Below are 276,970 nucleotides of genomic sequence, written 5' to 3'. Positions count from 1 at the left end.
CTCCAATAAACCCCCCATAGCGCCCCTGGTCCAGTCTGGCCCCGCTGGCTGGAGCTGAACTGGACTTAGCAGGAGCGGTTAGCTTCAGCTCCGTAGTGGAGCAGTTGACCGGCACCCTACCAGGCACCGGTGACCCAGGCACGGGCCGTGCTGGACTGACGACGCGCACCCCTGGCTTGGTGCGTGGAGGAGGAACGGGCCTTACCAGGCCGACGACTCGCACCCCTGGCTTGGTGCGTGGAGGAGGAACGGGCCTTACCAGGCTGACGACTCGAACCCCTGGCTTGGTGCGTGGAGTAGGAACGGGCCGGACCAGGCTGACGACTCGCACCCCTGGCTTGGTGCAAGTGGCAGGAACAGGCCGGGCCGGGCTGGCGACGCGCACCGTAGACTTGGTGCGAGTGGCAGGAACAGGCCGGGCCGGGCTGACGATGCGCACCATATACTTGGTGCGAGTGGCAGGAACAGGCCGGGCCAGGCTGGTGACGCGCACCGTAGACTTGGTGCGAGTGGCAGGAACAGGCCGGGCCGGGCTGGCGACGCGCACCGTAAACTTGGTGCGTGGAGCAGGGACAGGCCGGGCCGGGCTGGCGACGCGCACCGTAGACTTGGTGCGTGGAGCAGGGACAGGCCGGACTGGGCTGGCGACGCACATCTTAGGCTTGGTGCGTGGAGCAGGGACAGGCCGGACTGGGCTGGCGACGCACACCGTAGGCTTGGTGCGTGGAGCAGGAACAGGCCGGACTGGGCTGACGACGCACCCCGTAGGCTTGGTGCGTGGAGCAGGGACAGGCCGGACTGGGCTGGCGACGCACACCGTAGGCTTGGTGCGTGGAGCAGGGACAGGCCGGACCGGGCTGGCGACGCATACCGTAGGCTTGGTGCGTGGAGCAGGGACAGGCCGGACCGGGCTGGCGACGCATACCGTAGGCTTGGTGCGAGGACCAGGGACAGGCCGGACCGGCTGGCGACGCGCACCGTACACTTGGTGCGAGGGGCTGGAACAGGCCGGACCGTACTGGGGACACACACCACTGGCTCTACCTCGGGATCTGGAACGGGCCGGACCGGACTGTTAACACACCCCAGTACCTCTCGCCGTGCCTCTACACCTTCCTTCCCTGCTTTGACCAGTGGCCCCCGTAACCTGGTGGCCTTCTGAATCCGCCCCTTTTCTGCCTCCGTCAGCCCCGTCGTCCATGCCGTGTGCCCCCCCCTAAAAAATTTCTGGGGTTGCCTCTCGCCTGTCCGACGTTGACACTGCTGACGCCGCTGCTCCTCTTTCGCCAGGGCCTCTCCCGGCGCTTCCTCCCATGTCCAGTCCAAGTTCTGCCCCGGGACACGCTGCTTGGTCCTTACTTGGTGGGTTCTTCTGTCACGATCGTCAGGGAGAGACCAATGCGCAGCGTGTTGAACGAACATGGTATTTATTATCTTCAGTGATAACATACACAACCAACAAAACAATAAACGACTCGTAACGTCCAACGGTAACAATGACCAACTGGAACAAGAACCCACAAACACAAAGGGAAAACAGACAGTTTAAATATGGCTCCCAATCAGAGACAACCAACGACAGCTGACACTCGTTGCCTCTGATTGGGAGTCACTCTGGCCAACCTAGAAATAAACACAACAGAACTACCAACATAGAAATAAACACATAGAATGAACACACCTGGCTCAACATATAGAGTCCCCGAGCCAGGGTGTGACAATGATGCTGCTCCCACCATGCTTCACTGTGGGGATGGTGTTCTCGAGGGTGATGAGAGGTGTTGGGTTTGCGCCAGACATAGCGTTTTCCTTGATGGCCAAAAAGCTAAATTTTAGTCTCATCTGACCAGAGTACCTTCTTCCATATGTTTGGGGTGTCTCCCACATGCCTTTTGGCGAACACCAAAACGTCTTTAAGCAATGGCTTTTTTCTGGCCACTCTTCCGTAAAGCCCAGCTCTGTGGAGTGTACGGCTTAAAGTGGTCCTATGGACAGATACTCCAATCTCTACTGTGGAGCTTTGCAGCTCCTTCAGGGTTATCTTTGGTCTCTTTGTTGCCTCTCTGATTAATGCCCTCCTTGCCTGGTCCGTGAGTTTTGGTGGGCGGCCCTCTCTTAGCAGGTTTGTTGTGGTGGCATATTCTTTCCATTTTTTAATAATGGACTTAATGGTGCTCCGTGGGATGTTCAAAGATATTTTTTTAGAACCCAACCCTGATCTGTACTTCTCCACAACTTTGTCCCTGACCTGTTTGGAGAGCTCCTTGGTCTTCATGGTGCCGCTTGCTTGGTGGTGCCCCTTGCTTAGAGGTGTTGCAGAATCTGGGGCCTTTCAAAACAGGTATATATATACTGAGATCATGTGACAGATCATGTCACACTTAGATTGCACACAGGTGGACTTTATTTAACTAATTCTGTGACTTCTGAAGGTAATTGGTTGCACCAGATTTTATTTAGGGGCTTCATAGCAAAGGGGGTGAATACATATGCATGCACCACTTTTCCGTAATTTATTTTTTAGAATTTTTTGAAACAAGTAATTTTTTTCATTTCACTTCACCAATTTGGACTATTTTGTGTATGTCCATTACATGAAATCCAAACAAAAGTCAATTTAAGTTACAGGTTGTAATGCAACAAAATAGGAAAAACGCCAAGGGGGATGAATACTTTTGCAAGGCACTGTAATAGTTAATTCCTAGTGTAAAACCAGGTGAGCTGATTATACTATTTTTGGCCATTTTCTGTTTTGTGGTGGAAAACTGAGTGGTTTGAGCAGAACACGTCAACCCTGTTACCTGTAGATAGACAGGCTAGAAATGTTTTAGCAATGTATTTTTTTTGGTGAAGCTTGCATTCAATTGCCAATCCCTTTTGCACACAAGCTTCCATTCCCCTTGTCACAAGGGGGATTTATGGCTGATTTAAGATTAAATCATCAACCCTGTTACTTCATTTTGCACTTAATAGGCACTTACTATAGTAATCTTTTTACTTAACCTATTGAGATGGAAAAACCTGTTTTTAATTAAGTGCTCTTTATGACAGAATGTTAAAATTAGGTGAAAATGTTTTTGGGACCAAGTTACACTTTTCAAAAGGCACCGAATTGCTGGAACGACTCAATGGTATTTATGTATTATGAAGTCCAACAGTGACCTGGTTAGAAACTAGCCTCAAATTAACCATCCTGATCTCGCGAGCTCACATTCTGTTTCGATACACGAATACCGTGTAGTGAAACACAGTGTGAGCTTTTGAGACCAGGATGGTTCATACGATGCTAGTTAAAAACTGCAATTAGAGAAAACTACGTATCTATCATAAACAGTGCAACTTCAAACTTCCCATACTCATAAAGTTAGTATAATTTTTTCCAAGTCCAACACGCCCCACTGGTATGACATTAATACATTCGTTTACCATTGGAATAGTTTGAATTCTTGACACCATCTCTCCCAGTTCCAGTAACAGTGAAACCTTGCTGGAAGCTGTATACTGTTGATGCTGGTAACAAGGAGCGTTATTGTTCAAGGAAACCCAATTTTTCTGCCTCTTGGGGTTCTACCCGGGAAACTGATGACTAACGTGTGAGTGTGTGTGTGTGTGTGTGTGTGTGTGTTCTCCTTTCAGCAGGGGAAACTCAGCACCATGTTACCCACTATCCTTACAATAGCTGAATGGTCATCTGCAGCTTTACAATAGTTTGAAACTCTGAAACACCTCTTTGGAAATCTATTTTGGTTAGCCTGCTTTGTTCATATAATGTTTTGTATTTATATAAAATATTATATTTTCCATTTAACCAATGATTAGTTCATTCAACAAAAGTAGGTTATGTAGAAGGAGAATGTGTGTATAATGTTTTAGTCAATGTCTTTCCCTGCTTTCGCAAAGCGACATGCACTCAGAGCACATTTTAGAACACAAAAATGAACTGTACTAATCTCAAATCAGGTGCTCATTGAAGGTTCCCTTTTTTATTATAATGGGATATAATATATATATATATATATATATATATATATATATATATATATATATATATATATATATATATATATATATATATAATATTAATATAATAATATAACCTTCACTGATTTATCAGGTATCTGCTTACTGGGCTCATTCTATGTTGTTACATTTCCTATTCAAAACCATGCAAGTAATTTGTACATCACCAAGTCTAATCACGTGGGCTTTTCTTCCTTTACAAATGTGATGTTTTCTAAAACACAAAAGCTGATGTTTCTTTTTTAAATTATATTACACTAGCAGGGACAACACAATACTGTTGTGGACCTTATGACTTGAGAGAGATACTATGGCATGGCAAGCCCTGTGTTACCATGGATAGGTACAAAGCAAATAAACCACGAGAAACAAAATGCCAGACTTCTCTTGAGATAGATATTGAGATAGATACATTTTGGATTCAGATGTTTGACCCACCTTCATTGGAGACTGTTGCATTTGTCTCCTCCCAACTAAGATACAAGAAAAGGGCCCTGTGTAGCTCAGTTGGTAGAGCGTGGCGCTTGCAACGCCAGGGTTGTGGGTTTGATTCCCACAGGGGGCCAGTCTGAAGAAAAAAATAAATTATGCACTCACTAACTGTAAGTCGCTCTGGATAAGAGCGTCTGCTAAATGACTAAAATGGAAAAACAATGCATCTTTTGTTTCTGTATTTTCATTAGACATCAGTTCATCTCCCCTGGTACTGGTCAATATTTCTTGGAAAGGCTTTAGTTTTATAATAGTCAGCCTTAGTCGTCAGAACAACACAGTTCTTACTGGAATCCATCGGTCCGCACGCAAACACGCTGGTTGACAGACTAATATGCAGCATATGCAGCATATTCAGGGAGAGAGAGAATCTTCCACAGAATGTCCTGTATTTTATGCATACCAACACCAAGCCAAACCGGACTACATACGTCATGTATTTTCTCCACGTGTAGAGAAAGATCGTACAGTTCAGATTGTTTTGATAGCGACAGAGCTGAGAGAGAGTAATTTATAGAAATGTGTGCACGTTTGTGTGCAAATACAGTGAGGGAAAAAAGTATTTGATCCCCTGCTGATTTTGTACGTTTGCCCACTGACAAAGAAATGATCAGTCTATATATATATAAATTGATTTGCATTTGAATGATGGAAATAAGTATTTGACCCCATCTCAATCAGAAAGATTTCTGGCTCCAAGGTGTCTTTTATACAGGTAACGAGCTGAGATTAGGAGCACACTCTTAAAGGGAGTGCTCCTAATCTAATTTTGTTACCTGTATAAAAGACACCTTTCCACAGAAGCAATCAATCAATCAGATTCCAAACTCTCCACCATGGCCAAGACCAAAGAGCTCCCCAAGGATGTCAGGGACAAGATTGTAGACCTACACAAGGCTGGAATGGGCTACAAGATCATCGCCAAGCAGCTTGGTGAGAAGGTGACAACAGTTGTTGCGATTATTCGCAAATGGAAGAAACACAAAAGACTGTCAATCTCCCTCGGCCTGGGGCTCCATGCAAGATCTCACCTCGTGGAGTTGCAATGATCAGGAAAACGGTGAGGAATCAGCCCAGAACTACACGGGAGGATCTTGTCAATGATCTCAAGGCAGCTGGGACCATAGTCACCAAGAAAACAATTGGTAACACACTATGCCGTGAAGGACTGAAATCCTGCAGCGCCCGCAAGGTCCCCCTGCTCAAGAAAGCACATATACATGTCCGTCTGAAGTTTGCCAATGAACATCTGAATGATTCAGAGGAGAACTGGGTGAAAGTGTTGTGGTCAGATGAGACCAAAATCGAGCTCTTTGGCATCAACTCAACTCGCTGTGTTTGGAGGAGGAATGCTGCCTGTGACCCCAAGAACACCATCCCCACCGTCAAACATGGAGGTGGAAACATTATGCTTTGGGGGTGTTTTTCTGATAAGGAGACAGGACAACTTCATCGCATCAAAGGGACGATTGACGGGGCCATGTACCGTCAAATCTTGGGTGACAACCTACTTCCCTCAACCAGGGCATTGAAAATGGGTCGTGGATGGGTATTCCAGCATGACAATGACCCAAAACACACGGCCAAGGCAACAAAGGAGTGGCTCAAGAAGAAGCACATTAAGGTCCTGGAGTGGCATAGCCAGTCTCTAGACCTTAATCCCATAGAAAATCTGTGGAAGGAGCTGAAGGTTCGAGTTGCCAAACGTCAGCCTCGAAACCTTACTGACTTGGAGAAGATCTGCAAAGAGAGGTGGGACAAAATCCCTCCTGAGATGTGTGCAAACCTGGTGGCCAACTACAAGAAACGTCTGACCTCTGTGATTGCCAACAAGGGTGTTGCCACCAAGTACTAAGTCCTGTTTTTCAGAGGGGTCAAATACTTATTTCCCTCATTAAAATGCAAATCAATTTATAACATTTTTGACATGCACATTTCGGGATTTTTTTTTGTTATTCTGTCTCTCACTGTTCAAATAAACCTACCATTAAAATTATAGACTGATCATTTCTTTGTCAGTGGGCAAATGTACAAAATCAGCAGGGGATCAAATACTTTTTTCCCTCACTGTATGCTGCCTTCAGTGGATACAGTCGCAACAGCTGATAGTCAAGCCGAGAATGAAAAGTCTGGGAGACAAATTCAAAAGAAAGAGCAAATATATATATCTGGCATAGGAAGTGGGAAGGCAGCTAGTTAAGCTAACGCTAGGTGGGCTAGATGCTGGCTAGCACAATGACACAGGAAGCTAGCGTACCTAGCCATAGTGATTGCTACTAGCGTACCTAGAGCTATGTGTCTCAGAATGGACAGTTGAAGTCGGAAGTTTAAATACACTTAGGTTGGAGTCATTAAAACTCGTTTTTCAACCACTCCACAAATGTATTGTTAACATACTAAAGTTTTGGCAAGTCGGTTAGGACATCTACTGTGTGCATGACACAAGTAATTTTTCCAAAAATTGTTTACAGACAGATTATTACACTTATAATTCAATGTATCACAATTCCAGTGGGTCAGAAGTTTACATACACTAAGTTGACTGTGCCTTTAAACATCTTGGAAAATTCCAGAAAATGATGTCATGGCTTTAGAAGCTTCTGATAGGCTAACTGACATAATTTGAGTCAATTGGAGGTGTACCTGTGGATGCAGAGCTGCCAACTCTCACGCTTTCGCCGTGTGACACACGTTTTTGCCTGTTTTCACACACACTCACGCCACACATCCAATTTCTCACGCAAAAAAATCGGCCGAGACTCGTTCGTTCCTTTTTTACAGGTTAGTATTTGACTATTATTATGATCAAACACAACAATTACATATTTATTTCATTTATTTCATAAACAAAGTTATGCAACACCCAATGAAAAAAAGTTATGTAATTGTTATGCAACACAAAGTTATGCAACACTGTGTGAAAAAGTAATTGCCCCCTTACACTCAATAACTGGTTGTGCCACCTTTAGCTGCAATGACTCCAACCAAATGCTTCCTGTAGTTGTTGATCAGTCTCTCATGTCGCTGTGGAGGAATTTTTGCCCACTCTTCCATGCAGAACTGCTTTAACTCAGTGACGTGTGGGTTTTCAAGCATGAACTGCTCGTTTCAAGTCCTGCCACAACATCTCAATTGGGATTAGGTCTGGACTTTGACTAGGCCATTCCAAAACTTCCAATTTGTTGCTTTTTAGCAATTTTCATGTAGACTTGATTGTGTGTTTTGGATCATTGTCTTGCTGCATGACCCAGCTGCGCTTCAGCTTCAGCTCACAGACGGATGGTCTGACATTCTCCTGTAGAATTCTCTGATACAGAGCATAATTCATGGTTCCTTCTATTAAGGCAAGTCGTCCAGGTCCTGAGGCAGCAAAGCATTCCCAAACCATCACACCACCACCACCATGCTTGACCTTTGGTATGATGTTCTTACTGTGGAATGCAGAGTTTGGTTTTCGCCAGGCATTACTGGAACCATGTCGTCCAAAATGTTATTCTTTTGAATCATCTGTCCATAGAACATTCTTCCAAGAGTCTTGATGATCATCCAGGTGCTTTTTGGCAAACTTTAGTCAACTTTTTGGACGAGATGGGTCCCATTATGCCTGGCGAAAACCAAACACTGCATTCCACAGTAAGAACATTGTTTTTCAACCACTCCACACATTTATTTTTAACAAACTATAGTTTTGGCAAGTCGGTTAGGACATCTACTTTGTGCATGACACAAGTCATTTTTCCAACAATTGATTACAGACAGATTATTTCACTTATAATTCACTGTATCACAATTCCAGTGGGTCAGAAGTTTACATACACTAAGTTGACTGTGCCTTTAAACAGCTTGGAAAATTCCAGAAAATGATGTCATGGCTTTAGAAGCTTCTGATAGGCTAATTGACATCATTTGAGTCAATTGGAGGTGTACCTGTGGATGCAGAGTTGCCAACACTCACGCTTTCGCCGTGTGACACACATTTTTGCCTGTTTTCACACGCACTCACGCCACACATCCAATTTCTCACGCCAAAAAATCGGCCGAGACTCGTTCGTTCCTTTTTTACAGGTTAGTATTTGACTATTATTATGATCAAACACTGTGATATGTGATATTTAGCCTTGTACCTTATACCGATATGCTGTATCTGTGACAGGAAGAAAGTTGAGCATTGGGTTCACAACCAGGGCTAAACTTAACAGATTACTCGACGAGGGTGACATCACACCACAGCAGGTGGATTCATTCCATGAAGCTGTGTTGTGTTTCCTGACAAATGCTGTGGACTATGCACTTAAGAAGCTGCCACTGGAAGAGCCACTGATCAAGCACGCACAATTTTTAGATGTACGGCAGAGGGCTGAATGTGACATCGAAGATGTCATGTACTTTGTTGAAAGGTTAGTTTTTTTCTCTAATTATTGTCTATCATCTTAGCTAAAATACCCTGTGTTTTATGATGAGGTGTGTTCACTCCTAAACTGCACATGAGATTTTCTTATGTGGCTTCTCCTCAAAGATGTGTATGAACTGCTGCTGGCTGATGACTATATACCTAAAATGTAACAACTTGTAACTCTACTTTCATAAATAGGTTTCCCCATCTCCTCCCATACCATGGGCCATAGGAGCAAGACCTTCTGGGTGAGGAGTTTCTAAATTATCAGACCATGCCAATGATATCCCTGCAGGGCAAAACTGAAATGGAAAGCTTCTGGGCTGAAATGGCAACCCGGAAGCATAAGGTAAACATTTTTTCCTTTTTTGTCTTTCCTTTTGGCAGGTGTGGCTTGGCTACATATGTTGCATAAAATTGTTGCATGCATATATGTGTCATGCATGTTGCAAATTATGCATGTTTTTATCTGAACTTTGTTAATGGATCAACCTACAGTATACTTACAGTATTAATCAATCAAAAATCAAGGTATGTTTTTCCATTGTGTTTTGGTGCATTTTCCATAGGTGACAGGAGCCAAAGAATTCGAGAGGCTTGCTGCCGTCGCCAAGCTTGTCCTGGTGTTGCCCCATGCAAACGCAGATGCTGAGAGGGTGTTTTCAGTTGTGGGACTGAACAAAACCAAGAGAAGAAACAGGCTAGCATTGGATGGCACCCTGTCCTCAATAATGACCATAAAGATGGCCAATCTAGAGCCCTGCTTCAACTGGGAGCCCCCCTCCGATATCATCAAGGCCTCCAAGAAGGCCACAGGCCAGTATAACCATGCCGACAGATCATAGACAAGAGGCTCATTTGAGATGAGCCAGGTCTGCGCAGAATCGATCACCGGCGATCACCGCCCAATGCATGCTGGTTAGATTTGTGTCCGACTTGATCCCGACTTTCTCTGACGTCATGCACACGTGGGCAACGATAACCTCATGAGATCAAGGCGGCCGCAGTTCTGAGACGCAGGCAGTGCAATTGCTTTTCACCGACTGCAGGACCCAGGCGGACCCAGGACAAAATATCACTCCAAGGTTTTTTGAAAAGTTGGCAGGTATGTGGATGTATTTCAAGGCCTACCTTCAGACTCAGTGCCTCTTTGCTTGACATCATGGAAAAATCAAAATTAACCAGCCAAGACCTCGGAAAAAAATGTGTAGACCTCCACAAGTCTGGTTCATCCTTGGGAGCAATTTCCAAACGCCTGAAGGTACCACGTTCATCTGTACAAACAATAGTACGCAAATATAAACACCACGCAGCCGTCATACCGCTCAGGAAGGAGCAAATCAATCCCAGAACAACAGCAAAGGACCTTGTGAAGATGCTGGAAGAAACAGGTACAAAGGTATCTATATCCACAGTAAAATGAGTCCTATATTGAAATAACCTGAAAGGCTGCTCAGCAAGGAAGAAGCCACTGCTCCAAAACCGCCATAAAAAAGCAGACTACGGTTTGCAACTGCACATGGGGACAAAGATCGTCCTTTTTGGAGAAATGTCCTCTGGTCTGATGAAACAAAAATATAACTGTTTGGCCATAATGACCATCGTTATGTGTGGAGGGAAAAAGGGAAAGTTTGCAAGCCGAAGAACACCATCCCAACCGTGAAACACGAAGGAAAATTATGTGGATATATTGAAGCACATCTCAAGACATCAGTCAGGAAGTTAAAGCTTGGTCGCATATGGGTCTTCCAAATGGACAATGACCCCAAGCATACTTCCAAAGTTGTGGCAAAATGGCTTAAGGACAACAAAGTCAAGGTATTGGAGTGGCCATCACAAAGCCCTGACCTCAATCCTATAGAACATTTGTGGGCAGAACTGAAAAAGCGTGTGCGAGCAAGGAAGCCTACAAACCTGACTCAGTTACACCAGCTCTGTCAGGAGGAATGGGCCAAAATTCACCCAACTTATTGTGGGAAGCTTGTGGAAGGCTACCCGAAACGTTTGACCCAAGTTAAACAATTTTAAAGGCAATGCTACCAAATACTAATTGAGTGTATGTAAACTTCTGACCCACTGGGAATGTGATGAAAGAAATAAAAGCTGAAATAAATCATTCTTTCTACTATTATTCTGACATTTTACATTCTTAATATAAAGTGGTGATCCTAACTGACCTAAGACAGGGAATTTTTACTAGGATTAAATGTCAGGAATGATGAAAAACTGAATTTAAATGTATTTGGCTAAGGTGTATGTAAACTTCCGACTTCAACTGTATCTAAAATATTGTGTCTGGTTATGTTTGTAGCTAAAATAACAAGCTAAAGCTATCAGGAAGGTACATGGGCTGCATCCTGAGCAAACCACGTGCTGTGATGTCCACACACACTTTCGCTCATATCATTCAAATTATTGAACTTAGAGGCTGATGATGTTGGGTGCTTGTTGATCATTCTCATTTAATTTCTACAGTTGTGGTGTGTGTGGCTCTGAAGAGGCAAGATATAGATGCCTCAAACACATGCAAGTAAGAGACGCATCTGGTGCATCTCAGTAGTATAGCTAAGTGAATTAAATCAGCAAGGGATCCACTATAATACTTCTACATGTCCTGTGTTTTCCCCAATTATTGACAATTAAAGACAGGAGATATATGTTAACAACACATCCTCAAGAAACGCAAACACACAAGTTCCACTTTTGTGACTTTGCCCTCTGGTCAATCCTGTTAATTTTGATATAGCTTCATTCTGAGTTATACAACTTGGCCTTTTTCTTTTTTTTTGGGGGGGGGGATGGATCAGCTTAATATTGCAGATAGATTGTATCTTCTATCAATGTAATTGTCTGCATCACTTCCAATCCCCCATGTTTTTTTTTTTTTTTTATATATATATATATTCCCCTTTATTACTTTTCAACCCCACCATCCTTTCCCTACTTGGAGTAAAATAGTGAACACCAACGCCCAGGCCTCTACTTCCGGTCTATAATTACTATCTACACCTTATGGACAGAGTTAATTTTACAATAATTCTATATCCATATATATATATATATATATATACATATTTATTTATTTTTTTGCTCCTGAACTTCTTCTACTCTCAACCTCTCCGATCATTTTCATGATGTCCATCCGGTTTGCTTCTAAATGCCATATCTTTCTAACTGTGCTCTTTCCCAAAAGCTCCCAACATACAACCTATATACTTATTATGGACACAGTATGCTTACATTATTAGCTATCTTTGTTATTATTTGTTGTTATTTGTTATTAGTCCCATCCTTCAACTCTATTCAATACCTCCCATCTATCTCTTAACACCATCCATATAGGATTTCTATTTGCCATATATATTTCAACCATACTGTGATGTTTTACAAAAGTTCTGAACCTTTCTATTCTCATTGCTTCTACAGATTGTGAATTAAAAATAAACATTTTTGCTAAAAGTATTATTATATTATTGATTGATTGACTATGACTTTTCAGATCACCCAGTAATGCTATCTGCAAGGTTAGTTCCAGGTAAATATTGCAATCCTTTAGCCATTCCTGGACCTGTGTCCAAAAACAAGCTACAAATGGACAGAACCAAAACAAATGATCTAATGATTCTATCTCTTCACAGCAAAATCTGCAGAGCTGGGAAGATTGTATCCCCCCATATAAATAACATTCTATTGGTAGCAAGAATTTTATATAATAATTTAAATTGAAAGATTCTAATTTTTGAATCCGGTGTCGTTTTGCGTGTCAGTTCATAAACACTATGCCATGGGATTGGTACGTCAAAGATCTCTTCCCAACTATTTTGCAATCTATATGGGACGGCTGTCAATCCTTTGGTCCTTAAGTGAAACTGATATACTTTTTTATTTATCACAGTTTTCCTTAACCAATTATGTTCTTTAATGCAAGGCCGACAGACAAGTTCCTTACTTTCTCCCCCCTTCAACTTTCCTCTTCCACTTTTGCGGTAAGGCTGCAATTATTTGGTTGTAATTTTGGGTAGAGCAGACATTTCCATATGTTTTTGTTAGCTGCATGTGCGACATAACTCCACCAGTCCTACCGATGATATCATTTACGAAGATTATACCTTTTAACATTCTGTCAAAAAATAAAGGTTTTTTGTCGATTAGTATATTTGAATTTAACCACAATATTTGTTGCATTATTTGTTCTGTCGTTTCTGGAGGATTAAATTGAAATTGCAACCAACTTTCTATGGCTTGTTTTAGAAATAGTGACATTTGGGAGATTATTTCCTTTTCAAATAACTGAAAGTGAGAGATTGTAATCTGAATAAAGGGAAAAGGCCTTTCTTGAACAGTGGGTGAGACAATCTTACTAATTTGCTTGAGAACCAGTTCGGATTTAAGTATAACTTTTGGATGACTGAAGATTTTAGTGATAGGTCTAATGCTTTAATATTTAATAATTTCTGTCCTCCGAATTCATATTCATTATATAAATATGCTCTTTTAATTTTGTCTGGCTTGCCGTTCCAAATAAAATTGAATATTTTTTTCTCATATATTTTAAAAAACTGTTTGCTAGGCGTAGGCAAGACCATAAGCAAATAGGTAAACTGGGATAATACTAAAGAGTTAATCAGGGTGATTTTTCCACAAATTGACAGGTATTTTCCTTTCCATGGTAGTAAGATCTTATCTATTTTTGCTAACTTTCTATTAAAATTTATTGAAGTGAGATCATTTATTTCCTTTGGGATATGTATTCCGAGTATATCCACATCACCATCAGACCATTTTATTGGTAAACTACATGGTAATGTAAAAATTGTATTTTTTAGTGATCCAATACGTAATATAGTACATTTGTCATAATTTGGTTTTAATCCAGAGAGGTTAGAAAATGTATCTAGATCCTCTATGAGGCTGTGGAGGGATTCTAGTTGTGGATCTAAAAGAAAACATGAATCATCTGCGTACAATGACACCTTTGTTTTTAAGCCCTGTATTTCTAATCCCCTGATATTATTATTGGATCTGATTTTAATAGCTAACATCTCGATGGCCACAATAAATAGATATGCCGATAGTGGACAACCTTGTTTCACTCCTCTTGATAGTTTAAAACTTTCTGAGAAATAGCCATTATTTACTATTTTACACCTAGGGTTACTATACATGATTTTGACCCATTTTATAAGAGATTCTCCAAAATTGAAATGCTCCAGGCATTTATATATAAATTCCAGTCAAACGTTATCAAATGCCTTTTCGAAGTCTGCTATGAATAGCAGGCCTGGTTTCCCATATTTTCCATAGTGTTCTATTGTTTCCAATACTTGCCTTATATTATCTCCAATGTATCTTCCATGTAAAAAACCTGTCTGATTAGAATGAATAATATCCGACAATACCTTTTTAATTCTATGCGCTATACATTTTGCTAGGATTTTTGCATCACAACACTGAAGTGTAAGGGGCCTCCAATTTTGTAAATGGACTGGATCTTTATATTTTCCACTTGTATCCTGTTTCAGTAATAATGAGATCAGACCTTCTTCTTGAGTGTCAGATAATCTACCATTTACATAGGAGTGGTTAAAACATGCTAATAACGGTCCTCTTAGTATATCAAAAAAGGTTTGGTATACCTCGATTGGTATGCCATCCAACCCTGGAGTTTTCCCCGACTTAAAGTCTTTAATTGCATCCAGAAGTTCCTCCTCTGTAATTTCACCTTCACATGAGTCTTTCTGTGTGGCTGTTAATTTGACATTATCAATAGAAAAAAATCTCTACAATTAGCTTCAGTTAGAGGAGATGGAGGCGACTGAAAAGAAAACATATGCTTAAAATACTTTGTTTCTTCCTTCAAAATATCATTAGGTGAATTATGGTGACTCCGTCAATTGTAACTAGTTTCATTAAGTTCTTTTTGGTAGCATTCCTATGTTGAAGATTAAAAAATAATTTTGTGCATTTTTCCCCATATTCCATCCAGTTTGCTTTATTTTTATAATATATTACACTTGATCTTTCTTGAATAAGTTTTTCCATTTCTTTTTGTTTTTCCTCTAATTTATTCTGAGCCTCTATGTTACAGTTTTTATTGCCATCTATCTGTTCTGTTAGACTTTCTATTTCCTTTCTTAGTATAAACTCTTTTGACCTAAATTGCTTTTGTTTTCGAGATGAGTACTGAATTGCATGGCCTCTAAAGGCACATTTAAAGGTGTCCCATACAATAAGGGGATTCGCTGTACCTATGTTATGTTGGAAAAAGTCAGTTATAAATTCCTTTGTTCTAATTATAAATAAATTATCATCTAATAGGCTTTGATTAAATTTCCAATATCCTCGCCCACGTGGAAATTCAGTCAGAGTAATGTATATGCCTATTATATGATGGTCCGACCGCATTCTGTCCCCTATCAACACTTTTTTTTACTTTTGGTGCCAACGAGAATGAGATAAGAAAGAAGTCAAGACGACTAGCTTGATTCAGTCTCCGCCATGTATATCTCACTAGATCAGCATATTTAAGCCTCCATATATCTACTAGTTCTAATGTATCCATGACATTCACAATTTCCTTAAGAGCATGTGGGTGATTGTTTGTGGTGTGATTTCCTTTTCGGTCCATTGAGCTATTTAAAACAGTATTATAATCCCCCACCATAATAATATTGTCTTGAGTTGCTTGCAGGCTTGATAATTTATTATATATATTGTCAAAGAATTGTGGATCATCATTATTTGGTCCGTAAAGGTTAATGAGCCATATCTGTTTATGGTCCAATACCATATTTAAAATAATCCATCTACCTTGCGTATCTATTTGGACAATTTGCACATTTGGATCGAAATTACTATTAATTAATATCATCACCCCTTTTGAATTTCTTTGCCCATGGGAGAAGTATATTTCCCCCATTCTTTTTTCCACGCTACTTCATCTCGAATTGTTGAATGAGTTTCCTGTATACAATAGATATTATATTCCTTCTCTCTTGAGTGTCAGATAATCTACCATTTACATAGGAGTGGTTAAAACATGCTAATAACGGTCCTCTTAGTATATCAAAAAGGTTTGGTATACCTCGATTGGTATGCCATCCAACCCTGGAGTTTTCCCCGACTTAAAGTCTTTAATTGCATCCAGAAGTTCCTCCTCTGTAATTTCACCTTCACATGAGTCTTTCTGTGTGGCTGTTAATTTGACATTATCAATAGAAAAAAATCTCTACAATTAGCTTCAGTTAGAGGAGATGGAGGCGACTGAAAAGAAAACATATGCTTAAAATACTTTGTTTCTTCCTTCAAAATATCATTAGGTGAATTATGGGTGACTCCGTCAATTGTAACTAGTTTCATTAAGTTCTTTTTGGTAGCATTCCTATGTTGAAGATTAAAAAATAATTTTGTGCATTTTTCCCCCATATTCCATCCAGTTTGCTTTATTTTTATAATATATTACACTTGATCTTTCTTGAATAAGTTTTTCCATTTCTTTTTGTTTTTCCTCTAATTTATTCTGAGCCTCTATGTTACAGTTTTTATTGCCATCTATCTGTTCTGTTAGACTTTCTATTTCCTTTCTTAGTATAAACTCTTTTGACCTAAATTGCTTTTGTTTTCGAGATGAGTACTGAATTGCATGGCCTCTAAAGGCACATTTAAAGGTGTCCCATACAATAAGGGGATTCGCTGTACCTATGTTATGTTGGAAAAAGTCAGTTATAAATTCCTTTGTTCTAATTATAAATAAATTATCATCTAATAGGCTTTGATTAAATTTCCAATATCCTCGCCACGTGGAAATTCAGTCAGAGTAATGTATATGCCTATTATATGATGGTCCGACCGCATTCTGTCCCCTATCAACACTTTTTTTTACTTTTGGTGCCAACGAGAATGAGATAAGAAAGAAGTCAAGACGACTAGCTTGATTCAGTCTCCGCCATGTATATCTCACTAGATCAGCATATTTAAGCCTCCATATATCTACTAGTTCTAATGTATCCATGACATTCACAATTTCCTTAAGAGCATGTGGGTGATTGTTTGTGGTGTGATTTCCTTTTCGGTCCATTGAGCTATTTAAAACAGTATTATAATCCCCCCACCATAATAATATTGTCTTGAGTTGCTTGCAGGCTTGATAATTTATTATATATATTGTCAAAGAATTGTGGATCATCATTATTTGGTCCGTAAAGGTTAATGAGCCATATCTGTTTATGGTCCAATACCATATTTAAAATAATCCATCTACCTTGCGTATCTATTTGGACAATTTGCACATTTGGATCGAAATTACTATTAATTAATATCATCACCCCTTTTGAATTTCTTTGCCCATGGGAGAAGTATATTTCCCCCCATTCTTTTTTCCACGCTACTTCATCTCGAATTGTTGAATGAGTTTCCTGTATACAATAGATATTATATTCCTTCTCTTTGAGCCATGTAAATATTGTTCTTCTTTTGTTATTATCAGCTAAGCCATTACAATTATAACTGGCTATACTTATTTCACCATACACCATAATGAGATACAAGTTTCAAGTCTATTTATCATTATATATGTTTGTAAATTTATCAATAAAAAATAGCGTAATGATTGAGTGTCCATATAGCTGTACCGTGATATTTGCATTGCTACGGAGTAACCCTTCAATTGTTCTCCACTAATTCCCCCGCTAAAGCCCCTCCCCATCCCAAGTTGAGCCGTCATCCCAGTGATCAGCATCCCACCCACGATGTACAACAGTTTTGGGAAAGACAATTTAGTAACTCCTGAGTGGCGTGACTCCTGAGTGGCGCAGTGGTCTAAGGCACTGCATCGCAGTGCTAACTGTGCCACTAGAGATCCAGGTTCGAATCCAGGTTCTGTCGCAGCCGGCCGCGACTGGGAGACTCATGGGCGGCGCACAATTGGCCCAGCGTCTTCCAGGGTAGGGGAGGGAATGGCCGGCAGGGATGTAGCTCAGTTGATTGAGCATGGCGTTTGCAATGCCAGGGTTGTGGGTTCGTTTCCCATGGGGGGCCAGTATAAAAAAAATATGTATTCACTAACTGGAAGTCGCTCTGGATAAGAGCGTCCGCTAAATGACTAAAACGTGAAAATGTAAAAAACAAAAATGTACAGATTTTAAGGTTGTCATTAGATGGGTCACCAAAAATTCAGGCAGGAAAAAATGGGGTCACCAAAAATCCCTGCTGAAAATGTTTTAATACCACTGGTCTAATAAACACATTCACACCCCTTGACATGTGTTGTGTTACAAAGTGGGATTAAAATGCATTTTAAAAAAATTGTCAACGATGTACAAAAGTTCTATGATTTTTGTGTTTTATTAATGGAAAATAAAACATTAATATATTTTTATTAGATAAGTATTCAACCTCCTGAGTGAATACATCTTAGAATCACCTTTGGCAGCGATTACAGCTGTGAGTCTTTCTGGGTAAGTCTCTGAGAGCTTTGCGCATATTTGCGCATTATTCTTTTGAAAATTCTTCATGCTCTGTCAAGTTGGTTTTTGATCATTGCTAGAGTCTTGCCATAGATTTTCCAAGCTGATTTAAGTCAAAACTGTAACTAGGCCACTAAGGAATATTCAATGTTGTCTTGGTAAGTAACTCCTGTGCATATTTGGCGTTGTGTTCTAGGTTATATTCCTGCTGAGAGGTGGATTTGTCTCTCAGTGTCTGTTGGAAAGCAGACTGAACCAGGCTGTAACATAACAAAATGTGGAAAAAGTCCATACTTTCTGAAGGCACTGTATACTATTACAAAAATAATCATTTGGTTGGGTTTATGAAGTTCTTAGATAACATTAGAATACAGGAGGAAACTAAATCTATAGCATTTTCATTAGTTTGTTAATGTAGGTTAACCACTAAAACACCATAATTCAAGTGTTAGCTAAATCCATCACAGAGTAATTCATTATTATTTTGTTTTGGCAGGTCATGAACCAAATAATATCTATTTCAAAAGAACAGAATAGCATAATTTCAGTTGAATTAATTTGCTAGTCTGCGTTTACTAGCATAGGCTATATGTTGCCATGAGTGAATGCATGGAACTGCGGTTATTCTTGGAAAAAGTTATATTTTAAAATAGAGCCCAACTGCAACAGTTTCATCGTTTTTTTTAAACATTATATTACAATTGGCACTTTCCAATAGGTAATATAAATCAAAACGTCTGACCTGCATGAACCTCGGTCTGTAGGATAATTAGGAAAATGTTGTTTTTTGGTAAGCACCATTCCCTTATTTGTGATTGAACGCCTCCATTCGGTCTTATGTAGCAACATTTGAAATTGTGTTTTTTACATTGGATAAAAGTAGAGACTCAGAGCTAGAAAATTGTTTATCATACACTGCAGTTGAGGAACAATGGGAAAGTAATTCTGCTTTGAAAGTTGATAAACGTGTAACCCCACTTTTGAGAAAATGGCCCTTGAATGTTTTGGTACACCTACTGGAGAGCTCTTCTTTGTCTACACCCATTCAGCATCGTTCACACCATCTTAAAGCTTAGTTCCACCCATCTCTTAAAGGATTCACATGTGAGGCCATGTGGTAAACACACGCTATATCAAATAAAATCTAAGTTTATTTGTCACAAGCACAGGATACAGAAGGTGTAAACGGTACAGTGATAGTACTTGCATACTTGCATAGTAGCAATATCAAAAATATACTTTATTAGATGACGCTTACCCGATACACTTGTCTAAATTGATGGGTCATGTGAAGGAAATGCTATGACCAGCCCTCACCCACATCTAGCTACAGTGAGGGAAAAACACATCTGATCCCCTGCTGATGTTGTACGTTTGCCCACTGACAAAGAAATGATCAGTCTATAATGTTTAATGGTAGGTTTATTTGAACAGTGAGAGACAGAATAACAACAAAAAAATCCAGACAAACGCATGTAAAAAAATTTATAAATTGATTTGCATTTTAATGAGGGAAATAAGTATTTGACCCCCTCTCAATCAGAAAGATTTCTGGCTCCCAAGTGTCTTTTATACAGGTAACGAGCTGAGATTAGGAGCACACTCTTAAAGGGAGTGCTCCTAATCTCAGCTTGTTACCTGTATAAAAGACACCTTTCCACAGAAGCAATCAATCAATCAGATTCCAAACTCTCCACCATGGCCAAGACCAAAGAGCTCTCCAAGGATGTCAGGGTCAAGATTGTAGACCTACACAAGGCTGGAATGGCCAAGCATCTTGGTGAGAAGGTGACAACAGTTGGTGCGATTATTCGCAAATGGAAGAAACACAAAAGAACTGTCAATCTCCCTCGGCCTGGGGCTCCATGCAAGATCTCACCTCGTGGAGTTGCAATGATCATGAGAACGGTGAGGAATCAGCCCAGAACTACACGGGAGGATCTTGTCAATGATCTCAAGGCAGCTGGGACCATAGTCACCAAGAAAACAATTGGTAACACACTACGCCGTGAAGGACTGAAATCCTGTAGCACATATATAGGGCCGTCTGAAGTTTGCCAATGAACATCTGAATGATTCAGAGGAGAACTGGGTAAAAGTGTTGTGGTCAGATGAGACCAAAATCGAGCTTTTTGGCATCAACTCAACTCGCCGTGTTTGGAGGAGGAGGAATGCTGCATATGACCCCAAGAACACCATACCCACCGTCAAACATATAGGTGGAAACATTATGCTTTGGGGGTGTTTTTCTGCTAAGGGGACAGGACAACTTCACCGCATCAAAGGGACGATGGACGGGGCCATGTACCGTCAAATCTTGGGTGAGAACCTCCTTCCCTCAGCCAGGGCATTGAAAATGGGTCGTGGATGGGTATTCCAGCATGACAATGACCCAAAACACACGGCCAAGGCAACAAAGGAGTGGCTCAAGAAGAAGCACATTAAGGTCCTGGAGTGGCCTAGACCTTAATCCCATAGAAAATCTGTGGAGGGAGCTGAAGGTTCGAGTTGCCAAACGTCAGCCTCGAAACCTTAATGACTTGGAGAAGATATACAAAGAGGAGTGGGACAAAATCCCTCCTGAGATGTGTGCAAACCTGGTGGCCAACTACAAGAAACGTCTGACCTCTGTGATTGCCAACAAGGGTGTTGCCACCGAGTACTAAGTCATGTTTTGCAGAGGGGTCAAATACTTATTTCCCTCATTAAAATTTAAATCAATATATAACATTTTTGACATGCGTTTTTCAGGATTTTTTTGTTGTTATTCTGTCTCTCACTGTTCAAATAAACCTACCATTAAAATTATAGACTGATCATTTCTTTGTCAGTGGGCAAACGTACAAAATCAGCAGGGGATCAAATACTTTTTTCCCTCACTGTAAGTGGATGGGTCACTGTTGTCTAGACATGTACACATGTTCATGAAATACAATCGATGGCCATAATCACCCTCAGACACACCTGCTAATTTGGGTCATGTAATAATCTGGCCGAAGTGGAGTCTTTTGAACCAGCATAACCCCAACTCATACTACTACCAATGCAAACATTGCCATAGCTGTAGTATGAATCTGCAGGTAACTAAAGCTAACAAACTCGGTTCAATGTTAACTAGCTAACATTAGGCTATAACTAGCAATGCAAATGGATTTCTGATTCGAATAATATTACTACACAGATCATACATGTAACGTTAGCTAGTGAGCCAGCAAGCTAACGTTTCCTAGCTAACTAACAGAATGCTTTAACTTGCAATAAAAATTACTTTGGACAAAATTAGAAACTTGTATCTGGAAAATGTAGCTAGACTCTTACCCGTATACATGGATGAGCACTTCACGGCAGACTGGAAGCATTGAAATCCGTTTTGTTTGTTGCTACAGCTTGTTTGGCCAGCTTTGTGTCAAGTCACTCTGGTTCACACTGGCCGTGGCGTGTGCAGAAAGTAGCTTTTTTTCACTTTTTCCTACTGATCTGTCGATAGCGCCTGCTAAATTCAGGGCATCAATGTTATTGAGAAAAGTAGCAAAACTTTTGTAGTTCTCGATGGCTAATGTTATATCTTTAAAAAACGGTGCGGTAGAAAGGACTGTCAACACATAATGAACAGCTCACATTATAGACAGAAGCATGCTACATGGCAGACCAATCTAAACTCATCTCCCGGCCTGTCCAGCCCATACTTTATCTCAGCCAATCATGGCTTGTCTTTTTCCATGGCTAAACCAACTGGGTTGGTAATTTAACAATTGTATTTGTATTTATGGATTGAATACAAGTTTGTTTTTAAGGCACATGAAAGTTCACATGTTCCAGAAGGCATTTCTGCCCAAAAATTCATTTTTATAAAAAATTTATGTTTACATTCAAATGCTGCTCTTGTGAAGTAGTGACGTGTGACATACGCCTAATTTCCTGAGACAAGTCATATTTGTCAATTACACATGCTGCGCTGTTCATCAATCTTTTCATTCACAATTTGACAATTGATAATATTGTCACCCATCACGCTATTGTCAATTTAATCTTGTCATTAGGCTACGTCTTTTATTATATGTGTGACATTAGTTTAGATATACAGTGGGGAGAACAAGTATTTGATACACTGCCAATTTTGCAGTTTTTCCTACTTACAAAGCATGTAGAGGTCTGTAATTTTTATCATAGGTACACTTCAACTATGAGAGACGGAATCTAAAACAAAAATCCAGAAAATCACATTGTATGATTTTTAAGTAATTCATTTGCATTTTTGCATGACATAAGTATTTGATCACCTACCAACCAGTAAGAATTCCGGCTCTCACAGACCTGTTAGTTTTTCTTTAAGAAGCCCTCCTGTTCTCCACTCATTACCTGTATTAACTGCACCTGTTTGAACTCATTACCTGTATAAAAACACCTGTCCACATACTCAATCAAACAGATTCCAACCTCTCCACAATGGCCAAGACCAGAGAGCTGTGTAAGGACATCAGGGATAAAATTGTAGACCTGCACAAGGCTGGGATGGGCTACAGGACGATAGGCAAGCAGCTTGGTGAGAAGGCAACAACTGTTGGTGCAATTATTAGAAAATGGAAGACGTTCAAGATGACGGTCAATCACCCTCGGTCTGGGGCTCCATGCAAGATCTCACCTCGTGGGGCATCAATGATCATGAGGAAGGTGAGGGATCAGCCCAGAACTACACGGCAGGACCTGGTCAATGACCTGAAGAGAGCTGGGACCACAGTCTCAAAGAAAACCATTAGTAACACACTACGCCGTCATGGATTAAAATCCTGCAGCGCACACAAGGTCCCCCTGATCAAGCCAGCGCATGTCCAGGCCCGTCTGAAGTTTGCCAATGACCATCTGGATGATCCAGAGGAGGAATGGGAGAAGGTCATGTGGTCTGATGAGACAAAAATAGAGCTTTTTGGTCTAAACTCCACTCGCCGTGTTTGGAGGAAGAAGAAGGATGAGTACAACCCCAAGAACACCAACCCAACCATGAAGCATGGAGGTGGAAACATCATTCTTTGGGGATGCTTTTCTGCAAAGGGGACAGGACGACTGCACCGTATTGAGGGGAGGATGGATGGGGCCATGTATCGCGAGATCTTGGCCAACAACCTCCTTCCCTCAGTAAGAGCATTGAAGATGGGTCGTGGCTGGGTCTTCCAGCATGACAACGACCCAAAACACACAGCCAGGGCAACAAAGGAGTGGCTCCGTAGAAGCATCTCAAGGTCCTGGAGTGGCCTAGCCAGTCTCCAGACCTGAACCCAATAGATAATCTTTGGAGGGGAGCTGAAAGTCTGTATTGCCCAGCGACAGCCCCGAAACCTGAAGGATCTGGAGAAGGTATGCAGGAGTGGGCCAAAATCCCTGCTGCAGTGTGTGCAAACCTGGTCAAGACCTACAGGAAACGTATGATCTCTATAATTGCAAACAAAGGTTTCTGTACCAAATATTAAGTTCTGCTTTTCTGATGTATCAAATACTTTCAATAAAAATCATTACAATGTGATTTTCTGGATTTTTATTTTAGATTCCGTCTCTCACAGTTGAAGTGTACATATTATAAAAATTACAGACCTCTACATGCTTTGTAAGTAGGAAAACCTGCAAAATCGGCAGTGTATCAAATACTTGTTCTCCCCACTGTATACTGTAGCTAAGAAAGTAATACTGAGTGTATGTTGTGTAGTAAGCTGTTAGTAGTCGATGTGCCTCACCCTAATAATTTGGTCTATTTTCCCCTCTTAATTTCACCTACTGTTCTGACTTGGTGGTGCACATCTAGCCTATAACCTGTTTTAGAGAAATGTAATCATCGAATATTGTAAGAGCTGTCATTGTCTGCTTATATGATCCCTTTATTTATCCTACTGTTCTGACTTGATGTACAGGGAGAACACTGTAAGAACGGCCCATGTTCTGAATTCTGTTGTTATACATTTCAAAAGGGCTGAACAAATAGTTATATTGACTAAGTCCGTCCTAACTCGCTCATTAATTTCTTAATCGAAATTACGGATTGCCTCTTATCGGCTTGTCGTCCCCTTATGCCATAGTTTGTACATCTCAATTGTCAGTAGAAACCAGATTTGTTTAAACAAGTCAGCCATATCAGCTACACTTGTGGCGCAGCGGTCAAAGGCATTGCATCTCAGTGCTTGAGGCGTCACTACAGACCCCCTGGTTCGATTCCAGGCTGTATCACAACTGGCCAAGATTGGGAGTCCTATAGAGCAGCGCACAATTTGTCCGGGTTTGGCCGGTGTAGGCCATCATTGTAAATAAGAATTTGTTCTTAACTGACTTACCTGGTTAAATTTTTTTTTTTTTTTTAACACTACCGTTCAAAAGTTTGGGGTAACTTTGTCCTTGTTTTCGAAAGAAAAGCAAATTTTTTGTCCATTAAAATAACATCAAATTGATCAGAAATACATTTTAGACATTGTCAATGTTTTAAATGGCCTCTCAGGTCCTCAACTGGCAGCTTCATTAAATAGTACCCGCAAAACACCAGTCTCAACATCAACAGTGAAGAGGCGACTCCGGGATGCTGACCTTCTAGGTCAGAGTTGCAAAGAAAAAGCCATATCTCAGACTGCCTTTTTAGTTTTATTGGCCAGTCTGAGATATGGCTTTTTCTTTGCAACTTGCAAAATTGGAGAGTTTGTATTCTATAAAGTGCCTTCATGGATGTTTTGTCCTTGGACAGCCAGAGGTGACTTTGATTATATCAATCTGATGTGTTCAAAGTTCATAGAAAGACCAAAACATTTACACTGCTTTTTTTCTTGCTTTAGTTCTAGTGCTGACCAGAAGAGCATACTTTGAACAAATTGTATATCATTAGCTAGGTTTCCATCCAATTTGTGACAGATTTTCATATTAAAGAATCTGCATTAAACAATATGCACATTTTCCCACCAGACATGTGTTTCCCTCAAATTGACTTACAGATAAAAGGCTGTGCGTGATGTAGTGCGGATAAAAATAACTTTTGCGGTTAAATTCCCATGTACTGAATTTAAATGGGTTTCCATCGCATTTCCAGCTCTACTGATGGTTTTGTCGCAAAAACGTTTGCGTTATATAGCGAATGTGCCCACTCTGGTCTTGGCACGTGCACTCTAGCCAACAGCTCACAGATACAGTGCGGGTAGGCTATCTACATTATGAGATTAATCTGGATAAGAGTGATATTATTCATATTTATCAAATGGCAGCCAAGCATCTATCAGCATGTCACCAGAATAAGATCTTAGATATTTATCGGACAGGAGCATCAAGCTCATCACTTTGCACATTCACCATCCTGTGAAGTTCATCATAATATATTTAATCTGTAGCCTAATAAACTGCATGCTTTCCTGAGTCTTAGTTGGAGGACCACATAACATATCATTGCGTGACTCCAAGTTTACTTCGATATGATGGTTATTATATTATTGAAAGGCCCATGAAATGGTTGGATGGAAACCTACTTACTTACAGTATGTCCTCTTTTCAGTTCCCTATAAGAAGCGGAAAGAGGAGTCAGGATGGCATTCGTGGCCCTCTCCAAGATTGATGAGATTAACCTACTCAATGGTGAGACACTCCACCTGCTATCTTTAAAAATAGTGTGTGCCTGTGTAACAATCAAAGGTGTGTGAATCCCAGGAGTCCATGGAAAGCAGTGATGATTATCGCTGAGTGAATGGACTATCCTGGGTAAACAAACATTAATTGAATGATGTGTAACAGTGGTTTCCTGTGTGCCCCTGGTAGACAACAGGTTCCTGGAGGACATAGGGAGGATAGCAGACAGCACCAACAGAGATGCCCTGGTCTGCGGCCCTCCTATTAACTTAAGAGTAAGTCATTCATCCACCACCTCTCATTTAATTGATTGGATGTATGTGGCGCCCAGGCACATCCCATAGTGAGACATCGAAACAGAATTGAGGTGAGTAAATAGCCTATGGTCAAATAACTAGGCATAACTAGGCTAACAACACAGGCCCCTCTTTAGCCAACTAGCATCAGGGATAGCTCCCAGGGATTCAAAAATTGTGAGTTTAAATTGTTTTAGTATTCTCCCAAGTGAAGTTTGCTTGCACCCCCCCCCCCCCCCCTTACCAGTCCGTGAAAATGTTTGATAGTACATGCCGGACCGCGGAGAAAAAGTTTTGGAACCCCTGCTATATAGGACAAAGCCATTCAAATCATCAGACAGCATCCCTGTGTTGTGTCCCCTGATCGTAGTAGCTAGGCCTTGTTACTTTGGTCGTAATCATTATTTAGAGTTAATTCAATGAAGGGGGAATCTAAAGCAATATTTTTCAAGTACAGGGAGGGAGGGTGGTGCTTTTTTGTTTTTATGACACCTTGAGTTGGACCCCCTCCCCCCCCATTAATTTTCTAAAGGTCCCTAAGCTGGTGATTACTTCTATCGGCTCTCTCCAGAAAGACTTAAAGAGTGTGATGATATCTTCACCGCAACATCGATTAATGTTTTCATAATTTCTAAGACATTTCTTGGAGCACACTACAGCATTTCTAACAACTTGCCAACACAACTCTCTTTCTTGGAAATGGATTGGAATCATTGGAATATTAGAAAATTCTTTATGAATAAATTGTGTGGTTTTGGCTTTGCTCGCTCTCCATGGCTTTTCAGGTAACTGCTTTGTGCTGAGCTGAAGCCCATAACAACAGACAGACATTCAGTTAAAATGGCACTTTAAGAGAGCTACTCAGTCTGCCAGCCCAGTCACTTACCATGCCTGGATGAATTTAAGACTGTAACGTGCTGAGTTTTATATGATGGCGCGAGGTAATTTGTTTTGGTTCAGTGGTCACAAATCTATCAATAAAATGAGACTGATTCTTCTAAAAGGGAGAAGTCTGGCTGGCAGGTAATGTGAATGTATGTGGCTTTCTTCCAGAACATTCTAGATGTAATAGTATAATACAATAAAAAGAGACAGAGAGAGGGAGACTGGTGGTTAATGATGGGGTACCTGAATGGATAGCTACCTGTCAGTAAATGTGTTATTTAACTGTCTCTCTCCAGCTAGTCACAGTCTTCTTGGAAATATCACATTTACAGTTGAAGTCAGAAGTTTACATACACCTTAGCCAAATACATTTAAACACAGTTTTTCACAATTCCTGACATTTAATCCTAGTAAAAATTCCCTGTCTTAGGTCAGTTAAGATCACCACTTTATTTTAAGAATGTGAAATGTCAGAATAATAGTAGAGAGAATGATTTATTTCAGCTTTTATTTCTTTCATCACATTCCCAGTGGGTCAGAAGTTTACATACACTCAATTAGTATTTGGTAGCATTGCCTTTAAATTGTTTTAACTTGGGTCAAACGTTTCGGGTAGCCTTCCACAAGTTTCCCACAATAAGTTGGGTGAATTTTGGCCCATTCCTCCTGACAGAGCTGGTGTAACTGAGTCAGGTTTGTAGGCTTCCTTGCTCGCACACGCTTTTTAAGTTCTGCCCACACATTTTCTATAGGATTGAGGTCAGGGCTTTGTGATGGCCACTCCAATACCTTGACTTTGTTGTCCTTAAGCCATTTTGGCACAACTTTGAAAGTATGCTTGGGGTTATTGTCCTTTTGGAAGACCCATTTGCGACCAAGCTTTAACTTCCTGACTGATGTCTTGAGATGTTGCTTCAATATATCCACATCATTTTCCTTCCTCATGATGCCATCTATGTTGTGAAGTGCACCAGTCCCTCCTGCAGCAAAGCACCCCCACAGCATGATGCTGCCACCCCCGTGCGTTACGGTTGGGATGGTGTTCTTCGGCTTGCAAGCCTTCCCCTTTTTCCTCCAAACATAACGATGGTCATTATGGCCAAATAGTTCTATTTTTGTTTCATCAGACCAGAGGACATTTCTCCAAAAAGTAAGATCTTTGTCCGCATGTGCAGTTGCAAACCGTAGTCTGGGTTTTTTATGCCGGTTTCGGAGCAGTGGATTCTTCCTTGCTGAGTGGCTTTTCAGGTTATGTCGATATAGGACTTGTTTAACTGTGGATATAGATACATTTGTACCTATTTCCTCCAGCATCTTCACAAGGTCCTTTGCTGTTGTTCTGGGATTGATTTGCACTTTTCGCACCAGATATGTTCATCTCTAGGAGACAGAACGCGTCTCCTTCTTGAGCGGTATGATGGCTGTGTGGTCCCATGGTGTTTATACTTGCGTACTATTGTTTGTACAGATGAACGTGGTACCTTCAGGCGTTTGGAAATTGCTCCCAAGGATGAACCAGACTTGTGGAGGTCTACAATTATTTTTCGGAGGACTTGGCTGATTTCTTTTAATTTTCCCATGATGTCAAGCAAAGAGGCACTGAGTTTGAAGGTAGGCCTTGAAATACATCCACAGGTACACCTCCAATTGACTCAAATTATGTCAATTAGCCTATCAGAAGCTTCTAAAGCCATGACGTCATTTTCTGGAATTTTCCAAGTTGTTTAAAGGCACAGTCAACTTAATGTATGTAAACTTCTGACCCACTGTGATACAGTGAATTATAAGTGAAATAATCTGTTGGAAAAATGACTTGTGTCATGCACAAAGTAGATGTCCTAACCGACTTGCCAAAACTATAGTTTGTTAACAAGAAATTTGTGGAGTGGTTGAAAAACGAGTTTTAATGACTAAAACCTAAGTGTATGTAAACTTCCGACTTCAACTGTACATAACTATTCAGACCCTTTACTCAATACTTTGTTGGAGCACTTTTGGCAGCGATTACAGCATTGAGTCTTCTTGGGTATGACGCTACAAGCTTGGCACACCTGTATTTGGGGAGTTTCTCCCATTCTTCTCTGAAGATCCTCTCAAGCTCTGTCAGGTTGGATGCTGAGCATTGCTGCACAGCTATTTTCAGGTCTCTCAAGAGATGTTCGATCGGGTTCAAGTCTGGGCTCTGGCTGGGCCACTCAAGGAAATTCAGAGACTTGTCCCGAAGCCATTCCTGCGTTGTCTTGGCTGTGTGCTTAGGGTCGTTGTCCTGTTGAAAGGTGAACCTTCACCCCAGTCTGAGGTCCTGAGCGCTCAGGAGCAGGTTTTCATCAAGGATCTCTCTGTACTTTGCTCCGTTCATCTTTCCCTCGATCCTGACTAGTCTCCCAGTCCCTGCCGCTGAAAAACTTCCCCACAGCATGATGCTGCCACCACCGTGCTTCACCGTAGGGATGGTGCCAGGTTTTCTCCAGACGTGACGCTTGGCATTCAGGCCAAAGTGTTCAATCTTGGTTTCATCAGACCAGAGCATCTTGTTTCTCACGGTCTGAGAGTCCTTTATGTGCCTTTTGGCGGCCTGTCATGTGCCTTTTTCTGAGGAGTGGATTCCATCTGGCCACTCTACCATAAAGGCCTGATTGGTGGAGTGCTGTAGAGATGGTTGTCCTTCTGGAACGTTCTCCCATCTTCACAGAGGACCTCTGGAGCTCTGTCAGAGTGACCATCGGGTTCTTGGTCACCTCCCTAACCAAGGGATGATGGAGGCCACTGTGTTCTTGGGGACCTTCAATGCTGCAGACATTTTTTGCTACCCTTCCCCAGATCTGTGTCTTCACACAATCCTGTCTCGGCGCTCTCCGGACAATTCCTTCGACATCATGGCTTGGTTTTTGCTCTGATATGCACTGTCAACTGTGGGACCTTATATAGACAGGTGTGTGCCTTTCCAAATCATGTCCAATCAATTGAATTTACCACAGTTGGACTCCAATTAAGTTGTAGAAACATCTCGAGGATGATCATCTCAAGGATATACTTGAGCTCAATTTCGTGTCTCATAGCAATGGGTCTGAGTACTTATGTAAATAAGGTATTTCTGTTTTTTCTTTTTAATACATTTGCAAACATTTCTAAAAACCTGTTTTCGCTTTGTCATTATGGGGTATTGTGTGTAGATTGATGAGGGGGAAAAAAATAATTTAATCAATTTTAGAATAAGGCTGTAACGTAACAAAATGTGAAAAATGTAAGGGGTCTGAATACTTCCCGAATGCACTGTATGTTTGATGTACAGTCACAAGATAACATGGCGTCATACCCTGGGTTATTCTGAACAGAATGAGCCCATGTTTGTCTATTGTGAAGAAAATTTGCTGCGGCTCATGCACCTGAATGCACTCATGTGCATAGGCTTTGTCGTGCCCCACTGTTTTCTATGCGCACCAGAATTACGATCTATTTCCCTGAATTGCTTTGTGAAAGCCTAACACTGTAATACTGTATTTTATAACTTACCTAGTCATGTTGGCAATATAACCCATTTTCAACTGATGCCCACCTGACATGAATGGACTGTTTTTGGATTGCGTAAACAACAGTAATTGTGTGAGGGCGGGATGCAGGGTTGTGTTCCAAACAAAACAACTACAAATGTGCCTGCTCTAGTCCCTCAATAGCACAGCTAGGAGAGCAAAAAAAATCTCCTTATAGTTGAAGACTCTTCTTTGTGCATTGAAATTACATAGGAAATGTGCACACTTTAGAGAAGTATGTGGCCACTTGGAGAAACCAGTTAGTCCTCTCACTTAAACCCTTATGTTGCACCTACCACACATTTTCCAGGAATATTCTTATCATGTTACTGAATGTATCCAGAGTATTTTCAGATTTCGTTATTAACAAATGCGGCGAAAAGTACAGTAAATGTAAAATGCACATAAAATCAACAGTGTAATGTTTGGATTCAGTCTTGTCAGGTGAACTGTTGCCCTCACCCTTGGTCTAATAATTTTCCCATAATCTCCAAACTGTTCCCTTTCAATTGCTACCATGGTTATGCATATTCTTTTCATATTTGTTCTGTAAGAAACATTTCAATTTAGCTCTATCCATTTACAGTAGGCCAAGTCCCAAGAATATAAAGAGTTAAGAACAGAGATTTGTTTCATGTTTGTTTATGCAATGTCCTCTCTCTCTCTCCCTCCCTCCTGTCTCTCTCGTTCTCTCTCTCTCCTTTCTTCTGTCTCTTCCTCTATCTCTCTCCCTCCCTCCTAATGTCTCTCCTTCTTCTGTCTTCCTCTATCTCTGTCTGTCTCCCTCCCTCCTTTCCTCTCTCTCTCCCCATCCCTCCATCTCTCTCTCTCTCTCTCTAGGCTAAGAGACTGACAGCCCAGGCGAGGAGGATGAACATCACATTGAGGTTCCTCCCAAACACATTCACCAAGAGCAGAGAGAACTCCACCATCTGTCTCAAGAAGTAGGTTCCGCCCAGACAACCGGGCCATTTATAGTAGGGCACATCATAGCAAAAGGATGTGGAAAACAAATCTGTTTTCTTATGGGACAGGTTCAGGTAGTACAACAACCCTGTGGCTCAGCGAAAATAAGACGTTTGCTTTCCCCTCTGTAAGACGACCGCTAAATGTACAGGTGGCTCTTTCACCTAAATCCGTAACCCATACTAACACTCCGCTCTATTCATAGCAAAGTTTAAAAAACTACAATTTCTATGTTCAGTCAGGTGGATGAGGATCCTCATGTGTTTTAAGGAGATCAGAGAAGTGAGTGATTTTCTTTGCCACGGGATGGCGCTCTTGTTAAGACTTCACCACTCATGTCATGCAACAACACTGTTGTTTAAAGGTTATGTATTTTGTTGAAAGCACTTCTACTCTACTTTGTATACCTGGCATGTGCTGTTCAGTCTGTTGAAGGCCTGACAGATCAATAGCCATAGTATGTGTGTGTGTGTGTGTGTGTGTGTGCGTGCGTGTGCGCGCGCGCACGCACGCACACGAGCAAGTAAGAGTGTGGAAGCCAAAGCATCTGTGGTATTAGCACGCACTCAGAGGGATTAAAATGGCTGCTCAGTGTTTTAGAGGTTACTTCTGGTCAGCTCAGGCAGACCGCAGGCTACTCAGGCAGATTTAAGCCATGTGAAAGGCTTGACAGGTAATATAACAAAGTGATCTCTAGGGAGGGAGACTTGCAGCAACATTTGAGAAGTTACTGGTGTGGGGTAATGTATTGCTGCCTGTAGCCGTCTGACCGGTTATGTAGGCTAAATCAACCCTGTCCATATGTCTAGGCCTCTCTGGGTGCATTATGTGAATCAAATAAAATAAAATGTTATTTTCCACATGCGCCGAATACAACAGGTGAAATGCTCACTTACAAGCCTCTAACCAACAATGCAGTTTTAAGAAGAAAAAAAAAAGTGTTAAGTAAAAAATAGATAAGTAAAAAATAAAAATAGCAAACAATTAAAGAGCAGCAGTAAAATAAAATAACAGTAGGGAGGCTGTATAGAGGGGGTACCGGTACAGAGTTCATGTGCGGGGGCACCGGTTAGTCGAGGTAATTGAGGTAATATGTACATGTGGGTAGAGTTAAAGTGAATATGCATAGATACTAAACAGAGTAGCAGCAGCGTAAAAGAGGGGTTGTGGGTGGGGGGGGGCAATGCAAATAGTCTGGGTAGCCATGATTAGCTGTTCAGGAGTCTTATGGCTTGGGGGTAGAATCTGTTAAGAAGCCTTTTGGACCTAGACTTGGAACTCCGATACCGCTTGCCGTGCGGTAGCACAGAGAACAGTCTACGACTAGGGTGGCTGGAGTCTTTGACCATGTTTAGGGCCTTCCTCTGACACCGCCTGGTATAGAGGTCCTGGATGGAAGGAAGCTTGGACCCAGTGATGTACTGGGCCGTACGCACTACCCTCTGTAGTGCCTTGCGGTCGGAGGCTGAGCAGTTGCTATACCTGGCGGTGATGCAACCAGTCAGGATGCTCTTGATGGTGCAGCTGTAGAACCTTTTGAGGATCTGAGGACCCATGCCAAATCTTTTCAGTCTCCTAAGGGGGAATAGGCTTTGTCGTGCCCTCTTCACGACTGTCTTCGTGTGTTTGGACCATGATAGTTTGTTGGTGATGTGGACACCAAGGAACTTGAAGCTCTCAACCTGTTCCACTACAGCCCCGTCGATGAGAATGGGGGCGTGCTCAGTCCTATTTTTTCCCTGTAGTCCACAATCATCTCCTTTGTCTTGATCACGTTGAGGGAGAGGTTGCTATCTTGGCACCACACGGCTAGGTCTCTGACCTCCTCCCTATAGGCTGTCTCATCGTTGTCGGTGATCAGGCCTACCACTGTTGTGTCGTCGGCAAACTTAATGATGGTGTTGGAGTTGTGCCTGGCCATGCAGTCATGGGTGAACAAGGAGTACAGGAGGGGACTGAGCACGTACCCCTGAGGGGCCCCCGTGTTGAGGATCAGCGTGGCAGATGTGTTGTTACCTACCCTTACTTCCAACTTGTGATGTTTCGCTGGACTTGATGATGTGTTTCTATTGCAACCTATTACCCATCCTCGTTTATGAGTGTAAGAAGCCCTCCATAGGCCTAAGCCCAGTAGTTTTTTACTTTAAATTTGTTCCCTTTTTCTGCCATTCCCTCCATCATTTCCATTTCCTTTTCTATTTTCCTGGATTTCCTGCTCTGCTGCAGGTGGTCCCGTCTTTCCATGTTGGACACCCTTTCCTGAAGGGATATTGTTCTGCCACTCACTACTATTTCCACTGTAACCCTCTCCATCTCCCTGCTACCCGCATGGAAGGAAACATAAACAGTGACCCCACAAGCTTACTGGAAAAATTAAACAATTCTCAATGTTGTAAGATATCAATAAAAACTGTAATTGATTGAAACTTGTGTTAGCCAGTCCACTCTTTTCCATTCTTAATATAATGGCTCTAGCACTCAGTACAGTTTCCCTGGTGTTGTGCAGTTTTAATGTGAGCGGTATTGCCAGAAGGTGAGGCATCATTATGTAAGGAGAGTAGCAGAGTAGCAGACCTCCTCCTTCTCCTGGAAGGTAGCCACTTTCAGATTTTGTTGATTGTACCATTTATTATCTGGTTTTACATGAAAATGCAACACTTGGGGGGATTGCATTTTTAATTTAGGGTTACATCCATCGAAAATACAATTAATTATCAATTATATTGCTGACAGTGTGCATGCAGTCCTCCTGTTGCAGGCAGCAGCATTCTAGAACTGTTCCTGTTCCAGTGTAGAATTCTCAGCTCAGCCAGCTGTGTGGTTGACTGTGTGGAAGCAGCAGCCCTTTTCACAATGGGAATCTCAGTAAACAACAGTTTCACCATTGAGGTCTTCTTGCACTCTGACAACAGTGTGCTGTTCACACAACACAACCAAATGCACACAGGCAGGGACAAAAGGTACGCTTAACAGCAGCAGGAGGAGAACATGGGTTTGAGAATGTACTTAGTACATTATATAAAAAGCAGATGTTTGAGCAGTGTGACTGCAGATGGTTAGCGACATATTCATGCTACGCACTCACACTGCCAGTGAGGCAATCATTACACACACTGCCATTTAGAGGCAATCATTATTCACACACAGCCAGAGAGAGGGAATCATTATTGGCGACTTGCTTTAGAGGCTTTCGTGCTTGGCTGAGGTGTGTGTGCATCCCCATGCGCTGATGTGAGTGTGTGTGCCTGCATGTGTTTGTGTGCCCACCTCTCCCTGGTGACTGATGTCAAAAACAGGGCACACTATAAAGAGTTTAACTAGAAATCACAGGCCTGCGCTAGCTTTCAAACCAAACCAACCAGGGGTACAGATATGTAATAGTTGGCAGAGTGTGTGGAGTATTTGTTAGGATGGAAGAGGCACATAATGTAGCCCTGCGCGAACCCTGCATGACAGGATACTTTCCCTGTGCGGACGAAATATCTCCCTATTCCCTATATAGTGCACTACTTTTGACAAGGGCCCATAGGGGTTTGGTCAAAAGTAGTGCACTATGCAGGGAATAGAGCACCATTTTGATGCACACTCTGTCAACTCACCCTGTGTTCTAGGTCAAAGGTGAGGTGATTCTTTGTGGCTTCACTGGCTTGCAAACAGACCACTTACTTTCTCAATTACATGAAAGAATTTGAATTGAAGTGTGGTTTGGAAATGTTTCGTGGCCTGTTAGCAATGTTTTGTCCTCTTTTCTTCAAGAACAAGCTTGTCAACTGTTTTTCATTAAAACAATTATTCGCTTTTGTTCTACTTTATTGGATGGAAGACAGAACTGCTGTTACTTACTAGCAATCGATACCCTGGTACAGTACAAGTCACTGGGGATATGAAGGGCACAAACACGTGTGCATGTCTGATAATTTTTTTATGTAAGTGAATCCCCAATGTACTGCTATTACTGCCTTTAGGTAATCACCCCTCCACACATTTACAACGACATAAACCTGAAACATAATGGGACCCGGCCAGAGTATGATCTGCTTATCTTAGTGTACAGGCAACACCCAAATTACAACAATTGTAACAAGTATACTTTGTCCTCTCCTACTACTACTGACATCGACACGCACAGACACACACTACTGTCACCCACACACAACACACACACCGTACTTCACAATCACCCCATGACTTGTCCTTCTCAGTGTGCTGTTCTAGTCAAGCTGTGTGGCCTGTCCGTCCTCCACCATGTCTCAAACCCTTTCCGGTCGGTCTCCTGGAGGCCTGGTCCCTCTGGATGTGCAGTCCATTCCCCCCACAGTGTTGGCCATTTCTCGCAGAGCAGAGGAAGGATACAGTATGCACCAAGCCCATGGTGTAATTTAGGAATTAACTCAGCCACTGAGCCCTACGCCAGCTCCTACAGAGGAAGCTTAAGACAGATCTGCCTGTAATCTTCCTTCTCTCTCTCTTTCTATCTGCATCTCCCCCAATGCCTGTTTGAGTTATGCTGTCCCAGCCAGAGCATCTGGACTGGAACTTCCCAAGCTGTGGTGAAGGACGTTGGAGAAGTAGGGGGTCCAGGTCCTGTCATCTCTATCCCAAATATGCCCAGAAACACCCACATACCTCCAGCACCCCTACACCCTGGCATAGGCTCCTGTCCTCAGGCACAGATGTAGGTAGTGGTGTACCAGTTGGATCAGCTGGATCTCCCTTTAATCCACCCAGAATGATATGTGAACTGCCAGACTCCTTGTCAGGCCTGTTATGTTCTCTTGTCTTGATGCCCCCAGCAGCTTCCATAACTCATTTAATCAGTACAGCTAGTCCAGGCTAATTTATACAACTGTCACCATCGCAGTGACATTGACGGGGCTTTGTGTGAACAACAGCCATTGGCGCTATGCTTGCCTGCTGTTGCCTGCTGTCTAGTTTCACTTTTCTTTGTGGGAGCTAAGGTCACCTTCTGAAATGGCAATGCAATGATATGCACTGCAGCTGCCTCTGTCTGCGATGGCTGTGCTTATGCATTTAAAACATGTCATAATGCTATTGCTACCCCATGCCCCCAGAACCTTGAAAACTATTTCATGGGAGGGGGTAGGAGCCATATACATAATTGGTAGCAGCTCCCTGCCTGATAACCAGCTACCAAGCCAGCCATTAGGTAACTTGTTTAAATGCAACTCACATGTTTGATAACTACCATATTGTTGTTGGAGGTGTCCTTGTTGGCAGTTTGTTTGGCAAATACTGACACTGGGATTCTATCAGTTGTATAATATTTTTCTATCTGCATAAGAGCTTTATTTTTTAAATAATTACAGTGTGAGGTCACTGCGTTGGTGGATATATTATTTGTCATGCGTCAGTGCCTCAAGGCTTCAATAGGTTTTCATATTACATATTATCAAGGCCAGTTGTTACGCTCTTGTTTCTTATAGAGTACAAAAAAATAGAACCTTGATAATAAAGTTTGTCATGGCAACAGAACAGAGACAAAGAAACCTTGGAACTGTGGTTGCCATGGGTTTGTGGTTGATAAGGGATGTCATAGTGCTGCCCAGTGATACACTATATATTCAAAAGTACAGTTGAAGTTGGAAGTTTACATACACCTTAGCCAAATACAGTGGGGGAAAAAAGTATTTAAATCAGCCACCAATTGTGCAAGTTCTCCCACTTAAAAAGATGAGAGAGGCCTGTAATTTTCATCATAGGTACACGTCAACTATGACAGACAAATTTAGAAACAAAAATCCAGAAAATCACATTGTAGGATTTTTTATGAATTTATTTGCAAATTATGGTGGAAAATTAGTATTTGATCACCTACTAACAAGCAAGATTTCTGGCTCTCACAGACCTGTAACTTATTCTTTAAGAGGCTCCTCTGTCCTCCACTCGTTACCTGTATTAATGGCACCTGTTTGAACTTCTTATCAGTATAAAATACACCTGTCCACAACCTCAAACAGTCACACTCCAAACTCCACTATGGCCAAGTCCAAAGAGCTGTCAAAGGACACCAGAAACAAAATTGTAGACCTGCACCAGGCTGGGAAGACTGAATCTGCAATAGGCAAGCAGCTTGGTTTGAAGAAATCAACTGTGGGAGCAATTATTAGGAAATGGAAGACATACAAGACCACTGATAATCTCCCTCGATCTGGGGCTCCACGCAAGATCTCACCCCGTGGGGTCAAAATGATCACAACAAAATCCCAGAACCACTACGGGGGACCTAGTGGATGACCTGCAGAGAGCTGGGACCAAAGTAACAAAGCCTACCATCAGTAACACACTACGCCGCCAGGGACTCAAATCCTGCGTGCAAGACGTGTCCCCTCTGCTTAAGCCAGTACATGTCCAGGCCCGTCTGAAGTTTGCTAGAGTGCATTTGGATGATCCAGAAGAGGATTGGGAGAATGTCATATGGTCAGATGAAACCAAAATATAACCTTTTGGTAAAAACTCAACTCGTCGTGTTTGGAGGACAAAGAATGCTGAGTTGCATCCAAAGAACACCATACCTACTGTGAAGCATGGGGGTGGAAACATCATGCTTTGGGGCTGTTTTTCTGCAAAGGGACCAGGACGACTGATCTGTGTAAAGGAAAGAATGAATGGGGCCATGTATCGTGAGATTTTGAGTGAAAACCTCCTTCCATCAGCAAGGGCATTGAAGATGAAACGTGGCTGTGTCTTTCAGCATGACAATGATCCCAAACACACCGCCCGGGCAACGAAGGAGTGGCTTCGTAAGAAGCATTTCAAGGTCCTGGAGTGGCCTAGCCAGTCTCCAGATCTCAACCCCATAGAATATCTTTGGAGGGAGTTGAAAGTCCGTGTTGCCCAGCGACAGCCCCAAAACATCACTGCTCTAGAGGAGATTTGCATGGAGGAATGGGCCAAAATACCAGCAACAGTGTGTGAAAACCTTGTGAAGACTTACAGAAAACGTTTGACCGGTGTCATTGCCAACAAAGGGTATATAACAAGAGTATTGAGAAACTTTTGTTATTGACCAAATACTTATTTTCCACCATAATTTGATTTTCTGGATTATTTTTTCTCATTTTGTCTGTCATAGTTGACGTGTACCTATGATGAAAATTACAGGCCTCTCTCATCTTTTTTAAGTGGTAGAACTTGCACAATTGGTGGCTGAAAACTATTACAGACTACAAAGGGAAGCACAGCCGCGAGCTGCCCAGTGACACAAGCCTACCAGACGAAGCTAAACCACTTCTATGCTCGCTTCGAGGCAAGCAACACTGAAGCATGCATGAGAGCACCAGCTGTTCCGGATGACTATGTGATCACGCTCTCCGTAGCCGATGTGAGTAAGACTTTTAAGCAGGTCAACATTCACAAGGCCGCAGGGCCAGACGGATTACCAGGACGTGTACTCCGAGCATGTGCTGACCAACTGGCAAGTGTCTTCACTGACATTTTCAACATGTCCCTGACTGAGTCTGTAATACCAACATGTTTCAAGCAGACCACCATAGTCCCCGTGCCCAAGGACTCTAAGATAACCTGCCTAAATGACTACCGACCCGTAGCACTGACGTCTGTAGCCATGAAGTGCTTTGAAAGGCTGGTCATGGCTCACATCAACAGCATTATCCCAGAAACCCTAGACCCACTCCAATTTGCATACCGCCCCAACAGATCCACAGATGATGCAATCTCTATTGCACTCCACACTGCCCTTTCCCACCTGGACAAGAGGAACACCTACGTGAGGATGCTGTTCGTTGACTACAGCTCAGCATTCAACACCATAGTGCCCTCTAAGCTCATCACTAAGCTAAGGATCCTGGGACTAAACACCTCCCTCTGCAACTGGATCCTGGACTTCCTGACGGGCCGCCCCCAGGTGGTAAGGGTAGGTAACAACACATCTGCCACACTGATCCTCAACACGGGGGCCCCTCAGGGGTGCGTGCTCAGTCCCCTCCTGTACTCTCTGTTCACCCATGACTGCATGGCCAGGCACGACTCCAACACCATCATTAAGTTTGCCGACGACACAACAGTGGTAGGCCTGATCACCGACAACGATGAGACAGCCTATAGGGAGGAGGTCAGAGATCTGGCCGTGTGGTGCCAGGACAACAACCTCTCCCTCAACGTGACCAAGACAAAGGGAGATGATTGTGGACTACAGGAAAAAAAAAAAAGGACTGAGCACGCCCCCATTCTCATCGACGGGGCTGTAGTGGAACAGGTTGAGAGCTTCAAGTTCCTTGGTGTCCACATCACCAACGAACTATCATGGTCCAAACACACCAAGACAGTCGTGAAGAGGGCACCGACAAAGCCTATTCCCCCTCAGGAGACTAAAAAGATTTGGCATGGGTCCTCAGATCCTCAAAAAATTATACAGCTGCACCATCGAGAGCATCCTGACTGGTTGCATCACCGCCTGGTATGGCAACTGCTTGGCCTCCGACCGCAAGGCACTACAGAGGGTAGTGCGTACGGCCCAGTACATCACTGGGGCAAAGCTTCCTGCCATCCAGGACCTCTATACCAGGCGGTGTCAGAGGAAGGCCCTCAAAATTGTCAAAGACTCCAGCCACCCTAGTCATAGACTGTTCTCTCTGCTACCGCACGGCAAGCGGTACCGAGTGCCAAGTCTAGGTCCAAAAGACTTCTCAACAGCTTCTACCCCCAAGCCATAAGACTCCTGAACAGCTAATCATGGCTACCCGGACTATTTGCACTGCCCCCCACCCCATCCTTTTTTTACGCTGCTGCTACTCCTGTTAAAGTATTTATGCATAGTCACTTTAACTCTACCCACATGTACATATTACCTTAACTACCTCAACTAGCCGGTGCCCCCGCACATTGACTCTGCAACGGTACCCCCCTGTATATATAGCCTCCCTACTGTCACTTTATTTTACTTCTGCTCTTTTTTTTTCAACACTTTTTTGATGTTGTTATATTTTTACTTTTTTTTGTTTAAAATAAATGCACTGTTGGTTAAGGGCTGTAAGTAAGCATTTCACTGTAATGTCTGCACCTGTTGTATTCGGCGCATGTGACCAATAAAATTTGATTTGATTTGATTTGACTAAATACTTTTTTCCCCACTGTACATTTAAACTCAGTTTTTCACAATTCCTGACATTTAATCCTAGTCAAAATACCCTGTTTTAGGTCAGTTCGGATCACCACTTTATTTTAAGAATGTGAAATGTCAGAATAATAGTAGAGAGAATGATTTATTTCTGCTTTTATTTCTTTCATCACATTCCCAGTGGGTCAGAAGTTTACATACACTCAATTCGTATTTGGTTGCATTGCCTTTAAATTGTTTAACTTGGGTCAAACATTTCGGGTAGCCTTCCAATAGCTTCCCACAATAAGTTTGGTGAATTTTGGCCCATTCCTCCTGACAGAGCTAGTGTAACTGAGTCAGGTTTGTAGGCCTCCTTGCTCTAACACGCTTTTTCAGTTCTGCCCACACATTTTCTATAGGATTGAGGTCAGGGCTTTATGATGGCCACACCCAATACCTTGACTTTGTTGTTCTTAAGCCATTTTGCCACAACTTTGGAAGTATGCTTGGGGTCATTGTCCATTTGGAAGACCCATTTGCGAACAAGATTTAACTTCCTGACTGATGTCTTGAGATGTTGCTTCAATATATCCACATACATTTCCTTCCTCATGATGCCATCTATTTTGTGAAGTGCACCAGTCCCTCCTGCAGCAAAGCACCCCCACAGCATGATGCTGCCACCCCCGTGCTTCACGGTTTGGATGGTGTTCTTCGGCTTACAAGCACCCCCCATTTTTCCTCCAAACATAACGATGGTCATTATGGCCAAACGGTTCTATTTTTGTTTCATCAGACCAGAGGACATTTCTCCAAAAAGTACGATCTTTGTCCCCATGTGCAGTTGCAAACCGTAGTCTGGTTTTTTTATGGTGGTTTTGGAGCAGTGGCTTCTTCCTTGCTGAGCGGCCTTTCAGGTTATGTCGATATAGGACTCGTTTTTACTGTGGATATAGACACTTTTGTACCTGTTTCCTCCAGCATCTTCACAAGGTCCTTTTCTGTTGTTCTGGGATTGATTTGCACTTTTCGCACCAAAGTACGTTCATCTCTAGGAGACAGAACGCGTCTCCTTCCTGAGCAGTATGACGACTGCGTGGTCCCATGGTGTTTATACTTGCGTACTATTGTTTGTACAGATGAACGTGGTACCTTCAGGCATTTTGAAATTGCTCCCATGGATGAACCAGACTTGTGGAGGTCTACACATTTTTTTCTGAGGTCTTGGCTGATTTATTCTCATTTTCCCATGATGTCAAGCAAAGAGGCACTGTGTTTGGAGGTAGGCCTTGAAATACATCCACAGGTACACCTCCAATTGACTCAAATGATGTCAATTAGTCTATCAGAAGCTTCTAAAGCCATGACATCATTTTCTGGAATTTTCCAGGCTGTTTAAAGGCACAGTCAACTTAGTGTATGTAAACTTCTGACCCACTGGAATTGTGATACAGTGAATTATAAGTGAAATAATCTGTCTGTAAACAATTGTTGGAAAAATTACTTGTGTCATGCACAAAGTAGATGTCCTAACCGACTTGCCAAAACTATAGTTTGTTAACAAGAAATGTGTGGAGTGGTTGAAAAACGAGTTGACCTTTACTCAGTACTTTGTTGAAGCACCTTTGGCAGCGATTACAGCCTTGAGCCTTCTTGGGTATGACGCTACAAACTTGGCACACCTGTATTTGGGGAGTTTCTCCCATTCTTCTCTGAAGATCCTCTCAAGCTCTGTCAGGTTGGATGATGAGCATTGCTGCAAAGCTATTTTCAGGTCTCTCCAGAGATTTTCGATCGGGTTCAAGTCCGGGCTCTGGCTGGGCCACTCAAGGAAATTCAGAGACTTGTCCCGAAGCCATTCCTGAATTATAAGTGAAATAGTCTGTCTGTAAACAATTGTTGGAAAAATTACATGCACAAAGTAGATGTCCTAACCGACTTGCCAAAACTATAGTTTGTTAACAAGAAATGTGTGGAGTGGTTGAAAAATGAGTTTTAATGACTCCAACCTAAGTGTATGTAAACTTCAGACTTCAACTGTATGTGGACACCCCTTCAAATTAGCGAATTCGGCTATTTCAGCCACAACCATTGCTGACAGGTGCATAAAATCGAGCACACAGCCATGCAATCAACATTGACAGTAGATTGGCATTACTGAAGATCTCAGTGACTTTCAATGTGGCATTGTCATAGGATGAAACCTTTCCCACAAGTCAGTTCGTCAAATCTCTGCCCAGCAACAAAGGCTGAGCTGCGAAGTGGTAGGCCACACCATATCACTACCGAGTTTTAAACTGCCTCTGGAAGCAACTTCAGCACAATAACTGTTAGTCGGGAGCTTCATGAAATGGGTTTTCATGGCTGAGCAGCCGCATACAAGCCTAAAATCACCATGTGCAATGCCAAGCGTCGTCTGGAGTGGTATAAAGCTCGCTGCCATTGGACTCTGGAGCAGTGGAAACGCGTTCTCTGCAGTGATGAATGACGCTTCACCATCTGGCAGTCCGACGGAGAAATCTGGGTTTGGCGGATGCCAGGAGAACTCTACCTGCCCCAATGCATAGTATCAACTGTAAAGTTTGGGGGAGGAGGAATAATGGTTTGGGGCTGTTTTTCATGGTTTGGGCTAGGCCCCTTAGTTCCAGTGAAGAGAAATCTTAATGCTACAGCATTCAATGTCATTCTAGACGATTCTGTGCTTCCAACTTTGAGGCAACAGTTTGGGGAAGGCCCTTTCCTGTTTCAGCATGACAATGCAAAGTCCATACAGAAATGCTTTGTCGAGATCGGTGTGGAAGAACTTGACTGACTTGCACAGAGCCTTGAGCTCAACCATCGAACCTTTGGGATGAATTGGAATGCCGACTGCGAGCCAGGCCTATTCGCCCAATATCAGTGTCCGACCTCACTAATACTCTTGTGGCTGAATGGAAGCAAGTCAAGTCCCCGCAGCAATGTTCCAACATCTAGTGGGAAGCCTTCCCAGAAGAGTGGAGGCTGTTATAGCAGCAAAGGGGGGACCAACTCCATATTAATGCCCATGATTTTGGAAACAGATGTTCGACAAGCATGTGTCCACATACTGTTGGTCATGTAGTATATGAGTGGTGAGAAGGCTGGTCACTTGAGGCGTGATGAGAGATGACCTCCTGCATCCTCCTGATAGGAGCCCACTGCTACACTTGGCTACACACACACTGTTTCAAGCACAATGTTATTTCCAGGGCTCAGAGATTTTAGGCTGTCGAGTTCGACATTTTGTCCTCTCCATACAAGCAAAATAAACAAAAAATGAATGTAGAGCACACAATATTACTTCCAGAGGCTTCAAAACCACACTGATCACAAGCTGTTCTGCTGCCTTGTGAGGAATTCAGAAATCTGGTGTGTGTTTGATTCCCCTCCTTCTAACCCCATTCCCTACTGGGTTGTTGAAAGCAACAATATATTTGTAAAAAAAAATAATATATTTGTATGAACCAGGATTTGACCTTAGCAACAACGAGTCAAACTAGCATGTTTGTTTTTTGGTCATTCAGTAGCTGAGATAAAATTGCATGACGTGTTTTATTTCTTTGTGTTTACCGTGTGGGCCGTTTGCAGGTCAATTTTCATGTAGAGTAGACACCACGGCTGGAAAATAAGCAGGTAGAAGAGGAATGCCAGTTGAAGAAGTGTTGAACTTGACATTTCTTGATGAACTTTACATTTCCATGTAAGACGACAGTCACAGACCGCTTCTGGCATTTGAGTGTTTTAGGCTCCATCGACAGGGAGACAATCAGACAGACCGGCAGACAGACAGACAGACAGACAGACAGGCAGGCAGGCAGGCAGACAGACCTGCAGACAGACAGACAGACAGACAGGCAGGCAGGCAGGCAGGCAGGCAGGCAGGCAGAAGACCTATGCCATGCTTTCACTGTACAGTCAGGCAGTATGTAAACACAAGCTAATCTTACTCAACTTGCCATGTCATCTTCTCACCATCCGCCCATTTTGTCTGCATGGAAAATACTTGTTGCATTCCTCTGTCATCTCTTCAAACTTATCCCTGACAGTGAGTGAATGATACCACATATTCCTGGTATGCAATCCTGACCCAGCCTGAGGTGCATGCACGCACCTACACAGCCCAGCTGAGCCCTTTTTCCATCAGATAAAATAGTTTCCATTTGCCATCAAGGCAGAACAGTGCCCAAACACCTGGCGTTTCTCCCTCATCCTCCTCTGTTTTAACCCCCACCCTGACTTCAATCCAAGTCTCTGCCAAGCCCAAGCAAACACTCATAAATTCCTCAGCAGCCTAGAGGGGCATGGAATACCTCTGCACCTGCATAGGGAATCCCCTCGCACCCTCCCCAACTAGCCCCCACTACTGCTTGCTTGGCTTGCCCCCTCCTCCTCCTTACACCCTCCCCAGCCCAGCCAACCACCACCGCTGCCTGCCTGCCCCCCAACCTCACACCCTCCCTAGTCTCCCCCCCTTTCTGCCACATCCAAGTGGAAACTCATAAGCTCATTTTCATTGGATGTTCTGCCAGTCTACATATTTCTCAAAAAATGTTCAACCCTCCCCCTGTTTTCCTGGAAATAAAATACATTTCTCCATTGCAGACTCCCTCTCTTGGATGTGTAACGCTGCCATCTGGATGAAAGCACCACCACCACCATCAGAACCTCAAAGCAGAACCAGAAGGGTTTGGTGGGAAGGAAAAGAACAAGTGATGGCGTGAGCTCAGCTGTGGATCCGGCTGTTAGGAGAAGGAGGAAGAAGAGGGTGGTGGTGATGAAAAAGAAGATGAAGACGAGGATGATAACTGCCACATACTGTCCACCCTATCCTGTTCTGGCCTGTCTTAAAGATGCCAAGCTGTAAGAGAAAGGCGACGATGAGGAGGAGTGATGATGAAGACCTGACGCTAAATACCACATGCAACCTGTTCTGTTCTGTCCCAGCCCCAATGATACCCAGCTGTAAGAGGAGAAGAAGGATGGTGGTAATGATGAAGATGTTGATGAAGACTTGACACTGCCTGCCACATCTCATGCACCCTGTTCTGTTCCGTCCTAGCCCTGATGATCCCCAGGAGTAGCCCAGCATTCGTGTACCAGACCAGTCACCATGAACATAGGGTCACCCTCACCCTTTGAAAACGTTCTGCTCCAAAGCAGCTAATAATAAGGTCCATGGTATGCCTTGACAGTTACACCGGGTTCTTGGGACCTGTTTGAGCCGTAACCCACCATGTCCCTCAGGCCTCAGCTCCTCCTGTTAGCCCTTAGGTTGCGTCTCAAATGGCACTCTATTCCCTATATAGTGCACTGCTTTTGACCAGAGCCGTGGTCAAAAGTAATGCACTATATAGGGAATAGGGTGCCATTTGAGATGCAACCTTAGTAAAGGGGATTACACATCGAGATGGGACTCCACCCAATGGCATCATTTCTCCTGCCCTTGGACAACATGATAGGACTCAAAGGAGGACTGAGTCTTTGTATTTTGGTTGAGCCCACAGTGTGCAAGACACCAGGGAAATGCATGATAGAACTCGGACACCACTGAATGACAGGAGCTAGACACCAAACGCAATGTGACCTCATGTTTTCAGACTTGATTGATCACTGATAATTACTGGTAGTGTGATTTGAAGTAGATTCTCTTCTTGTTCATTTAGGCTCTTGTGACAGACTGTTGCCATTAAATGGGAACGTCTGTCGGCAGAACCTTTATGTCCTCTGTCATGTCAGCTCAGTGAGCCTCCGTGGTCACTAAAGCCTTGTTCATACTGGCAGTTTGAAGTGACTCAAATCAAATTTTTTCCCATATCCGAAAATGTTTACATCCAAAAACTACATGGACTCTGATATTTTCAAGTCAGATTTAAACCACATTCATAGGTGGTTTGAAAACAGATACAAATCTGATTCCTGGCCATGCGACTTGTCTGAAAGATCAAATTGTATTTATTTGCCCTCAAGTGTTTTTTGTTGTGTTATTTGGCATAACCTGTTGCTTGCTAGCTAATCTATTGACAGTTTTACAAGAGCATGTGGTAGCTAACTAAATTGATTTGAGCATTAAGGCCTGCAGAGTGACATGCTGGGTTGGGCTGCTGGGCTGGGTTGGTACGTGTGACAGCAGCCACAGAGACTGCTTTCTGTTAGTGGGGTTGCTAAATGTTTTGCATGTTTAGAGAGGACACCTAGCAACCCAGTTACATCCATATAGTGCTTAAGTCTAGGTCTGCCACTGCACCCCAGAGAGTCAGGACTCATTATGGGATATCCGCCAGCTGGAGTTGTAGTGTTGAGCATGAATGTCATGGTCGTCCCCATGACAACTCGGACTCAGTCCACACACAGAGATACACACACACACACAACAGCAGAGCTCAGAAAGCTCACATTGGGTTTAAAATCTTTGTTTCAGTCTATTGAATGTAGGAGAGATTATGTTTTCACCTTGTGCCAATCGACCAAATTGACTATATTTTCTTTGTTTTTCTCTCTGTTTTGTCCTTTAGAGAAAATCGGTTTCTGTGGCACCTGAAGCTCCTGTTCCCTCAGAGAAGCTCAGAGTTCACTGAGAGAATGTGTGTATGTGTATGTATGTACAATGCCTTTGGAAAGTATTCAGATCCCTTGACATTTTCCACATTTTGTTAGATTACAGCCTTATTTAAAAATGTATTAAATTGTTCTTTTCCCTCATCAATCTACACACAATTTACCACATAATGACAAAGCAAAAACAGGTTTTTAGAAATGTTTGCTAATTCATTAAAAATAAAACACTGAAATACCACATTTACATACGTATTCAGACCCTTTACTCAGTACTTTGTTGAAGCGCCTTTAGCAGTGATTACAGCCTCAAGTCTTCTTGGATATGACGCTACAAGCTTGGCACACCTGTATTTGGGGAGTTTCTCCCATTCTTCTCTGCAGATCCTCAAGCTCTGTCAGGTTGGATGGGGAGCGTTGCTGCACAGCTATTTTCAGGTCTCTCCAGAGATGTTTAATTGGGTTCAAGTCCAGGCTCTGGCTGGGCCACTCAAGGACATTCAGAGACTTGTCTCGAAGCCACTCCTGCATTGTCTTGGCTGTGTTCTTAGGGTCGTTGTCCTGTTGGAAGGTGAACCTTCGCCCCAGTCTGAGGTCCTGAGCGTTTTGGAGCAGGTTTTCATCAAGGATCTTTCTGCACTTTGCTCCGTTCATCTTTGCCTCGATCCTGACTAGTCTCCCAGTCCCTGCCGCTGAAAAACACCCCCACAGCATGATGCTGCCAACACCATGCTTCACCGTAGGGACGGTGCCAGGTTTCCTCCAGACGTGATGCTTGGCATCCAGGCCAGAGAATCTTGTTTCTCATGGTCTGAGAGACTTTAGGTGCCTTTTGGCAAACTCCAAGCGGGCTGTCATGTGCCTTGTACTGAGGTGTGGCTTCAGTCTGGCCAGTCTACCATAAAGATCTGATTGGTGGAGTGCTGCAGAGATGGTTGTCCTTCTGGAAGGTTCTCCCATCTCCACAGAGGAACTCTAGAGCTCTGTCAGAGTGACCATCGGGTTCTTGGTCACCTCCCTGACCAAGGCCCTTCTCCCCCGATTGCTCAGTTTGGCAGGGCGGCCAGCGCTAGGAAGAGTCTTGGTGGTTCCAAACTTTTTCCATTTAAGAATGATGGAGGCCACTGTGTTCTTGGGGACATTCAATTCTGCAGAAATGTTTTGGTACCCTTCCCCAGATCTGTGCCTCGACACAATCCTGTCTCGGAGCTCTACGGACAATTCCTTCAACTTCATGGCTTGGTTTTTGCTCTGACATGCACTGTCAACTATGGGACCTTATATAGACAGGTGTGTGCCTTTCCAAATCATGTCCAATCAATTGAATTTACCACAGGTGGACTCCAATCAAGTTGTAGAAACATTTCAAGGATGATCAATGGAAACAGGATGCACCTGAGCTCAATTTCGAGTCTCATAGCAAAGGGTCTGAATACGCTGATGATTTATGTTTTCTTTTAAATCCACAACTAGAATCACTCCACAGCCTCATAGAGGATCTAGATACATTTTCTAACCTCTCTGGATTACATCCAAATTATGACAAATGTACTATATTACGTATTGGATCAATAAAAAATATAAATTTTACATTGCCATGTAGTTTACCAATAAAATGGTCTGATGGTGATACGGATATACTCGGAATACATATCCCAAAGGAAATACAGTGGGGGAAAAAAGTATTTAGTCAGCCAACAATTGTGCAAGTTCTCTCACTTAAAAAGTTGAGAGAGGCCTGTAATTCATCATAGGTACATGTCAACTATGACAGACAAATTGAGAGAAAAAAATCTAGAAAATCACATTGTAGGATTTTTTATGAATTTATTTGCAAATTATGGTGGAAAATAAGTATTTGGTCACCTAAAAACAAGCAAGATTTCTGGCTCTCACAGACCTGTAACTTCTTCTTTAAGAGGCTCCTCTGTCCTCCACTCGTTACCTGTATTAATGGCACCTGTTTGAACTTGTTATCAGTATAAAAGACACCTGTCCACAACCTCAAACAGTCACACTCCAAAACTCCACTATGGCCAAGACCAAAGAGCTGTCAAAGGACACCAGAAACAAAATTGTAGACCTGCACCGGGCTGGGAAGACTGAATCTGCAATAGGTAAGCAGCTTGGTTTGAAGAAATCAACTGTGGGAGCAATTATTAGGAAATGGAAGACATACAAGACCACTGATAATCTCCCTCGATCTGGGGCTCCACGCAAGATCTCACCCCGTGGGATCAAAATGATCACAAGAATGGTGAGCAAAAATCCCAGAACCACACGGGGGACCTAGTGAATGACCTGCAGAGAGCTGGGACCAAAGTAACAAAGCCTACCATCAGTAACACCTACGCCGCCAGGGACTCAAATCCTGCAGTGGCAGACGTGTCCCCCTGCTTAAGCCAGTACATGTCCAGGCCCGTCTGAAGTTTGCTAGAGTGCATTTGGATGATCCAGAAGAGGATTGGGAGAATGTCATATGGTCAGATGAAACCAAAATAGAACTTTTTGGTAAAAACTCAACTCGTCGTGTTTGGAGGACAAAGAATGCTGAGTTGCATCCAAAGAACACCATACCTACTGTGAAGCATGGGGGTGGAAACATCATGCTTTGGGGCTGTTTTTCTGCAAATGGACCAGGACGACTGATCCGTGTAAAGGAAAGAATGAATGGGGCCATGTATCGTGAGATTTTGAGTGAAAACCTCCTTCCATCAGCAAGGGCATTGAAGATGAAACGTGGCTGGGTCTTTCAGCATGACAATGATCCCAAACACACCGCCCGGGCAACGAAGGAGTGGCTTCGTAAGAAGCATTTCAAGGTCCTGGAGTGGCCTAGCCAGTCTCCAGATCTCAACCCCATAGAAAATCTTTGGAGGGAGTTGAAAGTCCGTGTTGCCCAGCGACAGCCCCAAAACATCACTGCTCTAGAGGAGATCTGCATGGAGGAATGGGCCAAAATACCAGCAACAGTGTGAGAAAACCTTGTGAAGACTTACAGAAAACGTTTAACCTGTGTCATTGCCAACAAAGGGTATATAACAAGAGTATTGAGAAACTTTTGTTATTGACCAAATACTTATTTTCCACCATAATTTGCAAATAAATTCATAAAAAATCCTACAATGTGATTTTCTGGAGAAAAAAAATCTCATTTTGTCTGTCATAGTTGACGTGTACCTATGATGAAAATTACAGGCCTCTCTCATCTTTTTAAGTGGGAGAACTTGCACAATTGGTGGCTGACTAAATACTTTTTTTCCCCACTGTAAATGATCTCACTTCAATAAATTATAATAGAAAGTTAGCAAAAATAGATAAGATCTTGCTACCATGGAAAGGAAAATACCTGTCAATTTGTGGAAAAATCACCCTGATTAACTCTTTAGTATTATCCCAGTTTACCTATTTGCTTATGGTCTTGCCTACGCCTAGCGAACAGTTTTTTAAATTATATGAGAAAAGAATATTCCATTTTATTTGGAATGGCAAGCCAGACAAAATTAAACTGTCCTATTTATATAATGAAAATGAATTCAGAGGACAGAAATTATTAAATATTAAAGCATTAGACCTATCACTAAAAGCATCAGACATACAAAAGTTATACTTAAATCCGAACTGGTTCTCTAGCAAATTAGTAAGATTGTCTCACCCAATGTTCAAGAATGGCCTTTTTCCCTTTATTCAGATTACAACCACTCACTTTCAGTTATTGAAAAGGAAATCATCTCCCAGATATCACTATTTCTAAAACAATCCATAGAAAGTTGGTTGCAATTTCAATTTAATCTTCCAGAAACGACAGAACAAATAATGCAACAAATATTGTGCTTAAACTCAAATATACTAATTGACAAAACAAAAAAACTTTTTGACAAAATGTTTACAAAAAGGTATAATCTTTGTAAATGATATCATCGGTAGGACTGGTGGAGTTATGTCGCACATGCAGCTAACAAAAACATATGGAAATGTCTGCTCTACCCAAAATTACAACCAAATAATTGCAGCCTTACTGCAAAAATGGAAGAGGAAAGTGGAAGGAGGAGAAAGTAAGGAACTTGTCTGTCGGCCTTGCATTAAAGAACATAATTGGTTAAGGAAAACTGTGATAAATAAAAAGGTATATCAGTTTCATTTAAGGACCAAAGGATTGACAGCCATCCCATATAGATTGCAAAATAGTTGGGAAGAGATTTTTGACGTACAGATCCCATGGCATAGTGTTTATGAACTGATACGCAAAACGACACCGGATTCAAAACTTAGAATCTTTCCATTTAAATTATTATATAAAATTCTTGCTACCAATAGAATGTTATTTATATGGGGGATACAATCTTCCCAGCTCTGCAGATTTTGCTGCGAAGAGACAGAATCATTAAATCATTTGTTTTGGTACTGTCCATTTGTAGCTTGTTTTTGGACACAGGTCCAGAAATGGCTAAAGGATTGCAATATTTACCTGGAGCTAACCCTGCAGATAGCACTACTGGGTGATCTGAAAAGTCATAGTCAATCGATCAATAACATAATAATACTATTAGCAAAATTTTTTATTTTCAATTCACAATCTGTAGAAACAATGAGAATAGAAAGGTTCAGAACTTTTGTAAGACATCACAGTACAGTTTAAATATATATGGCAAATAGAAATCCTATATGGATGGTGTTAAAAGATAGATGGGAGGTGTTGAATGGAATTGAAGGATAACAACTAACAAACAATAACAAGATAACTAATAATGTAGGCACGTTGTGTCCATAATAAGTGTATGGGTTGTAGGTTGGGAGCTTTTGTGAAGGAGCACAGTTAGAAAGATATGGCATATAAAAGCAAACCGGATGGACATCATGAAAATGATTGGAGAGGTTGAGAGTAGAAGAAGTTCAGGAGAAAGAACAAACAAAATGTAATTACTGTAAAATGTAGATAGTGGGTATGGGCTGGAAGTAGAGGCCTAGGCGTTGTTGTTCACTAGTTTACTCCAAGTGGGGAAAGGGTGGCGGGGTTGGAAAGTAATAAAGGGGAATATATATTTTTTTAAAATGATATGTATGTGTATGTATGTATGTGTGTGTGTATGTGTGTATATGTATATATATATATATATATATATATATATATATATATATATATATAAACATGGGGGATTGGAAGTGATGCAGACAATTACATTGATGGAAGTTACAATCTATCTGCAATATTAAGCTTTTTTGCAAAATATTCTAAAAACCTGTTTTCACTTTGTCATTATGGGGTATTATGTGAATTTTTAAAATTTAATTAATTTTAGAATAAGGCTTTAATGTAACAAAATGTGGAAAAAGTCAAGGGGTCTGAATACTTTCCGAAGGCGATGTGTGTGTACGTGCGCCTGCCTACGTGCGTGTGTATGTGTTTAGTTACTGATGTGGGTGGCATTAATGCCAAAACACTCTTTAGGAACCCTGCTGATGCCAGTTGATGTTAGAATCCAGTGGTTTGTTACCTGCAGCAGAGATCATCCAGATCCCTAGAGAGTGACTGTAGTGCTGCCAGAGGATTGTATCAGCACCCATTCATCCTGTAATAGCGGAGACTATTGGTGAGGTAGACCCACGTGTAGATTGTTACCCCACGGTATTAAAACCACTCCAAGACCGTCATCGATCAAGATCACAATTTGACTTATGGTTGGTTCCTTGGAACTCTTTTTGTCCCTCTCCCTCTCTCTCTTCTCTTCAGGGTTTCAGATGACCAGACTTGAACATATCCTCAACCCCTACATCCACCCTACAGAGTCTGAACCAGTGAGATGTCAAAAGTAAGAAGAACACTCCAGTCTTCTCTAATACACTGAGGCACTGATTAATTCCATTGTTGATCTACTGTTCTTGGAAAGTATTTGAATAGCTACAGTTGCTTGTTTGGCTCCATCTATCCTCCCAAACAGAGTCTGGCTAACGACAGCCTCACCTGGCCTCCAGGTGCTCTATTAGCTATGGATGAAGATACATCAAGTGGTCCTGCATTACACAAGCTAGAAACAGAGCAAACAAAGATGGAGACTGGTCCAGAGAGAGGCATTGGAATATCTCTGAGCTGAAGTCAGGGCCCAAATCTACACACAAAATATATTAAGGCTCAAACTATGTTTCATTAGACATTTAAGATATAGAAATCAAATTAGGCTGTGGTTTTGGGTCTCACTGTGAACAGCTGGAAGAGAAAGTTTACAATGTGATAATAGAATCCGAAATCAACACCAGTTAGATTGGTTGTTTGGATGACCTACTTAGTGTGATTTCCATTGTTGTCTCACCCGCTGTTTTCCCCTGAAACGGCTAAACAAATCTTATTACAACACAATGTAATTACTGCTGGATTGGAGCAACGTTGACTGACTGCTCAACTACACAGGCGGTGTGTTAAGTCACTGCATTCTCACGTTCAATGGGAGTGGTGCAAACAAAGCTAATTAAATTCCAGTGAATTACTGCTGTTGAAATGCACAAACTGCCAGGGACTGACAATGAAACATTGCCAGTATGATACATGAAAGCTGCAATGTCAGTGCTGCAAAGCCTCTGTATTACAGTATCTTCATTTTGTTCTTGAAGCAGGACCTCCAACAGAAGTAATCACATTCTTTAAAAGTATTGTTGTCATTATCAAGGGGGACAACCTTGGCTCTCTATATCAAGGTAAATATTGAATCAATTGCTATGCCATGCAAAAGTTTTTGGATTATGTCTCCTACTGTAGTCAGACCAGCTTTAAATCAAGTATGTCTCCCATAAATGAATCTTCTATGACAGGGCCTGACTACAGTATAACATGGACAAATATAGAAATACCCTGAAAATAATTGATTAAACGCCCAAGTGCCAATTCATTCATTAAGCCTCCCTTACCCTCTTCAGACCTGACCAAACTATAATTTCACTTTTTGTCTTACAGGTTAAATAACATTGAATCTGTATGATTGCATTTATGTTTGGGGGGTTTTCTTCGTGAGAAGTATGCTGTAGGAAAATATTTTATTTAATGTTGTTGCTGTACATTTCTTGTGGTTTTGTGCCCTGAAATTGGATTCGGTAGTACAAACCCCAATGACTTATTTTTAGCTGGAAACATGATGGTTAGTCTTAAGGCTCACTGCTCAATGAGTAGCTAAGTAGGACGTCAGTAGAGTGAGTGAGCAGCCTAAAGGGTCATGACACACATCAACACTATCATCCCAGAGATCCTGGACCTACTCCAATTCGCATACCGCCCCAACAGATCCACAGATTACGCAATCTCACTTGCACTTCACACTGCCCTCTCCCGCCTGGACAAGAGGGGAAATAACTATGTGAGAATGCTGTTCATAGACTACAGCTCAGCGTTCAACACCATAGTTCACGCCAAGCTCATCACCAAGCTCAAGAACCCTGGGACTGAACACCTCCATCTGCAACTGGATCCTGGACTTACTGACAGGCCGACCGCAGGTGGTGAGGGTAGGTAACAACACCTCCGCCACGCTGACCCTCAACACGGGGGCCCCTCAGGGGTGCGTGCTTAGTTTTTTATGTACTACCTGTTCACCCACGACTGCGTGGCCAAGCACGACTCCAACACCATCATCAAGTTTGCTGATGACGGTGGTAGACCTGAACGCCGACGGCGATAAGACAGCCTACAGGGAGGAGGGCAGAGACTTGGCATTGTGGTGCCAGGACAACAACCTCTCCCTCAATGTCAGTAAAACCAAGGAGCTGATCGTGGACTACAGGAGAAAGAGGGAAGAGCACGCTCCCATCCACATCGACGGGGCTGCAGTGGATTGGGTCGAGATCTTCAAGTTCCTTGGATCCACATCACTAAGGACTTACAGTAACATGGTTCACACACACCCGCACAGTCATGAAAATGGCACGACAGCGCCTCTTCTCCTTCAGGAGGCTGAAAAGATTTGGCATGAGCCCTCGGATCCTCAAAAAGTTATACAGCTGCACCATCGAGAGCACGACTGCAAAGCGTTACAGTGGGTGGTGCAGACGGCCCAGTACATCACTGGGGCCGAGCTCCCTGCCATCCAGGACCTCTATATCAGGCGGTGTCAGAAGAAGGCCCGGAAAATTGCTAAAGACTTCAGCCACCTGATAGACTGATCCCTCTCCCACCGTCCGTCAAATGGTACCGGACCAGCAAGCTCCGAGACAGCTTCTATCCCCAATCCATAACAATGTTAAATAACCATAAGACTGCTAAATAGTTAATTAAACGGTTACACAGACTATCTGAATTGACCCTATCTTGCACCGACTCTATGCACACTCACAAGACTACACTCAGTGTACAAAACATTAGGAACAACTTCCAAATATTGAGTTGCACCCCCTTTTGCCCTCAGAGCAGCGTCAGTTCATCGGGCCATGGACTCTACAAGGTGTCGAAAGCGTTCCATAGGGATGCTGGCCCATGTTTACTCCAATGCTTCCCACAGTTTTGTCAAATTGGCTGGTAGTGGATCTCTACTCCGACTAGCTTGTTCCATCTTATCCCACATATGCTCAGTTGGATTGAGAGCTGGTGACTGGGCAGGCCACCGCAGTAAGCTGAATTCATGTTCGTGAAACCATTCCTGAACAGTCCTAGCCTTGTGGCATTGGGCATTATCCTGCTGAAAAAATCAATTTGCAGATGGATATACTGCTGCTATTAAACGATGCGCCTGATTGGCAATGATGTTCAGATATCCTGTGGCATTCAAACGTTGCTCCACTTTTATCAAGAGGCCCAATGTGTGCCATGAAAACCCACCCCACACTCAAAAAACCCAGCAGCTTTGCAGTTCTTTACACACTCAAACCAGTGCGTCAGGCACCTACTACCATACCCTGTTCAAAGGCCTTAAATGTTTTGTCTTGCCCATTCACCCTCTGAACGGCACACATACACAATCGATGTCTCAATTGTCTCAAGGCTTAAAAATCCTTATTTTACCTGTCTCCTCCCCTTCATCTACACTGACTGAAGTGGATTTAACAAGTGACATCAATAAGGGACCATAGCTTTCACCTGGTCAGTCTGTCATGGAAAGACCAGGTGTTCCTAATGTTTTGTACACTCTGTGCATATATGCACTATATACAGTGCCTTAAGAAAGTATTCACACCCCTTGACTTTTTCCACATTTCGTTGTGTTACAGCCTGAATTTAAATTGGATTACATTGAGATTTTGTTTCACTAGCCTACACACAATACCCCATAATGTCAAAGTGGAACTATATATATTATTTTACAAATTCATTAAAAAGGAAAAGCTCAAAATGTCTTCAGTCAGTAAGTATTCAACCCCTTTGTTATGGCAAGTCTAAATAAAGTCAGGAGTAAAGATGTGCTTAACAAGTCATATAATAAGTTGCATGGACTCACTCTGTGTGCAATAATAGTGTTTAATGGTTACCTCATCTCTGTACCCCACACATACAATTATCTGTAAGGTCCCTCAGTCGAGCAGTGCATTTCAAACACAGATTCAACCACAAAAGACCAGGGAGGGTTTCCAATGCCTCTCAAAGAAGGGCACCTATTGGTAAAAAGCAGACATTGAATATCCCTTTGAGCATGGTAAAGTTATTAATAATACTGTGGATGATGTATCAATACACCCAGTCACTACAAAGATACAGGCGTCCATCCTAACTCAGTTGCCGGAGAGGAAGGAAACTGCTCAGGGATTTCACCAAGAGGTCAATGGTAACTTTAAAACAGTTACAGAGTTTAATGTCTGTGATAGGAGAAAACTACTCCACAATACTAACCTAGTTGACAAAGTGAAAAGAAGGAACAGAATAAAACAATTCCATAACATGCATCCTATAGGCACTAAATTAAAACTGCCTAAAATGTGGCAAAGAAATTAACTTTATGTCCTGAATACAAAGCGTTATGTTTGTGGCAAATCCAACACAACACATCACTGAGTACCACTCTTCATATTTTTAAGCATGGTGTTGGCTGCATCATTTACTGGGTATGCTTGTCATCGGCAAGGACTAAGGAGTTTTTTTTAGAATAAAAATAAACGGAATAGAGTTAAACACAGGCAAAATAATGTGCAAATATTGTACAGTCCAGGTGTGCAAAGCTCTTAGAGACTTACCCAGAAAGACAGATTTAATCACTGCCAAAGATGATTCTAACATGTATTGACTCAGCGGTGGTGTGAATACTTATGTAAATTAGATATTTCTGTATTTCATTAAAAACATATATTTATGAAAATTCAAAAAACATGTATTCATTTTGTCATTATGGGGTATTTTGTGTAGATGGGTGTGAAAAAATATATATTTAATCCATTTTGAATTCAGGCTGTAACAAAACAAAATGTGGAATAAGTCGAGGGGTATTAATACTTACTGAAGGTACTGTAAATCCATTTCAATCCCACTTTATAATAATAAAATGTGAAGAACTCCAAGGGGGGTGAATACACAAAAAATTTATGCACGCATGACTGTAAGTCGCTTTGGATAAAAGCGTCTGCTAAATGGCATATTATTATTATTATTACTTATGATAGGCACTGTATTATTCAATTATATTGCGCCTATCAGCAGGGGGACAAGGCAAACATTATTATAATGGAGAGTGACATTTTATATTTAAGCAATAAGGCCTGAGGGGGTGTGGTATATGGCCAATATACCAAGGCTAAGGGATGTTCTTACAAACGAGTGCCTTGATACAGCCCTTAGCCGTGGTATATTGGCAATATACCACAAACCCCGAGGTGCCTTATTGCTATTATAAACTGGTTGCCAACGTAATTAGAGCAGTAAAAATGTATGTTTTGTCATACCTGTGGTATACTGTACAGTCTGATATACCAAGGCTTTCAGCCAGTCAGCATTCAGGGCTCGAACCACCCAATTTATAATATAAATTATAAAATTATCTATATGCCATTAAAATGGAGTTGCTCAGGTTGGAGTCATAATGCTCTTCATCCATACACTGACTGTGGACAATGACATGGCATCCTTTTCCATGCAATAGTTGATCTCAAGTCATCCTCACGTTGGTTGGAAAGAAGAATACAAAGTCTGGCATCGCAAGGAATCCCTATGTGTAAATTATGTGGCGTCGCTCTTTCTGTTAACTGGCATCATGCACATCGATTCCATACAAGTGTCTGGATTCTCGATTCTATTGAAACATTTTAGTTTATTCAAAGAAGCTGCTTTCCATCAATCTCCTCTTTGGTGGTTGGATCATTGCTGGTAAATAGAATACAGACAGAGACACTACGTCACATTTGGCCCCCCGACACCTCCCAGCTGTGTGCTGCCTGCCTGCCTGCCTTCCCTGGCATGGCCTGGCCGGTACAATGACACACACTGCTTGGACTAGGCTCACATCACTGTGACTTAACAAGAGATGAAGTGAGAGCTTTAACACTCGTCCCCACAGTAGGAATGTTTTGAATATGGGACGGCTGAACAACGTAATAAACACAATGTTCCATTTTCATTTGATTTCATTTTCGATTGCCGACTTGCCAGAAAAAGGCAAACAAAAGAAAGTGAGAATGACATTTCGGCTGTCGTTATTCTCCACAGTGTCCTTTTTTTTTGTTTTGGACGTGATTGACTAGGGAAGAAAACAATTGAATTGCAGTAATACAAAATACAATTGCCTACTCCCTTGCTCCAGGGACATTCTGCCACTTCTACTCTCACCTCTTTTTCTGTCCCTAATCTTTCCCTCTAAAAACTTTCACCCACTCTTCCCTTACTCTCGCTCTCTCACCTCCCCTCACCCTATCTTTCATCCTATTTGATCTACAGTCTGCCCTCTAACCTTCCAGCCCAGCTCCAGTCATGTAAAGCAGGCTAGGGGTCTTTGTGGGGGGATTGGGGGGGGGGGTTACCTGGCCAAGCCTCATTGGTTCCCAGTGTAGACTGTTTACAGCAGGCTCAGGCAGCATGGCCTTCACCTGTAACTAAGAGAGGTCCCTCAGACTCTCTTCAAATGGGAAACGGAGTCATCAGCAGTCTGTATCTCTGTCAACCTGCCAGCCAGACCGCAATACAGGCAGCAAAATAAAGGAAATTGGTCTATATGGATAGGGCCAAATTGAAATGTTTAATATAAAAAGCATATGTATGACCATGGCAGCAATTGAAAGAGAACACTTTGGATATTATGGGGAAATGTTCTGACCAAAGGTGAAGACACAACAGTTCACCTGACACAAGACTGAATCCAAACATTACACTGTTGATTTATGTGCATTTTACATTTACTGTACTTTTCACAGCATTTGTCAGAAAATACTCTGGATACATTCAGTAACATAATAAGAATATTTATGAACAGTTTGGAGTAGGTGTAACATAAGAAAAAACGATTACAAGGGTTTGAGTGAGAGGTATAACTGGTGTTTCCAAGTGGCCACACACTTATCCAAACTGCATAGTTCCTAAGTAATTTCAATGCAATTTTATGACTCAAGGAAAGAGCCTTAAAATATAAGGTGCTTTTTTGAGCTCTTAGCTTTGCCGTGAAGAACTGAAGCAAGCACACTTGTAGTTGTTTACGCAATGCAAAAACGTTCCATTATAAATCTGGGTCAGGGGTCATCATTTGAAAGCTTATTGTATTGCCAACATGACTAACTAAGTTATAAAATACAATCTTACAGTGTTAGGCTTTCACAAGGCTCTTCAAACAAACAGATTGTAATTTTGGTGAGCATAGAATGGAGTCATGAGTCCATTCAAGTACGTGTTCCGCGGCTAATTTTCTTCACAATTCGACAAACAGGCTCAACCCAGGGTATGACTCATGTCATCCTTGTAACTGTACATCATATAGTGATCATAAACGTTGATACTGTACATTTCATGAGTTTTCAAATATGGAAATGTGAAGTGCACATTTGTTCTCGTTCTCACGGGTGTGTGGTTTGCTTGTATGACATCAAAGCGGTATTTATTATAATCCACAACGTCTCCTCTTTCAGAACACATCGACACCTCGATTTACAGAATTCCCCTCACTCAGACAACAACAAAAGTGAAGAAATAGCCCAATTAGTGGGAGGGATGGGGGCATCTTTTTGTTGCGCTTGGTACACACGAATGACGGTCAGTTGAAACCCATACAGCTCTGACATCATATATAGTATGTTACTATACAGCAACTGTGTTCCAATTGAGTCACTGCTCAATGACCAAATCTGCCATTTTCAATCTGTATGACGGGGGGGTGAGTGTAAAGGGTTAATAGGCCACCAGAACATCTTCAAGTGCACAACTGTACACTCTTTTTCTAAATCCTAACCCTACGCTGCACAGGCTTGTACTATTTGTATCTTATATTCAAGCTTCTTTTTGATCCATTCTCAAACCCTAACCCATTTGATTGATATCTTTCAGGTTGAAGATTTACGTCCACTCCCCGTTTAATCACATCAGGTTCTTCATGAAGGCTGAGGGCAGGAAGGCCAACTCTGTGAGGTAAGATGGACTGTAAAGGCCAGGAGAATTTCAATTGAAAGCTATTTTTTGTTCAGGAGGGGGCTGGGAAACTGGCGTTAAAGGGATACTTTGGGATTTTGGCAATGAGGCACATTATCTACTTCCCCAGAGTCAGATGAACTCGTGGATACCATTTTTATGTCTCTGCGTGCAGTTTGAAGGAAGTTGCTAACTACCATTAGCACAATTGCTAACTAGCGTTCCTAACTATGACTTCCAGTCAGCAGATACCCATAGACTTTCAGCCATTGAGCTAGCAGTCTGCCAGTTTGGCTCTATACATAGCTTGGGCTTTGTCGAGTAAGGCTTAAACTATGTATTTAGATTGTAGTTAGGTATTATAGGTAGGCATCGTGGGCTGTATATTATTAAGTAGTATAGGTAGGCATCGTGGGCTGTTGTGGGTAGTTGTTGTGTAGTTATTGTAGGTTACTTTTGTATTCGGCGGTGCCGGGTGTAGCACGAAGCTAGCTAGCTAACTCACCTCCTGGATTAGCTGGCGAGTAGCTATTAGCAACGGTAGCAACTAAAAACAATATCCTTTTAGCCAGCTACATTCGTTCGCAGCGACGCCGTTTTTCAAACAAAGGCAACACAGCAGCCATTGCTAGCTAGCCAACACTACCAGCTGGCTGTAATGTAGTAGCTAAAAACAATATCTTTGTGCTAGCTACCCAACGTTTAATCATTGCTGCGTTATGAAAGGTAAGCTTGGCTTCTTATATGGTGTTGAGTAAAGCTTAAACCATGTATTTAGATTGTAGGTAGGTATTGTAGTTTGGTATTATAGGTAGCTTACTCAGGTAGTTATTGTAGGTTATTGTAGGTAATTATTGTAGGTAAGTATTGTATTTGGCGGACCCCGGCGAAGCACGAGGCTAGCTTACCCGCTACTTGGACCAACAAAGCTAGCTAGCTAGCTAGCGGGTAGCTACTGGTAACTTTTAGCAACTGTGGTTAGTTGTTTCCAATGTTATCTCATGCTTAAGAGTACCTGTGATTGAGCCAGCTAGCTGCCACCATTCAGCTGTTTTTATAACCTCATTATCCGAGTCATTAACGTTAGGTGGTTGGTAGCTGCTGTACTTAATTACAGCTACTGATAACAGTCTGCTGTAGTTTACAACAATTCTAATTTCTAAAGTGGAAGTTGGGAGAGTTTTATTCGGGTGGTTCAGTGAAACAATTATAGTTTCTGAGGTGGAAGTTGGGAGAGTTATATTTTTTTTGGTGAGGGAGGCCTGCTCTCTCCTTTCCCAGATGTTTAGTTCATTTCATTCCGATCTCCTCTGCATTATTGTAGCCATCTGCTGCAGCCTGTCAACTATGCCTCTGCCTATCCCTGTTCTCTCCCTCTCCGCACAGGCTACACAAACGCCTCACACCGCGTGGCTGCTGCCTCTCTAACCTGGTGGTCCCTGCACGCACCACACACCTGGAGTTCCAGGTCTCAGGCAGCCTCTGGAACTGCCGTTCTGCCGCCAACAAGGCTGACTTCATCCCAGCCTATGCTACCCTCCAGTCCCTCGACTTCCTGGCGCTGGACGGAAACATGGATTACCACTGAAAACACTGCTACTCCTACTGCTCTCTCCTCGTCTGACCATGTGTTCTCGCATACCCCGAGAGCATCTGGTCAGAGGGGTGGTGGCACAGGAATCCTCATCTCTCCCAAGTGGTCATTCTCAATTTTTCCCCTAACCCATCTGTCTATCTCCTCATTTGAATTCCACGCTGTCACAGTCACTAGCCCATTTAAGCTTAATATCCTTGTCATCTATCGCCCTCCAGGTTCCCTTGGAGAGTTCATCAATGAGCTTGACGCCTTGATAAGTTCCTTTCCTGAGGATGGCTCACCCTTCACAGTTTTGGGGGATTTCAACCTCCCTACGTCTACATTTGACTAATTTCTCTCTGCCTCCTTCTTTCCACTCCTCTCCTCTTTTGACCTCACCCTCTCACCATCCCCCACTCACAAGGCAGGCAATACACTTGACTTCATCTTTACTAGATGTTGCTCTTCTACTAATCTCACTGCAACTCCCCTCCATGTCTCTGACCACTACTTTGTATCCTTTTCTCTCTCGCTCTCCTCCAACACTACTCACTCTGCCCCTACACAGATGGTAACGCACCGCCGCAACCTTCGCTCTCTCTCTCCCACTACTCTCTCCTCTTCCATCCTATCATCTCTTCCCTCTGCTCAATCCTTCTCCCTCCAATCTCCTGATTCTGCCTCCTCTCCTCCCTTTCTGCATCCTTTGACTCCCTGTGTCCCCTATCCTCCCGGCCGGCTCGGTCCTCCCCTCCAGCTCCGTGGCTTGATGACTCATTGCGAGCTCACAGAACAGAGCTCCGGGCAGCTGAGCGGAAATGGAAGAAAACTAAACTCCCTGCCGACCTGGCATCTTTTCCCTCCCTCCTCTCTACATTTTCTTCATCTGTTTCTGCTGCTAAGGCCACTTTCTACCACTCTAAATTCCAAGCATCTGCCTCTAACCCTAGGAAGCTCTTTGCCACATTCTCCTCACTGCTGAATCCCCCCCCTCCTCTCTGTGGATGACTCGTCACACCACTTTGAAAAGAAGGTTGACGACATCCGATCCTCGTTTGTTAAGTCTAATGACACTGCTGGTCCTGCTCACACTGCCCTACCCTATGCTTTGACTTCTTTCTCCCCTCTCTCTCCAGATAAAATCTTGCGACTAGTGACTGCAGGCCGCCTAACAACCTGCCCGCTTGACCCCATCCCCCTCCTCTCTTCTCCAGACCATCTCCGGTGACCTTCTCCCCTACCTCACCTCGCTGATCAACTCATCCTTGACCGCTGGCCATGTCCCTTCCGTCTTCAAGAGAGCGAGAGTTGCACCCCTCCTCAAAAAACCAACACTCGATCCCACTGATGTCAACAACTACAGACCAGTATCCCTTCTTTCTTTTCTTTCCAAAACTATTGAGCGTGCCGTCTTTAGCCAACTCTCCTGCTATCTCTCTCAGAATGACCTTCTTGATCCAAACCAGTCAGGTTTCAGGACTGGTCATTCAACTGAGACTGCTCTTCTCTGTGTCACGGAGGCTCTCCGCACTGCTAAAGCTAACTCTCTCTCCTCTGCTCTTGTCCTTCTAGACCTGTCTGCTGCCTTTGATACTGTGAACCATCAGATCCTCCTCTCCACCCTCTCCGAGCTGGGCATCTCCGGCGCGGCTCACTCCTGGATTGCGTCCTACCTGACCGGTCGCTCCCCTACCAAGTGGCGTGGCAAGAAGCTGTCTCCGCACCACGTGCTCTCACCACTGGTGTCCCCCAGGGCTCAGTTCTAGGCCCTCTCCTTTTCCCCCTATACACCAAGTCACTTGGCTCTGTCATATCCTCACATGGCCTCTCCTATCATTGCTACGCTGACGATACACAACTAATCTTCTCCTTTCCCCCTTCTGATAACGAGGTGGCGAATCGCATCTCTGCATGTCTGGCCGACATATCAGTATGGATGACGGATCACCACCTCAAGCTGAACCCTGGCAAGACGGAGCTGCTCTTCCTCCCGGGGAAGGACTGCCCGTTCCATGATCTCGCCATCACGGTTGACAACTCCGTTGTGTCCTCCTCCCAGAGTGCGAAGAGCCTTGGCGTGACCCTGGACAACACCCTGTCGTTCTCCGCTAACATCAAGGCGGTGACCCGATCCTGCAGGTTCATGCTCTACAACATTCGGAGAGTACGACCCTGCCTTACACAGGAAGCGGCACAGGTCCTAATCCAGGCACTTGTCATCTCCCGTCTGGATTACTGCAACTCGCTGTTGGCTGGGCTCCCTGCCTGTGCCATTAAACCCCTACAACTCATCCAGAATGCCGCAGCCCGTCTGGTGTTCAACCTTCCCAAGTTCTCTCACGTCACCCCCCTCCTCCGCACACTCCACTGGCTTCCAGTTGAAGCTCGCATCCGTTACAAGACCATGGTGCTTGCCTATGGAGCAGTGAGGGGAACGGCACCTCCGTACCTTCAGGCTCTGATCAGTCCCTACACCCAAACGAGGGCATTGCGTTCATCCACCTCTGGCCTGCTGGCTCCCTTCCTCTGCGGAAGCATAGTTCCCGCTCAGCCCAGTCAAAACTGTTCGCTGCTCTGGCACCCCAATGGTGGAACAAGCTCCCTCACGACGCCAGGACAGCGGAGTCACTCACCACCTTCCGGAGACATTTGAAACCCCACCTCTTTAAGGAACACCTGGGATAGGATAAAGTAATCCTTCTACCCCCCCCCCAAAAAAATAAAATACAAAATAATAATTGTAAAGTGGTTATCCCACTGGCTATAGGGTGAATGCACCAATTTGTAGTCGCTCTGGATAAGAGCGTCTGCTAAATGACGTAAATGTGCCCTTGAGCAAGGCACTTAACCCTAATTGCTCCTGTAAGTCGCTCTGGATAAGAGCGTCTGCTAAATGACTAAAATGTAAATGTAAATGTTAACGTTGGCTTGCGAAACTACCTTGGTTTGACTTCATCTGACTCTGGGGAAGTAGATAAAAGGGCCTCATTGCCAAAATCCCAAAGTATCCCTTTAAATGTTCCCAAATTAGATCACAGTTCTCCTATAAACAGTATTGTCCATTCCATTGATATCCATTAATTGTGTCTCATCTGGTTGTTCCAGGATCCAAAGTATCAATAAAGTTAAGAACAAAGATTTGTAATCTCTTCAAAATGGTTGTCAGGATCGTGTCAGCACTCATGCATTCTGTCTGTCCATGTGACCATTCATATTCCCTCTGTTACGCCGGGCTCGCCGCTCGTGACAGATTTTTCCGGCATGTATGAAATTGACTGAATTGGTTTATGAACATGACATCACTTGCCTTGTAAATTCCTGCAAAACTACGTAGTGCGAAAGCAGAGAGGAGAGGGGCCGAGCAGGGAATATTTTCACTCCCCCCAGTTTTGATAGCACCCATTTTCCTCGCTCAGTGCTTGGCTTTCCTCCATTTCCACTTAGTCATGGAGAGAGAGAAAGTTGATTCTCTACACTCATAACCCGCCATGCCCTCCTAATGTTGAGGTACATGATCTTCTTTGCAAATAGCATCAGCATGACAGTGAGTCTCCGTCATCCCACTCCTGAGATGGTCCATAGCTAGTGATGCTTATCCAAGGAGACCCTCTTATCTTGCCACAGTCAGACCACTGACTGTTCTTTTTGATACAAAGTAAATAACACACACACTCAGACAGTCACCCTGCCCAGTACCATGCCCTGAACTTTAGTTACTGTCACTAGCCGGCTACCACTCGGTTACTCTACCATGCACCTTTTACTGAGTTACAGTTCATATAAGGAAATCAGTCAAATAGTCTGGGTAGCCATGATTAGCTGTTCAGGAATCTTATGGCTTGGGGGTAGAAGCTGTTGAGAAGCCTTTTGGACCTAGACATGGCGCTCCGGTACCGCTTGCCGTGTGGTAGCAGAGAGAACAGTCTATGACTAGGGTGGCTGGAGTCTTTGACAATTTTGAGGGCCTTCCTCTGACACCACCTGGTATAGAGATCCTGGATGGAAGGAAGCTTGGCCCCAGTGACGTACTGGGCCGTACGCACTACCCTCTGTAGTGCCTTGCGGTCGGAGGCCGAGCAGTTGCCATACCAGGCGGTGATGCAACCAGTCAGGATGCTCTTGATGGTGCAGCTGTAGAACTTTTTGAGGATCTGAGGACCCATGGCAAATCTTTTTAGTCTCCTGAGGTGAAGCTGGTTGAGAGAATGCCAAGGGTGGCTACTTTGAAGAATCTAGAATATAACATACACTGCTCAAAAAAATAAAGGGAACACTTAAACAACACAATGTAACTCCAAGTCAATCACACTTCTGTGAAATCAAACTGTCCACTTAGGAAGCAACACTGATTGACAATAAATGTCACATGCTGTTGTGCAAATGGAACAGACAACAGGTGGAAATTATAGGCAATTAGCAAGACACCCCCAATAAAGAAGTGGTGACCACAGACCGCTTCTCAGTTCCTATGCTTCCTGGCTGATGTTTTGGTCACTTTTGAATGCTGGCGGTGCGTTCACTCTAGTGGTAGCATGAGACGGAGTCTACAACCCACACAAGTGGTTCAGGTAGTGCAGCTCATCCAGGATGGCACATCAATGTGAGCTGTGGCAAGAAGGTTTGCTGTGTCTGTCAGCGTAGTGTCCAGAGCATTGAGGCGCTACCAGGAGACAGGCCAGTACATCAGGAGACGTGGAGGAGGCCGTAGGAGGGCAAAAACCCAGCAGCAGGACCGCTACCTCCGCCTTTGTGCAAGGAGGAGCAGGAGGAGCACTGCCAGAGCCCTGCAAAATGACCTCCAGCAGGCCACAAATGTGCATGTGTCTGCTCAAACGGTCAGAAACAGACTCCATGAGGGTGGTATGAGGGCCCGACGTCCACAGGTGGGGGTTGTGCTTACAGCCCAACACCGTGCAGGACGTTTGGCATTTGCCAGAGAACACCAAGATTGGGAAATTCGCCACTGGTGCCCTGTGCTCTTCACAGATGAAAGCAGGTTCACACTGAGCACGTGACAGACGTGACAGAGTCTGGAGACGCCGTGGAGAACATTCTGCTGCCTGCAACATCCTCCAGCATGACCGGTTTGGCGGTAGGTCAGTCATGGTGTGGGGTGGCATTTCTTTGGGGGGCCGCACAGCCCTCCATGTGCTCGCCAGAGGTAGGCTGACTGCCATTAGGTACCGAGATGAGATCCTCACACCCCTTGTGAGACCATATGCTGGTGCGGTTGGCCCTGGGTTCCTCCTAATGCAAGACAATGGTAGACCTCATTTGGCTGGAGTGTGTCAGCAGTTCCTGCAAGAGGAAGGCATTGATGCTATGGACTGGCCCGCCCGTTCCCCAGACCTGAATCCAATTGAGCACATTTGGGACATCATGTCTCGCTCCATCCACCAACGCCACGTTGCACCACAGACTGTCCAGGAGTTGGCGGATGCTTTAGTCCAGGTCTGGGAGGAGATCCCTCAGGAGACCATCCCCCACCTCATCAGGAGCATGCCCAGGCATTGTAGGGAGGTCATACAGGCACGTGGAGGCCACACACACTACTGAGCCTCATTTTGACTTGTTTTAAGGACATTACATCAAAGTTGGATCAGCCTGTAGTGTGGTTTTCCACTTTAATGTTGAGGGTGACTCCAAATCCAGACCTCCATGGGTTGATAAATTTGATTTCCATTGATAATTTTTGTGTGATTTTGTTGTCAGCACATTCAACTATGTAAAGAAAAAAGTATTTAATAAGATTATTTCATTCATTCAGATCTAGGATGTGTTGTTTAAGTGTTCCCTTTATTTTTTTGAGCAGTGTATATTTTGATTTGTTTAACTACATGATTCCATATATGTTATTTCATAGTTTTGATGTCTTCACTATTATTCTACAATGTAGAAAATAGTAACCAACAAAAAAAACCTTAATTGATTAGGGGTGTCAAAACTTTTGACTGGTACTGTATATTTATATATATATATATATATATATATATATATATATATATATATATAACACACATACATACATACATACATACATACATACATACATACATACATACATACATACATACATACATACACAAACAAACCGTATTTATACTCCGGACACCAACATTGCTCGTCCTAATATTTATATATTTCTTAATTCCATTATTATTATTGTCATTATTTTATATTGTTGTGCATTCTTAGATATTACTGCACTGTTGGAGCTAGGAACACAAGCATTTCGCTACACCCGAAATAACATCAGCAAAATATGAGTATGCGACCAATATTATTTGATTTGATTTGATTAGGTTATGTAAGCACTGGTCTGACTCTGAGAACAGGCATTGCTGTCAAAGATTTTCTACACATTTTCCCCCATTGAATAATTTCCCTGGTGTGTGTGGATTCCTCCAGCATTGAGGCGTTGTTGCCCACTAGTCCAGTCAAGACACGCTCTTTATTAACAGGAGCTGTGTAATCTCAATCCTAAAAGGGTTTGCTTCCCAAATGGCACCCTATTCTCTACGTAGTGCACTACTTTTGACCAGAGCCCTATATGTCCCAATAGGGTACCATCTGGGACACAATCATCCAACCCCATGCCCTGACTATTAGGGATAGTCATCTATCAACACATCCACAGTCTCACCAACCTTAACACACACACATACAGGAAGATGTGGAAGGGTAGGAGAGGTGTTGCAAACTTCAGAAATGTGCTCCTGTCAGCATTATGGTAGACGTCATCTAAGGTGCTGAGCGTGTTAATGAAAGATGTGTAACATTACCCTAGCGGCTAGCCCACCCTGCGGCGCAGCACAGCGCTAGCTCAGAGTATAGTAGGGAGGGAAACAATACCGGAGGTGTGACTCTTACTTTCCCTATTAGCTAATCACCACCTCTATCGCTCTCTCTCTCCCCTTCTCCCTCTCTCTCGCTCTCTCAGCACTTGCCCCCCCTTCCCCAAAACATGTGTTAATATTGGACTATAAATTGTGCCTTCCTGTACTATACTTATGCTAAACATTTTATTCTATTCTACTGAGACATTTACGTTATGTTCGTATTCTTATATTCTATTCTTTCTTATTGTTGTTGCATTGTCGAGAAGGAACCTGAAAGTAAGCATTTTGTTGGACGGTGTACACGACTAAATCTCTCGCTCCCTCTTCCCCCCTTGTCACACATCTTAATGGCCCTTGGTATGGGGCTCTATAATGGCCTCTTATTGTGTCCAGTATTTTACGTTTACTAAGTATTTATAATCAATATTTATATTATGCTCTTTTATTTGGACAGACATGCTCTCTCGTGGCCAAGGTGGAAGGAATTACCTCATAACCTCAGCAAGATACAGTTACATAACAGGGCCAAGGCTGGAGCAGAGCATAATAGTGAAGAGGGAACAAGCCATAACTGTACTAAGGAGAGGGGCCCTAGGCTCCAAACAGTGGTCACATCCAATTGAAGGGCTCCCAAACAGGGGTCAGTGCATCCCAAGCATGACGGGGCCTCCCTCCTCTGGGTAGAATAATAGTGATCTTCTGGGGATTCTAGATCCCTCATATGGAACCGTGTGATTACATGTTATGAAGTCATTCATGTTCTGTGTGCTTTACACGAACACTGGATGGATGCACAACATGTGGCTAGTTTTACCTACTGTATATTACACTTTAAATTGCTGTATCAGATTCGGACCGCCACCTCCCTTGTTGTTTTGAGGAGAGGGCCCCCTGGGGTTGAAGGACAAAATGTTTTTTTTATTGCATTAAAGGCACTATCAGTAATTTGTTTTTCACTCAAACAGCAGCCCTTTGACTTTTTTGCTATAAAACTATAGGGATGGGGCTAGAGAAATGTAAACACTCTAAAATTCATATTTGCAGCTATGGATGCAAGGGGTGGCGGTCCACTAGATCAAAATGTACTGTAAGTATTGCAGATTGCACCTTTAAGTAGTTGCAGGTATGCATAGAGCAATGGCTACCTCCTGCAGGTCACCCGGGGATGGAGTTAGGCCTAGGTTTAAATGAATGGGATTGGTCCAGAACAGTACAGCTCACAGTTGGCCACAGGTGCCGTCCTTATCCTGTGTTGACTTTCTTACCAAATGTCTGCCTGAATATCAAGTATAAATCAAAGAAATTGCTGCTCCTGTGCTAAACATAGCTGTGTAAACAGTAAACATCCTCTTACTGGAAGCAAGGCGGCCTGAGCATCAAGAGCCCGATTCACCTAAACCCTCAGTTTGGGTGTTTATTTGTTTAATACTTTTTGGATATGTTTATTTATTTCTGATTCATTCCACTCATTTAGATCCAGAGGATGTCCTTCCCTCCTTCCCTGCTTTCCTCAGTCTGCTTGCTGCAGAGTAGAGTAGAGTAGAGTAGAGTAGAGTAGAGTAGAGTAGAGTAGAGTAGAATAGAGACCCAATGCCATGAAGCAGCAGGGCTGGCCAGCCTGAATAGGATAAATGATGCTTAGTTTAAAATCACACACACAGACACACACACACACACAGCTCTCTTAAATATCCCCTTATTGTGTTTCTCTCTGCTTAGCACATGCTTATATTCAGTCACTTAGCAGTGCTATGGCTAATTCTTTATATTATTATTAATACAGCTGGGTAATGATTGTGGCAGCATTCAGAGTCTTTCTAATTATCTTAACTAAAGGCCACAACCACAGACCCAACCGCAGTCTGGTAAAGCAGTTGCCTGCACATAGCTGTGGTGTGCTGCATCCTCACTTATAACTGTGAAGCTCTCTCCATGATTCATTATCCACCTTCATCTAGCTTACATAATAAGATAGCTGTTGTGGTTTGGATCCCATTGTTTCCGTCAGCTTACATAAGAATACCTGTTGTGAATGTTCACCTCCTTTATGTGGTTTAGAGCCCCCACACCCTCTGTAAATTAGAACAAAGGAATTCTCTCTGAAGTAATTCCTGATCCGAGCCTTATATTTGGCTCTGGTCCTGACCATATCTCACTTCTCTCACCCTTCTCCTTGGCCTAATGCTGCAGCTACCTACCCATCCTTCATCAATAATAGGTAGCTGTTAGGGTAAAACAATGGAAATCCCCGGGAGACGGAATCAGTGTGGTATGGTGTGCTCTGCTCTGTTCTTTGAGTAGAACACTATATACAGAACAGATGTGTGTGTGCTCGGCCCAGCCAGCAACCAACGCTGTATTTCAACAATGTCAATGTTGTTAGTCTCCAGAGAAATCTCACTATACTGAGCCCAGCGAGGTAGGCATAGGTCTGCTGTGAGATCCACACTACTGCTCTGTTGGTAAACCATGGGTGGGTGAGCTTTCTTCCGGTGGTGATAGCTTTTAGGGACGCACGCATGTATGAAAGTGAGTTTACAGATTTGCCAACTCACAGAGAGGAGTCTGAGCTGCAGCTCTCCCTTTGTCTCCTCTATCTTTCTTTCTTTCTCTTTCTGTCTCTTCCTGGCAGGAAATGCCAGGAGATATTACTGTTGACTTGTGGGATTGTGTGAGATCCTCTGCCACCCCAGAAAGAGGTTTTAGGAGGTTGTAAATGTCACGTTGCATCCCAGCGCTTGGATTGGTTTGGCGTGTGGGTGTATGGGTCTGACTCTGTATCTGTGTGCAAAACAAACGTTACGTAGCTCACTATGCTGCTATGATACCCTGTCTGTCTTGCAGGACTAGTGAAGGGAGCTGGGGAGGAGCTACAGTGTCTTCGGAGAGTATTCACACCCCTTTCCTTCTTCCACATTTTGTTGTGTTACAGCCTGAATTTAAAATGGATTAAATTGGGATTTTTTTGTCACTGGCCTACACACAATACCCCATAATGTCAAAGTGGAATTATGTTTTTGGAAAATGTTTACAATTAATTACAAAGGAAAAGTTGAAATGTCTTCAGTCAATAAGTATTCAACCCCTTTGTTATGGCAAGCCTAAATAAGTTCATTAGTAAAACTTTGCTTAAGAAGTCACATAATAACTTGCATGGACTCACTCTGTGTGCAATAATAGTGGTTAAGATGATTTTCGAATGACTACCTCATCTCTGTACACCACACATACAATTATCTGTAAGGTCCCTTAGTCGAGCAGTGAATTACAAACACAGATTCAACCACAAAGACCAGGGAGGTTTTCCAATGCCTTGCAAAGAAGGGCACCTATTGGTAGATGGGTAAAAATACAAAAGCAGACATTGAATATCCCTTTGAGCCTGGTGAAGTTCTTGATTACACTTTGGATGGTGTATCAATGCACCCAGTCACTACGAAGATTAAGGCGTCCTTCCTAACTCAGTTGCTGGAAAGGAGGGTCCCATGTAGCTCAGTTGGTAGAGCATGGCGCTTGCAACGCCAGGGTTGTGGGTTCGATTCCCACAGGGGGGCCAGTATGAAAATGTATGCACTAACTGTAAGTCGCTCTGGATAAGAGTGTCTGCTAAATGATTAAAATGTGTAAAATGTAAGCCGCTCAGGGATTTCACCATGAAGGCAATGGTGACTTTAAAACAGTTTCAGAATTTAATGGCTGTGATAGGAGAAAACTGAGGATGGATCAACATTGTAGTTACTCCACAATACTAACCTAATTGACGGAGTGAATAGAAGGAAGCCTGTACAGAATAAAAATATTCCAAAACATGCGTTCTGTTTGCAACAAAGCACTAAAGTAATACTGCAACAAATGTGGCAAAGCCATTCACTTTTGTTCTGAATACAAAGTGTTATGTTTGGGGCAAATCCAATACAACACGTTACTGAGTACCACTGTCCAATTTTCAAGCATAGTGGTGGCTGCATTATGTTATGGGCATGCTTGTAATTGTTAAGGACTGGGGAGTTTTTCAGGATAAAAAATCTACGGAATGGAGATAAGCACAGGCATAATCCTAGAGGAAAACCATTTTTCAGTCTGCTTTCCACCAGACACTGGGAGATTAATTCACCTTTCAGCAGATTGGAAATATATGGCAAGACCTGAAAATGGTTGTCTAGCAATGATCAACAACCAATTTGGCAGAGCTTGAAGAATTTTTTAAATAATAATGTACAAATGTTGCACAATCCAGGTGTTGAAAGCTCTTAGATACTTACCCAGAAAGACTCACAGCTGTAATCGCTGCCAAACTGTGATGAATGTGATAGAAGGTGTTAGGCGCAGGAGGGTATATCACCGAATACAGAGTTAATTCCGTCGTACACAATTGCGCTGGATAGCGACAACAGAAAACAGGCACAGGGGAAAAATCTACCCCGGCAATACAAGGTACAAGTAGCTCCACCGAGCTACACTACTCTCACAATAAACAATCACCCACAAGGACAAGGGGGCAGAAGGAACACTTATACACAGACTAATGAGGGGATATGAACCAGGTGTGTGTAATTGACAAGACAAGACAAATGGAATGATGATATATGGAGCGGCAGTGGCTAGTAAGCCGGTGACGACGAACGGCGAAGCCTGCCCGAACAAGGAGGGGAGGCAGCCTCGGCGGAAGTCGTGACACAAACGTGCTTTTACAAATTATCGACTCAGGGGTGTGACTAATTATGTAAAGGCGATATTTCTGTATTTAATTGTCAGTACATTTGCAAACATTTCTAAAAACATGTTTTCACTTTGTCATTATGGGGTATTGTGTGTTGATGGGTGAGAAGAGAAATCTATTGAATCAATTTTGAATTCAGGCTGTAACAAAATGTGGAATAAGTAAAGGGGTATGAATGCTTTCTGAATGCACTGTATATATTAGTTATTTCATGTATATGTTGTTGGCGATGACAGGGTAAGCTGGATGGGCTTCAAATGATTGAGCGTCAAGGCAAACCATGTCCCTCCTGAGGCCTGTTAACTGTTTAGCATGATGATTTATGACCATCCCTAACACATGACAGGATTACTCAGGCTCTACTGATGTAATCACAAAAAGAGAGAGAGAGACTAAGTGAGAGAGGGAGAAAGAGAGACTGAGTGAGAGCGAGAGAGGAGCTTCAAGGGCTACAGCAGTTTTAGTGAGAGATGTTATTGACTTTCTCCATGAGGATGGATGGGGATCAGCACTGTGGGGTTTTACTGTGCCAAGCCATGACTCCTATCCATCAATCCTCATCCTCGAAAGACAGACCAAGCCTCAGCCATGAAGTCATAGAAGGATTCTAGAACTAGAGCACTCTTGAGCAGATGGGATGTGTAGAGAGAATGTCAACAACGAACAGCGGCCATTTTTTCCCCCTTTGAATGGGGGGCCGCTGGCTGCTATAGCTTCTGGTGATGGATGTGTAGTAAAACATGTCGTTTATTTGTTTAGGTATCAAGAGCTGGATATGGCAAAGACCCTGAAGGACAATTTGAAGTTCAAACTGGTGATTGAGTATCCATCGCTACACATCATTCTCAAGGACCACTGATACCCACTGAAAGGACCGGGTAAAAACAAGCACCTACAGTAGGCTTCAAGTAGGCAATCCATCCTCCCTTCTACAGAGTTTTAATGTACACATTTCACTTAGAAAAACCTCAAGGGTTGTGCTAATGAGGGAACGGAACTCATCCATCCTTACATTAACATGCCATCCCCAGTTAGTTCCAAGAGTTCCAAGCACCTAATGTCAGATCATGTCCTGGAGTCTCCTGGTGACTCCCCATGCCGTTATTTCATTACGACAACATGCTGCCCCAGAGGAAATGTGTGTGTTCTGTGTAACATCACAAACACCAACCCCCCAACACACTCCACCTCTGCTAACCCCTGCCAAAAAAAGGATAAAAGATGGTTGATGTAGGAACTGTTGCAATTGTGGATGGGGGGTTAGGGTTAAGGCAGAAAGGGAGAACGGACAGAACTTTGGTCCTCCTACTTAATCTGTTAATCCAAGACCCATTTTACAGTAGGCTACGTCTTCAAGTACAGACTTCAAGTTGCTGTAGTACATGTCTGGAGATTCCAAAGTCAGGGACGGCAACAAAACAAAAACAAACAGGAAAGTAATAAAAAAAACAGACCCTTGGCCTCGATAACCCTATCAGACTCTATGAGACCCAGAACAGATGGAGTGTGTTGCTAAGCTGTTGCACTGTAACACTACAACTACCACTGATAGTCTCTACAACATTGATAGAAAGGCCTGTAGGAAGTGATAAAGGGTAATCAGACTGTGGCATTTTATCTGTCTTCAATAAGACCATGTTGGTAAGCTGTTACTCTGTCGTGTTAATCATAGTAACACTACTACTGATAAGTGTTGGAGAGTCATCACAACACAGAGAGAGAGGCCTGTAGGAAGTGATAACACACACTCACATCGGACCATGTGGCGGAACAGCTGATCTGCTGGCCTTAGCATGTCATTGAGGTCCTGACTGCCTCTGGCAGCTTGGTCTGTCGTCAGTGAATGACGGTCAGTCATGGTTCCTTTGCGGTTGGGTCATTCACCTATGATATGCCCCACTTCAAGGTCAATGAGGCCTTTGAGTGTTCTCGTTTTACATGCATTTACTTGGACATTTTGTGCACTGTCCTCAATCTGTGCAACACACAAGTAATCTCAGAGTTTCATCAGAGACACTTGGCCTTGTCTCATAAGAGACACTTTGACTAATTAGACATGTCATAGACCCACCCTCATTCATTGATATTTATGGTGCATGCATGGGTAATAGTCTTGTGAAATGTTCCAATCAATCTTCCGAAAATGTTTGCAGTGAAACGGGATCTTTTGGTGATGGAGTATTTCTGATCAAACACTTTTACGCCCCTGATTCCCCACCCCATCCCGAACATACGTCCGCCCTACTTTATTGCATAACTAATGGCCTGGCACACCGCCTCGCTCAACTAAGACCCGCTGAGCCAAATGATGCCGTCAGCGTAGCCAGACCCTGCCTGTGCTAATGCAGAAGTGTGAGTGTTTCTGTGTGTGCGTATTGAGCATGGTGAGACTGCATGGTGTGAGGCTGTGTGTGTAGGCAGCATGGTCACTTTTTCCACTAATTGTCCCACATCCTGTTAACGATTGCCCACCACCGCCCTTTCATTTCAGCGAAGGCTGTGTCGGTCCATAGCAGTCCCTCGACAGAGGAGGCATGGTGTGGTTACGGTTGGATGGAGGAGGGGAGGACAGAGGTCTCACAGCCCCAAATGGACTCTCCTGAGACTGACCCACCAAAGGCGAAAAGAGCCAAGCGAGAACCAGAGGAACCAGAACCAGAACCAGAGGAACTTAAGTTTGGGAACAGTGACGATGAAGATGATGTTGAAGCTGATAAACTGGTCAAAGAGATTGTTGCCCATGGTGATGATGATAATGGGGATGATGAGATGACAGATGATGGTTTCCATGGTGACTGCCAGAGTGATGACAACCCAATCGATGGTCATAACCATGTTAAAGCTGATGCTGGTACTTGTATTGGCGGTGCATTGAGTGCTGCTACTGAAACAGTTGATGGCAAAATTACTGTAGAGACCCAGCGAGAGGGAGTGAGCCAGAGCCTGCAGTCTGTTAATCTCTTGAGCCATTGCCCAGTCAATAATGATGAGCTCTCTGATAAGATTCATATTAGTCATTGTGCTAATGATAATGACACTGAGGTTGATAGTCATGTCAATTACTATGACGACGAGCATGTTAAAAATGCTAGTGATGATAAAATGACTGAAGAATTGGAAGCAGAGGGAGAGTGAGTCTGGGCATACTTTATATACTAAAATGTGGTGCAGTTGGACCTACTTATAAAAACGTCTTTGTTGCATTATGTCCTCATACAGTAGTGGTCATATCAACAGCCAAAATGATTTTATCTTCTAACAATGTTCATTAGTTTTTTTGTCATCCATTTTTAACTTGCACATCATATATTCAGATGCTTTCTTAAATAAACAAATAGTAACATGAAGTCACTGTGTTTTTATTGGACTGGGATATCACAGACGCCTTTTTGATTGCATGGTAGCTTCAAAGTCTGTGATGCATTGTAACAACCACTATAGTTGGTTAGACTTGCCTCAGTACGAGTGCTAGACCATATCCCTCACTATACCCTGTTCAGATGATCTGTCTCAAAGGAGCTTCTTTAAGTGGTAAACAAGGTTTAGCCTAATTCCAGCGATTTCATAGTCTACATGCATCTTCTCTCAACAGAATCATCTTGTTCGTTACAAACACAACTAACTCATGTATATATTTTCTATTAGAGATGTTAATGGCTATATACTACCCTGCTGTTTCCAAACACTGTGTGTGTGTCTGTGAGTTTTTATAACCTCTGTTAACCCATATGGATGGGGTGTCTTTGATGTTGGTGGATGTGATGACATATTTTCCACCCCTCACACAGGGAGAGGCCGCAATGATCTCACGGCCCAGTGTGTTTCCCTCTCCCATGGAGCAGTACACAGGTCTCACACTCTCTCTCCACCTCTCCCTCTTTCTCTCTCTCGCTCTCTCCTTGGGCTCCTTTAATTCTCTGACCCGTTGTCAAACTACACTGAACAAAAAAAATTAACGCAACATGTAAAGTGTTGGTCCCATGTTTCATGAGCTGAAATAAAAGATCCCAGACATTTTCTATACTCACAAAAAGCTTATTTCTCTCATTGTTTACACACATTTGTTTACATTCCTTTTAGTGAGCATTTCTACTTTGCTAAAATAATCCATCCACCTGTCAGGTGTGGCATATCAAGAAGCTGATTAAACAGCATGATTATTACACAGGTGCACCTTGTGCTTGGGAGAATAAAAGGCCAGTTTTGTCACACAACACAATGCCACAGATGTCTGAAGTTTTGAGGGAGCGTGCAATTGGCATGCTCACTGCAGGAATGTCCACCAGAGCTATTGCCAGAAAATGTAATCTTAATTTCTCTACCATAAGCCTCCTCCAACGTCATTTTGGAGAATTTGGCAGTACGTCCAACCGGCCTCACAACCGCAGACCATGTGTATGGCGTTGTGTGGGCGAGCGGTTTGCTGATGTCAACGTTGTGAACAGAGTGCCCCATGGTGGTGGTGGGGTTATGGTATGGGCAGGCATAAGCTACAGACAACGAACACAATTTTATTGACGGTAATTTGAATGCACTGAGATACCGTGACGAGATCCTGACGCCCATTGTCATGCCATCACCTCATGTTTCAGCATGATAATGCACGGCCCCATGTCGCAAAGATTTGTACACAATTCCTGGATGCTGAAAATGTCCCAGTTCTTCTATGGCCTGCATACTCACCAGACATGTCACCCATTGAGCTGTTTGGGATGCTCTGGATCGACATCTACGACAACGTGTTCCAGTTCCCACCAATATCCAGCAACTTCGCACAGCCATTGAAGAGGAGTGGGACAACATTTCACAGGCCATAATCAACAACCTCATCAGCTCTATGTGAAGGAGATGTGTCGCGCTGCATGAGGCAAATGGTGGTCACACCAGATACTGACTGGTTTTCTGATCCGCACCACTACCTATATTTTAAGGTATCTATGACCAACAGATGCATATCTGTATTCCCAGTCATGTGAAATCCATAGGTTAGGGTTTACTGAATTTATTTCAAGTGACTGATTTCCTTATATGAACTGTAACTCAGTAAAATCTTTGAAATTGTTGCATCTTACGTTTATATTTCTGTTCAGTGTAATTTATTCATAATTATATTGCTTTGTTACACAATTTGCAAATGTGCGTGCTTGACGGATATATAGTAAGGTGGTCCTTTCCTGCAATTCATTTACATACAGTGCATTCGGAAAGTATTCAGACCCTTTGAATTTTTTTTCTCATCAATCTACACACAATACCCCATAATGACAAAGCAAAAAACGTTCTTTTGAAATCTTTGCTAATGTATTAAATATAAAAAATGGAAATATCAGACCCTTTACTCAGTACTTTGTTGAAGCACCTTTGTCAGCGATTACAGCCTCAAGTCTTCTTGGGTATGACGCAACAAGCTTGGCACACATGCATTTGGGGAGTTTCTCCCATTCTTCTCTGCAGATCCTCTCAAGCTCTGTCAGGTCAGATGGGGAGCATTGCTGCACAGCTATTTTCAGGTCTCTCCAGAGATGTTTGATCGGGTTCAAGTCCAGGCTCTGGCTGGACTACTCATGGACATTCAGAGACTTATCTCAAAGCCACTCCTGCGTTGTCTTGGCTGTGTGCTTTGGGTCATTGTCCTGTTGGAAGGTGAACCTTATCCCCAGTCTGAGGTCCTGAGCACCCTGGTCAGGTTTCCATCAACGATCTCTCTGTACTTTGCTCCGTTCATCTTTCCCTCGATCCTGACTAGTCTCCCAGTCCCTGCCACTGACAAACATGGTGCCAGGTTTAATCCAGACGTGACGCTTGGCATTCAGACCAAAGAGTTCAATCTTGGTTTCATCAGACCAGAGAATCTTGTTTCTCATGGTCTGAGAGTCTTTAGGTGCCTTTTACTGAGGACCGGCTTCCGTCTTGCCAGTCTACCATAAAGGCATGATTGGTGGAGTGCTGCAGAGCTGGTTGTCCATCTGGAAGGTTCTCCCAACTCCACAGAATAACTCTACAGCTCTGTCAGAGTGACCATCGGGTTCTTGGTCACCTCCCTGACCAAGGCCCTTCTCCCCCCGATTGCTGTTTGGCCGGGCGGCCAGCTCTAGGAAGAGTCTTGGTGGTTCCGAACTTCTTCCATTTAAGAATGATGGAGGCCACTGTGTTCTTGGGGACATTCAAAGCTGCAGAAATGTTTTGGTACCGTTCCCCAGATCTGTGCCTCGACACAATCCTGTCTCGGAGCTCTAGGGACAATTCCTTCGACCTCATGGCTTGGTTTTTGCTCTGACATGCACTGTCAACTGTAGGACCTTATATAGACAGGTGTGTGCCTTTCCAAATCATGTCTAGTCAATTGAATTTACCACAGGTGGACTCCAATCAAGTTGTAGAAACATCTCAAGGATGATCAATGGAAACAGGACGGACCTGAGCTCAATAACGAGTCACATAGCAAAGGGTCTGAATACTTATGTAAATAAGGTATTTCTGTGTTTTAATACACTTAATACATTTGCAAACATTTCTAAACCTGTTTTCGCTTTGTCATTATTGGGTATTGTGTGTAGATTGATGAGGGAACAAAATAATGTAATCAATTTTAGAATAACGTGACAAAATATGGAAAAACTCAAAGGGTCTGAATACATCCATCTAGTACCGGGTTGGACTCCCCTTTGTCTCCAGAACAGCCTGAATTATTTGGGGCATTCTACAAGGTGTCGGAAACCTTCCACAGGGATGTTGGTCCATGCTGACATAAATTGCATCACGCAGTTGCTACAGATTCAACGCTGGTACATTAATGCTGTGAACAGCCTGTTCCATCTCATCCGTAAGATGCTATATTGGGTTGAGGTCTCGGGACCGCGCAGGCCACTCAAGTAAACTGAACTCGTTGTCATGTTTCAGGCAATATTTTTCCACTCCTCAATTGTCCAGTGTTGGTGATTGCGTGCCCACTGGAGCCGCTTCTTCTTGTTTTAGCTGATAGGAGTGAAACACGGTGTGGTCGTCTGCTGCAACAGCGTTCCGAGTTGCCGTTCTGCACACCACTGTTGTACTAAGTCGTTATATCTGTTTGTGGGCCCCCTGTTAGATTGCACGATTCTTGCCATTCTCCTTAATTCTCTCTCATCAACGAGCTGTTTTCGCCCACAGGACTGCCTCTGACTGGATGTTTTTTGTTAGTCACACCATTATTGGTAAACCCTAGACACTCTTGTGCGTGAAAAGCCCAGGAGGGCAGCTGTTTCTGAGATACTGCATCCGGCGCGCCTGGCACCAACGATCATACCACGCTTAGTTCACTCGTTTTGCCTATTCTAACGTTCAGTCGAACAGTAACTGAATGCCTCGGTGCCTGTCTGCCTGCTTGATATAGCAAGCCACAGCCACGTGACTCACTGTCTGTAGGAGCGATCCATTTTCGTGAATGTACCTAATAAACCGTTGAGTGTATACACTGAGTATACCAAACATTAGGAACACCTTCCTAATACTGAGTTTTGCCCTCAGAACAGCCTTAATTCATCTGGGCAATTCGTCCACAGTGATGCTGACCCATGTTGACTCCAATGCTTCCCACAGTTGTGTCAAGTTGGCTCAGCCCACTCCTGTAGTCCCTGTTCACCCATGACTGCGTAGCCATGCACACCTCCAAATCAATCATCAAGTTTGCAGACGACACAACAGTAGTAGGCTTGATTACCAACAACGATGAGACAGCCTACAGGGAAGAGGTGAGGGCTCTCGGAGTGTTGTGTCAGGAAAATTACTTCTCACCCAACGTCAAAAAAACAAAGGAGATGATCGTGGACTTCAGGAAACAGCAGAGGGAGCACCCCCCTATCCACATCAACGGGACAGCAGTGGAGAAGGTGGAAAGTTCCTCTGCGTACATATCACTGACAAACTGAAATGGTCCACCCACACAGACAGTGTGAAGAAGGGATAACAGCGTCTCTTCAACCTCAGGAGGCTGAAGAAATTTGGCCTGTCACCTAAAACACTCAAAAACTTTTACAGATGCACAATTGAGAGCATCCTGTCGGGCTGTTTCACCGCCTGGTATGGCAACTGCACCGCCCTCAACCGCAGGGCTCTCCAGAGGGTGGTGCGGTCTGCACAACGCATCACCGGGGGCAAACTACCTGCCCTCCAGGACACCTACAGCACCAGGCCAAAAAGATAATCAAGGACAACTACCACCCGAGCCACTGCCTGTTCACCCCGCTATCAACCAGAAGGTGAGGTCAGTACAGGTGCATCAAAGCTGGGAACGAGAGACTGAAAAACAGTGTCACGACTTCCTCCGAAGCTGCCTCCCCTCCTTGTTCGGGCAAGCTTCGGGGTTCGTCGTCACCGGCCTTCTAGTCACTGCCACTCCATATCTCATCATTCCATTTATCTTGTCTTGTCAATTACACACACCTGGTTCATATTCCCCTCATTAGTACATGTATAAGTGTTCCCTCTGCCCCCTTGTCCTTGTGGATGATTGTTTCATGTGAGATGAGTGTAGCTCGGTGGAGCTACCTGTACTTTGTATTGCCGGGGTATATTTTCCCTGTGTGCCTGTATTTGTTCCAGTGCGCCTGTTTTGCGCACTGGACTGTTGACGCTATCCAGCGTAACTGTGTACTATGGAATAAACTCTGTATTCTGTGATTTACCCTCCTGCGCCTGACTCCTTCAAATCATACTCTCACAAACAGCTTCTAATTTATCTCAAGGCCATCAGACTGTTAAACAGCCATCATTAGCACAGAGATGCTGCTGCCTACATACAGACTTGAAAATCACTGGTCACTTGAATAAATGGAACACTAGTCACTTTAATAATGGCACTTTAATAATGTTTGCATTACCCATCTCATATGTATATACTGTATTCTATACTATCTATTGCATCTTAGCCTATGACACTCTGATAATGACATTGCTCATCCATATATTTATATATTCTTATTCCATTCCTTTACTTAGATTTGTGTGTATTAGTTTTTTTGTTGTGCAACTGTTAGATATTACTTGCTAGATATTGCTGCACTGTCGGAACTAGAAGCGCAAGCATTTTGCTACACTCGCAATAACATCTGCTAACCATGTGTATGTGACCAATACATTTGATTTGATTTGAATGTCCTTTGGGTGGTGGACCATTCTTGATACACACGAGAAACACTGAAGCGCTGCAGCTCTTGACACAAACCGGTGCGCCTGGCACCTACTACCATACCCCGCTCAAAGCCACTTAAATATTTAGTCTTGCCCATTCAACCTCTGAATGGCACACAATCCATGTCTAAATTGTCTCAGGGCTTAAAAATCCTTCTTTAACCTGTCTCTTCCCCTTCATCTACACTGATTGAAGTGGATTTAATAAGTGACATCAATAAAGGATCGTAGCTTTCACCTGGTCAGTCTATGTCATGGAAAGAGCAGATTCTTAATAGTTTGTATACTCAGTGTATATAGAACCAAATCACTCATAAACAAACTAAATAAGCTGTTCTCAGCTTAACATTATGCCGAAGTCAATTTTAGGAACTCTGGCTGCCACACATCTACTCTTACAGCTGTTTGTGTTCATCACATATTCCACTTCCTGCAGCTTTTTAAGCTTTAAGTTGCATCATGTAGTTTTAGACTGTGTCCTGGAAGGGCGAAATGCAGTTTTACCCTCTGGCTGAAGCTTCCTGTTTATCTATAGAAACACAGCAGAGGCCAAGGGCCAGAGGCGGTCCGGTTCAGGGTTCTGCTGTGTTAGTTAGCTAGACCCTCATTTACCAGCCAGCCATTACCATAGTACTGCACCAGCCCGCCAGACCTAGTGGTGGTAGCCATTAAACCCAAGGGTTTTTAGGGGGTAGATCAGCTTTAATATTGCAGATAGATTGTAGCTTCCATGAATGTAATTGTCTGCATCATTTCCAATCCCCCATATCTTTTTTTGTAAATATGCTTTCCTTTATTTTCCCCTAAACCTACCACCCGTCCCCTAATTGGAGTAAGCTAATGGACAACAACACTTAGGCGTCTACTTCCAGCTTATACATACTATATACATTTTACTGACACAATGTATTTTACAATAGTTATCTTTTGTTTGTTTTTAAGCCCATCCTTCAGCTACCCTCAACCCCTCTCTGAAGACCATCCAGTTTTTAACTGTCCTGTTTCACAAAAGTTCTGAACCTATATACATTTTACAGCCAAAGTATATTTTACATTAGTTATCTTGATGTTTTTTGTCCCACCCTTCAGCTCCACTCAACCCCTCCCATCTATCTCTTCACACCATCCAGTTTTGATTTCTATTTTTCAACTGTGCTGTGATGTTTCACAAAAGTTCTGAACCTTTCTATTCTCATAGTTTGTACAGATTGTAAATTAAAGATAACATTTTTTGCTAAGAGTATTATTATATTACTGATCGATTGACTATGACTTTGTCACGCTCGGATACGGAAGAGACGGACCAAGGCGCAGCGTGATAAGGGTACATATTTATTCGTACTTAACACACGAACCAAAACAACAAACAACCGATACGTGAAGTCCTAGGTTACCAAAACAAACCTTAACGGAACAAGATCCCACACCGACTAGTGCCAAACAGGCTGCCTAAGTATGGTCCCCAATTAGAGACAACGAGATACAGCTTCCTCTGATTGGGAACCACCCTGGCCAACATAGATCCACACGATCTAGAAACTAACATAGAAAATATAACATAGAAACTCCACACCCTGGCTCAACATTTAAGAGTCCCCAGAGCCAGGGCGTGACAGACTTTCAAATCATCCAGCAGTGCGTTTTGCAGAGTTAGCTCCAGGTTAATGTTGCAATTCTTCAGCCATTCCTGAAAACTGAGACCAAAAACAAGCAACATATGGACAGTACCAAAACAAATGATCTAAAGATTGTCTCTTCGCAGCAAAATCTGCAGAGCTGGGATGGTTGTATCCCCCATATACAGTGCCTTCGGAAAGTATTCAGACCCCTTGACTTTTTCCACACCTGTATTTGGGGAGTTTCTCCCATTCTTCTCTGCAGATCCTCTCAAGCTCTGTCAGGTTGGATGGGGAGCATTGCTGCACAGCTATTTTCAGGTCTCTCCAGAGATATTAGATCGGGTTCAAGTCCAGGCTCTGGCTGGGCCACTCAAGGACATTCAGAGACTTGTCCCGAAGCCACTCCTGTTGGAAGGTGAACCTTCACCCCAGTCTGATGTCCTGAGCGCTCTGGAGCAGGTTTTCATCAAGGATCTCTCTGTACTTTGCTCCATTCATCTTTGCCTCGATCTTGACTAGTCTCCCAGTCCCTGCCGCTGTCTCGGAGCTCTACAGACAATTCCTTCGACCTCAGGGCATGGTTTCTGCACTGACATGCACTGTCAACTGTGGGACCTTATATAGATAGGTGTGTGCCTTTCCAAATCATGTCCAATCAATTGAATTTACCACAGGTGGACTCCAATCAAGTCTTAGAAACATCTCAAGGATGATCAATGGAAACTGGATGCACCTGAGCTCAATTTTGAGTCTCATAGCAAAGGGTCTGAATAATTATGTAAATAAGGTATTTGTTTTTTATTTGTAATAAATGTGCAACAATTTCTACAAACCTGTTTTCACTTTGTCATTATGGGGTATTGTGTGTAGATTGATGAGGAATTATGTTTATTTGATACATTTTAGAATAAGGCTGTAATGTAACTAAATGTGGAAAAAGTCAAGGGGTCTGAATACTTTCCGAAGGCACTGTATATAACATTCTATTGGTTATAAGAATTTTGTACAATAATTTAAATTGAAAAATTATACATTTTAAACCTGGCGTCGTTTTGTGTATCAGTTCATAAACCATGTGCCTTGGAATCGGTACATCGAAAGTCTCTTCCCAACTATTTTGCAGTCTATATGGCACAGCTGTCAATTTTTTGGTCCTTAAAAATGAAACAGGTATACTTTTTTATTTATCACAATTTTCTTTAACAAATTTTGGTCTTTCATGCAGGGCCGACAGACAAGTTCCTTACTTTTTCCCCCTCTCACTTGCCTCTTCCGTTTTTGCGGTAATGCTGCAATTAGTTCATTGTAATTTTGGGTAGAGGAGACATTTCCATATATTTTTGCTAGCTGCGTGTGTAACATAACTCCTGCTGTCCTATTTATGATATCATTTACAAAGATTGAACTTTTCTTTTCTTTTCAATTTGTATATTTGAGTTTAACCATAATATTTGTTGTATTATTTGTTCAGTCTTTTCTGGTGGATTCAACTGAACTTGCAACCAACTTTCTATGGCTTGTTTTAAAAATAGCGATATTTTTTAGATTATTTCATTTTCAAATAACCGAAAGGGAGAGGTTGTAATCTGAATAAAGGAAAAAAGGCCATTCTTGAACATGTGGTGAGACATTCTTACTAATCTGCTAAAGAGCTAGTTCGGATTTAAGCATAACTTTTGTATGACTGAAGTCTTTAGTGAGTGGTCTAATACTTTAATATTTAATCATTTCTGCCCTCCGAATTCATATTCTTTATAGAAATAGGCCCATTTAATTTTGTCTGGCTTGCCGTTCCGAATAAAATGGAATATTTTTTGCTCATGTATTTAAAAAAACAAGTCGCTATAAGCCATAAGCAAATAAGTAAACTGGGATATAACTACAGAGTTCATCAGGGTGATTTTTCCACAAATAGACAGGTATTTTCCTTTCCATGGTAGCAAGATCGTATCTATTTTTGCTAACTTTCTATTAAAATGTATTGTAGTGAGATAATTTCTTTCTTTTGGGATATAAATACAGATATCACCGTCAGACCATTTTATTGGTAAACTACACTGTAATTGTATTTTTAGTGATCCAATACGTAATATACAGTGGGCAAAAAAAGTATTTAGTCAGCCACCAATTGTGCAAGTTCTCCCACTTAAAAAGATGAGAGAGGCCTGTAATTTTCATCATAGGTACACGTCAACTATGACAGACAAATTGAGAAAAGAAAATCCTGAAAATCACATTGTAGGAATTATTATGAATTTATTTGCAAATTATGGTGGAAAATAAGTATTTGGTCACCTACAAACAAGCAAGATTTCTGGCTCTCACAGACCTGTAACTTCTTCTTTAAGAGGCTCCTCTGTCCTCCACTCGTTACCTGTATTAATGGCACCTGTTTGAACTTGTTATCAGTATAAAAGACACCTGTCCACAACCTCAAACAGTCACACTCCAAACTCCACTATGGCCAAGACCAAAGAGCTGTCAAAGGACACCAGAAACAAAATTGTAGACCTGCACCAGGCTGGGAAGACTGAATCTGCAATAGGTAAGCAGCTTGGTTTGAAGAAATCAACTGTGGGAGCAATTATTAGGAAATGGAAGACATACAAGACCACTGATAATCTCCCTCGATCTGGGGCTCCACGCAAGATCTCACCCCGTGGGATCAAAATGATCACAAGAATGGTGAGCAAAAATCCCAGAACCACACGGGGGGGACCTAGTGAATGACCTGCAGAGAGCTGGGACCAAAGTAACAAAGCCTACCATCAGTAACACACTACGCCGCCAGGGACTCAAATCCTGCAGTGCCAGACGTGTCCCCCTGCTTAAGCCAGTACATGTCCAGGCCTGTCTGAAGTTTGCTAGAGTGCATTTGGATGATCCAGAAGAGGATTGGGAGAATGTCATATGGTCAGATGAAACCAAAATAGAACTTTTTTGTAAAAACTCAACTCGTCGTGTTTGGAGGACAAAGAATGCTGAGTTGCATCCAAAGAACACCATACCTACTGTGAAGCATGGGGGTGGAAACATCATGCTTTGGGCTGTTTTTCTGCAAAGGGACCAGGACGACTGATCCGTGTAAAGGAAAGAATGAATGGGGCCATGTATCATGAGATTTTGAGCCATGTATCATGAGATTTTGGGTGAAAACCTCCTTCCATCAGCAAGGACATTGAAGATGAAACGTGGCTGGGTCTTTCAGCATGACAATGATCCCAAACACACCGCCCGGGCAACGAAGGAGTGGCTTCGTAAGAAGCATTTCAAGGTCCTGGAGTGGCCTAGCCAGTCTCCAGATCTCAACCCCATAGAACATCTTTGGAGGGAGTTGAAAGTCTGTGTTGCCCAGCGACAGCCCCAAAACATCACTGCTCTAGAAGAGATCTGCATGGAGGAATGGGCCAAAATACCAGCAACAGTGTGTGAAGACTTACAGAAAACGTTTGACCTGTGTCATTGCCAACAAAGGGTATATAACAAAGTATTGAGAAACTTTTGTTATTGACCAAATACTTATTTTCCACCATAATTTGCAAATAAATTCATAAAAAATCCTACAATGTGAGTTTCTGGATTTTTTTCCCTCATTTTGTCTGTCATAGTTGACGTGTACCTATGATGAAAATTACAGGCCTCTCTCATCTTTTTAAGTGGGAGAAATTGCACAATTGGTGGCTGACTAATTACTTTTTTTCCCCACTGTAGCACACTTATCATAATTTGGTTGTAATCCAGAGAGGTTAGAAAAATTATCTAGATCCTCTATGAGGCTATGGAGAGATCCAAATTGTGGATTTAAAAGAAAACATGAATCATCAGCGTGCAATGACACCTTTGTTTTTAAGCCCTGCATTTCTAGCCCCTTGATATTATTGTTGGATCTGATTTAATAGCTAACTTTCCGATGGCCATAATAAACAGATATGCCAATAGTGGACAACCTTGTTTTACTCCTCTTGACAGTTTAATACTTTCTGAGAAGTAGCCATTATTTACTATTTTACACCTAGGGTTAATATACGTAACTTTAACCCATTGTTTTCGAGATTCTCCAAAATTGAAATATTCCAGGCATTTATGTATACATTCCAGTCATACTTTATTAAAAGCCTTTTCAACGTCTGCTATGAATACCAGGCCTGGTTTCCCATATTTTTCGTAGTGTTCTATTGTTTCCACTACATGTCTTATATAATCTCCAATGTATCGTCCATGTAAAAAACCTATCTGATTTAGGATGAATAATATACGACAATATCTTTTTAATTCAATGCGCTATGCATTGGGGGGGCCTCCAATTTTTTAAGTGGACTGGATCTTTATATTTACCACTTGGGTCTTGTTTCAGTAATAATGAAATCAGACCTTCTTGTTGAGTATCTGATAATCTACCATTTTTATAGGAGTGGTTGAAACAAGCTAATAACGGTTCTCTGAGTACATCAAAAAAGGTTTGATATACCTCAACTGGTTTGCCATCAAGCCCTGGAGTTTTCCCGGACTTAAAGGCTTTCATTTCATTAAGAAGTTCTTCCTCTGTAATTTGGCCTTCACATGAGTCTTTCTGTACGGCTGTTAATTTTACATTATTAATATAAATAAAATCCATACAATTAACTTCGGTTAGTGGAAATGGAGGAGACTGAAACGAAAACATATGCTTAAAGTACTTTGCTTCCTCTTTCAAAATATAGTTTGGTGAATCGTGGGTGACTCTGTCTTTTGTAAGAAGTTTCAGTAAATCGTTTTTGGTAGCATTTATATGTTAAAGATTTTAAAAAATATTTCGTGAATTTCTTCCCCATATTCCATCCAGTTCACTTTATTTTTTGATAATATATTACACTTGATCTTTCTTGAATAAGTTCCTCAATTTATTTTTGTTTTTCCTTTAACTTATTCTGTGCCAAGGGTTGTTTACTGGCTTGAGATGTGAAGTGCTAGGCCTATTTCTGTAGGGATACAGAGACATCAAATGAAGCTGAGATAAGTCAACCCCCTGAATGTGACCTCCACAGTTCAACAGAGGCATTGTGGGTAACGTAGGAAGCAGAGTGGCAAGGAGATTTGTGGGTAAGATGGAGAGCATGTAGAGACTGTTGCCCCCAAACCAGAATGTGTAGAGCAGGGGGGATTGTGGTTAAGGTGGTTGATGGGGAGCGTGCAGTAGAGGCTTTTATTGGATGAAGCTCCAGAGCCAAATTGTTGACAGAATATTAGGAATGTTTGCCAATGCTTCAATTGGTTGGAAATGTTTGTAGAACAAGAGAGGGACTGTGTGCTGAAAGTGTTGGTTTGGAAGTTCCAATTCACTTTTATGCCCTTTTGGTGATCTCCCAAATTGAACAGAGAATATCAGTGTTCCAACTAGTTGGTAACAGTTTTGTGCCCTGCACACCTGCATAAAGCCGTTTGAGTTTTCAATAACACTTTATTTGAATGGTACCTAGTACATAATGTCTTCATATACACATTCGTAAGATTCCTTCAACAACTGCTATTTTCTTGTGCCCTTCTAGTCTAGATAAAGATACGATTATATCACAGCACATTCTCCACCAGCATCGCAATAGTGGGTCCCTACGAAACAACCATTGGGAAACTCTGGGATAACCGTTCAGAAACCTTTAAACACATCTGTTATTCCAGCCCTGTGATAAACTGCCTCCCACTGCGTTATAGCAGCTGCGTCTTAATTTTCCAGCTAGAAAATAAATAAAAAACACACGAAAGCACCACTTTTGTTTCTGTTTGCTGTTAAAAATCTGTTTTTAGTCTGTTGGGGACACGAAAGGCATTTGAAATAATTCCTCTGATCCAATTTTGCTAAACTACCCCTAATATATATTTCAAGTTGGGTTTTGCAATTAATTAGGCTTGATGTGTTGGTTTGCTTTGAAACGGTACTGCGTGCGTAATTGTTTGTTTATGAGATCAGCTTGTGGACCCAGCTACTCTGCTGTGGCATGGTTCCTTTTCGGGGAATGTTAGCAGACGCACAGTGGATCTGTTGTGGCAGGTACTGAGGCACGCGAAGGCTCAGTGGAGGAGAACTCTGGTTTAGCTCCATAGGAGTGTTGCGTGGAGAGGAGTGTTGCTGCCTGGGTGATCCTGAATAGTAACCAAGTCACTGCCGCTTAAAAACATCCCCACAACATGATGCTGCCACCACCATGCTTCACTGTAGGGATGGTGCCAGGTTTTCCTCCAGACGTGACGCTTGGCATTCAGGCCAAAAAGTTCAATTTTGGTTTCATCAGACGAGAGAATCTTGTTTGTCATGGTCTGAGAGTCTTTAGGTGCCTTGGCAAACTCCAAGCGGGCTGTCATGTGCCTTTTAATGAGGAGTGGCTTCCGTCTGGCCAGTCTACCATAACGGCCTGATTGGTGGAGTGCTGCAGAGATGGTTGTCCATCTGGAAGGTTCTCCCATCTCCACAGAGGAACTCTAGAGCTCTGTCAGAGTGACCATCAGGATCTTGGTCCCCTCCCTGACCAAGGCCCTTCTCCCCCGATTGCTCAGATTGGCTTGGAGGCCAGCTCTAGGAAGAGTCTTGGTGGTTCCAAACTTCTCCCATTTAAGAATGATGGAGGCCACTGTGTTCTTGGGGACATTCAATGCTGCAGAAATGTTTTGGTACCCTTCCCCAGATCTGTGCATCGAACACAATCCTGTCTCGGAGCTCTACAGACAATTCCTTCAACCTCATGGCTTGGTTTTTGCTCTGACATGCACTGTCAACTGTGGGACCTTATGTAGACAGGTGTGTGCCTTTCCAAATCATGTCCAATCAATTGAATTTACCACAGGTGGACTCCAATCAAGTTGTAGAAACATCTCAAGGATGATCAATGGAAACAGAATGCACCTGAGCTAAAGGCAAAGGGTCTGAATACTTATATAAATATGGTATTTCTGTTTTTTCTAAAAACCTGTTTTTGCTTTATCATTTTGGGGTATGGATGAGGATTCTTTTTAGAATAAGACTGTAATGTAACAAAATGTGGAAAAAGTCAATGGGTCTGAATACTTTCCGAATGCACTGTATACTGTTCTATTTTCTTTTCATATTGTCCTTTTCAGTTCATAAAATGTGGTAGATGTACAACCAGGCCAGCGCAGTACAGATCTACTCAGACCGGCTCAGCTCAAAAGTGTGAAAGTGCATAACTGAATGACAGCTATGAACATCATCACAGTTTCTTCTTTCCTCTCCCCTTGGTTCGTCTTCCCTTTGTAGAGTGGGTTGGCCTGTGTGAAGCGGATGTGTTTGGTGTTTGCCTCCTCATCTTAACTTACAGGGTAAACAGACGTCAACACCTCATAACCAGAGCAAACACATCAGGGTTTAGTGGTTGTTGCATTCGCCATGGATACAGGTCTAAGTTACTGGCAAGGAAGTTTCCTTGGTTACTGGCAGGAAGAGATGTGTTTTGTTCCCATACTGTTGGGATGTGCTTGGTTGTGTCTTGTGTTACACTGGGATATTTGACAGACTGAATTTGAAAACACACGGTCTGTTTTCTCTCTGTTTGTTCCCCTCCTGTCTGTCTGTCTCCACTCCACTCAGTTGCCATGGATAAGTCAGTTATTTTTCGAAGAACTTGTGTGAGCTGAAGACCCTGTGAGAGCTGTTTTGACCATGTTTCTTCTCTAGTGTCTCAACCTAAGGAGTACTAGGTTGGAACTTGGAAAAGTTGATTTGTAGCGGCAGACTTTGGCACAGAGGTTCTGGTGAGCTGGACTAAAGAGGTCTGATGTTGCCTCATAAGCATTTGTTTTACACTTTATTTAGCCAGGGAGTCATGCTGAGACCATGGTCTCTTTTGCAGATGAGCCCTGCATGATCACATCAATAATCCACAGTTAAACTATACATATCTACTGAATATACACATCAATTACACAATACATGAAAAGCAAACACAAAACATTAAAATCAAAACACAATCATATGAAACAAACACATTTTCCTGTAAAAAGGCCCTCTAACTTCCTCCTGAACTTGAAGTAGTTTTGTAGATCATTCCACATGAGAGGCCTTACTCGGTGGAGAATGATTAGTTTTCTGCTATTTAATGAAAGACAGGACCTGTTCCTATAGAAGAAGCGTATTTTAATTCGTAATTTCTTAACTAACTCATCAACATGCTTTTCGAAAGATAGCTCTTCGTCAATCCAGATGCCCAGATATTTACAGTGCCTTCAGAAAGTATTCACACACCCTTAACTTTTTGCACATTTTGTTGTGTTACAGACTGAATTTAAAATGGATTAAATATTTTTAAAAAATTAACTTGCCTACACACAATACCCCATAATGTCAGTGGAATTATGTTTTTCCAAATGTATACACATTAATTTAAAATGTCTTGAGTCAATACGTATTCAACCCCTTTGTTATGGCAAGCCTAAATGAATTCAGGAGAAAACATTTGCTTAACAAGTCACATAATAAGTTAGATGGACTCACTCTGTGTGCAATGATAGTGTTTAACATTATTTTTTAATGACTATCTCATCTCTGTACCCCACACATACAATTATCTGTAAGGTCCCTTAATCGAGCAGTGAATTTCAAACACAGATTCAACCACAAAGATCAGGAAGGTTTCCAATGCCTCGCAAAGAAGGGCACCTATTGGTAGATGGGTAAAAAAAAAAGTCATTGAATAGCCCTTTGAGCATGGTGAAGTTATAAATTACACTTTGGATGATGTGTCAATACCCCCAGTCACTACGAAGATGCAGGTGTCCTTCCTAACTCAGTTGCTGGAGAGGAAGGAAACCGCTCAGGGATTTCACCATGAGGCCAATGGTGACATTAAAACAGTTACAAAGTTTAATGGCTGTGATAGGAGAAAACTGAGGATGGATCAACAACATTGTAGTTACTTCACAATACTAACCTACAGTGAGGGAAACAAGTATTTGATCCCCTGCTGATTTTGTACGTTTGCCCACTGACAAAGAAATTATCAGTCTATAATTTTAATGGTAGGTTTATTTGAACAGTGAGAGACAGAATAACAACAACAAAATCCAGAAAAACGCATGTCAAAAATGTTATAAATTGATTTGCATTTTAATGAGGGAAATAAGTATTTGACCCCTCTGCAAAACTGACTTAGTACTTGGTGGCAAAACCCTTGTTGGCAATCACAGAGGTCAGACGTTTCTTGTAGTTGGCCACCAGGTTTGCACACATCTCAGGAGGGATTTTGTCCCACTCCTCTTTGCAGATCTTCTCCAAGTCATTAAGGTTTCGAGGCTGACGTTTGGCAACTCAAACCTTTAGCTCCCTCCACAGATTGTCTATGGGATTAAGGTCTAGAGACTGGCTAGGTCACTCCAGGACCTTAATGTGCTTCTTCTTGAGCCACTCCTTTGTTGCCTTGGCCGTGTGTTTTGGGTCATTGTCATGCTGGAATACCCATCCACGACCCATTTTCAATGCCCTGGCTGAGGGAAGGAGGTTCTCACCCAATATTTGACGGTACATGGCCCCGTCCATCGTCCCATTGATGCGGTGAAGTTGTCCTGTCCCCTTAGTAGAAAAACACCCCCAAAGCATAATGTTTCCACCTACATGTTTGACGGTGGGGATGGTGTTCTTGGGGTCATAGGCAGCATTCCTACTCCTCCAAACACAGCGAGTTGAGTTGATGCCAAAGAGCTCCATTTTGGTCTCATCTGACCACAACACATTCACCCAGTTCTCCTCTGAATCATTCAGATGTTCATTGGCAAACTTCAGACGGGCATGTATATGTGCTTTCTTGAGCAGAGGGACCTTGCGGGCGCTGCAGGATTTCAGTCCTTCACGGCGTAGTGTGTTACCAATTGTTTTCTTGGTGACTATGGTCCCCGCTGCCTTCAGATCATTGACAAGATCCTCCTGTGTAGTTCTGGGCTGATTCCTCACCGTTCTCATGATCATTGCACCTACACGAGGTGAGATCTTGCATGGAGCCCCAGGCCGAGGGAGATTGACAGTTATTTTGTCTTCCATTTGCGAATAATTGCACCAACTGCTCTTTGGTCTTGGCCATGGTGGAGAGTTTGGAATCTGATTGATTGATTGCTTCTGTGGACAGGTGTCTTTTATACAGGTAACAAGCTGAGATTAGGAGCACTCCCTTTAAGAGTGTGCTTCTATTCTCAGCTCGTTATCTGTATAAAAGACACCTGGGAGCCAGAAATCTTTCTGATAGCGAGGGGGTCAAATACTTATTTCCCTCATTAAAATTCGAATAAATTCATAACATTTTTGACATGCATTTTTCTTGATTTCTTTGTTGTTATTCTGTCTCTCACTGTTCAAATAAACCTACCATTAAAATTATAGACTGATAATTTCTTTGTCAGTGGGCAAACGTACAAAATCAGCAGGGGATCAAATACTTTTTTCCCTCACTGTAAATGACAGCGTGAAAAGAAGGAATTCTGTACAGAATAAAAATATTCCTAAACATGCATCCTGTTTGCGACAAGCCACTAACGTAATACTGCAAAAATGTGGCAAAGCAATTAACTTTTTGTCCTGAATGCAAAGTGTTATGTTTGGGGCAAATCCAATACAACACATTACTTAGTACCACTTTCCATATTTTCAAGCATAGTGGTGGCTTCATAATGTTATGAGTATCAGTGGAGGCTCCTCAGAGGAGGAAGGGGAGGACCATCCTCGTCAGTAAATTTCATAAAAATCTAAATAGTGAAACATTTTAGTTATTTTTTAGATAGAACTATACTAAATATATTCATGTCACCAAATAATTGATTACAACACACTGTTTTGTGATGAAGGTCTACAGTAGCCTCAGCAGCACTCTGTAGGGTAGAACCATGGTGTAGCCTGAGGACAGTTAGCTTCTATCCTCCTCTGGGTACATTGAATTCAATACAAAACGTAGGAGGCTCATGGTTCTTACCCCTTCCATAGACTTACACAGTAATTACGTCCTCCAACCTATCAGAGCTTTTGCAGCATGAACTGACATGTTGTCCACCCAATCAAAGGATCAGAGAATGAATCTAGTACTGAAAGTATAAGCTACAGCTAGCCACACTGTAGTGTATCAAATGTGGTGAGTAGTTGACTTAAAAAGAGAGAAAGACAATAGTTAAACAGTTTTGAACAAATTCATGTCTTCCAAAATTAAGGAGAAGCAAGAGAGAGAGCTAGCTATATTTGGTTGTATTTTTGTTTTGCTTTTACTTTCACTTAGCTAGCAAATACAGCTAGCTAGTTTAGCCTGCTCAAACACCCGGCTCAAACAGAGAGGGATGCTATGTTAGCTAGCTGGCTATGGCCATCCAACACTGGAACTCTTCCAAGTCAAGGTTATCTTTTGGTTTTATCAATTTATTGCCACCGGGGACCACCGGGGCCCACCGGTGTAACTGCTAAACTGCTTTCTGACTGTACACTGTACTGCATGATTGTAGAGGGTTTACTAATGCGTTAGCTCTAGTAGATCTAGTTGACTATGACATTATAACGATGTAGGCTGTGTGTAGCGGTTAACGGTCATAATATGAAGGTTTGGCTTGGAATGGTTTTTTCGCCTGTTCACAGACAGCTGATGTGTAGTCCACAAGCGAAGGGAAAAGGTGAGAGGAGGAGAGCGCGTAGATAGTTGCGAGAAGGAAGTATAGATACAACGAGCAAAGTGATCATGCTGTTTTTATGTGGCTGCTATGAAAGTGAACTGTTTGCGTGTGATCAGGGGTGTATTTATTCAGCCGATTCTGTTGAAAAAACGTTTCTTAAACTAAAGCAAACAGAACGAAACATGGATAAACATACCTGAATTTGTCCAATAGAAACTTTAATTTGCAACAGATTACACCGTAAAAAATGTAGATCAGCTAGATGCAGGTAAGAGTGTGCAAGGCGGTATTGAATGTGTCACTGTCTGTCACCTTGATTACTATTAATGATCTCGACTTGTGTGCACCTACGTTGTAAACTACATTTCGTAGTTGTATCAACCTCATGATGGATACAGGGAAAATTTGAGTATAATGTAGTAGCCTAAACCTATTGTGTTACATTGAGCTGGGTGAATGGAATATGAATGACAGTCATCCAATATGCTGTAATAGAAATAAGGCCAAGCTCATAAAAATCATCCTCCCTGAAGACTATCGACCGCCACTGAAGATTATGTTTCTAACAAAACAGAATTGAGGTAAACACAGGCAAAATCCTAGAAAAAAACCTGGTTCAGTCTGCTTTCCACCATCAGCAGGACAATAACCTAAAACACAAGGCCAAATCTACACTGGAGTTGCTTACCAAGAAGAAAGTGAATGTTCCTTAATGGCAGAGTTACAGTTTTGACTTAAATCTACTTGAAAATCTATGGCAAGACCAGAAAATGGTTGTCTAGCAATGATCAACAACCAATTTGACAGAGTTTGTAGAATTTTGAAAATAATAATGGGAAAATGTTGCACAATCCAGGTGTGGAAAGCTCTTAGAGACTTACCCAGAAAGACTCACAGCTGTAATCGCTACCAAAGGTGCTTCTACAAAGTATTGACTCAGGGTTGTGAATAATTACAGTATGTACATTAGATTTTTCTGTATTTCAGTTTCAATACATTTGCAAACATTTCAAAAAACATGTTTTCACTTTGTCATTATGGGTTATTGTGTGTAAAATATATATTTAATCAATTTTGAATTCAGGCCGTAACAAAACAAAATGTGGAATAACCAAGGGGAATTAATACTTTCTGAAGGCACTTTATATGCGGGGACACGGTCAATGAGGGCACCATCCGATACATTTTTACATGATTTGGAAAATAACATGCTTGGTTTTACCTGCATTAAGTATCAATTTCAGTTTAACAAAGGCATTCTGCAGGGCAATAAAGGCAGATTGATGCTCTGACAGAGCCTAGTCAGCTGTGGGGGAAATAGCATACACCACAGTGTCATCTGCATACAGATAAAACGTTTTTATTTTTTTATTTTACAGATAAACCAATACTGGTTAACGTAAATAGTGAAAAGAACCAGACCAAGAATCGATCCCTGTGGAACACCCTTTGTTCTGTCCAGAAAACCTGAATTAACAGCATCAGTAAATACACACTGTCCTTTAAAAAACGTTCAAACCAGCCACACTCAGCCTGGTCCGGACCAATTGATGAAAGCCTCTGAATAAGTATAAAATCAAATCAAGCTTTATTTATACATGTCACGGTTTCGGCCGAGGCTGCCTCTCTTCCTTGTTCGGGCAGGCTTCGGCGTTCGTTGTCTCCGGAATTCTAGCTGCCATCGTTGCATGTTTCTATGTTCGTTTGCTTTTGTCTGTTTGTTGTGACACCTGTTATCGTTTAGGTTAATTAGCGTCCTATAAGTTACTCGTTGTGTTTGTCCAGTGTTGTGTGTGATTGCTTTATTGTCTGTCGTGCGTTACTGGACGTGTTTACATTATTCGCTCGGTTGAGCTATCTCTCCACTGTGTTGGAGCGTTTTACGCACCTGTGTAGTGCGCCCGTTTGTTTTGTCCGCCTACGTGCGGAGTTTCGCCTTCGGGCCAGTTTGTTCATTTTCCCTTGTGGAATTTCACTAAAGTCTTTTGGACTGTACTTCGGTGTCCTGCGCTTGATTCCACCACTACACCCACCTACAGAATCACTGACAAAATCACACACCACAAGAATGGAATCAGCAGGAGCCGCAGCAGCCCAGGCGACGCTGGAGGACAGGGTCCGAGAACAGAGTGACCAGATCCTGCAGATGGGGTCCGCACTGCAGGAGGTGATCGCCACCATCCGAGGCTGGGGGACTCCTCCACCGCCATCCTCTCTGCCAGCACCATCGGCAAGTCAGCCCATTCCCGCTCCGGAAGCCAGAGGAGTTCGACTCTCGCTCCCGAGGGCCTACGATGGGACCGCGGCCGGGTGTCAGGGATTCCTTCTCCAGGTGGAGCTTTACCTGGCCACCGTGCACCCGGCCCCTTCGGGACATGAGAGCGTGTCCGCCCTGATCTCCTGCCTTTCCGGGAAGGCGTTGGAATGGGCCAACGCAGAGTGGAGGAGGATCGACGCGGACACCATCACCTATGACGAGTTCTCCCGCCGCTTCAGGGCGGTGTTCGACCATCCCCGGAGGGGAAAGCGAGCGGGGGAGCGTCTGGTCTTCCTCCGGCAGGGGAAGAGGAGTGCCCAGGAGTTCGCCTTAGAATTCCGTACTCTAGCGGCGGATGCAGGGTGGAATGAGCGGGCTCTCAGCGATCACTACAGATGTAGTCTACGCGAGGACGTCCGTAGGGAGCTGGCCTGTAGGGACACCAGCCTCTCGTTCGACCAGTTGGTCGACATGTCCATCAGGCTGGATAACCTGCTAGCTACCCGCGGACGTTCCGAGGGGGTCCGTCCATTTCACCCTCCAGCGCCTCCGAGCCGTGCCCCATGGAGCTCGGGGCGCTGGCGCTAGAGAGAGGAGGGGTCGGCTTACGAGGGGGTCCATCTCCTGCACCAACTGTGGTCGGGAGGACACACCGCGGCTAGGTGCTGGGGATGGCCTCCTAGGGGAGAGGACGACAGGTCCCGCACTGGGGAGTCCTTCCAGGTGAGTAGGCGCCCCACTCACCCAGAGCTCTCTGTTGCACATTTCTGTATACCTGTGCGTTTCCCACAGGTAGCACCTCATTCCCAGCATAAGGCGCTGGTAGATTCAGGCGCGGCTGGGAATTTTGTTGATAAGAAGTTTTGTTTAGCCTTAGGGATCCCCCGTCTCCCTGTTGAGGTCCCTTTCCCCGTTCATGCCCTAGATAGCCGTCCGTTGGGTGCGGGCTTGATCAGGGAGGTCACTGCGCCACTTAGGATGTGTGCGCAGGGGGATCATCAGGAGATGATTCAGCTATTTCTGATCGACTCGCCTGCGTATCCGGTGGTGCTGGGCATGCCCTGGTTGAGTACCCATAACCCATCTATTTCATGGCAGGAGAGGGCTCTGATGGAGTGGTCTGCCCAGTGTGTGGGTCGATGTTTGGGCATTTCCGTAGGGGCTACCTCGGTGGAGAGTCCAAACCAGGTGCCCGCATTGCACGTTCCCCCTGAGTATGGGGATTTGGCTATTGCGTTTAGTAAGTCGATGGCGACGCAGTTGCCGCCCCATAGGCAGGGAGATTGTGCGATAGACCTCCAGGCAGGAGCTGCGCTCCCACGGAGCCATGTGTATCCTCTGTCTTACATAGACGAATCTCTGAGACAAGGATACATACGGCCTTCCACTTCCCCTGCGTCCTCGAGTTTCTTTTTTGTGAAGAAAAAGGATGGTGGGTTACGCCCGTGCATCGATTACCGTGGTCTCAATCAGATCACGGTGAAGTACAGTTATCCACTCCCGCTGATTGCGACCATGACGGAGTCATTGCATGGGGCGCGTTTCTTCACTAAATTAGATCTCAGGAGCGCGTACAACTTGGTGCGCATCAGGGAGGGCGATGAATGGAAGACAGCCTTTAGTACCACCTCGGGCCATTACGAGTATCTTGTCATGCCATACGGGTTGATGAACGCTCCGTCAGTTTTCCAATCATTCTTGGATGAGATCTTCAGGGACATGCAGGGGCAGGGGGTGGTTGTGTACATAGATGACATTCTCGTGTACTCGCCTACCCGAGTCGAGCATGTGGCCCTGGTGCGCAGAGTGTTGCGGAGGCTGGTGGAGCACGACCTGTATGTTAAGGCAGAGAAGTGTCTGTTTTTCCAGGAGTCGGTCTCCTTTTTGGGGTATCAGTTGTCTGCGTCAGGGGTGAAGATGGAGGTAGACCGGGTGTCAGCCGTGCGTAATTGGCAAACACCAACCACTGTGAAGGAGGTGCAGCAGTTTTTGGGGTTTGCGAATTACTACCGGAGGTTTATCCGGGGTTTTGGACAGGTGGCAGCTCCCATCACGTCTCTTATGAAGGGGGGTCCGGTGCGTCTGCAGTGGTCTGCCGAGGCGGACAGGGCGTTTGGGAGGCTGAAGGACCTGTTCACCTCGGCCCCGGTGCTGGCGCATCCGGATCCCTCTTTGCCATTTCAGGTAGAGGTGGACGCGTCTGAGGCCGGTATAGGAGCCGTGCTTTCACAACGGTCAGGCGCGCCACCTAAACTCCGCCCCTGTGCTTTTTATTCTAAGAAGCTCAGTCCGGCGGAGCGAAACTATGACGTAGGGGACAGGGAGCTGTTAGCCGTGGTACAGGCCCTAAAGGTGTGGAGGCACTGGCTTGAGGGGGCTCAACACCCTTTCCTCATTTTGACGGACCACCGTAACCTGGAGTACATCCGGGCAGCGAGGAGGCTGAACCCTCGCCAGGCAAGATGGAATATGTTTTTGACCCGGTTTACATTTAAGATCACGTACATCCCTGGGTCACAGAACGGTAAGGCAGATGCGCTGTCTCGGCGGTATGACACGGAGGAGAGGTCCGTGGAGCCCACTCCCATACTGCCGGAGTCGTGTCTGGTGGCACCGGTAGTGTGGGAGGTCGATGCTGAGCTCGAGCGGGCGTTACGCACCGACCCTAGTCCACCGCAATGCCCGGAGGGTCGGAAGTACGTTCCGCTCGAGGTTCGGGATCGATTGATCTATTGGGCTCACACGTCACCCTCCTCTGGACACCCTGGTATCGGCCGGACAGTGCACTGTCTTAGTGCCAAGTACTGGTGGCCCACGTTGGCAAGGGATGTGAGGGTTTATGTTTCCTCCTGCTCGGTGTGCGCCCAGTGTAAGGCGCCTAGACATCTGCCTAGGGGTAAGTTACTACCCCTGCCCGTTCCACAACGACCATGGTCTCACCTCTCGGTGGATTTCCTTACTGACCTTCCTCCTTCACAGGGAAATACCACTATACTGGTCGTTGTGGACCGGTTTTCTAAGGCCTGTCGTCTGCTCCCCATGCCGGGCCTTCCTACTGCCCTGCAAACCGCCGAAGCACTATTCACCCATGTGTTCCGGCACTACGGGTACCCGAGGATATTGTGTCTGATCGAGGTCCCCAATTTACCTCCAGGGTTTGGAGAGCCTTTATGGAGCAGTTGGGGGGTCTCGGTGAGCCTCACCTCGGGTTACCACCCGAGAGTAATGGGCAGGTGGAGCGCGTGAACCAGGATGTGGGTAGGTTTCTTAGAACATACTGCCAGGACCGGCCGGAGGAGTGGGCAGGTACGTTCCCTGGGCCGAGATGGCCCAGAATTCCCTACGCCACTCCTCCACTAACCTAACCCCTTTTCAATGTGTGTTAGGTTACCAGCCGGTTCTGGCACCTTGGCAGCAGAGCCAGATCGAGGCTCCTGCGGTGGATGAGTGGGCGCGGCGCTCGGAGGAGACATGGAACGCTGCACACGTCCACCTGCAGCGGGCCCTCCGTCGTCATAAGGCGAGCGCCGATCTCCACCGCAGTGAGGGACCGGTGTACGCACCTGGTGATCGAGTCTGGCTCTCTACCAGAAACCTGCCCCTCCGCCTGCCCTGTCGGAAACTGGGTCGGCGGTTTGTAGGGCCATTTAAAGTCCTGAGAAGGTTGAACGAGGTGTGTTACAAGTTACAACTACCTGTTGAATATAAAAGTATTAACCCCTCGTTCCATGTGTCTCTTCTCAGGCCGGTGGTAGCTGGCCCACTCCAAGAAAGTGAGATCAGGGAGACTCCTCCGCCCCCCATTGGACATCGAGGGGGCACCGGCGTACTCCGTGAGGTCCATCTTGGATTCGAGACGTCGGATGGGGGTCTCCAATATCTAGTGGAGTGGGAGGGTACGGTCCGGAGGAACGGTGCTGGGTGCCGAGGAGAGACATTTTGGACCCGTCTCTCCTGACGGAATTCCATCGTGGGCACCCGACGCACCCTGCTCCGCGTCCTCCTGGTCGTCCCCCGAGGCCGGAGTCGGCGCACGTCTGGAGCCGCGCGTCAAGGGGGGTACTGTCACGGTTTCGGCCGAGGCTGCCTCTCTTCCTTGTTCGGGCAGGCTTCGGCGTTCGTTGTCTCCGAATTCTAGCTGCCATCGTTGCATGTTTCTATGTTCGTTTGCTTTTGTCTGTTTGTTGTGACACCTGTTATCGTTTAGGTTAATTAGCGTCCTATAAGTTACTCGTTGTGTTTGTCCAGTGTTGTGTGTGATTGCTTTATTGTCTGTCGTGCGTTACTGGACGTGTTTACATTATTCGCTCGGTTGAGCTATCTCTCCACTGTGTTGGAGCGTTTTACGCACCTGTGTAGTGCGCCCGTTTGTTTTGTCCGCCTACGTGCGGAGTTTCGCCTTCGGGCCAGTTTGTTCATTTTCCCTTGTGGAATTTCACTAAAGTCTTTTGGACTGTACTTCGGTGTCCTGCGCTTGATTCCACCACTACACCCACCTACAGCATCACTGACAATACAGCACATTTCAGACATGGAATGCAACGCAATGTGCTTTACATGAAAAAAAACGAATAAAAAACAATGAAAATAAAAGCTGAAATATTTAACTGAACAGCTAAAAAGCACCCTGAGGATGAGTGTTCCACACTGAGTGGTCAATAGTGTTGAATGCTTTAGACAGGTCAATAAAAATGTAACGATCCCGGCAGTCTGAGTCGGGTCCTGTCTGTGGACTAGTTTTTCTGCTCGTGATCTCCAGTTTCCCGAGGGTTCTGGAACGCTCCGGGGAGCTCTCTTGATTTCCGCACCTGCATCCCATCAGCAATCTGCACACCTGGTCCTGATCATCACCCTTCTTAGGCTCTGGCCTAACATCCATTCCCTGCCGGATCGTTAGCCATGAACAGTAGGTTTACCAGAGTATCAGTCTTAGAGCTTCTAGCGTTAGTTTTGTTGTTTTGCACCTTGTTGGTTTGTTGTTTACTTACCTCCGTTTTGTTCCATCTGCAGTCACTCGTCCGGAACCTTCATCCTACCTCTGCCTGGTGGTCGGCGGCTGCCGAGCCATGATTGGAACAACCACTGCACCCCCAACAACTAATCAACGCCGCCCGCTCTGTTCCCTGGATTATTCAGCATCACTCTTGAATTTGTAAATAAACACTCACCTTCGTTTCAACTTACCTTGTCCTGGTCTGCTTCTGGGTTCTGGCTTTGTAACTCGTGACAGAACGATCCGGCCAGTAATGAACCCAGCGGACCTGGACTCTGTTCGCCATGCCATTACCCATCAGGAGAAGATGTTGGGCCATCATAGCACGGTACTACAGGAGATCGCGTTGTCAGTTCAGAACCTTTCTACCGGTCTGACGGAGGTCCAGAACCAACGCAAGTTTCCGGTGGAGGATCCACTACCGGTTTCACCCATCTCGCCTGCCGCGTCTGGAGCGGTGTCCTTCCGTGAACCCAAGGTTCCGACGCCGGATAAATATGAGGGGGAGCTGGGAAGATGCCGTTCTTTCCTTATGCAGTGTGGGTTAGTGTTCGATCTACAGCCCTACTCTTATGCCACAGACAAGGCTAGGATAGCCTTTGTGATTGAGTTGCTGCGTGGTCGAGCGCTGGAGTGGGCTTCAGCCGTTTGGGAACGACAAGACCCCTGCATGGCTTCATACCAGGGGTTCACGGCCGAGATGAGGAAGCTTTTCGACCATTCCGTCCGAGGGAGGGACGCAGCTAGGCGCCTGTTTTCGCTTCACCAAGGAACTCGTAGCGTGGCCGACTTCGTGATCGAGTTCAAGACGTTGGCTGTGGAGAGTGGGTGGAATGAGGAGTCTCTGCAAGCGGCCTTTTACCAGGGTCTGTCGGAGCAGCTCAAGGATGAGTTGATCTCCTATCCGAGCCTAGTGACCTGGACAGCTTGGTAGCCTTGTCTATTCGGGTGGATAATCGTGTCCGAGAGCGAAGGAGGGAGAAGCAATGGGGTCCGTCCAATCGATCAGCTTCTCAGGTTCCTGTCGGGTCGGGGATTGGACCAGAATACGTCGATCATCGTCCACCACACAGGATTAGTGGAGAGGTCCTGTCTCCCGATTCGGAACCAATGCAAGTAGGGCGGCACGGGTTAACCAAGGAGGAACGCCAACTCAGACGTAGGACTAACTGTTGCCTCTACTGTGGTGGTTCGGGACATTACCTCGCCACCTGTTCCCGGCGGTCGTCAAACTGCGCGGCTCGCTAAAGTTGGGAGGACTTTTAGCGAGCCAGTTTCGACCTCTCAATACCTCTGTCAGACCCCGTTTCCCGGCTACCCTTGTGAACAGGAATCAGAGCTTAGCGATTAACGCTTTTATCGATTCAGGTGCCGATGGAAGCTTTCTTGATGCCGAGTTGGTGGAACAGCTGGGGCTTTCCAAGGAGCAATTGCCGGAAGCCATTGAAGCGACCACTCTGAACGGCAGTAGTCTGGCACGTATCACGATGAGGACTGAACCGGTTAAGATGCTGTTGTCGGGGAATCATTCGGAGATGATTTCATTCTTCATTCTGCCGTCTTCCCATGTTCCTCTGGTCCTTGGATACCCCTGGCTGAAGGAACACAATCCCACGTTCGATTGGGTGACGGGCAAGGTAACGAAGTTGGAGCCTTGATTGTCATGCTAACTGTCTCAAGACTGCCTGTCCCCATTCGGTTCCCAGTCAGGTGATTGAGGCTAAACCCCCAGATTTGTCCCTGGTTCCCGAGACATATCACGATTTGGGGGAAGTGTTCAGTAAGCAGAAGGCTCTGTCACTCCCTCCCCACCGACCATATGATTGTGCCATCAACCTGTTCCCTGGAGCGGTCTACCCCAAGGGAAGGTTATACAGTATCTCCCGCCCTGAACGTGAGGCTTTGGAGACCTACATCAAGGAGTCCCTAGCTGCTGGTCTCGTTCGTCCCTCGTCATCACCCCTGGGGGCAGGATTCTTCTTTGTGGGTAAGAAGGATGGCTCTCTTCGACCGTGTATTGATTATCGGGGGTTGAATGACATCACGGTCAAGAACAAGTATCCCCTGCCCTTGATGAGTTCTGCCTTCGACTCCTTACAGGGTGCTACGGTGTTCACCAAGCTAGACCTACGCAATGCGTATCACATGGTCCGGATCAGAGAGGGAGACGAGTGGTTGACGGGTTTCAATACACCGATGGGTCACTTCGAGTATCAGGTGATGCCGTTTGGACTGACCAATGCTCCAGCGGTATTCCAGAGTATGGTGAACGACGTCCTGAGAGATATGATCGGTCTCTTTGTGTTTGTTTATCTGGATGACATTCTGATCTTCTCGAAGGAACCTTCCGACCACGTCCAGCATGTCCGGCAGGTTCTGCAGCGATTGTTGGAGAATCGCCTGTTCGTGAAGGCCGAGAAGTGCGAGTTTCACGCCCACACGACATCCTTTCTCGGGTACATCATCTCCAGGGGAGAGATTAGGATGGACCAGGAGAAGGTTAGAGCGGTTCTGGAATGGGCCCAGCCCGGTACGAGATTGCAGCTCCAGAGATTTTTGGGGTTTGCGAATTTCTACCACAGATTCATCCGGGATTACAGCCGGGTGGCCGCTCCGTTAACTGCCTTGACTTCCAGTATCAGGAGCTTCAAGTGGAATCCGGAGGCGGATCGAGCGTTTCTGGATTTGAAGAGGCGATTCACCAACGCACCGATTCTCTCTCAACCGGACACGGCCCGTCAGTTCGTCGTTGAAGTGGACGCGTCTGATGTGGGAGTTGGCGCCATCCTGTCGCAGCGATGCTCCACGGACAGTAAACTCCATCCCTGCGCCTACTACTCTCGTCGCCTTTCGCCTGCGGAGAGGAATTACGATGTGGGTAACCGGGAGCTTCTCGCGGTGAAACTTGCCTTGGAGGAGTGGCGCCACTGGTTGGAGGGCGGAGCAACCGTTTATTGTCTGGACTGACCACAAGAATCTTGCTTACGTGCAATCGGCTAGACGTCTCAACTCCCGTCAGGCCAGGTGGTCGTTGTTTTTCGGACGATTCAATTTTTCCCTGACGTTCCGACCTGGATCTAAGAACGGCAAGGCGGACGCCTTGTCTCGGATGTTCTCCAAGACGGAGGAGAGTGGGTCCAAGACCGAGACAATTCTCCCCCGGAACTGCGTCGTGGGAGCTGTTAGGTGGAAGATTGAGGAGGAGGTGATGGCGGCCCTTCGGACGCAGCCCGGTCCCGGTAACGGTCCACCCGGTCGGTTGTTTGTGCCTGAGTCGGTTCGTCCTGCGGTCCTCAAATGGTCCCACGCCAGCAAGATGGCTTGTCACCCTGGCGTGGCTCGGACGATGGCGTTTCTTCGCAGACGTTTTTGGTGGCCTGCCATGGCCGAGGATACTCGGGGTTATGTTGCTGCCTGTCCAGTGTGTGCGCAGAATAAGAGTACCAATCGGCCCAGCTCTGGACTACTTCACCCCCTTCCTATTCCCCGGCGACCATGGTCGCATCTGGCCCTGGACTTTGTCACTGGGTTGCCCGCTTCTGAGGGGAACACGGTCGTTCTGACTATCGTGGACAGATTCAGCAAGTTCGCCCACTTTGTGCCAATTGCCAAGCTTCCCTCTGCCTCGGAGACGTCCGAGATCCTGGTTAGGGAGGTTTTCAGGGTCCACGGTTTGCCCAGTGATATCGTTTCCGACCGTGGCCCTCAGTTTACCTCTGCTGTCTGGAAGTCCTTCTGTTTGGCCATTGGAGCTACAGTCAGTCTCACATCTGGTTTTCACCCCCAATCTAATGGTCAGGCGGAGAGAGCCAACCAGAAGATGGAATCCACGCTACGCTGCCTGGCCTCTTCCAACCCCACCTCCTGGGTCGCTCAGTTGCCTTGGGTTGAGTATGCCCACAATACTCTCCCTACATCTGCCACTGGGATGTCTCCCTTCCAGTGCCTGTATGGCTACCAACCTCCCTTGTTCCCTTCTCAGGAGAAGGAGCTCTCAGTGCCTTCTGTTCAGGCCCATATTCGTCGTTGCCACCGGACCTGGCATCGGGCCAGAAAGGCACTCCTTAGAGTTTCGGACCGGTATCAGCTCCAGGCGAATCGTCGCCGGATCCCCGCTCCCACCTATACCATCGGAGATAGGGTCTGGTTGGCCACACGGGATCTTCCTTTACGGACTGAGTCTAGGAAGTTGTTACCGAAGTTCATTGGTCCGTTTGTGGTGGAGAAGGTGATCAATCCGGTGGCAGTTCGACTCAAACTCCCGAGGACGCTCAGAGTCCATCCCACCTTTCATGTCTCCTGCCTCAAGCCTGTTTTCCTCAGTCCTCTGTTGCCTCCTCCGCCTCCTCCTCCTCCTCCTCGGATGATCGGAGGTGGTCCTGCCTACACGGTGCGACGCATCATGGATTCCAGACGGCGGGGCCGGGGTTTCCAGTATCTCGTGGACTGGGAGGGGTATGGTCCTGAAGAGAGGAGTTGGATTCCGCGGCGACAGATCCTAGATGCTGACCTCATCCGTGACTTCTACCGCCTCCATCCTGGCGCTCCGGGAGTCCGCCCGGTGGCGTTGCGTCGGAGGGGGGGTACTGTAACGATCCCGGCAGTCTGAGTCGGGTCCTGTCTGTGGACTAGTTTTTCTGCTCGTGATCTCCAGTTTCCCGAGGGTTCTGGAACGCTCCGGGGAGCTCTCTTGATTTCCGCACCTGCATCCCATCAGCAATCTGCACACCTGGTCCTGATCATCACCCTTCTTAGGCTCTGGCCTAACATCCATTCCCTGCCGGATCGTTAGCCATGAACAGTAGGTTTACCAGAGTATCAGTCTTAGAGCTTCTAGCGTTAGTTTTGTTGTTTTGCACCTTGTTGGTTTGTTGTTTACTTACCTCCGTTTTGTTCCATCTGCAGTCACTCGTCCGGAACCTTCATCCTACCTCTGCCTGGTGGTCGGCGGCTGCCGAGCCATGATTGGAACAACCACTGCACCCCCAACAACTAATCAACGCCGCCCGCTCTGTTCCCTGGATTATTCAGCATCACTCTTGAATTTGTAAATAAACACTCACCTTCGTTTCAACTTACCTTGTCCTGGTCTGCTTCTGGGTTCTGGCTTTGTAACTCGTGACAAAAAAGGGCCGCACAGTTTCTTCTTATCCAAACAATTAAGAACATAATTTAATACCAAAGAAGTAGCAGAGATGGTGCTATGACCTGGTCTGAAACCTGACTGGTGTACACTTAGCATACATTTCGTAGTTAAAAATAATCTGAGTATTTATCAAGGATTCTAGAATTTTTGCTAGGCAAGAGAGTTTAGAAATGGGGTGATAATTATTAAGGTCACACGGGTCACCACCTTTGTGATGGGGGAGTATATGGGCTACCTTCCAGCATGACGAGGCTAACTGGGCTACGTATGTACAGCTGTGTTCCATACATGGTCAGAGCCCCGGGCCCGGAGGAGTTTCCGGTTGTGTGTGTGTGTGTGTGCATATGCGTACATGTGCTAGTGCGTGCGTGCATTTTGGTGTGTGTGTATGTGTGCGTGCATGCCTGTGTGTGTGTGCGTGAGCATGTGTGTGTGTGTGTGTACTGTATTGCAGTCATCAGGGGGCCAGAGCCAGCTGGCTAGCTTTGAGAGCCTGGACCCTGAGGTCACTGTTCCCATTCATTACCCAGCATGGAGAGGGAAAGTTTGTTATAGATGGAACCTACGTCACTCTCACCCTCATGAATTCCATAGGGATCTCTGCAGAATTCCACAGTTATATCCATGACTACTGGCTCAGTTTAGGCACACATCCGAGAGTTCCAAATTCAAGAATCACCTTTTTTAGAACCAATGGCATTCACAGACACAGGGGTTTTGAAACGCTGACTCACATCATTTGTCCCATCTTTTTGTCCAAAGTTTCCTTTTGTTAGATTCCGAAACTCCTGCATTTTCAAAACTGAAGGGGGAGTAAGAACTTTTGTCTCTCTGTCCAACATGGTTCAGAGACGCCTATTGGGTTCAGTCCACAGACGTCAAAGCTGCCTCTCCCATCAATGCTCAACTTGTTTGAGCAAATAAACACAATCCATTCCCCAGCATCCCTGTGGGGAGAGGCCCAGCTAACAGCCCAACAGCCTGGGAGGGAATTGAGTCTAATGTTCCTTAAGCCCTGCTCATCAGTTATTCTTCTGTTTTAAATGCAGTTGTGGGATCTGACTGTGTGTGTTTACAGGGGGACTTGCGTCATCACTGACATCTTCAGCCTGCATGCGGGTGGTGTTTGTGCGTGCGTGTGTGTTTGATACGTGTGTGCTTTCAGTGTGTGTATGTGTGTTTCTGAACAGTGCGTGTGTCCATATGTGTGTGTGTGTGTGTGTGTGTGTGTGTGTGCGTCTTACTGTACTGAGTACTGTATGTCTTTCTAATTGACCCTGGTTGTGACTGAGAGAGAGGGTCCCACACCCTCTTAGGATTTGGCACAGGGATGCCCTTGATATCACTGGCTCTACTGCTTGTTAGGGGTGTGGAACGGGATACCACATGGAAACTATGAACAGGCCCTAGCCTGCGTATGACAGGACTGGTCATTTGATTACTACTTCTAGACTAAGCAAATTTTTTGGCATTATAATTACATTGAAATTCCCAGACAGTTGGCATCATCGTGTAATGCATAACACATCAAATGTTTTAAGTTGTGATGACCTGATTAATATTTCATGAAATATCCTTCACAAATGTCCACATCGGCCCAGTGATGTATGTGTTTTTCACGGGCAAGCGTGAGTGAAGTATTGTGTTTACAATATAATAATAACTTAATATCACTGTAGATCAGTGTGAAGCATCTTGTATATATGCACCCTGGAAGTCTCAATCGTGCGTTCTCCCGACATTACATAACACTTTACTTGCTTAAACCTCTTCATTCACAATGGGGCATAATGCTACAACGAGCTCCTTCTATAAAAGAGAGATCTTATCTAACTCAGTTTAGTCTGTCACCATCTGATCCGGTGTCTACACACCTGGGCCCGGTTTCCCAAAAGAAACCGGGCCCAGAGACATTACGGCAGCTCATATTGGCTGAAGCCTCTCTCTCTTGTTCTTTCTCTCTACTATTTATTTTCTCTCTCTCCCCCGTTCTCTCCCTCCTCCCTCCATTACTCTCTCTCTCTCTCTCTCTGTTTTACTTCATAACTCTCATTAAACGGCCCCGGGGCCTCATGAACGTTGCGTACATACAAAATATACCCCAAAACATGCACGCCCATGTGTGAGAATATCGTGGTGTGAGAATATCCTTTACTCCATGCAAACTTCAGACCATACGTACGCACATTTTCTAGTGGTTGAAGTGTTATATTGCAAGCAGGCAAGTAAATAAGTATTTGTTGCAAATGGGGGATATGATGACACCCTTATTCATAAAAAAATTATAACAAGATGCAGCCATTGCCATTAGTGAGAAGAGCGAAAATCTGTTATTTTTTTAATCAATTTTTCCTATTTATTTTATTTTCATAACCATTACAGAATAAATTCCTCTTGACTTTTTCCACATTTTGTTAGGTTACAGCCTTATTCTAAAATGGATTAAATAAAACAATTTCCTCAGCAATCTACACACAATACCCCATAATGACAAAGCGAAAAAAAGTTTGCAAATGTATCCCCCCCAAAAAAACAGAAATATCTTATTTACATAAGTATTCAGACCCTTTGATATGAGACTCGGAATTGAGCTCAGGTGCATCCTGTTTCTATTGATCATCCTTGAGATGCTTTTACAACTTGATTGGAGTCCACCTGTGGTAAATTCAATTGATTGGACATGATTTGGAAAGGCACACACCTGTCTATATAAGGTCCCACAGTTGACAGTGCATGTCAGAGCAAACACCAAGCCATGAGGTTGGAATTGTCCGTAGAGCTCCGGGACAGGATTGTGTCGAGGCACGGATCTGGGAAAGGGTATCAAAATATTTCTGCAGCATTGAAGTTCCCTAAGATCACAGTGGCCTCCATCATTCTTAAATGGAAGATGTTTGGAACCACCAAGACTCTTCCCAGAGCTGGCCGCCAAGCCAAACTGAGCAATTGGGGGAGAAGGGCCTTGGTCAGGGAGGTGACCAAGAACCCGATGGTAACTCTGACAGAGCTCTAGAGTTCTTCTGTGGAGATCGGAGAACCTTCCAGATGGACATCCATCTCTGTAGCACTCCACCAATCAGGCCTTTACGGTAGACTGGCCAGACGGAAGCCACTCCTCAGTAAAAGGCACATGACAGCCCGTTTGGAGTTTGCCAAAAGTCACCTAAAGACTCTCAGATCATGAGAAACAAGATTATCTGGTCTGATGAAACCAAGATTGAACTCTTTGGCCTGAATGCCAAGTGTCACCTCTGGAGGAAACCTGGCACCATCCCTACGGTGAAGCATGGTGGTGTCAGCATCATGCTGTAGGGATGTTTTTCAGCAGCAGGGACTGGGAGACTAGTCAGGATCGAGGGAAAGGTGAACGGAGCAAAGTACAGAGAGATCCTTGATGAAATCCTGCTCAGAGCACTGTGCAGCAACGCTCCCCATCCAACCTGACAGAGAAGAATGGGAGGAAATCCCCAAATATAGGTGTGCCAAGCTTGTAGCATCATACCCAAGACGACTCAAGGCTGTAATCGCTGCCAAAGGTGCTTCAACAAAGTATTGAGTAAAGGGTCTGAATACTGTGATATTTCAGTTTTTTATTTTTAATAAATTAGCCAACATTTATTTAAAAAACAGTCGGGTATTGTGTGTAGATTGATGAGGGGGGAAAAAACGATTTAGTCAATTACATAATGAGGCTGTAACCTAACAAAATGTGGAAAAAGTCAAGGGGTCTGAATAGTTTCCTAAGACACTGTATATGTACTGTACATATCTAGCTCAATTACCTAGGACCCCTGCACATCGACTCGGTACTGGTACCCCGTGTATATAGTAATGTTAGCATTACTCATTGTGTATTTATTCCTTGTGTTATTATCTTTCTATTATTTTTCTATTTTCCTCTCTGCATTGTTGGGAAGGGCCCATAAGTAAGCATTTCACTCTTAGCCTACACCTGTTATTTACGAAGCATGTGACAAATACAATTTGATTTGATTTGAAATTATACAGCAATTTAAGGGTGTTATTGTCACTATAAAAGGTGAATGGAGGGAGTTTTCCAGGCGGAGTTATAATGTTCGTTAATAGCCGCACATTTTTGCACAAAAAAATGATGCTCCTAATAGTAGATTTTAACAGTAAACATGTATCACCTATTTGATGTGGCATGAACAAATCACTTACAAAAGTAAGCTACCTGCACACGTTCATCCACTCTAAAATAATTCCAGCATCCAAACAGTGCACTGTGCACCTGCCAGGCCACCATTTGATGACGGGAAAGAGACATCTGCTACAAAACACCAAAAAGTGTAAAGACGTTCGGTGATTGTCATTAGGGCTACACTCTTGTAGCCTGAATTAATTGATGCGTCTTGCTGACAAATTGATTTTGTTTTTTTATCGGGACACCTGAAAAGGGGCTGAAATACAGGACGCAAATATAGCCGAGCTCATCAGCACAGGCAACTGTGAGGGCCCAGTTGAAACAATGTTGCAAGTTCGCTAGTGGGGTGGACCCCCCCTGGCCCCCATGCACATGTATGGCATGCGCCAAGTTTATTGATCTCAATATTTTTTGACGTAGGCCCTACATATTCAGAAATGATGCACCAGATATTTTTTGTGAAATTTACGCAATGGTTATAAATGAGGCCCCTGTGCCTCTCCATCTTGTGTGAGAACATACGCAGGGAGCATTATCACTCTCCTGTGGCCGAGAGACAGAGGCATTTATATTGCTAATAAACTTGCCAACTTGTTAGGCTGTTGTGTAACAAACTCACTGCCTGGATGCAGTCAGGCATTACTAATACACTGTCTCTCTCAATGACAATCATGCCCATAATTGTTGCCAGTAAATTCTCAGACTCGGACTGGTGCACACAGCATGTTGGTTATGTTCCCGCTATACTGCTACAGGCCACCAGATGGCCCTGTTCTAGAGGAAGTGGGTATTTTTCTCAATTTGGTCTACTCTAAATGGCTGTTTAAAACTCTCTGTGCCTCCCGCCCTCGGGTTGCCTATAACAGTGGAAATTAACCTGAGGTTATAGACAAGGGGGCCATAAAAGAGATGACATCAGTGCCTCGGCAGCTTCCAGATTGCTGTAATGGCCGAGCCTCTCTCTCTCTCCATCCCCCGTTAGCTTCTGGGGCCGCACCACATTACGTAGTGCCTAACAAAGCCTTCATGTTAATGTCTTTGTCATATAAACACACTTTGTGTTCAGGGGGTGAGGTAGTTGGTGATTGATGTAATTTCAAGTGTGCCTGACGTGTGATGTGGTGTAGGGTTTGTGTGTCTGGGTGTAGGAGGACTTTTGTGCTCTTTTGGTCACCTTTTCTTCCCTTCTCTCACAACAATGTATTATCTGGGCCCAGTTTCTTGACTCAGTGTTTAGATAAAGTTGACTTACAATGACTGGTGAATGGATGGAACCCCTCTACAGTGGCCAATAGTTGTACATTACTGAGGAATGTTATGGATGACCGAAAAGGACTGCTTACATAACATTCAGGTGTCATTAAGTAACAACCATCTAAGCTGCATTGTGTTAACAAGCATACGACAACAGTGTGATTGTTGTGCTCTTTCCAAACAAAACAGGGATTTAAATTATATTAATTTTAAATTCAGAAGGAGGGACAAAATAGTGGCAAAGGAGCAAAAACAAAAACAGACTTCTTATAAAAAGTGTTTTGACTGTAAATAAGACTGGGATGAATGGCCAAAGACATCCTTTAGATAAGTTAAACCTCAAGCGGCCTTGTGTAAAGCAGATATTTATGTAAAATATTCAGCAGCGGGCACAGTGTGTTCGGTATGCAGCCTAACCATAACCAAGGGGGAAGTGCCCTGCACCCGCTCTGCTCTACCTCCTATTAAATACACACTATTAAAAGTAATTTCCGCCAGCCTTGCAGGAAAGTAAAGTTCTGCATAGGTGCCCTGCGGTGGCGGTCTCGGTTAGATGGCTTTTCTGTGCCCTGTTTTGATATGATGTGCTTTCTGTGGGTGTGAGCGGCCACTTAGTGTTTGTGTATTTTTAGGACTGCCTGCCTGACTTAAAGTGAACATGTTACTCCTCTGAATCCAAAATATTTTCTAACATCTGCCACCCATCAGGATGTCTGTCTGCTTTCTGAGCCTCTGCTGCATTCCTGAGCTGTTCCCTTCCCTCTACCTGGATCAAACCCTTAGCTCTGTGTGTGTGTGTGCGTGTGTGTTTGTGCACATGTCTGTATGTGTGTGCGCTTGCACATGTGTTTATGTGTGCTCTCTCACACACTCTTACGGCCTGAGAAGTTGCCCCTAAGCACTGGTCTGCTTACCCCGATTCAAACCGTAGGTATTTGGTGACATCTGCATACATCCACCCTCTCAGCAGCTGCAGAAGACAAACTACTTTGAGGATTCTACTGCTACCTGTCCTACTCCTGCTAATATTAGCCTACACAGGTTGCAACCTGATGTCTGCTTTCCTAAGGCTGGGAAGCTGTATCCCACCTGGCTTTTTCAGACTATTTACAGCAAGTTAGCAACCCCTTGCAGCTAGCCTAGTGCAGAGGGCCAAAGTTTCTATCCAACCACTACAAATTAGGTATATATTTAGTGTTGTGTATATCTGTTATTGTCATTAAGATTAAGAGTGTATTCTAAGAGGGTACATTATTTATTGTATAGTATACTATATGTAAAATACATTCATAGTCACATAGTCTCCTTTGCATTTCTACTTCTAATCGAAGCTCATCAGTACTACTGACACTTAAGATTCTTGGCATAGCTCTGTGCTCATTGCTATGCTGGGATTTACTTTTTTTGTTCGAATTAGTCAAGTGCGTGGTTTAGCCTGATCTAGTGAATGCAAGCTACCTTGGCTTACAGAGCTCTACAATGACATTCCAATGCACAAAACCCAGAAACAGTCTGCAGAACTCTGTTATATAAGAACCGATCAGCCCAGAACGATCGCTCTGTTGGAGTCACTATATATATGAGACTGTCCATGGTATCTACTACTGGAGTTCCACCATTGTAAATGGTGACTTTGTTTGACCTCCCTCTCTCTGTATTATACGATCCTACATGTATGTACTTTATGTGCTGTTGTTTATTAATCCCAGTGAAGATGTTCAGCTCAGTAACCTGATAGTTGTTGGTCACCCATCTTCAGTTTGATCAAAGAAGGAAACAAAGATGGTGTTTACATTTCATAAATAAATCTGTTTTATTTTTTAACATATAAAATTAAATCATTTGTACAATTTATTCCAGTATGACACATAATATCCAAATAAAGTAACTACATTTTTTGATAAATAATATTAATAACAATAATAAAAAACATTCATTCATTTATTTGACGTTTCACTTTGTCTTTCTTGATAACGTTGGGAAGTTCGATAGCTGCCACAAAACATGAACATATATGCCCACGTCAGGAAGGAATGGAACCACAGTAACATGGTGTCTTGGTTCCTTGGGTTACAGGATCATGGTATACTAAATTAAGTTACGTATGTGCATATCCACACAACATCTATATACACACAAGTCAAAGGTTTTTTGGGGTCATGCCTAGTTGGTATGTATCGGTCGAAAATATACACAGCGAATTGATTTCAACATACAAACATTGTCATTTACACATGTTAATTTACATTTTGCTCCATAACGAAGCTACTATGATGCTCCAGTAGTATGAAGCTAATCTTAATTGAGAATGCTGATTCAGTCACAGCAGACAGTGCACTTCATAAAGTCCTCATGATGTAAGCCCATAATTCCTTGGGAATCTAGTTACAACAGGAAGTTGATAGTTCATTGGCCGGTTAAGTTGGACCCGTGCGTTTAGATGGACTGCCATTGGTCTGTCAATGTTGTTGTTTTGGGATCTCTCAGGGGTCGGTTCTGAGCCCAATCAGATTTGATTTAGTCTCTGAACTTGTGGATGTCGTTGAAGAGTCTGTAGAAGGGGTAGGAGGCTTCGTTGGCATTAGAACAGTTGAAGGTGCACTTGCAGGACTCGATCATCATGACGTTCTTGTTGAAGGTCTCTCCATCCTCGCAGCGGAACTTGATCCGGATGGTGCGGGTCTGCTGGGGGCTGCAGCAGCGGCCGTCCACACAGGATCCACAGTACTTGGATCTGTACTTCTTCAGGCTGGAGCAGCCGGCATAAGTGAACTTCTGAGCTTGGGTAGACTTCTTGGTTCTGCTGCACTTCTTTCCCTTCTGTTAGGGGGAACAATGGGAGAGAAACAGTCAGTCAAGAGGTTCCATAAACAGGCTGAGTTGGTTTTGTTGAATAATATGCCATGTTTCAGTATAGTATAGTCTTGGTGGCTTGAGCTTACCTTAAGACTGGAGTAAGGAGACTGGGTGCATGGTCGCACTTCACAGATGCGAGTCTCTTTGACCAGCTTGCACTCATTGTTGTTGTTGGTGACTCTGGTGGAGATTCCTGTGCCACAGGTCTTGGAGCACTGGGACCAAGTAGTGGTCTGGACAATACATTTCTGGCTTTCAAACATGTGGCTCTCAGGCTGGACTCTGAAAGCTGTAAGGAGAAAGGTCAAACAAACATTAGAAACTGTTCAGGTATGGGCTTCAACATTTGAGGCAATGTAAAATGTCATTGTTGAATGTTGAAATAAAAAATGGCTGCTGCTAGAAAGAGGCTGCTTACCAGGTAGAGACTTGAGTCCTCCCTTGACGAAGGCAATGAGCTCGTTCCTGTTGGTGAGGTCGCTCTCTGACTCGTCAGTCATGCTGTCTTTGCCAAACAGCTTCCCAATGATGTCAGTGTCCTTGCCGTCATCACACACCCACTCCTCACAGCACTGGCCTGCCACCTTGACCAGCCTTGGGTTGGCACAACCCAGGTTGGGCAGGGAGAGCTCCTGAGGGCACAGGGGGACGCAGCCCACAGCCCCATCGATGCATGTGCACTGGTGCTTGCAGTTAGGCTGGAAGCTCTCTCCGTTCTGGTAAATCCTGCTGTTGTATTCACAGGGTCTGCCCTCTGACTTAGCTGAGGAGAAGAGAGGGGAAATGGCTGTTATTCCGCTGTTCAGAAGGCTAGCGTCTGCTATAGACATCACAGATCACATGCTGGCTGATGCTGGTTGAGGGAGGCTTGGTTTAACTGTAAAAATTCCTCAGAAGGTTCTTGGCTAGGGCTGCCTAAGGAGAGGAGCCACTGAGGGGGGGATCACTTTCTACCAGAGCAGGATGTTTGTACTTCTGAGTTTAGACTGAGGTGCTGAGTTACATTCCTTAGAGTTGAAATCACATGGTCCTCTTTTTCTCTCACTAGTTCATCTTAACTCAACCATATTGCTTTAACAAGGTTACAAACTTTCAAACAAACATTATTCAGACCTAAAATCAGTTTACAGCATAGTAGGATTGGAATGAGACACCTACCACGGCAGATGCCACGCATAGCTCCGAAGCTGGCCCCAAAATTGCACTCCAGCCCTTTGGTGTGGTCGCAAGGCTCGGTCCGACTGCAGTCCTCGTTGAGTTGTCTCGCGCAGACCTTGCAGCACCCGCAGCCATCCACTACGAGGCTCACACCAGGCGCGCACCTGGGAAGCTCTGTCGGGCACTCGCATACCGAGGGGCAGGAGGAGGAGGAGGAGGAGGAGGAGGAAAGAACCTGTGTGGATAACCGAGAACGTTAATGATATATACTCTTTGTAACCAACATCTTAAAAGAGCCACATGTTTAGGTTCTATTTACATAGCTTCTTTAGTCCGTTGTTCAAACAATGCGGTTATGATTTAGTAAGAGGCAAGAGGTTTACAAACCAGTGTTCTACGATGTTGTATTTCCCAGACAATAAAGTATCAATTCAGTATAAGATCTAATTATTTAAAACTATAGACAAGAAACTTTAAACTGAAATATTTGATAGAAAAATTACTTACCACGTTGAAGGTTCCAATAAACATCACGATGATTGAGCAAATGAACATATTTGCCTTTTTCTCTTGTTCGTATTCAAGAAGAAGAAGATGTGTTTTCTTTTGCAATTCCCGTTTCGATATATTGCTTTAAGTCTTAGCAAGTGTCTTTTTATCCTAAGTGTAGCAGTCACTCGTCCCGTCTGTAGCGGTTTGGTTTTTATTTTCTAGTATCTTTAGTTAGAGGCTTAGGAGTTGCTCTAGCTCTGGTTGCAAGTTGCAGTCTGCTGAAGCTAAGTACCTCCCGTCCTTTATACTGTAGTGAAAGCTGACGTCGTTGTTGGCTGACTGCTGAACTGTTCCAAAACTATGCCAGGAATGTTTCTTGGCGCGTTTTCCATCCAAGCTAAGCACCACCCTGTCTAACTTTTTTTTCTGAATTTAATTTTCCCCTAGAACTGAACATATTTTCCCCTCGTTGTTTCCCTTCTATACTATCCTCCTTTCTTTCTTCCTTTTTTATTTACTTTATTGGTTTTCTCACAGCTTTTATGTTATGGGCGGTAGGGTTAGGGTACACATGAAACTTTTTTTTTAAAGCAGTTTGGTTTGTTTGTTTCCATTCGTTTGACTGCTATATTATACAAAATATAATAATGATAATGTAACATTGTTGTTTTCATTTATTTTTCTTCCTTTTGATGTATGTGTTTTATTACATGTTATAGATTGTTTATATTTTTATATTTTAATTATTTTACAACCTCTTTTGCAGTCATTTGTGCAACAGTTGCCAAGGTTATTGAAATATATTGTAATGCAGTTAGTGCTTCACCTCATACGTTTATGATGAGAATAATTATGTCAGTCCATGTATCAATAGGCTACATTATTCCCGCTATGCTAAATTAAGGCTACTGTAACTGGACACAGTTTAGGAGAGAGAAGTCTCAGAGTTTCTTTGCGCGTCTGAGAGTGGGATAAATAAAGTTTATGGCTTCTATTTTTGGCCCGCTCTCCCCTTTATCCCGTAGAACTAAACTATTCCAGATGCGAACCAGACTTCAGACGTAACAATATTGCCATATTTGGTATGGCAGAAGCCTACATTATTAACATATTTCTCCCCTCCTCTAGCCAACCACAAAGCATTCCTGACAGTTTAAAGGGTTTTTAAAGTTCTTCATACAGGAAATTCCTTAGCATTCCTCCTTGGGTTAATTTACTTTTCACACAATCTGTCCATCACGTTTTGAAAACATAATCTACTACAGTGATCCAATTTTCCACATACGATGTTAGTTTGGGGAGAAAATACACAACTGGTTTCTAGTCCTACTATTCTTCGGGTCTCAAATAACTTACATTTCATAGAATTTTGAAATTCAGAGATTAGAAGTAAATGCAAACCGATTTGACCAAGAAAGCAAACATTATAGAATGCTTGAAAAATAGGGTTATTTCCTGCCAAAATAATGTTAATAGACTGTTTACCGAAGGACGATATGACAATCCCCTATTTGTAATAACCATAACTATTAAACCCAAGAACGGAAATATTTTTTGAGTAACTTTATACGTTAGACTTCTGAGAGCGCTGAACAAATAACTAACGGAGAATGGTTGTCAAGACCACGGAAAAATCTCCCTCCGGTGAGTTTGTCTGTTTTACTATACCTTTACTAATCTGTTTGTTTTAAAATGTTTTGTATACACTCTTGCTTTATCACTTTGTTCATAGTGTGTAAATATATTGAAGTATCTTAATTGATCCGTCATCCGTTGTCACCTTTCCATCTGATTCGACCGCTTGACAATCATTATTTGGGTACCGATTGATATTTAATATTCTGCATCTTGATGCGCGCTTGCTTTATTTTTCTTTGCATTTGTCCACATTTTCATAATTCCAGTTTTAGACACTAGATGGTGTAATGCTTTGGTTAACTTGCTTGACATTCCCACTGGGCATAGATGTCAATTCAACGTCTATTCCACGTTGGTTCAACGTAATTTCATTGAAATGAAGTGGAAACAACGTTTATTCAACCAGTGTGTGCCGAGTGGGTTGTCAACATTTTCCTCACTGTTGTGACCTCATTGTTTGAGTCATTTTGAGGTAGCTGAGGGCTATATAGTTTGTCATTCATCTGAACGCTTGTTAAACCAGACAGACAACTTTAAAGCTCATGAAATGACACTGGCATTATATTACAGCTTGACAGTTGGCATCAACAAATGTCTGTCTGTTTTGAGTGTCAGATTCCCCAAGGGGCACTGCCATGTGCCCATATGGTTTTTGTTTATTTTGGTTGTTGGTGTGTGTGTGTGTGTATATTGTATCTAGCCCCAAGTAATACTTATGTCATCCAAGTGATGGTGATGATGATGCTTGTTTCCCAAACATAAATGGACCTTTAATGTCAATTGTAGCCCATGCTATCCTGCCATTCCAATATCCATTATGACCTCATCAGTAAGTCCCTCTGTGGTGAGTTTGACCCCATGAGCTCAATGAGATGCTTTTCTGATTATGATTGTTCTGCTCTGTCAGCATATTGTTCTGATTCTTTCCTCTTTCCCTTACAATGACACTGTGTATATTATAGGAAACAGTGCTCTATGCCATGGAACCATGGAATAACATCCCACAATGATATTCATCTTGTAATTACCCATTCAGGAAACATTGCTAGGGCAACCAGGGCTAGACATGTGTATCCATGTAGTAATGGCAATCATGATATTTTCCAGCCCCCTCTTCCCCGCCCCCCTTATGAACCATCCCAGTCTATTGTCCTAGAGAGACTAGTGTAAAACAGGCCCCGGTATGATAGACTGTATATTGTAAGCCTGTTCAAACAAAGGATAACATGCAGTGGGTGTTGAAGCTTCCTCTCTATGTCAGCTCATGGAACTCTGGGACGGAAGCTCAGTGAGTCATGGGGTGTTCTTATGTACACACACTGTGCTTAGTCACAAGACAACCCTCTTCCATAGTAATCTTTCTATTCCTGGAAATGATATGTCCTTTGTTTTACCTACAGCCCTAACAGATGTTTGTTATGAAGTCAGCGTGTTGTTATTGTGTGTCCTTGCCTGCCAAAGGAATGACAGTCAGTGCATCTGAAGTAGGTGGATGGTGGAAGCGCTCTCTACTGTAGCCCAATCCATTATAGAATGGAGAATGTCAGCCATTTTAGTATTCTCCTGCACACTTATGCAGTCTTTCTCCTAGATTATGTTTTTACAGGCAGGGCACAAAGGTACCCCAAAACAACAGTCAGGCCATCTTGCACAAAAGCTGTCCATTTTAGACAGGGGGCAAGAGTTATAGGCGGGCGATTGCCCCTGTGCCCCATCTATACAATGGTAGGATAAACACTGCGCTACTGTACTACTGTTGTGTCAGAGCAATGGATAATTTACATTAGATTCAGTCGAAAGACTTGCCACCTTTGCGAGTACCTTAAGGTTATTTGCCACTCAAAACTATATATTATCCCTGTGTTAGCAGGACTTGTTATTGATCTAGAGAGAGTAAAGGTTGGCATTGTTACTGAGGTTTAAATAAACCGCAGACCTGGTGTATGGGTTGTCTCTGCTTTCACACATTTTTATGGTAGGTCTCAGAGGCTGCGTCCCAAATGGTACCCGGTTCCCTTTATACCGTACTACTTTTGACCAGAGCCCATAGGGAAAAGGTGCCATTTGGGATGCACACAGATTCTCAGAATGTACCAGGTGTGTCTACGAGGGGTTTCCTTCAGTTTAACCCGGGCACTATAGCACGGGAGAGAGATATATTTTTCTAGGGCAGAATGTACCAGACAGAGTCAGACATACACAATGTGGAATGGAGAAAAAAACTGGAGGGCTGGGGGTTCGGACAGAGTAGGTAGTCCATCCAGGAGTGGAAAATGGAATGCGGGACTCCTGGAATGTTTGGACCAGTCAGGATAATTGAGTGTATCTGGAACAAGAAAATACAAACTTTGGTCCAGGGGTGTGGAAGAATGTGCTTTAGGAAGTCTGGAGAAACATTCAATTCAAAGCCGAGCCCAGAGGCTTCCTTAGATGGCACCACAGAGAGTAGGAATAGGAATACCTTCCCTGCTTGCTCTGCACACTGAGCACAGGGCAGGATAAATACAAGACACTCCTTCATTCAATGGCCATAACAAGCTGAAGAACTCTCGACTCTCCTTTCCCATGGGTCTCTTATGACTATTACATTAAGAAGACAAATATTAGAGAAATGAAATATGTGCTTTGTTCATATTTCAGTGTTGATGTGAAATCTGTTATTCCCATATACTGTGACAATAATATGCTGGTTTATATTGACATTAGAAATTATTCTGAAATATGTGTTTTGTTCACTGTGAATATCTGTTATTCCCATTATTGCCATACACTTTGATATGCTGGGGGCTGCTGTAGTTTCAACACCATTGGGCAGGTGTATAGGAAAGTGAATGGCTCAGAATAGCCGCTGCACCTCCTTGTCCTTGGACTGTGTCAAAGAAGCGCCCTTTGTTCTGAGCTGGGGTCAGGGGAGAATGGGTTATTGTCACCCAGGGGTAGGAAATTATAATGCTAAATGAGTAAATGTAAATGAAATTATGTCAATAGTAGAGAGCACCGAGCAGCCTCTTTCTTTTTTGTTTTGCTTTGGCATTGACATCTGCTAAACTGGCAGGTATTGCAATAATAAGCCAGAGATGACAGTGACCAGCATCTTCAACTTTTCAAAATACACTATGTTTATGAATGTACACATTCATAAATAATTGGTATTTGAATGAAAAGACTGTGAAAAACCCTAGTGGTTATAAATATTAATAACGGTTTGATTACTGATTGTACTCTAGCCTTGATTGACATTATTTTATGTCTAGACATTGTGGTGATTTTGTAAGCCATTTGTTCCTCGTTGATAAAACGTTGTTACCAAGTAATAGATAGTTGTTACAAAGTAACAGAGCGCCAGCCAGCGCGTCTGTGCTCGCGCTGTTTAAGAGCCACACTGTCACTTTTCGGGCATTGCTGTGCGCTTCACTGGAAATTGATACTGTAGCAGCTAAATGACATTCGTACACGTGATGATTTGTTAGTGCACGTCATCAGACCGCTGTCTCTGGCTTGTTGCCTATTTGACCAGAGTGGAGCTGTCAGTTTAGTACATTAAAAAAAGACATTAAAAAAAGACAAAATAGAAAATCAAACAAACAACAGAAAGAGAACCGACAGCATTCGCTCTCTCATACATTTAGAATAGGCTACGGTTCGAGCTGTTTGTTTGAGCAATTTGAGGGTAACGACAACTAACGGAACATGGCTGGTGTGATGACAGGTTTTGGTAACTTCACTCACGCCGTTATTCGAGCTATCCCCTCATCCCTTGCTAAAGAGGCACTGAGGATGAACGTTTTGGACGTGGACCTGGTGAAAGCTCAGCGGGAGCATGAGGTATATGTAGGGGTTCTGAAGCACAAACTCGGGCTGCAGGTGATAGAACTCCCCGCCGATGAGTCGCTCCCAGACTGTGCGTTCGTGGAGGATGCCGCTGTGGTTTGCGGTGACACGGCTCTGATCACCAGACCCGGGGCAGAAAGCAGAAGGAGAGAGGTAAATAAAGTGTATATATATATATATATATATGTATATATCTCTTCCTTTGTAGCCTATAGGCTACCGTTACATTGTAGCTATAATCTCGTTATGGCGTTGACAGTTATACATATGCCATGCATTAATACCAAATATGACAACAGTAATATATATCCAAATAGAACAAAACATGTCTCTGTTGACCATTTCTTTATTGGAGTATGGATATATACTACTGTTGTCATCTTTGGTATTAATGCATGGTATATGTATAACTTTCAACGCCATATGGAGATAATAGCTACAATGTAACGGTAGCCTATAGGCTACAAAGGAAGGGATATGTGATTAGCCATCATCAGAATGGCAACGCCCTTGTCCAGTCACAGTCACAGTTTTAATTTTAAATCAAATCAAATCAAATTGTATTGGTCACATACACATTTTTAGCAGATGTTATTGGGGGTGTAGCGAAATGCTTGTTTTCCTAGCTCCAACAGTGCAGTAGTATCTAACAATTCACAACAATACACACAAATCTTAAAGTAAAAGAATGGAATTAAGAAATATATAAATATTAGGATGAGCAATGTCGGAGTGGCATTGATTAAAATACAGTAGAATGGAATACAGTATGTACATATGAGATGAGTAAAGCAGTCAAATTTGCCTCCTGATTCCTGGCAGAACTCTATATTAGTAGCCTATGTTAGCTATAACAAGAGTAGATGATGAGCATTGTTCTTTACATGATGTATATTGTAAAATGCAATGCTGTATAAAAACAGTTTTCTACCATAACCTTTGATGTGGTTAATACTGCCAGCTGTCTAGTCAGATATGAGCTGTCAACAGATATGGCATCCTAACTATGATTCTCTGTTTGCACACAGTACTAGAGCACACATAGTAATGAGAAACCATCTGCATCTCATCATCTGATCTGTCAAAATAGATGCTTTAATTGTAACAGCCATAATTCCTAGGCAGAGGGCTTTTGCATACAGAAAGAGCAGATTAGTGCAATGCGTGTCAGTCCATTGAAAGCAAAAGGATATTTTTGGTCTTTCCCCATAATAGTGGTATACTGTCCACATTACACCAATAAGTTATACAAACAGCAGGCTATGGACAGGGAGATTTCTTCTGCCTGTTTACTTAATAGTGTACTCTAAGAAAGAATACTGTGTGAATATAAACAGACTAAATGTATTCACAGTATTTATGTGCACCCTGGGCTGTAGACTGACTGTGCTGTTCCCTGTTCTCTGTCTGGTGGCAGTGTGTTTGAAGTTTAGACGAGCTCTCTGACAGCCCCTGTCATATCGCATCAGACTCACCTCCTCTGGGTTCAGGGCTGCTAATGGGCCCCGGCCATACCATTGGGAGAGGATATTGATCTGTAAATCTCCTGGTATTCATAATGGCTCTCGACATACAGGACATTTATTGGTCAAAGGTTTGGTCAGCTGGACTGTTTTGGATCTGACTAAAGTGTGTCCATGCAGTGCAGTGTTTTACGGTATAAAATGGACGAGGTATGGTTTACTTAGAGAGAGTTGTGATCATGTAACATTTAGCATTCATAAAGCCATTATGACCATGAAAGAGTCATAATATCCTACCAAGTCTAAAGTATTAGAGTCAGGCAGAAGACCTGGGATCAATACTTGGTTGGTCACATTGGTGGATCAGAGAACTATGCTTGCGTGAAGAGACCTGAAGACCGGTGTTAGCGCCCAGACCAAATGCTTAAGATTTAGTTCCATGAGTAATGCATGGTTTAGTCGCACGGATAACCCAATTTGATATGTGTGTGAAAAAGCTGGCCGATGCCGCTCACAAAAGGTTGTACTAAAAGACTGGATCAATCAGTTACATTTATAAAAAGCGCATAGTTACTTTTTAAGGGGAACTGCAACCGCTGATTTGGCCTCGTTTTTTGGCTTGCTCCTCAAGAAATGCTGGCGGCCATGACAGAAGCCAAACGTGAGTTGGCTTGGGGGTGTGGTTTGATGTGGGTGTTTCTCGGGTGTGTCCTTGCCACCACCAAGATACACTCATCTGTCAGAACCTTGCCCCCAGCTGTTTCCCCCCACTCAATCACAACAAACAAACCTTCTGCAGGTTGAGTTCAGTAACTACATGCAGAGATGCCGTAGGAAGCTTTGAATAGTTCAGTAGCCTACAGAGTAATATGAGAAGAATGCAATTGCTGCATTTATGTAGATATTCTAAACTAAGTGTTTTGATAACTTTTTCTAATGTAGTAACAGGTCCATGAGAATAAACACTTCTTTACATAATACCATAGCAACAGGGTTCTGCTAATATAACAATGTGCACCCTTCATCTTTCATTGTCATTCCCAGCTGATACAGATACTGTGCCTATCAGCATTTTGTCTGGTGGTAATGGTAGAGGCACACCTCTACCATTAGTAGAGTAGTCGGACAAAACAAGTATCGTAACGGCTATGGACAATTTTCTGGATACGATTATGATCCGAGTAGTTTTTAGTAATTATCCGTAATTGGAAAAAATGAAATGTTTTGGGTGCCAGCACACACGCATCTTTCTCATGTCAGTCAGTCAAGTGAGGTGCTACGTGGTCTAAATAACTCAACTGGCTAGTTTACCTGTCTGTAAAAAGAAGGGTGGGCTGTATGTTGATCCTGCTGCTCTGATTGGATAGAGTGAAGCTATATTTCTCTGTCCACTCGCTTCAGAATTTCACACAATCACTTTCACTTCTCTGTTTCGGTCTGATCATTCACACTGCTGCTGCCTCCTGTTAGCCTGCTACTATGATAAATCAAAAGGCAAGGAAGTTTGCTATCAAGCTATCAATGTGCATATTATCTAACAAGTGGGGTGAGGGTAAGGAAAAATAAGAAACGCTGACGCGCATTCTGATTGTTAGCAAACATGTCTGCCCGCTGCAAGTTGAAGACACAGACGCAGGTCAGACACACACACACACCTCTCAAAGGCTCCTAATTTGAAACTTGTTTGGTCTATAAACGTGCAGGGAGATAGGTATTTTGCCAACATCTACGAAGGCATATTGAAACATTTACGTTTTTAACGATCACGAGTATCATCCAATCTGACTGTCAATTTACGGATACAATTTCGAATACGAGTATGGCCATGTTGGGACACCCCTAATAAGGGGTCTATCTTGGCAAATATGTCAGAGATACTGATCGGTCATGCACAAACACATACACACAGTGAGCACTGATTACATTATCAATGGGTGGTTATGATTAGCCTGGTGGAACCAACCTGATCGCTGCGTCCACCTTTCTATTTCACTTCTGTGTGTGTGTTATACAACATTTTTCTCAAAGTTTCCGGGATGTCACGTACATCACACTTATATCAGTACATTAAAAAACTTCTATTAGATAAAATAAGCCTCACGTATCAAAATAGCAATTCATGTTTATCTAGACTAAATTCGACACTCTCATTGCCCCCCATACAAAAACTCCTCACCTGTTTAATAGTTAAGGATCTGCTTAACGTGGACAGATTTTGTGCAGAGATAGGGCTCTCGCTTCGCCTCCCTCTCTCTGGTTAGAAGAATCGATCAACATCACACAACACATTTACTGTTTTAACCTCATGGGTTTTTAACATGCTTCTCTACAGTCTTACATATGGATTCCCTTCTTGTCTTTCTACTGACAAACAAACAGGCTGTTTTCTCTTTAATTGGCCCAGCCACTGTCTTCTGATCCCAGAGGTAAATGAGTCCCGCATCAGTAAAGAGTTTATATTATAGCCTATCAGTGTGTGTGTGTTTGTGTGTGTCACCGTGAGCACATCATTCAGTCAGGTTTAACCATGCTTTATTGGCTGGGACATGGGGAAGAAAGCACAGTCCTCTGTTCCCTCTCTGTATCCCAGATCCCAGACCTCTTTACTGGTTAGATGAACCAGACTTCCTATAAACACTGTTTCTACCAGTTTTACCATTAATGGGTATTTGGCCTAAAACATGTTTGATAGATTAGTGCACTGTTGCGAGGCACTGTAGAGTGAGAGAGAGAACCTGACTGCTTGTTTCGTAAGAAATCACTAAAAGACTTAAGAAGTGACCTTATTTCAACGATTTTACTGAGTTACAGTTCATATTAGGAAATCAGTGAATTGAAATGAATACTTAGGCCCTAATCTATTGATTTCACATGACTGGGCAGGGGAGCAGACATGGGTGGGCCTGGGAGGGCATAGACCCACCCACTTGGGAGCCAGGCCCACCCACTAGGGAGCCAAGCCCAACCAATCAGAATACGTTTTTCCCCACAAAAGGGCTTTATTACAGACAGAAATACTCCTCAGTTTCATCAGCTGTCCGGGTGGCTGGTCTCAGATGATCCCGCAGGTGAAGAAGCAGGATGTGGAGGACCTGGGGTGGCGTGGTTACACATGGTCTGCGGTTGTGAGGCCGGTTGGACATACTGCCAAATTCTCTAAAACAGGGGTCGACAACCTTTTTTGTATGGAGTGCCAATTTAGAATTTATCCTACAATTTCTAACGGTCTGCATGTCAGCTATGATGTTCATATGTGCATTACAACTAATTGTGTCTATTGAATGTCTAATTGCCCACAAACTGAAGAATTTCATAGCTCACTAAACAGAGGCGCTGTCCATTAGCACCATGGAGCTCCACTATAGGATGAGTGATGCCGCACCAAGGCGCTGTCCAAGATGTTGAATCCGGCACAGTCTTCGATCCTTTTAAAATGCATCTATAGATCTTTGTACTGTACTTACTGATTTCCTCCATTGTTTGGTCGAGTTTGTTTGGCAAGCGTCCTTGATGATTGTAAGTAATTCCTTTGATGTTATGCTTCTTATTCCATTGCATTATGTGTATTTGTCTGATATGCAGTTGTGGTTACACTGTAGCAGTTTTAATGTGATGGTCATTTTTAGTTTGATGTCTGCATTTGAAATCGGTCTTATTGTGACTTGATGGCCTGTAGTGGTGACTTTATGTATATTTTGTTCAGTAAAGCTGTCTAAATGTTGGTTTTGATTTATGGACAATATTCCTTTGATGCGTTTATCAAGATAGAATCAAGATTTTGTGTTGAAGCGACACTTATAACGACACAGGATGAGACCCAGATGCAGACACAGGAGGCAGAAGGTTTGAGTCGCAGAGATGTATTATATACAAGGGGGCAGGCAAAGGGCAGGTCGAGGGCAGGCAGAGGTTCGTAATCCATGGAGTCAGGCAGGCGTAGAACGGCAGGCAGGCTCGGGGTCAGGGCAGGCAAAAACAGGTCGGAACCGGGAAGACTAGAACACAAACTAGAGAGAAGGAAAAACACGCTGGGATGACTTGACGAGACAAGACGAACTGGCAACAGACCGACAGAAAACGCAGGTATAAATACACAGGGGATAATGGGGGAAATAGGAGACACCTGGTGGGGGGTGGAGACAATCACAAAGGCAGGTGAAACAGATCAGGGTGTGACACTTCTGCTGTTTTCAATTGCATTTATCAGACATTTCAATTGTTTATATATGGAAATGTAGTTAGAACACTTTGAAATATGATTTATACATCTTCGTTTATAATAATAATAATAATAATAATAATAATAATAATAATAATAATAATAATGTGTATAAATTGCTCCTCCTTCATGTATTTTTGTGGAACAGTCCCATTTCAATATAGGCTACAGAATTACAAAGGCCAAGTAATACATGTGATTACAAAATAACATTATTTATTGAAAAATTTAAAAAGGTTCAATAAAAAGACGACTGTTAGACCTACCAACAGCCCTAAACGTAACTGAATGTAAGAAAAAACAATCTTATTTCCATATTATCAACTCCATATCTCAATATCTGCTGCTGAGAATCGTAGCCTACTCCGTTTCCTTTCTCCCCCATCTTATTCCAAATCCCCTGCAACACACAAATATACGCTCACTCGTTCACATTACTACTACTTGTTGAAATTTACTGGCATGAACATTACAAGGTTATATCATTTTGTATTGAAAATCACATCTTACCGATTTATTGTGATCCTTGTTCCTGCTTCCCATTGCTGAGCCGCATAATATCTGGGCTATATTTGGGGCTCAGGATTGACTTCATGTGTGAAAAGATCTGTTCACATAGATACGTGGATCCAAATGCTGAAAGCATTGCACATGCAACCTTCTTCACACTGTCAAATTTCACTGGCAGGCTCTCTCAACAGTGGATAATGGATGCCCCCTGATCTCTCTATGTCCCTTCCAGGTCTTTGCGCAGCTCCGTGAATTTTGATGACCAAAGAGAGGATGCCTTGAGCTTGATCAGCTGCATTTGAAAGTCCTCAATACCCATCCACTGAAACACAGACAGATCCATGTCGCTCTCCTCAAAGTTGTCTGGCTTGATCAAAATAGAAAACATTGGGCCATGTTGCTTGAAGTCTTGAAATCTGACAGAAATCTGACAGCTCCCCCACTCCGATGACGTCAGTACTGACAGTGTGTCGTGTTAACAGCCCTTTGAGTTACTTGAAGTAGCGGAACGTTCCACAGGCGCAGGTTGAGCTCATTGAGGTGACCTGTTATGTCAGTGAGAAACATCAGTTTTACAAGCCAATCCTCATCCTCAAGCTCTTGGTAGTTTTGGCCCTTTTCAGACAGAAATGCTTTAACTGTATCCAAATACTCAACGAACCATTCCAGAACTTTCCCTCCACTTAACCACCTGACACTGCAGTGAAGAGGCAAGTCTTTGTGGATTTGTTCCATCTCTTCCAGCAGTGACTGAAACTGTCTGTGTGTCAAAGACGAGCGAGCAACATGGAAATTCACGATTTTAGCCATCAAAGTACCTAAATCGGAATTTGAAATCTTGGAATACAGATTCTCTTGGTGAATGATACAGTGAAATATAACCACGGGGTGGTCAATCTTATCTTCAATCAGCTTTGCGAATCCTTTATTTACCCCCACCATAGTGGGGGCACCATCAGTTATAATAGCAAATATGTTTTTAATATCGACACCTCTCTCCTCAAAATGATCCTTGAAGGTTTTGCTACATCTTCCCCTTTAGTAGTACCATGCATGGGTTTTAGACAAAGCAGCTCCTCGCGTACCTGCTCTGAGTCACAGTATCTTGCAACAACTGCCAGACGTGGAATATCATTCACATCCACACTCGCATCAAGAGCCACACTAAACACAGGTGCATCTTTTAACGCTAGAGTTTTCTGCTCCTTTCAACCATCTCGGTAACGTGCCTTTCAACAGTTCTGGCAGACAAATGCATGTCTTTTATCTTTGAGATGATTGTGTCTTTGTTAGGCAATCAATCAAATAAAGCCTGTGAACTACTGAGGAAGGCCTCCTTGATATATTCCCCATCAGTAAATGGTTTTCCATGTTTAGCAATGCACTGCGCAACTTTGTAGCTCCCCTCTGTAGCTTGATTTTTGACTGCGTGTAGATTTGTAAACACACTGCTTTGCTTTTCATACCTGGACACGGCCCTCTTGATTCCTTCAGCCTTGTCCGCCTCATCCTTGAAGTTTTTCTCATGTCTTGTTTCAAAATGACGCTGTACACTTGATGTTTGACAAACAACAGTTTTACAGTGGCTTGCGAAAGTATTTACCTACCTTGGCATTTTTCCTATTTTGTTGCCTTACAACCTGGAATTAAAATTGATTTTCTGGGGGGTTTGTATCATTTGATTTACACAACATGCCTACCACTTTAAGATGCAAAATATATTTTTTTGTGAAACAAACAAGAAATAAGAAAACAAAAACAGAAAACTTGAGCGTGCATAACTATTCATTTAATAATGGATTTAATGGTGCTCCGTGGGATGTTCAAAGTTTCTGATATTTTTTTATAACCCAACCCTGATCTGTACTTCTCCACAACTTTGTCCCTGACCTGTTTGGAGAGCTCCTTGGTCTTCATGGTGCCCCTTGCTTAGTGGCATTACAGACTCTGGGGCCTTTCAGAACAGGTGTATATATACTAAGATCATGTGACAGATGATGTGACACTTAGATTGCGCGCAGGTAGACTTTATTTAACTAATTATGTGACTTCTGAATGTAATTGGTTGCACCAGATCTTATATAGGGGCTTCATAGCAAAGGGGGTGAATACATATGCACGCACCACTTTTCCGTTATTAATTTTTTTGAATTTTTTGAAAGAAGTTATTTTTTTCATTTCACTTCACCAATTTGGACTATTTTGTGTATGTCCATTACATGAAATCCAAATAAAAATCCATTTAAATTACAGGTTGTAATGCAACAAAATAGGAAAAACGCCAAGGAAGATGAATACTTTTGCAGATTTGAGACTGGGATGGAGGTTCACCTTCCAGCAGGACAATGACCGTAAGCATACTGCTAAAGCAAACACTTGAGTCGTTTAAGGGGAAACATTTAAATGTTGTGGAATGGCCTAGTCAAAGCCCAGACCTCAATCCAATTGAGAATCTGTGGTATGACTTAAAGATTGCTGTACACCAGCAGAACCCATCCAACTTGAAGGACCTGGAGCAGTTTTGCCTTGAAGAATGAGAGACCCCAAGAGACTTGAAGCTGTAATTGCTGAAAAAGGTGGCTCTACAAAATATTGACTTTGGGGGGGTGAATAGTTATGCACGCTCAAGTTTTCTGTTTTTTTTTCTTATTTCTTGTTTGTTTCACATTAAAATATATTTTGCATCTTCAAAGTGGTAGGCATGTTGTGTAAATCAAATGATACAAACCCCCCAAAAATCTATTTTAATTCCAGGTTGTAACGCAACAAAATAGGAAAAATGCCAAGGGGGGTGAATACTTTCGCAAGCCACTGTAGCTGCTAGCCATGTGAAAACAAATCTTCAGCGCCACCTTGGTTTTGAATTTGGCGGAAGAGGCGAGGCGGGTTAACTTTTGCGGTTAAATTCCCATGTACCGAATAAAAAATACAAGTTAAATGGGTTTCCATCGAATTTTCAACTCTACTGATGGTTTTGTATCAAAATATGTTATCGGCATATAGCGAATGTGCCCACTCTGGTCTTGGCATGTGTGCTCCTGCCAACAGCTCGCATATACAGTGCGGGTTTAGCCTACATGATTAGGGCCGGGACTACCAGTAACGCAATATTTGTTCCATGGCAAAAATGAAAACATGAAGCAGATCAAACACTTTGGTCCTTTAAAAAGCTGCTGTATATAAAATGTTGTGTGCTTTAGCTTGGAAAATAAATACATGTGACTCTGGATGACAACATGATGATGTTTGTTTCCAACATTAGGGCTGTTTTGCTAAAGAAGTTATATTCGCTTTGTGTTTTGCTTCCTCGCCGCGCTATGAATGAGTATCGCGTTACTGGTATCGTGCCGGACCTATACCTGATGAGATTATTATTATGGACAAAAGAGCAAGATTATTTTTACTTGTGAAACTTCAGCCAAACATCGATCATCATGTCACCAGAATATGACCCTCGATATTTATTGGAAAGGAGCATCAAGCTCATCACTGTGCACTTTCATTACCCTGTGAAGTTCATCATAACTTATTTAATCTGTAGAAACTGCATGCTTTCCTGAGTCTTATGGGAGGACCACACAACATGTCATCGTGTGACTCCGAGTTTACATCCATATGATGGTTATTATACCAATATTTGCGCATAAAATCGTTTTCACCACCATTTCTCACATAATTAATTTTACAGACACAAAAAGATCCCATATTTTCTAGCGTATTTGGTTTTGTCGACATTTTGAAAGTTTACCGGCAAATTTGGTGTTTCCCTCAGGCCTGTCGTGACATTGTTTTATCCGACGTGTACTTTACTCCCATAAAAAAGTTGGATGGAAACCTGGTTACAGATGCATACAAATGGGTGGGTTCATGCAACATTGAGCATTTGGAACAAACCACAGGAAATTCAGGTGGTACCAATATTTAGGTCACCAATACCAGACCTGGGTCAAATGCATAGTAATCAAATCAATTTCTTGAGGAATGCTTGATTTAGCTTGGAGTTTGAACTTGTGAGACTATTACAATGGTTTCATTGTACTGGTATCTGGGCAAACTACATCTCAAATATTTTGAAAGGATTTGACAGATACATTTGTCCCAGCAGGTGATAGGTTTGCTGCAGGCAGCTGCACCATACTTCACTTCAAAGTTTCCTCTCACCATGCAGCACTTATCTCTCTGTCTTATCTGGTCCGGTTGCATAACTGTGGGATTGACCTTAAATTGGTTTTGGCTATTGGTTACGCAATGGGAATTGTTTGATATGGATTCCCACTGACTCTTTTCTCACAGGGTTGCGTGTCCCTGTGTGTCTGTCTGTGGGTAGAACAGCTGACGTGTGTATGACAGGCCAAGGGGTGTGTTGGTTTAATGTAGTCCCCTCTCGCAAAGGGTTTCCCTCGTTCTTGTATTCTCAGCCACAGAAACGAAACATCACAAGCATGACAGTGATTCCCTTTAAAGCCTGTTTCATTAGTAAAGTTTGTTATGATTAAATTAAATTAAAAATGACTGTGATGATGTCTGGAAAGTATAGCCTTCCAATAATAACTCTAAGTAAAGTTAGACTGCTTTTCAGACTACTTTTTCAGTAGTTCAGTGTACTATAATCTCCACACAGGTGTACTTATCCTGAATTTGATGCCATGGAGTAGAAAAAGTGCAAAGCTCAACGGGATGAGTTTACAATAGATTGCAATAGATTTGTGTCTGCATGGCTGGGCCCTGTCCAACACAGCCTGATTAAGAAGTCCTGTCTGAACCGTGCTCTGGCAGTAGCAGATATTGAGATAGATTTCTTGGTCGGGGACCTTACCGATTTATATTGATGGACACTCTCAGTTAAGAGTACATCAGGATTGTATTACTCAAGGAATAGTGTGAGTTGCATGCATACTTGTGTGTGTGTGCGCGACCAAGCAAGAATGCTTGTGTGTGATTATCAATGTTTGTGTGTGTAGTTGAAACCTTCCATGACATCAATGGCCTCAGTGTCAAAGGAGGCGTCTTCCTTGACTTAAATTAACTTGTGCATATTAAATACGCATATTAGTTTAAAAAACTTATCCACTCTTAATCGAACTCCAATCCAGTATCACTATAGTAGGCCATGCCAAATAGATTAATAAATCAATGGCGTGTGATGTGGCTGTTGGCAGTGTATCATTCAGAGAAGCTCTTATCTAGAGTAACACTCAGATAACTTCTCAATTTCCTGTTATAATGAGCTTATTACCTCCTCTTATGAAAATAATGAAGAAAAAAGATTATAGACTCGATTATCCAAACTTGGGACAGTTTCGGCTGAGCAGAGTTGTTTGGGTTTAGTGTTATTGTACCTACAGGTAACTGCCAAAATAAAGGAAACACCAACATAAAGTGTCTTAATATGGCGTTGGGCCACCATGAGCCAGAACAGCTTCAATGCACCTTGACATAGATTCTACAAGTGTCTGGAACTCTATTGGAGGGATATGACACCATTCTTCTTCAGGAAATTCCATAATTTGGTGTTTTGTTGATGGTGGTGGAACACGTCTCAGGCACCGCTCTAGAATATCCCATAAGTGTTCAATTGGGCTGAAATCTGGTGACTGAGATGACAATGGCATATGGTTTACATCGTTTTCATGCTCATCAAACCATTCAGTGACCACTCGTGCCCTGTGGATGGGGGCATTGTGGATGGGGGCATTGCCCAGTATTTTTATACATGACCCTAAGCATGATGGGACGTTAATTGCTTAATTAAAGCACCTGCTTTCGATATACTTTGTATCCCTCTTTTTTGTTTCCATTATTTTGGCAGTTACCTGAATATACTGCTTAATCTTCTCCCACATTGTCTCTCTCTTGCTTCTGTTATCTCTGTCCACCACTCCCTCTCTCTCTCTCTCTCTCTCTCTCTCTCTCTCTCTCTCTCTCTCTCTCTCTCTCTCTCTCTCTCTCTCATCTCTCTCTCCTTCTCTCTCTCTCTCTCTCTCTCTCTCTCTCTCTCTCTCTCTCGCTCTCTTTCTGCCTCTCCCTCCCTTCAATTATAGCTGTAGCATCAGGTAAATAGTCCTCCCTTCCGTCAGGCTTCTTAAAGTGTTTATCTGCTCCCCTGATGCGGTCTGATGAGCCCTAGTCATCAATCACCACCTCTGCCCCAGCCAGAATACTGTGCTCTGATGATTCTGTTGCTGTTGCTCTGACAGTGAGGCCATGGCTAATCACATTATAGGAGACAGAGGAGTCCACCCGCCTCACCTAGCCTAACCCCCACCTCTTCAATCTTTATCTGCCATTATTCTCACTGAGTCACTGGAGCAATCAGAGTTGATTTAAAAGCCTGTAAACACACTGCAGAGATGCTCGCTGGTCTGATTATGTGATGGCTGACCTCTCCTAGCTGCTTGACTGGTGAAGTTGCTCCATCCATATGTGTTTACCTTTCCGTAATACAGTTCTTCACTTAATACAGCTAATCATGTGTCATCATGACTCCATCTACTTGCTAAGATTCATGGGGTAGTTGTTATGATGGGTTTTCAACCTGTGATTAGTTTCAAGTTTTAATGTCACATGCACAAGTACAGTGAACTGCCTTTCTTGCAAACTCAAAACCCAACAATGCAATAATCAATAACAATGTAATACTAGAAAAAACACATGAGAAATAAAAAGAAAAATGAAAACACAATAAGTAAGTAAGCATACTATTTACAGGGTCAGTTCCAATACCATATTTACAATGTGCAGGGTGGAGGTAGTGATGGAGGTAGATATGTATAGGGGTAAGGTGACTAGGCAACAGGATATAAGATAAACAGAGTAGCAGCAGCTTGTAGGTGAGTGGGTGTGTAGAGTCCGTATAAATGTACAGTATGTGCATATTATGTGTGAGTGAGCAGATGATGGAGTGAGTGTGTAGGGCCCTGTGAGTGTGCATAGTGACAGTGCAAAAATAAAAATAAAAGGTCAATAAAGATAGAAGGTTAACTCAGATAGTGTCACGCCCTGGCCTATAGAACTCTAGCTAGTTTGGTCAGTGTGTGAATATATTCTAGGTTTGTATTTCTATGTTTGGCCGGGTGTGGTTCCCAATCAGAGGCAGCTGTCGCTCGTTGTCTCTGATTGGGGATCATACTTAGGCAGCCAGTTTTCCTGCCTGCGTTGTGGGATTTTGTTATGTTAATGTTTAGGCTTGTGTGTTAGCCTTTGGACCGTCACGGTTAAGTTTGTTGTTTTGGTTACTGTTTCGTGTGTTTATTAGTTAATAAACATGTTCACCGTTCACGCTGCACCTTGGTCCGTCCCGTTCCTTAACGTACGTGACAGATAGTCCGTGTAGCAATTTTTTTTAGCTATTAATCAGTCTTATTGCTTGGGGATAGAAGCTGTTCAAGAACTTGTTGGTATCAGAATTGATACACCAGCACCGCTTGCCGTGCAGAAGCAGAGAGAATAGAAGTATGGCTTGGGTAGTTGGAGTCTTTAACGATTTTACTGGCCTTCCTTCCACACTGCCTGATATAGATGTCCTGGATGGCAGGGAGCTCGGCTCCAGTGATGTACTGGGCTGTCCGCACCAACCTCTGTAGCAGCATGCAATCGAGGGCGGTGCTATTACCATACCAGGCAGTGATGCAGCCAGTCAAGATGATCTCAATGGTACAGCTGTAGAACTTTTTGAGGATTTGAGGGCCCATGCCAAACCTTTTTCAACCTCCTGAGGGGGAAGAGGGTCTGTCGTGCCTTTGGACCATTTTAAGTCTTTAGCGATTTGGACACCGAGGAACTTGAAGCTTTCGACCTGCTCCACTGCAGCCCCGTCGATGTGGATGGGGGCCTGCTCGCCCCCCGTTTCCTGTAGTCCACGATCAGCTCCTTGGTCTTACTTACGTTGAGGGAGAGGTTGTTGCTCTGGCACCACACTGCCAGGTCACTGACCTCCTCTCTGTAGGCTGACTCATCGTCGCCGGTGATCAGGCCTACCACTATCGTGTCGTCAGCAAACTTGATGATGGTGACAAACTTGATGATGGGGGATTTTTTATATAGCTTTGTGCAAGTTCTGTACCAGTTATTTTCATATACACCTAAAGTACCATTAGAGCAAGGAGTACCTTTCAGATCTCCATCTCATAGTTCATAGATGGACACACCTGTGGCCAGAACCAGACAGTGACCTTTTAATAGCAGGTAAAGTCCAGTTTAGTATTCAACTAAAAAGACCACAACATCCTCAATCATAGCACAGTCATAATAAGACTTACGTTGTACTTCAGGAACAGGATGGGTAGAGGAAGTCTGCTTTTTCTCCACAGACACAATATTTAGACATGGTCCTACAGACCTAATATTTAGGCTCAGGAGCTCTTTATAGTTTATGTATCCCACCCTGTCCTGCACTATTCCTGGCCATCCCTCATAGCACTCACCCCGAGTCAGCCCCAGCTCCAACTCCAGCCCCAGTTCCAGACGGCACAGAGTCCCTGTTTTGACTAGACAGGCTGCAGATGCGGATTCCCCGCCGCTCTACAGTTTTATAAGACTTCCTGTATGGAATCGACCTGGTTTCCTTTTGGAGGCCATGACATCCGTGTGTGAAGGGGGGGAGCAGCTTGATCCCCAGCAGCTACAATATAAATGGGACAGGCAGGGTCAAGTTGTCTTGGCTTCCCCAACCGACTGACACATTCCTAATCGTCTACACTGGTTGAGATTGGAGAAGGTCTGTCTGTTTTATCCTTCTCTATTACTGTCTTTCTCTGCCACATTGTCTTGCTATCTCATGTCTATCATCTCTATGTCTTCTCTCTCCCCACCCTCTTGCTCTACCTCCCTATCTCCCCCTTCACCCTTCACACTGTCTTTTTGAAGAACGACAGACAACACAGGGCCCTCTGTCTGTGTGTGTGTGATGGCGGTGGTGGTGGTGGTGCACGTGTTGCATGCTTCTGTCCGCCGTGTGTCTATCTGGTTTGTGTAAAGAGTGCTATGTGAACAGACCAATCTCTTCTCTCCACCACCACCCTTGACCTTGAACCCACTCTTCCCCTCTCTCACCCCCCAGCCCCTACTCTTCCCCCTGGGTTGGTAGACAGCTGCGGGACACTTTCGAACAGGAGCCCCTCTCAGTCACAGAGTGACCGGGTCAACTGTCACCGGGGGTATGTGAACGTCTGGTCTGGCATGTCGGACTGAGGAGAGACACAGGAAGTCCAGCGGGGCTGGAAGAGGGCCAGGTTGGCAGAGCTGCATCAAATCACAGAGGGCCAGAGAGAGAGAGTGAGAGTGTGTGTCTGTCTGTGTGTAGGGCTGTGATGATACCAGAATCGCAATCTTTTTTCCATGGCAAAAATGAAAACACGAAGCAGACAAAACTCTTTGGTCCTTTAAAAACCTGCTGTATGTAAAATATGGTGTGCTATAGCTTGGGAAATAAATGTGACTCTGGATGACAACATAATGGTGTTTGTTTCCAACATTAGGGCTGTTTTCCTAATGAAGCTAAATCTGCTTTGTGTCTTGTTTCCTTGCCAAGATACTAATGAGTATTGCGATACTGGTATCGTCCTGGCCCTATGTGTGTGTGTGTGTGTGTGTGTGTGTGTGTGTGTAAGTGTGCGTGTGCAAGTGTGTGTGTGTGTGTGTGTGACAGACAGACAGGCTGACAGACAGACAAAGAGACCAGAGAGGAACCCAGAAAGGAAGAGGAAGGAATCCTCTGTTTGTACAGAGAAACAGCAGCAAGTCACCTGGAGGAACAGATGGAGCAGGGGGAAATAGTTCACCTAGACAGTAGACATGACAGTAGACACTTCACGTGTCTCTATTGTCTACAAGACACTTCACTTGGCTATATTTCATGACCTGAATAAACTAGTCATACCAAAGGACACTTGTAATTGTGGGTTTGACTAGTTTAAGCTGTATCAAGGTTTTTTTTATCAGAACATCTGATTTAGAACATGGGGGCATCATCCTTCTGTGGTTTCTGTCTGTGCTCACAACTTCTCTCCTACTAAATGTAGGCTAGGCCTAACCTTAACTGACAACTGATGACCTGGCCATTTCTCATGCGTGAATATTAATGCAGTTTTGTTTTCCTCTTGGGAGGACATTACATTAGACAATGCAACGACATTAATATTTATGGTGTGCTTTTTGAATGATATGACATGCTGTGACACCCAGGCAGGGGCTGCTAACCCGCTCCCCTCCATCCTGGCCCACTACTGCCCTACCTCCCTGCACCTTACTAACCCCTGCCTGAGAAGGAAAAAGTCTAGAGTAAAGCTGTCTTCAATCGTTAGCTGTGAGTTTGTATGCCTGCAGCGCGTTCTAACCAATTAAAAGATGATGGAAGAGATGATGGAAGAGAATGTATAGTGTTTGTGTGCAGTACTTATCAACCATTACTCAGGCAGAGATGCCTATACCGTATGCAATGCTAATAATCTAAACTAAATCAATGTAATGAATCTGTGTTTATTGTGACATAATTGTTGTTGTCAGTCATCAATGCTTTATTAGTGACAATGTATGCTAATTACGACACATTTCTACCAGCTAAGAATGACGTGTTCTCTCTCTGTCAGTGCTAAATCATTACTCTTTCACTAACATATATGTTTTTTACATTTTAGTCATTTAGCAGACGCTCTTATCCAGAGCGACTTACAGTTAGTGAGTACATACATTTTCATACTGGCCCCCCTGTGGGAATCAAACCAACAACCCTGGCGTTGCAAACGCCATGCTCTACCAACTGAGCTACACGGGACCTTCCACACAGAATCAATTAAAATACATGAATGTGCTTATAGTACTCACTTCTGAATATACTTTCAAATTCCTTGTAAGAAGCGCTGTACTTTTGCATGTCAATTTCAGTTGGGTCAGCACTAAACAGCACATCCTCTCTGAGACAGAGAACATATCATAAACTCTTCACCCCTTCACCCCCATTACTCACAGGGCTGAGTTTGGTGTTTACATGCCAACATTAAGCCAGCGTGAATTAGACCCCTGAGGTTAACCCAACTGTGGAGCCCAGCACATCCAATCCAACATCTGCTTCAACACAGATCAGAGCTATAAATAGACTAGGTCTGAATGGGCCTATAATTAAGTGTCCAGTACTGTGCTGTGAGGTGCTGTGCCCAACCATGCCAGTCAGTATCACAGTAACCCTGCTAGGAATTTGAACATTGCATTAGCATGTACATGTGTTCATGCACACCATAGTATGTGCTCTCATACACACTTAAACACACACACACAGACACACCTCACAAAGTTACATGCATACACATTGGGTCATATCACCATCAGTCATATTTTTGGATAGGGGCCTGAGAGGACCCAGCTCCTCTCCTCAGGACCATACCCCTCCCAGTCCACCAGGTAATGGAGCTGTCCCCCACGGAACCTGGAGTCCAGCAGGTCCCTCACGGCATATGCCGGACTCCCGTCAATGTCCAGGGGCGGAGGAGGCGTACCCCGGGGGACGGCATCCACCAGAGGACCAGGAACCACCGGCCTGAGGAGAGACACATGAAAAATGTGTGAGACACGGTAGTGAGGGGGAAGGAGCAGCTGGTATTATACCTCATTTATCCGCCAGAGGACCTTAAACGTCCCCACAAACCTGGGACTCAGTTTCTTGCAGAGCAGGCAGAGAGGGAGGTTTTTTGTGGACAGCCAGACACGATCCCCAGGCTGGAATACAGGGGCCTCACTGTGGTGGCGGTCGGTTTGGTCCTTCTGCCGACAAATGGCCCTCTGGAGATGGACATGGGCAGGGTCCCAGACCTGTCCAGCCCTGTGGAACCACTCGTCGACAGCGGGCGCATCGGTCTGGCTTGGTGTCCAAGGGGCCAGGGCCGGCTGGTACCCCAGGACGCACTGGAAGGGAGTGAGCCCTGTGTAGGAGTGACCGAGGGAGTTCTGGGCATATTCTGCCCAGGGAAGAAACCTCGCCCACTCACCCTGCCTGTCCTGACAGTGGCAACGAAGAAACCTCCCCAGCTCCTGGTTCATGTGACTGAGGCCTATACCCGGAAGTGAGGCTGGCCGTGGCCCCGATCTTCTCCAGGAAAGCCTTCCACACTCGGGAGGTGAACTGGGGGCCATGGTCCGAGACGATGTCCTCCCCTAAGCCTCTCCTGAAGGCTGTGCGCAGAGCACGCTCATTCCAGCCGGAAGATGCCGCCACCGTGCGGAAGCTCAGAGCATACTCGGACGCGGGCCCCCCTCTCTGTTGTAGATGGAGGAGACGCTCACCCCCGTTCTTTCCCTCTGTGGGATGATCAAACACCGCCCTGAACCTAGCGAGCAAGGTGGGGTAGGGAAGTGCCACTGCCTCTTCTCCTTCCCAGACTGCCATGGCCCAATCCAGCTCCTTTCCTTTAAGAAGCTAAATCACCAGCGCTATCCTGGCTTGGTCAGATTGATATGCCCCAGGCTGACGCACCAGATAAAGTGAAACCTGTAGCAGGAAGCCGCTACAGTCATATCGCTCCGGTAGGGCGAGGGTTCCCGCAGGAGTGGGTGATAGCACAGGACCAGGTGGATTGGGGGCACTCGCCGCTCCCTGAGGTGGAACCGGAGCGCTGGGCAGATTATGCAGAGTTTGGAGCACTTCCTGCATGGCGGCGTTCAACTGGGCAAGCTGCTGCTGGTGCTGGTCGAGGCACTGGGAAACTCCTTCTGTATCCATTTTTGTTTGGTGTGTGATTCTGTGACGAGTACTGAGTATACGAAGAGGCAGGACTTAGACGCAGGAATTAACAAGGTCAAGGTTTACTAAACAACGACAAAGAGGAATAACAAAGATAGAGTAAACGACACGAAGCTAAACAATCACACACAACATCATCCAGAACAGTCCAGGGCTAAATAGTGGTGGTGATGAGATGATGAGGTGCAGGTGCGCTGGAGGTGATTAGGGTGCGTTGGGTTTCCATTCCGGTGTTGCCGAGGTGGTGTGCTCAGACCGGTGCCTCAGTAGACCGACAAATCAGAGCGCCGGAGGGGAGCAACGGGAGGAGACGTGACAATATGTTTCAAGAGAAAATTAATTGGGAAAAAAGCATCTTATCAACAATCGCATTATTTTCAATTAACTCTGCAACTCTTCCAACTATTGACTTTTTTCAGAGCTGCCACCAATTTGATGTCAAAACATTGACAACAAATACATATTGACATATAAAAAAGGATATATATATAAAGGATATTTCATGATGAAACCCTCATATTACACACCAATGGTATTCACTAAATTGATGGTTTATATTTAGGATAATATTTTACAGCTTTGTCATTCAATTTTTTATTTTAAAACCATCTTATTAAATTATTTCATATATTTTACTAGTGGCCAGAGATTATTACAGACACCTACGATAATCTGAAGTACCCAAAACGGCCACTAGATGTCTTGTGAAAGATTACATAAAATCCTTGAAAGATACCCAAATTCTTGTAGTTTACTTGTAAACTTAGAAAGTTTCCAGTAATATACCCTCCCTTTGCAACCGTAGTTCCAGCACTATGTGTTAAGACCAGGGGCCCAACTTTGTTTTTAGAAGTAAAATTATCCAGTCAGATTAACACTCCAAACAGCCTACCCGACCGCTCGGAGGCGTCCGCATGGTCCTAAAGCACACCGAGCCTCGTTTTGTATCACATTCCAATGATAAAACTGGGGGGGACAAAAATGCAATTTCAGAATGTGGGGGGGACAGTGAAAGTTGTGCCCCTGGTTAAAACACACAGTGTCCACAGTACTGTGCCACCCAGGACCAGACCCAGCCAATGCAAACCCCTGCCCGCCTGGCATTCGAGATTCAAGGCACCTCGCTAAACTAAGCCAACATTGTATCAAAGGTCTCTTGGCAGGAACAGAACACGAAGTGAATTGGCTCAATGAGCTGAGCTGCCGCCTTCCTTAAGTGCTTCATCATCATCACTCTTTCTCTTTGTCGTGTCCTTGTCTCGTTTGTGATTTATTATGACCTGTCTGTATCGCTGTGGGGATTGAAAAGCTTTGTAGTGTTAGGGGATTTATAGTCTAACCCAGGGGACTGCAACCTTTTCTAGCTACTTTAAACATGTCACGAGCTACTTTTTTTAAAGCTTTCAAATAGGCAAATTCTTCTCTTCTCCTCTACCCTGCAACTCTTCCCCTGGTCCTTGGTGTACAAGAGATCTGTTTTCAATGTACCCTATAGAATAATGGTTAATAAACAACTCTAAGGGGCCCCATAAAATAATATTTGTATTTTCCAGTTTTCAGTTTTTTTTTATTCAGTTTTTTAAAATTCTTAAAGATGTTTTAATAATCTCAATATTACAATTATTCATAGAGAAACAATGAAAATTGATGTTCTGAGTCCATGTTAATGCTTAAATCACATCAGAAGACCAATGTTGAGGTGCATTTAGAGAGGAATGTGTCGGTCTAGCAACGTTTCTGTTAGGCCTACCATGGTAGCACATGTCATAGTAGAGTTTGCTTAACAATGGCCACCCAATTGATACAAATAATCAGGATATCTTTCTGTCAGGTTAGCCTACTTTGCAGTTAACATTTAACAGAGATTTTATTTGGGGAAATTCTGTACTTTCATAATTGCTTGGCGAGCCACTCATAGGTGGGCTGCTAGCTACTGGTAGCTCACGATCTACCTGTTGGAGACCCCTGGTCTAACTTTAAGCTAAACGATACTGCAGTACTCTCTCTCTGTCACATTTGCTGTGACACAGCCTACAGCTGTACATTTCCAAAAAGGCTGACACATATACCAGTAATAACATTTTATTTTGAGCTTGCATTCACATGCCTAGTCACTGTGTTGGCCAATTTATCAGAGTAATTTATTATAATGGGAAAAGCAGCATTTTGAAGCAGCAGTATACAGTAGTTCTGTTATTTTAAATCCACACTGCTTTTACTACCAGATTTATTTGATAGTTTCATTCCTGGAATAAATGGGCCTAGTATGTTGCCTTCCATTGAACGGTAAGATTCTGGAATACACTGTAAGATTTAGGAATACATAGATTGTAGCTCGCTTTTCTGTCCATCTTGTGAACCCTCATGGAAAGCTGTGGAGACAACAGTAGTTGTCAGTACGTCTTAGCACTGTGCTGACAGACTTCATTGATTCCAATTTGAAGGTGCTCAGACATTTTTTTATATTTTTTTTTATTTAACCTTTATTTAACCAGGTAAGCCAGTTGAGAACAAGTTCTCATTTACAACTGCGACCATTGCTGGTCCGATGATGCTATGTTGTTCTGGCTCCTTGTTATGTTGTTGTTGAATACTTTAGCAACAGGGTAGATATTTTTCAGTTGTTGTATGTATTATTGTGTGTCTGGGTGCTGGTCAGATTGCATGCATGGACTTCCGTGTGCATTTTCATGTGTGTGTATGTTTACTGTGTCTGCTGGATTCTCTGCAGGTCGTAGGATGACTGAGTGTGTCTTGGCCGGGTACCAGAATGTGTCCCGGGAGAGGTGCACAGGGGCAGTGGGCCAGGTTGTAGGGGGACAGTAGGGTAGTAGAGGGCCTGCCTGACACATAGGCTACATGAACACACGCGCACGTCGCACATGCGCACACACACACACACACATGCACCGAAACGGGAACACTAGGATGAGCTGTAGGGGGCTGGTCTGTAGGGCAGGGGGTAGCAAAGGTTAAATGTGCAGTCACTGCCTGGGTGTCATAGTAGGGTATAACTTCCACAACTCAGTCTGTTCTCACGCACGCCAGGGCCGACCATCCCACCAACACCCCTCTACCTGTCTACCCTGCTGACCTCAAACACACACAGGCTTAGACTTGTGAGATCTCCTGTCATATATGACATATTATAGAATCATTCTGTCTGATATGTGTTGCCAGTGTGTCAGTACCACTACACACAGAGTCAATAATCAGCAGTGATTACTATCATAATAACTATGAAGGTGAAGGTTCATGCTATGGTTACTGTGAGGGCTTGAACAACAGGCAGTCATAGGCAGCCCTTATCGTGTGGTGTGGATGGATCTAGAACAGTATGTAGACACACTGAGGTGTGTCTCAGTTCCAGGTATTTGACTAGGATCATTCCCTAATCCTAGAGAGGGGCTGTGTTGATAAAAATGTGGGATTTGGGACGTAGCACGGGGTGGATGCTGACTGTTATGGGACTTAGGAGCTTGTGTAGCTGTGTTTATTTAATAGTTTAGTAAAGAGGCGAATCTCTTTACTAAGCTAGATCAGATAAGGGGATACTTGGGCCTCTGAAGTGCTTCAGATGAAGTGTTTTGTTGGCAATGGCGCTTGGAAAAAAAGACATCAACGTTGTTGGGAAAGGTTTTTTGGAGTGAGTGTGTAGGGGGCCATGGATTTTTGGGGAGGATATGTTATCTTCCAGATAGGGCACACCCATCCGTTTCACTCTATTTACTCGATAGCGCTGGTTTTGTTTTGTTCGCCTTACTGAAAAAGATTAATGCGTTTCACTGTTTCACGCTGTGGCTGATCTGGATCTCTGTTGTTGATGATGGCGGACAGACAGTGTTACTGGTGTTCCTTCCATCTGTCCTCAGAGTCAGAGTTGTCATCATCCTGGTTACATCCCAAATGGCACCTATTCACTATTTAGTGCACTATATAGGGAATAGGGTGTCATCTGAGCTGCAAACCCTCTGGAGGGGATTTGGGGGCCTTCAACCGCTTGTGGTGTCTGAGGTGGCCGGCGATGTGCCTGACCGGAAAGCATGAGGCAACATGAGGCGCCTGTCTCCTTCTCCTTTTATCTGGCCCTGGTTAGAACTGACAGTACTGTGCAGACCTGGGTTCAAATACTATTCGAAATAATTTCACATACTTTATCTTAGCTTGATTGAGCTTGCCTGTGGCTTAATGGAACCAATAGAAAAGTCACAAAAGTGCAAACCCAGCCCATATGACACTATAGACAGATTATAACAAACACTAAAATGATGTGAAATATTTCAAATAGTATTTGAACCCAGGTATGGTTATTGCTGCCAGCAACGTGGCCCCTCCAAGCAGCAGGAAATACATGCAGGTTTGGATAAGTCATTGCCATGATGGCAGTGCAGTATACAGACACACCCTCACAAATACACAGAGACACATGCACGCACACACTTTTTGTATCTTACATAACCCACCACACACATTTCACCACACACATTTCCTCTCAGCAGGTGACTGTAGAGTGATGTCTCTGTCATTACAGCAGGGCAATCAGACTGTGTAGGGGGGGTAATCACCCACACTGGGCCAGTCTCTCACCCTGGGCCCTGTTATAGCAGACTTGGCAGGGCATCAGAGGACGGGGCGGCTAGGGAGGGTGTGTGCGATCTGTGTCTGTGTATGTGCGAGCTAGTGATGTGCGTTTGCAAATGATTTGTTCTTTTTGAATGACTATTTTTACTGACTTCGAGTCATGATTGGTTTTCTGAGTGAGTTATTCATTTTAGTTGTTCATTTGACAATGAGTCCTACAGCAGGATTGATACACGCTCAGCGGCTCCAGAGACGTGCTCTGACCAACAACTGTCTGTCAAATATGCATGCAGGAAAATAGATCATGCTGCAGGCAGCATAGAAAATAAAAATACATGTTTAGAACTAATAATTGATCGCATGGTGCAAGAATTAATTCAATTAATTGATTATTGAATGTTATGATGGACACAGCCTTATAGAACCAAAACATACACAGCCTCTGCTCAACAGTCTCGAACTCGAGAATGAATCGTTTGGGGGTCTGCAGTTCGAACAATATTGTGCTTATCACCCTCACGGCAGTCAATCAATCAATCAAAATGATTTGTAAAGCCCTTTTTACATCAGCAGATGTCACAAAGTGCTTATACAGAAATGCTGCCTAAAACCCCAAAGAGCAAGCAATGCAGATGTAGAAGCACGATGGCTAGGAAAAACTCCCTAAAAAGGCAGGAATCTAGGAAGAAACCTAACGAGGAACCAGGCTCTGAGGGGTGGCCAATCCTCTTCTGGCTGTGCCGGTGGAGATTATAAGAGTACATGGCCATTAAGGCTAGATCAGGGGTCAAATAATAATCACAGTGGTTATAGAGGGTGCAACAGGTCAGCACCTCAGGAGTAAATGTCAGTTGGCTTATGATAGCCAAGCATTCAGAGGTCAAGAGAGAGAGGTTGAGAGACAGAACTTGAGAAAAAGAGTGCGAGAGAGAGAGAGAGTGAGGGGGTGGGGGGTGGGGGGGTGGGGGGGGTGGGGGGGGGTCTGGGATTGGGTAGTACGTCCAGTGAACAGGTCAGGGTTCCATAGCCGCAGGCAGCAACTGGATCAGCAGGGGGACGGGGACAGCCAGGAGTCGTCAGGCCAGGTAGTCCTGAGGCATGGTCCTAGGGCTCAGGTCCTCCGGGAAGGGAGAGAGAGAGATGTGGAAATTAGAGGGAGCATACTTAAGATCACACAGGACACCAGATAAGACAGGAGAAAAACACCAGATAACATCAGTGACTCAACCCACTCAAGTTGTGTATAGCGAAGAAAAGCCTGGCAATACGTGATGCACCCCTCCTAGGGACGGCAAGAGTCAAATGCATTCCACCAAGAGTCGTTCACAATTTAGTCCGGTTGCGCCCACCACTAGTCCTCGTTTCAAATGTATCAAGAAATAATCATTTGTATGCCTAGCAATCAACAAAATGTACATTGTTTAAAGCACACTTTCACAAGTCTCAGTCACAAATGACAGCTCCAATAAGACGCCTATGGTGAACGACATGTGAATAAGAGGCTTGTAGAATCACCTAGCTTCCGTTTCCCCTAAAAAACGGATGTGGGGAACCCCTCCTCAGGCGTTCTTTTACGCCTGCTACGTTAAGTTCATGGTTCGCCGGTAGGGGGTCCTGCGTCTGAGCATTACTGACTCAAATGAACGAAATGAGTCAAAATATTTGTTATTTTGACTGAACGAGTCGAAAAGATCTGAGTCAGTAAAAAGATCTGAACTTCCCATCACTAGTGTGAACGCGGAGTGTGTGTGTGCGTGCGTGCATGTGCCAGAGTGTGTGTCTCTGTGCGTGTTTCTATTTGTGTGTGTGTGTGTGTGTGTGTGTGTGTGTGTGTGTGTGTGTGATTGCTCAGGCGTGATTCCTCCTCTTGCCATTGTTGATGGCCATGTCAGAGCAGTAGGTCATATCACACTCCGCTGACTCATCGCATTAGTGGTCTAGCGTGTTTACCAATCGCTCCTCAGAGAGTATCTGTCATGTCACTAAACTGTACTCTATATCCCCTAAGCCAGGACAGATTTACATGACTAAACTGTGACTAAGCGCTTCTGGAGACACCAGGGAGTCAGCTCACTTTAATGTGGATGCCTGAGCATGAGGATCAGTAGCTCTGATGGTGATGTTGTTAATGAGAACCTGTTCAAGCCTACATTAGACTGTCATTAGCTGTCATAAGACTGTCATAAGACATAAGTTGTTAATGAACACCTGTTCCCCTGCCTTCTGCCTTCAACCCTACTTATGACTATCATAAACCCTACATTTGACTACCGTAAAGCCTAATTTGACTGCTATAAGACTTGTGGCTCAGTTGGTAAGAGTGTGGCACTACCAATGCCAAGGTTGTGGGTTAAATTAACACAGGGATCACATACACATACAAACAATGTACACACTAACATCACTGTAAATCTCGATAAAAGGATAAAAGCGGCTGCTAAGTGGCATAGCTATATTATAATTATACTGAACAAAAATATAATCATAACATGTAAAGTGTTGGTCCCATGTTTCATGAGCTGAAATAAAAGATCCCAGAAATGTTCCATGCACTCAAAAAGCTTATTTCTCTATAATTTTGTGCACTAATTTCTTTACATCCTTGTTAGTCAGCATTTCTCCTTTGCCAAGATAATCTATCCACCTGAGAAGTGTGGTATATCAAGAAGCTGATTAAACAGCATGATCATTACACAGGTGCACCTTGTGCTGGGGACAATAAAAGGCCACTCTAAAATATGCAGTTTTGTCACAAAACACACTGCCACAAATGTCTCAAGTTTTGAGGGAGCGTGCAATTGGCATGCTGACTGCAGAAATGTCCACCAGAGCTGTTAATGTTCATTTCTCTACCATAAGCCACCTGCACCGTAGTTTCAGAGAATTTGGCAGGACTAGGGCTGTGGCGGTCATGACATTTTGTCAGCCGGTGATTGTCAAGCAAATAACTGCCAGTCTCACGGTAATTGACCATTCATTAACATAAACACATTTAGCATTTCCTGGCTTCCACCTACATGCCACTGATGCAGACCTTTGGAACATTTACATTTTAAAAAGTATAATACATCCATTTAATATAGCCTACACCATCACAATAAATCCATGATTTATTTTAGACAGGTCTAAAGAAACATGATATGGAGAAAATGGAGTCTATTTTAGAAGAACAGAATAGCATATTCTTATGTCCTTATGTTAGGCCCTGATCTGGCTATGCCATATGGCTGTGGGCTACACTAGTTAATTTAGCAGACAAGATTTGCTTAGCATTCTGTGGCATTATTTTATATTATTTTATACAGTATCAGTGGACACACATTTACATTTACATTTACGTCATTTAGCAGACGCTCTTATCCAGAGTGACTTACAAATTGGTGCATTCACCTTATGATAGCAAGTGGGACAACCACTTTACAATTTATTTTGTATTTATTTTTTTATTTATTTTTTTCTTTTATTATTTTTTTGTATCATTCTTTTGTATCTCTTTATCTCTTTACACACCTACTCATTCAAGGGTTTTTCTTTATTTTTACTATTTTCTACATTGTAGAATAATAGTGAAGAAATCAAAACTATGAAAGAACACATATGGAATCATGTACTAACCAAAAAAGTGTATATTTTATATTTTAGATACTTCAAGGTAGCCACCCTTTGCCTTGATGACAGCTTTGCACACTCTTGGCATTCTCTCAACCAGCTTAACCTGGAATGCTTTTCCAATAGTCTTGAAGGAGTTCCCACATATGCTGAGCACTTGTAGTGTGAAGAATACAATTGAACATAGCTGAATAAAATATGAAAATGTTTTCTCCAAACGATTTGAGGGAGTGCGCACATGCAGCTATTCTGTGTTGAGCTGTTAACAAAGAAACAGGTCCTCCTATATGCTTAATTGAGTTATTTATGCAACTTTAGTTGTGATACAAAAGTTGGGCTATATGTTTTGATTTTTAAAACATTCTAAGGCTGCATGATGCAACTAATGATTATATGAAAAAAGTTGCATGAAAGGCATGAGCAATGCTTAGTTTTTTGCGCAGGTTGCACACACTTCATCAGTCTCTCATTCACAATTTGATAAGAATGATAATGCCTCGAATTTCCCGGCTGCATCCCCTTTGTGTAGTCGTAATGCCCCCTAAAAAAATCCAAGCCTTTTGCGGCCAGTGGCCGTTGTGCCCTTGGGCTGAATATAATAATAATAATAATAATAATAATAATATGCCATTTAGCAGACGCTTTTATCCAAAGCGACTTACAGTCATGCGTGCATACATTTTTGTGTATGATCATTATAATTCCCTTCTCCCGGCTGCGTGCTCTGAAGCACCTCTCACTCACATGGCTCTCTCAAATATATCAATTCTTATTAGCCAATGCCAGTCACGTGATCGGGTCCTTCTCACAGCATCTTGGGTCTTCTCACAGGCTACAAGTGAAGACAGACACATCTGGAACGCAACTGCGCAAGTCCTTATCGAATTCTGAGGCATGTATTGAAGATGTTGGAAGAACTGTCCACATTTACTTTTCGTCAGCCAACAAGATGAGTAGGCCTAACGAACAGCAAAAGCACTAGCCTATGTCAATCAACTATCCCCCATAGTACAAAAGTTAACCTATTCTATTGGTCAACTTGTCCTTCTGTGCGAGAAAGAAATATTCCAAACATAGTCTGGGACAGTTGTGGTATGCGATAGATCCTAAATTAATACAACCACTAGCATCAAAAACCTTTTTAAAAGCATTAAGTGCAGCAATGCTAATGTTCATAAATGCAATCAATTAGCAGGAAAACACCATTCTCAAAAGTGACCGCAAATGTGATTATGCATGTAATGCTTTATTATAAAGGTGCATTTTTATTCTGAAAGTTATCTTCCCCAAACTTGAAACTCACGCGCTGCCTATGTATGCCATTTAGACTCTACACCGGTTGTAAAGCAGATTAATGTGCTTAATTTTAAGAAGTTATTCGGCCACTTTAGTTGTCATACAAACCTTATCAAAACATAGGCTACAGGCCTATGGGCTAGACTACAGGAGGTGTGCGACTATGATTTGAAAAAGTCGCCAAAAAAAGGCATGCACTGTTTCTTTTCAAGCTGGGCATCATTCACAAGTGATAATATATAATTAATATTAGGAAGGTTGAGAAATAAATATAGTAGGCATAGCCTATAGAAAGCTGATGGGATCCTCCTCTTTTTAAAAGAGGCCATCAAAACTCTGTTTTCTCACGCAATTGCATAGCCTATAGAAATGTTGAGCAACATGAGCTCATGTGCTCTCATTAAGTGTTTGATAAGATTTTTGATGACATTTGCATTGATGTCAGAGTGATTAGAGGGACAATGGAGTGCTGAGTACCAGGCAGTTAGCAAGTTTGGTAGGCTACTAATGACCATCAGCAGCATCAGAGCTTGGAGAAGCCTAGTTACCATGACTAAACGGTCACGTGGAATTTGACTGCGGTCATGACTCGTGACCGACTGTGTGCCAGTAATACAGTCACCATAACAGCCCTACGTCCAACCGGCCTCACAACCGCAGACCACGTGTTACCACACCAGCCCAAAACTTCCACATCCGGCTTCATCACCTGCGGAATTGTCTGAGACCAGCCACCCAGACAGCTGATGAAACTGAGTAGTATTTATGTCTGTAGTAAAGCCCTTTTGTGGGGAAAAACTTATTCTGATTGGCTGTGCCTGGCTCCCAAGTATGTGGGCCCCCCAGGCCTACCCATGGCTGCGTCCCTGCCCAGTCATGTGAAATCCATAGATTAGGGCCTAATGAATTGATTTCAATTGACTGATTTCCTTATATGAACTGTAACTCAGTAAAATCTTAGGAATTGTTGCATGTTGCGTTTATATTTTTGTTCAGTATATAAAATTATCAGAAGACGTGATAAGTAATTCTGACAGATGTTATGTCATGGGGCATCTTGGAAAGTGGAAGGCTGACTATTCACATTGAGACCATTGCCTGACACAGTCCAAAGCAGAAGTCCGATTAATATTGTTATACAGTAAATTATGTCTGCACATGCAGACACTTGCTCAAGCTTGGTGCTTTGCTGTGAAAAGCCATGTCAGTGAATATTTAAATACAGTATTTACAGTGCATTCGGAAAGTATTCAGACCCCTTGACTTTTTCCACATTTTGTTATGTTACACCCTTATTTTAAAATTGATTAAATAAACATGTTTCCTCATCAATCTACACAAATACCCCATAATGACAAAGCGAAAACAGGTTTTTAGAAAATGTTGCTAATTTCTTTAAAAAAAAACAGAAATACCTTATTTATATAAGCATTCAGACCCTTCGGTATGAGACTCGAAATGGAGATGTTTCTACAACTTGATTGAAGTCCACCTGTGGTAAATTCAATTGATTGGACATGATTTGGAAAGGCAAACACCTGTCTATGTAAGGTCCCACAGTTGACAGTGCATGTCAGAGCAAAAACCAAGCCATGAGGTCGAAGGAATTGTCCGTAGAGCTCCGAGACAGGATTGTGTCGAGGTACAGATCTGGGGAAGGGTACCAAAACATTTCTGCAGCATTGAAGGTCCCCAAGAACACAGTCGCCTCTATCATTCTTAAATGGAAGAAGTTTGGAACCACTAAGACTCTTCCTATAGCTGGCCGCCCGGCCAAACTGAGCAATCGGGGGAGAAGGGCATTGGTCAGTGAGGTGACCAAGAACCTGATGGTCACTCTGACAGAGTTCCAAAGTTCCTCTGTGGAGATGGGAAAACCTTCCACAAGGACAACCATCTCTGCAGCACTCCACCAATCAGGCCTTTATGGTAGAGTGACCAGACGGAAGCCACTGCTCAGTAAAAGTCAAAAGGCCAAAAGGCACCTAAATAATTTTCAGACCATGAGAAACCAGATTCTCTGGTCTGATGAAACCAAGATTGAACTCTTTGGCCTGAATGCCAAGTGTTACGTCTGGAGGAAACCTGCCACCATCCCTACGGTGAAGCATAGTGGTGGCAGCATCATGTGTGGGGATGTTCTTCAGCGTCAGGGACTGGGAGACTAGTCAGGATTGAGGGAAAGATGAACGGAGCAAAGTACAGAGAGATCCTTGATGAAAACCTGCTTTAGAGCGCTCAGGACCTCAGACTGGGGCGAAGGTTAACCTTCCAACATGACAACAACCCTAAGCACACAGCCAAGACAACACAGGAGTGGCTTCGGGACAAGTCTCTGAATGTCCTTGAGTGGCCCAGCCAGAGCCCGGACTGGAACCCGATCGAACATCTCTGGAGAGACCTGAAAATAGCTGTGCAGCAACGCTCCCCATCCTACCTGACAGAGCTTGAGAGGATCTGCAGATAAGAATGGGAGAAACTCCCCAAATACAGGTGTGCCAAGCTTGTAGCGTCATACCCAAGAACACTCAAGGCTGTAATCGCTGCCAAAGGTGCTTCAGTAAAGTACTGAGTAAAGGGTCTGAATATTTATGTAAATATGATTTTTCAATTTTTTATTTTTAATACATTTGAAAGATTTCAATTTTTTTTTAAATTGCTTTGTCATTATGGTTGATGAGATGTTTTATATATATATTTTCCATTTTAGAATAAGGCTGTAACGTAACAAAATGTGGAAAATGTCAAGTGGTCTGAATACTTTACGAATGCACTCTATCTGCACATGCAGACACGCATGCTATTGCATGCTGCTTTGCTGTGACAATGCCATGTCATCGTAAAACAGGGGGCAGCAGGAAGCCTAGTGGTCACTAGTTCGAATGCCAGGGCCGACCATGTAAAACCTGTCGATGTACCCTTGAGCAAAGCACTGCTCCAGACCCTGGCTGTGACCTCAGTCTCCGATGGTGTCTTAGGGGCAGGCAATCGCACAGATAGGAGTCAACCTGTGCCGAGCACATGCCCCTTTGCTCTCCCACTCGCCAAGTGCCCTTTCAGGTAATGGTACATATTTTTGCGTGATTATACATGTTGTTGTCGTTGTTGTTCTGAACCCAATTGGCAAGCGGTCTGTTCGTCGTCAATTTCACCACCCCCCACTCCCACCCCCACCCCGTCCGTTGGTTTATCACAAAACCATTTGATGTTGCCAATTATTTTTATGATTACTTATTTGTCAAAGTGCGCAAACTTAAGCAGGAAATGCCAACAACGAACAGTGAGCCATCGTATTCATGCATAAAAAAACGGATAATGAAAAGCATTGTAAGTTAGAATTTTGTGGAAAATATATTGTTATTGATCAAAAATGACAAACCTCCTGGAATGGACTTAGATGGAAAGCTACTGAGGATAGTAGCTGACTATACTGTTACTGCTATCTGTCATATCTTTCATCTGAGCCTAGAGGAAAGTGTTTGTCCTCAGGCCTTGAGGGAAGCCAAAGTCATTCCGCTATCCAAGTGGTAAAGCAGCCTTTACTGGTTTTAACAGCAGGCCTATGAGCTTGCTGCCAGCTCTTAGCGAACTGTTGGAAAAAATGTTTCTTGGCTAAGAGTTGTGGAAAGCCTGACTGCATTACTTCTTGTTTTTATAAGAAACAATGTGTTGGAAAATTCCAAATTGTACACACAGCACTGACACACACACTTACCCCACCAGACATGCCACCAGGGGTCTTTTCACACACCCCAGGTCCAGAACTATTTCAAGGAAACGTACAGTGTTATACAGAGCCACGAGTGCATGGAACTCCCTTCCTTCTCATATAGCGCAGGTGAACAGCAAACCTGGTTAAAAAAATAAAATAAAGCAACACCTCACGGCACAATGCCTCTCCCCCATGTGACCTACTTGTTGTGTTTATGTACTGACATGTACGTGTTACTGATAAATGCACACACACGCACACTACATGTTAATGTTTTGAAATGTATGTAAATTGTAAAGTATTTTGTCTGTATTGTCTTTTTCGTTTTGTGTCGAACCTCAGTAACACTAGCTATCTCCATTGGCGTCGGCTAATGGGGGATCCTAATAAATCAAATCAAAGCTCACACATGCCTGGGTTGTGCCAGTCTGCCCTGTACGGAGATTGTGCACGCCCGGTATCCAAACCTGCATGGCTTGAGATGCGGTCACCGGTCGAGTGAGTGTGTAGCTAGTTACCTAGTTGAAACAGCAACAGTACTGTGACAGCAGCATAACATTTGATTAACGCTTTATTTACACCATCATTAATATTGGGTCTGTTTGGCTGATACGAGCAGCAGAGAGAGGCAGAAAGACAGAGAGAGGAGCGGCTGCATCAACGACTCTCCGACTCAACGATCCCTTCTTCAGTTGGGAGTTGCACATGTGTGTCAGGGCAGCAGCAACAAAGGTAGTCTAGACTCTAGCTAACCACCATGTAATATCCCTGGTGCTGTCAGAAGCACTCAGAGCTGCTCCACAAGTGCTGTATTAATCTGTCTAATTACCTCTGGGGCTGAACCTAAGACACTGCCACACAGAGAGAGACCCTGTCATTTACTTTTGACCGAGACTTGGTCACACACACACAAACACACACACAGACTGACACATACACAGCCGCGTTCACACAGACACAAACACACAGCCATCTCCACACAGACAGACACCATGAGGACAGCAGAAGGACAGAAATTAGATCAGTGTCTAGTGTCTACCAACATAATCTGTGTCTTTCTGTCTGTGCCTGTTTGGCAGGGAGTGGGGGGGACAAAATGAAAGATTAACTCAATCCACTCTTTACTCTCTCAATGAAGGTTAATTTTTTTGGAAGAATTAATGACGCTTTTAGAAAAATACTTCCTCCTTTCATGCTCTGACAAACAGAGCAACACTGCCAACCTTTAGTAGAGCCTGTCACACCTGACTCACGTTCTTCTGAGGGCAAACTAAGGTTTAAAAATTGCCTTTACTAGATAGATGTGTCACTTCAAAGACTCTAAGCCGCCTTGTTATCCCAAAGTCACAACTCATTATAATCTGATTGTCCCGACGGACAATAACTTAAAACTCACACTCGCTCTGTAAACTTTTGGGATGTAGCTAGTAGCTAATGTGTTCATTCATACTCAAGAGTTGTCAAGTGTCTCATAATGATGGAATTAACAACTATATTACTATATCATACTATAGGATGAGATCGACTTGACTGTGAATGTCCATTACCACCATATGTGCTATGACTCACTATGTACCACTATGAATACTGGCCAGCAAAAGTTTATTTGAGACTCGACTCACTCGAGGAGAATAGATAAGTTTGAGCTTTGTGTATTTCCTAGAACTGTTTTCTGCTTTGCTCCCAGTAGATGCTGATGTATTGCCACAGAGCGAGATTTATGGATGCAGTGCATTGTGGCTCCTGACACTTTGACATGTTGTATTAAACAAAGCCAGATACCTGCACAAGACTTCCATTACATATTCTCACAACCCTCTCAGCTCCAGGCCTCTGAGGAATGTTCTGTCGTTGTGTCAGGTTCCATTTAATCTACACAAGGACTTTAATTGTGTGTGTGCCGACATACGGCCGTATTCATGAATACATAATGAACCCTCCCATGCTTTGTGGTTCGCTCTATGTGTATAATAGAGGGTTGTAGCACTCTGAGATTGTAAATGAGCCCCTTATTTACCAAGAACCTAATGGTCCTTAGAGTGAGAGAGAGGAGGCGTAGAGTAGGCATCATCATTGCAGCAGGGCAGGAAATGTCTGGCACTGGCACGGTAATAACTTGGCTAGGCTGCCCTTTTAGAGGTGTTACAGAAAAGGTATTTACTTTGTTGTCATAAGGCGTGGTCGTGTTCAAGACAAGATGCTGTTAATGTGCTTTGAGAATGTGGTAATGATATATGGCTGTAGTAAACATTGTAGATATCATTTCAAAGAGTGTGAAACCTCTGAGATATGACATGGAAGTTGACCTGACTGCTGATGGACTGTAGTAGAGAGTCAGCATTCATACTCCTCTAGGATTGGTGGGATAGCTGGTGTCGTGGAAATTCTAATCAAGTGAGAGAGACTTTGTAATTTCTTCAAACAATCAATCTTTATTTGATATCGATTAATTATTGCAATAATAGAGCTGGTCACAATAGGTGATTTGTTGAGAGCCCAACGAATAGGAAATGCTGACGTCTTATATAGTGGACCTAAAAATGCTTAGTCATGGCTGGTTCCACCCCTCCCCGGCAGATCAGGCGCTACCTTGTTTTCTTCTTGTGGCTATGTGTATCGGGTCATAGCGCACAAACAAATAATAACGTTAGTTCCGTTTTACCTGATATCTCCACACAGCTGTGCCCTTGGAAGATAGTAAAAGACAGGATGAACTGAAAAACTGTGGTAAGACAGGATGAACTGAAAAACTGTGGTCACTCTCAGAGGCTCTTCTCTTGACCGTGTAACCAAGTTGAACAGAAGCGGAGATGAGGTTAGAAAATACACGTCTGTTCTGTTAATAAAACAATCTCTAAACTCAAGTCACACCATGTCTTTGACGATACACCCAGACCAGCTGCAGGGAGCTAGAGGGAACCATCCTTATGAAAAGCACAGCATTGGTAATTAAGAAATCCCCTAGCAGTAGAAAGAGATCTATCAATATTCATACAGATATCATCAACAAAGCAGGTAAATATGTTCATTTTTCCCTGACACTGGGCGCTCGCGTTACAGAAACATTCCTGCAATGCTGACCTTCTGTATAAACTTAGATAGGACCTGTTGCATTATGTCACCCCCTCGCACACACACACACATGGCCTGTGTATGGCGTTATACACTGTAAATGGTGCAACTCATGTTCCTCTTGGCATGTGTGTGTGTGTGTGGGAGGTACAGTAGTTGTCCAGCCTGTCCACACACCATCAGGTAATGTCAGTCTTTCCCCTCAGATCTGACCGTATCCCCACCCCTCCCCCAAACACTCCCCATTTACCTCCCACCCTGTCTGTGAGAAAGGCATGAAGATGACATCGTTGCGTTGAAGCCTGAAGGCTATTGGTTACTCTGCTTCCCCATCTAACTGCCTCTGCCATAACTCCCTCCATCAGACATAAACACAGCCAAGACAGGAAAACATAGCTGAACGGAAGACAGGCAGACAATAAAGGCCAGAGAAGGAGAGCTAGAGGGTCAGACAGACACAAGTATACTGCGAAATTTAGTGGGACAGACAGATGGACAGATATAACTGAACGCTGGTCAGAAGAGAGCATAAGATCAGAAGCTCCACAGAGTCTCTGTCAGGCCCCCTCTCTGGCAGTGCTGCAGCCCCAGTCAGAGCACCTGCTTTCCCCATCACCCCTCCTCCGCGGTCCTCTCAGTGTGGAGCTAGCTCTGCTCGCTGTTCCACGGCCCACTGACTTCAAACATGAGCTACTCCAGGAAGGATAATGACAGAAACTTGCCTGGAAAAATATATTTATCCTCCAAAATACACTCAGAGAGCATTGTGATTTATGACTGTTCTCTCCTACCGGTTTACCACCGTACCGCTCTGATTGGCTGCGTTCAGTGGTCACTGGGTGGAAGTGTTAAAAGGCTTGGTGGGGATTGGCAGGGAATGTTCCATTCCATTCCGCCCTCCTGAGCAGAGCACACCTGTCCGAAGCCTGAGCCGAGCCCCGCCAGCCTTTCTCATTTCCCACAGTGCTGCACTCCACTCTTACATTCCTGTCCTGTGACAGCATGTCTGGAAGTCTAAATATATATTCATATGATGTTGTATTACATTTCCTAATATTTCCCTCTAATTACTATTTTCAGAATGGTTTGTGTGCTCTATACTATTACAATGGGCCTCAGTAGCTAGTAGCTACATCCCTTTTAAGACATCAACAGTACATCATCGGTTGCTACACATCTCCTTTAAGACATCAACAGTACATCATCAGTTGCTACACATCTCCTTTAAGACATCAACAGTACATCATCAGTTGCTACACATCTCCTTTAAGACATCAACAGTACATCATCAGTTGCTACATATCTCCTTTAAGACATCAACAGTACATCATCAGTTGCTACACATCTCCTTTAAGACATCAACAGTACATCATCAGTTGCTACACATCTCCTTTAAGACATCAACAGTACATCATCAGTTGCTACACATCTCCTTTAAGACATCAACAGTACATCATCAGTTGCTACACATCTCCTTTAAGACATCAACAGTACATCATCAGTTGCTACACATCTCCTTTAAGACATCATCATCGATTACTTCTGGCATTGAGTTTTATAGTGCAATGTAGTTTCATCATGATTGTTTAGCCAGACAATCAGGATGCTTTAGTTTATTGGTGTTAAAACATCCCAAGGTGCCTCTGGTCCTCTATCAGCTGACCGGCAGTATGACATTAGTCCATCCCATTCCAGGCCTCACATCATCTTCATAGATGTGCCTCTGCGCACTCCAGAAAGAGACCCACAAACAGTCGGAATGTCACGCACTTCCGAGACAGAATATCGCCGGCATCCCGGCCGTCCTAGGAATGTCCCCCAGACCATGTAGCCTCCTGCTTGGTCCCAGCTTGGGACATGACTCAACCCCCTACACTCATAACCCCCGAAGGGCACCCCCCTTACCAAAACACCCACTAGATCGATTGACCATGTGGAATGGCTGACCAGGGTACCACTACCTGACCATGTAAGGAGTGCAGAAACCACCAGAAGGTCTCCATCACTGAAGGATGAGGACATGAGGTGTTGATGATGGTTATTTACTAGTGACCACAAAACCACAAAGGGCAAACAAAACTTAATCGATTTACCATGATGAATGGGTGACCCTAGTTCAGGTCCATGTAAGCAGAGGAGTGCCACCAAATCTCCATCCCTGGGAGATGAGGTGTAGATGACTGCTCAGATGGTTATTTACTGGTGACCACAAAACCACAACTGGGGTCAACCACTGAAAGGCAAAACATGTATTTTTAATGTGCCTCTTAGTCATCATACCTGATATAGTGCCCTCTGTCCTGTTGCCATATCTGACCATCAATTACATATTATTGACCATTTGTTAGAATGGTTTGTTCACAATGTTGCATCGTAAAAGCTTCATTCCCAACTACTAGTCAGGTTTTATTGTTGTTTCCTCACTTTGGATGGTGTGTGTGTGTGTGTGTGTGCGGGTGCATTAGATAAGTGCTTGTTTGCTTGAGTTTGTCCTTCCTTGGTAATGAAAGTACTATGTTCCCCTCCACAATTTTGAGGACAATGGGAATTGGGCCATAACATATTTAACATCTTCAGAGATTGTTTCTGAAAAAAGACGGGCATTCTGCATGCCACTCATTCCTCTCCTCTGTGCTGTCCCGCTCCATTCTATTCTAACCAGTAGTTTCTACACTCATTTCCTATGTCCTATGAAATGGAAATATTTTTGATTATAGTTATGCATTCACCAAATGTGACGCTCAGGTAAGAGTTTTGTAATGGGAAAATATTTACCTACTCATTTCTGGTCATTCTTCCCTTATCTCTGGCAGAGAAATCCACATTTTCCTTCAACTAACATTCAGCTCAGTGGTCATTCCATGAGGGGAGTCGTCCAATTGTGTTCCTATGACATCATTGTGTGAAAAACAAAAATTCCTTAATAAAATCAGGCAAAAAAACAGAAAGTTAAAAGGGGATTAGAAATAGCTTTGCCATGATGTCTGAATTGAGGAAGGAGAACAATGCTGTCAGATTCTCTCCACTCCGTGGCCAGTGAGTGTATCTACTGGAGAAGGAACATTTGGTCCTGGTTTGTAAAGATTACAGCATTAGTGAGGAGAACTGGTCATGCTCTCTCGGCACAGTAACACATCCGAGCTGCGTTCCAAATAGCACCTTATTCCCTAAGTAGTGCACTGTATATGGAATATGGTGTCATTTGGGACACACCCCAAAAATTCATCTAGGGTCCTTTTGTGAATGAATAATTGTTTTTATCCAACACTCCACCCGTTTTTGGTATCAGTGGAGATTCTGAAAGGATAAGTGGAATAGAACACCCATGGTCATGACCCTTCCATGATGTCACGGTAGTGGTTGAGAGCGGTTGATGTCAGCTGGTCGATATCTAACAGTCTCTGAGGTTTACATCATGAAGGTTTATGACCATACCCCCTTAGCATGTGAGCTAAGAATAGTCAGAAAGACCAGGCCCTGACCATTGTAATGTGATCTGATCTGTTTGTGCCTGTGCTATGACCTTTGTTTGGCTAGAGGTGACATCACACAAGACATTGGGTTCCAAAAGTCCTCACAAGGATAGTAAAAGTAGAAAAATCCTGACAAGTGGGGACATTTTACCGGTCCCCAAAAGGAAAAATGCTATTTTAGGCTTAGGGGTTAGGTTTAGGGTTAGGGTTACAATTAGGATTAGGAGTTAGGGTTAGATTTAGTTTTAGGGTTAGGTTTTGGGGTTAAGGTTAGAGAAAATAGAATTTTGAATGGGAATACATTTTTGGGTCCCCACTTGGATAGTAAAACCAACGTGTGTGTGTGTGTGTGTCTAGGGGTGACACTGTGAGACAGAAGTGTAACTCAAGTGGAAGGAATTACTCTTATCGTTTACCCTAGAGCTCTTCTACCATGTGTTGAGGAGATGGCCGTGAGCCTCTCTAGGATGTGATGTATGGAGAGAGCATCTCTTATCTCTGCCTCTTGTGAGTGTGTGTGCACGCCCCCGTGCGTGCATGTGTGTTGCGTGTTATTTCATGTGTCCCTATGACCCATCAGTAGCAGAAGTTGACCGCTCCACAGTGGCTTCCTTGCCTGACGACTCACCCTGAATTTAATTCCGCTGCTCTATCGATCGTTACATACATTGTCTGAAACTGCCATCCCAGAAGTTGTTTGTGTGACTTCAAAATGAGGGGCGTTGTACAAAACAAATGTATCAGCGATTGGATCGTCTCTAACAAATATAACCAGTCAGAGTGTCAAAGTTGATAACATCATCATGTAGGCCGGCTCTGGCCCAACCCATTGGTTTTTGGGACCAATCAGAATGGTCAGAATGTGTTCGCATTCTAGAAGTCGTCGTGAGGGAAGCAAATCCAGACTCATAGTGGAGAAGAAACGTCCGTTGGCTGGAGCGATGTGGATGGGTAGCCAAGCAAGTAGCTTCCTCTCCCAGTCCTCTACATGGTAAAAAATTTAGACAATTAGTAAGCCGCTGATTCATGTGACAGTGTGTGTAGTAACAACACAGGTGCTCAGAGTTCAGCTTCCTATCATGGAGCCGCACAGAGATGACATCACTGGGTTTTCTATAGAGCCATAATGAGTGGGGGTGGGGGTGGGGGGGGCAACCAAAGGCTTCCTTCCTTTCTTTTTCTCAGTTGTAGATAATATACATTATTCCTCTCCTCGTCTCCTCCTCTCCTCTTTACTCAGCATCACTTAACCTGCTGAGCCAGCCAGAGAACATGGCTGCTGAATTGTTGGAACTGGGGATGGTTGAGGAGATTCTAGAACACAAAACACAAAACACAAACGACATCAGACATCTCCCAGAGAGAGAGAGAGGTGGCCCTGCACGGGGAGTGAGTCTAATGGTTTAAAGAGCGATTGAACTTCCTGCTTTGGCCTTGTTTTGAAGCTTGGTCATTAAGAAATGCTAGCAGCCATGACTGAAGCCAAACGAGAATTGTCTTGGGGGTGTGGTTTGATTACGGTGTTTCTTGGGTGTGTCTTTGCTATTCAATCAAAGCAAACAAGGGCAGTAGTGAGTAGGGCTGTTACGGTGACCGTATTACCGCCACACTGGCTGTCACGAGTCATGGACGCAGTCAAATTCCACGTGACTGTTGAGTCACAGTAACTAGGCTTCTCCAAAACTGCGCTATGATGTCGCTGATGGTCATTAGTAGTCGCTAACGGCCTGGTACTCAGCACTCTATTGTCCCTCTAATCACTCTGACATCAATGCAAATGCAATCAGAAATCTAATCAAAAACTCAACGAAGCCCTGGCATTCAGAGTTTGAGCGGAATCGGATAACCTGTTGAGCAGCGAGAGCCAGCTCCTCATAGCTGGTTGATGCATGGAATAAAATGTGTTCGTATAAGCCCATGTTGCGTAAAGTTTTTATAGGCTATGCTATGCAATTGCACAAGAAAACTGAGTTTTGATGGCCTCTATTAAAAAGAGGAAGATCCCATCAGCTTTCTATATGCTAGGCCTACTATATTTATTTCTAAACTTTCATGATATTAAGCACATTGCTTCGCTTTACAACCGGAGTAGCCTACCTGGCTGGCATAAAAATTAACTGCGGGAAAAGCGTCCTCCATTCGCTATTCAAGTGCATACGGATGACATGTCTTTTTTTTCCCTGCCTCTGTTCCGACAGTTGTATGATAATGGCCCATTCTAAATCAAAACTAATATTACACATATATTATTTTGTATACAGTTGAAGTCGGAAGTTTACATACACCTTAGCCAAATACATTTATACTCAGTTTTTCACAATTCCTGAAATGTAATCCTAGTAAAAATTCCGTCTTAGGTCAGTTATAATAATAATAATAATAATAATATGCCATTTAGCAGACGCTTTTATCCAAAGCGACTTACAGTCATGCGTGCATACATTTTTTTTGTATATGTTAGGATCACCACTTTATTTTAAGAGTGTGAAATGTCAGAATAATAGTAGAGAGAATGATTTATTTCAGCTTTTATTTCTTTCATCACATTCCCAGTCGGTCAGAAGTTTACATACACTCAATTAGTATTCGGTAGCATTGCCTATAAATTGTTTAACTTGGGTCAAACGTTTCGGGTAGCCTTCCACAAGCTTCCCACAATAACTTTACTTCTACTTTGTGCATGACACAAATAATTTTTCCAACAAATGTTTGCAGACAGATTATTTAACTTATAATTCACTGTATCACAATTCTAGGGGGTCAAAGTTTACATACACTAAGTTGACTGTGCCTTTAAACAGCTTGGAATAATCCAGGAAATGATGTCATGGCTTTAGAAACTTCTGATAGGCTAATTGACATAATTTGAGTCAATTGGAGGTGTACCTGTGGATGTATTTCAAGGCCTACCTTCAAACGCAGTGCCTCTTTGCTTGAAATCATGGGGAAATCAAAAGAAATCAGCCAAGACCTCAGAAAAAAATGTGTAGATCTCCACAAGTCTGGTTCATCCTTGGGAGCAATTTCCAAACGCCTGAAGGTACCACGTTCATCTGTACAATCAATAGTACGCAACTGTAAACACCATGGGACCACGCAGCCATCATACCGCTCAGGAAAGAGACACGTTCTGTCTCCTAGAGATGAACGTACTTTGGTGCAAAAAGTGCAAATCAATTCCATAATGACCATCGTTATTTTTGGAGGAAAAAGGGGGTACCTTGCAAGCCGAAGAACACATCCCAACCGTGAAGCACGGGGGTGGCAGCATCATGCTGTGGGGGTGCTTTGCTGCAGGAGGGACTGGTGCACTTCACAAAATAGATGGCATCATGAGGAAGGAAAATTATGTGGATATATTGAAGCAACATCTCAAGACATCAGTCAGGAAGTTAAAGCTTGGTCGCAAATGGGTCTTCCAAATGGACAATGACTCCAAGCATACTTCCAAAGTTGTGGCAAAATGCAACTTTGACAACAAAGTCAAGGTATTGGAGTGGCCATCACAAATCCCTGACCTCAATCCTATAGAACATTTGTGGGCAGAACTGAAAAAGCGTGTGCGAGCAAGGAGGCCTACAAACCTGACTCAGTTACACCAGCTCTATCAGGAGGAATGGGCCAAAATTCACCCACTTACTATGGGAAGCTTGTGGAAGGCTTCCTGAAATGTTTGACCCAAGTTAAACAATTTAAAGGCAATGCTACCAAATACTAATTGAGTGTATGTAAATTTCTGACCCACTGGGAATGTGATGAAAGAAAGAAAAGCTGAAATAAATCATTCTCTCTCCTATTATTCTGACATTTCACATTCTTAAAATAAAGTGGTGATCCTAACTGACCTAAGACAGGACATTTTTACTAGGATTAAATGTCAGGAATTGTGAAAAACTGAGTTTAAATGTATTTGGCTAAGGTGTATGTAAACTTCCGACTTCAACTGTATATGTCTTGATAAGGTTTGTATCACAACTAAAGTGGCCAAAAAACTTTAAGCTTAGCCTATAGCCTGGAACAGGGTTGGAGAGCCCATAGCCTACAGAGCCTAGAATGTGTTTTTATAAACCCAGTCATTGCGCAATCGCATGTAAGTTTTGACTGGCCACTATTTAAAAGAGGATCCCAGCTATCTTGTGCTGCTATTCCATGACATAGACTGACCAGGTGAATCCAGGTGAAAGCTATGATCCCTTATTGATGTCACTTGTTAAATCCACTTCAATCATTGTAGATGAAGGGGAGGAGACAGGTTAAATAAAAACATTTATGCCTTGAGACAATTGAGACATGGATTGTGTATGTGTGCCATTCAGAGGGTGAATGGGCAAGACAAAATATTTAAGTGCCTTTGATCGGGGTATGGTAGTAGGTGCCAGGCTCTCCCATTTGAGTGTGTCAAGAACTGCAATGCTGATGGGTTTTTCACGCTCAACAGTTTTCCGTGTGTATCAAGAATGGTCCACCACCCAAATGACTTCCAGCCAACTTGACACAACTGTGGGAAGCATTGGCGTCAACATGGGCCAGCATCCCTGTCGAACGCTTTCGATACCTTGTAGAGTCCATGCACTGACAAATTGAGGGCAAAAGGGGGTGTAACTCAATATTAGGAAGGTGTTCCTAATGTTTTGTACACTCAGTGTATATGAGTAGGCTATATGTTAAATTGAGAATAGTCTGATTGGTGAGAATATTATGTGTGCAGCCTGCGCAAGAAACAGAGTCCATGCCTTTCATGTGACTTTTTTCAAATCATCATTAGTCGCATCATGCAGTCTTAGAATGTATTACAAATCAAAACATATAGCCTAAGGTTTGTATGACAACTAAAGTTGCATAAATAACTCTAAATTAAGCATTCAAATTATCACTTTGTTAACCGCTCAACACAGAATGTGCGCACTCCCTCGGAAATCATTTGGGATAAATATACTTTCTATTTTATTCAGCTATGTTCAATTGTATTCTTCTTACTATACAATAATATAAAATAATGCCATGGAATTATAAGCAAATCTTATAAGCAAGTTGTCACGACTTCCGCCGAGGCTGCCTCCCCTCCTTGTTCGGGCAGGTTTCGGCGTTCGTCGTCACCGGCTTACTAGCTACTGCCGCTCCCATTCTCATCACTTCACTTGTCTTGTCAATCACACACACCTGGTGCTCATCCCCTAATTAGTCTGTGTATAAGTGTTCCCTCTGCCCCCTTGTCTTTGTGAGTGATTGTTCTATGTGGGAGGAGAGTAGCTCGGTTGAGATACTCTCTCATTTATTTTGCAAGGGTTGATTTTCCTCTGTGTCATTACATTTATTGTATTTTCTGAGACTGTGTTTGGTCAGGGAGGATTGTTTCCCCTGTACCTGTTTTGATTGCCGTTGTAGGCGCATTGTATGTCTGGAAGGAATAAATCTGCATCCGGTTATTTTACTCCTGCGCCTGACTCCGTCCATCATTCACCACACAAGTCAAAATTTACACAGTTGTTACCCGGAGGAAAATGGGGGAAGGTCATTATTTTTCAATTTCAGCCTGAGAGAGGGTCTTTTTTTATTTAGTCCAGTGGAGGGTCATGTAATTTGTAATCGATTAAATGTCATATTGCTCAGTGTTTGAGAATTCATTGCTTATTATATCTCGATGTGTGCCCAATGCTGCCCCTCAGCCCTGATTCTCTGCTGGGCGTGCAATATCAATGCACCTAGTGTGGTCTCAATCAAATGATCCATAGCCTATACAATAGGCTATAGACCTAGGCTATATGAAGAGCATGCTCAGAGATGCACAGGGCAAATGGATAGGCTATCCCAATCATGAGCCCTGGATTTCCCTGCTCTTGCTGATGTAAACCCTGTTGTGCTGCCTAACCAATGGCTGTGCTCTGTACCGGTGGCACTTCAGGAGGCGAGTCAAAGGCTTCTTCCAAAGAACAAAAATATATTTGTAAAAACTAGGCCTACTGATGTCCTGTTCAGTTTGAGAGGGAGAGTGCAAAGATGAGAAGGAGGACCAGAGGTAAGCTTGCTACTGCTATAATTGATTTTAATAAAAACAATATATAATGAAGCTATTTATCAGAGTTATTGACCTCACAATAAGCCATATTCAAGTAATTTACATAATTTACATTACTATGAAGTGGCAGCCACAGAGATGGACAGTGCATGGGTGCTGAAAGTAGGCTATTTCGAGAATGCCTAATTCATTTAAACAGTCTTCATTTTATTTTGACTTTAGGCTACTAACAACAAGAGGGCTTTGTGTTGGAGCCTATTTCTGCCTATTCAAGAAATAAGAGGTTGGCATACCTGTTTGACAGATTAAATTATAGTCTAGATTATTGTCAGTAAATTCCTTCAGTCACCATGCACCCCTTAAATAGCTCTGTGTCAGTGAAGGGCTTGGTGTGTTAAGTTAAAAACAGGGCTTGAATTGAGGGGGTATGTGAGGGTATTGTGGCTTTTGTGTAAGAAAATGGCTAAAAACATAGTTTAGGATTTAAAATAATAAAATAATGGACCTGATTATATAAAGCGATCTATAACGACGCTTTAGTCCACAATGTTTACGCTAGTAGCAAGCTGTAAAATGCGGGGAAAGACTTGACTCTGATGCATATGGGATTTATTTGGTTTGTCTCTATGACATTCAGAGGCTGCTCTACAATCTTCTATAGCCGAGGAGACAAAAAATTGACCTTGCTTGGGAAGTAATATGTGATTCTGTCACTATCAATTGACGTTCAACATTTCAACAGGCTGTTGAACAATCAACATACTAACTTTCAATCAGTCAGGAGCAAGCCAGATAGCCTAAGAAGGATCAGAAATTAATTATTTAGGCTATATTTTTATTATTTAAAGGCCATTTAAGAAATCAATTGTGAAGCATTTGTGACACTACAGGCTGGCAGGAGCGCTCAGCACTTCAACAACACATTAACCACAGCACTTAAACAACATTGCCATGTATTTGTATTTGTATTTATTATGGATCCCCATTAGCTGCTGCCAAGGCAGCAGCTACTCTTCCAGATTTCACAACATATTAAGTGTGTGCCCTCAGGCCTCTACTCTACTACCACATATCTATAACACAAAATCCATGTGTACATGTGTGTATAGTGTGTAGGTTGTCGTGGGTTTGTGTGCATGTGTCTATGTTTGTGTTGCTTCACAGTCCCCGCTGTTCCGTAAGGTGTATTTGTATCTGTTTTTTAAATCAAATTTTACTGCTGGCATGAGTTACTTCATGTGGAATAGAGTTCCATGTAGTCATGGCTCTTTGTAGTACTCTGCGCCTCCCATAGTCTGTTCTTGACTTGGGGATTGTGAAGAGACCTCTGGTGGCATGTCTTGTGGGGTATGCATGGGTGTCCGAGCTGTGTGCCAGTAGTTCAAACAGACAGCTCGATTCATTCAACATGTCAATACCTCTCACAAATACAAGTAGTGATGAAGTCAATCTCACCTCCACTTTGAGCCAAGAGAGATTGACATGCATATTATTAATGTTAGCTCTTTGTGTACATCCAAGGGCCGTGCTGGCCCTCTTTGTGGCACCTGACCACACGACTGAACAGTAGTCCAGGTGCGACAAAACTAGGGCCTGTAGGACTTGCCTTGTTGATAGGGCTGTTAAGAATACTTTATTATAGACAGACTTCTCCCAATCCTAGCTACTGTTGTATCAATATGTTTTGACCATTACAGTTTACAATCCAGGGTTACTCCAAGCAATTTAGTCTCCTAATGCTTACAAAACAAAAAAACGTTTATAAAACTGTTCTCTGCTATCCACTTTATGTTTTAATTATTATTTTGGGTATAGTGGAGGGAGGGCCATCCATTTTCATTTCAGAGAGGTCAGATGTTCTCCACGTGTCCGTTATTATAAATAACGTACAGTCCCTAAATTAACTAGTGTAGCCCACAGCCATATGGCATAGCCAGATCAGGGCCTAACATAAGGACAACTCTGAATATGCTATTCATGGGTTGCATGTTTCGTCACTATTGTTTTGAACGCTCGTTTTGGACTGATGCCCGACTGAGCATTCTACTCAATGCATCGTCAATGAGCCCTAATGAAGATTTCATCAAAAGTGCATTACAGTGGCTTGGAAATACAATGACATTCAAAAGGAGGCAAATAAGTAGAAGGAAAACCTTTTGTCATCATTTTGATGTCACCAGACTGACTTTAGATGCAGTGTAATATTAGCTAGCTAGCTAAGATTGAGGGGAGGCCACCGGATTTTAGCTAGCTAACGTTAACATTGCTAGCTATTTTTGACAAACTTTGATAGCTAATGACAACAGTGCCATCTGTCTAAAGTAAATTTAACAACGTGATAATGCTGGCAAAGTTGTTTCCTACTAAATAAAGTTGACTACTTTAGCAATGTCATTGTATTTCCAGCCACTATAGTGTAAGTTAGACTAAACAGTAGTTAGCCTCCGTCCAGAATGACTGGGTTTATCACCACTTTAGGGCACCACTATGGTGCGGCTTGAGAAAGTTCATAACAATGGCTTGACGTGACCGAGTGATGGAGGTGCTGTAATATTCATATGTGTCACCATACTGAATTGTAATTGGATGCATCATACTGTGCAATGATTGGTTAAGACCACCCAGGTGGTGAGGTCATTCTAAGATGATCATGGCCAGAGACACATGGACATGCACGTTATAGCTAGTTAATAAAGAGGTACGTTTATAAATATCCTGTCGTCCTGCATTTTATTATTTTGTACAAAGCGTACAAAACAAGACATGGTGTCAGAGTAAAAGGACTAAAAGATGGATTTTGCTGGAGTTCCTTCACCTCGAATGGATTGGGGGTCTACAAATCTACCCGATGCATGGCGTAAGTTCAAACAGCATGTGGAGCTGATGTTCACGGGTCCTCTGAAGGAAAGAGGAGAAGAGGAAAAGTGCAGCTACCTGCTCCTCTGGATCGGTGAAAAAGGGAGAGACATTTACAACACATGGACACTTACCGAGGCTGAATCAAAGGTACTGAAAACATACTACGATCGTTTTGAAGCATATGTTTTGCCAAAGACCAATACAATTTTCGCTAGGTACAAATTCCATGAGAAAGTACAAGGCGCTAGTGAATCGTTTGAACAGTTTGTCACTGAGCTGCGTCTGCTTGTGAAAGACTGTGATTATGCAAACAAGGATGAGATGGTCAGGGACCGTATTGTATTTGGAATACAATCACCGCGAGTGAGAGAGAAACTTTTGAATGTTGGATCAGAGTTAACGCTGGACAAAGCTATCGACATAGCCAGATCTCACGAGCTAGCACAGGTTCAGATGAAAACCATTTCAGGCGGCAGCATGAGCGCATCACGTGAACAAGCAGTGCACGCAGTCAGGCAGACATCAAAGCACACCTCCAGTGCCCAGAGAGCATGTTTCAGAACGGAGACAGACAGAACTCCAAAACAGAGCGACACAGACTCCAAACGCCCCCAAAACATGTGGATATTGTGGATACAAAGTGCATGGCGAACAGGGGAATTGCCCAGCTAAAGGCAAACAGTGTACTAAATGTGGAAAATGGAATCACTTTGCAAAAGTGTGCAGAGTTTACCGTGGAAAAACAGTACATACAGTGAGTGAAGATGAAATGTCAATCAAAGAGTCAAATGCTGATGAACTGTTTATTGATTCAGTGACACAGAAAAGTCAGATATCAGAGACAGAGCAAGCCTTTGCTGACATTGAGATAGGAAGACAAGGCACAGAGCTAAAATTCAAACTAGACACTGGTGCACAAGTAAACATTATTCCTCTGAGTAAGTACAGAAGCTTGACATCTGAGTGTGAGCTACAGCCCACCACGCGCAGACTGACTGGTTATGGTGGTGAACAGCTCCCAGTAAAAGGCACATGCACTCTCAAATGCAAATACAAGGAAAGGGACATGATGTTGGACTTTTACGTTGTTGACACTCGAGCACCTGCAGTGCTAGGTCTTAAAGCATGTTTAGACATGGACCTTATCAAGCTAGTTTTATCAGTGACAGCACCAGTAGAGATAGAGAATGTCATGGAGGAGTTTGCTGATGTTTATACAGGAATAGGACTATTCCCAGGAGAATGTACCATTCACCTTAACCCAGACGCAACCCCTGTGATCTACCCACCGAGAAAGATTCCACTTGCTCTCCGCGCCCGTCTGAAGAAAGAGTTGGAGAGCATGGAGTAATCTGACATCGTCACCAAGGTTACAGAACCGACGGATTGGGTCAACGCGTTAGTGGTGGTGGAGAAACCACGGACAGGCAAGCTCAGAGTATGTCTCGACCCAAGAGACTTGAACAAGGCTATCAAACGCCCCATTACCCCTTACCGACGCTAGATGGCATCACACACAAGCTAGCGGGCGCACGCTACTTCAGTGTCATGGACGCCAGATCAGGCTACTGGGCTATCAAGCTCACAGAAGAGTCATCTAAGCTCACAACGTTCAACACACCGTTTGGACGCTACAGGTTCCGTCGCCTGCCTTTTGGGATTATCTCAGCCCAAGACGAGTTTCAGCGAAAGATCGACGAGGTGTACGAAGGCCTCGACGGAGTCGTGGCAATGTGTGGACGACATCCTTGTCTATGGTCGAACCAAAGAGGAACACGACAGAAACCTCAGCGCGATGCTGCAAAGGTCCCGCGAGAGAGGAGTCCGGCTCAACCCCGAGAAGAGCACAGTCGGGCGCTACAGAGGTCAGCTACTTCGGGCATCTTCTCACAGCGAATGGAATCAAGCCAGATCCGCAGAAGATCTCAGCCATAAAGGAAATGGAGCCACCAAAGAACCGCGCAGAGCTGAAACAGTGCTTGGCATGGTCAACTACTTAGCCAAGTTCGCACCCAGCCTCTCCAATGCTAATGCACCCCTGCGTCAGCTGCTAAAGCAGTCCAGTGAGTTCCTCTGGGACAACCAACACGACATCGCTTTCCAGAAAGTGAAAGACTTGATCACGAGAGAACCAGGACCAATCCTTGCCTACTACGACCCCAACAAAGAGCTCAGACTCCAGGTGGACGCGTCAAAGTATGGACTAGGGGCAGTGCTACTGCAAGAAGGAAAACCCATCGGCTACGCTTCCAAATCTCTCACAGACTGTGAAATCAACTACGCTCAAATCGAAAAGGAGCTGTACGCCATTCTGTTCGGATGTAAGCGTTTCCATCAGTATGTCTATGGACGACAAGTCATTGTGGAATCAGACCACAAGCCCCTCGAGTCAATCATGAGGAAACCGTTAGCCGCAGCCCCGCCAAGGCTACAGAGAATGATCCTTCAACTACAAAAATACGACTTCACAATCACTCACCGTCCAGGCAAAGACATCCCTGTCGCAGACACACTCTCCAGGAAGTTTCTTACCTACAAGGACAGCAGCCTCAGTGAAGGCATGGACATGCAGGTGCACACTGTGTACAGCAACTTACCAGTTAGTGACACAAAACTGAAGGAGATCCGAGCAGAAACAGAAAAAGACACACAACTCACACAGCTGAGGAAAGTCATACAGTCAGGATGGCCTGAGGAGAGGAGAAAATGCCCTCAGAGCGTCTCAGAGTTCTGGAACCATCGTGACGAACTATCACAGATCAACGGAATCATTTTCAAAGGAGAGAAAATCATCATTCCTACCAGTCTCAGAGAAGAGATTTTGACAAAGATCCATGCTGGACACATGGGCATGGAAAAGTGCAAACAGAGAGCACGGGACATTTTGTTTTGGCCCGGAATGTGCAAACAAATAGAGGACATGGTTGGTAAATGCCCCACGTGTCTTGAACAGACGCCCCTCGAACACCAAAGAGCCAATGTTACCTCACCGTATCCCAGACCGACCCTGGCAGGTCGTGGCAACCGATCTGTTCACGTGGAACAACGAGGACTACATTATAACAGTGGACTACTACAGCAGATACTTCGAACTCGACAAGCTTCACAGCACCACATCTGCAGCTGTGATACACAAGCTGAAAGCAGCCTTTGCCAGGCATGGCATTGTAGAGACTTTAATATCTGACAATGGGCCCTGTTACAAATCAAATGAGTTTGAATCCTTCACAAAAGCATGGGAGTTCACACACGTCACCACAAGCCCACATTACCCTCAAAGTAATGGCCTTGCTGAAAAATCTGTGCAGATCGCTAAATCACTCATGGACAAAGCAAAAGCAGACAAGAGAGACCCCTACCTCAGTCTCCTTGAATACCGCAACACTCCAGTTGACAACTTCAAATCACCAGCCCAGCTGTTGATGAGCCGCAGACTTCGCTCAATCCTCCCCAGCACCAACCAGCAGCTGCAACCTGAGGTCGTCAGCTACAAGGAAGTGCATGCAAAACGTGCACAGAGACAGCAACAGCAAAAGCGATACTACGACAGGTCAGCCAGACCACTGCCACCACTGAACGACGGAGAGTCAGTTAGAATCCAGGAGCATGGCTACTGGAAGCCAGCAGTCGTCATCCAACCAGCTGACACTGAACGTTCATATCACGTTCGCACCGCAGAAGGAGCGGTGTACCGCCGCAATCGTCGTCACCTACTGAACACAAAAGAACAACACACTGACGAGATGAACTGTTCCCCTGAAAGAGAACGGGATGGACTAAACACAGACACAACACAACATACACCATACTTACCTGCAACACCACAAGAACTGTTGACTGACACAGAAGCATGCTCAGCTTCATATCACACAAGGTCAGGAAGAGAGGTCAAGCCTAGAGCTGTCCTAGACCTGTGAAATGTCAAAGGGTGTAGGCGGATCGCTGCCCTAAAAGAGTTTCCAGACTGTAAACTTGTTATTGAAAGTTAACTTGAAATGCTTTGGTATTGTATTTGTTTGATATGTTGAGATGTCATTGCTACAGTGAAAAGCTGAGTTGCTGAGAAATATTTGTTCTAAAAATAACAATATGCTGAATCATTGTTTGTCTGTTATGTTGATGCAGTTGGTGCAGTTTAAATGGTTACTTACCTCGAGTTCAAACTACAGAGCATATATTTAAAAAAAACGCTTTATTGTTCCACATATTTTTTCTTTTTTTTAAAAAGAAGGGGGGATGTAATATTCATATGTGTCACCATACTGAATTGTAATTGGATGCATCATACTGTGCAATGATTGGTTAAGACCACCCAGGTGGTGAGGTCATTCTAAGATGATCATGGCCAGAGACACATGGACATGCACGTTATAGCTAGTTAATAAAGAGGTACGTTTATAAATATCCTGTCGTCCTGCATTTTATTATTTTGTACAAAGCGTACAAAACAAGACAGGTGCAACCTATTAATTCTGTTCTTCTGAAATAGGCTACATTTTCTTCATATCATAATATATCTTTAATCCGGCCTAAAATAAAAAATGGATTTATTGTGATGGTGTACGCTATATTAAATTGTACCATTTATTAGACTAAAATGTAGATGTTTCAAAGGTTCACACAGTGGCTTGTAGGCCATGCGTGGAAGCCTGGAGATGCTGAACTTGTTTATGTTAATTAGCGGTCAATTACCGTTGGACCGGCAGTTATTTGCATGATAGTTACTGGCTGACAACATTTCAGGACCGCCACAGCCCTATTAGTGAGTACAGCGAGGTAAGCTAAGCTAGCTTTGCTTTGGCGAGAACAAAGTTAAGGACTTCTCCCCTTCTGACTGACTCGCCATCTCAAGATGGTCAGTTAATTCAGTTCCATGTGTAGGCTACAGCCTGCGCTGACCTTGTGTTTAGCCAAGCTGACAGCAGCTAGCTAGCATAGCTTGGGGATAGCTGCAGCTGGCTAGCCTATCTAGCTGATATTTCTCTGTCAAATCAGTTATGGCAAGATAGCAAGAGTCTGGAATGTGTTTAATAACACACTCGTTCTACAACAGCTTAATACGAAAGTAGCTTGCTACTTAGTTTAAAATGTTCATCATGTTTGCTGACAAAGATCCCGAATGCTGACTAGCTAGCTACCTAACTTGCAAATCCGGGTTAGTTATCAATATCTTTGTCCAAGTTGAAATGAGTTGGCTAGCTAGCAGTTTCGAGTTGAAACATTATTGAAAGCAAGCTGGCTACATCCTATGATTAGCTAGCAAGCTAGTATCCAATGCAAATGGGCTACAGTTAGCTGTTGTTAGCAAGGTAGATAGCTAACATGAGCTATGCACATCTTTCTCTGACATGGTACATCACATTGCACATTAGCTTGATGTATTTAGCTAGCTACAGTATCATTCCCCTGTGGTATCATAGCTAGCCTGGCTCAATAGTGTGCCTACCCTCGCCACCTGGGGGCGGCCCATCTGAAAGTCCAGGATCCAGTTGCAGAGGGAGGTGTTTAATCCCATGTCTGACTCATACCGATGTCACATAGGCCCATTTCTACGAGTGAAGTTGTTTATTGCCTTCAGTTGCTCTTTAAAGATCTTCAACAACCACAGCAAGAGCAGAGGGTTTGGACCACTGAGCTCTAGAATTCTAGCAATGTTCCAGAACCCACCTGGAGATTATTTTCTGTGTGTGGCTGGATGGAATGGGAGGAAGGATGCTGCCTGGAATTGGATGATAGGATGTCTACTGGTGTCTATGGCATGTTTCCTCCATCTGGGGTTAAGCCTTTCTAAACCAGTGGCGATTGGAGAGGTACCATTCCTGGAAGATAAAACAGCTTCACCAGCTGGTGAAGGTATGCTGCCCTAAATCCACCCAGGTTCACCTCCCAGGCCATCCTCTCAGCCCTTGTAAGGGAAAATCACAGGTCGGCCGAGAGCGAGAGTGAATCTATATTGCAGCATCGAGACGATCTGAGGTATTCATGGCTGGGAAAAGCATGAAGTATGTAGAAGACAATGTTTGTTTTCTCTGATTCCCTGTTCACATCCTGGAATTCTGGACTGGATGCTGGCATTATGTAAAAAGACAGAATTGGGGCTATTTTTTTTATCCAGTTCAGAGTCTTTGGTAAACGCATCAGCAAAGCCTAACAAAATTTGCATTTTCAGAGCTCGGTTATAAGCATAAACAACGCTCCATTTATTTTGGCCCTCCTGCAGAAATCTGTGCCGATCCTTCCAAAGTTTTGCTGTGTCTGTGGGTGTCCTGGGCTTCTTTTTTGTTGTAATATCTATTTTTGTCCAGTAGGGTTGTGGTCCGTTCCATCTCAACTCCCATCAGTATAAGAATCCTCATTTGAAATAAGTGAGACTTTTCAATTCTGAATAGACTGAATTGAAATGGAATTAATCCCAGGTCTGTTGTCCAGTGCTCTGTGTGTTTGTTCTCTTATGCACCATTTGCTCCCATCGCTGTGTCTTCTGTGTGTTGTGCGCTATGTGTTCTGGAACTTCTGGACCTGGCCTGTCTGTGTGTGTTCTGACTCATGCCCATCCCTACCTCCGACATGGACTTTTTTTGTTGTTAGAAGCGCTGTCACAGTGTCACCATGAAATAAATAAAAAATTGTCTCTGCGTCATACATATTTGATGCAACAAGGCTAGAAATGGCTTATTTGGTCGATATTGCTTACCAAGCAAAGCAGAGCTGTTTTATCGAGGGACAAATATCCTGTGTTTTTTTTATTTTGCGCAAACACAGCTTGGCTAAATTGTAACCGTGAAGCGGCCATGGTGTGCTCACATATGGGGCTCAGCCAGGACTGTTACTTTTGTAACTGAATGAAAACATTTTAACAATGTGATTTAACCGATTGATGTTGGGAAAATAGATGGCAAAAATGCAGAATGGTGTTAAATGCCTGTAAACAGCTGTGGGAGATTTTTTAAAATTATTATTAGTACATGTAATCATATAATATTAGGCCTACTGTCACATGCCCGTGCTAATCATGGTTCTTACAGGCAAAGTTACATTACAACATTTTCTTGTGGTTCACTCAGCTCAAATGATATGTAACAACACCCTAAGGGAAGCAAAAGTTTCCAGTGGGCAAAACCATTCACCTTGAGGCAATGGGGGTATGGGGTGCAAAACGCAATCTGCTAATTACTATATAATACAGTGCATTTGGAAAGTATTCAGACCCCTTGACTTTTTCAATATTTTGTTACGTTACAGCCTTATGCTAAAATTGATTACATCAATCTACACACATTACCCCATAATGATGAAGCGAAAACAGGTTTTTAGAACATTAAGCTAATTTCTTACAAATCGAAAACAGAAATACCTTATTTACATAAGTATTCAGACCCTATGAGACTCGAAATTGAGCTCAGGTGCATCCTGATTCCATTGATCATCCTTGAGATGTTTCTACAACTTGATTGGAGTCCACCTGCGGTAAATTCAATTGATTGGACATGATTTGGAAAGGAACACACCTGTCTATATAAAGTCCAGCAGTTGACAGTGCATGTCAGAGCAAAAACCAAGCCATGAGGTTGAAGGAATTGTCCGTAGAGCTCAGAGACAGGATTTTGTCGAGGCACAGATCTGGGGAAGGGTACCAAAAAATGTCTGCAGCATTGAAGGTCCCCAAGAACACAGTGGCCTCCATCATTCTTAAATGGAAGAAGTTTGGAACCACCAAGACTCTTCCTCGAGCTGGCTACCCGGCCAAACTGAGCAATCGGGGGAGAAGGACCTTGGTCAGGGAGGTGGCCAAGAACCTGATGGTCACCCTGACAGAGCTCTAGAGTTCCTCTGAGGAGATGGGAGAACCTTCTAGAAGGACAACCATCTCTGCAGCACTCCACCAATCAGGCCTTTATGGTAGAGTGGCCAGACGGAAGCCACTCCTCAGTAAAAGGCACATACAGGCCACTTGGAGTTTGCCAAAAGGCACCTAAAAGACTCTCAGACCATGAGAAACAAGATTCTCTCGTCTGATGAAACCAAGATTGAACTTTTTTGCCTGAATGCCAAGTGTCACATCTGGAGGAAACCTGGCACCATCCCTACGGTGAAGCATGGTGGTGGCAGCATCATGCTGTGGGGATGTTTTTTAGTGGCAGGGACTGGGAGACTAGTCTGGATCGAGGCAAAGATGAACAGAGCAAAGTACAGAGAGATCCTTGATGAAAACCTGCTCCAGAGTACTCAGGTCCTCAGACTGGGGCGAAGGTTCACCTTTCAACAGGACAACGACCCTAAGCACACAGCCAAGACAACACATGAGTGGCTTTGGGACAAGTCTCTGAATGTCCTTGAGTGGCCCAGCCAGAGCCCGGACTTGAACCCAATCTAACATCTCTGGAGAGACCTGAAAATAGCTGTGCAGCAACACTCCCCATCCAACCTGACAGATCTTGAGAGGATCTGCAGATACGAATGGGAGAAACTCCCCAAATACAGGTGTGCAAAGCTTGTAGCGTCATACCCAAGAAGACTCGAAGCTGTAATCACTGCCAAAGGTGCTTCAACAAAGTACTGAGTAAAGGGTCTGAATACTTATAGAAATGTGATATTTCCGTTTTCTATTTGTAATAAATTAGCAAAAAAATGTGCTTCGTCATTTTGGGGCATTGTGTGTGGATTGATGAGGGTGGAAAAAAACAATTCAATCAATTTTAGAATAAGGCTGTAACGTAACAAAATGTGGAAAAGTAAAGGGGTCTGAATACTTTCCGAAGGCACTGTATATACAATTGTCATATCTATTTTAATGCAAACTAGCTCAAAACATGAATAATTGAAAATTACCCAATGGATCATGATACTTTTCTGGTAAATGTGGGGGTGCAGCTGCTCCGTTTGCTATAGTGCTCATGTGCCTATGTGTGGCAGTGTGTGTGTGTGGCAATGCATACCTCAGGTCCCTGTTGTGTAGATAATCATGTCCAGGGAGGGCCATTCAATCAACCCCCGGAGGAGACCTCCTCTCTCTCTCTCTCTCTCTCTCTCTCTCTCTCTCTCTCTCTCTCTCTCTCTCTCTCTCTCTCTCTCTCACTCACTCACTCACTCACTCACTCATTCACTCCAATAAGAAGAATGCAAGCTCTGTCTCTGAGACACACACATACACACTGAGTGGTTGATTACCGAGCCTAATTAATTCTGTTGTTCCATATTCCAGATGTCATAACATTGCTTTCTGCAGAACTACAGGCATTGTGACAAGGGTGTCATCCAATCCTCAGGGTGTCATCCAATCCTCCTTTTCTCTTTCTCTCCTTCCATAATTCAAGTCATTCTCAGATGTCAATTATGCCTTTCTGTTCTAGCTTTAACTCAATTAAGTTTTATATCTCACTCAAAATTACTTAGCAGACTGACTTAGCATTGGCAAACTTTAGTGTTGGGACTACTAGACTAGTATGCCTCCCCAGAGTGGACTGTTAGCTGTGTCTCTGTACTCTGGCCTGACCCATACTGTCACTATCAGCCACAGCAGCTCCCTGACACCTACAGAAGCGCAACACTGAGACTGTGTGTGTGCTTGTGCATGTGTGTGTTTGGGGGCATGCATCCACACACACACTGGCATGCAAGCAGATGTGCTCAAACACAACACAGATATGCACACTCGCCCATGCACACACACACTTGTATGCAAACATACACTGAGTATACTAAACATTAAGAACTTTCCATGACATAGACTGACCAGGTGAATCCAGGTGAAAGCTATGATCCCATATTGATGTCACCTGTTAAATCCACTTCAATCAGTGTAGATGAAGGGGAGGAGACTGGTTGAATAATGATTTTTAAGCCTTGAGACAATTGGGACATAGATTGTGTATGTGTGTCATTCAGAGGGTGAATGGGCAAGACAAAAGATGTAAGTGCCTTTGAACAGGGTATAGTAGTAGGTGCCAGGAGCACCGGTTTGAGTGTGTCAAGAACTGCAAAGCTGCTGGGTTTTTCACGCTCAACAGTTTGCCGTGTGAATCAAGAATGGTCCACCCCCCAAAGGACATCCAGCCAACTTGACACAACTGTGGAAAGCATTGGAGTCAACATGGGCCAGCATCCCAGTGGAGCACTTTCGACACCTTGTAGAGTTCATGCCCCGACGTATTGAGGCTGTTCTGAAGGTGTTCCTACAACTACACATAGACACATGGAACGCACACACTCACATAGCAAAGCATATGCTTACACACAAGCACATACACATGCATGCATACCTGCATGCATAGTATAAGAACTTTTCCATGTTGAAGCATAGGCCATATTTTCCTATTGGCTTCTCTTATCCAATGATGTCACACCTTACAAAATTCTGAGTATCCCAGGAATGGGTTAGTTTATGAGCTTCTGAACAACTCTGTGTGTTATCAGATTGAGAATGGGTTTATGGAGAGGGGTGGGAGGGAGTTCGAAATCTGATCCACTTTCATAATAGTGAAATGAAGAAAAAGAGCAACACTCTCCTTCTCCCTATAGGTTCTGCACTAAGAAATCACCCAAGGTGGGTGTTTACTCTGAGAACACACTAAGCATAACACATACCAAGGGTCACCCACATGTATTTTTAGGTATTTAAGGTGACACTAATCTTTCCACAACGTAAACAATCAGATTAAAATGGTATAAATTATACAGATTTCACACTTTCAAAGAATTCACACAATTAAAAGAAACATCCCTTTATCAGGACCCTGTCTTTCAAAGATGATTCGTAAAAAAATCCAAATAACTTCACAGATCTTAATTGTAAAGGGTTTAAACCACTGTTTCCCATGCTTGTTCAATGAACCATAAACAATTAATGAACATGCACCTGTGGAACGGTCGTTAAGACACTAACAGCTTACAGACAGTAGGCAATTAAGGTCACAGTTATGAAAACTTAGGACACTAAAGAGGCCTTTCTACTGACTCTGAAAAACACCAAAAGAAAGATGCCCAGGGTCCCTGCTCATCTGCGTGAACGTGTCTTAGGCATGCTGCAAGGAGGCATGAGGACTACAGATGTGGCCAGGGCAATAAATTGCAATGTCCGTACTGTGAGACACCTAAGACAGCGCTACAGGGAGACAGGATGGACAGCTGATCGTCCTCGCAGTGGCAGACCACGTGTAACAACACCTGCACAGGATTGGTACATTCGAACATCACACCTGCGGGACAGGTACAGGATGGCAACAACAGCATGACTGTAAGTCGCTTTGGATAAAAGCGTCTGCTAAATGGCATATTATATATTATATTATAACAACTGCCAGAGTTACACCAGGAACGCACAATCCCTCCATCAGTGCTCAGACTGTCTGCAATAGGCAGGTCCTCACCAGACATCACCGGCAACAACGTCGCCTATGGGCACAAACCCACCGTCGCTGGACCAGAGGACTGGCAAAAAGTGCTCTTCACTGATGTGTCGCGGTTTTGTCTCACCAGGGGTGATGGTCGATTCACGTTTACCGTCGAAGGAATGAACGTTACACGGAGGCCTGTACTCTGGTGCGGGATCGATTTGGAGGTGGAGGGTCCATCATGGTCTGGGGCGGTGTGTCACAGCATCATCGGACTGAACTTGTTGTCATTGCAGGCAATCTCAATACTGTGCATTACAGGGAAGACATCCTCCTCCCTCATGTGGTACCCTTCCTGCAGGCTCATCCTGACATGACCCTCCAGCATGACAATGCCACCAGCCATACTGCTCGTTCTGTGCGTGATTTCCTGCAAGACAGGAATGTCAGTGTTCTGCATTGGCCAGGGAAGGGCCCGGATCTCAATCCCATTGAACACATCTGGGACCTGTTGGATCGGAGGGTGAGGGCTAGGGCCATTCCCCCCAGAAACGTCCGGGAACTTGCAGGTGCCTTGGTGGAAGAGTGGGGTAACATCTCACAGCAAGAACTGGTAAATCTGGTCCAGTCCATGAGGAGAAGATGCACTGCAGTACTTAATGCAGCTGGTGGCCACATCAAATACTGACTGTTACTTTTGATTTTGACCCCCCACTTTGTTCAGGGACACATTATTCAATTTCTGTTAGTCACATGTCTGTGGAACTTGTTCAGTTTATGTCTCAGTTGTTGAATCTTGTTATGTTCATACAAATATTTACACATGTTAAGTTTGCTGAAAATAAACGCAGTTGACAGTTAGAGGACGTTTCTTTTTTTGCTGAGTTTAGATTGGTCATTGTCTGATGGCCTCCTGCTGTAGCTAAACCCAACTGTCACGACTTCCGCCGAGGCTGCCTCCCCTCCTTGTTCGGGCAGGCTTCGGCGTTCGTCGTCACCGGCTTACTAGCCACTGCCGCTCCATTATTCATCATTCCATTTGTCTTGTCTTGTCAATCACACACACCTGGTTCTTATCCCCTCATTAGTCCGTGTATAAGTGTTCCCTCTGCCCCCCTTGTCCTTGTGGGTGATTGTTTAATTGTGAGAGTAGTGTAGCTCGGTGGAGCTACTCGTACCTTGTTATTGCCGGGGTAGATATTTCCCCTGTGCATGTTATTGTTGGAGCTACCGTTACCTTGTATTGCCAGGGTAGATTTTCCCCTGTGCCTGTTTTGTTTGTCGCTATCCAGCGCTATTTGTGTACGACGGAATAAACTCTGGATTCGGTGATTACCCTCCTGTGCCTGACTCCTTCTATCACACTCACCACAGAATCACCCACCTGCTATGGAGTCAGCGGGAGAAGAGCGGATGCCTGGAGTCGTGAAACGGGTCCAGGAGCATTCCACGATGCTGGCCAGTTGGGGGAAGCGATGGATCGGGTTCTTCAGGTCGTCCAATGCCTGGAGAGGAGAGGACCTGATCTGTCGAGAACAGCTGGCCAACCGGATCCAGCCACCTACATCCCAGCACCCGGAGGGATCCAGATATCCCGACCATGGGCGTTTGACGGGACGGCGGTGCTCTGCCAAGGATTCCTCCTCCAACTGGAGCTTTACTTCTCCAGCAGCAGGCCGGCGCCATCGGAGTGGGAGAAGGTGTCCGTCCTCGTTTCCTGCCTCTTGGGGAAAGCCCATTAGTGGGCCAACGCGGTTTGGAACGAAGGAGGAGCCACGGGGAGTTCGCGGCTGGTTCACCTGAGGCAGGGTACGAGGACCACGCAGGACTTCGCGTTGGAGTTTCGGACTCTGGCAGTGGGGTCCGGGTGGAACGAGCGGGCCCTGATTTACCATTTCTGGTGCCATCTGCAGGAGGACATCCGACGGGAGCTAGCCTGCCAGGACACCATGATGTCTTTCACAAAACTGGTGGACATTGCCATCTGTTTGGACAACCTGCTTGCAGCCAGTGGACGTCCTGGTAGGGGTCTGCCCGTTTCCACCCTGGACGACTCGGATCCCGAGTTGATGGAGCTGAGTGGAGCTGCCGTCCGAGAGAGTGGAGGACGACCGCAACAGTGTCACACTGGTGGCACGAAGGGACAGTACACCACACGTTGTCGTCAGCGCTCTTTTGGGTCTGGAGGCGGCAGGCAGGGCACTCTCGCATCACCCCAGGTATCGAACACCCACACTCGTTCAGAGCCCTCTGCTGCGCACTGTACCCTACCTATCCACTTTCCCGATCACATGGTAGTTCCCCAGTGTAAGGCACTAGTCAATTCAGGTGCAGCTGGGAACTTTATGGACAGGGCATTCTCACGCCGTCAAGGCATTTCATTGGTTCCCCTATCCATTCCACTCCCCATCAGAGCACTTGATAGTCGACCATTAGAGTCCGGGTTTGTGAAGGAAGTCACTGTACCAGTCACCATGATCACCCAGGAGACTCATTGTGAGCAAGTTACTTTTTCGATTATTGAGTCTCCTTCTTTCCCTGTGGTATTAGGTATCCCTTGGCTAGCACTCCACAACCCCACCTTCTCATGGCCGCAGAGGGTTCTCACGGGGTGGTCGTGAGAGTGTCAGGGTAGGTGTCTAGGTGTTTCTGTTGGTGCAACCACGGTGGAAAGTCCAGACGGTACCTCCACCGGGCGCATTCCCCCCGAATACCATGATCTGGCGCACACGTTTTCTAAGACACAGGCGACAAAATTACCACCTCATCAGGCGGGGGATTGCGTGATAAACCTTGGGGTAGATGCTGGACGCTGTATATACGTCCCTCCACTTCACCCGTCTCCTCAAGTTTCTTCTTTGTAAAGAAGAAAGACGGCGGTCTGAGCCCGTGCATTGATTATCGATCACTGAACAAGGAGACTACAAGATTTAGTTGTCCTCTCCCCATCATTCCTTCAGTGATTGAGTCAATGCATGGGGCGCGCTTCTTCACTAAACTAGATCTCAGGAGTGCATACAACCTGGTGCGTGTTCGGGAGGGGGAGACAGCATTCAGCACAACCACGGGGCATTATGAGTACCTGGTGATGCCCTACGGTTTGATGAATGCTCCATCTGTCTTCCAGTCCTTTGTGAACGAGGTGTTTCGGGACATGCTTGGTCGCGGTGTGGTGGTCTGCATCGATGACATCCTGGTGTATTCCGCTACGCGCGCTGAGCATGTGTCCCTGGTTTGCAATGTGCTGGCCCGACTGTTGGAAAATGACCTTAATGCCAAGGCAGAGAAGTGTATGTTTTTCCAGCAGTCCGTCTCCTTCCTCGGATACCGCATTACCACCTCAGCTGTGGAGATGGAGAGAGATCGCATTTCAGCCGTGCGTAATTGGCCAACTCCAACCACTGTTAAGGAGGTGCAGCGCTTCCTTGGCTTTGCCAACTACTGTCGTAGGTTTATCCGGGGCTTTGGCAAGGTCGCAGCTCCCATTACATCCCTGTTGAAGGGTGGGCCGTCCCGGCTCCGCTGGTCTGCTGAGGCTGACCTGGCATTCAGGAAACTGCGGGGTCTGTTCACCTCTTCCCCTGTACTGGCCCAACCCGATCCATCACTACCGTTCGTAGTGGAGGTGGATGCTTCCGAGGTAAGGATAGGCGCTGTCCTATCCCAACGCTCGGGCACGCCACCCAAGCTCCGCCCCGTGCCTTCTTCTCTAAGAAGCTCAGCCCGGCGGAGCAGAACTACGACGTTGGTGATCGGGAGCTGTTGGCTGTTGTCTGAGCTTTGACCATGTGGAGGCATTGGCTCGAAGGTGGGAAACACCCTTTCCTCGTCTGGACAGACCACCGTAACCTGGAGTACATCCGGGCAGCGAGGAGGCTGAATCCTCGCCAGGCCAGGTGGGCCCTATTCTTCACCCGGTTTGATTTTACACTGTCATACATTCCGGGTACGAAGAACGTGAAGGCAGACGCCCTGTCCCGGCTGTATGACACAGAGGAGAGGCCCAGAGACAACACCCCCATACTCCCGGCCTCCTGCATTGTAGCGCCGGTAGTATGGGTGATGGACGCGTATATAGAGCAGGCATTACGCACAGATCCATCTCCACCTCAGTGTCCAGCTGGGCTGCGGTACGTGCCTGCTCTTATCCGTGATCGGCTGATCTTCTGGGCACACACGTCACCCTCCTCTGGTCACCCAGGTATCGGTTGTACAGGTGGCCTACCTTGGCTAAGGACGTGAGGGTGTACTTCTCCTCCTGCTCGGTGTGCGCCCAGAGTAAGGCACCTAGGCACCTCCCAGCGGGTAATTTACAACCTTTACCAGTTCCACAACGACCATGGTCTCACCTTAGTGTTGATTTCTTGGCTGATCTTCCCCTCTCCCAAGGTAACACCACCATCTTGGTCGTTGTGGACCGCTTTTCCAAGTCCTGCCGCCTCCTTCCTCTGCCCGGTCTCCCCACGGCCCTGCAGACTGCGGAGGCCCTGTTTACTCACGTCTTCCGGCACTATGGGGTGCCAGAGGATATATTGTCCGACCGAGGTCCCCAGTTCACGTCCAAGGTTTGGTTCATGGAACGTCTGGGTGTCTCGGTCAGCCTGACCTCTGGGTTCTACCCCGAGTCAAATGGGCAGGTGGAACGGGTAAGGCCAGGACCGGCCGGGGGAGTGGTCGGTGTTCTTGCCATGGGCAGAATATGCCCAGAACTCTCTCCGCCACTGCTCTACTAACCTAACAACATTCCAATGTGTTTTAGGTTACCAACCGGTTCTGGCACCGTGGCACCAGAGCCAGATCGAGGCTCCTGCGGTGGATGACTGGTTTCGGTGTGCGGAGGAGACGTGGGAAGCTGCCCACGTTCACTTCTAGCGCGCCGTGCATCGTCAGAAGGCCAACGCTGACCGTCACCGTAGTGAGGCCCTGGTCTTTGTACCGGGAGATGGGGTCTGGCTCTCGACCCGGAATCTGCCCCTCCACCTGCCCTGCCGGAAGCTGAGCCCGCGGTTTGTGGGGCCGTTCAAAGTCCTGAGGAGAATCAACGAGGTCACTTATAGGTTATTACTTCCCTCTGATTACCGTATTAACCCCTCGTTTCATGTGTCTCTCCTCAGGCCGGTGGTGGTTGGTCCACTCCAGGAGTCTGAGGTGCGGGAGGTTCCTCCACCTCCTCTGGACATCGAGGGGGCCCCGACGTACTCTGTCCGTTCCATTCTGGATTCGAGGCGTCGGGTGGGGGGCCTTCAGTACCTCGTGGAGTGGGAGGGGTACGGTCCGGAGGAACGGTGCTGGGTCCCGGTGAGGGATATCCTCGATCCCTCCCTGTTGCGGTATTTCCACCGTCGCCATCCGGCTCGCCCTGCTCCTCCTGGCCGTCCCCGGGGTCGGCGCGCTGCTGGAGCTGCGCGTCAAGGGGGGGGGGGGTACTGTCACGACTTCCACTGAGGCTGCCTCCCCTCCTTGTTTGGGCAGGCTTCTGCGTTCGTCGTCACCGGCTTACTAGCCACTGCCGCTCCATTATTCATCATTCCATTTGTCTTGTCTTGTCAATCACACACACCTGGTTCTTATCCCCTCATTAGTCTGTGTATAAGTGTTCATTCTGCCCCCCTTGTCCTTGTGGCTGATTGTTTAATTGTGAGAGTAGTGCAGCTCGGTGGAGCTACTCGTACCTTGTTATTGCTGGGGTAGATTTTCCCCTGTGCCTGTTTCGTTTGTCGCTATCCAGCGCTATTTGTGTATGATGGAATTAACTCTGGATTTGGTAAATACCCTCCTGCGCCTGACTCCTTCTATCACACTCACCACACCAACAGCCGTTCATTTTGTACAAAGTAACAAACAAACAGTAACAGTTGGTCCTGAGAGGACAGTTGTCTGGTCAGTTACTCATTTAAAATAGATTCAATTTGTTCTCCCGCTTCCCTTCACAGAAATCACAGCAGCAAATGGAAACTTTCAGTCACTTAAAGCTACTATCTGGGATTTGTGTGTCAATCTAACGGCAGCCCCATCATTTAAACTGAGGGATGGGGCTGGAGAAACTCTCTGTAAATATCACAAAGTGGGCATTTAAGTGTTTGGTTAACACAGGGTCACACGGGAAGGAAAAGCAGGAGAGGATCAGGACATAGTAGTGAGTAGTGGAGGGCAGTGTCAGTGTCATACTGATAACCCTATGTACTTTCAGAGCCAAGCCAGAGTTCCTGAGAGCTCCAGTTCCGGAATGAGAACTTCTAAATAACAACATATGGATTCTGGGATTCTTTTTTCTAGGTCAGACTGCTGTGGAATGTCTGCCTGCAGTTAACAGAGGAAATATGGAATTACATGCAAGCCTTACATCACATAGCAAATTAGCAGACCCCTACTTTACTTTCCCCCGTGCCAGTAAAACACACATAATTAGAGCATGACACAGTCAGTCGCCGTCCTCACTGCTCTGTTGTTTTTCCCCCACTATTCTTTCATCTCTCCATCTCTTTTTCTCACTCTCTTTTTTTATCTGTTCAAAATCCTCAGCATGACTTGAGGCTCTATTATCTGTAATGTATGCTAATCGTTATAAAATCTGCGAAGTTATTTCCTGAAAGAGGAGATGGGCCATTATAAGGAGGAGGGCTGGCGAAAGGGGGGAACAGCGAGGCAGAACGGTGTTTTTTTGGATGGGGCTCAGGATAGGGATGCTTGCTATTCCCTTAAGTGTCTGGAAAGTGTACGTTTCCATTACGGGCTGTCTCGTTTCGCTGCAGTGCATGGCGTTGGTTGTTTTTGCACTGAGGCCAGGAGGGAGGACGGTAGAGGCAGGCCTGAGGCCCTCTGTGGCAAGGGCAGGCAGCCCCAGGTAGGGTTAGGAGTGTCCAGCCCCCCCCCCACATGGGTGGGCACACATGGGCTACATGTGGAGCTTCAAACGCATATCTATCTCTCTGTTGGACGGGTTGGCTCTTCTGGCTGCTATCACAAAGAGAGACAGGATAAATCAGAAGCAGAGGCTGTGGGAGATTGGTTTGAGGTTGGCTGGCTATAGAGATGGCTTACTGTAGAGGTGCCTGGTGTGTGTTTTTTTTGTTAGTCTGTGGCTAGGATGCTTTGTTTTGAGCAGACTGTGGAGTTGTAAGTGACTTCAAGTGTTTACAATATGGTTATATAAGGTCTTTCTGATTCTCTCTTCAAATAAATAACTTTTTCAACATTAATTTTCTGAGGATTCATTGCAAAGGCGTTTTAGCCTAGCTGCTTCAGCAGTTGTCACAGTTGTCACAGTTATGATACACCAAAAAGTCCTGTAACCCCAGGAGAGGAACTAAACACATTGTTCCATTTCTCTTCAGCATGTATTTTTCAGTAACCACTAATCTACCCTGACATTAGCCCTGGGCCAGAAGATCATGATTTTAATGACCCTGGCTGTTTCAATGAGTCATGCATGCAAAACACCCACCCAATCAAGATGAAGATCCTGGCCGGCGGCTGGTGAGAGGCCAAACACACACACGTACGCACGCACGTACATATTGGCTTACTTAGTAGGAAACTACCTCCTCCAGTCCATTTTACAGCAGTATTCACATTACATTCTTAATCTATAAATAGATGGCTCACCTCACACTCCAGCTTTTTAATACATATCATTAATCTAGTGGCTATAGACATTAATGTAACAATCTAATGGAACTAGTTTTACCTCATTTCAGCCCAAAGATTAAGAATAAATTGAAAAGGCTTGAATCCTTATTGGTATTGCCAGAGAGTTTTCTGAGGACAAATAGTGTCCTTGAACTGAGAGACTATTTGAAAGGAACTCTGATTTACGGGGAAGAATGGAGTGAGAATAGTGTCTGTACACTGTAAAGAGATTCAGTAACTAGCTGATCCTAGTAAAGCCTAAAGCCCTATAGTTATAGTCCAGTTCCTTCCAGTGTGTTTTCACTCCTCTCTACCTCCTCCTTTAGGTAGACCCCTGGTCCCTGGCTCCAACCCTACTGGTCTACATCAGCGTCTGTCTGATCCCTTGTTTCATACTGCAGGAAAAAATAAACTCCTTCCTCTGGGAAAGCCCTTCATTAACATTTATAGGAAACCTCTGTCACAAGCAGGGCTAGAAACTCCGGTCTCAGATGTGGAGAGCTGGGGGTACTACCCCTTAGCCACAGAGGAGGTGTTGTAGGACCCAAATGAAACACCCAAGGCAATACTCCAGGCAAGTAGATTTAATGTTCCAAAACAGGAGGCAAAACAAAACAACTCCACGAGGGGAGAAAAACAAACTAAAGATAACTTTGAACAACTTACTAGGACAGACACGGTGGGACACAGCAGGAGACACATAGTCAGGACGCAATAACCAAGTGAGAAACAAGGGGAAAACACACAGCTAAAATACACAAGGGGAAACAAGGCACAGGTGACCTGGATCAAGCTAATTAGGACACATGAGGAAGAACTAAGGCAGAGGGGAACACAGATGACCTCTAGAGGCCCGGAGACAAACAGGAGGCAGGAAGCTGACACACACGAGGAAGAACTAAGGCAGAGGGGGAACACAGATGACCTCTAGAGGCCCGGAGACAAACAGGAGGCAGGAAGCTGACAGGACCCCCTCCTCTAGGAACGACTCCTGACGTTCCTTCCAGAACACCCTGGCCCCAGGGTGCGAAAATCTCGGATCAAACCTGGGTCCAGGATGTCCCTGGCTGGAACCCAGGAGCGCTCCTCCGGCCCGTAGCCCTCCCAGTCCACCAGATACTGCAGAGAGTTCTGGACCCTCCGGGAGTCCAGTATCCGGCGGACTGTGTAGGCTGGCTGGCCGTCAATGATCCTGGGAGGTGGCGGGGGTCTGCGTGGGGGGGCAAAGGGAGAAGACAAGACAGGTTTAAGGAGTGAAACATGGAAAGTGGGGTTAACATTAAGGGAGCGAGGGAGAACCAAACGATACGACACAGGGTTAACCTTTCTAGCAATGCGGAAAGGCCCGATGTATCTCTGGGAAAGCTTCCTGGATTCGACCCGGAGGGGCAGGTTCTTAGTGGCCAACCAAACTCTCTGACCAGCTCGGAAACTAGGGACCGTCCGGCGGTGGCGATTAGCCTGACTTTGGTATCTCTGGGAGGTCCGAAGGAGGGCACGCCTGGCCTTCTTCCAGGTCCGCCTACAGCGTTGGACAAAGCGCTGGGCCGAGGGAACACCAACTTGCGCCTCCTCCTCTGGAAACAATGGAGGGTTGTAACCGAACTGGCATTCGAAGGGGGACAATCCGGTGGCTGAGGACTGGAGGGTGTTGTGGGCATATTCAGCCCAAATGATATAGGTGGCCCAAGACGTGGGATTACTGGCCGCCATACACCGCAGGGTGGTCTCCAGATCCTGATTAATCCGTTCCGTTTGGCCATTAGACTCTGGATGGAACCCCGACGATAGGCTGGCTGTGGCCCCAACAAGCCTGCAGAAGGCCCCCAAAACCGGGACGAGAATTGGGGACCTCGGTCAGAGACCACGTCCAGGGGAATACCAAATATCCGGAAGACATGGTTCATGAGGAGCTCAGCAGTCTCCTTAGCCGAGGGCAGCTTGGGCAGGGGAATAAACCGGGCAGCCTTAGAGAACCGGTCTACCACCACTAGGATGACGGTGTTGCCCTGGGATAGAGGAAGTCCCGTAACAAAGTCCAGAGAAAGGTGTGACCATGGCCTTCGAGGAACAGGTAAGGGATGGAGCAGTCCCTGGGGTCGCTGGCGTGTCGACTTTCCCTGGTTGCACACAGGGCAGGCCTCAACATAGACCTGCACGTCCTTCTTGATGGACGGCCACCAAAACCGCCGTCGGAGGAACTCCAGTGTGCGAGCACTGCCTGGATGGCATGTCAAGGGCGACTCATGACCCCACTGCAAGACGCGGCCCCGAACAGAGAGAGGAACGTACAGGCGACCGGCAGGACCACCGCCTGGATCGGGCTCCTGGACAAGAGCTTCTCGTACCCCTCTTTCTAGTTCCCACTGAAGAGGTGCGACGATCCTAGACCTCGGAATAATCGATGCCAAGGGCTTCTCTTGTAACTCGGGAGAATAGACTCGAGACAGAGCATCCGGCTTGACGTTCTTGGTGCCAGGTCGGTAAGTCAGGAGGAACTGGAATCGATTAAAGAAAAGGGACCATCGTGCTTGCCGAGGGTTCATCCGCTTAGCCTGTTGGAGATATTCCAGGTTCTTGTGGTCTGTGAGAACCTGGAAAGGGTGCTGAGCCCCCTCAAGCCAATGGCGCCACTCTTCCAATGCCAGTTTTACCGCAAGCAACTCTAGATCCCCCACGTGGTAGTTGCGCTCGGCCTCAGACAGGCGGCGAGACATGAAGGCACAAGGGTGTAATCTCCCATCCGCACCCCTCTGTGACAGGACGGCTCCCACCCCCACCTCTGAGGCGTCCACCTCCACCACGAAAGGTCTCTCTGGGTCAGGGGTCACCAGAATCGGAGCAGACGTGAAGCGGCGCTTGAGATCCTCGAAGGCCCCTGCTGCTTCCGGACCCCAGTGAATCTTGGTCCCTCCTCCCTTGGTAAGCGTCGTCAAGGGGGCTACCACCGAGCTGAAATTCTTAATGAACTTCCGATAGAAGTTAGAAAAGCCAATGAACCGTTGAACCTCCTTGACCGTGGCAGGTGTGGGCCAATCGTGGACCGCCTTGACCTTCTTGGGATCCATCTCTAGGTGCCCGGGAGTGACAATAAACCCGAGAAACTGAGTCTGAGAAACATGAAATTCACACTTCTCAGGCTTAACGTAGAGGTGATTGTCAAGGAGCCTCTGGAGAACCCTGCTAACATGCCCCTCATGCTCCTTCAGTGACCTCGAGAAGATGAGGATATCGTCCAGGTACACGAAGACGAACAGATTAAGCATATCCCGGAGAACATCATTAATCAGGGCTTGGAATACTGCGGGGGGCATTGGTGAGCCCGAACGGCATCACCCGATATTCATAGTGCCCCGTGGGCGTGTTGAACGCCGTCTTCCATTCGTCTCCCTTGCCGGATCCGCACGAGATGGTAAGCATTGCGGAGATCCAGCTTAGTAAAAATGGAAGCCCCTTGAAGCAGCTCAAAAGCAGTGGCCATGAGAGGAAGGGGGTATCGATTCCGAACCGTGATCTTGTTGAGTCCCCGGTAATCAATACAAGGCCTAAGACCCCCGTCTTTCTTTTCAACAAAAAGAAGCCCGCCCCAGCCGGGAAGTAGAGGCATAGATGAGGCCGGCTGCCAAGGACTCCTTAATGTAGGTGTCCATAGCTGCGTGCTCGGGGAGGACAAGGAAAAGATCCGACCTCTAGGAGGGCAGCACCCAGGGAGTAGATCAATGGCACAGTCATACGTGCGATGAGGCGGTAAGGAAGTAGCCCGGGCCTTGCTGAACACTGCCTTGAACCGATGGTAAACACTGGGGACTCGGGAGACGTCAACAGACTCTTGAAACTGGGTACTAGGGGCTGAGGGACTCTGAAGCATGCAGGTGAGTTGGCAGGCGGGACCCCAGCTAAGAATGGTGCCCGTAGGCCAGTCGATCTGGGGATTATGTCTGCATAGCCAAGGGTGACCCAGGATAATAGGATACTCGGGAGAGTCAATGAGATAGAAGGTCTCCTCCTGCTGGTGTTGAGAGATGGTAAGTCGCAGGGACTGAGTCGCCTCGGTAACCTTTCCTGGTTCCAGAGGTCTGCCATCTAAGGCTGTAACTGCCTGGGGTTGAGGAAGTAGTTGGGTAGGGATCTTAAGTTCCTTAGCCAAGGTTACATCCAGGAAATCACCTGCGGCACCGGAATCGATCATAGCCTGGACCCGATGCTGGTGGCCCCCCAGGACAGAGTGGCTGGAATAGCCAGGACAGCGTTAGTAGGAGGCGCTCTAACTCTCCCCATCACAGCCCTCCTGTAGCTGGGCGGGGACAGGCGTTTCCCAGCTCGGGGCAAGTGGAGCGGAAGTGGCCGGCAACCCCGCAGTAGAGGCACCGACGTTCCCTCATGCGACGTTCCCTTTCGTTGGGAGATAGCCTGGAACGGCCTAACTGCATGCTCTCCGGGGAATCCTGGAGCAGTTCAGGAGCCGGGAAGCTCTGAATGACGGAGTCCAAACAGGAGAAACAGAGCTGCTCAGAGGAACTTGGGAATGAGACACCTGACGGCGAGCCGTTCTCCGCTCTCTTAGACGATTGTCCAGGCGGATGGCCAAGGCTATGAGGGACTCGAGATCACCAGCTGGTTCTCGGGTGGCTAACTCATCTTGAAGGGGCTCAGATAACCCTCCTGAAAGCAGACCCTCAGCGCTTCATCATTCCATCCGCTCCTTGCTGCTATGGTCCGGAAATCAATGGCAAAATCTGCCGTGCTTCGGGGCCCCTGACGGAGAGACAGTAGGCGCTTGGAAGCCTCCCGCCCACTGACAGGATGATCGAACACCCGCTTGAACTCTTCTACAAATGCAGCGTGGGAGTCACAACAGGCCTCCTGGGACTGCCACACCGCAGAAGCCCAGGCGAGCGCCTTGTCTGAAAGAAGGGTAATGATGTAGGCAATCTTGGAACGGTCTGTGGGAAAACTTGAGGGTTGGAGCTCGAAGGTGAGGGAGCATTGGGTGAGGAAACCCTGGCAAGAGCTTGGATCCCCAGAAAAGGGCTTGGGAGGTGGTAGTCGGGGCTCCGCCAACCGAGACGACCTGTCGTCACTGGGGGGTGACCTGGGGGAAGGGAGAGGACCAGGGAGGCGTTCAAAGAGCTGGCGGAGGGAACTCATCATTTCGGCCAGGAGTTGAGAATGACTAGCCATCAGCTCCTCTTGTCGGCTGAGAACGGCTTCATGGCGCTGGAAAGAAGCCTCATGTCGAGTGATCACCGCCAACAGGTCCGGGGGAACTGAGTGTTTCTGGGTCCATGATTGACTTGGTTATTCTGTCACAAGCAGGGCTAGAAACTCCGGTCTCAGATGTGGAGAGCTGGGGGTACTACCCCTTAGCCACAGAGGAGGTGTTGTAGGACCCAAATGAAACACCCAAGGCAATACTCCAGGCAAGTAGATTTAATGTTCCAAAACAGGAGGCAAAACAAAACAACTCCACGAGGGAGAAAAACAAACTAAAGATAACTTTGAACAACTTACTAGGACAGACACGGTGGGACAAAGCAGGAGACACATAGTCAGGACGCAATAACCAAGTGAGAAACAAGGGGAAAACACACAGCTAAAATACACAAGGGGAAACAAGGCACAGGTGACCTGGATCAAGCTAATTAGGACACATGAGGAAGAACTAAGGCAGAGGGGAACACAGATGACCTCTAGAGGCCCGGAGACAAACAGGAGGCAGGAAGCTGACACACACGAGGAAGAACTAAGGCAGAGGGGAACACAGATGACCTCTAGAGGCCCGGAGACAAACAGGAGGCAGGAAGCTGACAACCTCATGGTCCACTCACACTTTTTTTTATTCTCCCCTCCCTTTAAAATAATAAAAAAGCACATACTTTCTTTTAAAGTGTTCAAGCAGCAAAGCTGGTGAAACCCTATTGTATTTGTTTAACGTTCATTAATAAGGGTCCAAGCCCCGAAGGGGCTGGAACCTTATTATAATTGTTAGGATTATTAGGGTCCAAGCCCCGAAAGGGCTGCAACTCTATTATAATTGCCAGGATTATTATTATTTTTCCAATCTTTGGAGAGCTATAGCTCTTAAATGGTAAGACCTACAGAGACCCAACTTGGTGGGCAAATACGTTTGATTACACGTGGTGCAACTCGGCCAACATTTGACTTCAAAAGGTCAGCCCCGCCTCCTCGTTTGACCTAGGGTCTCGGAATTTGGTACAGAGGTTCCGCTCTAACCAAGGAACAAATTTGCCTCTAGAACCAATGACTTCACCATGATGGATCATCCGACATTTTGACAATGGTGTACATTTTCCAACAATTTTACACAACATCTCCTCAGACACAGCTAAACCAATTCCTCTATCTATAGACCAAGCATCTGTTGAGTGAGGTTGGGCGTGACAATCAAGTCTTTCAGACGCTCTTGGAGGGAATGGAGCCCCCTGCTGGCTATGCATCTCAATACTCTCCAAAGTTTCCTGAAGTGTGGACTTGTCCACAACCCACATGGATTCAAAAGTATAAAATTGGTGTGAGTACCAGAAAGGAAGTCAAGAATGTAATCCTTTAGATCCACACCCAGACCACAACTTTCTGAGAACCAGACCAAGGACCAGTGTATCGAGACCAGGACCAGACCAAGACCAGTTAAAATAGAGAAAAGCAGGTCCTGTGTGGCTCAGTTGGTAGAGCATGGTGCTTGCAATGCCAGGGCTGTGGGTTTGATTCCCATGGGGGACCAGTACAAAAAAATAAATGTATGCACGCTACTATACGGTCAGAGTGAGGGACTCTGCAGTAACTTAGAGAGAAGTAGCTACAGTGTAGATATTTGTCGTTTTAGCAGCCGCTCTTATCGAGAGCGACTTACAGGAGCAATTAGGGTTAAGTGCCTTGCTCAAGGGCACATCAACATATTTTTTTTCAACCTAGTCGGCTCAGTGATTCAAACCAGCAACCTTTCAGTTACTATCCTAGCGCTCTAACCGCTAGGCTCCCTGACAGTGTAGCTAATATTAGGCCAGGGTGACAGCTAAACCACATTTATTGCTTTTGTAGTCCAATAAAAACTGAGTGATTCTGTTCGGCAGACAAGTTTCAAATTTGCACTGAAATTTCTAGCCACAAGCATAATCTAGCTAGCTGGAGAGGGCTCATGAGGACAACTGACTGAATTGACTGAACCAAATCTGTTTGTCCCCACTCAACTCACGCTGCGCAAAATATGTCCAATTGGGCACCAGGCATCAATCACGCTTCACCATCTGGCAGTCCGACAGATGAATCTGGGTTTGGCGGATGCCAGGAGAACGCTACCTGCCCCAATGCATAGTGCCAACTGTAAAGTTTGTTGGAGGAGGAATAATGGTTTGGGACTGTTTTTCATGGTTCGGGCTAGGCCACTTAGTTCCAGTGAAGGGAAATCTTAACGCTACAGCATACAATGAAAGTCTTTGCTTCCAACTTTGTGGAAACAGTTTGGGGAAGGCCCTTTCCTGTTTCAGCATGACAATGCCCCTGTGCACAAAGCGAGGTCCATACAGAAATGGTTTGTCGAGATCGGTGTGGAAGAACTTGACTGGCTGCACAGAGCCCTGACCTCAACCTCATTGAACACCTTTGGGAGTAATTGGAACGCCAACTGAGAGCCAGGCCTAATCGCCCAACATCAGTGCCCGACCTCACTAATGCTCTTGTGGCTGAATAGAAGCAAGTCCATGCAGCAATGTTCCAACATCTAGTGAAAAGCCTTCCCAGAAGAGTGGAGGCTGTTATAGCAGCAAAGGGGGGACCAACTCCATATTAATGCCCATGATTTTGGAATGAGATGTTCGACAAGCAGGTGTCCACATACTTTTGGTCATGTACTTTATATGGCATCTATGGACCAAGGTCTCTCAACACAATATGTTCCAGGCTAGTATGTCAAACAACATGGCCGCTACTGAGCAATAAACATTCACGTGGGTGTGGTCCATAAATGTATATAAATCACATGGATATTCGTATTGTAACAATTTTGGTACACGTTTCAAACACTGTGAAGACTCAACATATGCAAGCACATTCAGATTGACCACACGGTTGCTCTATAACATGCACATGTATATATCTTGTGATCTGTTTGACTCAGAGTGATGAAATTTGGCACACATGCTCAGGGATATTACTCTATCTAACCTGTAAAGTGTGACTCAGTTTGGCCGCATGGTAGGGTTGTTGGACAGGAAAACACATTAATGCAAGCTCATAGGCTCATGGCGGCAATATTGTTTCAGCTAGAGTCTTGGAAAATATTGCGTTTAACGACATGGGTACAAGATGCTATATACCCAATTTGGTGCCAATCGGTCCAGCAGTTCGGGAGAAGATGTTTAAAGTAGTCAACATCATTGAAAATGGTCCAAAATACATCAAAAGAATATTGCATGATCTGTTTGATTTTGAGTTCTGATATTTGGCAAACGTGGTAAGGAGTAGAGAAGTAGCTCATCCTAGGGTGTGGTGTCTAATTCGTCCTGATGGTGGCAGAGTGGGCCCACAATTTGAACCCTGGCATTGCTGCTTGCGGCTATATTTAATCTTATTTTTCCATCCATATGAGCCACTCCCATACATCTGGGTTTACATGGCTGCTGTGTTGCTGTGTTGGGAAATCCCTCCACAATGGGCAGTTAGTTTATACTCTGGCTAGTTGGCAAAAAACTCTGCTTTTTGCCTTTGGGAACGTGTCCATCACATTCTTTGGAAAGTCTGGGTGTTGCTGTGTGGTATGGTGTTCTCTTACTGCACACAGCTCTCTGTCTCTCTGTCTGTCCATCTGTCCAAAACCATTTCATTGTTCTGGAGCAGAGAACAAATCTCTAGGAACACCTCAAAAAACAAAATTAGATGGAAAAATAATGATTATAGAGTCTAGGAATGAGAAGAGTAACTACAATGTATGGATTATGGCCCCCATGTTATTTAATGTTGAATTGAGGATGTTCAGTACTAATGGACAGGATGATGAGGTGATACTGTACATACAGTGCCTTCAGAAATTATTAATTCCCCTTGACTTATTCTACATTTTGTTGTGTTACCGCCTGAATTGAAAATGGATTAAATATTTAAAAAATATCCCACACATCTACACACAATACCCCATAATGACAAAGTGAAAACATGTTTTTAGAAATGTTTACACATTTATAGAAAATGTAATACAGAAATATTTAATTTACATAAGTATTCACGCCCCTGAGTCAATACATGTTAGAATCACCTTTGGCAATGACTACAGCTGTGAGTCTTTCTGGGTAAGTCTGTAAGAGCTTTCCACACCTGGATTGTGCAACATTTGCACATTATTATTTTTTTAATTATTCAAGCTCTGTCAAGTGTGTTGTTGATCATTGCTATACATCCATTTTCAAGTCTTACCATATATTTGTCTCCCAGTGTCTGTTAAAAAACAGACTGAACCAGGTTTTCCTCTAGGATTTTGCCTGTCTATTCTGTTTATTTTTATCGAAATAAAACTCCCTCCTTGCCAATGAAAAGCATACCCGTAACATGATGCAGCCACCACCATGCTTGAAAATATAAAGAGTGGAACTCAGTGATATGTTGTGTTGGATTTGCCCCAAACCTAACACTTTGTATTCAGGACATAAAGTTAATTTATTTGCCACTTTTTTGCTGTTTTACTTTAGTGCGTTATTGCAAACAGGATGCATGTTTTGGAATATTTTTATTCTCTACAGGCTTCCTTCTTTTCAATGTCATTTTGTTTAGTATTGTGGAGTAGCTACAGTTGTTGATCCATCCTCAATTTTCTCATATTGCCATTAAAATCTGTACCTGTTTTAATGTCACCATTGGCCTCATGGTAAAATCCCTGAGCGGTTTCCTTCCTCTCCGGCAACTGATTTAGGGAGAATGCCTGTATATTTGCAGTGACTGGGTGTATTGACACACCATCCAAAGTGTAATTAATAACTTCACCATGCTCAAAGGGATATTCAATGTCTGCTTGTAAATGTTTTACCCATCTACCAATAGATGCCCTTCTTTGTGAGGCATTGGAAAACCTCTCTGGTCTTTGTGGTTGAATCTGTGTTTCAAATTCACTGCTCGACTGAGGGACCTTACAGATACAGTTGAAGTTGGAAGTTTACATACACTTAGGTTGGAGTCATTAAAACTCGTGTCTCAACCACTCCACACATTTCTTGTTAACAAACTATAGTTTTGGCAAGTCGGTTAGGAGATCTACTTTGTGCATGACACAAGTCATTTTTCCAACTAGTGTTTACAGACAGATTATTTCACTTATAATTCACCGTATCACAATTCCAGTGGGTCAGAAGTTTACAAACACTAAGTTGACGGTGCCTTTAAACAGCTTGGAAAATTCCAGCAAATGATGTCATGGCTTTAGAAGGTTCTGATAGGCTAATTGACATCATTTGAGTCAATTGGAGGTGTACCTGTGGATGTATTTCAAGGCCTACCTTCAAACTCAGTGCCTCTTTGCTTGACATCATGGGAAAATCAAAAGAAATCAACCAAGACCTCAGAAAATAAATTGTAGACCTCCACAAGTCTAGTTCATCCATGGGAGCAATTTCAAAACGCCTGAAGGTACCACGTTCATCTGTACAAACAATAGTACGCAAGTGTAAACACCATGGGACCACACAGCTGTCATACCGCTCAGGAAGGAGATGCGTTCTGTCTCCTAGAGATGAACGTACTTTGGTGCGAAAAGTGCAAATCAATCCCAGAACAAGGGACTGGTGCACTTCACAAAATAGATGGCGTCATGAGGAAGGAAAATTATGTGTATACAGTGGGGGAAAAAAAGTATTTAGTCAGCCACCAATTGTGCAAGTTCTCCCACTTAAAAAGATGAGAGAGGCCTGTAATTTTCATCATAGGGACACATCAACTATGACAGACAAATTGAGATTTTTTTTCTCCAGAAAATCACATTGTAGGATTTTTTATGAATTTATTTGCAAATTATGGTGGAAAATAAGTATTTGGTCACCTACAACCAAGCAACATTTCTGGCTCTCACAGACCTGTAACTTCTTCTTTAAGAGGCTCCTCTGTCCTCCACTCGTTACCTGTATTAATGGCACCTGTTTCAACTTGTTATCAGTATAAAAGACACCTGTCCACAACCTTAAACAGTCACACTCCAAACTCCACTATGGCCAAGACCAAAGAGCTGTCAAAGGACACCAGAAACAAAATTGTAGACCTGCACCAGGCTGGGAAGACTGAATCTGCAATAGGTAAGCAGCTTGGTTTGAAGAAATCAACTGTGGGAGCAATCATTAGGAAATGGAAGACATAAAAGACCACTGATAATATCCCTCAAGATCTCACCCCGTGGGGTCAAAATGATCACAAGAACGGTGAGCAAAAATCCCAGAACCACACGGGGGGACCTAGTGAATGACCTGCAGAGAGCTGGGACCAAAGTAACAAAGCCTACCATCAGTAACACACTACACCGCCAGGGACTCAAATCCTGCAGTGCGAGACGTGTCCCCCTGCTTAAGCCAGTACATGTCCAGGCCCGTCTGAAGTTTGCTAGAGTGCATTTGGATGATCCAGAAGAGGATTGGGAGAATGTCATATGGTCAGATGAAACCAAAATATAACTGTTTGGTAAAAACTCAACTCGTCGTGTTTGGAGGACAAAGAATGCTGAGTTGCATCCAAAGAACACCATACCTACTGTGAAGCATGGGGGTGGAAACATCATGCTTTGGGGCTGTTTTTCTGCAAAGGGACCAGGACGACTGATCCGTGTAAAGGAAAGAATGAATGGGGCCATGTATCATGAGATTTTGAGTGAAAACCTCCTTCCATCAGCAAGGGCATTGAAGATGAAACGTGGCTGGGTCTTTCAGCATGACAGTGATCCCAAACACACCGCCCGGGCAACGAAGGAGTGGCTTCGTAAGAAGCATTTCAAGGTCCTGGAGTGGCCTAGCCAGTCTCCAGATCTCAACCCCATAGAAAATCTTTGGAGGGAGTTGAAAGTCTGTGTTGCCCAGCGACAGCCCCAAAACATCACTGCTCTAGAAGAGATCTGCATGAAGGAATGGGCCAAAATACCAGCAACAGTGTGTGAAGACTTACAGAAAACGTTTGACCTGTGTCATTGCCAACAAAGGGTATATGACAAAGTATTGAGAAACTTTTGTTATTGACCAAATACTTATTTTTCACCATAATTTGCAAATAAATTCATTAAAAATCCTACAATGTGATTTTCTGGTTTTTGTTTCCTCATTTTGTCTGTCATAGTTGACGTGTACCTATGATGAAAATTACAGGCCTCTCTCATCTTTTTAAGTGGGAGAACTTGCACAATTGGTGGCTGACTAAATACCTTTTTCCCCCACTGTATATTGAAGCAACATCTCAAGACATCAGTCAGGAAGTTAAAGCTTGGTCGCAAATGGTTCTTCCAAATGGACAATGACCCCAAGCATACTTCCAAAGTTGTGACAAAATGGCTTAAGGACAACAAAGTCAAGGTATTGGAGTGGCCATCACAAAGCCCTGACCTCAATCCTATGGAACATTTGTGGACAGAACTGAAAAATCGTGTGTGAGCAAGGAGGCCTACAAACCTGACTCAGTTACACCAGCTTTGTCAGGAGGAATGGGCCAAAATTCACCCAACTTATTGTGGGAAGCTTGTGGAAGGCTACCCGAAACGTTTGACCCAAGTTAAACAATTTAAAGGCAATGCTACCAAATACTAATTGAGTGCATGTAAACTTCTGACACACTGGGAATGTGATGAAAGAATTATTCTGACATTTCACATTCTTAAAATAAAGTGCTGATCCTAACTGACCTAAGACAGGGCATTTTTACAAGGATTAAATGTCAGGAATTGTGAAAAACTGAGTTTAAATGTATTTGGCTAAGGTGTATGTAAACTTCCGACTTCAACTGTAATTGTATGTGTGGTGTACAGAGATGAGGTAATCATTCAAAAAACACTTTTATTGCACACAGAATGAGTCCATGCAACTTATTATGTGACCTGTTAAGCACATTTTTACTCCTGAACTTATTTAAGCATGCCATAACAAAGGGGTCGAATACTTATTGACTCAAGACATTTCAGCTTTTCATGATTAATTAATTTGTCAAAGTTTCGAAAAACATAATTCCACTTTGACATTATGGGGTATTGTGTGTAGGCCAGTGACAGACATAAAAAAATCACTATTTAATCCACTTTAAATTCAGGCTGTAACACAACAAAATGTGGAAAAAGTTAAGGGGTGTGAATACTTTCTGAAGGCAGTGTACTGTACACTGTACATACATTTCTTTTGAATTTCTCACAATCAGTATCCTCTGGAGCCTGGTGGTTCCTCTGACCTCCATGGAGGGTGTTCCTCTCTTCCTCAGAGGTCCAGAGCAGGCTAACCCTGAATGGGCTGACCTCCCCCCGTCCAGCCTCCCTCTTCCGGCCATTGAATGATTAGAGAGGAGATGGGGATTCCTTTAGTGATAGCATTAGTATCACCACCTCCTCACCTGTGACTCACCTCTCTCTCTATCTCCTCTCTTTCTCTCTGCCTAGTTTACCGCAGGCTAAACTATCAATCTTGTTTCTTCTGTCTCATCTCTGATTCTCTCAAAGCGTCAAAACAGATTTTTTCCATTACCCTCTTTGGAAGAGTCATCTGGGGTCACGCTCTGGGAGACATTCAGGAGAAGTGTTTGTTTGGAGCTCTATGATTCAGTGTGTGTGTGTGTGTGTGTGCATGTGTGTGGTGAGTGTTCATGAGCTTAACTAAACAATTTCCCTCTGTTTTCCTCTAACTCTTGTCCATACAAACTCTGGCTAACAATGTATTTTTGTTAGTCTAGAAGTCCCTTGCCAAACATTGTACAATCTTGATGTAGACACACAACGTGCTCTATCAGAGGGGTTGGGTTGGAGGGTGAGTGTTTGGGACGGTGGAGCCAGTCAGGTCAGTGTTTAGTAGTTCACTGCTCCACTAAAGACATGGGTGGTCCTGTATACCTGCCCAGGTAGGCCAAAGGTGGGCTGGGAATAGGGTTTTCCCTCTATATTAGCCAGAGAAAGGGAGAGTAAAGTCACAATACAACTCAAAGTGTGGGAGGTTAGTGGGACGACCTCTCGTTAAGTGCCTACACATTCAGGCAACCTATCTATCTTCGGACAGGCTTTTTACTTTATAGATCAAAGGACCTTCAAAAGCAAAAATGTTCAAATTTATGTCCCCCTTTTGAAGTTAACTTCTCTTGTACTCTGGCCTACATTGTTGTCGTTAAACCGATCTGGTCACAGAATGTATCATTGTGTCAGAAGGATTTAACGGAGCCCATTGAAAGTAAATGCCAGCTGTTTGTCTTCTCTCTAAGGGCCTGTTGTATGATGGCGTGACTGACCGGCAGTGGGTACAGAGCTGTGTGTGGGTGCGTGCTCCCTCCCTAATGAACGGAATGTTATTTCTGATCGGGCAGAGGCTGCCAGGCAGGGGTCCACTGTAATCCTCCTAGGGGGTGTGTTTACTGTTTCAGCCCCCTGTGATGGGGTAGAGGGGTGTAAGGGGTGGGTGCAGAGGTACAGTCCCTGGTGGTCAGGGCAATACGTGGGGGGGGGGGATACCGAAGGGCAACCCATATCCCCCACGCATACACACACACCTTCAGCAAACCCTGTTGCCTTCCAGCTCTACTTTCTATATTTGTGGAGCTATCACAGTGTGAGGTTGTGTGTGAGACACACACACACACACACACACACACACAGCTACTACAACAACATACACGGGTGTCTGCCTGGCTCTGCTGCTGATATAAGGAGTGAGATTGGAGGATGGAAGGAGAAGCTTTATTTTCCCTGGGACTGGAATGCTGGGCCTGGGCGGCGAAGCTGATACCTTTGTTTGTTGTAGTAGAGCTCTGTGTCTGTGTGGTGGTGGGGGGGGGGGGGGGTCTTGCAAGAATTGAGGTGTCTTGAAAGAATTCTCTCTCATTCCACTCGTTCCCTTCCTCCTCTTTATGTAATGTTTTTGTTTTTCCTGTCCTTTTTTTCTTACCTCCCTTCGAATTCTAGCTAGCACAAACAGAGTAGTGTTGGGAGTGAGTTTGTGTGTTTATTACAGTGCTAGATCTATACAGCTCTAAAGTTCACATCCTATGATGCTTCCCTTGTGAGTGTACTGTATACTGAAGCACACAGTAAGAATTGTTGTAAAAGATGCCATTCCACAGTTACTGTGCCGAAGTTTCTTTAAACTTGTCTTTATAATGGGTAGTGATAGTGCTTTTTACTATAAGTATTTCTTAATTTGTTAGAAAGACTCAATTCTGACTCGTTCCCAGTGTGGAAGGGTAGTTGACTCACCCCGAAGAGGGAGGGGTAGCTTGGGAAGGGGTGTGAGTGAAGCACTTTGACAGAAAACAAACTGAACGTGAACATCCTTATTGTGAAGCCCTTAACAAAGCCAGTCTTCAACATGACACGTGTATCTAATGACAGTGACAGAAAAACAGCCTTTGAATGCCAAGGCAGATGCCTGAGCTGGTATAGCAGGTGCCTTGATAAAGCTGAAAACAAACTCTCCGTTTAGGACAATAGGTATAATGGTTCCCCTCTTGCCTAACACCCCAGTGGGTTGGAGGGTTTGAGCCATGGTAACACCAAGGGACGGGACTGAAATGTACCCCCAGCAGGGTGAAGGGGGCTACGTGGAGGAACGGAACGGAACATAGACAGAGAGTGCCCTACCTTGCCAAGTCCCCTAAATGCTCTCCCGCTCTCTCTCCTCCCTCGCTCTCCTTTTGTGTCTCCCTGTAACTCTAACTCTGAGAGTTTTCTATGTGAGGTTCCTCCAGCACAACAATCCAAAGTCAGACCAAAATGTACCCCCCACCCTGCCACACCCTCCATAATACCCTGCTCTGCCATCTCCCCTCCTTAGTGAAGCCATAAATGTGTCAGCCTCACAGGCCGTGTGGGGCATTTTTCTGCTCCAGCTCCGAATATCCTGGGAGTCCAAATGAAACCGTTCTGGCAGCGGTTGGATCTTCCTCCTAAATGTCACTCCATTCCCTATATACTGCATTACATTTGACCAGAGCCCTTGGGACAAAACCTCAGTCTGGCAGTGGTTGGATGTAGGTCTCTGGCTCTAGCTTCCTCTGCTGCTGAGACAGGCAGCCAGATCTCCTGTGGTTGTTGTTCTGCTCAGCTGTGAGGTTCTAGATGATCTCCTGTAACCACTTTACTTTGACCTACGTATCAAACATTTATGTAATCCCTAAGCAGATAGTTATGTGTTATGTGAAAGAAAAAAAGAGAGGGAGAGAGCGAGAGAGAGAGAAAGAGAGAGAGAGAGAGGAGGGAGAGAAAGGAGAGATTGAATGCCATGGCTTGGTTACCTTAGCCGCAGGTATTTTTCCAACGTATTGCCCTGGGATTTGTTTGGATACCGCCTGCCTGGCCTGGACAAGTCATTGAGATTGTATTTTTATTAGACTGTTGCATAAATAGCATACTTCTTGTCACATTCCTGCTGTGAACTGGGTTATAGCACTGCCACAACCTGTTAACAGAGGAATGATGAAAAAACAACAACTCAGTTTTGCAACAACAAAGATCATTAATACAGTACTGTGTGTGCATGTGCGGTTAGAGCGCTGGGCCAGTAACCGAAAGGTCGCTAGTTTGAATCCCACGAGCCGACAAGGTAAAAAAGCTGTTGCTGTGGAATTGAGCAAGGCACTTAACCGTAATTTGTTCCAGGGGTCCCGTACTACTATGGCTGACTCTAAAAACAAAGACATTTCACTGCACCTATCTGATGTATATTACTTTTTTTTTTTTACAGAGGAACAATGAAAAAACTCAATTTTGCAACAACAAAGATAATTGACACAGGCGTGTGTGTGTGCAAGCATATGCACATGCATTTCGGTTTGTGTGAGAGAAAGTAAGATAATGAGCATAATCTCTCTGAAGGCAGCAGTCAGTCAGTGCCTGCCTGCTCAGTGCTTTTCCTTGGCTTCCCGATTACCTGCAACTTCCATTTTACTGAACTATTAATAAAATACTATTCCTGCTTAGTCATGTTAGGGGACGGTCCAGAGGAGCAGTGTGTGTAATATATAGGCCTCAAGCCTGCACACATTCTCCCTATAGTATTTTATTGCTGTTGCTGAAGCAGCAGCTACTCTTCCTGGGGTCCACACAACAAAACATGACATTAATAGTCGATAGGTCCTCCCGAGTGGCGCAGTGGTCTAAGGCACTGCATCGCAGTGCTAGCTGTGCCACTAGAGATCCTGGTTCAAATCCAGTGTGGAAGGGAGACCCATGGGGCGGCGCACAATTGGCCCAGGGTCGTCCAGGGGAGGAAATGGCTGGCGGGGATGTAGCTCAGTTGGTAGAGCATGGCGTTTGCAACGCCAGGGTTGTGGGTTTGCTTCCCACGGGTGGTATGAAAAATAATGTATGCACTAACTGTAAGTTGCTCTGGATAAGAGTGTCTGCTAAATGACAAAAATGTAATAGACAAGAACAGCTCAAGGACTGAACTACATCAATTTAAAATAAGAGTAAAATAAAAGGTCCTGTTCTGACACAAACCTGTGGGGCAGGTTGGCATTTATTGTTATAAATCTTGCCCTAGAGGTAGCTCCAGCTGGTCACTAGCTGGCACAGCCACAAAATCTGATTTTAAACCTAACCTTAACCACACTGCTAACCCTAACTGAAGAAAAGGACTAGGACCGACTAAGCTAGGCTCAGGACTGTTTCTGCCACCATGGTGCATTGGTCAGAATGTGAATCAGGAGATGGAGCAGGAATCCAGGTTTAGGGGTATTTATTACACACAGTTTAACACAGGAACAAACAGAGCACATGGGGAGAGGGTTTGGATGGACATTAGGATGAGGTTAGGAGTTGGGGCTTGTAAGGCCTGTAGGTAGGTAGGATGTGAATAACAAGGATGTGCTTTAGGATGTGGTGGTCTGGAAGAGAGATACAAAAAGGAAACATTAGGAACACATCAACATAAAAGGTGCAGACATGCCAAGGTAGTGCCAAGTGACTATGGAGAATAAATAGGCTTAACACAACATCTATAAACTAAGGAGACTGCCAACACATAGCTAGAACAAAGGAGCCATAGCATCATTAGCAAACTGAGGGCATGGATATATGAAGAGAAATAACATACTATATATTATTTAGGACTCTCCAAACAGTGTAATAACAAAGGGCACTTACTTCATCGTATCACAAACAATGGAAGGAGGATGGCTAGGGCTACCCAGTGGCATCACCAAAAAACTATTCTAGTGTGTAGGGAGGAGCACGCTGCTTAAATAAGGAACTGAAAGGGGTGAAAAAGGCAGAGGAGAGATGATTTGGGACAAATCAGGTGTGAAGGAATGGGTCGTTGCCTAAGGTAATTGGAGACAATTAGAAGACTGTAGGAGTGGCATGACCCTTCACAACACTAACCTTAAATTAAGACCAAAAGCACATTTTAGTTTTCATGAATTGTTACAATATAGCCAATTTTGACTTTGCAGCTGGTCCATCTAGCGGAATTCGCTCAGTTCTGCCTACAGGGCAAGATTCATGACAATAAACATCAACCTGCGTGCGAGTGTATTACCCTCTGTGGCCCCGTGTAGCTCAGTTGGTAGAGCATGGCGTTTGCAACACCAGGGTTGTGGGTTCGATTCCCACGGGGGGCCAGTATGAAAATGTATGCACTCACTAACTGTAAGTCGCTCTGGATAAGAGCGTCTGCTAAATGACTAAAATGTAAAGTATGCAAATCCCGAGGTAACCACTGAGTGAGAATCACTGACCATAGCAAACCTCTCTGAGGCTTTTAAGGCTCTGAGTTACTCCTATCATCACTGAACAAAGACAGTCCAGTCGTCTCTCTAGTCCTTCAAAGATCTGATAACGTTATCCCACTGGATGTTTTGCATACCTAATGCAGTTCAGTGTGTTTATTGAAATTCCTTCTCTGGGATACATAGCTTTAATAGATCACTTTATCATTAGCCTTTTCCCACTCCGATCGGCATTCCCATTCCATTCTTTGAACTTTTCCTTCTCTGCATTAGTCTTATATGTTCATCCTCATCTCTGCTATGGGATGTTCAGCCAAAGCTCCAACGACCATTGATGACGCATGAACTTGACTTTTCCAACTCAATTGCCCAATGGCCATGGAATAAAAATGAAGCTATTTATTTCTCTATTCATGTTCCAACTATTAGTAGCCTGGTTCCAGATGTGTTTGTGCTGTCTTGCTTGACAGTGACCATAGGAGTTGGAAAGACAGCATAAACAGATCTGGGACCAGGGTACCTAGGGCGCAACCTGAAATACTATGCTGAAATACTAAGCTGTTAACACTAGGTGAGAACAATATCACAGAGAACAATATCAGTGACCTCATGCATATTGTACGTACAATACATAGTTCAGTTGAAGACAGACCAAGAATGTCATAATAACTAGCCATTTTACCCTTCCCTTCTCCCCTCTCGGAGACCCTCCTCAAGGCAGGCAATGACTTTGGGAATTCTGTCATTGACCCACCTGTCACCACCAACACAGTTGAGTAAACTTACCTGCTGGAGTGAACTTTGATTCCATGAGACTGTGTGGAGTGTTATGTTGGTCCCATGGAGTGTGGGACACTTACCGAGGTAGAGTGGGGTGACAGGGAGAATAAGGGCTCTGGAACACCAGCCAAGGCTCTGGAATGTCATTGTGTTCTTCATTCCTATTTGGAATGTTCCAAATTCTATCTGGCTGAAGGTCCTTTCTAGCAATTAGATGTGATATCACTGCTGAGTCCAGAGCGTTCCAGGCAAGCAGGACAAGAGGGGGGCGTCTATACAAGCCCAGAGAAAAGGCTCTCCTGTCCTCTCTGCTCCATCTCCCTGTCTGCTCTGCCCAGCAACAGGAGGAATGTGGGCAGGTGGGGCCCAGAACAGAACAGCCAAAACTCCCACATGAATTTTAAAAGGCCTTTCTCATTCAAAGGAGGGCCTAGCTCTCAGCGTGTGGCCCTGGGCAGGGCGGGCGGTGTAGCAGCGGAGTGGGTAGCGGTTGGAGAGAGGAGCTGGCACCCTCTTTACATAACAGCCATGGTGGCCACTCACTCATTCTGTGCGACTAGGCTATCTAGATGTAGGCTTGGGCGGTATCCAGATTTTCATACCGTTTCTGTACCATACTGGGATATGCAGTATTATTGGAAGTGCACACAAGGGGCGCTATTTCTCAAAATAATATTATTATTATTATTATAATTGACACACTAAAAAACTTTAGGTAACAGGGATCTTGATCCAAGAGGGGATTGAATGTCTTTGCAGTAACCAAGAAGCTTGATCTTGACATCTAGCCACTTAGCTAGCAAGTTAGCAAACCAAATGCATAGCTGGAGCCCTGAGCTGGATATAATTTATTTGACATCTTAGATTTCTTACAGTTATACTTAACTTATAAGCAGTGGCGTAGCACTGGGGCAATTTGCATATATTCACTTTTATTCCTTTAAGTACACATGTGGAACTGCATGAACGTCCTTTTGATTTTTGTTTCAAACCATTTTGAAAAGTTGATCCCAATGTCACACATGATTAAAATCATCAAAGCTTGATAATGAGTTGGTTATCTGAAATTAGCTGTGTAGTGGTAGGGCAAATTCCAAAACGTGCACCCAGGGGGGGCCCCAGGACCGAGTTTGGGAAACCCTGTACTAGCCTATATTTTCCCCTCCACCGCATGTATCTGCACACCCTCTGAGCTTTGTTTGACTTTAGGGAACCCCTCCAACAGTCCACCACCCACACACCTCTAGTCTGTATCTGTCATGCACTGCACACCTCCAATTGTATTTTCCAGTCTGGGCTAAGTTACTCATCCATGCAATGTAAACATCTGATCCGGAACCGTTTTGGGGGTCCAGGTGGAAAGAACGAGACGGACGGGCCCCAGAACTGTTCCCCACTCCATTTCACACACACACACACACACTCCCCCCATAAGCGCCTGTCTGCGTTCAGGGGTCGGTGCGTTTGACTCCCGGGCCCAAGGGCCCCAGTTGGCGTCCCTGGGACAGATCACCTCCTGTGAGGTCACGTCAGAGGAAATGCCTGAGGGGTGAAGTCAAGGGGGTTAGGGTTAGTCTGTGTGTTCGTGCGTACCTGCGTTGTGCGTGCGTTTGTACTCCCGCCCATTAGTTGGTGGGTTGTTGAAGATTCCTGGAGGCTGCAGCTGTGATGGCAGAGGCAGAGGCTCCAGTCCTGTCACAGTGTGCCACATGGGAAGGCAGAGGGGAAGGAGAGTGGCAACTGCAGTGGTGGAGGCTGGGCAGCTGTGGGGGAATGGTGGAGTAGCCCAGGGTGGGTAACCGTCTTTGCAGGGTGACTAAGGGGTGGGCACTCATTTTGAAGTTGAATCTTAACCCCTTTTCCATCCTTAAACCGCAACAATTTCTCTGGGAGAAGAGTAGTGAGAAGTAGAGAAAAAAATTAAGATTAAACTGAATAAAGGGAAATCTTGACTTACAGTGGCTTGTGAAAGTATTCAACCCCCTTGGCATTTTTCCTATTTTGTTGCCTTACAACCTGGAATTAAAAATGGATTTTTTGGGGGTTTGTATCATTTGATTTACAAAAATATGTTTTATTGTGAAACAAACAAGAAATAAGACAAAAAACAGAAAACTTGAGCGTGCATAACTATTCACCCCCCCAAAGTCAATACTTTGTAGAGCCACCATTTGCAGCAATTACAGCTGCATGTCTCTTGGGGTATGTCTCTATAAGCTTGGCACATCTAGCCACTGGGATTTTTGCCCATTCGTCAAGGCAAAACTGCTCCAGTTCCTTCAAGTTGGATGGGTTCCGCTGGTGTACAGCAATCTTTAAGTTATACCACAGATTCTCAATTGGATTGAGGTCTTGGTTTTGACTAGGCCATTCCAAGACATTTAAATATTTCCCTTTAAACCACTCCAGCGTTGCTTTAGCAGTATGCTTGGGGTCATTGTCCTGCTGGAAGGTGAACCTCCGTCCCAGTTTCAAATCTCTGGAAGACTGAAACAGGTTTCCCTCAAGACTTTCCCTGTATTTAGCGCCATCCATCATTCCTTCAATTCTGACCAGTTTCCCAGTCCCTGCCGATGAAAAACATCCCCACAGCATGATGCTGCCACCACCATGCTTCACTGTGGGGATGGTGTTCTCAGGGTGATGAGAGGTGTTGGGTTTACGCCAGACATAGCGTTTTCCTTGATGGCCAAAAAGCTCAATTTCAGTCTTATCTGACCAGAGTACCTTCTTCCATATGTTTGGGGAGTCTCCCATGTGACTTTTGGTGAACACCAAACATGTTTGCTTATTTTTTTCTTTAAGCAATGGCTTTTTTCTGGCCACTCTTCCGTAAAGCCCAGCTCTGCGGATTTCATGGTGATCCGTGGGATGTTCAAAGTTTCAGATATTTGTTTCTAACCCAACCCTGATCTGTACTTCTCCACAACTTTGTCCCTGACCTGTTTGGAGAGTTCCTTGGTCTTCATGGTGCCGCTTGCTTGGTGGTGCCCCTTGCTTAGTCGTGTTGCAGACTCTGGGGCCTTTCAGAACAGGTATATATATACTAAGATCATGTGACAGATCTTGTGACACTTAGATTGCACGCAGGTGGACTTTATTTAACTAATTATGTGACTTCTGAAGGTAATTGGTTGCACCAGATCTTATTTAGGGGATTCATAGCAAAGGCGGTGAATACATATGCACGCACCACTTTTCCGTTATTTATTTTTTAGAAATATTTTCATTTCACTTCACCAATTTTGACTATTTTGTGTATGTCCATTATATGAAATCCAAATAAAAATCTATTTAAATTACAGGTTGTAATGCAACAAAATAGGAAAACCGCCAAGGGGGATGAATACTTTTGCAAAGCACTGTTCTTGATTTCGTTCCTTATGCAACATGAGGCCAAAGACAAGTGGAAAGTAGATCTGAAATCTATTGTGCGTCATTCAAAACAACTTTTGTCCCCTTAGGGCAATTACTATGCATCTTAATTGGAGTGCTGAAGGTGTTGCTACTGATAACCTTCTGAACAAAAACATGTCTGTTCTAATTTCAATAGCTATTTGGTCCAATTTCAATGGCTATTTTCCATGCTGTTCAATAGATAGACATTCAGTAGTGACTTCATAGTATCTACTTATGACCACTAATGAACTAGAGTACAGTGTACCAATAGGTGAAAAGGAGACAATGTTCTTGGGAGCTGAAGAAAGAAGAGAAGGGAGAGAGAGAAGAAAGGGGAAAAAGAGGAGGAGGTGGTGGAGGAGATACTTTGAGTGCTCTGTGAGATGGTTGAGTTTGTGTTGAATGAGTTTGAGCCGCAGCAGATGAGGAACCGGCTGGTACAGCCTAGTCTGTGTGATGAAAGTTTACACAGATGCTGTTGTGTCTGAGAGCCAGGGCCACAAGGTCATCCAAATCACGTCAATGTCCCTCTCCAAGACAAACCCACGCAGCCTTCCAAAACAAAACAACCTCATAGAACTTAAATGATAATTGGGCCAGTTTCTCATATTCCATTGTGTTTCATTGAGGATCCAAGAGAGGTCTTGGATGTGTGTGTGGAAGTGTGTAATTCATAACTTGTGTTTGATACCCTGCTGATTTTGTACGTTTGCCCACTGACAAAGAAATGATCAGTCTATAATTGTAATGGTAGGTTTATTTGAACAGTGAGAGACAGAATAACAACAAAAAAATCCAGAAAAACGCATATAAATTGATTTGCATTTTAATGAGGGAAATAAGTATTTGACCCCCTCTCAATCAGAAAGATTTCTGTCTCCCAGGTGTCTTTTACACAGGTAACGAGCTGAGATTAGGAGCACACTCTTAAAGGGATTTGTTACCTGTATAAAAGACACCTGTCCAAAGAAGCAATCAATCAATCAGATTCTGGAGTGGCCTAGCCAGTCTCCAGACCTTAATCCCATAGAAAATCTGTGGAGGGAGCTGAAGGTTCGAGTTGCCAAACGTCAGCCTTGAAACCTTAATGACTTGGAGAAGATCTGCAAAGAGGAGTGGGACAAAATCCCTCCTGAGATGTGTGCAAACCTGGTGGCCAACTACAAGAAACGTCTGACCTATGTGATTGCCAACAAGGGTTTTGCCACCAAGTACTAAGTCATGTTTTGCAGAGGGGTCAAATACTTATTTCCCTCATTAAAATGCAAATCAATTTATAACATTTTTGACATGCGTTTTTCTGGATTTTGTTGTTGTTATTCTGTCTCTCACTGTTCAAATAAACCTAACATTAAAATTATAAACTGATCATGTCTTTGTCATTGGGCAAACGTACAAAATCAGCAGGGTATCAAGTACTTTTTTCCCTCACTGTATGTGTGTGTGTGTGTGGGAGAGTGAGAAACTAAGTATTTGTGTTATCTATGTTGTGCTGTCTCTACCTGGATGACCTCATGGCTTGGCCCTGGTGTCTGGTGTGAGGAGAAGCAGAAGCCTTCGATTAGCGAACAGCTAGGCTGAGGTCATGGTGAGATAGGGGCCTGTGGAAACACTGATGCTACACTAACATCACATTGGCCCCAGGCCCCGTGGCAGTCAGAGCTCCCTGGGGACCCCCAAAACCGGGACAGTAAAAACCAGAATAGGCGGTCGGAGACCTCAGGCCAGTCTATACTGACCCAGTCCAGTCCACCACCAAACAGCTGGTCCTCTTCTATGGAGACACACACACAGGGACAGCTGACCCAGAGAATGGGCCAGGAACACTTTGACTTGGATGGATCGTTTTTTAATCCTCCAACCCTTTTTAGGTTAGTGTCGGTCTCTTCCTACCCCGTTTCCAGAGCCGTGGCCTTGTAAAAAGTTTTACATACTTCCTCTGTTATGACATCACCTTGTGGCTCGCAGAGATGATGTCATGATGATCTCTTGGACAGACTGGTTTGGTTTACGTGATTCGTACTCTGCTCAGGAACCTGGCTTATGTTGGATCATGTGCCTTTTCGCTCGTGTTATGTAGCTTTCTCTGAACGCTGTTTATTAGGCTGTCCCAGGTCTTCATTTCCGTATGATATCATTGAGAGCTCTCCTATTGGTGTGTCACGTGTGTGTACTAAATCCCATTACAATAAACGTCTTTCCAATGAATGCTTTGTGTGTGCATCTGTCCGTGACTGCACGTGCCTAGATGTGTACTTGTGTATGTGCCTTAACCCTGTCTGTCTATGTGTGTTTTCTAGACGGAGGCTATGCGGCGAGCTCTGAAGGAGCTGGAGCTAAACATCGTTGAGATGTCAGACGAGAACGCCACTCTGGACGGAGGAGACGTCCTCTTTACAGGTACACAACATTCCACCAATCACACACCGTTAATACCATGGGCATCACCATGTCTTAGTTATCTCTATGGAAACGGATACAGTATACAGGTGTTCAGCAAAACTAAACATGTATGACCACTTTATCATGCAAATGATATGACCCATCACCACAGGTTGTGAACAAACATTGTTCCGAATAACTGTAACTCTGAGTAGTCAAGTAGTTGAGGTGACCTCAACTAAAATGGCATGCAAATTACAACTGACTGTCATATCTTTCTATGTGACCTCACAAGAGCATTTTTCCTTACAGCAGTCTGACCCATTGCATGAATGAAAATGATTAGCTCAGATGGCAATATTATACCCCCATCACACACACACCCTATTTCATCACAATAGGTACCATGTTCCACAACAGGCATCTCACAATAAACTAGCTGAGAACATACTGTAGGTAGAGAGCTAATGAGACGAGGTCTTTAGTATGGTCTACTCTGTATATTCTGTAACAGTAGTGCGGCCTTGCCTGTAAATGTTATGTGGGTCATACTCTACAGCGTACAGGGCTTGGAAAAAGCACTAGAACACTTAATTGAGTTTCTAGACGTTGGCTCTCCGTGGTGCGTTCCTCCCATCCAGCTGAAATGGGTTTCACATGGCAGGCAGGGCTAGAAACATTTCCTCTTGGCAATGTCGTCGCTAACGGCTCATTTATAAAAGCTCAGCAGCTACGCCCATTCTCTCTCTCTCTCTCTCTCTCTCTCTCTCTCTCTCTCTCTCTCTCTCTCTCTCTCTCTCTCTCTCTCTCTCTCTCTCTCTCTCTCTCTCTCTCTCTCTCTCTTTTGACCACAGGTTGTCATCTGTATCTCCTCAGGTAGAGAGTTCTTTGTGGGGCTTTCCAAACGCACCAATCAGAGAGGAGCAGAGATCCTGGCGGATGCGTTCAAGGTGAGTGAGAATAGACTAGAGCAGTGCACCCTGGGAATAGTCAGATTGACTTCCTGTGTCATCAAGCCACCATTAGTGCCCCCCTGAGTAATCATGGTCTCATTCAGGAGCCTCAAGGGCCACAGGGCATTTAAATCCGCTATTGATTAGGAAATGGATTAGTTGGCAAACATGGTGTCTCATGAATGTATGGCCAGCTAATGAGATGAATTGGTCAACTGTATACATATCAGAGAGAAACCAGAAGAAAAGTAGCCCAGCGATAGTTGGCGTTGTCACCATATGGCCATCACTCAGGAGGATCAGGAGAAGAGGGTGATTACAGTGGTTTCGGGATTCAACCTCAGTCACCTTAACCATTCAGAAAGAAGGCCTTTTGCTGACTCATGAGGTCATCGGGTCTTTTCCTGGAGAGTTCAACCCCCAACAGTAATTTGACCTTTCCTCGCTGCCCTGTTTCTGCTCCTGTCTGTGTCCAATTTAAATTCCACCATGGTATCTCTCTCAGCCTCTCACTGTTATTCATTATCCTTGATAAGTCGGGTATTGATGCTGCGGCTCTGGGAAAACATACAAGGGTTTTTCCCCTCTCCAGCTCCCATTGTTTTTCCTCCTTCCTTTATTAAATTTAGGATAATTTTACAGCCTGTTCTGTTCAGGCCAGGATTAATCACAGATGTGAGTGGGGTGTTAAATATGTAAAGGACATTCTCTTATCCTCCTTTTATGATCCTTGTTGAGTGCAGGAAACACGAGAGGAAGATCAAAGTGCAGGGGAGACATCTCTACCAGGCTATTGTCTTGTCTTCCATTCAAGATCATAACACTTTATTCTGTATCTTCAAACATACATTACATGGCAAAAGGATGTGGACACCTGCTCTTCGAACATCTCATTCCAAAATCATGGGCATTAATATGGAGTTGGTCCCCCCTTTGCTGCTATAACAGCCTCCACTCTTCTGGGAAGGCTTTTCACTAGATGTTGGAACATTGCTGCGGGGACTTGCTTCCATTCAGCCACAAGAGCATTAGTAAGGTTGGGCACTGATGTTGGGCGATTAGGCCTGAATCACAGTCGGCATTCCAATTCATCCCAAAGGTGTTTGTTGGGGTTCAGGTCAGGGCTCTGTGCAGGCCAGTCAAGTTCTTCCACACCGATCTCGACAAACCATTTCTGTATGGACCTTGCTTTGTGCACAGGGGCATTGTCATGCTAAAACAGGAAAGGGCTTTCCCCAAATTGTTGCTACAAAGTTGGAAGCAAATAATTGTCTACAATGTAATTGTATGCTGTAGCCTTAAGTTTCAGTGAAGGGAAATCTAAGTGTCATAGCCCGAACCATGAAAATAGCCCCAGACCATTATTGCTCCTCCACCAAACTTTACAGGTTGGCACTATGCATTCGGGCAGGTAGCGCTCTCCTGGCATCCACCAAACCCCTATTCGTCCGTCGGACTGCCAGATGGTGAAGGGTGATTCATCACTCCAGAGAACGCGTTTCCACTGCTCCAGAGTCCAATGGTGGCGAGCTTTACACCACTCCAGCCGACGCTTGGCATTGCGTATGGTGATCTTAGGCCTGTGTGCAGCTGCTCAGCCATGGAAACCCATTTCATGAAGCTCCCGACGAACAGTTATTGTGCTGACGTTGCTTCCAGAGGCAGTTTGGTAGTGAGTGTTGCAACCGAGGACAGACGATTTTCTACGCGCTACGCGCTTCAGTACTCAGTGGTCCTGTTCTGTGAGCTTGTGTTACCTACCATTTTGCGGCTGAGCCGTTGTTGCTCCTAGACGTTTCCACTTCACAATAACAGCACTTACAGTTGACCGGGGCAGCTCTAGCAGGGCAGAAATTTGACGAACTGACTTGTTGGAAAGGTGGCATCCTGTGATGGTGCCATGTTGAAAGTCACTGAGCTCTTCAGTAAGGCCATTCTACTGCCAAAGTTTGTCTATGGAGATTGCATACACCTGTCAGCAACGGGTGTGGCAGAAATAGCCGAATGCACTAATTTGAAGGGATGTCCACATACCTTTGCCCATGTAGTGTATGCCAAAAATGGAAAATCTCCCTGTAAATGAATGAACATATAGTACAATTAGGGCAGTTAACGTTGTAAAGAATTTCTACTCTAAACTTCTCTCTGCTGAACACAACTCTAGGATTATCCATTGGATATGACAGGTTGTTATCATGTTTCTCATGAAAAGCTCAGGGGAGGATATTTGCCTGCTGCTATCTCTTCTGAGTCACTGTTTGGGCTAAGCTGCCGCTTCATAGAGAAGGAATGAGGACTATATTGAACTGTGCCTATAATGTCCAAATTCCCTCAAATGGGAAATATCCATTACCAACTAGACAGAGGTGCTGTCCATTTCAGCACAACAGATCTCCGCTATACCTGTCTCAATGAGTGGAGATGCAGGAGAAGCGCTGCCCATTCAGCGGTGCTGAATATGGGCGCAGCCTCATCCCCCTATAAAAACGCACACGTTGAATCTCCCTTTGTACTTCCTGATTTCGCCATTTGTTTGGTCAAGTTTCCTTTCTTCAATGCGTTTTTGACTATGGAACCATGGCTGAACTAAACTTGGCAAAATAAATAATGCTTCCTCTGATACTCCTGTGGATTGTGTAGCTCTATTTGAACTTCTCTTTCAAATGGTCACCTCCTGCGTCCTCTCTCGCCTCCTTTTAAAAAAAGGTAAACGTTTTTATATGTATGCACGTTTTTCTCCTCTGACGAAACAAAAGCTGATTCAAAGGAGGTGTGGCAGATATAAAAACTCTTCTGCACTAGGATGCACATGAGTATCTTCGATGAAAGGTGGCTATCGAGGAGGGGAGGACACTCTTCCTTTTGCCTACTAACGAATTGATGCACTCCACTACCACTCAACCACTTATTGGTCACGGAGGAGAGAGGATGGAGGAGAGAGGATGGTATTTTGCCCAAACGAGAAAACCCCTATGAGCTAGATCCCCCTCTACCTCTGCTAGCCCCTGGTCATGTTACATTAGCTCTTCAACCTATGCTAGCATCTGGCCATGCTACGCTAGCCCTTTCTTAACCTTAGCTAGCCCCTGGTCAAGCCGTGCTAGCTCCACCTCAACCGCTAGCCCCAGGTCAAATTAAGCTAGCTCCTCAACTGTTAGCCACTGGTCAAGCTGTACTAGCTCCACCTCAACCGCTAGCCCCAGGTCAAACTAAGCTAGCTCCTCAACTGTTTGCCACTGGTTAAGCTGTACTAGCTCCACCTCAACCGCTAGCCCCAGGTCAAACTAAGCTAGCTCCTCAACTGTTAGCCACTGGTCAAGCTGTACTAGCTCCACCTCAACCGCTAGCCCCAGGTCAAACTAAGCTAGCTCCTCAACTGTTAGCCACTGGTCAAGCTGTACTAGATCCACCTCAACCGCTAGCCCCAGGTCAAGCTGTGCTAGCTCCACCTCAACCGCTAGCCCCAGGTCAAGCTACACTAGCTCCAGCACAATATCCTGATGTTGCCCATCCTTGGTATATGTTTTCAAACCCCATGCCTGGAGCATACCATGCACCCCCTGTCAGTATAACACCAGCTGCCAATGTGGTAAACCTGTTTAAAGATACCATCAGCCCATGGGATACCAAAACCATCATTGCCAACCTTCAAAAATGGAAGGGAAAGTGATTTTGCACATTCAGAATCCACCTTTATTTACCTATAAACAATCAATAAATCTATCAATCATGTTCGTCAAATCAGAAGCTGAAAAAAAGAGGCATCCTTAAAAGGACGTTTCCCATGTCAATCATGTACCTCATGTAGCACCATAACAAAATGTACTAGCTTTGTATGCCCTCAGACTTCTAGGACCTATGAGATAAAGGCATGTATACAGTGGGGGAAAAAAGTATTTAGTCAGCCACCAATTGTGATTGTTCTCCCACTTAAAAAGATGAGAGAGGCCTGTAATTTTCATCATAGGTACACGTCAACTATGACAGACAAAATGAGGAAAAAAAATCCAGAAACTCACATTGTAGGATTTTTTATGAATTTATTTGCAAATTATGGTGGAAAATAAGTATTTGGTCAATAACAAAAGTTTCTCAATACTTTGTTATATACCCTTTGTTGGCAATGACACAGGTCAAACGTTTTCTGTAAGTCTTCACAAGGTTTTCACACACTGTTGCTGGTATTTTGGCCCATTCCTCCATGCAGATCTCCTCTAGAGCAGTGATGTTTTGGGGCTGTCGCTGGGCAACATGGACATTCAACTCCCTCCAAAGATTTTCTATGGGGTTGAGATCTGGAGACTGGCTAGGCCACTCCAGGACCTTGAAATGCTTCTTACGAAGCCACTCCTTCGTTGCCCAGGCGGTGTGTTTGGGATCATTGTCATGCTGAAAGACCCAGCCACGCTTCATCTTCAATGCCCTTGCTGATGGAAGGAGTGGCCTTCACTCAAAATCTCACGATACATGGCCCCATTCATTCTTTCCTTTATTATTTATTATTATTTATTATTTATTATTTTTACTTTACACGGATCAGTCGTCCTGGTCCCTTTGCAGAAAAACAGCCCCAAAGCATGACGTTTCCACCCCCATGCTTCACAGTAGGTATGGTGTTCTTTGGATGCAACTCAGCATTCTTTGTCCTCCAAACACGACGAGTTGAGTTTTTACCAAAAAAGTTCTATTTTGGTTTCATCTGACATTCTCCCAATCCTCTTCTGGATCATCCAAATGCACTCTAGCAAACTTCAGATGGGCCTGGACATGTACTGGCTTAAGCAGGGGGACATGTCTGGCACTGCAGGATTTGAGTCCCTGGTGGCGTAGTGTGTTACTGATGGTAGGCTTTGTTACTTTGGTCCCAGCTCTCTGCAGGTCATTCACTAGGTCCCCCCGTGTGGTTCTGGGATTTTTGCTCACCGTTCTTGTGATCATTTTGACCCCACGGGGTGAGATCTTGCGTGGAGCCCCAGATCGAGGGAGATTATCTGTGGTCTTGTATGTCTTCCATTTCCTAATAATTGCTCCCACAGTTGATTTCTTCATACCAAGCTGCTTACCTATTGCAGATGCAGTCTTCCCAGCCTGGTGCAGGTCTACAATTTTGTTTCTGGTGTCCTTTGACAGCTCTTTGGTCTTGGCCATAGTGGAGTTTGGAGTGTGACTGTTTGAGGTTGTGGACAGGTGTCTTTTATACTGATAACAAGTTCAAACAGGTGCCATTAATACAGGTAACGAGTGGAGGACAGAGGAGCCTCTTAAAGAAGAAGTTACAGGTCTGTGAGATCCAGAAATCTTGCTTGTTTGTAGGTGACCAAATACTTATTTTCCACCATAATTTGCAAATAAATTCATTAAAAATCCTACAATGTGATTTTCTGGATTTTTTTCCCTCAATTTGTCTGTCATAGTTGACGTGTACCTATGATGAAAATTACATGCCTCTCTCATCTTTTTAAGTGGGAGAACTTGCACAATTGGTGGCTGACTAAATACTTTTTTTCCCCACTGTAACTTGCACTACTAAAGGAGTTATTTATATGTTACAGTGTTCTTGCAATAAGATGTACACTGTGTACAAAACATAAGGAACACCTTCCTAATATTGAGTTACACTCCCTTTTCACCCTCAGAACAGCCTCAATTCATCAGAGCATGAACTCTACAAGTTGTGGAAAGCGTTCCACAGAGATGCTGGCCCATGTTGACTCCAATGCTTCCTACAGTTGTGTCAAGTTGGCTGGATGTCCTTTGGGTGGTGGACCATTCAGAGGTGTTGGGCTAAATGAGGAAGACACATTTTGGTTTAATGCATTCAGTTGTGCAACTGACTAAATATCCCCATTCCCGTTCCCTTTCCCATTCTTGATACACACGGGAAACTGTTCAGCGTGAAAAACCCATCGGCGTTGCAGTTTTTGACACACTCAAACCGGTGTGCCTTGCACCTACTACCATACCCCATTCAAAGGCACTTGAATATTTTGTCTTGCCCTTTGAATGGCACACGTACACAATCCAATCTCAATTGTCTCATGGCTTAAAAGTCCTTCTTTAACCTGTCTCCTCCCCTTCATCTAAACTGATTGAGTGACATCAATAAGGGATCATAGCTTTCACCTGGAATCACCTGGTCAGTCTATGTCATGGAAAAAGCAGGCGTTCCTAATGTGTTGTACACTCACTGAATATTGGGAAAACATTCCGCGCCTTGAAAGTATACCTTGGAGAACATAAATCGGCTATCAGACGTGAAAATATCACCTCGCAAGTTGGGAAACACTTTATAGTACAAAATCACTCTATTAATTATTGCTTTGTCTCGGGGTCGAAAAAGGTTATCCACCACGCAGAGGATATACAAATTAAATTCCGTATCACCACACGGTTTAAACGAATAACTAGATTTCACCTCCTTCCTATAGGCCAAATTTAGACTCTTGTACAAAAACTGTCCATATCATATTTTGCATATAATTTATGAGAGCCCCACATATTTATGAACAACCAGATGTTCTTTGTGGGAAGCTATCTCATCAATTGATATGTATCCAAATGACCAGACACCTAAGGCAATTGATTCATGCCTGATACCCCCAGTGTCTGCTCCCATACCCTAAAATTCAGTATTTCTTTGTGACGGTCATTTGTATATAGGTAGACCAGAGTTGTTATAGTAAACTAAAACTGAAACTAATACAAAAACGAATAATTAATTAACAAACCTGCTTGAAAATCTAAAACTATACTGAAACTATTATCTTTGACTCCGAAACTAACTAAAATAAAAACCAATCAAGAATGATGCTCACTTTTAGTTTTTTTTAGGGGGGAGTTGGGTTTCTGAATCTGGTGGGTAAATGCAGCCAGGAGATGGCGATGTTTCAAATAGGGCTAGCTTGTGTGTCACAATCACTAGCTATTACTAGCTACCAGTGAAAAGAAAATCAGCTAGATAGCTAAGTTGATTATTCTTACATGTACTACTAAAGTAAAAAAAAATACATTGGATTGGTCTAAACCTGTCTTAATTTTGGCACACTTTTTTAGATTTAGACTATTCTTAGTCATTTTGATTGAAATATCATTAAGTCTTAGTCACATTCGTCATTTGAATAATGATTTAGCCTAGTTATTGTCAAAATGACTAAAACAATGGGCCATTTTAGTCAACTACAGTGCCTTGCAAAAGTATTCATCCCCCTTGGCGTTTTTCCTATTTTGTTTCATTACAACCTGTAATTTAACCTCTTCATCACTAGGCACCTGGCTAAAGTGCCTGCCTCGAAAATGCATGCCCAAATTGAATAGAGTATATCTCCAAAACGACATCTATAAACATAATATTGGTAGCAAAAGAAAGGTAACACATGTGAGATGTATCTTGAAGTGAAATAATTAATGTGGGTATTACTGTGTCAGAGTACATGAAGCTAGAACACAGCATAAATTGGGAGGTTTTGATTCCGCCTGAAAGTAACTTCAGGTTTTATAGGGAATGCTTTATTGGACTTATGCAGCTGCAGCCCCTAAACACTATGGGACCACAGCCCAATATCTGATGAGTACTTATGTGAAGTTTGATGCCAATAAAGTAAAGTAAATCAAAGTTGTAGGGGTTTTAGTTGAAGTCTGTTTAGGCGGATTACCAAATGGAGACATTTGGGTAGATTTGGGCACCATCAGTGCCATTTGACTTTTATCAGGTACCAGACAGCAAAAGTCATTTAATTTCACTAACATATCACTATATATGTGTACATTCCATCAAAATACAACTGTTTTGATGATGTTTCTAATGTTCTCCCAGACCTCTATACGTGTTGACTAAAGTGATAATTCGGTGACAAGAAATAATACACATAGCATTCTATTGTAAGTAAACTTGCGTGTGGGCCACTATATAGCCAATAAAAGTGTTATCATACAATAAACACAGACTCGATTGTGATCCTTGCAGGACTAAGCTAGCTAGCTAGCTAAGCTAAGCTAGCGCTAACTTACGTTGAGCTTCAGTTACTCAAATAGATATTTTAGAATGTATGTTTTGTACTCATACAATAAATTAGTAATAGTAGTATTAGAAGTAATAAATAACAATGGGATTACATACTCTTCTGATGCTTGAGTAGGGCCCTGGACACGATAACCTTTGTTCTCGTCGTTGGGGTCTGGTTCGTCCGGTCTAAGCAGGTCCTCATTATCCGATTCAGAGTCAATGGGGATACATGGAGTCCAGCTTTCATCTGTTACAATTGCTAACGCCTCTGTAACTGTTTATTTCTTACTAGAGCCTGCCATATTTTTATAAAAACTTTGCGTTTTCCCTCCGACATTCAAGGGCTGTTGTGCACTCTGCGTAACCGTGCGTAATGCAGCAAGTCAACTAATGTGATACAATGAGGTGCGCACATGGATATTTCAACAACCTGTTGGTCGATTTTGACATGTGACCCCTCTATCGAAAGTTCTGGATCAGTAGAATTAGATTTGCACAATTGCAAGCCACTGGGATTGCATTATATATCCAGAAGATGGCGACAAAACAGTGCCTGTTGTGATTGAAACAAACTACTGACTTCATCTTCAAACACATTCTTGGACATGTAAAACTATGTAAACTCATTGAAATCGACTTGGAATGAGAGAGAGACAGTATCTTTTCAAGTGGTTTTATTCGACCAGACACTACTTTTGGTAACAAAAACAACAAAGGTAAGACGCAGTTTGTTGTTGTGATAACAAAAATGGAAGTTTATTATTGACGTTCTTTGATTAATAGTTTAGTGAGTGTTGGTCATAGAGGAACACGGATATCACTGTTGGAATCTGTGAGGTAGCAGCTTTCGAATGGTGTATCGTCTGTGTAGATAGGTTGAGAAAAAATAAGTTATCTGTCTACGAATATACGGGCATGCACGGTTTCAAAATACAGTACTGGTTTTGCTATATGCTTATATATTTGCTTGGAGTTAATTAAATATTATTTCATTTGGCCAACAACAGTTTAGCTAGATTCACAGTTCTCGTTCCAGTAGTGTATAACATTCAGGTACTCACACATGTTTAAAAACCGTACTACGTCATTGTTTGAGATTGCGGGAGGACTCCCCGGATATGGGGAACCTCTTGATGAAGAGGTTAAATTGATTTTTATTTGGATTTCACGTAATGGACATACACAAAATAGTCCAAATTGGTGAAGTGAAATGAAAAAAAATAACGGAAAAGTGGTGCGTGCAGATGCATTCACCCCCTTTGATATGAATCCCCTAAATAAGATCTAGTGCAACCAATTACCTTCAGAAGTCACATAATTAGTTAAATAAAGTCCACCTGTGTGCAATCTAAGTGTCACATGATCTGTCACATGATCTTAGTATATATACACCTGTTCTGAAAGGCCCCAGAGTCTGCAACACCACTAAGCAAGGGGCACCACCAAGCAAGCGGCACCATGAAGACCAAGGAGCTCTCCAAACAGGTCAGGTACAAAGTTGTGGAGAAGTACAGATCAGGGTTGGGTTATAAAAAAATCCCCTAAACTTTGAACTTCCCACGGAGCACCATTAAATCCGCAGAGCTGGGCTTTACGGAAGAGTGGCCAGAAACAAAGCCATTGCTTAAAGAAAAAAAAAAACATTTGGTGTTCGCCAAAAGGCATGTGGGAGACTCCCCAAACATATGGAAGAAGGTATTCTGGTCAGATGAGACTAAAATTGAGCTTTTTGGCCATCAAGGAAAACGCTATGTCTGGCGCACACCCAACACCTCTCATAACCCCGAGAACACCATCCCCACAGTGAAGCATGGTGGTGGCAGCATGATGCTGTGGGGATATTTTTCATCGGCAGGGACTGGGAAACTGGTCAGAATTGAAGGAATGATAGATGGCGCTAAATACAGGGAAAGTATTGAGGGAAACCTGTTTCAGTCTTCCAGAGATTTGAAACTGGGACGGAGGTTCACCTTCCAGCAGGACAATGACCCTAAGCATACTGCTAAAGCAACACTCAAGTGGTTTAAGGGGAAACATTTAAATGTCTTGGAATGGCGTAGTCGAAGCCAAGACCTCAATCCAATTGAGAATCTGTGGTATAACTTAAAGATTGCTGTACACCAGCGGAACCCATCCAACTTGAAGGAACTGGAGCAGTTTTGCCATGAAGAATGGGCAAAAATCCCAGTGGCTAGATGTGCCAAGCTTATAGAGACATACCCCAAGAGACTTGCAGCTGTAATTGCTGCAAAAGGTGGCTCTATAAAGTATTGACTTTTGGGGGGGTGAATAGTTATGCACACTCAAGTTTTCTGTTTTTTTGTCTAATTTCTTGTTTGTTTCGCAATAAAACATATTTTGTATCTTCAAAGTGGTAGGCATGTTGTGTAAATCAAATGATACAAACCCCCCAAAAAATCAATTTTAATTCCAGGTTGTAAGGCAACAAATTAGGAAAAATGCCAAGGGGGTGAATACTTTCACAACCCACTGTTAATGCCCTTTCTTTTTAGTCATATTTTAGCCATATCACATTTTTATTGCCTCATTAACCTATAGTAAACATAAATCACTGACTTACATGTGCACAAAAATACAGGTAACTGCCAAAATAAAGGAAACATTAACAAAGTGTCTTAATAGGGCGTTGGGCCACCACGAGCCAGAACAGCTTCAATGCACCTTGGCATACATTCTGCATAGTGTCTGGAACTCATTTGGAAGGATGTGACACCATTCTTCCACAAGAAATTCCATAATTTTGTGTTTTGTTGATGGAAAACGTTGTCTCAGGTGCCCACTCCAGAATCTCCCATAAGTGTTCAGTCGGGTTGAGATCTGGTGACTGAGACGGCCATGGCATATGGTTTATGTCATTTTCATGCTCATCAAAATATTCAGTGACCCATCGTGCCCTGTGGATGGGGGCATTGTCATCCTATGGAGGCATAGCCATGGTAGGTAGCCAAAATAATTTAAAATGGATTCAATTTTAAAATGTCCTCATCAATCTACAGATAAAACCCCATAATAACAAAGCGAAAACAGGTTTTTAGACATGGTAAACAGTTGACAGTGCATGTCAGAGCAAAAACCAAGCCATGAGGTCGAAGGAATTGTCCGTAGAGCTCCGAGACAGGATTATGTTTAAGCACAGATCTGGGGAAGGGTACCAAAACATATCTGCAGCATTGAAGGTCCCCAAGAACACAGTGGCCTCCATCATTCTTAAATGGAAGAAGTTTGGAACCCCCAAGACTCTTCCTAGAGCTGGCCGCCCGGCCAAACTGAGCAAACGGGGGAGAAGGGTCTTTGTCAGGGAGGTGACCAAGAACCTGATGGTCAATTTGACACAGCTCCAGAGTTCCTCTGTGGAGATGGGAGAAACTGCTCCAGTGCACTCAGGACCTCTGACTGGGGCGAAGGTTCACCTTCCAACAGGACAATGAGCATAAGCACACAGCCAAGACAACGCAGGAGTGGCTTCGGGAGAAGTCTCTGAAGGTCCTTGAGTGGCCCAGCCAGAGCCCGGACTTGAACCCGATCGAACATATCTGGAGAGAACTGAAAATAGCTGTGCAGAGATGCTCCACATCCAACCTGACAGAGCTTGAGAGGATCTGCAGAGAAGAATGGGAGAAACTCCCCAAATACAGGTGTGCCAAGCTTGTAGCGTCAAACCCAAGAAGACTTGAGGCTGTAATCGCTGCCAAACATGCTTCAACAAAGTACTGAGTAAAGGGTCTGAATACTTATGTAAATGTAATATTTCCGGGTTTTTTTTAATAAACATTTGCTAACATTTCTAAAAACCTGTTTTTGCTTTGTCATTATGGGGTATTGTGTATAGAATGATGAGGGGGGAAAACAATGTAATTTAGGCTATAACGTAACAAAATGTGGAAAAATCAGGGGGTCTGAATACTTTCCGAATGCATTGTATATTTAGCCCAAGGGCACAATGGCCACTGGTTGCAAAAGGCATGGATTTTCTTAGGGGGCATTACGGTCACACAAAGGAGATGCTGCCGGGAAATGCGAGGCATTATCAAGTGCTTGTGAAATTGTGAATGAGAGACTGATGAAGCGTGTACAGCCTGCGCAAAAAAACTAAGCAGAGCTCATGCCTTTCAAGTGACTTTTTTCAAATAATCTTTAGAATCGCATCATGCAGCCTTACAATGTATTCACAATCAAACATATAGCCCAACGTTTGTAGAACAACTAAAGTTACATTAATAACTCTAAATTAAGCATATAGGAGTACCTATTTCTTTGTTAACAGCTCAACACAGAATAGCCGCATGTGCGCACTCCCTCAAATCATTTGGAGAAACTATCCTTTCTATTTTATTCATTTTTGTTCAATTGCATTCTTCATACTATAAAATAATGCCACGGAATTCTAAGCAAATCTTGTCTGCTAAATGAACTAGTGTAGCCCACAGGCATATGGCATAGCCAGATCAGGTCCTAACATAAGGACAACTCAGAGTATGTATTTCTGTTCTTCTGAAATAGACTACATTTTCTTTAGACCTGTCCAAAATAAATAATGGATTTATTGTGAAGGTGTAGGCTATATTACATGGATTTATTAGACTTTTTAAAAATATACATGTTCCAAAGGTCTGCATCAGTGCGGAAGCCAGGAGATGCTAAATGTGTTCATGTTAATTAACAGTCAAATACCGTGAGACTGGCAGTTACTTGCTTGACAATCACCGGCTGACGAAATTTCATAACTCCACAGCCCTATTTCCCGCAATTGGATTTTGAAATGTTATACAATCAGAAGCATTTTTTCTCTCTCCCAGAGCTCACATTAAGAGCCTCGCTAATCACAGCAGCAGGCCCCAGAGAAACAAGCCCAGTGGCTGGGCAGACACTTTCATTACAGGAATCATGAGGATAATGCACTTTACTGTTTGACCAAATCATGGTTTTAACCCTCCAAAAAAAATAGGACGTTTTGAAACCAATTATTAATTTAACTCACACAGCCAAGTCAAAGGGTTGAAACATTTGACTAAATGGAGCTATCTCGCAGAGGTTGGAACCCCCCCAAAAATCAAATCGTTTAGTTCTGAAAATAACCATTCATTTTTTCCTTTACGTTCCACTGTTCCGACCAGCAAAATATAGTTCTGAACTGGTTCGAACGCAAAAAAAGTAACGGTTTGTATCGCTGCTGTTTTATTTTAACGCTCAACAGTTTTCCGTGTGTATCAAGAATAGTCCACCACCCAAAGGACATCCAGCCAACTTGACAACTGTGGAACTCTATCGACACCTTGTAGAGTCCTTGCCCCGACGAATTTAGGCTGTTCTCAGGGGGAAAGGGCAAGGGGGGTGCAACTCAATATTAGGAAGGTGTTCTTAATGTTTTGTACACTCAGTGTAAGTGGACGCACAAGGTAGTCTGGCAAATTTGAGAAAAACTATTTCATTTAGGAGTTGTGCCTGTTGTTAACGTCCGGATCTGCCCTCACATTGGCTAGAATGTTCCCACCTGATCTCTCCTCCTCCCACCTGCCTTCCACCTTTGCGGACATGTATTCCCATTGTTAGAGCACTCGGTCCATTATCTTGTCAATATAATAGATATTCTTTGCCTAACCTAACCTATGATCTGACCCATCATCTTATGTATTACTGCACCCCAGTTGCAAGAAGTGACATCCAAAAAACACAAACGGCTACTAGCCTCCCAGGCATGCTTTCTGTCCCTCACTAAAACTGAAACGAAATATACATAATTTTCTACGATAACTAAATAAAAAAAACTAGCAAATCAGGTCTGAAAATGAACTGAAACTAAACCTAAAAAAATATATCCATTGCCAACTGGACAGAGGCGCTGTCCATTTCAGCAACACAGAGCTCCACTATACCTGTCTCAATGAGTGGAGATGCAGCAGAAGCGCTGTCCAATCAGCGGTGCTGAATACGGGCGGGGTCTCAGCTCCCTTTAAAAAAGCATGTGTTGAGTCTCCCTTTGTACTTCCTGGTTTCACCATTTGTTTGGTCAAGTTTTCTTCCATGCATTTTTGACATGGCTGAACTGAACTTGGCAAAATAATACACTGCTCAAAAAAATAAAGGGAACACTAAAATAACACATCCTAGATCTGAATGAATTAAATAATCTTATTAAATACTTTTTTCTTTACATAGTTGAATGTGCTGACAACAAAAACACACAAAAATTATCAATGGAAATCAAATTTATCAACCCATGGAGGTCTGGATTTGGAGTCACCCTCAAAATTAAAGTGGAAAACCACACTACAGGCAGATCCAACTTTGATGTAATGTCCTTAAAACAAGTCAAAATGAGGCTCAGTAGTGTGTGTGGCCTCCAAGTGCCTGTATGACCTCCCTACAACGCCTGGGCATGCTCCTGATGAGGTGGCGGATAGTCTCCTGAGGGATCTCCTCCCAGACCTGGACTAAAGCATCCGCCAACTCCTGGACAGTCTGTGGTGCAACGTGGCGTTGGTGGATGGAGTGAGACATGATGTCCCAGATGTGCTCAATTGGATTCAGGTCTGGGGAACGGGCGGGCCAGTCCATAGCATCAATGCCTTCCTCTTGCAGGAACTGCTGACACACTCCAGCCACATGAGGTCTAGCATTGTCTTGCATTATGAGTAACCCAGGGCCAACCGCACCAGCATATGGTCTCACAAGGGGTCTGAGGATCTCATCTCGGTACCTAATGGCAGTCAGGCTACCTCTGGCGAGCACATGGAGGGCTGTGCGGCCCCCCAAAGAAATGCCACCCCACACCATGACTGACCCACCGCCAAACCGGTCATGCTGGAGGATGTTGCAGGCAGCAGAACGTTCTCCACGGCGTCTCCAGACTCTGTCACATGTGCTCAGTGTGAACCTGCTTTCATCTGTGAAGAGCACAGGGCGCCAGTGGCGAATTTGCCAATCTTGGTGTTCTCTGGCAAATGCCAAACGTCCTGCACGGTGTTGGGCTGTAAGCACAACCCCCACCTGTGGACGTCGGGCCCTCATACCACCCTCATGGAGTCTGTTTCTGACCGTTTGAGCAGACACATGCACATTTGTGGCCTGCTGGAGGTCATTTTGCAGGGCTCTGGCAGTGCTCCTCCTGCTCCTCCTTGCACAAAGGCGGAGGTAGCAGTCCTGCTGCTGGGTTGTTGCCCTCCTACGGCCTCCTCCAAGTCTCCTGATGTACTGGCCTGTCTCCTGGTAGCGCCTCCATGCTCTGGACACTACGCTGACAGACACAGCAAACCTTCTTGCCACAGCTCGCATTGATGTGCCATCCTGGATGAGCTGCACTACCTGAGCCACTTGTGTGGGTTGTAGACTCCGTCTCATGCTACCACTAGAGTGAAAGCACCGCCAGCATTCAAAAGTGACCAAAACATCAGCCAGGAAGCATAGGAACTGAGAAGTGGTCTGTGGTCACCACCTGCAAAACCAGTCCTTTATTGGGGGTGTCTTGCTAATTGCCTATAATTTCCACCTGTTGTCTATTCCATTTGCACAACAGCATGTGAAATGTATTGTCAATCAGTGTTGCTTCCTAAGTGGACAATTTGATTTCACAGAAATGTGATTGACTTGGAGTTACATTGTGTTGTTTAAGTGTTCCCTTTATTTTTTTTGAGCAGTGTATAATGGTTTAATCTGATACTCCTGACTCCTGTGTGGATTGTGTAGCTCTATATGAACCGCAACTTCTCCTTCAAGGACAGTTTGATTTAGTGGCTTGCTTCGTTTTGATTCATTCAAAGGAATTCAAAGGAACTCTGAGGGCGGAGTTAGGAGGACAGGGAAGAGCTGGGTATGAGGAGGAAAGGACAATAGTGGAAGTGCATAAAGATTGTGGCCCCCATGCACTTACCACAAATGCCTTGTTTGCTGTATTGTACATTGCTGTTCTTTACCGTTTGTGTAGTCAATAGCACAGTATACATGATCCCAATTCCAGCTCCAAGACAGCGGCAATTTGAAAAACTAAAAAGTATATTGTGCCGATTTATTGGCGCGTTGAACCATGTTGCACGTCGTAGTTTAAAAACTCAGTGGATAGTGGTAAAACAAAGACGTCATATCTGCATTACGACATCTTTATGCAACTTCGCCATTTCACACATGATAAACTGTCAAGAAATGCTGTTCCTTCAGAGAGGATCAATTTGCTTTGATCTAGGCCTACTGTTAAAGTAGCACTCCAGTCTCCTTTTCACCTCATTTAACACCTGATTTACATAACATAAGGCACCTGTCAATAGGTGGTCCAGGTAAGTCATGACATAGCACAAGTGGGGGGGGGGGCTTTCCTCTTTTGTTCTCTATTGCTCCTCTATTGTTCCTCAAGCAGCTCCCAGTAAAAACTAGCCTCTGCCAACTCCCCAACAACGGATGTTCCGGTTTTCAGGAGAAATGGAGAGGAAGCCTGTGACGCAACTTCCGCTTTTGGAACTTAACAAAGCGACACTTAACTCCTCCTCCACATTTATTGGATTGGTTGAACAGTGCAGAAGAGAACCTCCCCCGACAGTTTCTTCTCATCGAGACCAGTATATAGGGGATCTAGTTTCAAGTGTTTCTTTTACTATGTTAGGTTTTTACAGACTGAGGTGAGGGGCCAGTGGCCTGGGGCTCTGGTGAAATCACCTCTCAGACTCTCAACCAATCAGTGGCCTTGGGCTTTAGTGACCTCATCTCTAAGACTCTCAACCAGTGTCGGTTAGGTTACCTTTCCCACTGGGACCTGTCTAGTCCAATAATGTTAGGGCTTGTGTGTTTGCAGGACTATGCTGTGTAATCCAGTAGGTTTGTTGTGTGTTTGCAAGACTATGTCCACGGTCCCTGTAATACCGTAGTGTTATTGTGTGTTTGCAGGACTATGCTGTATCCACTGTCCCTGTCACTGATGGTCGACACCTTAAGAGCTTTTGCAGCATGGGAGGACCAGGCCTCATCGTGATTGGCTCCAGCGAACCGGCTCAGAAAGCCCTGAAGGTATCAGTCACCATTGAGTGCATGGGTCATGCAAGTTAGGTCTATGTTCAGAGGACAGAGTTGGACTTACTTTCTTACTTTCCTTTGCAGCATCTTGTAAATGACGTTTAGATTAATACATGTTTAATAGTGTTTGCAGAAAACATAACTGAAATAAAACTCCCATCCCATTCTCATTTATTTTTAAGCACGCCCAATAGATTTTCTTCAAGTTCAATTTGTGGTGGTCATTCTCATACAAGCACAAAATGATTAAGACGGTACCGTGCTTAATAGCTTTCTCCTTTCAGGAGCTATTGCAAGTTACCCATAATCATGACTCAATGTTTAAAGTCCAGGTAGCAGATAATGGACCCTATCAGATGTTTATATAGTTGGTGCTGTATATTAACTAATATACATGGGTTCTAACTTGAAAAATGATTTGTTAGTTTACAATTTGACAATGAATGCTCCACGCATTTAAAAAACATAAAGACTGCGCTGGAAATCCCCGAAGGCAAGATGGAGGAACATATCCCCTGTAGCCTACTGTATATGGTAAGCTATAAGTGGCACTTTTTAGTATGGAAAACGGCTGAGAGAATTTTTCTACAATATTCCCAACAGACACAATTACAATCTAAATAGAATAATAATCAAATTTCATCAATTATATGTGGAAATCAATGACGTACAGTGACTTCAGAAAGTATTCACACCCCTTGACTTTTTCCACATTTTGTTGTTACAGCCTGAATTTAATATGGAATAAATATACATTTTAAATCACTGGGCCCCATAATGTCAAAGTGGAATTGTGTTTTTCAAAGAAAAAAATCTAATTAATTCAAAATGAAAAGCTGAAATGTCTTGAATCAATATGTATTCAGCCCCTTTGTTATGAAACGCCTAAATAAGTTCAGGAGTAAACATTTGCTTATCAAGTCCCATTATAATAGCGTTTAACATGATTTTTGTTATGACTACCTCATCTCTGTACCCCACACATACAATTATCTGTAAGGTTCCTCAGTCGAGCAGTGAATTTCAAACACAGATACAACCACAAAGACCTGGGAGGTTTTCCAATGCCTCGCACAGAAGGGAACCTAATGGTAGATGGATAAAAAAAAGCAGATATTGAATATCCCTTTGAGCATGGTGAATTTATTAATTACACTTTGGATGGTTTATCAATACACTCAGTCAGTACAAAGATACAGGTGTCCTTCCTAACTCAGTTACCAGAGAGGAAAGAGACTGTTCAAGGATTTTACCATGAGGCCAATGGTGACTTTAAAACAGTTAGAGTTTAATGGCTGTGATATGAGAAAACTGAGTATGGATCAACAACATTGTAGTTACTCCACAATACTAACCTAATTGACAGAGTGAAAAGAATAAACATATTCCAAAACATGCATCCTGTTTGCAACAAGGTAGTATTCAAGTAATACTGCAAAAAATTTGACAAAGCAATTAACTTTTTGTCTTGAATACCAAAGTGTTATGTTTGGGGCAAATTCAATACAACACATTACTGTGTAACTCTTTCCATATTTTCAAGCATAGTGGTGGCTGCATCATGTTATGGGTATGCTTGTAATTGTTAAGGACTGGGAAGTTTTTCAGGATAAAAATGAACAGAATGAAGCTAAGCACAAGCAAAATCCTAGAGGAAAACCTGGTTCAGTCTGCTTTCCACCAGACACTGGGAGATGAATTCACCTTTCAGCAGCAAAATAACCTAAAACACAGGGCCAAATCTACACTGGAGTTGCTTACCAAGAAGACAGTCAATGTTCCGGAGTGGCCGAGTTACAGTTTTGACTTAAATCTACTTGAAAATCTTTTTTAAAAGAGTAATGGGCAAATGTTGCACAATCCAGGTGTGAAAAGTTTTTAGAGACTTACCCTGAAAGACTCACGGCTGTAATCGCTGCCAAAGGTGCTTTTACAAAGTATTGACTCAGGGGTGTGAATACTTACGTAAATGAGATATTTCTGTATTTCATTTTCAATAAATTTGCAATCAGTTCTAAAAACATGTTTTCACTTTGTCATTATGGGGTATTGTGTATAGATGGTTGAGCCATTTTTTTAATTCAGGCTGTAACAACAAAATGTGGAATAAGTCAAGGTGTATGAATACTTTCTGAAGGCACTGTATATAAACCCTGGATAGCTGACGCAATGCCTTGGCCAATAAGAGCCTTTGAAGCCACCGATCCGCCATTATCATACTCCTCCTTTTGGGGCTTTGATTTATTGGAGTGAATCAGGGAAAAACGATATCCCCACATTAAAATAGCCAACAATGCCACGATGTGCGGCATATGGATGCAGCCAGCACCAATTCAAAATTGTCAAAGACTCCAGTCACCCTAGTCATAGACTGTTCTCTCTGCTACCGCACGGCAAGCGGTACCGGAGTGCCAAGTCTAGGTCCAAAAGACTTCTCAACAGCTTCTACCCCCAAGCCATAAGACTCCTGAACAGCTAATCATGGCTACCCGGACTATTTGCACTGCCCCCCCCACCCCATACTTTTTACGCTGCTGCTACTCTGTTAAGTATTTATGCATAGTCACTTTAACTCTACCCACATGTACATATTACCTCAACTACCTCAACTAGCCGGTGCCCCCGCACATTGACTATGCAACGGTACCCCCCTGTATATATAGCCTCCCTACTGTCACTTTATTCTATTGTATATATAGCCTCCCTACTGTCACTTTATTTTTACTTCTGCTCTTTTTTTCTCAACACTTTTTTGTTGTTGTTTTATTCTTACTTTTTTGTTTAAAATAAATGCACTGTTGGTTAAGGGCTGTAAGTAAGCATTTCACTGTAATGTCTGCACCTGTTGTATTCGGCGCATGTGACCAATAACATTTGATTTGATTTGATTTGATTTGAAATTCAAGGGATGTGGGAAGACGTTTCATATGCAAGTATCGAACATTTTGTTTTTGTTGTATTTTGAGAGACAGACTGCTCCTGACAGCTTGTGGTACTGTGTAACCATAGCAACACATGCAAGCAAATGAATGTGTATGCTAGCTAGCTTACAAAACCATAGCCCATTGTTGATGTTATTAAGCATGGATGAAGTGGTGATACGTGTACAATTGAACTGCTGTTCTTATGGATTTTGTAATAGTCCTTTCACAACTGTTGAACTAATATGGTGCATTGACAATGAATGTAGTTAACAATAGCAGCCAACCTAGTACTACATGACCTGATGTAGCTATACAAAAAGGCCACCAGTGAACCCAGAGTTTTTTACAGGTTATGAGTGAACAGTACCTAGGTTTATTTATTGATCTTGACTCTATTCCATTTTTTTTTTACTGGCTTCATTGGGGGAGTAACTTTACATCAGATTGCTCTTAAATTGGTCAGCATTATTAAGACATTATTATGGGATCATGCATTAACTTCTCCAGCTTTACATTCTATTACTCAACATTGTGTTGCTTTGTGTAGTAGATAGGTGAGCTACACGTTTTTTTTTTATTATTAGACACTGTAATACATTGTTTCTAAACAATACTGTACATAGTATTGTATGAACTTCACAGAAGCCAATTATTTCTCAATACAATTGGAAAATCTTTTTAAAATTTTTTGATTTTTTTATAGACATTCAAGACGACGCTGGGACAATTGTGCGCCACCCTATGGGACTCCCGGTCACGGCCGGTTGCAATACAGCCTGGGAACGAACCCGGGTCTGTAGTGACGCCTGCTGTGACTTAGACCGCTGCGCCACTCGGTAGGCCCAGTGGAATCTATTTTCAACCCACTGCCTAACTACAGTATGGATGATACTATTTCATCAGGGAGTAACAAAGATGAAGTAATGTCATTGCTGAATTCGCATTATGTTTGCTATTTCATGCAGCCACAGAATAGAAAGAAAGAAACAAATTATTTTGTATTTGAATTTCGCATTATTTAAAGCTCAGAGATATCATTCACGCAAAGTAATGAGACTGGGTGTGTGAGTATGCCTCCAGCATAATATGGTAAAGTTGGCCTCATGTATAAATAAGACCAATAAGGACATCCAAAATCCATCAGATTAATAGTTTAATGAAACCAGCAATGCTGATACCAAATTCATACCAATTTTAAATGAAATTAAATCATATTGGGAGAGCGAGAGAAGAGATGCTCACACACTTACAGCTTATGTAGCTAGGTCTACTGTAAAACTCACACCATATCATGCATATCAATGTATTTAGGCATGATCATTGATCATACTGACCTGAAGCATTGGTTAGTATTTTTGGGGGGCACATCAGTCACTGAAAAGGGAGGGGGGAAAGGGTAGGCTAGGCTCAGTTAATCTGATCTTGTTAATCTAAAACACAAATCATTAATCGCAGTGATTGACAGTATACAGGTACTATTGCATGCTGACTAACCAATCGCAGTGAAACAAGATTAAATCTAGTCATGATAAGTTTCATATACACTACTGGTCAAACGTTTTAGAACACCTACACATTTTCTATATTTTTACTATTTTCTACAGTGAGGGAAAAAAGTATTTGATCCCCTGCTGATTTTGTACGTTTGCCCACTGACAAAGAAATGATCAGTCTATAATTTTAATGGTAGGTTTGTTTGAACAGTGAGAGACAGAATAACAACAAAACAATCCAGAAAAACGCATGTCAAAAATGTTATAAATTGATTTGCATTTTAATGAGGGAAATAAGTATTTGACCCCCTATCAATCAGAAAGATTTCTGGCTCCCAGGTGTCTTTTATACAGGTAACGAGCTGAGATTAGGAGCACACTCTTAAAGGGAATGCTCCTAATCTCAGCTTGTTACCTGTATAAAAGACACCTGTCCACAGAAGGAATCGATCAATCAGATTCCAAACTCTCCACCATGGCCAAGACCAAAGAGCTCTCCAAGGATGTCAGGGACAGGATTGTAGACCTACACAAGGCTGGAATGGGCTACAAGACCATCACCAAGCAGCTTGTTGAGAAGGTGACAACAGTTGAGAAGGTGACAACAACAAGATCTCACCTTGTGGAGTTGCAATGATCATGAGAACGTTGAGGAATCAGCCCAGAACTACACGGGAGGATCTTGTCAATGATCTCAAGGCAGCTGGGACCATAGTCACCAAGAAAACAATTGGTAACACACTACGCCGTGAAGGACTGAAATCCTGCAGCGCCCGCAAGGTCCCCCTGCTCAAGAAAGCACATATACAGGGCCGTCTGAAGTTTGCCAATGAACATCTGAATGATTCAGAGGAGAACTGGGTGAAAGTGTTGTGGTCAGATGAGACCAAAATCGAGCTCTTTGGCATCAACTCAACTCGCCATGTTTGGAGGAGGAGGAATGCTGCCTATGACCACAAGAACACCATCCCCACTGTCAAACATGGAGGTGGAAACATTATGCTTTGGGGGTGTTTTTCTGCTAAGGGGACAGGACAACTTCACCGCATCAAAGGGACGATGGACGGGGCCATGTACCGTCAAATCTTGGGTGAGAACCTCCTTCCCTCAGCCAGGGCATTGAAAATGGGACGTGGATGGGTATTCCAGCATGACAATGACCCAAAACACATGGCCAAGGCAACAAAGGAGTGGCTCAAGAAGAAGCACATTAAGGTCCTGGAGTGGCCTAGCCAGTCTCCAGACCTTAATCCCATAGAAAATCTGTGGAGGGAGCTGAAGGTTCGAGTTGCCAAACGTCAGCCTCGAAACCTTAATGACTTGGAGAAGATCTGCAAAGAGGAGTGGAACAAAATCCCTCCTGAGATGTGTGCAAACCTGGTGGCCAACTACAAGAAACGTCTGACCTCTGTGATTGTCAACAAGGGTTTTGCCACCAAGTACTAAATCATGTTTTGCAGAGGGCAGTGGCGGCTCCTGAAAAAATTCTCAGGGGGGGCAATTTTTCTGATGATTTAGGTGACCTACACACATTTTAAAAAAGATATGTCCAGCAACAACATGAAGACAGGGGCAGCATATAAGTCAATACTGATATACACATTACTTGCTTCAAATAGGCCTCATGGTTGAATTGGAAATATGTGCACCTGAGCATAATTCACAACAAGCAAGCAGGAGCTTTTGATAGAGGCTACTGAAAACATTGATGCAAGTTATTGGTAATAAGAAATGTTTATAGACTTCTTGTATAGATTTGTGAAAATGAACAGTGATAGACATTTTGCCTGAAAACAGAATTTGAAAATAATTTATAGAAAAGGTAAACACAGCTATCTGTATGGCTTTGTAAAAATGAACAACCATATTCTGGCCAATTGTATAGATTTGTAAATATGAACAACCATATTATGGCCAATTGTATAGATTTGTAAAAATGAACATGAACAGATGTATTTTTTTTTTTTTTACTTTTTTTTAAATGAAAAATAACTATTTTAAACAACATCAACTGTGAACTGATTTGGGCGTGTGTGTGTTAAAGAGACAGACAGGGAGAGACAAAGAGAGAGAGAGGCTACATTACTTGTACTGAAACTGTTCTCTTCTCTCTTTCAATGCAGCAAAGCGGTCAATGACTTTCTCATTGAAATCAGGCATGCTGAGGACTAGTTCCCTCTCCATGGAAAGCATGGCCAGTGCATTCAGACGTTCCTGGCCCATTGAATTTCGCAGGAATGTCTTAACTCGTGTCAAAGTTGAGAAACATCTCTCAGCTTCAGCTGTTGTCATGGGAGTAGTTATGAGGATGTTCAACAGAGTCACAGTCTCAGAGAACGTCTCCTGGAGGTTGTAGCTCATGAGAACCTGGTACAGTGCCAGTGCACCACAGCAGCCCTTGAATTCAGGATTCTCATAGATCAGAGATAGTTCTGTCTTGAGCTTTGCCTTGCTCAGCATGGGGTATGCATTCACAGTGGCATTCAGAGCCTCATCAGGAAATGAATGGCAGTACCTTTCAAACATGTCTGCTTGCAGTAAGGTAGCACTCACAAGGTGGCCAGAGAAAGAGAACCTTTCTTTGGTGTGATCCAGGATGGTGTTGCAGACCTCTTCAGACAGCCTCTGCTTCTCCTCTTCTCTCAAAGCTGTTCTGGGTCTTTTGGCTCCTGTTGCTTCTTGCAGCTGCTGTTGAGAGGAGTCCCTGAAGGCAAACAGACCAATGTGTTTGTTGGCTTTGTACAGTATTGTTGTCTATGTGATGCACAGGTATATGCAATGTATCCATGTATAGTACAAATACTTCAGTTCCACTTAAAATGGGCAGGGATGCATAAAGTCTTTAGTGTTTAAGTTAGCCTTTGTGTCTCACATAGCCTGGATGTTCAGCACAGTATACAGTGGTGCTCATAAGCTTATGAGTCCATGCTAAAGTTGACTAAAAAGAGGAATAAAAAAGAAAAGAAAATTGGTGTCCTTAAAGGTTGGATTTTCCAACTTTTTTAATTAAGTCATTAAGATCAATTTCCAAAAGATGATTTTTTTATTTTTTTATTCCTCTTTTTAGTCAACTTTAGAATGTGTTCATACACTTATGAGCACCACTGTACAGTACACATAGTATATAAAATAAGCTAGATTACACCACTGGCCATATATAATGATAATAATGTAATTTCAAACACAATTGCAGTCTCCTTTCATGCATACATTTTCAAATAAAGCTCTGCTTTGAGAAAGATCGAATGATATTGTTTAATCTTACCTTATGGCCTGCAGACTGCTTGTGAAGCTGTCGAGGGCACGTTTGATGAAGACAGCATCGATGTCCTTCTTCTGTAGCTTCTGGTACAGAATGTCGACGTGGGGCATGATTTTGTGAAAAAGCCCCAGGAAAAAAATAAAATCTTCATCATGTAGCATCCTCACGTAGCCAGATGCCTCTCTCACGGTGGGCTGGTCAAATGAACCCAATGAACCCGTCCGGATGGCTTCAAAACATTCTATGAGGTCGTCTCGATTCTCGTAGACAGTGTTCACGACTCTGCTGTTGAAGTTCCACCGTGTGGATGAAGGTCTGGGCAGTCTTCGTGCAACAGTCTGGTCAAGAATGCTGGTGCGTTTGGGTGACCGGGAAAAAAAGTTGCAATCCCGCTCAGATCGGAAAAGAAAATGTTCACTTTTTTGATGCGAGAAGTAGCTTGCTGCATGATCAAATTCAGCTGATGCGCATAGCAATGCACGTAATGGGCATTCTTGAAATGCTCACGCACCTTTTGCTGCACACCAGCCTTCTCTCCCCTCATCACACTGGCTCCATCGTAAGCTTGCGCAATGAGTTTGACTTTCTCGTCGTCGGCAAAAGACCGTTCAGTCTCTCCAAAAGCACACTGGCGATTGAGACTGAGGTTGATTCCGAGATGGGAAGGAACTCAAAAAAGCGCTCATGCACTTTGTGGTTGCTATCTATGTACCTCAGCACAAGCACCAGCTGTGTCTGTGTAGAAACGTCCGTGGTCTCGTCAGCTTGGATAGCTACGAAGTTCGCCGACTTCACCTCCTCCACAATATGTTCCCTCATGACCGCTAGCATACACTCCATTAGCTCGTTTTGAATGGTCTTTGATGTGCCCTTGAACACTTTAGCATTTTTAAGATGGTCATCAAACACCTCATCTAATTGTGCCACAAAGTTGACAAGTCCAAGAAAAATACCAGGGTTGGTGGAGCCCTCAGTTTCATCTTTGCCTCGCAAAGCTAACTCAAACACTCCGCAAAACTTCACACACTGGATTAGCCGGCTGAGGATGTGGCGGTTCTTGCTAACCTCATCGTTGTGGCGGCGGACAGCTAGCCTGTATCCCTCATCCAGTTGAGTGGCAATGTTCACTCTCCCCAAAGCAGAGAATCTCAAACAGCTATCCATGTGGGTCTTTGACAGCTCATGTTTCTTAATCTTTTCTGAAAGACGGTGCATGTCCGTTACACCAGTCGCTGTCCAAGCGGTGCTGTCTGCCGTGCCGCCTTCAGGGTGAAAGAGTAAGCAGGGGTAGCAGAAGACTGCATTAGCTACATCGCAGCCTGCTAGCCAGGTTTTTCGTTTGTACCAATTTTTGGAAAATCCTCGGGTGTAGGACTTTCCCCCTTTAGTAGAAACCTGTTGAATTATTACATTTGGTCTGGGAGGTCCTAATTGTTTCGTTGCCAATTTATCTTGATTTGTTCGCCAACAAAAAGGAACTTCTTTCAAAGAGACAATCGAGTTGCACTGAACGCTAGCCATCTTGACAGTAGTACGTGAATTGATTGACACTGCTACCCGCTCTTTTCTTAGTTATGTTCATGGTTATGTTACGTATGACGAAAGCGCGTAAGTGCAAGCCCTCCCGGAACCCATAGAGATTGTATTGAAAGCTCTGATAGTTGAAAAAAAATTGATTTTACATGAGAGTCTATGAGAGACTTCTGGGGCGATTTTCAACCTGACTGAAATCGCCCCAAAACGGGCGGGGCCATTTGAAGCACGACTTTAGCCTGATTGGACATTTAGTGGCAGATCAGACGTCTAGATTAGAACACTGATAACTACTGTTGCCGTGATATAATTGATTAGAAAAAAAATCCCTTCCTTTTCCCGTTTGGCAGTGCGTCGCCCATATCGCCCTAATGAACACACCGCCCCTGGCAGAGGGGTCAAATACTTATTTCTCTCATTAAAATGCTAATCAATGTATAACATTTTTGACATGCGTTTTTCTGGATTTTTTTGTTGTTATTCTGTCTCTCACTGTTCAAATAAACCTACAATTAAAATTATAGACTGATCATGTCTTTGTCAGTGGGCAAACGTACAAAATCAGCAGGGGATCAAATACTTTTTTCCCTCACTGTACATTGTAGAATAATAGTGAAGACATAAAAACTATGAAATAACACATATGGAATCATGTAGTAACCAAAAAAGAGTTAAACAAATCAAAATATATTTTATATTTGAGATTCTTCAAATAGCCACTCTTTGCCTTGTTGACAGCTTTGCACATATGGTAATATTGTATGTATCATTAAGGAAAATGTTGGGAAATGTCAAAGATAAAATATAGTAAACATGATTGACATTTTATAAATGCAGATGCATGTCTAAATAAGGAACATAGCCAATACAGTGTGTAAACATGCTTTAATGAATGTATGTATTTTATTTTTAAAAGTGTCTGAGCCACGCCACCAATATAATGAGATAAGAGGAAGAGGCCATATGGAAAAGCGCCCATGGTCTTTTGGAGTAAACAACATGTGACATCTGGACGTTGAAAGATAAGGGTAGAGTGGCACTAAAATATGTTAATCATTTATCTTAAGGGGAGTAGCTTTGTATGCTATGTAAACATGACTGTGCATTTGTGTGTGTATATAAGAGATCTCTAAGCCAAAGAGAGACAGCCGTTCCATGGAGTGGCTCGGCTTTGTTACGCAATAATAAAGTATAATTTCTGTATTCACAAGCTCCAGTCTCTTGAGAGATATTTTTGAGTTGACTACTTTTGAGTCAAATATTTCTACGACACACAGTCTTGGCATTCTCTTAACCAGCTGCATCTGGAATGCTTTTCCAACAGTCTTGAAGGAGTTCCCACATATGCTGAACACTTGTTGGCTGCTTTTCCTTCACTCTGCGGTCCGACTCATCCCAAACCATCTCAATTTGGTTGAGGTCGGGGGATTGTGGAGGCCAGGTCATCTGATGCAGCACTCCATCACTCTCCTTCTTGGTAAAATAGCCCTTACACAGCCTGGAGGTGTGTTGGGTCATTGTCCTGTTGAAAAACAAATGATAGTCCCACTAAGGCCAAACCAGATGGGATGGCGTATCCCTGCTGAGGCTGGTAAACTCTAATGAACTTATCCTCTGCAGCAGACGTAACTTTGGGTCTTCCATTCCTGTGGTGGTCCTCATGAAAGCCAGTTTCATCATAGCGCTTAATGGTTTTTGCGACTGCACTTAAAGCAACTTTCAAAGTTAACTTTTAACTTTGAAAGTTGCAATGCATTTCAGGTGACTACCTCATGAAGCTGGATGAGAGAATGCCAAGAGTGTGCAAAGCTGTCATCAAAGCAAAGGATGGCTATTTGAAGAATCTCAAATATAAAATATATTTTTATTTTTTAAACACGTTTTTGGTTACTACAAGATTCCATATGTGTTATTTCATAGTTTTGATTTCTTCACTATTATTCTACAATATAAAAAATAGTAAAAATAAAGAAAAACCCTTGAATGAGTAGGTGTTCTAAAACTTTTGACCGGTAGTGTATCTAGAAAGCTAGCTAAGTTTTGATTTATTTACGGAAAACTTAGCTAGGATAGCTAGCTAGCTAACCTACTAGTGCTGGCTTGCCAAAGAGCCTCAAGTTCCCCCTAAAAAGAGTAAAAGCATCCCCCCTTTGTTTATTTTGGATATTGTGGAACACAGTCAGAGTCCTCCCTCTCTCCTTTGAGAAATTATGGTGGTGATGAATGGTGTCAGCTAGCTAGCTAGCTATTCATTATTAGAGATTGTTCAATGTATTAGTATGAGATTGAATCAGTCAAACCAGATTGGAGTTTAGCTAATGCAATCAACGTCTCTGTTTTAAGGATGGTATGTAAAGTGGAAGGGAAGAGAACATTACATTTAAATGTGGGCAGCAAAAGCTCCGTCCCAAAACAAAACAAGGCACCAGTAATCCTTCCCATCTTTCAGAGCAGCCAGAGAGAGAGGATGACAGAGAGACAGCACAGCAGACCCAGCCAGAGATGGCAGCAAGAAAAGAAGAGGTCAAAAAGCAAAGAGCCCTGAGTGGAGCTGCCAAGTATACAGTGAGGGAAAAAAGTATTTGATCCCCTGCTGATTTTGTACGTTTGCCCACTGACAAAGAAATGATCAGTCTATAATTTTAATGGCAGGTTTATTTGAACAGTGAGAGACAGAATAACAACAAAAAAATCCAGAAAAACGCATGTCAAAAATGTTATAAATTGATTTGCATTTTAATGAGGGAAATAAGTATTTGACCCCGTCTCAATCAGAAAGATTTCTGGCTCCCAGGTGTCTTTTATACAGGTAAGGAGCTGAGATTAGGAGCACACTCTTAAAGGGAGTGCTCCTAATCTCAGTTTGTTACCTGTATAAAAGACACCTGTCCACAGAAGCAATCAATCAATCAGATTCCAAACTCTCCACCATGGCCAAGACCAAAGAGCTCTCCAAGGATGTCAGGAACAAGATTGTAGACCTACACAAGGCTGCAATGGGCTACAAGACCATCGCTAAGCAGCTTGGTGAGAAGGTGACAACAGTTGTTGTGATTATTCGAAAATAGAAGAAACGCAAAAGAACTGTCAATCTCCCTCGGCCTGGGGCTCCATGCAAGATTTTACCTTGTGGAGTTGCAATGATCATGAGAACGGTGAGGAATGAGCCCAGAACTACACAGGAGGATATTGTCAATGATCTCAAGGCAGCTGGGACCATAGTCACCAAGAAAACAATTGGTAACACACTACGCCGTGAAGGACTGAAATCCTGCAGCGCCCGCAAGGTCCCCCTGCTCAAGAAAGCACATATACAGGGCCGTCTGAAGTTTGCCAATGAACATCTGAATGATTCAGAGGAGAACTGGGTGAAAGTGTTGTGGTCATATGAGACCAAAATGGAGCTCTTTGGCATCAACTCAACTCGCCGTGTTTGGAGTAGGAGGAATGCTGCCAAGAACACTATCCCCACCGTCAAACATGGAGGTGGAAACATTATGCTTTGGACTGTTTTTCTACTAAGGGGACAGGACAAGTTAACCGCATCAAAGGGACGATGAAAGAGGCCATGTACCGTCAAATCTTGGGTGAGAACCTCCTTCCCTCAGCCAGGGCATTGAAAATGGGTCGTGGATGGGTATTCCAGCATGACAATGACCCAAAACACACGGCCAAGGCAACAAAGGAGTGGCTCAAGAAGAAGCACATTAAGGTCCTGGAGTGGCCTAGCCAGTCTCCAGACCTTAATCCCATAGAAAATCTGTGGAGGGAGCTGAAGGTTCGAGTTGCCAAACGTCAGCCTCGAAACCTTAATGACTTGGAGAAGATCTGCAAAGAGGAGTGGGACAAAATCCCTCCTGAGATGTGTGCAAACCTGGTGGCCAACTACAAGAAACGTCTGACCTCTGTGATTGCCAACAAGGGTTTTGCCACCAAGTACTAAGTAATGTTTTGCAGAGGGGTCAAATACTTATTTCCCTCATTAAAATGCAAATCAATGTATAACATTTTTGACATGCGTTTTTCTGGATTTTTTTGTTGTTATTCTGTCTCTCACTGTTCAAATAAACCTACCATGAAAATTATAGACTGATCATGTCTTTGTCAGTGGGCAAATGTACAAAATCAGCAGGGGATCAAATACTTTTTTCCCTCACTGTAAGTACATGTTTAAAAATGAGTGGACAGCCAAATGGCCATTTATAAAGAAAGGAACCACAAGCATGCATTATTGGTGTTCAATATATCGGCCGAAGAACACATGTTCTCACCAAGGCTTTACCGATTTCATCAGACATATTAAGAGCCAGGGACACCAGGAGAAACAAAAGGTGCTGCAGTCTGCAAGTGACATTGTCCTGTTTTCTGTCCCGTTAGCCACTTCTGTTGGTGGGATGTCTACACAAGAAGCCAAGGTACACTATCAGAATTAATCTGAAAAAAGTGTAGGGTTTAGACTGTACTGGATAGACAACATCCGTATAAAAAAAAAACGCAATGTAACATGAACACAACACTTAAATCTACTACAAATAACAATTATCTGTTGCAGACAAGGAAGGCAGAGGTTAAGGTGGCAGTGTCATTGGTTGAGCAAAATGTGCCGCTGGCGGTGACGGATCACCTGGGGCCTCTGTTTAAGGAGTTTTTCACTAATTCCCAGATTGCTAAAGTCTACAAGTGTACCCGCACAAAGACCACCTGTAAAATCAACGTAGCTGTTGCACCACACTTTAAAAAATTGTGATGAAGATGAAATACAATCCATACACGATCATCACAGATGGATCCAAAGATACATTTTTTTACATTTTAGTCATTTAGCAGACGCTCTTATCCAGAGCGACTTACAGTTAGTGAGTGCCTACATTATACATTTTTTTCATTCTGGCCTCCCGTGGGAATCAATCCCACAACCCTGGCGTTGCAAACGCCATGCTCTACCAACTGAGCTACATCCCTGCCGGCCATTCCCTCCCCTACCCTGGACGATGCTGGGCCAATTATTCGCCGCCCCATGGTTCTCCCGGTCGCGGCCAGCTACGACAGAGCCTGGATTCGAACAAGGATCTCTAGTGGCACAGCTAGCACTGCGATGCAGTGCCTTAGACCACTGCGCTACTCGGGAAGTGTTTTTATTCAAAATCATAGGTAATTACACTACCGTTCAAAAGTTTACAGGTAGGCATATTAACGTACAGTGCATTCGGAAAGTATTCAGACCCCTTTCCGTTTTCCACATTTTGTGACGTTACAGCCTTATTCTAAAATGGATTAAATAAATTAAAATCCTCAGCAATCTACACACAATACCCCATAATGACAAAGCAAAAACAGGTTTTTCGAAAAAAAAAATCAAATGTATAAAATATAAACAGTAATACCTTATCTACATAAGTATTCAGACCCTTTGCGATGAGAATCGAAATTGAGCTCAGGTGCATCCTGTTTCCATTGATCATCCTTGAGATGTTTCTACAACTTGATTGGAGTCCACCTGTGATAAATTCAATTGATTGGACAGGCACACGCCTGTCTATGTAAAGGTCCCATAGTTGACAGTGCATATCAGAGCAAAAACCAAGCCATGAGGTTGAAGGAATTGTCAGTAGAGCTCCAAGACAGGATTGTGTCAAGGCACAGCTCTGGGGAAGGGTAGCAAAAACGTTCCATTCTTAAATGGAAGAAGTTTGGAACCACCAAGACTATTCCTAGAGCTGGCCGCCCGGCCAAACTGAGCAATCGGTGGAGAAAGGCCTTGGTCAGGGAGGTGACCAAGATACTGATGGTCACTCTGACAGAGCTCCAGAGTTCCTCTGTGGAGATGGGAGAACCTTCCAAAAGGACAACCATCTCTGCAGCACTCCACCAATCAGGCCTTTATGGTAGAGTGGCCAGACGGAAGCCACTCCTCAGTAAAAGGCACATGACAGCCTGCTTGGAGTTTGCCAAAAGGCACCTAAAGGACTCTCAGACCATGAGAAATAAGATTATGTGGTCTGATGAAACCAAGATTGAACAGAGCAAAGTACAGAGAGATCCTTGATGAAAACCTGCTCCAGAGCGCTCAGGACCTCAGACTGGGGCGAAGGTTCACCTTCCAACAGGACAACGACTGTAAGCGCACAGCCAAGACAACACAGGAGTGGCTTCGGGCACAAGTCTCTGAATGTCCTTGAGTGGCCCAGCCAGAGCCCGGACTTGAATCCAATCGAACATCTCTGGAAAGACCTGAAAATAGCTGTGCAGTGACGCTCTCCATCCAACCTGACAGAGCTCGAAAGGATCTGCAGAGAACAATGGGAGAAACTCCCCAAATATAGCTGTGCCAAGCTTGTAGCGTCATACCCAAGAAGACTTGAGGCTGTAATCGGTCTGAATACTTATGGAAATGCGATATTTCAGTTTTTTACATTTAATACATTTGCAAAAAAATGTAAAAACCTGTTTTTTTTGGGGGGTATTATGTGTAGATTGATGAGGGGGAAAAAACTATTTAATCAATTTTAGAATAAGGCTGGAAAAAGTGAAATGGTCTGAATACTTTCCGAATGCATGTATAGTGTACTGTGAGACAACTGTGTCGGTCTGTCCATTGATAATGCACCTGTTAACATAGGTGCTAGAAATTACATTGCGTCCAGAATTTTTTGGAGGTGTATAGTGTACGCTTTGAATTACTTGAATTTAGTCTAATTCCAAGCAAGATAGTTTATCATGCCATGATTTAATAAAAATTCAGTTTGATTACAAGTTATCTATTGCAGGTGCCCGGATTTGATGTTGAGGACCTAGTCGTGGATGATGGATATTGGTTTAAAGGAAGCACCAACATGAAAGGTTACCTGACAGGTAAACACTTTAACCAAAACCACCTCTATTGTCGTAGTTGTTGAAAGACCCAATAGAATACATTTGAATGGATTTAAATTAACATGTCATCTTGTCACAGAATTATATAAAGCTTGCTGCTCTTCAGAACCGAGCGCCACACTAAATATTTTGCAAAGAAAAGACAAACCAACTGTCAGGTAATGGTTAATAGGTGGAATTACACACGGTGGTTTTGAATCATTTGCGTATTAAGTGTAACTAATGTCTCTGTCGGGCAGGAGCAAAGCTGAATGTTAGTTTAACCACAAGAACCAAGCTCAACTGGCTTCTCGAGGCTGAAGACACACAACTGCAAGTGGATACGTTTCATCAGGCTGCGGTTTCATTTCTGGAGGAGGCTGTCGACTATGCAATTACAACATTACCACTGACAGAGCCTGTGCTGAAACATGCCAGATTCGTGGACGTCTGGCAGAGGTGAGAGTGTGCTGTTGAAGATGCCCTTTGTGGACAGGTAGGAGTTAATGTTTTCTTAAGCTAATATTTTATTTTGATTGTATAATTCACTACTACTTTAAACTACTCTGACTATTTCAAAACAGTGCATACTGTGTTCTTTTAGGTTTGCTCACCTACTCCCATATCATGAACCTCAAGAGCATGACCAACTGTCATGAGTTCCTGGATTATCAGCTCATGGATGATCCCCAAGATCCACCCCTGGGGCCCCCAGATAGCATACGATAGCAGAATGTGTAGAATCGCAGGACATTTGCTTTAAAACTGCAACATTTTCTCTCAGCCTCATGGTGAAATGTGTAGAAAAGCAGAAAATGTGCTTTAAAACTGCAAAATGTTCACAGCCTTGTGGCATAATGTGAACAAAAGCATGGTATGAGCTATAAAAATAGAATTTGTTTTATCTTCTTCCATGGCAAAAAGGAAATAATTGCAGGAAATTTGCTTTAAAACGGCATCATTTACTCTTACCTAGCCTCCTGACAAAATGTGTAGAATAGCATTATAAAACTGCAAATGTTTCTCTCTGCACCATGGCAAAATGTGTTGAAATGCAGTAAGTTAGCTGAATTCTTTTTTTTAAAATGGTCCGGGGCCCCAAATGTGGTAGCCCGGCCAAGCAGGTGTGTGTGCTCCCTTGTCTCTGATGTTTCAAAACGTGTCACATTCTGTTTCGTGTCTGTACCGTGTACTGTGTATTGACACAGAGTTGCATGACAGGCGTGTGTACACTACTCTACAGTCTGTGATTTGGAGTGGTGTGTGCATGCCAGTGTCCTGCTTTGATAAATGGGGCCATCTGGCATCATTAAGCATAAGGTAAGAATTATTCTGTGGCCTCCTCATGCACAAGTACTTAATTAACTTAATGCTAAACACTTCAGATAAGATTATTAGGCCTTACACTCAGTGGCCAGTTTATTAGGTACACCCATCTAGTACCAGGCCAGATTACATTTTAGTCATTTAGCAGATGCTCTTATCCAGAGCAGCTTACAGTTAGTGAGTGAATACAGTATTTTTTTATACTGGCACCCCATGGGAATCGAACCCACAACCCTGGCATTGCAAACACTGTGCTCTACCAATTGAGCTACATCCCTGCTGGCCATTCCTTCCCCTACCCTGGACAAATTGTGCGCCACCCCATGGGTCTCCCGGTCGCGGCCGGCTACGACAGAGCCTGGATTTGAACCAGGATCTCTAGTGGCACAGCTAGCACTGCGATGCAGTGCCTTAGACCACTGCGCCACTCGGGAGTATAGCAGCCTGAATTATTTGGGGTATGGAAACGTTGCTCAATTTGTATCAGGGGACCTAACGTGTGCCAGGCAAACATTCCCCACACCATTACACCACCAGCCTGTACCATTGACACCAGGCAGGATGGGGCCATGGACTCATGCTGCTTACGCCAAATCCTGACTCTGCCGTCAGCATGACGCAACAAGAAATGGCAAGGTTTTTCCACTCCTCAATTGTCCAGTGTTGGTGATCACGTGCCCACTGGAGCCGCTTCTTGTTTTTAGCTGATAGGAGTGGAACCCGGTGTGGTCGTCTGCTGCAATAGCGCATCCGAGTTGTGTGTTCCGAGATGCCGTTCTGCACACCACTGTTGTAGTGCGCCGTTATTTGCCTGCTTGGGGCCCGCTTGTTAGCTTGCACAATTCTTGCCATTCTCCTTCAACCTCACATCAACAAGCTGTTTTCGCCCACAGGACTGCCGCTCACTGGATGTTTTTTGTTTGTCGCACCATTCTCTGTAAACCCTAGAAACTGTGGTGTGTGAAAAGCCCAGGAGGCCGGCCATTTCTGAGACACTGGAACCGGCGTGCCTTGCACTGACAATCATACCACGCTCAAAGTCGCTTAAGTCACTCGTTTTGCTCATTCTAACGTTCAATCAAACAGTAACTCAATGCCTCGATGCCTGTCTGCCTGCTTGATATAGCAAGCCACGGTCACGTGACTCACTGTCTGTAGGAGGGAAACATTTTTGTGAACGGGATGGTGTACCTTATAAACTGGCCACTGAGTGTATATGAACATTCTTCATAGGTGACAGGGATGAACCGATTTGGGCGACTCTCAAACATTGCCAAGCTGGCTGATTCTTTCTCACTCAAATGCGGATGCTGAGGGTGTCTTCTCGGTGGTGGGGCTCAACAAAATATTTTGGCCCTTGATGGAACCCGGTCTTCCATTATGACAGTGAAAATGGTGGGCCTGGAACCAGCCTGCTACAAGTGGGATCCCCCCCCTCCTCTATCATCAAGGCATCAATAAAAATGCCACAAGCTCTTACAACAAAGAACACAGTCGTTAAAAGGAGGGAGGGAGAGTAGGCTGGAGAGAGAGAGGAGAGGGGGAGGGATGAATGTGGAGAAAGGGAGAGGCAGGAGGAGAGAGAGGGGGTAGAGAGTGGGGATGGAGAGAGAAAGTTAGGTAGAGGCACTTCTGCTCGGTGTAGCATGGGGATGGTGAGGGAAAGAGGGAGAATAGAGAATAGGGGGTGGGGGAGAGCAGGCTGGAGGGGGAGGGATGGAGGTGGAGAGAGGGAGAGGTAGGAGGAGAGATGGAAGGGGATGGAGAGAGAACGTTAGGTAGAGGCACTTCTGCTCTATGTAGCATGTGAGGGAGAGGGACGCAATGGGGAGAGAGTTAGGCCAACTGTCTGGCACTTCTGCTTTGTGTAACATGGATGAAGGGAAAGGGGGTTGGAGACAGACGGGGAGCGAGGAAGGAGGGGAAAGGGGATGGAGAGAGCAGGGAGGAATGGAGAGAGAGGGATGAATATAGATAAGTGTTCAGATTATTATAGATTTTTTTTTTTACAAATGTTATGCTGTAAACCAAAGTTTCGATGTATTGTGCTGATAAATTACAAATAAATATATTGTGAAATATGAATATTAATAAAATATTAAATTATTAACCACTAATACTGGAGTATAATACATACTTGTACATGTGTGAAATAGGACCAATGTAAGCACCCTCCTAATTCTTTGTATTATTAATATATTGTTTCTTCTTTTGTCTTCGATATTAATGGATTTGTCAGATGTTTTACTTAATTTCCCAGTTGTTTTTAATAGTTCTGCCTGGTCATAAATAACCACAATAAGAATAATGCAACTCCTAAACAATGTGTAAACAGTTCTTAATGAGTTTGCAAATGCAAACGTTTTATTGACTTGCTCCAAGTTTGGAAAATTAGGTATTTGTATTGAATAGTATTTCAGGTGACACATTTGATGCTCGAAGTAACTGCAGATCATCTTACCTACAACCTTGTACTGAGATCAAACTGGAAATCATATTGCTCTAACTCACCTCATCCCTGAGTCATATAGAACAAACAGTTGAGCACACCTCATTGAGAGGAAGGCTTCTTCAGTGTAATGCAGCAACAGTACGATACAGACAGGGCAAATCATGGTTCACTCCTTGGTCATTTTCTATCTTGGAGGAGTTCCCATATACAGTGGGGGAAAAAGTATTTAGTCAGCCACCAATTGTGCAAGTTCTCCCACTTAAAAAGATGAGAGAGGGCTGTAATTTTCATCATAGGTACACGTCAACTATGACAGACAAATTGAGGAAAAAAATTCCAGAAAATCACATTGTAGGATTTTCTATGAATTTATTTGCAAATTATGGTGGAAAATAAGTATTTGGTCATCTTCAAACAAGCAAGATTTCTGGCTCTCACAGACCTGTAACTTCTTCTTTAAGAGGCTCCTCTGTCCTCCACTCGTTACCTGTATTAATGGCACCTGTTTGAACTTGTTATCAGTATAAAAGACACCTGTCCACAATCTCAAACAGTCACACTCCAAACTCCACTATGGCCAAGACCAAAGAGCTGTCAAAGGACACCAGAAACAAAATTGTAGACCTGCACCAGGCTGGGAAGACTGAATCTGCAATAGGTAAGCAGCTTGGTTTGAAGAAATCAACTGTGGGAGCAATTATTAGGAAATGGAAGACATACAAGACCACTGATAATCTCCCTCGATCTGGGGCTCCACGCAAGATCTCACCCCGTGGGGTCAAAATGATCACAAGAACGGTGAGCAAAAATCCCAGAACCACACGGGGGGGACCTAGTGAATGACCTGCAGAGAGCTGGGACCAAAGTAACAAAGCCTACCATCAGTAACACACTATGCCGCCAGGGACTCAAATCCTGCAGTGCCAGACGTGTCCCCCTGCTTAAGCCAGTACATGTCCAGGCCCATCTGAAGTTTGCTAGAGTGCATTTGGATGATCCAGAAGAGGATTGGGAGAATGTCATATGGTCAGATGAAACCAAAATAGAACTTTTTTGGTAAAAACTCAACTCGTCGTGTTTGGAGGACAAAGAATGCTGAGTTGCATCCAAAGAACACCATACCTACTGTGAAGCATGGGGGTGGAAACATCATGCTTTGGGGCTGTTTTTCTGCAAAGGGACCAGGACGACTGATCCGTGTAAAGGAAAGAATGAATGGGGCCATGTATCGTGAGATTTTGAGTGAAAACCTCCTTCCATCATCAAGGGCATTGAAGATGAAACGTGGCTGGGTCTTTCAGCATGACAATGATCCCAAACACACCACCCGGGCAACGAAGGAGTGGCTTCGTAAGAAGCATTTCATGGTCCTGGAGTGGCCTAGCCAGTCTCCAGATCTCAACCCCATACAAAATCTTTGGAGGGAGTTGAAAGTCTGTGTTGCCCAGCGACAGCCCCAAAACATCACTGCTCTAGAGGAGATCTGCATGGAGGAATGGGCCAAAGTACCAGCAACAGTGTGTGAAAACCTTGTGAAGACTTACACCAAACGTTTGACCTGTGTCATTGCCAACAAAGGGTATATACCAAAGTATTGAGAAACTTTTGTTATTGACCAAATACTTATTTTCCACCATAATTTGCAAATAAATGCATAAAAAATCCTACAATGTGATTTTCTGGATTTTTTTTGCTCATTTTGTCTGTCATAGTTGACGTGTACCTATGATGAAAATTACAGGCCTCTCTCATCTTTTTAAGTGGGAGAACATGCACAATTGGTGGCTGACTAAATACTTTTTTCCCCACTGTACCCCAAGCATTACTTTGGAAGGACCAGAGAGTGACCTATCTGAGGAATGTTTTGATCTTTGGGGATTTGCAGTGTTGTCATTGCCTTTTCCCCAGGTATTCCCAATTTGATTGGGATTGTAGTTATGGAAACCTATAAGAAAACCTATCAAGTTTGAAGAATGTTTATTTTACATTGACAGTTTTTTTTTCTCCCTGTTTTGATTTTTGTCTCTGTCTCAAGATACTGTAACTGTACAGCCCTGTGCTCCCTCCTCCTTCCCTCCCGCTCTCCTTCCCCCTCTGTCAGGTATTCACTGCGCTGCGTAACACAGCAAGACAGGACATCACACGTGTTGACTCAACCCTCCCCCCCACCTCACACACAACAACAGATCCCCCCTCCCTCTGCGGTTTGATGCCTGCCTCTGATTACAACTTCTACAAGCCTGCAGAAACCACATGTCAATGTGATCCCTCTGATAAATTGATGTTCGTAGTTAATCTGTGGTATAATCCATTTTATACACAGCTGAACCTCAATTATACACCTATTGTTTAAACGCCCACCACCTCATAACCAAAGACAGGGCTTCTGAATCAATAGGGCTTATCTAATGAGAGTCCTTGAATAACCACTACAGGGATGCACACACACACACACCCTATAGTGAATACAGATCCTCTTCATAAAAGACGGGGAGCAAACACAAATACACTGACAGTGACATATTGCTACCTTTCATGGAGGCTGTTGCAATAAATCTCTGCCTGTTCTTTTCTGACGAACAGACACAAGGAATTCCCCGGCATCAAAGCAGGAGACTGGCATGCACACACCACTCCAAATCACAGACTGTCACGCAACTCTGTGTCAATACACAGTACACGATACAGACACGAAAACAGAATGTGACACGTTTTGAAACCTCAGAGACAAGGGAGCACACACACCTGCTTGGCCGGACTACAGCATTTGGGGCCCCCAATTCTTTGGGGGGAATTCAGCTAACTTACTGCATTTCAACACATTTTGCCATGGTGCAGAGAGAAAAATGTGCAGTTTTATAATGCAATTCTACACATTTTGTCATGAGGCTAATTAAGAGAAAATTGTGCCGTTTAAATGGAAATTTCCTGCAATTCAAGAATATATATTTTTTAATGCTGTTTTATAGCTAATTTCATGCTTTTGTTCACATTTTGCCATAAGGCTAAGAGAACATTTTGCAGTTTTAAAGCTAATTTCCTGCAATTCTTCACATGTTGCTATCATATGTTATCTGAGGGCCCCAAGAGGTCGGGTGCCCCGGGGCATGTGCCTTGCGAGCCTGATCGGTATTCTGGCCCTGCACACCTGGGACAGACACACCTGAAAGTTGACAGCCAGGCTTTCTCAGTGGTAGGGTTCTTCCTCATCTGCCTTCTTAGTGAGACGTCACCCCCTACTGGCCCAGGGCTGAAAAGGGTTGAAAACACTCAATAAATTGAGAGGAACTATCTACACACGACAAACAGACAGAATTCCATGTCCATCTACTGCTAAGTACCTATTTGTTTATGTGGATCCTCATTAGCTGTTACAATTGCATCAGAGACTCTTCCTGTGGTCCACAATTATCATTATCAATGAGATGTGTAAAGACTGTACATATGTTTACTCGCCTATTCATTCCCCCATGTTATCCTTAGCTCATTTAACATACTGAGGCAAACATATCCAAGTATTATTTATTTACACTGGTAATTAATTATTACATACAGTACAGGATCTTAATTTGATCCAACTTGTCAACTAATCATCAAGCCCTCGATGAGTTGAATCAGAGAGGAAGAGGCGAAGTGAGCCCAAAATCTGTCAACGAAAATTAGCCCATGAAGTAAGGAATTTGAGGTCTATGAGTGTTGAATTTTCTACATGAGGCTTATTTGATCGAATAGAAGTTTCGTTATGGTTAGGTTGTGACGAATGCACTGATATAAGTGGACGCACGTGACATTTCGGCAACTTTGAAAAAAACGACTTTATATATCGGAGTTGTGCCTGTTGTCATAGAGCTAGATAGAGGACTCATCAAATCAAATCAAATCAAATCAAATCAAATTTTATTGGTCACATGCGCCGAATACAACAAGTGCAGACATTACAGTGAAATGCTTACTTACAGCCCTTAACCAACAGTGCGTTTATTTTAAACAAAAAAGTAAGAATAAAACAACAACAAAAAAAAGTGTTGAGAAAAACAAAGAGCAGAAGTAAAATAAAGTGACAGTAGGGAGGCTATATATACAGGGGGGTAACGGTGCAGAGTCAATGTGCGGGGGCACCGGCTAGTTGAGGTAGTTGAGGTAATATGTACATGTGGGTAGAGTTAAAGTGACTATGCATAAATACTTAACGGAGTAGCAGCAGCGTAAAAAGGATGGGGTGGGGGGGGCAGTGCAAATAGTCCGGGTAGCCATGATTAGCTGTTCAGGAGTCTTATGGCTTGTGGGTAGAAGCTGTTGAGAAGTCTTTTGGACCTAGACTTGGCACTCGGTACCGCTTGCCGTGCGGTAGCAGAGAGAACAGTCTATGACTAGGGTGGCTGGAGTCTTTGACAATTTTGAGGGCCTTCCTCTGACACCGCCTGGTATAGAGGTCTTGGATGGCAGGGAGCTTTGCCCCAGTGATGTACTGGGCCGTACGCACTACCCTCTGTAGTGCCTTGCGGTCAGAGGCCAAGCAGTTGCCATACCAGGCGGTGATGCAACCAGTCAGGATGCTCTCGATGGTGCAGCTGTAGAATTTTTTTGAGGATCTGAGGACCCATGCCAAATCTTTTTAGTCTCCTGAGGGGGAATAGGCTTTGTCGTGCCCTCTTCACGACTGTCTTGGTGTGCTTGGACCATGATAGTTCGTTGGTGATGTGGACACCAAGGAACTTGAAGCTCTCAACCTGTTCCACTACAGCCCCGTCGATGAGAATGGGGCGTGCTCAGTCCTCTTTTTTTTCCTGTAGTCCACAATCATCTCCTTTGTCTTGGTCACGTTGAGGGAGAGGTTGTTGTCCTGGCACCACACGGCCAGATCTCTGACCTCCTCCCTATAGGCTGTCTCATCGTTGTCGGTGATCAGGCCTACCACTGTTGTGTCGTCGGCAAACTTAATGATGGTGTTGGAGTCGTGCCTGGCCATGCAGTCATGGGTGAACAGAGAGTACAGGAGGGGGACTGAGCACGCACCCCTGAGGGGCCCCCGTGTTGAGGATCAGTGTGGCAGATGTGTTGTTACCTACCCTTACCACCTGGGGGCGGCCCGTCAGGAAGTCCAGGATCCAGTTGCAGAGGGGAGGTGTTTAGTCCCAGGATCCTTAGCTTAGTGATGAGCTTAGAGGGCACTATGGTGTTGAATGCTGAGCTGTAGTCAATGAATAGCATTCTCACGTAGGTGTTCCTCTTGTCCAGGTGGGAAAGGGCAGTGTGGAGTGCGATAGAGATTGCATCATCTGTGGATCTGTTGGGGCGGTATGCAAATTGGAGTGGGTCTAGGGTTTCTGGGATTATGCTGTTGATGTGAGCCATGACCAGTCTTTCAAAGCACTTCATGGCTACAGACGTCAGTGCCACGGGTCGGTAGTCATTTAGGCAGGTTATCTTAGAGTTCTTGGGCACGGGGACTATGGTGGTCTGCTTGAAACATGTTGGTATTACAGACTCGGTCAGGGACATGTTGAAAATGTCAGTGAAGACACTTGCCAGTTGGTCAGCACATGCTCGGAGTACACGCCCTGGTAATCCGTCTGGCCCAGCGGCCTTGTGAATGTTGACTTGCTTAAAAGTCTTACTCACATCGGCTACGGAGAGCGTGATCACATAGTCGTCCGGAACAGCTGGTGCTCTCATGCATGCTTCAGTGTTGCTTGCCTCGAAGCGAGCATAGAAGTGGTTTAGCTCGTCTGGTAGGCTTGTGTCACTGGGCAGCTCGCGGCTGTGCTTCCCTTTGTAGTCTGTAATAGTTTTCAAGCCCTGCCACATCCGACGAGCGTCAGAGCCAGTGTAGTATGATTCAATCTTAGACCTGTATTGACTCTTTGCCTGTTTGATGGTTCGTCGGAGGTCATAGCGGGATTTCTTATAAGCTTCCGGGTTAGAGTCCCGTTCCTTGAAAGCGGCAGCTCTACCCTTTAGCTCAGTGCGGATGTTGCCTGTAATCCATGGCTTCTGGTTGGGGTATGTACGTACGGTCACTGTGGGGACGACATCATCGATGCACTTATTGATGAAGCCAGTGACTGATGTGGTGTACTCCTCAATGCTGTCTGAAGAATCCCGGAACATGTTCCAGTCTGTGCTAGCAAAACAGTCCTGTAGCTTGGCATCTGCGTCATCTGACCACTTTTTTATTAACCGAATCACTGGTGCTTCCTGCTTCAGTTTTTGCTTATAAGCAGGAATCAGGAGGATAGAGTTATGGTCAGATTTGCCAAATGGAGGGCGAGGGAGAGCTTTGTATGCGTCTCTGTGTGTGGAGTAAAGGTGGTCTAGAGTTTTTTTCCCTCTGGTTGCACATTTGACATGCTGGTAGAAATTAGGTAGAACGGATTTAAGTTTCCCTGCATTAAAGTCCCCGGCCACTAGGAGCGCTGCATCTGGATGAGCGTTTTCCTGTTGATTAATGGCCTTGTACAACTCATTCAGTGCAATCTTAATGCCAGCATTGGTTTGTGGTGGTAAATAGACAGCTATGAAAAATATAGCTGAAAACTCTCTTGGTAAATAGTGTGGTCTACAGCTTATCATAAGATACTCTACCTCAGGCGAGCAAAACCTCGAGACTTCCTTAGTATTTGATTTTGTACACCAGCTGTTGTTTACAAATATACAGAGACCGCCACCCTTTGTCTTACCGGAGCCAGCCGTTCTGTCCTGCCGATGTAGCGTGTAGCCTGCTAGCTGAATGGTATCATTGTTGTCGTTCAGCCACGACTCCGTGAAACATAAGATATTACAGTTTTTAATGTCCCGTTGGTAGGATAACCGTAATCTTAAATCGTCAATTTTATTCTCAAAAGATTGAACGTTGGCTAATAGTATTGATGGGAGAGGCAGTTTACTCGCTCGCCGTCGGATCCTTACAAGGCACCCCGACCTACGTCCACGATATCTCCGTCTCTTCCTCAGGCGAATGACGGGGATCTGGGCCTTGCCGGGTGTCTGTAGAATATCCTTCGCGTCCGACTCGTTGAAGAAAAAGTCTTCGTCCAATGCGAGGTGAGTAATCGCTGTCCTGATATCCAGAAGCTCTTTTTGGTTATAAGAGACGATGGCATAAACATTATGTACAAAATAAATTACAAATAACGCGGAAAAACACACATAATAGTACAATTGGTTAGAGGGCTGTAAAACGGCAGCCATCTTCTCCGGCGCTGTTTATGTGTCATGGATATAACCAGTTTTAACATGGACGTTGCCATTGAGGGCTTACACCATTTTAAAGTAGTCAACTGGGCGGGAATTCCTATGAGTTGGGAGCACTCAGCCAATGAAGAGGAAGAAACCTGACTACTTTAAAATGGACATAGCCGCAATGGAGCTGCCCATGCTGTCACAGATGCTATAATGGCACCGATACAAAGATGAGTCCTCTATCTCTATGGCCTGTTCACACGTATCTGGCCTCTCACTGGCTAGAATTGTCCCACCTGATCTCGCCTCCTCCTGCCTGCCTTCCATCTTTGAGGACATGTATTTCAATTGTTAGATCGGTCACTTGATTATCTTGTCAGTATAATAGACAATCTTTGGTTGAATCAGGTGAGTTTGTCTGGGGCTACAATAATATAATATAATAATATGCCATTTAGCAGACGCTTTTATCCAAAGCGACTTACAGTCATGCGTGCATACATTTTTTGTGTATGGGTGGTCCCGGGGATCGAACCCACTACCTTGGCGTTACAAGCGCCGTGCTCTACCAGCTGAGCTACAGAGGACCACAACAAAAATGTGTGCTGTTGGGGGTACTTAAGGACTGGGGTTGGGACACACTGCTCTAATGAACGCAAAAGGGGTTGTTGTGAATGCTATTGTAATGAATGTAAATGGGTTGCTGTTGTTGTGAATGTAGCTGTAGTGAACATAAAGTTGTTGTTTTTGTGAATGTAGCTCTAATCTAATGATAATATCATTAGATATTATTACATGCCTGCAGGCTGGACTCCCTTGGCGTGAGCTTTTGTGAACACACCCCTAATCTTGATAGTGAAGTAGTGGTTTAAGGTTGGCATGTTATTCACAGACCAGACTATGACTTTGTTACAAAAGCAGGCTATGACTGCATTACCATGTCACCATGTCTGGCCTGATACTGAGTCATGGTTCTGATACAGTATAGTTGACGGGACACCAAATGTGGCAGCCAGTGTGTGTGTGTGTGTATGCAAGTGTCCGTGGGTCTGTGCGTCTGTGTGTCCTTGCATAGTTTGCAGTCATACTATGTTTAGCCCTCCCAAGTTGAGGACGTGGACCGGATGAATTCCATCATCTGAATGTACTCATAAGAATTGTGGCTCTCCGCTGCTATCACTGCCAAGCCTCAGCCGTGAAGTCATCTCCCCAAATACTCCCTCTTACTTATACTGAAGTGCAAATGCGCTCTCACGCACACTCTCCCTTGCCAGCAAGCCAGGGCTCTAGGTTGACTCATGCTTCAAGGACTCATGGATTGGCCCATAACTGACCCCCAGGCCAAGCTTTCTGCCCCAGCTCTATCCCCAGGCCCATACCCCCAGCCCTATACCCAGACACCAGCCTTATATCCCACACCCCAGCCTCAACCCCTATACCCCAGACCTTTACACTCAAAAAAATGCTGGGTTGTTTGGATGACCCAACTGCTGGGTTGCAGGCATTGGGTCAATTAGTTGGGTTATGTTCTTTAAAAATAGCACTGTTTGGTTATTGATTCTGGGTTATTGATGCTGGGTTATTGAGGTATGACCTATCGGATCAGATCAGAAGACTTGAGGCATGGCTTAGTAGGGTTAAATAGTATTTTTGGCCACCTGTCAGAGTAAATGTACAGTGCCTTGCAAAAGTATTCATCCCCTTTGGCGTTTTTCCTATTTTGTTGCATTACAACCTTTAATTTAAATTGATTTTTATTTGGATTTCATGTAACGGACATACACAAAATAGTCTAAATTGCTGAAGTGAAATGAAAAAGATTACTTGTTTCAAAAAATTCTAAAAAATTAATAATGGAAAAGTGGTGCGTGCATATATAATCACCCCTTTTGCTATGAAGCCCCTAAATAAGATCTGGTGCAACCAATTACCTTCAGAAGTCACATAATTAGTTAAATAAAGTCCACCTGTGTGCAATCTAAGTGTCACATGATCTGTCACATGATCTCAGTATACACCTGTTCTGAAAGGCCCCAGAGTCTGCAACACCACTAAGCAAGGGGCACCACCAAGCAAGCGGCACCATGAAGACCAAGGAGCTCTCCAAACAGGGACAAAGTTGTGGAGAAGTACAGATCAGGGTTGGGTTATAAAAACATATCAGAAACTTTGAACATCCCACGGAGCACCATTAAATCCATTATTAAAAAATTGAAAGAATATGGCACCACAACAAACCTGCCAAGAGAGGGCCGCCCAACAAAACTCACGGACCAGGCAAGGAGGGCATTAATCAAAGAGGCAATAAAGAGACCAAAGATAACCCTGAAGGAGCTGCAAAGCTCCACAGCGGAGATTGGAGTATCTGTCCATAGGACCACTTTAAGCCGTACACTCCACAAAGCTGGGCTTTACGGAAGAGTGGCCAGAAAAAATCTGTCTGGCGCAAACCCAACACCTCTCATCACCCCGAGAACACCATCCCCACAGTGAAGCATGGTGGTGGCAGCATCATGCTGTGGGGATGTTTTTCATCGGCAGGGACTGGGAAACTGGTCAGAATTGAAGGAATGATGGATGGCGCTAAATACAGGGAAATTCTTGAGGGAAACCTGTTTCAGTCTTCCAGAGATTTGAGACTGGGATGGAGGTTCACCTTCCAGCAGGACAATGACCCTAAGCATACTGCTAAAGCAACACTCGAGTGGTTTAAGGGGAAACATTTAAATGTCTTGGAATGTCCTAGTCAAAGCCCAGACCTCAATCCAATTGAGAATCTGTGGTATGACTTAAAGATTGCTGTACACCAGCGGAACCCATCCAACTTGAAGGAGCTGGAGCAGTTTTGCCTTGAAGAATGGGCAAACATCCCAGTGGCTAGATGTGCCAAGCTTTATAGAGACATACCCCAAGAGACTTGCAGCTGTAATTGCTGCAAAAGGTGGCTCTACAAAGTATTGACTTTGAGGGGGTGAATAGTTATGCACGCTCAAGTTCAGATCTTTTGTCTTATTTCTTGTTTGTTTCACAAGAAAAAATATTTAGCACCTTCAAAGTGGTAGGCATGTTGTGTAAATCAAATTATACAAACCCCACAAAAATCAATTTTAATTCCAGGTTGTAAGGCAACAAAATAGGAAAAATGCCAATAGGGGTTGGCACCCAGAACCAGATCTTGCGTGTTTGCTAGCCACTGTATTTCCTGTTAATCTGTTCTGTTGTATTGTTAGTGCATGTTAAGGTTGAACACTGATAGTTTTGAAGCTTTTATGAGGCTTACAGAAATGTGTGTGTTCCTTAAGAGCCTATGCAAATCCAAAAGTTGGGATAGTTACCCCTTTATTACAATATGTAATTAATAATGTTAATATTATTAATATTTTATAAGAATATGTAATATGCAAAAATAAGGTACATTCGAACATATATAATACAATAAATAAACATTTGATACAATATAACAGATGAACAGGAATGGCATTTACCCTTATGGGTGGCTAAAAATAACTATCTGAAAACCACACTCCCCTAATAAACCATGCCTCCTGAAAAAAACCTAAGGATTACATTAAAAAGACCCAGCTGCTGGGTTAACCCAGCATGAAAGTGAATAAAACCCAACTGATGGTTAAATTAACCTGTTTGTGTAATCCCAACTACACAACATGTTGGGTTATTCAACTGGCTGGATCAAAACAACCCAGCATGTGTTCTGTCCAATATTTACCCAGCGCTGGGTTACCAAATAACCCAAATTGGTTTGTTTTTAACCCATAATGTTTTGGTGTACCCAGCCCCAGGTCAGGAGGAGCAGCCGACCCCCCTATTCACACAGACACCACCACTTGTGCCCCCGCATTCAGCTTCCTGATTATTTCTGTCCCCTTAGGCCGCTGTCTAAACACGGACCATAAGCCAATAACAGTCTGTTCTCTGGGAAGAAATGTATTTCAAGGACCAATCCCAAATAATGACAACAGGTAGCCATTACAGTCTAATAACAATTCCCCTGGTCCATTAGGATTTGGAAGCCTTTTGGATAGCAACTGGTTTGCTTGTGTGTTTTTGAAAAGAGCCATTGTAACAACTCAGTTTAATGGCTACACCGGTCAGGGAACATTCCACATATTCTAAGTGTGCTGCAAAATACATTGTGTACTGGTGACTTTAGAGGAATGGCATCCCATATCCCGTCATTAAAGTGGCAGTAGTTTTTGTTGTGTGTCTCTGTTTGTTGCTCGGAGGGTATTCCGTTACCTCCCGGTGAATATTTTGTTTAGCAAGATTGACTCTGCACATTCCGTCACCCATTCAGCAGTTTTTCATATTAAACAGTACTTCGGGGAATGTACACTGCCACTGTAGAGATCATTCATTGGTTCTGATCCAGTTCTGTTGTTCCCCATTTGTCTTACCTTAGATAGCAAAACTTTCATCTGCAGCGGGTTTGTAAGCTTGACCGAGGTAGCAACAATACCTACGGTATGTGGGGAAGAGTTTAGTGAAGGGTGAATTGTGTCCAGAAGGACTGAGATGGGGAGAACTGGTCTAACAGTCAGTCAGTTAAGATTAGAAAATAATTGGACAGCTCATCATCAGACAGTCCTCGTCCTGTTAGTGTTGCATTTCCTATAGACTGCCTTTCAGTATGTGTCACGATCGTCGTTAGATGAAGCGGACCAAGGCGCAGCGTGGTAAGCGTACATTTTATTTAATTAACGTACTGAACACACACGAACAAAAACAACAAACCAAACGATACGTGAAGTCCTAGGTTAACACCAAAACAAACCATACGGAACAAGATCCCACAATAAACAGTGCCAAACAGGCTGCCTAAGTATGGTCCCCAATCAGAGACAACAAGCAACAGCTGCCTCTGACTGGGAACCACCCTGGCCAACATAGAAATACATGAACTAGAACAAAACATAGAAAATAACACATAGAAAATCCACACCCTGGCTCAACATATAAGAGTCCCCAGAGCCAGGGCGTGACAGTATGTCTCCTCTCCTCTAGCTGTGGTCTGCCATTATGTACTATTGGCACCCAGAACCAGATCTTGCGTGTTTGCTAGCCCGTCTGTCATGAGACTAGCCGTTATGTCACAGCTCCTCAGGCATTGGCTACTGCTCTGTGCCCTCTGACCCCATGATGGAGTGATGTAATGATGTCATCATGTGATAAAGAAACAGAGGATTTGTCTGAAGTCCAAAAATGATCCCTCTCTCCCTTATCAGTGTCCGATTTGATTTGAGAGGAGAGAAAATTATAAAACTATTATAAAACGGAGTAAAATACTGATCTGTATAGCGTGAGTGTCATACAGTCTCTCACCTCTCTGTCGCAGTCTCTCTCGCCAGACAGACCACTAATCCTCCTGTGTGTGAAGAGAGTGCTCGCGGTCACGCACATGGACCGTGTTTTCATTTAGGACTGCTGCGATCACGCAACACGCCCTTCTGGAAGAGCAGATCTGGGAGATACAAACTCATACCAGACATGTGCACGTTTCTCTCACACGCACACACACACACACACACACACACCAGACAACCCCAGGGTAGAGTGGAATGTGTGAACAGGCCAAGCCAAAGCCCATTGTTCATATCATGAACCACAGAGACACATGGAGCACCGTGAGGGGTTGAGAGATTTATCATCATGGATCAACACCACAATCACTCACAACCACTCCTCTAACCCTAACCCTCGACACACACCGACTCTTCTAACCCCAATTCTCCTCAAACACACATACCTGCTTAGCCTCTCTCTGCATGATATAAAAAAGGGGTGCAGAGCAAAAGGGGTGAGAGGAAGGAGATGACAGGATGGAGAAAAAGTAATGTGGAAAGGAGAGGATGACAGGAAGATGATCTGACCCTAGCAAAATCAACAGTCCTATCCTGGGCGAGATCTTATGCTCCACTTATGAAAATACTTTTCAATGTTGTTTACTTTCGTTCTCCCTCATCCTTTTCCTCCTCTAAGGTATCCACATATATTCAGATCTTAAACATTGGACACACACACACACCTGCTCTGCATTCAGGTCATAGCATCCTCAGTGCTCTAACTTCCACTTGGTGGAGGGAGTGCTGCTCCTTCTCCCCAGATCGCTGCTTTTCCCCCTAGCCCCGACCCGGCAGATTACATAAATAACATGACATCTGCCATGAAAGAATGTCAGTCAGTCTGTCTGCCCCTGTCTGTGTTCTCCATTAAGGCCCAGCCGCCCAGATAGCGGTTTGGAGGTTAGGACTGGAGCAGGCAGAAACAGCAGGGTCTGGTTCCTTTTTGCCCAGCCTCAATATGATCCCTACCCCTCCTCCTTCGACTGTACCCTTCAATGTTTGCCTGGAAAGGTATAAGCAGTGTAGTGGTGGAGCTCCCACCATATTCCTTACATATCTAGAACACATCAGAGAGTTATGGCCAACAGCCAAGGGGTATAGGAGGGAATTTGGACTTGGCTTCTCTCTACCTCATCGTGGTGCTGTGTGTCCCTTACAGCTTACCATCTGTCTGTCTGTCTTGCTGTGTGTCTGTAGATCATGCAGCAGATGAGTGACCATCGCTACAACAAACTGACGGTGCCTGATGACATTGCAGCCAACACCATCTACATGAACCTCCCCAGCAAAGGCAATGTACTGCTACACTGCAACCCAGAGGAGTTCCCAGAGAGTGCCAAAGTGAGCACACACACGCCAATCTCTGTGCTCCCCCAGTTATTAGCTACTGAATATTGTATATTTGTAGTCTTGTATGCATATGTTTGTTGTAAATATCCCTGCACGTTGTTGTGACCTTGGATGTCAGCTCTTGGATGTCAGCTCGTATGGGAGCAGTGAATGACATGTTATTGTCTCTGTAGCAGTTAGGGATGGCTGAGGATGAGCCATGTCATTTAGATTCCTCAGTGTCACTATGACAACCAACACCCTGCAATCTACACAGACAGCCCTAAGACCTCAAATGTACTCTGTGGTTAAAACCCAAACTTGAACATTTATTTTTAGTACGAAGCATTTATTGAAATATGTCTCATTGGATTTGGAACTGTTGTCCGATTTCCAAAGGCTTAATATAATATTTTCCTAGAGGATTGGCTGAAGGTTAATTCAACCCAAACATAAAGTCAGAGTGACTGCTTCAGTTTCCTGTATCAGACCACTGTAGAGTGTATTCATATGGGTCCTGGATCGGAGCTTGGTACGCTTTCTGCCTCTGAGCACCATCTGTGTGATGAAGAATCATTAATGTAGAGGTGTTGGAATCATAATCATCAGGGATACATTTCTATGTGTCAGACACAGTTCCATGTAATCTCTCGCAACCACCCCTCTGGAAGAGCAGATCTGGGAGATACAAACAAGCCGTGCGCTCTCTCTCCCTCTCTCTCGCTCTCTCAGCCTGATTGAACTTAACACATCTACAGTGGGGGAAAAAAGTATTTAGTCAGCCACCAATTGTGCAAGTTCTCCCACTTAAAAAGATGAGAGAGGCCTGTAATTTTCATCATAGGTACACGTCAACTATGACAGACAAATTGATTTTAAAAAATCTCCAGAAAATCACATTGTAGGATTTTTTATGAATTTATTTGCAAATTATGGTGGAAAATAAATATTTGGTCAATAACAAAAGTTTCTCAATACTTTGTTATATACCCTTTGTTGGCAATGACACAGGTCAAACGTTTTCTGTAAGTCTTCACAAGGTTTTCACACACTGTTGCTGGTATTTTGGCCCATTCCTCCATGCAGATCTCCTCTAGAGCAGTGATGTTTTGGGGCTGTTGCTGGGCAACACAGACTTTCAACTCCCTCCAAAGATTTTCTTTGGGGTTGAGATCTTCTTATTTTGTCTGTCGTAGTTGACGTGTACCTATGATGTAAATTACAGGCCTCTCTCATCTTTTTAAGTGGGAGAACTTGCACAATTGGTGGCTGACTAAATACTTTTTTTCCCCACTGTAACAGTAATCTAGACAGACAGACAGACACCCCTTCAGAGAGAGAGAGAAAGAGATAGGGAGGAAGAGAATGAACCCAATCAGACCCACTCATTGCTTGCAAAGCCACTCTGCTTTCTAACACTATAAACACTAAACATTCTCACCCTAAAAACTCTGTCTCTGGCTATTTTTAGTAACGCTACATAACGGGGGGACTGCCAGAGGCTGAGAAGAGATAGAAGTCGACCAGACAAAAGGTCTCAGTGAAATACAGCCAGCCCCCACAGTGAAGTTCTCCTACCCCTTGTATAAATTTCAACCACAGTAATAACAACCCAGCTGGAAAGCACAGACTCACTGCCATAAAAACAGAAACACTTGAGAGAGTGAAAGAGAGCGAGAGAACAGATTTAGAAAAGGAGTTTGGAGGAGAAGAGTTTGGATAAAGTGCATCGCCCCTCTGACCTCCCTCCTATGGTTGATGAGCTTTATCCCTGTTCTATGTATTGGTTGTAGGAAGGCCAGAGTAAGACCTGTTGCATCATTGCTGGAGGATCTGATAGGCCAGAGTTGGGTGTGTTGCTTGTGGCCCCTATGGTACTGCAAGCCCAGGCTTTAGTATGACAGAGAGAGGGGGAAATAATTGTACAACTTTTGTGTGTAATGTTTACTGTTAAAGGACAATTCGGCCAGTTTTCAACCTCATTATCATTGTCTCCAGCACCAAACCAGTGTCTACATATATGAAAACAGTGCGTTTCTATGATCTGTGGTTAAAAGGATAAGAAGAAAGGTCCTAAAAAATGCTTCTGTGTGATATCACAGGGTAGGGAAAAAAAGTGCTTTTCAAACCATGCAATTAGTTTCTAGCCAGAGGGAAAGTATTTTCTTGCTCCCACGTCACCGCAAATATCATAGTGTTTGAAAATCACTGTTTTTCAAATGTGTTAACTTTTGATGACGTCATCGGTTAGAACTTTTTAACTTTATATTTTTTTCTACAAATTGTTGAAATCACACACACACACACACACACACACACACACACTGGTATTGTGCTGGAGATAATTACAATTTGGTTTAAAAGTGGTGGTGGTCTTTTAATTATTTCTAATAGTTTTTTGTTTCTGCTTTGGCAATGTTAACATGTGTTTCCCATGCCAATAAAGCTCCTTTGAATTTAATTGAATTGAGAAAGAGAGAGTGGGAGAGAGAGGCAGAGAGAGACAGAGGGAAAGCGAGAGAGAGATTGGGAGGGAGACAGAGTGAGAAAGAGAGAGAGACAAGTATTCTGGCTTGGAAGGGTCTTCGGAAAACAGTGGTTTTCTTCTGGAAGGGCTCCACAGGGTGACACATTGCTTTGAGGGTTTCTGGAGATGTTGTAATATTTCTCACTTAGTTTTTCTTCCCAGGAGACTGAGAACTCTCTCTACCTAAAATGTTCATTCTTAGATTTGCATCCCTCGTAAGTGCTCCCAGATCATTGTAAAATAAACCAAACCTGTAAACTAGTTACAGAAGGTGAAGACAGACATATTCCTTCACTCCATCTCTTCCCTAGGTGTTTGAGAAGCTGAAGGACCACATGTTGATCCCAGTGTCGAACATGGAGAAGGTCAAGGTGGACAGAGCCCTCACCTGCTGCTCCGTTCTCATCAACAAGAAGGCCAAAGTCTGATCTGAGCATGCTCCGTTAGGGGTCTCTCAGGCAGACCTGGGTTCAAATACTATACTTGAAATCTTTCACATACTTTGATGTGCCAGGTGGGCAGGGTTTGCAATTTTGTGACTATACTATTGGGCCATTATTAAGCCAGGCAAGCTTAATCAAGTGCAGACAAAGTATTTTTTTAATAGTATTTGAACCCAGGTATGCTCTCAGGGCAGGGTCGGCCCACTGCTGACCCCTTGCCCGGTTGAGAACCCCTCTACAGACCCCAACAGCCTAGGTGCATGTCTGTTTCTGGCCAGTCTGTTTCTGCTGTATTGCCCCCCAAAACAGACTGTCATCCAGGCTACCAACCCCCCTCCCCCTTCTGAAAGTGCTTATGTGTCAATCAATCACTGTGCTTACTGATCAATGTTTACAACCCTTTACAATAGAACACTGGAGGCTAAAAGGATGGTGTTTCATAGAAAACATTATTTTTTAACATCTTTGGAGGAGCTATATAATGTCACGGTATAGTACAGTATACATTTTAGACTAGAGTATACAGTATGCATAGTGCAGTAGCTGGTTTATGAAGAATATAACAAAATGAAAATCTGCCAAGATATATTTACAATCAACTGCTGATTGCTCTCTCTATATTTAATTTAGGATTCAATTCATCATGATTCATAATCATGCCATGTAACTAGTAGAAGTTCTTATTGAGGGGGAAAAAGGAATGAAATAAAATCCACCCAGTTATCATCTGGAAATTGTCATAATGAGCTGGTCTGCTCTCTCTGCCAAGGAGATATGAGTGCTCTTACTTTACATTATTGTTGATGAAAAAAAATCGATATGATTATTGAACAGGAATGTTGATCGATCCCTAGCTGATGGTGGTGCTAGTTATTCCATCCAGCTGATCAAAGGGTTAGTTCCTCTTGTTAAACTGTGATTCTGAAGTCTAAACCCAGGGTAGGAAACTAACTACAAAATGCACATGCAGTTGTCATCATCAAAAATGTTAATTTCCTACCCTGCCTTAACCTAAGCTGTGCCCACTTTATGAAGGAATGAGCACTACTTCCCTGCCGTGTGCTGTGTATGACATGTTTGTAATGACCAATACTTGTAATTTCTCATTATACTATACATACTTTTAACATGTCTCAATTTGCTGTGTGCCTCCATCTTAAGCCTTAATAACTACTGCTGTATACTCTAGTCAAGAAGCCATTAAAGCAGCTTTTCTATGTTTTAAATGTTTTAAACCCCTTTATTGTCCATGTATTGACTACTATATTCTACAGGTAATTGCCAAAATAAAAGGAAACACTTGAGTAAATGAGGGATACAAAGTATACTTGACAAAAATATAAAGTGTTGGTCCCATGTTTCATGAGCTGAAATAAAAGATCCCAGAAATTTTCCATACCCACAAAAAGCTTATTTCTCTCAAATGTTGTGCACAAATGTGTTTACATCCCTGTTAGTGAACATTTATCCTTTGCCAAGATAATCCATCCACCTGACAGGTGTGGCATATCAAGAAGCTGATTAAACAGCATGATCATTACACAGGTGCACCTTGTGTTGGGGACAATAAAAGACCACTCTAAAATGTGCAGTTGTGTCACGCAACACAATGCCACAGATGTCTCAAGTTGAGGGAGCGTGCAATTGGCATGCTGACTGTAGGAATGTCCACCAGAGCTGTTGCCAGAGAATTGAATGTTAATTTCTCTACCATAAGCTGCCTCCAACGTTGTTTTAGAACGTTCAACCGGCCTCACAACCGCAGACCACATGTAACCACGCCAGCCCAGGTCCTCCACATCCGTCTTCTTCACCTGTTGGATCGTCTGAGACCAGCCACCCGGACAGCTGATGAAACTGTGGGTTCGCGCAACTGAAGAATTTCTGCACACTGTCAGTAACCGTCTCAGGGAAGCTCATCTGCATGCTCTGCGTCCTCACTAGGGTCTGGCTGGTTTTCTGATCCACGCCCCTACCTTGCTGTGGTATCTGTGACCAACAGATGCATATCTGTATTCCCAGTCATATGAAATCCATACATTAGGGCCTAATGAATTTATTTCAATTGACTGATTTCCTTATATGAACTGTAACTCAGTAAAAATCTTTGAAATTGTTGCATGTTGCGTTTATAATTTTGTTCAGTGTATATTGAAAGCAGGTGCTTCTACACAGGTGTGGTTCCTGAGTTAATTAACCAGTTAACATTCAATCATGTATAAAAATGCCCAGCTGCCCATTATTTTGGTTACCATGGGTAGAAGAAAAGCTCTGTGACTTTGAAAGAGGGGTCTCAAAGGAGCATAGGGTGTTTAAAGTGTGTGTGTGTGTGTCTCAGTCACCAGATCTCAACCCAATTGAACACATGGGAGATTCTGTAGCGGCGCCTGAGACAGCGTTTTCCACCACCATCAATAAAACACCAAATGATGGAGTTTCTCATTGAAGAATGGTGTCACATCCCTCTAATAGAGTTCGAGACACTTGTAGAATCTATGCCAAGGCGCATTGAAGCTGTTCTGGAGGCTTGTGGTGGCCCAACGCCCTATTAAGATACAATGTTGGTGTTTCCTTTATTTTGGCAGTTACTTGTATATTCTCTACTACTGGTACTATTTTTCCTGCCCTGCTCTCTGTAGAAGAGCATGCTGGGTGTCATGGATACCCCCGGGACTGCTGCTCATTCCGTTCACCAGTTCCGGAGGTATATGTCACCGACTTTCTAGACGTCACTGACCTGGTTCATTACCACCAACCCCAGACTGTCTTGTCTCATTACGCACACCTGGTTCCCATTCCCCCTGATTAGTATGTGTATATATGTGCCCTCTGTTCCCCATTGTCCTGGTCGATTATTGTCCCATGTCCGTTGGTCTCGTGAGTACCGTGTATTGTGCTCTTGTTATTACGGGTCTCGTCCCATGTATTGTATAGAGGTTACACCTCGGTCTTTGTTTGGGTTACATCCCTTTTGTATACAGTGAGGGAAAAAAGTATTTGATCCCCTGCTGATTTTGTACGTTTGCCCACTGACAAAGACATGATCAGTCTATAATTTTAATGGTAGGTTTATTTGAACAGTGAGAGACAGATTAACAACAACAAAATCCAGAAAAACGCATGTCAAAAATTTTATAAATTGATTTGCATTTTAATGAGGGGAATAAATATTTGACCCTCTCTCAATCAAAAAGATTTCTGGCTCCCAGGTATCTTTCAAACAGGTAATGAACTGAGATTAGGAGCACACTCTTAAAGGGAGTGCTCCTAATCTCAGTTTGTTAACTGTATAAAAGACACCTGTCCACAGAAGCAATCAATCAATCAGATTCCAAACTCTCCACCATGGCCAAGACCAAAGAGCTCTCCAAGGATGTCAGGGACAAGATTATAGACCTACACAAGGCTGGAATGGGCTACAAGACCATCGCCAAGCAGCTTGGTGAGAAGGTGACAACAGTTGGTGCGATTATTCGCAAATGGAAGAAACACAAAATAACTGTCAATCTCCCTCGGACTGGGGCTCCATGCAAGATCTCACCTCGTGGAGTTGCAATGATCATGAGAACATTGAGGAATCAGCCCAGAACTACACGGGAGTATCTTGTCAATGATCTCAAGGCAGTTGGGACCATAGTCACCAAGAAAGCAATTGGTAACACACTATGCCGTGAAGGACTGAAATCCTGCAGCGCCCGCAAGGTCCCCCTGCTCAAGAAAGCACATATACAGGGCCGTCTGAAGTTTGCAAATGAAACATCTGAATGATTCAGAGGAGAACCGGGTGAAAGTGTTGTGGTCAGATGAGACCAAAATGGAGCTCTTTGCCATCAACTCAACTCGCCGTGGTTGGAGGAGGAGGAATGCTGCCTATGACCCCAAGAACACCATCTCCACCATCAAACATGGAGGTGGAAACATTATGCTTTGGGGGTGTTTTTCTGCTAAGGGGACAGGACAACTTCACTGCATCAAAGGGACGATGGACGGGCCATGTACCGTCAAATCTTGGGTGAGAACCTCCTTCCCTCAGCCAGGGCATTGAAAATAGGTTGTGGATGGGTATTCCAGCATGACAATGACCCAAAACACACGGCCAAGGCAACAAAGGAGTGACTCAAGAAGAAGCACATTAAGGTCCTGGAGTGGCCTAGCCAGTCTCCAGACCTTAATCCCATTGGAAATCTGTGGAGGGAGCTGAAGGTTCGAGTTGCCAAACGTCCAGCTTGAAACCTTAATGACTTGGAGAAGATCTGCAACGAGGAGTGGGACAAAATCCCTCCTGAGATGTGTGCAAACCTGGTGGCCAACTACAAGAAACGTCTGACCTCTGTGATTGCCAACAAGGGTTTTGCCACCAAGTACTAAGTCATGTTTTGCAGAGGGGTCAAATACTTATTCCCTCTTTAAAATGCAAGTCAATGTATAACAGTTTTGACATGTGTTTTTCTGGATTATTTTGTTGTTATTCTGTCTCTCACTGTTCAAATAAACCTACCATTAAATGACAGACTGATCATTTCTTTGTCAGTGGGCAAACGTACAAAATCAGCATTGGATCAAATACTTTTTTCCCTCACTGTATGTATGTATGTATGTATGTATGTATGTGTATATATATATATATCCATACATACACACACACATACGTGTTTGTGTTGGGTGGAGTAAATTAAACCCCTAATACGTATTCCTGTGCCTGTCTTCAAATCATTATACAACGTGACACTGGGTAATCTGTGAGCTCTGAGAAATCCAATAGGACTTATCGCTAACTGTCCCTCCATCTAGAGAAATGATAATACACACTTAGCAGTGAATGACACTCCACCATCCGATCTAGCTATCCCCGGCCTGTTTACATTGCATTTGACATTGGTAGCAATCTGTACGTAAACCTCCCTCCACTGAAGATGTTTCTCAATCTCATATCTGACAGAGATAAGGCCATTGGGGAAGACCTCGTTAACAGGCCTCAAGGCACTCATTGGAGGCAATAGGTTGCGTCTGAAATGACACCCTGTAAAGTGCACTATTTTAGTCTAAAGTAATGCACTTTATAGGGAATAGGGTGCCATTTCAAAAGCAACCTATTACCTCCAATGAGAGCTTGGAGGCCCGTTAACAAGCTCTTCCCCAATGGCCTTATCTCTGTTGTCAGATAGGAGATTGGGAAACATATTCAGTTGAGAGAGGTTTACATACAGATGGCTACCAATGTCCAAAGCATAGCAGAGAAGAACAGATGGCCTGTATTATGCTCTCTCTCTCAAGGGCATTGACAAGTCAATACATTGCATTCAAGACAAAAAAGTTGGTGATACACCAGCAATGGGTAAATTGGTGAAAAACTAAAGACAGGCAGGCAGTTTCAAGTCTATACATAAAAAAAAGGTCCCACACAGTCATTCTGATTCCTATGTAAAATAGCCTTTTGAGTGACTAATATTTTTTGGGTATTGAAATGCTCAAAATGTGACAAAAAGTACTTTCTCTCTCATGGCTAACTACCAGGAAGTTTGAAAAAAACGGCTGAGTGGGCGGTGATCTCATATTCATGAACTCACCTTGATTGATAACTCTTTGAAACGCCTATGTCAAAAAATGTAGATGCAGTGTTGCAGTAAAATCATCAAGTAAATTTGGTGATACACAAAGCAACTCAAACATTGAAATTGCTTCAATTATGTAAAAAGAAATATATACACATCACCCATTTGGAATCTATTGTGATACGGATCACAGCAGCACTGACTGATGTATTGATATGACAACTGTGTCAGATTTTTGAACGACCCTTCCCCCCTTTTCAAATCAAATCAAATCAAATTTTATTGGTCACATGCGCCGAATACAACAAGTGCAGACATTACAGTGAAATGCTTACTTACAGCCCTTAACCAACAGTGCGTTTATTTTAAACAAAAAAGTAAGAATAAAACAACAACACAAAAAAAAAAAAAAAAAAAAGTGTTGAGAAAAACAAAGAGCAGAAGTAAAATAAAGTGACAGTAGGGAGGCTATATATACAGGGGGTAACGGTGCAGAGTCAATGTGCGGGGGCACCGGCTAGTTGAGGTAGTTGAGGTAATATGTACATGTGGGTAGAGTTAAAGTGACTATGCATAAATACTTAACAGAGTAGCAGCAGCGTAAAAAGGATGGGGTGGGGGGCAGTGCAAATAGTCCGGGTAGCCATGATTAGCTGTTCAGAGTCTTATGGCTTGTGGGTAGAAGCTGTTGAGAAGTCTT

General features: G+C 43.8%; 2 protein-coding genes across 3 annotated transcripts; one reads left to right on the top strand and one right to left on the bottom strand.

The window, feature by feature from the left end:
• Positions 1 to 115,933: 115,933 nt before the first annotated feature.
• LOC121540459 (CCN family member 1) lies at positions 115,934 to 118,913 on the bottom strand. The gene is made up of 5 exons (XM_041849337.2): positions 118,667 to 118,913; positions 118,160 to 118,394; positions 117,420 to 117,764; positions 117,088 to 117,290; positions 115,934 to 116,965 (listed from the first exon to the last, which is right to left on the bottom strand). Exons 1-5 carry the CDS (start codon positions 118,712 to 118,714, stop codon positions 116,663 to 116,665), a joined length of 1,134 nt encoding a protein of 377 aa, XP_041705271.1. The 5' UTR covers positions 118,715 to 118,913; the 3' UTR covers positions 115,934 to 116,662.
• Positions 118,914 to 119,876: 963 nt separating this feature from the next.
• On the top strand, positions 119,877 to 272,063 carry LOC121540460 (N(G),N(G)-dimethylarginine dimethylaminohydrolase 1-like). Of its 2 annotated transcripts, none has more exons than XM_041849339.2 (6): positions 119,877 to 120,295; positions 215,981 to 216,080; positions 216,939 to 217,012; positions 233,910 to 234,029; positions 267,617 to 267,760; positions 270,587 to 272,063. In XM_041849339.2, exons 2-6 carry the CDS (start codon positions 215,990 to 215,992, stop codon positions 270,701 to 270,703), a joined length of 546 nt encoding a protein of 181 aa, XP_041705273.1. In that variant the 5' UTR covers positions 119,877 to 120,295; positions 215,981 to 215,989; the 3' UTR covers positions 270,704 to 272,063. The 2 variants fall into 2 exon arrangements, with proteins under 2 accessions (XP_041705273.1, XP_041705272.1); XM_041849338.1 differs by lacking the exon at positions 119,877 to 120,295 and adding an exon at positions 123,752 to 124,273.
• The last annotated feature ends 4,907 nt before the right edge of the window (positions 272,064 to 276,970 follow it).

Source organism: Coregonus clupeaformis, unplaced genomic scaffold, assembly GCF_020615455.1.
Source record: "Coregonus clupeaformis isolate EN_2021a unplaced genomic scaffold, ASM2061545v1 scaf0127, whole genome shotgun sequence".
Taxonomy (NCBI): domain Eukaryota; kingdom Metazoa; phylum Chordata; class Actinopteri; order Salmoniformes; family Salmonidae; genus Coregonus; species Coregonus clupeaformis.
Note: the sequence above shows the minus strand (reverse complement) of the source record. Positions and strands in the feature narration are given on the sequence as shown.

What these genes read in the sequence shown, in the direction of transcription:
- LOC121540459 (XM_041849337.2), bottom strand. Translation starts at nt 118,714, where the DNA reads ATGTTCATTTGCTCAATCATCGTGATGTTTATTGGAACCTTCAACGTG. An exon ending in AGGACTCAAGTCTCTACCTG is followed by an intron (nt 117,291 to 117,419) that starts GTAAGCAGCCTC and finishes TTCTCCTTACAG; the next exon opens with CTTTCAGAGTCCAGCCTGAG. An exon ending in CTCCTTACTCCAGTCTTAAG is followed by an intron (nt 116,966 to 117,087) that starts GTAAGCTCAAGC and finishes TCCCCCTAACAG; the next exon opens with AAGGGAAAGAAGTGCAGCAG.
- LOC121540460 (XM_041849338.1), top strand. Translation starts at nt 123,980, where the DNA reads ATGGCTGGTGTGATGACAGGTTTTGGTAACTTCACTCACGCCGTTATT. An exon ending in CAGAAAGCAGAAGGAGAGAG is followed by an intron (nt 124,274 to 215,980) that starts GTAAATAAAGTG and finishes TGTGTTTTCTAG; the next exon opens with ACGGAGGCTATGCGGCGAGC. An exon ending in CGGCTCAGAAAGCCCTGAAG is followed by an intron (nt 234,030 to 267,616) that starts GTATCAGTCACC and finishes GTGTGTCTGTAG; the next exon opens with ATCATGCAGCAGATGAGTGA.